Source organism: Triticum aestivum, chromosome 2D (assembly GCF_018294505.1).
Source record: "Triticum aestivum cultivar Chinese Spring chromosome 2D, IWGSC CS RefSeq v2.1, whole genome shotgun sequence".
NCBI classification, from domain to species: Eukaryota; Viridiplantae; Streptophyta; class Magnoliopsida; order Poales; family Poaceae; genus Triticum; species Triticum aestivum.
The window spans coordinates 452,540,761-452,791,985 of NC_057799.1; the positions used below are offsets into that span (position 1 = coordinate 452,540,761).

At 46.7% G+C, this 251,225-nt stretch overlaps 4 protein-coding genes across 4 annotated transcripts; 3 read left to right on the forward strand and 1 right to left on the reverse strand.

Moving 5' to 3' along the window:
* Positions 1-12,420: 12,420 nt before the first annotated feature.
* LOC123053778 (zinc finger protein CONSTANS-LIKE 4) lies at positions 12,421-14,062 on the forward strand. Its single transcript, XM_044477327.1, has 2 exons — positions 12,421-13,416; positions 13,521-14,062. The coding sequence occupies exons 1-2, from the start codon at positions 12,793-12,795 to the stop codon at positions 13,854-13,856; spliced, it is 960 nt and encodes a 319-aa protein (XP_044333262.1). The 5' UTR covers positions 12,421-12,792; the 3' UTR covers positions 13,857-14,062.
* An 18,439-nt stretch (positions 14,063-32,501) lies between these two features.
* Positions 32,502-149,764, forward strand: LOC123055833 (uncharacterized). Its single transcript, XM_044479675.1, has 5 exons — positions 32,502-32,787; positions 32,898-33,159; positions 33,392-33,842; positions 34,790-35,005; positions 147,695-149,764. Exons 1-5 carry the CDS (start codon positions 32,502-32,504, stop codon positions 149,561-149,563), a joined length of 3,084 nt encoding a protein of 1,027 aa, XP_044335610.1. The 3' UTR covers positions 149,564-149,764.
* Positions 149,765-152,044: 2,280 nt separating this feature from the next.
* Positions 152,045-154,535, forward strand: LOC123049561 (VAN3-binding protein). The gene is made up of 7 exons (XM_044472461.1): positions 152,045-152,377; positions 152,468-152,548; positions 152,648-152,710; positions 152,948-153,320; positions 153,417-153,599; positions 153,681-153,791; positions 153,875-154,535. Exons 1-7 carry the CDS (start codon positions 152,168-152,170, stop codon positions 154,066-154,068), a joined length of 1,215 nt encoding a protein of 404 aa, XP_044328396.1. The 5' UTR covers positions 152,045-152,167; the 3' UTR covers positions 154,069-154,535.
* A 20,081-nt stretch (positions 154,536-174,616) lies between these two features.
* LOC123053779 (cytochrome c oxidase subunit 6b-3) lies at positions 174,617-180,704 on the reverse strand. Its single transcript, XM_044477328.1, has 4 exons — positions 180,542-180,704; positions 179,165-179,253; positions 178,999-179,080; positions 174,617-174,892 (listed from the first exon to the last, which is right to left on the reverse strand). Exons 1-4 carry the CDS (start codon positions 180,548-180,550, stop codon positions 174,839-174,841), a joined length of 234 nt encoding a protein of 77 aa, XP_044333263.1. The 5' UTR covers positions 180,551-180,704; the 3' UTR covers positions 174,617-174,838.
* Between the last annotated feature and the right edge of the window lie 70,521 nt (positions 180,705-251,225).

The window sequence follows — 251,225 nt, forward strand, 5'->3', positions numbered from 1 at the left end:
CCGCACCGGCGCCACCCCTCGCCTCCAACCGCCGTGGCCCCTGGCCGCGCCGGCGAGCCCCGCCCTCGGTGCCCCGGCGACCTCGTCCCGCCCTGCGGGCGAGCGCTCGCTCGGGTGCGCCCGCACCCGTGGACCAAACCCGCTCGCCCCCCTGGGCCACTGCCAGGTGGGCCTTGCCCCCCTGAGCCACTGCCCCTGGGCCCGAACCCCGTGGGCCTATGACAAACGGGGCCCAGCCCACAGAACGAAAAGAAAAAATAAAATAAAATGAAATGATTAAAAAAATAAATAAATAAATAATAGTGTAGCATGTTACTGCTTTCCGATATCCTATCCTGATGCATAGCCTATCCTTGCTACTACTGTTGTTACCTTACCTGCAATCCTACATGCTTAGTATAGGATGCTAGTTTTCCATCAGTGGCCCTACATTCTTGTCCGTCTGCTGTGCTATACTATCGGGCCGTGATCACCTGGGCGGTGATCACGGGTATATTCTATATACATTATATACATGACACATGTGGTGACTAAAGTCGGGTTGGCTCGTTGAGTACCCGCAAGTGATTCTGATGAGGGGGCTGAAAGGACAGGTGGTTCCACCCCGGTAGAGGTGGGCCTGGGTTCCGGACGGCCCCCAACTGTTACTTTGTGGCGAAGCGACAGGGCAGTTTGAGACCGCCTAGGAGAGAGGTGGGCCTGGCCCTGGTCTACCTTCGCGGTTACTTAACACGCTTAACGAGATCTTGGTATTTGATCTGAGTCTGGCCATTTGGTCTATACGCACTAACCATCTACGCGGGAGTAGTTATGGGTATCCCAGCGTCGTGGTATCAGCCGAAGCCTTCGTGACGTCAGCGACTGAGTGGCGCGCGCCGTGTTGGACCGCTTTGACGTAACCGCCGTGATCGTGTGGGTTGCTAGGTCTGCTCGCGGCCGCGTTCGCAACGTGCAGGTGTGCATTGTTGGAAATATGCCCTAGAGGCAATAATAAATGGTTATTATTATATTTCTGTGTTCATGATAATAGTCTATTATTCGTGCTATAATTGTATTGTCCGGAAATCGTAATACATGTGTGAATACATAGACCACAACCTGTCCCTAGTAAGCCTCTAGTTGACTAGCTCGTTGATCAACAGATAGTCATGGTTTCCTGACTATGGACATTGGATGTCATTGATAACGGGATCACATCATTAGGAGAATGATGTGATGGACAAGACCCAACTTAAGCATAGCATAAAAGATCGTGTAGTTTCGTTTGCTAGAGCTTTTCCAATGTCAAGTATCTTTTCCTTAGACCATGAGATCGTGCAACTCCCGGATACCGTAGGAGTGCTTTGGGTGTGCCAAACGTCACAACGTAACTGGGTGACTATAAAGGTGCATTACGGGTATCTCCGAAAGTGTCTGTTGGGTTGGCACGGATCGAGACTGGGATTTGTCACTCCGTGTGACGGAGAGGTATCTCTGGGCCCACTCGGTAATGCATCATCATAATGAGCTCAATGTGACTAAGGCGTTAGTCACGGGATCATGCATTGCGGTACGAGTAAAGAGACTTGTCGGTAACGAGATTGAACAAGGTATTGGGATACCGACGATCGAATCTCGGGCAAGTAACATACCGATTGACAAAGGGAATTGCATACGGATTGATTGAATCCTCGACACCGTGGTTCATCCGATGATATCATCGTGGAACATGTGGGAGCCAACATGGGTATCCAGATCCCGCTGTTGGTTATTGACCGGAGAGGCGTCTCGGTCATGTCTGCATGTCTCCCGAACCCGTAGGGTCTACACACTTAAGGTCCGGTGACGCTAGGGTTGTAGAGATATATGTATGCGGAAACCCAAAAGTTGTTCGGAGTCCCGGATGAGATCCCGGACGTCACGAGAGGTTCCGGAATGGTCCGGAGGTGAAGAATTATATATAGGAAGTCCAGTTTTGGCCACCGGGAAAGTTTCGGGGGTTATCGGTATTGTACCGGGACCACCGGAAGGGTCCCGGGGGTCCACCGGGTGGGGCCACCTGTCCCGGAGGGCCCCGTGGGCTGAAAGTGGAAGGGAACCAGCCCCTAGTGGGCTGGGGCGCCTCCTTGGGCCTCCCCCCATGCGCCTAGGGTTGGGAACCCTAGGGGGGGAGTTCCCCCTTGCCTTGGGGGGCAAGGCAACCCCTTCCCCCCCCTTGGCCGCCGCCCCCCAACCCTAGATGGGTTTTGGCCGGCTCCCCCCTCCCAAGGGGTCCTATAAATAGTGGGGGGGAGGGAGGGCAGCAAACACACAGCCTTTGGCGCCTCCCTCCTCCCCTACAACACCTCTCTCTCGCGCAGAAGCTCGGCGAAGCCCTGCCGAAGAGCCGCTACATCCACCACCACGCCGTCGTGCTGTTGGATCTCCATCAACCTCTCCTTCCCACTTGCTGGATCAAGAAAGGAGGAGACGTCGCTGCACCGTACGTGTGTTGAACGCGGAGGTGCCGTACGTTCGGCACTCGGTCATCGGTGATTTGGATCACGGCGAGTACGACTCCGTCATCCACGTTCATTGGAACGCTTCCGCTCGCGATCTACAACGGTATGTAGATGCACTCCCTTCCCCTCGTTGCTAGTAGACTCCATAGATGCATCTTGGTGAGCGTAGGAAAATTTTAAAATTATGCTACGATTCACAACAGTGGCATCATGAGCCAGGCCTATGCGTAGTTACTATGCACGAGTAGAACACAAAGAAGTTGTGGGCGTTGATGTTGCCAATTCTTCTTGCCGCTACTAGTCGTTTCTTGTTTCGGCGGCATTGTAGGATGAAGCGGCCCGGACCGACCTTACACGTACGCTTACGTGAGACAGGTTCCACCGATTGACATGCACTAGTTGCATAAGGTGGCTAGCGGGTGTCTGTCTCTCCTACTTTAGTCGAAACAGATTCGATGAAAAGGGTCCTTATGAAGGGTAAATAGAAATTGGCAAATCACGTTGTGGTCATACGTAGGTAAGAAACGTTCTTGCTAGAAACCTTCAAACCACGTAAAAAAAAACTTGCAACAACAATTAGAGGACGTCTAACTTGTTTTTGCAGCAAGTGCTATGTGATGTGATATGGCCAGAAGATGTGATGAATGATATATGTGATGTATGAGATTGATCATATTCTTGTAATAGGAATCACGACTTGCATGTCGATGAGTATGACAACCGGCAGGAGCCATAGGAGTTGTCTTTATTATTTTGCATGACCTGCGTGTCATTGAATAACGCCATGTAATTTACTTTACTTTGTTGCTAAACGCGTTAGCCATACAAGTAGAAGTAATCGTTGGCGTGACGACTTCATGAAGACACAATGATGGAGATCATGGTGTCATGCCAGTGACGAAGATGATCATGGTGCCCCGAAGATGGAGATCAAAGGAGCATGATGATATTGGCCATATCATGTCACTGTTTGATTGCATGTGATGTTTATCATGTTTTTGCATCTTATTTGCTTAGAACGACGGTAGCAAGTAGGATGATCCCTTATAATAATTTCAAGAAAGTGTTCACCCTAACTGTGCACCGTTGCGAAGGTTCGTCGTTTCGAAGCACCACGTGATGATCGGGTGTGATAGATTCTTACGTTCGAATACAACGGGTGTTGACGAGCCTAGCATGTACAGACATGGCCTCGGAACACACGCAATACACTTAGGTTGACTTGACGAGCCTAGCATGTACAGACATGGCCTCGGAACACGGAGGACCGAAAGGTCGAGCATGAGTCGTATAGAAGATACGATCAACATGGAGATGTTCACCGATCTTGACTAGTCCGTCTCACGTGATGATCGGACACGGCCTAGTTGAGTTCGGATCGTGTTTCACTTAGATGACTAGAGGGATGTCTATCTGAGTGGGAGTTCATTAAATAATTTGATTATATGAACTTAATTATCATGAACTTAGTCTAAATCTTTAAACTATGTATTGTAGATCAAATGGCCCACGTTGTCCTCAATTTCAACGCGTTCCTAGAGAAAACCAAGCTGAAAGATGATGGCAGCAACTATACGGACTGGGTCCGGAACCTGAGGATCATCCTCATAGCAGCCAAGAAAGATTATGTCTTAGAAGCACCGCTAGGTGAAGCACCAATCCCTGAGAACCAAGACGTTATGAACGCTTGGCAGCAGCGTGCTGATGATTACTCCCTCGTTCAGTGCGGCATGCTTTACAGCTTAGAACCGGGTCTCCAAAAGCGTTTTGAGAAACATGGAGCATATGAGATGTTCGAGGAGCTGAAACTGGTTTTTCAAGCTCATGCCCGGGTCGAGAGATATGATGTCTCCGACAAGTTCTTCAGCTGTAAAATGGAGGAGAACAGTTCTGTTAGTGAGCACATACTCAGAATGTCTGGGTTGCACAACCGCTTGTCTCAGCTGGGAGTTAATCTCCCGGATAACGCGGTCATTGACAGAATCCTCCAGTCGCTTCCACCAAGCTACAAGAGCTTTGTGATGAACTACAATATGCAGGGGATGGAAAAGACCATTCCCGAGGTATATTCAATGCTGAAATCAGCTGAGGTAGAGATCAGAAAAGAACATCAAGTGTTGATGGTGAATAAAACCACTAAGTTCAAGAAGGGCAAGGGTAAGAAGAACTTCAAGAAGGACGGCAAGGGAGTTGCCGCGCCCGGTAAGCCAGTTACCGGGAAGAAGTCAAAGAATGGACCCAAGCCCGAGACTGAGTGCTTTTACTGCAAGGGAAGTGGTCACTGGAAGCGGAACTGCCCCAAATATTTAGCGGACAAGAAGAAGGCCGGCAACACCCAAGGTATATGTGATATACAAGTAATTGATGTGTACCTTACCAGTACTCGTAGTAGCTCCTGGGTATTTGATACCGGTGCGGTTGCTCATATTTGTAACTCAAAGCAGGAACTACGGAATAAACGGAGATTGGCAAAGGACGAGGTGACGATGCGCGTCGGGAATGGTTCCAAGGTCGATGTGATCGCCATCGGCACGCTACCTCTGCATCTACCCACGGGATTAGTTTTAAACCTCAATAATTGTTATTTAGTGCCAGCTTTGAGCATGAACATTGTATCTGGATCTCGTTTAATTCAAGATGGCTACTCATTTAAATCTAAGAATAATGGTTGTTCTATTTATTTGAGAGATATGTTTTATGGTCATGCCCCGCTGGTCAATGGTTTATTTTTGATAAATCTCGAACGTGATGTTACACATGTTCATAGTGTGAATACCAGAAGATGTAAAGTTGATAACGATAGTCCCACATACTTGTGGCACTGCCGCCTTGGTCACATTGGTGTCAAGCGCATGAAGAAGCTCCATGCAGATGGACTTTTGGAGTCTCTTGATTACGAATCATTTGACACGTGCGAACCATGCCTCATGGGTAAGATGACCAATACTCCGTTCTCCGGAACAATGGAGCGAGCAACCAACAAATTGGAAATCATACATACCGATGTGTGTGGTCCAATGAGTGTTGAGGCTCGCGGAGGATATCGTTATGTTCTCACTCTCACTGATGACTTAAGTAGATATGGGTATGTCTACCTAATGAAACACAAGTCTGAAACCTTTGAAAAGTTCAAGGAATTTCAGAGTGAAGTCGAGAATCAACGTGACAGGAAAATAAAATTCTTACGATCAGATCGTGGTGGAGAATATTTAAGTCACGAATTTGGTACACACTTAAGGAAATGTGGAATAGTTTCACAACTCACGCTGCCTGGAACACCTCAGAGAAATGGTGTGTCCGAACGTCGTAATCGCACTCTATTGGATATGGTGCGATCTATGATGTCTCTTACCGATTTACCGCTCTCATTTTGGGGTTATGCTTTAGAGACTGCCGCATTCACTTTAAATAGGGCACCGTCTAAATCCGTTGAGACGACACCGTATGAATTATGGTTTGGGAAGAAACCTAAGCTGTCGTTTCTAAAAGTTTGGGGATGCGATGCTTAACTTCAACCTGAAAAGCTCGAACCCAAATCGGAAAAATGCGTCTTCATAGGATACCCTAAGGAAACTATTGGGTACACCTTCTACCTCAGATCCGAAGGCAAGATCTTCGTTGCCAAGAACGGGTCCTTTCTAGAGAAGGAGTTTCTCTCGAAAGAATTGAGTGGGAGGAAAGTGGAACTTGATGAGGTGATAGTCACCCCTTCCGAGTCGGAAAGTAGCGCAGCGCGAGAAAATGTTCCTGTGGTGCCTACACCGACGGGGGAGGAAGTTAATGATGATGATCATGAAGCTTCGGATCAAGTTGCCACTGAACTTCGTAGGTCCATAAGGACACGTTCCGCACCAGAGTGGTACGGCAACCCTGTCCTTGAAATCATGTTGTTAGACAACGGTGAACCTTCGAACTATGAAGAAGCGATGGCGGGCCCGGATTCCGACAAATGGCTAGAAGCCATGAAATCCGAGATAGAATTCATGTATGAAAACAAAGTATGGACTTTGACTGACTTGCCCGATGAGCGGCGAGCCATAGAAAACAAATGGATCTTTAAGAAGAAGACGGACGCGGATGGTAATGTGACCATCTACAAAGCTCGACTTGTCGCTAAGGGTTATCGACAAGTTCAAGGGGTTGACTACGATGAGACTTTCTCACCCGTAGCGAAGCTGAAGTCCGTCCGAATCATGATAGCAATTGCCGCATACTATGATTATGAGATATGGCAGATGGACGTCAAAACGGCATTCCTTAACGGCTTCCTTAAGGAAGAGTTGTATATGATGCAGCCGAAAGGTTTTGTCGATCCTAAGAATGCTAACAAAGTATGCAAGCTCCAACGCTCAATCTATGGGCTGGTGCAAGCATCTCGGAGTTGGAACATTCGCTTTGATGAGATGATCAAAGCGTTTGGGTTTACACAGACTTATGGAGAAGCCTGTGTTTACAAGAATGTGAGTGGGAGCTCTGTAGCATTTCTCATATTATATGTGGATGACATACTATTGATGGGAAATGATATAGAATTCTTGGAAAGTATAAAGGCCTATTTGAATAAGTGTTTTTCAATGAAGGTCCTTGGAGAAGCTGCTTATATATTAGGCATCAAGATCTACAGAGATAGATCAAGACGCCTCATTGGTCTTTCACAGAGTACATACCTTGACAAGATATTGAAGAAGTTCAGTATGGATCAGTCCAAGAAGGGGTTCTTGCCTGTATTGCAAGGTGTGCAATTGAGCACGGCTCAATGCCCGACCACGACAGAAGATATAGAAGATATGAGTGTCATCCCCTATGCCTCGGCCATAGGGTCTATTATGTATGCCATGCTGTGTACCAGACCTGATGTAAACCTTGCCATAAGTTTGGTAGGAAGGTACCAAAGTAATCCCGGCAAGGAACACTGGACAGCGGTCAAGAATATCCTGAAGTACCTGAAAAGGACTAAGGATATGTTTCTCGTTTATGGAGGTGACGAAGAGCTCGTCGTAAAGGGTTACGTCGACGCTAGCTTTGACACAGATCTGGATGACTCGAAGTCACAGACTGGATGCGTGTATATTTTGAATAGAGGAGCAGTAAGCTGGTGCAGTTGCAAGCAGAGCGTCGTGGCGGGATCTACATGTGAAGCGGAATACATGGCAGCCTCGGAGGCAGCACAGGAAGCAGTCTGGATGAAGGAGTTCATTACCGACCTAGGGGTGATTCCCAATGCGTCGGGCCCGATGACTCTCTTCTGTGACAACACTGGAGCTATTGCCCTTGCGAAGGAGCCCAGGTTTCACAGGAAGACCAGGCATATCAAGCGTCGCTTCAACTCCATTCGTGGAAGTGTTCAAAATGGAGACATAGATATTTGTAAAGTACATACAGACCTGAATGTAGCAGATCCGTTGACTAAACCTCTCCCTAGGGCAAAACATGATCAACACCAGGATGCAATGGGTGTTCGATTCATCACAATGTAACTAGATTATTGACTCTAGTGCAAGTGGGAGACTGTTGGAAATATGCCCTAGAGGCAATAATAAATGGTTATTATTATATTTCTGTGTTCATGATAATAGTCTATTATTCGTGCTATAATTTTATTGTCCGGAAATCGTAATACATGTGTGAATACATAGACCACAACCTGTCCCTAGTAAGCCTCTAGTTGACTAGCTCGTTGATCAACAGATAGTCATGGTTTCCTGACTATGGACATTGGATGTCATTGATAACGGGATCACATCATTAGGAGAATGATGTGATGGACAAGACCCAACTTAAGCATAGCATAAAAGATCGTGTAGTTTCGTTTGCTAGAGCTTTTCCAATGTCAAGTATCTTTTCCTTAGACCATGAGATCGTGCAACTCCCGGATACCGTAGGAGTGCTTTGGGTGTGCCAAACGTCACAACGTAACTGGGTGACTATAAAGGTGCATTACGGGTATCTCCGAAAGTGTCTGTTGGGTTGGCACGGATCGAGACTGGGATTTGTCACTCCGTGTGACGGAGAGGTATCTCTGGGCCCACTCGGTAATGCATCATCATAATGAGCTCAATGTGACTAAGGCGTTAGTCACGGGATCATGCATTGCGGTACGAGTAAAGAGACTTGTCGGTAACGAGATTGAACAAGGTATTGGGATACCGACGATCGAATCTCGGGCAAGTAACATACCGATTGACAAAGGGAATTGCATACGGATTGATTGAATCCTCGACACCGTGGTTCATCCGATGATATCATCGTGGAACATGTGGGAGCCAACATGGGTATCCAGATCCCGCTGTTGGTTATTGACCGGAGAGGCGTCTCGGTCATGTCTGCATGTCTCCCGAACCCGTAGGGTCTACACACTTAAGGTCCGGTGACGCTAGGGTTGTAGAGATATATGTATGCAGAAACCCGAAAGTTGTTCGGAGTCCCGGATGAGATCCCGGACGTCACGAGAGGTTCCGGAATGGTCCGGAGGTAAAGATTTATATATGGGAAGTCTTATTTTGGTCGCCGAAAAAGTTTCGCGCTTTATCGGTATTGTACCGGGAGTGCCGAAAGGGGTCCGGGGGTCCACCAGCCCCGGGGGGCCACATGGGCTATAAGGGGTGCGCCTTGGCCTATATGGGCCAAGGGCACCAGCCCCAAGAGGCCCATGCGCAAGAGATAAGAAAGAAGGGAGAGTCCTAAAGGGGGTAGGCACCTCCGAGGTGCCTTGGGGGGAAGGACTCCCCCCCTGGCCGCACCCTTCCTTGAAGGAAGGGGCAAGGCTGCGCCCCCCCTCTCCCTTGGCCCTATATATAGTGGGGGGAAGGGAGGGCAGCAACATCTAAGCCTTGGGCGCCTCCCTCCTCCCCTGCAACACCTCTCTCTCTCTCGCAGAAGCTCGACGAAGCCCTGCCGGAGACCCGCTACATCCACCACCACACCGTCGTGCTGTTGGATCTCCATCAACCTCTCCTCCCCCCTTGCTGGATCAAGAAGGAGGAGACGTCGCTGCACCGTACGTGTGTTGAACGCGGAGGTGCCGTACGTTCGGCACTCGGTCATCGGTGATTTGGATCACGGCGAGTACGACTCCGTCATCCACGTTCATTGGAACGCTTCCGCTCGCGATCTACAAGGGTATGTAGATGCACTCCTTTCCCCTCGTTGCTAGTAGACTCCATAGATGCATCTTGGTGAGCGTAGGAAAATTTTAAATTATGCTACGATTCCCAACATGCATAGGGCGATGGGCCCAGACCCCTGCGCGCTTAGGATTAGACCGGCGTGCTGACCGCTCTGTTGTGCTTAGGTGGGGCTGCGACGCGTTGATCTTACGAGGGCGGGCATGACCCAGAAAAGTGTGTCCGGCCAAATGGGATCGAGCGTGTTGGGTTATGTGGTGCACCCCTGCAGGGAAGTTTATCTATTCGAATAGCTGTGTCCCTCGGTAAAAGGACGACCCGGAGTTGTACATTGACCTTATGACAACTAGAACTGGATACTGAATAAAATACACCCTTCCAAGTGCCAGATACAACCTGGTGATCGCTCTCTAACAGGGCGACGAGGAGGGGATCGCCGGGTAGGATTATGCTATGCGATGCTACTTGGAGGGCTTCAATCTACTCTCTTCTACATGCTGCAAGATGGAGATGTCCAGAAGCATAGTCTTCGACAGGATTAGCTATCCCCCTCTTATTCTGGCATTCTGCAGTTCAGTCCACTGATATGGCCCTTTACACATATATCCATGCATATGTAGTGTAGCTCCTTGCTTGCGAGTACTTTGGATGAGTACTCACGGTTGCTTTTCTCCCTCTTTTCCCCTTCCTATACCTGATTGTCGCAACCAGATGCTGGAGTCCAGGAGCTAGAGATCCCGAGGATGATTCTACATGGAGTTCGGCTTCGAGGAGTAGTTAGGAGGTCCCAGGCAGGAGGCCTTGCCTTTTCGATCGTTGCTACTTTTGTGCTAGCCTTCTTAAGGCAAACTTGTTTAACTTATGTCTGTACTCAGATATTGTTGCTTCCGCTGACTCGTCTATGATCGAGCACTTGTATTCGAGCCCTCGAGGCCCCTGGCTTGTATTATGATGCTTGTATGACTTATTTATGTTTTAGAGTTGTGTTGTGATATCTTCCCGTGAGTCCCTGATCTTGATCGTACACATTTGCGTGCATGATTAGTGTACGGTCAAATCGGGGGCGTCACAGCCATAATTCCTCTGCTTGGCGCTTGGGTGATCCTGCACCGGCACTTCAATCAATGTCGGCACGACCTCCTTGCCTTTCTTCAATGGTGGCACGACCTCCTTGCCCTTGTCCATCTGCATTATGAATAGCACGCGGTTCAATGGTCAACATTCATTCATATTGGCCTAACGCTCATATATTAACCCACCCTACTAACCCAGCAGCGCACTCAAACCCCCTCTGTTTCACCACATCTCCTCTTCCACCCACCTCTCTGTTTCACCACCTCTCCCTCGCCATGAACTCCAACCCCAACCCTTTTCCCTGGGGCATTGGATGGAGGGCCTTCTTCCTTGGGTGCTCGCTCGGTGGCCGCAAGAAGTTCGAGCACACCATGGAAGTGTGCTCAAACTTCAGCAGCATCGATGACATGCATAAGGAGGTCGATGTTGTGATGAAGAAGGCTACGCCGGCCGAGCTGAAGACACTGATTTCGGACCCAGCCAAGGGCGCAATGTCGGTGGACATCCTACGCTGGGCCATGAATCAGGCAGACTCCAGCGACGTTGGACACCGGGCAAAATGGGCCAAGTACAGGCAGTACAAGGCGCCTCAAGACCAGCATGCTGCCGCGTACTGGAGTAGTACATTTGTGTCGCTGGAGGCCGAGAACGACGAGGTGCAGATGGTGGCCAGGGCACCGGCGGCAGGCGACCGTGCAAGACCCATCGTTCTTGAAGAAGACGATGAGGAAGAAAAGAAGATGGCTACGCCCCCCTGCCGCTCGACGCGACTCCAGGGTCCCCGCGGCTAGACAAGAAAGTTTGTACCCCAATCCCCACACCTGATGTAATCGAAAAATAACCCATGAACCCTAGTACTCGTCGATGCAGGATCGATTATGTCAATCTTCCACCCCTGATGTGTTCAATCCCCTCGCTAACTCTTCAATTGCGTGCTCTAATCTAATCTAGCCTGAGTCGAAAGCAGTTAATCTACACAGAGGACGAGGACTTGCCGCCATGGCCGATGCGCTCCGGTGGAGGTCTGTAGTCGCTCCGGTGGTTACCGCCATCTTGGATCGATTCGCACTAGAGCTCCGGTGGTCGCCACCGTCGGTGTGAGTGGGGAAGAGGGGAGAGAGTGGTGAGGAAGGGAGGTGAGGATAATTGATGACGACACGTCTGGAAAGAACACGACTTCTCGAATCTGCACCCACGTGTGCAACCGCCCACACCCACGTGCCTAGAGTTGCATCGCGCCAGACTGGCTCCACAAAAACGGTCGATTTGAGCGTTCCTCTGGAAGCAGGCCCAGAAGTGCTTTAATATTCGTGCTATGCAGACCCAACAATGAATACGGGTAACTAAACGGGTCGTTTTCTTCCCGCGGTCCTGAGCGAGGTATATGCAGCCTACAAAACGCGTACAGAGTGGCTACTGTCGATTTTCAGCCTTCTGGATTTCGAGAAAACAAAGGCGTAGATGTTTTTGTTTTTTCGGTTTTACTTGCTCTCCCGGGAGGAATTTTTCGAGGACGGCTTCCACGGTCGACTTGGATGGTTATTCCCGCGCGAAGAATCAACTCCCTGTTTCCACTACGGGTCGCCGACCTCCCCGGCCTCCAGACCAAGCATCTCCAAGCGATAAGGGCGCGATCACGCCGGCCAACCATCGCGCGCCACCTGTTCCCGTCCCGTCGCCGTCGCATCCTCCAACCAGCCGCGTAACGACGCCGGCCTAATTTTTCCGGCGACAACGACGACCACGTTACGGCCTCCTTTTTCTTCCCCGGAGCTTTCACGGCGCGCACGTCCGCGTCGGGAGGACGGGAACGCAGCGCGGGCACCGCCGCGCAGCACAGGACCCGGATAAGGGCATGCGCGCGCGGTGGCACTGGTGAACAAACATGGCCCTGGCCCGCCGGGACAGCGACTTCCATGGCCCGGAGGGCGTCCACGTCCCCTGCTCGCCTCAAAACCCCGGCCCGCACCCTGCCCTCCTCAGAAGCTCAAAGCCAACGGCCGGGAGGAAAAGCTTGGCTGAGGATCGCCTGGTCACTGCAGCCAATCACGGTGGTGGCGCTGGTGCTATCCGGGCTCGTCGGACTGTGAGCGAGCAGCGAGCGCGTACGTGCCATGGAGGGGGAGGAGAAGCCGGTGGTGGGCGGGGCCTACTGGGGCGTGGGCGCGAGGGCGTGTGACTCGTGCGCCACCGAGGCGGCCAGGCTCTTCTGCCGCGCCGACGCCGCGTTCCTCTGCGCCGGCTGCGACGCGCGCGCGCACGGCGCCGGGTCGCGCCACGCCCGGGTCTGGCTCTGCGAGGTCTGCGAGCACGCGCCCGCGGCCGTCACGTGCAAAGCCGACGCCGCCGTGCTCTGCGCCTCCTGCGACGCCGACATCCACGCCGCCAACCCGCTTGCGCGCCGGCACGAGCGCGTCCCCGTCGCGCCCTTCTTCGGCGCGGCCGCCGACGCGCACAAGCCCTTCGTGCCGTCGGGAGCCCAGGCCGCTGCCGAGGACGACGGGAGCAACGACGCCGAGGCGGCCTCGTGGCTGCTCCCCGAGCCCGATCACAAGGATGGCGCCAACGGTGCTACCGCGGACGTCTTCTTCGCGGACTCCGACCATTACCTCGACCTCGACTTCGCGCGGTCAATGGACGACATCAAGGCCATCAGCGTGCAGCTCAACGGCCAGCCCGAGATCGACCTGAACGGCGGCAACAAAGGCTTCTACTCCGACCACTCCATGAACCACAGCGTAAGGATCATTCCTTTCCTGTCTATGCACGAGCAAGGCCAAGGAGGAGCTGCCAGCGTTCTGACTTCTGATGAACATCTTGCTTGGTGACGGGGCGCATGCAGGTATCGTCGTCTGAGGCGGCGGTGGTGCCGGACGCGGCGGCGGCGCCGGTGGTGAGCAGGGGGAGGGAGCGGGAGGCGCGGCTGATGCGGTACAGGGAGAAGCGCAAGAGCCGGCGGTTCGAGAAGACCATCCGGTACGCGTCCCGCAAGGCGTACGCGGAGACGCGGCCGCGCGTCAAGGGCCGGTTCGCCAAGCGCACGGGCACGGCGGACGCCGACGCCATGGAGGAGCACGAGGAGATGTACTCCTCGGCCGCGGCCGCCGTCGCCGCGCTCATGGCGCCCGGCCCCGACCACGACTACGGCGTGGACGGCGTGGTGCCGACCTTGGTGTAATTTTGTTGCATGCATGCACGCACGCAAAGCTTCGTCTAGCATTTGATCAGTCAATTGTATATGCATGATTACGCGGGAGCGATCCAGACTTCCAATCCAACCCCCCTCCTTAATTTTGCCCGATCCCTGTAAGTTTTTACCTGTAGCATATCATCATCACGACTTCACGAGCTGGCTAATCTGCAATTCTACTCCACTTTTACTAATCCACTTACCGCTGAATAGTTCGCACTACTGCTTTAGTACAGTCACTTTCATGTCGCTCCAATCAACTTGCCTGTCACTTTGCTGCTGTCTTTGTTGCTGAAATTTGACGATCAGGAGAGATCGTGGTCTTTCTTTAATATGCGCGGTGCTGTATCTTTCGCCATTCCGCCACTGGACAAGCTCTGAGATCTCGAATGGGAAATGTGCGATCCGATGGCTGATATGCTTCCTTTGCCGAGTGCGTGATGGTGCAATCTTTCTCTCTCACGGGCTCATGGCCACCGCTGGTTGGCTGGCTAGCTTTAGCCGTGGAGCAAATGCGACAATGCTTTGGGAACCATCTTTTTCCAGTGGTGAGATTCGATGGGTTTCCCTTTCCACCGATCAACCACAGGACTACAATTGTCACATCCGAGTTGCGCTATAGACTAGGGTTTTGCTAGAGCATATTTTGATTTTTTATCACTAAGAACTTTAGCAAAAATTGTCTCCCGCTTCCCTGTAAACATAAGCTTCACTTCACGAATCAGGTAGAGAAGGTACCACAATCCATTTCTACACGAGAAACATGACAACGGTATGCTTGGTACTTCTAGATCGGCCGCTCAAGTCCAACCTTTTATTTAGAACTATCCCTGCGTATCAAAATCAAATATGAAGTGTCAAAAAACATCTTATATTTTGATACATAGGGGGTAGATGATATCCCGCACGTTGCGGCGGGGATTGGTTACAATATTTTTTAGTGAAATTTAAATGAAATAAAAAGGATATAATACATGGCTGCTGGGGTCCACCATGTGTGAAACGCTAAGGGGCGACTGTGACGCGATTGCCTGGTGATCACCTTCCAGCGCTAGGGTTAGGGTTTCGACGATGGGGGTGGTGTGTCTACGGTGGTGTCTGGCGCGGCGACTGTGCCTCCCTTGACGCAGACTGGTGCAGTCTCTCTCTTCTACAGAGTGGTGCTATGGCGGAGAAGACGAAGGAGAAAAACGTAGTGACCCTGGCGGCGACGGCTACCCCGACGGCGGCAGCGACCCGGGGCAAAACGGTAAGCTGGGGCTCTTCCAAGTCCCCCATCACGAGCAAGACGTCAGATCCCACTGCGAGCCTCTCGGCGAGACTGGGAGGGATGGTGCTGTTGGACAAGGAGGCGGAAGGTTTCGTCTTCGAGGAACCAAATCGGATCTTTTTTTAAGCCGCCAACAATTGCTAGCCATTATATTATGAGGGTAGGGAGCAGTATTTACAAGGCCGTTGTCGCGGTTTGAGGAGAAAAACAAAGAGAAGGAAAAAAGGCAGGCCCCCTAGGACACGCTTGGGTGATCTCTCACGTTGGGTCCCCAAAAGGGTGTTGCAAAAATTTCGCTCCCGCCAATCTCCATGCCTCCAAGGATCCCCTCACCGCCCGGAGGACGGCCGAGGGCGCGGCGATCTTCTTCTGGAAAACCCTACAGTTCCGCTCCAGCCATAGTTCCCATGCGATGAGCATGGTGAGCGACCTGATTCCTTTCCGATGCTCTGCCTGGGTGTTGTCGATGATGTGTGCCCAGTATATCTCTGATCTGTCACCCTCTGGCCAGGTGCTTGGAGCAAGAGCGGGCGGCGGTGGAAGGCATTCTCCCCACGACCGCTCAACAAGACGGTGCTGGAGAGAACAATGCAGAAGGCATGGAGACTTCATCACGAGGCAAGGTTCTGGGACATGGGCGACAACATCTTCGTAGTCCACTTTGGTAGTGAAGGAGACTGGAGGCATGCAATGTCTAGCGGACCGTGGCAATATGATTTCAACGTGCTGGTTCTAAAGGAGTACGAGAGCAACATACGACCCTCAGAGATGGTCTTCGACAAAGTGGATGTGTGGGTTAGAGTGACAGATCTACCACCCGGGAAGAGAACTGATGCATTTGGTAGAGCTCTTGGCAATTGGCTAGGTGAGGTTGTCAAGGTGGATGTGGATAAAGATGGTATGGCCAGAGGTAATCAGCTGTGAGTTAGGGCCAGAATATCAATCTACGAACCTCTGGTTCGGGGCTTCTTCCTCAAAACTTCACAGGAGGACAAGATTGGCACTTGGTTTGACTTTCATTATGAGAAGATCCTACACTTTTGCTTCGAGTGTGAGAGGTTAGTGCATGTGGATGGACGCTGTGACCCTCCTGTCGATAAGTCATCGCAGTGGGGAGGCTGGCTGAGAGCCTCGCCGGGAAGGAGCACTGGCTCCAAGAATTAGACAAAGGGGGGAAGACAAACAATAGCAGTAGTTTTGTGAGCTCTAAGTCTGATGGGAATAACATAGAGCAGGAAAGTTTTCCCGGGTTAGAGACATTCCAACAAAGCGCAACCTGAACGCAGAGTTTGATCGGTCGGAGAGCTCCCGCACTGGTGGGCAGCGTAGACTGGACAAAGGGGAAGTTAATAGCCCCAAGAAAGATCGCTTCAGGGGCGAGTGGCCAGAAGAAAGAGATCTCAGACATGAGATCGAGAGAAAGAAGGAGAGGGGCCTGAGGGAACAGCTCAAGGCGCAACAGAGGCAAAGGGAGTATGAGCGGGCGCAATATGAGGAGAGGGGGCATAGGGACCGCGGTGCTGCTAACAGAGAAAGTGAAGGGAAGTATGGATATAAACCCCACTACCCCATGGAGAGAATAAGAGGATACTATGTCAGGAAGCCTCCTCAGGACCATGAGAAGAATAGGGGGAGGGGAAATGCTACCTCTTGAGCATGCGTTGGTTTTCCCTTGAAGAGGAAAGGGTGATGCAGCAAAGTAGCGTAAGTATTTCCCTCAGTTTTTGAGAACCAAGGTATCAATCCAGTAGGAGACTACACACAAATCGCCTAGTACCTGCACAAACAATCAAGAACCTAGCAACCAACGCGATAAAGGGGTTGTCAATCCCTTCACGGCCACTTGCAAAAGTGAGATCTGATAAAGATAATAAGATAAATATTTTTGGTATTTTTGTTGTATAGATTGGAAAGTAAAGATTGCAAAATAAACGGCGACAGAAATTGGCAAGTTAACGGGAAACTAATATGATGTAAAATAGACCCGGGGGCCATAGGTTTCACTAGTGGCTTCTCTCAAGATAGCATATATTATGGTGGGTGAACAAATTACTGCCGGGCAATTGATAGAAAATCACATAGTTATGAGAATATCTAGGCATGATCATGAACATAGGCATCACGTCCGTGTCAAGTAGACCGAAACGATTCTGCATCTACTACTACTACTCCACACATCGACCGCTATCCAGCATGCATCTAGAGTATTAAGTTCATAAAAACAGAGTAACGCATTAGGCAAGATGACATGATGTGGAGGGATAAACTCAAGCAATATGATATAAACCCCATCTTTTTAGCCTCGATGGCACCAATACAATACGTGCCTTGCTGCCCCTGCTGTCACTGGGAAAGGACACTGCAAGATTGAACCCAAAGCTAAGCACTTCTCCCATTGCAAGGAAGATCAATCTAGTAGGCCAAACTAAACCGATAATTCTAAGAGACTTGCAAAGATATCAAATCATGCATATAAGAATTCAGAGAAGAACCAAATATTGTTCATAGATAATCTTGATCATAAACCCACAATTCATCGGATCTCGGCAAACACACCGCAAAAAGTATTACATCGAATAGATCTCCGAGAACATCAAGGAGAACTTTGTATTGAGAACCAAAGAGAGAGAAGAAACCATCTAGCTAATAACTATGGACCCGAAGGTCTGTGGTAAACTACTCACACATCATCGGAGAGGCTATGGTGTTGATGTAGAAGCCCTCCGTGACCGAATCCCCCTCAGGCAGATCGCTGGAAAGGCCCCAAGATGGGATCTCACGGGTACAAAAGGTTGCGGCAGTGGAAAGTGGTTTCGTGGCTCTCTTGGATGTTTTCAGGGTATAAGAGTATATATAGGCGAAAGAAGTAGGTCGGTTCTACAAGGGGCCCACGAGGGGGGGGGGGCGCCTACCCCCTGGGCGCGCCCTCCTGCCTCGTGGCCGCCTCGTTGCGTCTCTAACTTCCACTCCAAGTCTCCTGGATTGCGTTTGTTCCAAGAAAGATCCTCGCGAATGTTTCGTTCCGTTTGGATTCCATTTGATATTCCTTTTCTGCGAAACACTGAAATAGGCAAAAAAACAGCAACTGGCACTGGGCCTCCGGTTAATAGGTTAGTCCCAAAAATAATATAAAAGAGCATATTAAAGCCCATTAAACATCCAAAACAGATAATATAATAGCATGGAACGATAAAAAATTATAGATACGTTGGAGACATATCAGCATCCCCAAGCTTAATTCCTGCTCGTCCTCGAGTAGGTAAATGATAAAAAAAACAGAATTTTTGATGTGGAATGCTACCTAACATAATTTTCAATGTAATTTTCTTTATTGTGGCATGAATGTTTAGATCCGAAAGATTCAAGGCAAAAGTTTAATATTGACATAAAAATAATAATACTTCAAGCATACTAACCAAGCAATTATGTCTTCTCAAAATAACATAGCCAAAGAAAGCTAATCCCTATAAAATCATATAGTTTGGCCATGCTTCATTTTCATCACACAAAATACTCTCATCATGCACAACCCCGATGACAAGCCAAGCAATTGTTTCATACTTTAGTATTCTCAAACTTTTTCAACTTTTACACAATATATGAGCGCGAGCCATGGACATAACACTGTGGGTGGAATAGAATATGATGATGGGGGTTGTGTGGAGAAGATAAAAAAGGAGAAAGTCTCACATCGACGCGGCTAATCAACGGGCTATGGAGATGCCCATCAATTGATGTCAATGCGAGGAGTAGGGATTGCCATGCAACGGATGCACTAGAGCTATAAATGTTTGAAAGCTAAACAAAAGAAACTAAGTGGGTGTGCATCCAACTCGCTTGCTCACGAAGATCTAGGGCATTTTGAGGAAGCCCGTCATTGGAACATACAAGCCAAGTTCTATAATGAAAAATTCGCACTAGTATATGAAAGTGACAAAATAAGAGACTCTCTATCATGAAGATCATGGTGATACTTTGAAGCACAAGTGTGGAAAAAGGATAGTAACATTGTCCCTTCTCTCATTTTCTCTCATTTTTGGTGGGCTTCTTTGGCCTCTTTTTTTATTTGGGATTCTTTGGCCTCCTTTATTTTTTTCCGTCCGGATTCTCATCCCGACTTATGGGGGAATCATAGTCTCCATCATCCTTTCCTCACATGGGTCAATGCTCTAATAATGAAGATCATCACACTTTTATTTACTTACAACTCAAGAATGACAACTCGATACTTAGAACAAAATATGACTCTATGTGAATGCTTCCGGCGGTGTACCGGGATATGCAATTAATCAAGAGTGACATGTATGAAAAATGAATAGTGGCCTTGCCACAAATACGATGTCAACTGCATGATCATGCAAAGCAATATGACAATGATGAAGCGTGTCATAATAAACGGAACGGTGGAAAGTTGCATGGCAATATATCTCAGAATGGCTATGGAAATGCCATAATAGGTAGGTATGGTGGCTGTTTTGAGGAAGATATAAGGAGGCTTATGTGTGATAGAGCGTATCATATCACAGGGTTTGGATGCACCGATGAAGTTTGCGCCAACTCTCGAGGTGAGAAAGGGCAATGCACGGTACCGAAGAGGCTAGCAATGATGGAAGGGTAAGAGTGGGTATAATCCATGGACTCAACATTAGTCATAAAGAACTCACATACTTATTGCAAAAATATACAAGTCATCAAACCGAAAGCACTACGCACATGCTCCTAGGAAAGCAATCAAAGAACACCTCATGCTTCAAATTTGTCACACAACGGTTACCATACGTGCATGCTACGGGACTTGCAAACCTCAACACAAGTATTTCTCAATTTCACAATTACTCAACTAGCACGACTCTAATATTACCACCTTTATATCTCAAAACAATTATCAAGTATCCAACTTCTCATAGTATTTAATGCACTCTATATGAAATTTTTTATTATACCCATCTTGGATTCCTATCATTTTTTGAGGATTAAGCCAGCTTTATTACTCGAAGTCCACAGAGAGTGGGATACAAGATAGGTCATGGGGCTGTCCAAGCCACAAATGGTGCCCCGGACCCCTTCTAAGAGAAAATCTGGCTAGACTATGTGCTTCATAATTCACAGCACGACAATCGAAAGAAAAAGTACATTGAAAAAGGGTAGCTCGAAGGTTGATCTCAGACAAAATGGCACTGTATTGCCCTGTACTACCAGAATTTATATCGAAGACAACTTGCTTGCAATCAAAGGCAACAATGTAGTTGTTGATAAGAAGATCCTCTGCCGAACACATTGCCTCCCTGCATGCTAAAGCTTCCAGAGAAGCCGGATCATCCACTCCTTCCACCACTAAAGCTGAACTCCCTAGATAATTTCCACTAGAATCATGTCAAACTGCAGCTGCTGACCCACCTCTCCCTGGGCGGACTGCATCATCAACGTGTATTTTTGCAAAACCCGCCGGAGGTGCCTTGGGTCTCTGCGGTCCTACTGGGACATTTGGTGCATTCGTCCGCCTTACTATAGGCCGGATCATGTTAATCTCATCACAGTATCTTCTGATGAAAATTTGTGTTGCCTGAGGACTCTGAAAAATCCCCTCATGGATCGCCTCGCGCCTCGCGTGCCAGATTGACCACAGAGTAATTGGCAAGAGGGCAAACTAATCATGTGTGAGGGACTCAATTAGTGAAAACAGCCATTGCTTCGCTTTAGCCTCTGTCAGCGCCATCATTTTATGTGCGAGTTCCTCGTCCACCAACGCCCATACACATCTGGACATTGTGCATTGAATCAGCGAGTGTTTCCATGAATCCGGCATCCCACAAAGACCGCAGCTGCTAGACGTCGTCATATGGCGGTGAGCCCGCACATCCTCAGTGGGAAGGGAGTGTTTCGACAATCTCCATAGAAACATTCGAACTTTGCTTGGTACTTCGGTTTTCCACAGTTTCTTCCACATCCCTTCCTCTAACTGCAACGATGATATTCCTGGTGCCCCATTAAGCCATGCCTCACGGCGCTGCTTGGTTTCAGATAGCATTCTGTACGTGGATTTAACTGAGAAAGTGCCTTTGCTCTCGAAGTTCCAAGACCAGAAATCATCTATATTGCGTGTGCAGAGAGGAATGTCGAGTATAATATTTGCATCCATTGGCATGAAGACCTCGTTCACCCTTTGCTTACTCCAGCTAGCTGAGGTTGGATCTATCAATTCTGACACAAGCTACGGTGGCTTCGCAAAAATGCACCCATAGGGCCGGAGCATCTCTTTCCTTGGGAGCCAGTTATCCGTCCATATATTGGTGGTAGCACCGTTTCCGACACGTCGGATCAGACCCTGCTTCAGAACGTCACGACCTTCAATTATTGATCTCCAAATCTGACTTGGGTGACCCCCTAGTGAGGCTTGCAGGATATCACTATTCGGATAGTATATGCTCTTTAGTAATCGGGCACTGAGAGAGCTGGGTTCCTGCATTAGTAGCCATGCCTGCTTTGCCAACATAGCCAGGTTAAAAAGTTCAAAATCTTTAAAACCAAGACCGCCCATGCCCTTCGGCTGAGTCATAGTTTCCCAAGAGACCCAGTGAGGTTTTCGTTTACCTTCTTTTGAGCCCCACCAAAACTTCCTGATTAACATATTAAGGTGCTCACATAATCCTCTCGGTAACTTGAAACATGACATGGAAAAGACAGGGACCGATTGTGCAACTGCTTTTACTAGGACCTCCTTGCCTACCGTAGACATGCAGTTTTCGATCCACCCCTGCATCTTGCTCCAAAGTCGGTCTTTCAGATACTTGAAGGACCCATTTTTTGAAGTACCAATATCAGACGACATGCCAAGGTATTTTTCATTCAACGTCTCATTTGGAACATTTAGCATCATTTTTATCTCCAAACGTGTGCTTTCTGGAACACCTTTGCTAAAAAAGATTGAAGATTTATTATAATTGATTCGCTGACCTGAAGCATGATAGTAAGCTTCCAGAGCTAGGTTCACCTCGGTAGCACCCACACTGTTTGCCTTGAAAAACAACAGGCTGTCATCAGCGAAAAGGAGGTGGTTTACTGGTGGCACAGAATGTGCTACCTGTAGACCATGCATGTTTGATGACTCGTCTTTGGATTTTAAGAGGCATGAAAGTCCCTCTGCTGCTATCAAGAACAAGTATGGAGATATCGGGTCCCCTTGTCTGATTCCTCGTGATGGCTTGAATTCTTCTAATTTTTTGCCATTGAACATAACTGAAAAATAAACTGTGCTGACCAGGCCCATGACAATCTCTACCCAATTTTCAGAGAAACCCAACTTGAGCATAATGGCCCGAAGATATGCCCATTCAACTCTATCATAAGCTTTCATCATGTCAAGTTTGAGCGCACATGATTGATGTTTCTTGGCCTTGTTTCTCTTCATGAAGTGCAAACACTCATACACACCTATGATGTTATCAGTAATCAGCCTTCCCGGGACAAAAGCCGACTGTTCCTCAGAAATGATGTCAGGTAACACTAACTTTAGGCGGTTAGAGATCACCTTTGATGCTATCTTGTATAAGACATTGCACAAACTAATGGGGCGAAATTGTGTTAACAGTGTTGGGTTTTTTACCTTGGGGATTAGGACCAGAACAGTCTCATTGATGCTCTCAGCAGATTCAGTACCCTCCACAATTTTGATAACCACCTTTGTCACATCGCTGCCACATAGGTCCCAGTGACGCTGAAAGAAGTGTGCTGGGAAGCCATCAGGACCAGGTGCCTTCACCGGAAACATCTGGAATGGAGCTTTTTTAACCTCATCAGCACTATACGGGGCGTTAAGAGAATCGTTCATTGCTTGCGTCACCTTGGAGGGAACCGTGTCGAGAACTTGCTCCATGTTTAGTACCCCCTCTGAGGTGTAGAGGTTTTTATAAAAAGACGTGGTCATCGCCTCCATTTCCTTTGTATTATCTGTCACCTGGCCATCCGGACGTTGCAGCTGTTTTATTTGGTTTTTTCTCCTTCTTCTACTGGCTCGCAAATGAAATAAATATGTATTTTTGTCGCCATGAACAAGCCACTCCAGCCTCGCCCTTTGACGCCAGAGGATCTCCTCCCTGTGCTACAGCTCAACCAGCCTGTCACAAACCTTGATTTCAGCGTGTGTAGGCCCGGCTCTCCCCGGGATCCGGCGAAACTCCTGTAGCTGCTGCTTGAGGCGAGCTATTTCTTGTCGTATGTTGCCAAAGTGCGATCGCTCCCAGGTGCTCAAGTCTCCCGCCATTGACTGCAGCTTATCATGCAATGATTGCACCGAATCGGCGTTGCCTTTTTCCCATCCCGCTGACACAGCTGTCGCCAGTGATTCCTCTCGCTCCCAGGCCAGTTCGTATTTAAAAGAGCATGGGGCCCTCCTGCATGCATGCATGTCGCGAAGCGTGAGAAGGATCGGTACGTGATCCGAAGATGCTGCTAGTTTGTGCTCAAGAACGGCCGATGGGAAGGCAATGCTCCATGCTGGATTAGCCACCGCCCGGTCCAATCGAACTCTGCTAAACGTGCCTCTAGTCACCTTCTTCTCCCAAGTTCAGTTGTTACCGGTGTAACCGATATCCGACAAGCCACAAGTATCAAGTGCATCCCGAAAACCATCCATCTGCGCCTGGCTTCTCATCCCCACTCCATCGTGTTCATGCCCATGAAGCACTTCATTGAAATCACCTAGTGCCACCCAAGGCAAGTTGGAAGATCCAACAATACCTCATAGTGTGTCCCATGTTTTGTAACGTTCGCTGACCCGGGCTTCGCCATATACGAAAGTGACTCTAGTTGGTATATGAAAAAGCACACCCACCAATGCATCAATATGATACTTCGAATACCCTAAAATTTCAAGCTTTATTTCCTCATTCCAAAAGATTCCAAGACCTCCACTCCTACCGGAGCTACTTACAGTGAAACTTTTATTATAACCTAAGATACAGCCATATCCTCCACCCTGGAGCCCTCGATTTGATTTTCGACAACGCATAGGATCGAGGGGGCAAATTGCCTCGCTAGACCGCGAAGCTCACGCACTGTCGCGGGTTTGCCAGCCCCACAACAGTTCCAACATAAGTAACTCATTGCGCTCGGCGCGACTCCTCGAGGGATCCCGCCAAAAGCACATTGGATAGGTTGTTGTTGGTTGTAGACTTCAAATTTCCTTGCTCAAACATCATCACCATGGCCTTGGTCCTCTTTGGTTCTTGCTTGGAATCAGGGCTCGGGGGTACAACCGGAGGCGGTAAAGCAAGGAGCTACTGTCCATTGTTGTTTATTGTTGCTGCATTTTCTGGTACAACATGGTTTCCCATGTTCACTTGCACAGATCCACGCTTCCTATTTCTCTCAGCATCTCTCATCAGTGCGTCATCTAGTTTAGGGTTGACCTCATCCTGTTCCATCCACTATGGACCGTTCCTCTGGCTCTTCCCACAACCTGTCCCTCGGCCAGCTCGGCCTCTGCCTCTACCTCCTCCTGTCGAGCTTCCAGCTCCAGGGCCACAACCTGGCCCTTTGAACCATTCAGTTTGAAGGTTTTTAAAAACTAGTGCCGAAGGGGGATGGATCCCATTGCCGCACTCTTTGTACATGTGCCCTTGCATGCCACAAACAGCACACCAGCCTGGTAACCTCTCGTAATTCACCCTGAAGATCTCCCTCTTCCTCTTTATCACCAAAGACACCGCGTTCTTTAGGGGTTTTGTAACATCCACTTTGATTCTGACCCGGAAGAAGTTACCCTCAAAATCCTGAGACTTGGGTTCAGCAAAGATGAAATCTCCTACAGTTGCAGCCAGGGACTTGATCAGGCCAAAAAAGAGTTCTGGTAGGTCGTGAATCTGGATCCACATCTCAATTTTGTTCAGCTCTATCGATGATGGCCTGGTGATTCCATCATACGGCTCTATTACGACTGCCTTGCCCTTGAACATCGACGGTCCATCTTCCATTACTCTCTCCCAGTCACCCATGCAGGAGAATTGCAGTGTGTATAGGTTTTCTTCGAGCGGCCAAAATTTTACCTCCTTCGCTAGGTCCCAGGCAACTCGCATATTGCGATAGAACCAGTATTGGCTGTACTGTTTGTCCGTGTTCACGCGAGCTATGGCCACCCAACGGGAAGCCTCCTCTGGGATGTTGCCATCTTCTACAACCACGTCGACCAGATCATCTTCCTTCAACCCTAGCTCCTTTATCATTGCTTCCATCTCGTTCGTAGCCGCATCAGACGCAGACGTCGAGCCCATCGTTGGATCTCTTGCCCGAGAAAACACCGGTTCCGCGGGCGGGAGGTTCCCTATGCCGACCCCCCTTCGTCCACCCTAGCCAGCCGCCCTAGGACGCCAGCGATCGGTGGTGGGGAGGCAGAGGGGATCGAGATCTCCACGTCGAAGCCAAGGCGCCGCTAGGAGGAGGACAAACCCTAACTAGAGGGAAAAATTACCTGCTGTAATGGGAATAATTGACGGATGCCTATCATATTAGGACTAATTTTATAGCCAAAGCAAATTACCATGCTGTTCTAAAAGACTCTCAAAATAATATAAGTGAAGCATGAGAGATCAATAATTTCTATAAAATAAAACCACCACCGTGCTCTAAAAAGATATAAGTGAAGCACTAGAGCAAAATTATCTAGCTCAAAAGATATAAGTGAAGCACATAGAGTATTCTAATAAATTCTGATTCATGTGTGTCTCTCCAAAAGGTGTGTACAGCAAGGATGATTGTGGTAAAATAAAAATCAAAGACTCAAATCATACAAGGCGCTCCAAGCAAAACACATATCATGTGGTGAATAAAAATATAGCCTCAAGTAAAGTTACCGATAGACGAAGACGAAAGAGGGGATGCCTTCCGGGGCATCCCCAAGCTTAGGCTTTTGGTTGTCCTTGAATTTTACCTTGGTGTGCCTTGGTCATCCCCAAGCTTAGTCTCTTGCCACTCCTTATTCCAAAATCCATCAAATCTTTACCCAAAAACTTGAAAACTTCACAGCACAAAACTTAAACAGAAAATCTCATGAGCTCCGTTAGTATAAGAAAACAAACCACCACTTTAAGTTACTGTAATGAACTCATTCTTTATTTATATTGGTGTTAAACCTACTGTATTCCAACTTCTCTATGGTTCATACCCCCGATACTAGCTATAGATCCATCAAAATAAGCAAACAACACACGAAAAACAAGATCTGTCAAAAACAGAACAGTCTGTAGTAATCTGTAACAAACGAATACTTTTGGAACTCCAAAAATTCTTAAATAAATTGTTGGACGTGAGGAATTTATCTATTAATCATCTGCAAAAAGAATCAACCTAAAAGCACTCTCCAGTAAAAAAATGGCATCTAATCTCATGAGCGCTAAAGTTTCTGTTTTTCACAGCGAGATCGCAAAGACTTCACCCAAGTCTTCCCAAAGGTTCTACTTGGCACAAACACTAATTAAAACATAAAACCACATCTAAACAGAGGCTAGATGAATTATTTATTACTAAACAGGAACAAAAAGTAAGGAACAAAAATAAAATTGGGTTGCCTCCCAACAAGCGCTATCGTTTAACGCCCCTAGCTAGGCATAAAGCAAGAATAGATCTAGGTATTACCATAATGATAAGGCAAATCGCGAAAACTCATCTCATACTCCCTACGTTCAGCATCAAGCTTTCTTTGCGGCAGGCAAAAGTAATCAAAAGGGCTAAATTTAATGGGACAAAAGTCCCCAAGATCAAGCTCGGGAGGTATTGGTTCCTCCTTTGGCCCCTCATATTGCACAACTAATTCATCATTATAAGCATTCTTTTGGCAAAAGTCATCAGCCTTTGTTCAAGAGGAAATCCTAACCCATTATTCTGAATAGCAAAATTATCATTAAGTTCAGAGATTCTATCAACTAGAACATCGGTAGGAATCTTCTTTCTAAGGTTTTCATTATAAGCAACATGATCTAAAGCTCGTAAACGCATTATGTCTTCTTGATTAAAAAGGATAGCTTCTATGGGAGGACGGCCAGCATCCACCCTATAATGCGCAAAAATTTCATTGGCCTCTTTCATTATAAATCTGAACTCATGTGCTAAAAAGATAGTAGCTTCTCGCTTAACAGAAGAATGCTCAATATTGAAAAATTCTAAAAAAATCCTTTGTATGCAAGGATGCATATGAATAAACTGCCTTTCAAGTTCAACTACGAGCAACGATATAGCATCTGCAAGACTACTAGTTGTATGAAGAATATACCCACCCATAGTGGGCAGGGCACCGGCACAAGTAAAGAAATCTTGAATAACTCCTTTTCAAATAATATTACCACTACCAATCCGAAACTTTTTAGTGTGTAAAATAGTAGGTTCTTCATGAAGATTATCAAAAGCATCAAAGGTTCCCCCATTGTAACTATTATCCTTTTCCATGATAACCTCCCCAGTTTCGGACATGATGGCAACAAACCGCACAAAGAGCGAACACACAAAAGGTAAGCAAAAAGAGGCGAACGGAAAAGGGCGAATAAAACGGCAAAGGTGAAGTGGGGGAGAGGAAAACGAGAGGCAAATGGCAAATAATGTAATGCGAGGGAGAAGAGTTTGTGATGGGTACTTGGTATGTCTTGACTTGAGCGTAGATCTCCCCGGCAACGACGCCAGAAATCCTTCTTGCTACCTCTTGAGCATGTGTTGGTTTTCCCTTTAAGAGGAAAGGGTGATGCAGCAAAGTAGCGTAAGTATTTCCCTCAGTTTTTGAGAACCAAGGTATCAATCCAGTAGGAGACTACACGCAAATCGCCTAGTACCTGCACAAACAATCAAGAACCTTCCAACCAACGCGATAAAGGGGTTGTCAATCCCTTCACAGCCACTTGCAAAAGTGAGATCTGATAAAGATAATAAGATAAATATTTTTGGTATTTTTGTTGTATAGATTGGAAAGTAAAGATTGCAAAATAAACGGCGACAGAAATTGGCAAGTTAACGGGAAACTAATATGATGTAAAATAGACCCGGGGGCCATAGGTTTCACTAGTGGCTTCTCTAAAGATAGCATATATTATGGTGGGTGAACAAATTACTGCCGAGCAATTGATAGAAAAGCACATAGTTATGAGAATATCTAGGCATGATCATGAACATAGGCATCACGTCCGTGTCAAGTAGACTGAAACGATTCTGCATCTACTACTATTACTCCACACATCGACCGCTATCCAACATGCATCTAGAGTATTAAGTTCATAAGAACAGAGTAACGCATTAGGCAAGATGACATGATGTAGAGGGATAAACTCAAGCAATAAGATATAAACCCCATCTTTTTATCCTCGATGGCAACAATACAATACGTGCCTTGTTGCCCCTGCTGTCACTAGGAAAGGACACCGCAAGATTGAACCCAAAGCTAAGCACTTCTCCCATTGCAAGAAAGATCAATCTAGTAGGTCAAACTAAACTGATAATTCGAAGAGATTTGCAAAGATATCAAATCATGCATATAAGAATTCAGAGAAGAACCAAATATTGTTCATAGATAATCTTGATCATAAACCCACAATTCATCGGATCTCGGCAAACACACCGCAAAAAGTATTACATCGAATAGATCTCCAAGAACATTGAGGAGAACTTTGTATTGAGAACCAAAGAGAGAGAAGAGCCATCTAGCTAATAACTATGGACTCGAAGGTCTGTGGTAAACTACTCACGCATCATCAGAGAGGCTATGGTGTTGATGTAGAAGCCCTCCATGATCGAATCCCCCTCCGCGAGATCACCGGAAAAGGCCCCAAGATGGGATCTCATGGGTACAGAAGGTTGCAGCGGTGGAAAAGTGGTTTCGTGGCTCTCCTGGATGTTTTCAGGGTATAAGAGTATATATAGGCGAAAGAAGTAGGTCGGTGGAGCTACGAGGGGCCCACGAGGGGGGGGGGGGCGCCTACCCCCTGGCGCGCCCTCCTGCCTCGTGGCCGCCTCGTTGCGTTTCTGACTTCCACTCCAAGTCTCCTGGATTGCGTTTGTTCCAAGAAAGATCCTCGCGAAGGTTTTGCTCCGTTTGGATTCCGTTTGATATTCCTTTTCCGCAGAACACTGAAATAGGCAAAAAAAAACAACTGGCGCTGGGCCTCCGGTTAATAGGTTAGTCCCAAAAATAATATAAAAGAGCATATTAAAGCCCATTAAACATCCAAAACAGATAATATAATAGCATGGAACGATCAAAAATTATAGATACGTTGGAGACGTATCAGGAAACAGCTCCCAAGCCACCCCCAACACGAGAAAGAGGCGGCCGAGGTAGATGTGGGTAGCTAAAGAGGGTGGTGACAAGCAAGAGGGGCATGGCACTTTTATTCGTGATACTAGACAGAAGAGGGCTACTGTATTTGATCACATTTCAGAGCATGATGGTGTAACGACGGACCCTGCCAAGACGCAGGGCCGCCGAGAGCAATGATCATCTTAGCCTGGAACTGTCGAGGGTTGGGGTTGGACTCGGCAGTAGGCGAACTTCGGGACCTGGTTAGGTCATACAACCCATCGATGGTGTTCTTATCAGAAACAAAGAAGAGGTCAGGAGCAATGGATAGGCTCAAGTGGAGCTTGGGTTTCAGTCATGGTGTTGCGGTGGACTGTAAGGGCAAGAGTGAAGGACTAGCACTTTGGTGGAGGGACCATGTTGAGGTTATAGTGCGGCCGTGGTGCCAATATTACATTGACGCAAAGATTACAAATGAGGGTGTTTCCTTCAGGTTCACTGGAATCTATGGGGAGCCATGTATCGAGAAGAGAACAAAAACTCGGAACGTTCTCCGTTATCTCCATGCACAAGACAATCTCCCGTGGCTATGTGCGGGTGACTTTAACGAGGCCCTCCGACAGAACGAACAACAGGGGGGCAACCCGAGGTGCTTGAACCAAACAACACTTTTCAAGGACTGCCTGTCCGACTGCGGACCTGGGTTTCTCGGGATACCCTTTTAAGTGGGACAACAAACGCAATGCTGATGAAAACATTCAAGTGCGGCTGGACCATGCGACGTGCAATGCGGAGTTTGCGCAGCTATTTCCAGCGATCGAAGTTTAACACGTTATGACAGAAGAGTCCGACCATCAGACGATAATCAGAGCATTGACGACACAGGTCGAGGCGCGTGCACGGGGTCAGCGATCATTTATCTATGAGGCTGCATGGGCAAGACGCGATGGATGAGGCGATGGTGGCCGCAGCATGCAACCAATCAGCAGGAGGGGGAGCTCAAGACGGCATGCAACCGGCTAAAGACCATAAGAGGGCCATGCACGAGTGGAGCCGAAGGGTTTTTGGCTCCATCAAGAAACACATTTTCTCATCTGAAGGGGCAACTAGTCGATGCCAAGGAGCGAGCTGTTGGGGAACGTTGTAATTTCAAAAAAAATCCTACGCACACGCAAGATCCATCTAGGTGATTCATAGCAACGAGAGGGGAGAGTGTTGTCCATGTACCCTCGTAGACCGTAAGCGGAAGCGTTATGACAACGCGGTTGATGTAGTCGTACGTCTTCATGATCCGACCGATCCTAGCACCGAAGATACGGCACCTCCGCGATCTGCACACGTTCAGCTCAGTGATGTCCCACGAACTCTAGATCCAGCTGATGTCGAGGGAGAGTTGCGTCAGCACGACGGCATGGTGACGGTGATGATGAAGCTACCGGCATAGGGCTTCGCCTAAGCACTGCAACGATATGACCGAGGTGGAAATATGTGGAGGGGGGCACCGCACAGGGCTAAACAATCAACTTTGATGTGTTCTAGGGTGCCCCCTCCCCACGTATATAAAGGAGGGAGGGGGAGGCCGGCTGGCCCTCTAGGCGCGCCAAGGGGGAGGAGTCCTCCTCCTAGTAGGAGTAGGACTCCCCCCTTTCCTAGTCCCACTAGGAAAAGAAGGAAGAGGGAGAAGGAGAAAGGAAAGGGGGGCCGGCCCCCCACCCAATTTGGATTGGGCTTGGGGGGTGCGCCCTCCACCTGGGTGCCTCCTCTTCTCTCCCACTAAGGCCCAATAAGGCCCATTGACTCCCCGGGGGGTTCCGGTAACCCCCTGGTGCTTCGGTAAATGCCCGAACTCACCCGGAACCATTCCGATGTCCGAACATAACCTTCCAATATATCGATCTTTATGTCTCGACCATTTTGAGACTCCTCGTCATGTCCGTGATCACATCCGGGACTCCGGACAACCTTCGGTACATCAAAACACATAAACTCATAATACCAATCGTCATCGAACGTTAAGCGTGCGGACCCTACGTGTTCGAGAACTATGTAGACATGACCGAGACTCATCTCCGGTCAATAACCAATAGCGGAACCTGGATGCTCATATTGGTTCCTACATATTCTACGAAGATCTTTATCGGTCAGACCGCATAACAACATATGTTGTTCCCTTTGTCATCGGTATGTTACTTGCCCGAGATTCGATCGTCGGTATCTCAATACCTACTTCAATCTCGTTACCGGCAAGTCTCTTTACTCATTCTGTAATGCATCATCCCGTAACTAACTCATTAGTCACATTGCTTGCAAGGCTTATAGTGATGTGCATTACCGAGAGGGCCCAGAGATACCTCTCCGACAATCGGAGTGACAAATCCTAATCTCGATCTATGCCAACTCAACAAACACCATCGGAGACACCTGTAGAGCATCTTTATAATCACCCAGTTACGTTGTGACGTTTGATAGCACACTAAGTGTTCTTCCGGTATACGGGAGTTGCATAATCTCATAGTCATGGGAACATGTATAAGTTATGAAGAAAGCAATAACAATAAACTATATGATCATAGTGCTAAGCTAACGGATGGGTCAAGTCAATCATATTATTCTCTAATGATGTGATCCCGTTAATCAAATGACAACTCTTTGTCCATGGCTAGGAAACTTAACCATCTTTGATTAACGAGCTAGTCAAGTAGAGGCATACTAGTGACACTCCGTTTGTCTATGTATTCACACATGTACTAAGTTTCCGGTTAATACAATTCTAGCATGAATGATAAACATTTATCATGATATAAGGAAATATAAATAACAACTTTATTATTGCCTCTAGGGATTATTTCCTTCACGAGCTGCACAGATAGGGTACAGACAGGAGGTAAAGGAGATAGAGGACCAACTGCATGAGCTATATGAGAGAGAGGAGGTGTATTACAAGCAGAGATCAAGGGTTTACTGGCTGACAGAGGGGGATCAGAACACTCAGTACTTGCAACACTGAGCCTCGCATCACAAACGGAAGAACACGGTCAAAGCCTTGAGGAGGGAGGATGGGACCAAATGTACAGATGATGATGGCATGCACATGATGGCAGCACGGTTTTATGCTCATCTGTTCGCTTCTGAAGGCTCGAGGGACGGAGAAAGGGTACAACAACATATTGAGGGAGCTATCACAGAAGAGATGAATGCAAAACTCACAATGCCATTCACCGATGAGGAGATCGAGACGGCCCTCTTCCAGATGGGGCCCACAAAGGGGCCGGGGCCGGATGGACTACCGACCATGTTCTACCAACGACACTGGGAGTTGGTAAAGAACGACATGTGTGGTGCAGTACGAGAGTTCTTGGCAGGGAAGGCAGCTCCTGATGGTTTTAACGACACGATCATTGTGATGATTCCGAAAGTAAACTCACCGGAGTTACTTTCGCAATTCCGCCCTATTAGTCTTTGTAATGTTCTCTATAAGATTGCGACAAAGGCACTGCCAACCGCCTTAAAGTTGTGCTTCCTTTTATGATACCTGAGGAACAAAGTGCATTTGTGCCAGATAGGCTAATAACTGATAATGTGTTGGTGGCATATGAGTGTGTACATGTGACCAGAAAGCGGAAACGGAGGAAGCCTATCTGTGCGATAAAGCTGGACATGATGAAGGCATATGATAGAGTGGAGTGGAACTTTCTTGAGCAAATGTTGCTGAAATTTGGCTTCTCTAGTCACTGGACAGAGATGGTTATGAGGTGTGTGAAATCAGCAACGTTCTCTATAAAGTTGAATGGTGGGCTCTCTCATCGTTTTAACCCAACCAGAGGACTAAGACAGGGTGATCCTCTCTCCCCATACCTTTTTATTGTTTTGTGTGGAGGGCTTCTCGGCGTTGTTGAGGAGTGCGCAGAGGGAGAAAAACATCAACGGGGTGTCCTTTGGGAGCCGTGGACCAACATTTACTCATCTACTCTTCGCTGATGACAGTGTGGTATTCGTAGAGGGCTCACGTGAAAATTTTGCTGCACTATGCTCCATCTTGCAAGAGTACGAGGTTGCCTCGGGTCAGAAAGTTAATCTTCAGAAGTCCGCGATCTTCTTTGGGAAGGGTACATCTGATGATAGCAAAGAAGAGCTCAAACAAGTGCTAGATATGTCGGCAGAGGCTCTAAGTGAGAGATATTTGGGACTCCCTACGGTGGTGGGGAGATCGAAGGATGGGACCTTCAAATATGTCAAGGAGAGTGCAAGAGGGAAGGTTTCAGGGTGGAAAGGACAAGGCTTATCCAAGACTGCGAGGGAGGTGCTCATTAAGTCTGGCCTCCAACCAACACCAACTTTTACCATGAGCTGCTTTCAACTCACAAAGAAAATGTGCGGGAACCTGTCATCTATTTCTTCAAACTTCTGGTGGGGTGAAGCAAATGGTCAGAAGAAGGTGCATTGGATCGCTTGGGACAAGATGTGCACGAGAAAGCATGAAGGAGGGCTAGGTTTTCGGGACCCAAAGGCTTTTAACCAAGCTATGCTTGCCAAGCAATCTTGGCGATTGTTCCAGGTGCCAACCTCGCTGTGTGCAAGGGTCTTGAAAGCTCGATATTATGCAGAGGTATCTATTCTAAATGCAACATGCCCCGAGGTGGTTCTTATACTTATAGAAGTATTTTACATGGGCGAGACCTGCTGCTAGATGGTCTGATATGGAGGATTGGGGATGGCTCAAAAATCAAGGTGCATCACGATAATTGGATCCCTAGGAGGGGTAGCTTAAAGCCAGTGGGCCAACGCTACATCAACGGGATCACGCGAGTCAGCGATCTGCTGGAGGCCGACGATTCTTCATGGGACGTAAACAAGGTGCAGACCATGTTCGCTCGGCGCACGAAATCATTCAAATCCCGGTTGGTGGGCCGGAGATGGAAGACTACCAGGCATGGAATTACACCAAGAGCGGGGTATTCACTATTCGGTCGGTCTACCACTTGCGTATGAGTCAGAAACGACTGCACTCGGGTCGGTCGGAGTCCTCTTCATCTGTGGCCGACCACAAGTAATGGCTTAGCTTATGGGATACGGTAGCACCGAGCAAGGTCAAAATGCATATCTGGAGACTGATCCTGGAACCGGCTAGTAGTGGGTTCGGAGTTGTTGAGGAGGAAAATCAAGGCAGGTGTCTTTTGTACTACATGTGGTCGAGAGGAAACAAACTACCACAGATTTTGGGGCTGCTACCACTCGGTAAAGTTTTTGAAGATAATGCATTCAGAGTTGGGGGTGCCGGTGGCGATCCCACCGGAGTCAGTTTGCTCCCAGAGTGCGTTGTCGAGATGGCTACTGTCGTGGTTCGTGGATGCATCAGATGATGAATGGTCTGTCCTTATACAGGGTGTCTATGCGTTCTGGTTAGTAAGGAATACTGCACATGATGGGCAGAGGATTGAAGAAGCGGAGGCGATCGCAAGAAGGGTTTTGAACCTAATAGGAGAGTGGCAGTCTATTCATGGGCGTAAGAGTAAGCAGGCTAGGCCTACGGTGAGGGAGAAGTGGAGACCACCAGAGGAGGGGTGGGTGAAGGCCAATTTTGATGGTGCGACGTCGAAGGTGGGGGTGAATGTCGGTGCCGGAGTGGTATTCAGAAACCACGAAGGTGCATACCTGGGTGGTGCATGCCACTTTCTTCCACTTTGCAAGGATCCAGCGAGAGTAGAGCTACAAGCTTGCAGAAGAGCAGCCCTGCTGGCGGGAGAGCTAAATATATCCAGAATACACATTGAAATGGACTGCTAAGAGATTGTCTGTAAGCTCCAAAGCAAGGAAAAGGATTTATTGCTGCTGGGACCGATTGTTGAGGAAGTCAAGCAAATGCTGGCCTCGAGGGAGCGATGGAAGGTTTCGTGGGTTAGACGCGATGCTAATAGTGCTGCTCATTTATTAGCTGGAGAAGCAGTGACAAATAATCTATGTAAGGTGTGGCTACATGTGCCCCCAGACTTCATACTGCATGTAGTTTCAGACGAGATTGCCAGGTGGGATGACTAAATAAAAACATTAAGTTCAAAAAAAGGATATAATATATTGTATTTGATCATTATATAATTGTATATATATAATAGAATTAGTATTTTCCCATGCGTGTTGAGAGAAATATAATTAGTGTGATTCATGAGGTGACATTTATGGTGAGGTGGCATGTGTGTATGTTGAGAGAATTGAGATAGTGGCGACGAACTATTTAGGTATATATGATACATTAGCACTTTTTTTAGAAAGATGAGTCCACCCCTCTGTTTTCTTAGAGAAAATACAAGTCCAGTCTTAAGAAAAGGCTTAGCCTAGTCTAATTTTGAATTAACAAAGCCATCAGTTGGCTAAGATTATAGACACACACAACAAACTTACCGGGACAACACAAACAAATAAAATATAAAAGAAAGACGAAAACAAAGATACAAAGTTCTCAGCATAACAAATTAACGACAATGGCAATAGGTCGCAACAGCACACACCACTGTTGTCATCGACCATCGCCAACAACGACTAACCAACTAAGGCCATGGAGGAGGGCACACATTGTTTTGGACAAGCCCTCTAATTTCATTTAAAGAAACCATGGTCTTTCCATATATAAACTACAATATGGCTAGAAACTGGAACGAAGATCACCAGCTAGAAGAAGTCTAGACATCCAATCCAAGGCACAACCAGGCCATCAACAAACTCTAGATAATCCATCATGAGTAACACCACACGATGAGGAACTTCATGACAACCAACCAAACGATCTAGCAGAAAGTAAAATCTTCAAAGACCACTAGTCGAATCCAGATAGGATAAGTTGTACAACTGAAGAAGATTGTCTGGGTAGCCACCATCTACCCTCAGTGCTACTGGTCTCCAGCCTAGTGGCTCTAAAGATCTCACTTGCTATGTGTTTGATTAGTTTTGTTCCCAGCATCAGCGTCCTTGGATTTCCTTGTTCTAGCCGCCGAATTGCCCAATTATTAATCCAAAAGCATAGAGAATGAATCAGAGGAAAATGATCATTAAACTTCCTATCCCTAAAACACATCATTACGACTTCTCCACATTGATCAAAAAATAGCGGGCATACAAACTCAAACTAAATTTTATATTCCTTTGGGAAAATTTTAAGCCAAACCCCACAACAATTATTCAAGTTAGCAAAATAGTTTTAAAATTGAAAGCACATTGTTCAAACTTCAAACAAGTTTAGCAAGAGAAAGATGAAGGGACTTTCAGGATCTGTTTATCTCTTGGAGCTAGTATGTTAGAGAAAAAGGTAATGAAATTATCCCGTGTCCCTTGGCGGCTGGGGAATATTCTCCCATCTAGGTTTCGTTGGCGAGCACGTGAATTCACCTCCCCTCTGCCTACTACTTGGACAGCTGGCGGTGGGGAGGGGACTTTAGATGTCTCCGCTCTGTAGTTAAGGTTTTTTTAGTCCTCGCCGGTGTGATGCTCAGGCGGATGGCGACGCTTTTTGATAGGACAAAGAGTATATCGACTAGAGGGGGTGAATGGGAGATTCAAAATTTCTTCTGGAAGTTTTGAACTGATCCCAATCACAGCAGCGGAATAATGTAAAGGATGAAATAATCTGAATTAATCTTTGTATTCATAAGCATATTCATCGATGAAAGAAGTAATAATAGTGCGAGCTTGGGAAATCACATGTTTAACTACAATGAGAGTAATGCAACAAGCAAACAAATGCAGTAGTACGAGAAAAAAACTGTTGGGAAACGTTGCATAGAAAACAATTTTTTTTCTACTTACATGCAATGATCTATCCATGGAGATGCATAGCAATGAGGGGGAGAGTATGTCCACGTACCCTCATAGACTGAAAGCGGAAGTGTTTGACAACGCGGTTGATGTAGTCGAACTTCTTCTAGCTCCGACCGATCAAGTACCGAACGTACGACACCTCCGAGTTCTGCACACGTTCAGCTCGATGACTTACCTCGTCCTCTTGATCCATCAAGATGTCGAGGAAGTAGATGAGTTCCGTCAGTACGACGGCATGGTGACGGTGATGGTGAAGTGATCCACGTAGGGCTTGGCCTAAGCACCGCGAGAATATGACCGGGGGTGTAAACTGTGGAGGGGGGCGCCGCACACGGCTCACAATTGATGTTGTGTGTTCTAGGCGCCCCCTTCCCCACATATATATAGGTGGGAGGGGAGGAGAGGCAGCCAGGGGGCGCCCTAAGTAGGATCCGGATCCTACTTAGGGTTTCCCCAAGTGGCGCCCCCCTTTCCTTTTTCACCAGAGAAGAAAGGGAAGGGGCAGAGAGAAAGGAAGGGGAGCCGAACCCCCCTTTTCCTTCTCCAATTCGGCCACATGCCCAAGGGGCACATGCCACCCCTTGTGGGCTGGTGTGCTCCCCTCTCATGGCCCATATGGCCCATATATCTCCCCGGGGGTTCCGGTAACCCCTCCGGTACTCTGATAAATACCCGATACACTCCGGAACACTTCCGGTGTCCGAATACTATCATCCTATATATATATATATATATATATATCAATATTTACCTCTCGGCCATTTCGAGACTCCTCGTCATGTCCGTGATCTCATCCGGGACTCCGAAAAACATTCGGTCACCAAATCACATAACTCATATAATACTAAATCGTCATCGAACGTTAAGCATGAGGACCCTACGGGTTCGAGAATTATGTAGACATGACCGAGACAACTCTTCGGTCAATAACCAATAGCGGAACCTGGATGCTCATATTGGCTCCTACATATTCTACGAAGATCTTTATCGGTCAAACCGTTATGACAACATACGTTATTCCCTTTGTTTGTCGGTATGTTACTTGCCCGAGATTCAATCGTCGGTATCTTCATACCTAGTTCAATCTCGTTACCGGCAAGTCTCTTTACTCGTTCCGTAATACATCATCCTATAACTAACTCATTAGTCACTTTGCTTGCAAGGCTTCTTATGATCTGTATTACCGAGAGGGCCCAGAGATACCTCTCCAATACTCGGAGTTACAAATCCTAATCTCGATCTATGCCAACCCAACAAAAACCTTCAGAGATACCTGTAGAGCATCTTTATAATCACCCAGTTACGTTATGACGTTTCATAGCACACAAGACATTCCTCCGGTATCCGGGAGTTGCATAATCTCATAGTCGGAGGACTATGTATTTGACATGAAGAAAGCAATAGCAATAAAACTGGACGATCAATATGCTAAGCTAACGGATGGGTCTTGTCCATCACATCATTCTCCTCATGATGTGATCCCGTTATCAAATGAAAAATCATGTCCATGTATAGGAAACCTTAACCATCTTTGATCAGCGAGCTAGTCAAGTAGAGGCTCACTAGGGACACAATGTTTGTCTATGTATTCACACAAGTATTTAGGTTCCCGGTCAATACAATTCTAGCATGAATAATAAACATTTATCTTGAATAAGGAAATATAAAATAACAACTTTATTATTGCCTCTAGGGCATATTTCCTTCAGTCTCCCACTTGCACTAGAGTCAATAATCTAGATTACATTGTAATGATTCTAACACCATGGAGTCTTGGTGCTGATCATGTTTTGCTCGTGGAAGAGGCTTAGTCAACGGGTTTGCTATATTTAGATCCGTATGTATTTTGCAAATCTCTATGTCTCCCTCCTTGACTTGATCATGGATGGAGTTGAAGCGTCTCTTGATGTGTTTGGTTCTTTTGTGAAATCTGGATTCCTTCGCTTAGGAATTGCTCCAGTGTTGTCACAAAAGATTTTCATTAGACCTGATGCACTAGGTATTACACCTAGATCGGATATGAACTCCTTCATCCAGACTCCTTCATTTGCTGCTTCCGAAGCAGCTATGTACTCCGCTTCATACGTAGATCCCGCCACGACGCTCTTCTTGGAACTGCACCAACTGACAACTCCACCATTCAAAATAAATACGTATCCGATTTGTGACTTAGAGTTATCCGGATCAGTGTCAAAGCTAGCATCGACGTAACCATTTACGACGAGCTCTTTGTCACCTCCATAAACGAGAAACATATCCTTGGTCCTTTTCAGGTACTTCAGGATGTTCTTGACCGCTGTCCAATGATCCACTCCTGGATTACTTTGGTACGTCCCTGCCAGACTTATGGCAAGGCACACATTAGGTCTGGTACAGCATAGCATACATGATAGAACCTATGGCTGCGGCATAGGGAATGACTTTCATTTTCTCTCTATCTTCTGCAGTGGTCAGGCATTGAGTCTGACTCAATTTCACATCTTGCAATATAGGCAAGAACCCTTTCTTTGACTGGTCCATTTTGAACTTCTTCAAAACTTTGTCAAGGTATGTGCTTTGTGAAAGTCCTATTAAGCGTCTTGATCTATCCCTATAGATCTTGATGCCCAATATATAAGTAGCTTCACCGAGGTCTTTCGTTGAAAAACTTTTATTCAAGTATCCTTTTATGCTATCCAGAAATTCTACATCATTTCCAATCAATAATATGTCATCCACATATAATATTAGAAATGCTATAGAGCTCCCACTAACTTTCTTGTAAATACAGGCTTCTCCGAAAGTCTGTATAAAACCATATGCTTTGATCACCTCATCAAAGTGTATATTCCAACTCTGAGATGCTTGCACCAGTCCATAGATGGATCGCTGGAGCTTGCACACTTTGTTAGCACATTTAGGATCGACAAAACCTTCTGGTTGCATCATATACAACTCTTCTTTAAGAAATCCATTAAGGAATGCAGTTTTGACGTCCATTTGCCAGATTAAATCATAAAATGCGGCAATTGCTAACATGATTCAGACAGACTTAAGCATCGCTACGGGTGAGAAAGTCTCATCGTAGTCAACTCCTTGAACTTGCCAAAAACCTTTTGTGAAAAGTCGAGCTTTGTAGACAGTAACATTACCATCAGCACCAGTCTTCTTTTTGAAGATCCATTTATTCTCTATGGCTCGCCGATCATCGGGCAAGTCCGCCAAAGTCCAAACTTTGTTCTCATACATGGATCCTATCTCAGATTTCATGGCCTCAAGCCATTTATCGGAATCTGGTCTCATCATAGCTTCTTCATAGTTCGTAGGTTCACCATGGTCTAGTAACATTACTTCCAGAACAGGATTACCGTACCACTCTGGTGCGGATCGTGCTCTGGTTGACCTACGAGGCTCTATAGTAACTTGATCTGAAGTTTCATGATCATCATCATTAGCTTCCTCTCTAGTTGGTGTAGGCATCACTATAACAGATTTATCTGATGAGCTACTTTCCAAATTGAGAGAAGGTACAATTACCTCATCAAGTTCTACTTTCCTCCCACTCACTTCTTTCGAGAGAAACTTCTTCTCTAGAAATGTTCCATTCTTGGAAACAAAGATCTTGCCTCCGGATCTATGGTAGAAGGTGTACCCAATTGTTTCCTTAGGGTATCCTATGAAGACGCACTTCTTCGATTGGGTTCGAGCTTATCAGGTTGAAGCCTTTTGACATAAGTGTCGCAACCCCAAACTTTAAGAAATGACAACTTAGGTTTCTTGCCAAACCACAGTTCATATGGTGTCGTCTCAGCGGATTTAGACGGTGCCCTATTTAACGTGAATGTAGCTGTCTCTAATGCATAACCCCAAAATGATAGTGGTAAATCGGTAAGAGACATCATGGATCGCACCATATCTAATAAAGTACGGTTACAACGTTCGGACACACCATTACACTGTGGTGTTCCAGGTGGCGTGAGTTGTGAAACTATTCCACATTGTTTTAAATGAAGGCCAAACTCGTAACTCAAATATTCGCCTCTGCGATCAGATCGTAGAAACTTTATTTTCTTGTTAAGATGATTCTCCACTTCACTCTGAAATTCTTTGAACTTTTCAAATGTTTCAGACTTGTGTTTCATTAAGTAGATATACCCATATCTGCTCAAATCATCTGTGAAGGTTAGAAACGATACCCAACGCGTGCCTCAACACTCATCGGACCGCATACATCGGTATGTATTATTTCCAATTAGTCACTGGCTCGCTCCATTGTTCTGGAGAACGGAGTTTTAGTCATCTTTCCCATGAGGCATGGTTCGCAAGTATCAAATGATTCATAATCAAGTGATTCCAAAAGCCCATCTGCATGGAGCTTCTTCATGCGGTTTACACCAATATGACCTAAATGGCAGTGCCACAAATATGTTGCACTATCATTATCAACTTTGCATCTTTTGGCATCAATATTATGAATATGTGTATCACCACAATCGAGATTCAACAAAAATAGACCACTCTTCAAGGGTGTATGATCATAAAAGATATTACTCATATAAATAGAACAACCATTATTCTCTGATTTAAATGAATAACCATCTCGCACTAAAAAAGATCCAGATATAATGTTCATGCTCAATGTTGGCACCAAATAACAATTATTCAGGTCTCTAACTAATTCCGAAGGTAGATGTAGAGGTAGCGTGCCGACGGCGATCACATCGACCTTGGAACCGTTCCCGACGCGCATCGTCACCTCGTCCTTAGCCAATCTTTGTTTAATCCGTAGCTCCTGTTTCGAGTTACAAATATGAGCAACGGAACCAGTATCAAATACTCAGGCGCTACTACGAGCATTAGTAAGGTACCCATCACTAACATGTATATCAAGTATACCTTTGTTCACTTTGCCATCCTTCTTATCCGCCAAATACTTGGGGCAGTTCTGCTTCCAGTGACCAGTCCTTTTGCAGTAGAAGCACTCAGTTTTAGGCTTGGGTCCAGCTTTGGGCTTCTTCCCGGGAGTGGCAACTTGCTTGCCATTCTTCTTGAAGTTCCCCTTCTTTCCCTTGCCCTTCTTTTTTAAACTAGTGGTCTTGTTAACCATCAACACTTGATGCTCCTTCTTGATTTCTACCTCTGCAGGTTTGAGCATTGCGAAGAGCTCGGGAATCGTCTTCTCCATCCCTTGCATATTCTAGTTCATCACGAAGCCTTTGTAGCTTGGTGGCAGTGATTGGAGAACTCTGTCAATAACACTATCATTTGGAAGATTAACTCCCAGCTGAGTCAAGTGATTATGATATCCAGACATTCTGAGTATGTGTTCACTGACAGAACTGTTCTCCCCCATCTTCCAGCTATAGAACTTGTTGGAGACTTCATATCTCTCAACTCAGGCATTTGCTTGAAATATTAACTTCAACTCTTGGAACATCTCATATGCTCCATGACGTTCAAAACATCTTTGAAGTCCCGATTCTAAGCCATAAAGTATGGCACACTGAACTATCGAGTAGTCATCAAATCGAGCTTGCCAGACGTTCAAAACATCAGCATCTGCTTCTGCAGCAGGCCTTTCACCTAGAGGTGCATCAAGGACATAATTCTTTGTGCAGCAATGAGGATAATCCTCAAGTTACGGACCCAGTCCGTGTAGTTGCTACCATCATCTTTCAACTTAGCTTTCTCTAGGAATGCATAAAAATTCAAGGGAACGGTAGCAGGAGCTATTGATCTACAACATAGATATGCAAATACTATCAGGACTAAGTTCATGATAAATTAAGTTCAATTAATCAAATTACTTATTAAGAACTCCCACTACTGCAGGATGCTGCTAACGCGACACTACGATCAGAGACCCTTTGACGAAACTGTGTGCGATGCATTAATCACAAACGGGGATGTAAAAAAATGTCAAAAAAGGTGCAAAACGTTTGCGATGGCGGAGCCATCAAACACGGTTCAGATTTTAGTTGCGTGTGCGATTCAGGGCACACGGTTAACCCGTTCGAACTGTTTGCGATGAGGCAGAACAATAGAAACGGGTAGCCATATCAATGTGTGTGCGATATACGACATGCAGTTCACTCCAATGAACCGTTTGCTATTAGGGAGTGCAACATAAATGGTTAGCCAGATCAAGGTGTGTGTGATATAGGGCATAAGGTTCACTCGGACGAACTGTTTTCGATTAGCGAATGCAACCGAAACGGTTCAACTTAACAAGATGTGTGTGTTACGTGGCAAACAACCAACTTAGATGAACTGTTTGCGATGAGAAATTACAACACAGACGGTTAATACAGTTAGTTCGTGTGTGATTCTGTGTGTACAAAAAACTTTGAAAAATGCAAACTAGTTGCTTGCGGTGGCTAGGAGTATCGCACACAATGCGTCTGCGAGTACTCGTGTGCGATGATTAGTAAGTTACACATACGTTTCCTTATGTTAACATATTTGAACTTAGCTTTCTCTAGGGATGCATCAAAATTCAAGGGAACGGTAGCACAGGCTATTGATCTACAACATAGATATGCAAATACTATCAGGACTAAGTTCGTGATAAATTAAGTTCAATTAATCAAATTACTTAAGAACTCCCACTACTGCAGGATGCTGTTAACATGACACTACGATCAGAGACCCTTTGACGAAACTGTGTGTGATGCATTAATCACAAACGGGGATGTAAAAAAAGTCAAAAAAGGTGCAAAACGTTTGCGATGGCGGAGCCATCAAACACGGTTCAGATTTTAGTTGCGTGTGCGATTCAGGGCACATGGTTAACCCGTTCGAACTGTTTGCGATGAGGCGAAACAACAGAAACGGGTAGCCATATCAATGTGTGTGCGATATACGGCATACAGTTCGCTTCGATGAACCATTTGCTATTAGGGAGTGCAACATAAATGGTTAGCCAGATCAAGGTGTGTGTGCTATAGGGCATACGGTCCACTCGGACGAACTGTTTTCGATTAGCGAACGCAACAGAAACGGTTCAACTTAACAAGATGTGTGTCATACGTGGCAAACAGCCGACTCCGATGAACTGTTTGCGATGAGAAATTGCAACACAGACGGTTAATACAGTTAGTTCGTGTGCGATTCTGTGTGTACAATTTTTTTTGAAAAATGCAAACTAGTTGCTTGCGGTGGCTAGGAGTATCGCACACGATGCGTCTGCGAGTACTCGTGTGCGAAGATTAGTAAGTGCTACCTCTTGAGCTTGCGTTGGTTTTTCCCTTGAAGAGGAAAGGGTGATGCAGCAAAGTAACATAAGTATTTCCCTTGGTTTTTGAGAACCAAGGTATCAATCCAGTAGGAGACTACACGCAAGTCGCCTCGTACCTACACAAACAAATAAGAACCTTGCAACCAACGCGATAAAGGGGTTGTCAATCCCTTCACGGCCACTTGCAAAAGTGAGATCTGATAGAGATAATAAGATAAATATTTTTGGTATTTTTATGATATAGATTGAAAGTAAAGATTGCAAAGTAAAAATAGATTGGAAACTTATATGATGGAAAATAGACCCGGGGGCCATAGGTTTCACTAGTGGCTTCTCTCAAGATAGCATAAGTATTACGGTGGGTGAACAAATTACTGTCGAGCAATTCATAGAAAAGTGCATAATTATGAGAATATCTAGGCATGATCATGTATATAGGCATCACGTCCGCGACAAGTAGACCGAAACGATTCTGCATCTACTACTATTACTCCACACATCGACCGCTATCCAGCATGCATCTAGAGTATTAAGTTCATAAGAACGGAGTAACGCATTAGGTGAGATGACATGATGTAGAGGGACAAACTCAAGCAATATGATATGAACCCCATCTTTTTATCCTCGATGGCAACAATACAATATGTGCCTTGCTGGCCCTGCTGTCACTGGGAAAGGACACCACAAGATTGAACGCTGGCCCTGCTGTCACTGGGAAAGGACACCGCAAGACTGAACCCAAAGCTAAGCACTTCGTCCATTGCAAGAAAGATCAATCTAGTAGGCCAAACCAAACTGATAATTCGAAGAGACTTGCAAAGATAACAAATCATACATAAAAGAATTCATAGGAGATTCAAATATTGTTCATAGATAATCTTGATCATGAACCCACAATTCATCGGATCTCAACAAACACACCGCAAAAAAATAATTACATCGAATAGATCTCCAAGAAGATCGAGGAGAACTTTGTATTGAGATCCAAAGAGAGAGAAGAAGCCATCTAGCTAATAACTATGGACCCAAAGGTCTGTGGTAAACTACTCACACATCATCGGAGAGGCTATGGTGTTGATGTAGAAGTCCTCCGTGATCGATTCCCCCTCCGGCGGAGCGCCGGAAAAGGCCCCAAGATGGGATCTCACGGGTACAGACGATTGCGGCAGTGGAAATAGGGTTTCGTGGTGCTCCTGGATGTTTTCGGGGTATATGGGTATATATAGGAGGAAGAAGTAGGTTGATGGAGTTGCGAGGGGCCTACGAGGGTGGGGGCGCGCCCAAGGGGCAGACGTGCCTCCCTGCCTCGTGGCCGCCTTGCTTCTTTCTTGACGTCCACTCCAAGTCCTCTGGATCACGTTTGTTCCAAGAATCACTCTCCCGAAGGTTTCATTCCGTTTGGATTCCGTTTGATATTCCTTTTCTGCGAAACACTGAAATAGGCAAAAAACAACAATTTGCACTGGGCCTTCGGTTAATAGGTTAGTCCCAAAAATAATATAAAAGTGTTTAGTAAAGCCCATTAAACATCCAAAACAGATAATATAATAGCATGGAACAATCAAAAATTATAGATACGTTGGAGACGTATCTATAAGTTACACATATGTTTCATTATGTTAACACTTGTGTGATAAATAACACGTGGCACCGGATACGGTATTCGGGTTGTGTGTGTGCCCCACTTAGTCTTCCCGCGCTCCAGCGAATGCTTCCCACGCTCCACATGGGTGAATTGTAAAATCCACGACTATTCCCTCACCGGTTTCCCGCCGCCAGCTAACGGCTTGCTGCATATAACCTAGGCGGCAACACACCGCCGCGACACTCTGCGAAGATCTAGCCCTCACCCATCTACCATTAGTTATTCCCAGCATGCCAGGCAACGACCAAAGCTTCGATGTCGACGCCTACCTGCGTTACATCTTCAGCGAGGAGAACGAGCCGGAGCAGGTCGGGGAGCAAGAGCTTCATCGACCGGTGCAGGCACCATGGCCCATTGGCAACGATATCGGTGTCACAGTCCTTGGGAGCACAATCGACATATTGCAGAGGAGGTGTGATGAGCAGTTTCCATCCACCATGCAAAAGATGCAGAGCTGCTCGAAGGCATGATCGTCGACCAACCCGAAGAGCCGCCGTCACCAGTGCTCATCGAGAGCCTGATGCCCAGCAAGGAATGGGTAGAGGACCTCTGCGATTCAGTCAAGACAAAGGCAGCCTGCGGCTTCATCGTTGCCTACAGCGACCAAGTCAACCTCGATCCCGATGATGTGGTGGCCAAGCTCGAGCGCATCCTTGGCGGAGTTGACGTCCCCGACGAAGTAGAACATCGCCAACGTGATATCTTGAGGATGCAGGTGATCGACGGAATTTGCTACCAGGCCAGAGACATGGAAATGGAGCGGTTCCGCGGAGTTCTAATGCGCGCGATTGCACGCTGTCAAGCTCTTCTGGAAGAGGCCCAGCAGCCCCAAGAGCCTCCCAGCGCCAGCAGCTCCATAGGCGGAGGCGGGTCGGGACACTTGGAGTGAACGGCCGCAAGGGTGCTATGCTGATCATGGAGTCCGAGAAGACCATCGTCGGAAGGCCGCCAAGTCAGCCTTTTAGCTTATATTTTATTATAATTGTATGCATATGTAGGTCGTGAGTGTTCTGGGCCTTGTCGTATTTGGCATTTTAAATTATCCTGAATATGTAAGACAATTATTAAGAAATATTAACCGTTGCCATTGTAACTTTGCCTCAATGGCGAGCAGAGCGCGCGCAGGGACGCCAGAGCGGAGCGCGCCGCGGCCGCCTCAATGGCGAGCAACCACTTGGTCAACCTTCTGCCATCAATAAATTTTGACCTTGTTTCTCGTCAGATTGCTGATTACAACGCAATAAGTAATTGCAAATCTGTTCACACCTATCAAACTAATATGTGTTCACACTTAGCACCGGGCTATAAAAACTACCCACTCGAAAATTACTTCACAGTTCCTCTCCTCATCACCCACAAAACTGGTTTTTTTCTGTCAAGTCGTTCCGCCATGACCGGTAGGAGGAGTTTAGGGTGGACATATAACCAGGCAACCAAGACCAAGGCCGCGGAAGCACTAGAGAGATCCCGCCGTGAAGGCGCAGCCGCAGCAGAGATGCTCGGCGCGCCGCGGAGCCCTCGAACGAGATCTCACGGGCATGCGAGGGCTCTCACAAGCGCATTCACGGCGTCGGCCATCGCGACAAGCCGGCGTTCCTGAAGTCCTTCGCCGGCGACGAAGACGACGACATTCTCGCTGGTGTCACTACGCAGCAGGAGCTGGTCGATGGCTTGATGAAGCTGCTCAAGATCAGTGATGCCTCGATTGACAAGGCGACCGGCCTCGTCGAGCAACTCATGGGTGACAATGCGAAGCTCCTCAAGTTGGTCACCGAGAAGGAGGAGGAGCCGCCGGCTGGAAGATGCTGCATGAGCAGAGCAGTGCCTCGGAGATGACGCTGAAAGCGGTCGTCAAGGAACTGATGGGTGGCTTGAGGAAGCTCCGGATCGAGCACGAGCAGGAGGTGGAGGAATCTGTGGCTGCTTTCAAGCAAAGTCATGAGGAATTGAAGAAGGAGTTGGAGGATTTCGCCGCCCGGCAATCCATCGACGAGTAGAGACAGTAGCGACCCAGATCGTTGTCAGCAATTTCCTTCTTCTCTTGCCCCCGTGTCTTCCGAGCTTTGCCGCATGTGGCATTTTAAATTATCCAGAATATGTAAGACAATTATTATCTGCGCCATTGTAAATTTGTCGTCGTATTATCGGTTGCCATTTTATTTGTGGTCTTATTATCCGTTGCCCTATGTGGCAATTTAAATTAGGGCGGAATACGAGTTGAAAACATGAACAAAGCAAATGCTGCCATCGGATCACAAGCAAACACCCTCCATCCAGGTGCTTTAATTAACCCATTAATGGAGAAATTGTGAGCAAGGCGGCGGCTGGTGCATGGAGGTCAAAGAGCTCGCTTCCCGGTGAGCATGGGCGGTCTTGCTGCTCGCACGTCTCCCGTCGAGCCTGCGAGGTGGACAGGATGCACGCGTCCCGTCGAGCCTGCGCGGCGGACTGCTCGCACGCGTCCCGTCGAGTCTACACGGCGGACTTCTCGCGCTCGTCCCGTCTAATCAAACAGCTGCACGCACGCCGCCGAGTATGGTTAAATTTCGACACGGTTAATATAATACAACCATTTGTGATATTAACGTGTCAGCTTTTTGTTTGAAAAAGGACTTCGTTGGCTACTAATGTGTGCGCCACTTCTCAAACTAGACAATTTTTTTACCACGGCATATATGTGCCATGTCATGAAACCTGAAGGAAATATGCCCTAGAGGCAATAATAAAGTTATTATTTATTTCCTTATTTCATGATACATGTTTATTATTCATTCTAGAATTGTATTAACCAGAAACTTGATACATGTGTGAATACATAGACAAACAGAGTGTCACTAGTATGCCTCTACTTGACTAGCTCGTTGAATCAAAGATGGTTAAGTTTCCTAGCCATAGACATGAGTTGTCATTTGATTAATGGGATCACATCATTAGAGAATGTGTGATTGACTTGACCCATTCCGTTAGCTTAGCACTTGATCGTTCAGTATGTTGCTATTGCTTTCTTCACTCCGATTGTCAGAGAGGTATCTCTGGGCCCTCTCGGTAATGCACATCACTATAAGCCTTGCAAGCATTGTAACTAATGATGTTAGTTGCGGGATGATGTATTACGGAACAAGTAAAGAGACTTGCCGGTAACGAGATTGAACTAGGTATTGAGATACCGACGATCGAATCTCAGACAAGTAACATACCGATGGCGAAGGGAACACCATATGTTGTTATGCAGTTTGACCGATAAAGATCTTCGTAGAATATGTGGGAGCCAATATGAGCATCCAGGTTCCGCTATTGGTTATTGACCGGAGACGTGTCTCGGTCATGTCTACATAGTTCTCGAACCCGTAGGGTCCGCACGCTTAACGTTCGATGACGATCGGTATTATGAGTTTATGTGTTTTGATGTACCGAAGGTAGTTCGGCGTCCCGGATGAGATCAGGGACATGACGAGGAGTCTCGAAATGGCTGAGACGTAAATATCAATATATTGGACGACTATATTCGGACATCTGAAAGGTTTCGAGTGATTCTGGTATTTTTCGGAGTACCGGGAGTTACGGGAATAGGGGGAAGAAGTATTGGGCCTCATGGGCCAAGTGGTGGAAGAGAGGAGGCGGGACAAGGCAGGGCGCCCCCCTAGCCCAAACCGAATTGGACTAGGGGGCCGGCCCCCCTTTCCTCCTTTCCTCCCTCTCCTTCCTTCTCCCTCCCTTCCTCTTGGTGGACTCCTACTAGGACTTGGAGTCCTAGTAGGACTCCACACTTGGGCGCACCTCTAGGGCCGGCCGGCCTCCCCTCCTCTCCTCCTTTATATACTAAGGCAAGGGGCACCCCATGGACACAAGTTGATCAGTTGATCTTTTAGCCGTGTGCGGTGCCCCCCTCCACCATAATCCACCTCGGTCATATCGTAGCGGTGCTTAGGCGAAGCCCTGCGTCGGTAGCATCATCATCAGCATCATCACGCCGTCATGCTGATGGAACTCTCCCGCGAAGCTCTGCTGGATCATGAGTTCGTGGGACGTCACCGAGCTGAACGTGTGCTGAACTCGGAGGTGCCGTGCGTTCGGTACTTGGATCGGTCGGATCGTGAAGACGTACGACTACATCAACCGCGTTCTCATAACGCTTCCGCTTACGGTCTACGAGGGTACGTGGACGATACTCTCCCCTCTCATTGCTATGCATCACGATGATCTTGCGCGTGCGTAGGAATTTTTCTGAAATTACTACGTTCCCCAACAGTGGCATCCGAGCCAGGTTTATGCGTAGATCTTATATGCACGAGTGGAACACAAGTGAGTTGTGGGCGATACTAGTCATAATGCTTACCAGCAGGTCATACTTTGATTCGGCGGTATTGTTGGATGAAGCGGCCAAGACCGACATTACGCGTATGCTTACGCGAGACTGGTTCTACCGACGTGCTTCGCACACAGGTGGCTGGCGGGTGTTAGTTTCTCCAACTTTAGTTGAATCAAGTGTGGCTACGCCCGGTCCTTGTTGAAGGTTAAAACAGCACATACTTAACAAAATATCATTGTGGTTTTGATGCGTAGGTAAGAACGGTTCTTGCTCAGCCCATAGCAGCCACGTAAAACTTGCAACAACAATGTAGAGAACGTCTAACTTGTTTTTGCAGGGCATGTTGTGATGTGATATGGTCAAGACATGATGCTAAATTTTATTGTATGAGATGATAATGTTTTTTAACCGAGTTATCGGCAACTGGCAGGAGCCATATGGTTGTCGCTTTATTGTATGAAATGCAATCGCCATGTAATTGCTTTACTTTATCACTAAGCGGTAGCGATAGTCGTAGAAGCAATAGTTGGCGAGACGACAACGATGCTACGATGGAGACCAAGGTGTCGCGCCGGTGATGATGGTGATCATGACGGTGCTTTGGAGATGGAGATCAAAGGCACAAGATGATGATGGCCATATCATATCACTTATATTGATTGCATGTGATGTTTATATTTTATGCATCTTATTTTGCTTAGATCGACGGTAGCATTATAAGATGATCTCTCACTAAATTTCAAGGTATAAGTGTTCTCCCTGAGTATGCACCGTTGTGACAGTTCTTTGCGCCGAGACACCACGTGATGATCGGGTGTGATAAGCTCTATGTTCACATACAACGGGTGCAAGCCAATTTTGCACACGCAGAATACTCGGGTTAAACTTGACGAGCCTAGCATATGCAAATATGACCTCGGAACACTGGAGACCGAATGGTCGAGCGTGAATCATATAGTAGATATGATCAACATAGTGATGTTCACCATTGAAAACTACTCCATCTCACGTGATGATCGGACATGGTTTAGTTGATTTGGATCACGTTATCATTTAGACGACTAGAGGGATGTCTATCTAAGTGGGAGTTCTTAAGTAATATGATTAAATTGAACTTTAATTTATCATGAACTTAGTCCTGATAGTATTTGCATAACGATGTTGCAGATCAATAGCTCGCGATGTTGCTCCCCGTTTATTTTGATATGTTCCTAGAGAAAACTATGTTGAAAGATATTAGTAGCAATGATGCGGACTTGGTCTATTGTCAGGACCCCGATTCTAAGTCACACCGATCTAGCCTGTAACACCTCATATCACTTTGCGGCCTCACGCACGGTATTCCCACGGGTGTCGCCTTACCATGGCCCGGGACCGTTTGCGCCTTTTGGCTCACGTATATGATAGTGTCGCTAGCATCCATATGACAGAGAACCCGGGCCAACATGACTAGTCGTGAACCCAAAGTGGCTCTAACTTACGGGGACAGGCATACATGAATCAACATCGAGCATGTCGGTCAGCAGCGTGCGAATCCGGGCTGTAGCACTGGGCTAACAGGACTCCGGGAACCCGGGCTGTAGCAGGCTAGGCAGGACTCTGGATGTCACCGCGTGACATTTCCCCGAAGGGACAGACACAGGAACAAAGTGAATCACATGCCGGCCAGTCAAGTGTTCCGGAGCAGTAGTGCTGGGCTAGCAGGACTCCGGTGAACCGGGCTGTAGCGGACTACTATGGCTCATGGAAGCACAATACTACATTTCCCCATAAGAGAGGCTACCAAGGATAAACAACTAGGTTGTCGGATACCACACATACCAAGCATTTCAATCATACACACAATATGCTCGATATGTGCAAATACATCATGGCATCACAACAAGACTCTACGACTCAGAGTATTTATTCATTAGGCTCCGAAGAGCCAGATATTACAAACATGGGTCTCATGACCCAACATTCAGAGCATACAAGCAACAAGCACATGCGGAAGCTTAACTTGTCTGAGTACAGACAACTACAAATGAAAAAGGCTGAGAAGCCTGACTATCTACCAGATCCTGCCGAGGGCACAAGATCGTAGCTGAGGTAACAAGCTAAACGTCGATGTCCACACAGCACTACTAGCGAGACTGACGTCTCTCTGCAAAACATAAAATAGGCAAACGTGAGTACAAATGTACCCAACAAGACTTACATCAGAACTATCTACATATGCATCGGTATCAACAAAAGGGGTGGTGGAGTCTAACTGCAGCAAGCCAGCTTTGACTCAGTGGCTAACCTGAACTACGACTGCAAGCAACTCTTTTGAGGTGGCGCACACGAGTCCTCATATTCACCATATCAATACACCACTATGGATCCGCTCCCGTCTCCCTACGAGAACGCCATCCATAGCACTCACGCTTATATTGCGCATTTTAGAGTATCCACTTTCACTTGTCTATGAACTGTACAGGCAACCCAGAAGTCCTTTACCGCGGACACGGCTATTCGAATAGATGATGTTAACCCTGCAGGGGTGTACTTCGTCACACACGCTCTCGCCACTTACCACCATGTACACGTCGTGTACCTCGACAACATTCAAGCGGAAGCCTGGCGAGGGAGTCGGCCACGACCTGACTAACCACACAAGTCTCTAGTCTAGGTTTATCGCCTATTCGGGTTCCATCCGCAAGGAGATCCGGCCGGGGTGTCACTCACGGCCCCAAACGATGTGTGCAGGGTTCCCGAGCCCACCATCCGGGTGCCACTCGGTACACCAGGCCACGTGTGCCTAGTCTGTCCCAAGCCCACCTGTACCGGGTGCCACTTGGTAGACTACTAACACTACCTACAAACACCAGAAACTAGTTGCAACTCCTGGACAGAGATCAAGTTGATTAATAAGTCGAGAGGGGTCGAGTTACCGGAACCCAATGTGTGGTAGTAACTGTTCATGGATCACAAACACAGAACTCAGTTCCTGAGGACGGCTGCAATGAGACAACCCACCATGTACTCCTACATGGCCTCTCACCGCTACCTTTACCAAATTGTGTTCACACACTTAGCTCTCAACAATAGGACATGTTCACCACATTACAATTCATCCCTGATGAATCAGACCTGACACAACTCTAAGCAATAGCAGGCATGACAAACAGGCATGAATGAGTAGGCACATCAGGGCTCAAACAACTCCTACTCATGCTAGTGGGTTTCATCTATTTACTGTGGCAATGACAGGTCATGCAGAGGAAAGGGGTTCAACTACCGCAACATGTAACAGTTGAAACGTTGTTGTCCTAATGTAGTAAAAGAGAGCAGGAGCGAGAGAGGGGGATTATATCGGAATGAACAAGGAGGTTTTGCTTGCCTGGCACTTCTAAAGATAGCATTGAGTCTTCATTAGTGTCAACGATCACAACGCCGGAACATCGTCTACCGAGAGGGGACAAATACCGGCAACAGAGAACAAATACAATCAATGCAATGCACAATATGATGCATGATCATGACATGGCAATATGAATGTGTTTTGGGCTAATGCAAGCTAGAACAGATTGAGATGAGTCCATTTGAACCAAAGATTCAAATGCAAACCCATTTTATAGAGTCATATAAGTGCATTATCTTGTTTCATCTAAACAACATGGTTAGGTTGCTCTAACATGCATGAAACCAGTACAGATGGATAGATTGGATTTTTCTGATCATTTTTCATATATAATTTGTTTCATTTGGAGTTATGGTTGAATTTCTATGAATTTTAGAAGTTAGCACTATTTTCTGGAATTTCCTATATAAGAATAAATCTAGAAAAAGGTTAATTGCGTCAGCATGATGTCGTGGTGATGTCAGCAGGTCAAAGGCGCCAGCCTAGGTCAAACCTGACGGCTGGGACCCACATGTCAGTGTAACAACTAACTAACAGAGTTAGTTAGTGTTACGTTAGCACTAATCTAGGTTAATTAGGGCCTGGCCCACATGTCAGTGAGTCAACCAATTAACTAAATTAATTTGCGCTAACTAAGCTAACACCTAAACTAAACAGGGGCATGGCCCACACGTCAGTGACCCTGGGGGGTCAAATCCTTGGTCAACCGGGGCTAATCCACCGGCGACTCGACGCCGGCGAGGCCAGACGCGGCGGCGAGGTGCGGGATTCCTCCTCCGGCGACCAAATGGCCGGCGGAGGGCATCTACGTGATGCGGACGAACTCGCGCATCGAGTGGTGGTGGCAGTTGGGCCCAGGGTGGACGGGGTTGTCACCGGCGTCGTCCTTCGCGGTCGCCGGAGCTCGGGTGAGCTCGGGGTCGACGCTACGGTGGTCGGGGGGCTCGTGCGGGGCACCTACATGCTCTACGTGGCGCGGGAAGGAAGTTGAGCACAACGGACGGACCGCTAGGTGGCCGGAGGCTCGTCGGCGGCGGTCACAGGCGGCGGCGCATGCGGGCGAGCAAGGTGCGGCGGCTACGGCGCACGAGAGTGAGAACAGAGAGGGGGAAACGGTTCGGTGGCTCACGACGGTTGCAGCAGGCGTCGAAGCGGGCTCGGGGAAGGCCGGACGACAACGATTCGACGATGGGGATCCGCGCGGCCGACGATGAAGAAGTGGTCGGGGACGGCGTTTTGAGGCGTCTGGCGTCGAGTGGGTAGACAAGGAGGACGAGGGCGTCGAGGCGGAGGCCATGGACACGTCGGCGAGGTGAGCGGGGGCCTGTGGCCGTGGCTACGGCGAGCGGTGGTGACGGCGGCGCTCGGGTGTGTTCGCGAGAGAGCCAGGGAAGGGGATGGGTCGAGGAGGTGGGCGAGGGGGTTCCAGGGGGGTGCGTGGCGTCTCCAGCCAGCTCCAAGCGGTCAGCGGCAAGCAGGAGGAGGCGTGGCGAGCTCGGCGGTGTCGCGGTGTCCCTCCTCTGCCTACTGGCAGAGGTAGGCGATGACTGGCACCAGGCCAGTGGGCTGGGCCGTGCTGGGCCAGGCCAGGTAAGCGCCAGGTAAGACTCCTTTTTCATTTTTGTTTTCTGTTTTCTCTTATTTGTTTTGATTTAGTTTTAAGCACTAAACCATTTTGCTTTCTTCTGATAATTTTGCAGGGACTAAAAGGATTATCCCAAAGCCCCTCACAATTTCTCAGAATTATTGGACACATATTCGATATATGGCAAATATAAATCCAATGCAAATAGTTATTGCATTAGCTTCAAATGCCCAAAATAAATATTTATGAGCTCCTAAAAATATTGGTTTGAATTTTAATTCTGGCCAATATTTTCATAGAGAAACATGAACACTTTCTTGGACCTATTTGAAGCAATTTTTATCTTGGTCTTTTTCAGAAATGATTTCTGAGGCTTTCACATGTCCCCATTTCAAATTCGTTGAAATTTAAACATGATGCACACATGACTAGCTAGCCTAGAGCAAACCAGAACTAGGGATGTGACATCTATGATATGAGGATTTTCCTCATTGCTGCATGGAATAATTATGTCCCTGATGCACCGCTAGGTGACAGACCGATTGCAGGAGCAGATGCAGATGTTATGAACGTTTGGCAAGCTCGATATGATGACTACTTGATAGTTTAGTGCACCATGCTTTACGGCTTAGAATCGGGGCTTCAAAGACGTTTTGAACGCCACAGAGCATATGAGATGTTCCAAGAGTTGAAATTAGTATTTCAGACTCATGCCCATGTCGAAAGCTATGAGACCTTTGACAAGTACTTTGCCTACAAGATGGAGGAGAATAGCTCAGCTAGTGAGCATGTGCTCAGAATGTCTGAGTACTACAATCACTTGAATCAAGTGGGAGTTAATCTTCCAGATAAGACAGTGATTGACAGAGTTCTCTAGTCACTATCACCAAGTTACTAGAACTTCGTGATGAACTATAATATGAAAGGGATAACGGAAATGATTCCCAAACTCTTCGTGATGCTGAAATGGACGAAGGTAGAAATCAAGAAAAGCATCAAGTGTTGATGGTTGACAAGACCACTAGTTTCAAGAAAAGGGCAAAGGGAAGAATGAGAACTTCAAAAAGAACAGCAAGCAAGTTGCTGCTCCGGTGAAGAAACCCAAAGCTTGACCCAAGCCTGAAACTGAGTGCTTCTACTGCAAAGGAAATGGTCACTGGAAGTGGAACTGCCCTAGATACTTGGCGGATAAGAAGGATGGCAAAGTGAACAAAGGTATATTGGATATACATGTACTTGATGTGTACTTTACTAGTGTTTATAGCAACCCCTCGGCATTTGATATTGGTTCAGTTGCTAAGAGTAGTAACTCAAAACGGGAGTTGAAAAATGAACAGAAACTAGTTAAGGGCGAGGTGACGATGTGTGTTGGAAATAGTTCCAAGATTGATATGATCATCATCGCACACTATTTTGGGATTAGTGTTGAACCTAAATAAGTGTTATTTGGTGTTTGCGTTGAGCATGAATATGATTTGATCATGTTTATTGCAATACGGTTATTCATTTAAGTTAGAGAATAATTGTTGTTCTGTTTACATGAATAAAACCTTCTATGGTCATACACCCAATGAAAATGGTTTGTTGGATCTCGATCATAGTGATACACATATTCATAATATTGAAGCCCAAAGATGCAAAGTTAATAATGATAATGCAACTTATTTGTGGCACTGCCGTTTAGGTCATATTGGTGTAAAGCGCATGAAGAAACTCCATGCTGATGGGATTTTGGAAACACTTGATTATGAATCACTTGATGCTTGCGAACCATGCCTTATGGGCAAGATGACTAAGACTCCGTTCTCCGGAACAATGGAGTGAGAAACTGACTTATTGGAAATAATACATACTGATGTATGCGATCCGATGAGTGTTGAGGCTCACGGCGGGTATCGTTATTTTCCGACCTTCACAGATGATTTGAGCAGATATGGGTATATCTACTTGATGAAACATAAGTCTGAAACATTTGAAAAGTTCATATAATTTCAGAGTGAAGTGGAAAATCATCGTAACAAGGAAATAAAGTTTCTACGATCTGATCGTGGAGGAGAATATTTGAGTTACGAGTTTGGTCTTCATTTGAAACAATGCGGAATAGTTTCGCAACTCACGCCTCCTGGAACACCACAGCGTAATGGTGTGTCCGAACATCGTAACCGTACTTTATTAGATATGGTGCAATCTATGATGTCTCTTACCGATTTGCCACTATTGTTTTGGGGGTATGCATTAGAGACAGCTGCATTCACGTTAAATAGGGCACCATCTAAATCCGTTGAGATGACACCATGTGAACTGTGGTTTGGCAAGAAACCAAAGTTGTCGTTTCTTAAAGTTTGGGGTTGCGATGCTTATGTGAAAAAGTTTCATCCTGATAAGCTCAAACCCAAATTGGAGAAATGTGTCTTCATAGGATGCCCAAAGGAGACAGTTGGGTACACCTTCTATCACATATCCGAAGGCAAGACATTCGTTGCTAAGAATGGATCCTTTCTAGAGAAGCAGTTTCTCTCGAAAGAAGTGAGTGGGAGGAAAGTGGAACTTGATGAGGTAATTGTACCTACTCCCTTATTGGAAAGTAGTTCATCACAGAAATCTGTTCCTGTGACTCCTACACCAATTAGTGAGGAAGATAATGATGATGATCATGTAACTTCAGATCAAGTTACTACCGAACCTCGTACGTCAACCAGAGTGAGATCCGCACCAGAGTGGTACGGTAATCCTGTTCTGGAGGTCATGTTACTTGACCATGATGAACCTACGAACTATGAGGAAGCGATGATGAGCCCAGATTCCGCGAAATGGCTTGAGGCCATGAAATCTGAGATGGGATCCATGTATAAGAACAAAGTGAGGACTTTGGTTGACTTGCATGATGATCGGCAAGCCATAGAAAATAAATGGATCTTCAAGAGGAAGACGGACGTTGATAGTAGTGTTACTATCTACAAATCTAGACTTGTTGAAAAAGGTTGTGACAAAGTTCAAGGTGTTGAGTACGATGAGATTTTCTCACTCGTAGCGATGCTTAAGTCTGTCCGAATCATGTTAGCAAATTGCCACATTTTATGAAATCTGGCAAATGGATGTCAAAACTACATTCCTTAATGATTTCTTAAAGAAAATTTGTATATGATGCAACCAGAAGGTTTTGTCGATCCTAAAGGTGCTAACAAAATGTGCAAGCTCCAGTGATCCATCTATGGACTGGTGCAAGCATCTCGGAGTTGGAATATACGCTTTGATGAGTTGATCAAAGCATATAGTTTTATACAGACTTGCAGTGAAACCTATATTTACAAGAAAGTGAGTGGGAGCACTACATCATTTCTGATAAATATATGTGAATGACATATTATTGATCAAAAAAATGTAGAATTTTCTGAAAGCATAAAGGAGTTTTTGAAAGGAGTTTTTCAAAGAAAGACCTCGGTGTAGCTGCTTACATATTGAGCATCAACATCTATAGAGATAGATCAAGACGCTTGATAAGTTTTTCCAATGAGTACATACTTTGATAAGATTTTGAAGTAGTTCAAAATGGAACAGTCAAAGAAAGAGTTCTTGCCTGTGTTACAAGGTGTGAAATTGAGTAAGACTCAAAGCCCGACCACGGCAGAAGATAGAAAGAGAATGAAAGTCATTCCCTATGCCTCAGCCATAGGTTCTATAAAGTATGCCATGCTGTGTACCAGATCTATTGTATACCCTACACCGAGTTTGGCAAGGGAGTACAATAGTGATCTAGGAGTAGATCACTGAACAGTGGTCAAAATTATCCTTAGTGGAATAAGGATATGTTTCTCGATTATGGAGGTGACAAAAGGTTCGTCGTAAAGGGTTACGTCGATGCAAGTTTTGACACTGATCCAGATGACTCTAAGTCTCAATCTGGATACATATTGAAAGTGGGAGCAATTAGCTAAAGTAGCTCCGTGCAGAGCATTGTAGACATAGAAGTTTGCAAAATACATACGGATCTGAATTTGGCAGACCCGTTGACTAAACTTCTCTCACAAGCAAAACATGATCACACCTTAGTACTCTTTGGGTGTTAATCACATAGCGATGTGAACTAGATTATTGACTCTAGTAAACCCTTTGGGTGTTGGTCACATCACGATGTGAACTATGGGTGTTAATCACATGGTGATGTGAACTATTGGTGTTGAATCACATGGCGATGTGAACTAGATTGTTGACTCTAGTGCAAGTGGGAGACTGAAGGAAATATGCCCTAGAGGCAATAATATTGTTATTATTTATTTCCTTATTTCATGATAAATGTTTATTATTCATGCTATAATTGTATTAACCGGAAACTTGATACATGTGTGAATACATAGACAAACAGAGTGTCACTAGTATGCCTCTACTTGACTAGCTCGTTGAATCAAAGATGGTTAAGTTCCCTAGTCATAGACATGAGTTGTCATTTGATTAACGGGATCACATCATTAGAGAATGATGTGATTGACTTGACCCATTCCTTTAGCTTAGCACTTGATCGTTTAGTATGTTGCTATTGCTTTCTTCATGACTTATACATGTTCCTATGACTATGAGATTATGCAACTCCCGAATACCGGAGGAACACTTTGTGTGCTACCAAACGTCACAACGTAACTGGGTGATTATAAAGGTGCTCTACAGGTGTCTCCGATGGTACTTGTTGAGTTGGCATAGATCGAGATTAGGATTTGTCACTCCGATTGTCAGAGAGGTATCTCTGGGCCCTCTCGGTAATGCACATCACTATAAGCCTTGCAAGCATTGTAACTAATGAGGTTAGTTGCGGGATGATGTATTACGGAACGAGTAAAGAGACTTGCCGGTAACGAGATTGAACTAGGTATTGAGATACCGACGATCGAATCTCGGGCAAGTAACATACCGATGGCAAAGGGAACAACATATGTTGTTATGCGGTTTGACCGATAAAGATCTTCGTAGAATATGTGGGAGCCAATATGAGCATCCAGGTTCTGCCATTGTTTATTGACCGGAGACGTGTCTCGGTCATGTCTACACAGTTCTCGAACTCGTAGGGTCCGCACGCTTAACGTTCGGTGACGATCGGTATTATGAGTTTATGTATTTTGATGTACCGAAGGTAGTTCGGAGTCCCGAATGAGATCAGGGACATGACGAGGAGTCTCGAAACGGACGAGACGTAAATATCGATATATTGGACGACTATAGTCGGACATTGGAAAGGTTCCGAGTGATTCGGGCATTTTTCGGAGTACCGGGGAGTTACGGGAATACGGGGGAAGAAGTATTGGGCCTGATGGGCCAAGTGGTGGAAGAGAGGAGGCAGGACAAGGCAGGGCGCGCGGCCCCCCTAGCCCAAACCGAATTGGACTAGGGGGGCCGCCCCCCTTTCCTCCTTTCCTCCCTCTCCTTCCTTCTCCCTCCCTTCCTCTTGGTGGACTCTTACTAGGACTTGGAGTCCTAGTAGGACTCCACACTTGGGCGCGCCTCTAGGGTCGGCCGGCCTCCCCTCCTCTCCTCCTTTATATACTGAGGCAAGGGGCACCCCATGGACACAAGTTGATCAGTTGATCTTTTAGCCATGTGCGGTGCCCCCCTCCACCATAATCAACCTCGGTCATATCGTAGCGGTGCTTAGGCTAAGCCCTGCGTCGGTAGCATCATCATCACCGTCATCACACCGTCGTGCTGACGAAACTCTCCCGCGAAGCTCTGCTGGATTGTGAGTTTGTGGGACGTCACCGAGATGAACGTGTGCTGAAATCGGAGGTGTCGTGCGTTCGGTACTTGGATCGGTCGGATCGTGAAGACGTACGACTACATCAACCGCGTTCTCATAACGCTTCCGGTTACGGTCTACGAGGGTACGTGGACGACACTCTCCCCTCTCGTTGTTATGCACCACCATGATCTTGCATGTGCGTAGGAATTTTTTTGAAATTACTACGTTCCCCAACAAAACCATGCCAAGTTTCATGTTTTTGGGGTGACTTTTTGATTTACTGGGATTTAAAAACCGAGATTCTCAATGTTTCAGGACGATGACAAGTTTGTAATTCATTCCCATTCCTTAAATGAGACCTAAACATGCACCCAATGACACATGTATGATTTCCCACCCATTTTGCTTCACTGGAGCATGTGGTTGTAGTTCAAATTTGAATTATGGACTACATTAAATGCATAGAAAACTTAGTAATTAGTAATATATATATATACAATGGCCAAATGAACCCTGAACAGTTTCAAATTTAAGCCCGACACTCATGTTATTCTATGTTGCCTGTAGAAAACAAAGTTCAAGGCGAGAAGAGGCAGCGATTATCGTTTCGCCCACAAGAGGGGCATGTTTCCCTACCGGAACCACGAGAGTTGCGTTAGGCTCCGGTTTGTAAAAGGCTTGTAATATAGCTTCGCCAAAATTGGACAATTATATGTACCATGTAGTGACACCATGCCAAGTTTCATGATTTCCTGGTGAGTTTTGGATTTACAGAGATTTAAAAACCGAGATTCGCACTATTTGTGGCCAAGCCAGGACGACGAGACGGTTGAATTCGTTCCCATCCGTTCCACGGGACCTAAACATGCACCCCAAGGAAACATGTACGTTTTTTCTAGCCATTTTGGTGCACTGGAGCATGTATTTGTAGTTCGGATTTGAATTATGGACATTAAATGCCTAGAAAACTCAATTAATGAATAAAAAAGGTCAAACGAACCCTGAATCATTTCAAAGTTCAGTGCGAATCTCCAGTTGTTCTGTCTCACGTGTAGAAGAAAATACGAGGCTAGAAGAGGGAGTGATTATCGTTTGGCCCACAAGGGGACACGTTTCCCTATCAAAACCACGAGGGTTCTTGCGACAGGCTCCAGTTTGTAAGAGGTTTGTAATAAAGCTTGGCCCAAATTGGTAATGTTTTTACCACGACATATATGTGCCATGACGTGACAGCATGCCACCTTTGATGACTTTCTGGTGAGTTTAGGATTTATGGGGACTTAAAAACCGAGATTCAAATTTTTTGAGGACGAGCCAGGACACCGGTACGGTTGTAATTCATTCCCATTCCTGTCATGAGACCTAAACATGCACCCAAGGACACATGTATAATTTTTCTAGCCATTTTGGTGAAATGGAGCATGTATTTGTAGTTCAGATTTGAACTATGGACATTAAATGCCTAGGAAACTCAATTAGTGTACAAAAAGGCCAAACGAACCCAGAGTAAGTTTAAATTTCAGCACGGATATCATGTCGTTCCATGTTTCCCGTGGAGCACGGATATCATGTCGTGACGATCGGTATTATGAGTTTATGTATTTTGATGTACCGAAGGTAGTTCGGAGTCCCGAATGAGATCAGGGACATGACGAGGAGTCTCGAAATGGACGAGACGTAAATATCGATATATTGGACGACTATAGTCGGACATTGGAAAGGTTCCGAGTGATTCGGGCATTTTTCGGAGTACCGGGGAGTTACGGGAATACGGGGGAAGAAGTATTGGGCCTGATGGGCCAAGTGGTGGAAGAGAGGAGGCAGGACAAGGCAGGGCGCGCGGCCCCCCTAGCCCAAACCGAATTGGACTAGGGGGGCCGCCCCCCTTTCCTCCTTTCCTCCCTCTCCTTCCTTCTCCCTCCCTTCCTCTTGGTGGACTCCTACTAGGACTTGGAGTCCTAGTAGGACTCCACACTTGGGCGCGCCTCTAGGGTCGGCCGGCCTCCCCTCCTCTCCTCCTTTATATACTGAGGCAAGGGGCACCCCATGGACACAAGTTGATCAGTTGATCTTTTAGCCATGTGCGGTGCCCCCTCCACCATAATCAACCTCGGTCATATCGTAGCGGTGCTTAGGCTAAGCCCTGCGTCGGTAGCATCATCATCACCGTCATCACACCGTCGTGCTGACGAAACTCTCCCGCGAAGCTCTGCTGGATTGTGAGTTTGTGGGACGTCACCGAGATGAACGTGTGCTGAAATCGGAGGTGTCGTGCGTTCGGTACTTGGATCGGTCGGATCGTGAAGACGTACGACTACATCAACCGCGTTCTCATAACGCTTCCGGTTACGGTCTACGAGGGTACGTGGACGACACTCTCCCCTCTCGTTGTTATGCACCACCATGATCTTGCATGTGCGTAGGAATTTTTTTGAAATTACTACGTTCCCCAACAAAACCATGCCAAGTTTCATGTTTTTGGGGTGACTTTTTGATTTACTGGGATTTAAAAACCGAGATTCTCAATGTTTCAGGACGATGACAAGTTTGTAATTCATTCCCATTCCTTAAATGAGACCTAAACATGCACCCAATGACACATGTATGATTTCCCACCCATTTTGCTTCACTGGAGCATGTGGTTGTAGTTCAAATTTGAATTATGGACTACATTAAATGCATAGAAAACTTAGTAATTAGTAATATATATATATACAATGGCCAAATGAACCCTGAACAGTTTCAAATTTAAGCCCGACACTCATGTTATTCTATGTTGCCTGTAGAAAACAAAGTTCAAGGCGAGAAGAGGCAGCGATTATCGTTTCGCCCACAAGAGGGGCATGTTTCCCTACCGGAACCACGAGAGTTGCGTTAGGCTCCGGTTTGTAAAAGGCTTGTAATATAGCTTCGCCAAAATTGGACAATTATATGTACCATGTAGTGACACCATGCCAAGTTTCATGATTTCCTGGTGAGTTTTGGATTTACAGAGATTTAAAAACCGAGATTCGCACTATTTGTGGCCAAGCCAGGACGACGAGACGGTTGAATTCGTTCCCATCCGTTCCACGGGACCTAAACATGCACCCCAAGGAAACATGTACGTTTTTTCTAGCCATTTTGGTGCACTGGAGCATGTATTTGTAGTTCGGATTTGAATTATGGACATTAAATGCCTAGAAAACTCAATTAATGAATAAAAAAGGTCAAACGAACCCTGAATCATTTCAAAGTTCAGTGCGAATCTCCAGTTGTTCTGTCTCACGTGTAGAAGAAAATACGAGGCTAGAAGAGGGAGTGATTATCGTTTGGCCCACAAGGGGACACGTTTCCCTATCAAAACCACGAGGGTTCTTGCGACAGGCTCCAGTTTGTAAGAGGTTTGTAATAAAGCTTGGCCCAAATTGGTAATGTTTTTACCACGACATATATGTGCCATGACGTGACAGCATGCCACCTTTGATGACTTCCTGGTGAGTTTAGGATTTATGGGGACTTAAAAACCGAGATTCAAATTTTTTGAGGACGAGCCAGGACACCGGTACGGTTGTAATTCATTCCCATTCCTGGCATGAGACCTAAACATGCACCCAAGGACACATGTATAATTTTTCTAGCCATTTTGGTGAAATGGAGCATGTATTTGTAGTTCAGATTTGAACTATGGACATTAAATGCCTAGGAAACTCAATTAGTGTACAAAAAGGCCAAACGAACCCAGAGTAAGTTTAAATTTCAGCACGGATATCATGTCGTTCCATGTTTCCCGTGGAAGAAAATACAAGGCGAAAAGAGGCAGTGATTACGTTTCACCCACAAGGGGAACACGTTTCTCAATCGGAACCACGAGGCTTCTTTGAGAGAAGCTCCGGTTTTTGTAAGAGGTTTGTAATAAAACTTGGCCCAAATTGGACAATGTTTTTACCACGACATATATGTGCCATGACATGATACCATGCCACCTTTGATGACTTTCTGGTGAGTTTAGGATTTATGGGGACTTAAAAACCGAGATTCGAAATGTTTGAGGACGAGCCATGACACCGGTACGGTTGTAATTCGTTCCCATTCTTGGCATGGGACCTAAACATGCACCCAAGGACACATGTATAATTTTTCTAGCCATTTTGGTGAACTGGAGCATGTATTTGTAGTTCAGATTTGAATTATGGACATTAAATGCCTAGGAAACTCAATTAGTGTATAAAAAGGCCAAACGAACCCTGAATAAGTTTAATTTCAGCACGGATATCCTGTCGTTCCATGTTGCCCATAGAAGAAAATACAAGGCGAAAATAGGCAGTGATTATGTTTCGCCCACAAGGGTGTCGGCGTTCTAGGAACGGGGTCCCCAAACTTGCCTGCCTGCGGCCCACGGCGTGGCTAAGCTAGCGGGCCGTACGGCCCATCTTCATCAACAAGGCAATCAAGACCTTCGCGAGGGGCCAAGCCTCGTGAGGCGGACGATGCAAGACCTCCTCAGGAGCAGCCTCACCAGGCTGCCTCGCGAGGAGCGGAGATATCAAGGCGGAGCAAACCTCACGAGGCTCTCGTGACGTGAGCCATGACGATCGACACCAGGCGGGCGCCAGCACGCGCAACGTCCTTGTTTCCTCTTTGGTGCTAAGGAAGCAAGCGCAGGCCCGGAGTACCGAGGCATCAGGCAAAGGTTTACATATCGGTGCAACAAGACCAAGACCAGCAGGACGGCAAGACGGAGGTCACCATGGAGCCCAAGACGGCGTCATCACCAGAGCCTTTTGCAGGCGAAGACCGCTTTTGTCAGGATAGCTTGTACTAGCTGTCCCCTTTCAAATTCGCCCGCCATTGTTGGCTCCCTTCACCAGGGCCTATATAAGTAGAGCTAGCCACCACAGTAGAAGGGAGAAGAAGAGAGGGGGATGAATCAAGTTCTCATACACAAGTCCACAGAGCACAAGAACACCTCAACCTCAGGAGGCTGTTCTTCCCCTTGTACTGTTCTTCATCAGCCCAAGAGGCAATCCACCACCACACACTGGAGTAGGGTATTACACCGCAATGGTGGCCTGAACCAGTATAAATCCCGTGTCTTTCTGTGTTGCGAGTTCATCGAGTTCGTCCGCGAGATCTTAGTGAGCTAGGGCGTAGATCGGTAGGAGGGAAAGAACTTCGCGCGCACCCCAGAGTTCGAACCTTAAGGGTTTTGCCGGAACCCCACATCCGACAAAGGGGGACACATTTCCCTATCAGCGATGCCCTCCGCCAGCCACGGGCGACGTGGCTCATGGAGCGCCTCCACCACCTCTGCCCCAAGATGGTGCCTTGGCACCAAGGCGCGCGGCCCCACGGCGTGATCCACCACGCCTGGTGCCCGTGCGCGAAGAGAGAAGCTGCCAAGAAATTCCTCGGCCGCGGGGAGCTGCGCCTGCGCTCCCCGCGCCACCTCGCCAAGACCGCGCGCTACCTGTGGTAGCGGCACGCGGGCCTCACCAAGACCAAGTTCCACCTCCGAGGCGGGCCCCGGCAACCACGGCCGGCTGCCGCGCCTTCACCCCCGAGCTGCGTAGCGTCGCCTGGCCGGGCAAGTTCAAGCCGGATCTGCCTCCCTGCTATGACGGCACCTCTGACCCCGCGGAGTTCCTGTAGCTCTACGAGCTAAGCATCGAAGCGGCCAACGGCGACGAGAAGGTCATGGCGAGCTGGTTTCCCATGGCTCTCAAGGATGGCGCCCTCTCCTGGCTCCTAAACCTGCAGCACGGCTCGATCTCCTCCTGGGATGAGATGCGCGACCGCTTCGTCGCCAACTTCCAGGGCACCCGTGACCGCCCGCCGGCCGCGGGCGACCTGCGCCGCATCAAGCAACAACCAGGAGAGACCCTCCAGAAGTACATCCAGCGCTTCAACAACACTCGCCTAAATATCCCCAAGGTCACGGACGAGGCCATCATCTCCGCGTTCTCTGACGGCGTCTGTGACGTCAAGATGAAGGAAGAGCTCGCTATCCATGAGGAACTGTGCACGTCTCAGGAGCTGTTCAACCTGGCGACCAAGTGCGCAAGAGCTGAGGAGGGGCGCCTTTCCCTCCTCGAGCTGCCAAGCCGCGGGTGCAGAGGAAAAGAAGGCCAAGGCCAAGGACGTGAAGCGCAAGGAAGCGGCCGTGCTCGCAGCGGAGCCTGACACCAAGCGGGGCAGAGATCAGCCCGAGTCATCCAAGAACAGCGGGCCGTTCTGCGCCTTCCACAACTTGAACACCCACAACACCAATGACTGTCAAGAGCTCAGAGCCATTCGCGAAGGACGTTTCGGTCGATGCCCCGAGCGTAGCGACCGGGGCTACGGCCGTGGAGGAGGACGTGGAGGCGGACGCTGGGACGACCATGGCCCGCGCCAGGAGTGGCACGACAGGCCTCGTGAGGACCACTGGCAGGAGCATCCTCGCGAGGGCGCCTGGAGGGACCAGCCTCGTGAGGATCGCCCTTAGGGCAACGCCGGTCTTCCCCCGCTGTCGCCACCACCAAGACGAGGGGGCTGGGCGCATCCAGGAGCCGCGTGCAATCGCCTGTATCTTGGGCGGAGCTCAGGCCCAGCCTCGCAGCGCATCTTCAAACAGTTTGCTCGTAAAGTGAACGCAGTCCTCCCCAAGCTCGAGGCCACGCGCCCGCTCAAGTGGTCCCAGTGCGCCATCACCTTCAACTCGGCAGATCAGCTCAAGTGCGCAGCCACTGCTGGCGCCCTCCCGATGCTGTGCTCCCCAGTCATCAGCAATGTACAAGTCACCAAGACCCTCATCGACAGCGGCGCGGGGCTCAATGTCCTGTCCGTCGACACATTCGACAACCTCCAAGTGCCATACGAGCAACTTCAGCCTACCAAGCCTTTCTTAGGGGTGACCGACGGTTCCACCACACCGATAGGGCAGGTCCGCCTGCCTGTCACCTTCGGGGAGCGCAAGAACTACCGCACCGAGCTCATCCACTTCAACGTCGCGCACATCCGCCTGCCGTACAACGCCATCCTCGGGTATCCAGCCCTGGCCAAGTTCATGGCGGTCACCCACCATGGCTACAACGTCCTCAAGATGCCAGGAAGCGGCGGAATCATCACGGTTCCATGTGAAGAAAGAGATGCGGTGTGCTCCCTCAAGAGCGCCTTCCAAGCTGCAGCAATCGACGACCCCGGCAGCAAAAGCGAGGGCCCTCCTGAGGCCCTCCCCAAGAAGAAGAAGCAGCTGTGCCGTGCAGGATCTCAGGAGGGCGGCGACGTAGCTGGAGCCTCGTCAGGATCAGCGCCCGCTCCGGGGGCGCCTCCTTCCATCGCATAGGAAGGCGCGCCCAACGCCCTCCTCGGGCAGGGCTCGGGGGCTCTCTTCTGGAGAGCCTCGGACCTTGCCAACCTCACGAGGGAGGCGCTTGGGCACCACTTGGAGGCATGCTTCACGGCACATCTCTCTCAGGAGAACACGGGGCAAGGAGTGCCCACCACTTAGGAGTTCATCACCAAGGCCACTCAGGAACTGCAAGACGCAAGGGCTATGCGCGGTGACCACCGCTCACGAGGTGCAGCCTCCCATCCAGGCGAGGATGCCGGGCTATGCGTCTGCATCGACGTTCCAGGGCTCAACAGGGCCGCATCTCAGGAGCGTTTCTGGCCTTCGCGTGTGGGCCGATGCGACGGCCCACCACATAGCTACGTTTGCATGCCCTTCGGCTTGCCGAGCGTGGCGTCAGCCTATCAGCGCAACATGCGGCGTATCCTGGTGGCTCAGGAGGCCAGGTAACACGCCGTCCTGGAAGAGATGGAGACGGTCTTCAAGGAACCACCCGAGCCCCCAGAGCCTCCTGAGGCTCAGGGCCTCGGTGGCTCGTGAGGAGCCGTTCCTTTGCCACGTACCTTCAGCTGCCCCAACCCTCCTTCGTCGACAGAACCATGTGACATTTTCCAAGTTCGTTTAAGCTGGGTGCGCCCCTCAGGCTGCATTATTCCTAGGCCGCATGGGCCCGTCCCTGTGGCATGTATCCCTTTTGCTTATGTCTTTAGCTTACCTTGCTGGGGGCGCCCCTCGGGCTGCATCATCCCTGAGCCGCTCGGGCCTGACCCAGTGGCACATATCTTTCTCCATTTACCCAAGTTGATTTATCTTCCATGCTTAATCTGCCTGCCCGGGCCCGGTTACCACCTGGTCGATCGTCGCCTCCCACGGGGCCTCCTCACGCAGGCACGGCGCTGGTGCATGGGTCCGTCCCTGCCACGTCGACAAACCTGAGCGGTCGAGCTCTGGCTCGCGGCACGCCCCGCGCACGTCACCTCACCAGGCCCTCAGTGCCTTCATCTCGTCTCAGAGCAACCAGCGGCGGGCTGGCAACCCTAACGGCAAAACCGTGTTTCTCCTTGTGATGACCAGCAGGAACTTCCCGAGGATAATAGCGGGCGGTACCACAGACCCTCTCCTCTGACATGCGATCCGCTTGCGCGTTAAAGGGGGGGCTCTTGAGCATCGCAACTCAGGAGCTCTTACTGGCTCTCCAGCCCTCACCCCCTGGCCTTGACCACAGCATCGCGACCTGGCATACTAGTGGCAGCTGAGCTCGCTCGAGGGCCGGGACTTGAGGATGTAGAGCATGAAGGAAAGCATTGGAAGGGGAAGGACCTGTACGAGCCTAACCTAGCTACGCTGTGAGTGGTTGCACACAGGCCTGGCGCAACACGAGCAATCGATCCTGAACTACTGAGATAAATCTCGCGCTTAGACCGGCTAATCGATAGAACCTAAGGGCCGTGCTCACCGCATTCCAGTTGCGGCCACGTCGCATCCCTTTCCTGCCATACCATAGCTGCTTGGGCGCTAATGGGGACCTCCTGAGCATCGCGACTCAGGGGCTCTTACCGGACCTCGGGCCGCTCACCTCCTGGCCTTGACCACGGCACGCGACCTGGCATACCAGCGACGGCTGCAGCCTGCCTGGGGACCGGGACCTGTCAGCATAGAGCAACAAGCTATTGCGGGGTTGGCAAGGGGAGGCCGAGCCTGAACAGGACATGCGTTCGCAAATTTTCATAACAGGGAATATATACACAAAAAGCATTACAGATCCTTACACACCCCCACGGGGTACTTCATGATTCTTCGCAGGAAACAAAAGCAAGAACCAAGAGGAATCCTATCTACACCCTCCCGTGGCAGACGCCATCATCAACAGTGGGCCATGGGAGGCCGGTGCCAATCCCATCCAGATCAGCAGCGGCAGCGGCTGGACACCGCGGCTATGCCCCGAGCCCGGCGGAAGCTTGGGGGCACGTAGCAGTCGTCGCTCGTCTCCGGAATCTCGTAGAGCTCAGGAGAGTCGCTAGACTCCCAGGGGCTGCTGCTGCCGGAGTAGCCACGAGCGTAGCGTGCGTCACCTCAGCTCTCCCCTCCAGCGCAACACTCCAGGCGGCGGCCCTCCATGTCGAAGACCTTGAAGAAGAGCGTGGAGGCGCCATTGAACTCAAAATGGATCGCGAGGGCGCCTTCCGCACGGCAGACCCGTGCAACCTCACCCCAGCCGCGAGTCATGAAGATCTTGCCCGTGGGGACCGCTTCGACCTTTGCTCCGGTCGTCGGAGCGTTGCAGTCGGCGTGCTGCAGCCAGAGATCGAGAGGCCCCCTTGGCGGCATCACGTCGGAGAAGAACCGCGGGAAGCGGATCCAGGAACTCGGGGGCATCGGCGCCCAAAGCACAAGCTTGCGCAAGGAATCCGTGGCGTGGGTTCCAATAGCAGCGGCACGCATCTCCATCATGCGGCGACCACGGGCGCGGCGCGGGCATTGCCGCTCATCGCTCCGCCCTCCCGAGCCCTCGGCTCGGGCGTAGAAGGGAAGCGGATACCCTGGAGGAGGCCGCTCGCACCAATGCCTCGTCACTGCCTGCATCGCCGCCTCGTCGTGATGATGGACCGACCTCTTTTTCGGCGGGAGTGGCCCGGGATCATCGCGGGGGGCCTTTCCTTTCTCTTCGGCGGAGAACCTTCGGATGGGCGCCATTGTTGCAAGCAATGGAACAAGGAGGAAGAAGCAAGCGAGCAAGGAAGAGATGGGCGACGGGGGCTCCGCCCCCTCCCCATTTATAACGGAAGAAGGCCAACAGGTGCCTCCCACGATCGCAGGTAATGATGGTTTTCCTTGCATGTCGCAGGGACTTGTCAAGTCGAGTAGTTGCCGAGGTAGCGTGGGAAGCGGAGACGCCCACGTCCAATCAACCGCCACGCGTCGACCGAGGCCGCCGACTTTGGGGGCCCGCGGCACTCCGTACTTGACCCTTGGCTTCGCCTCGAAGCCAAGCCCGAGCGCGCCTTGGGCCCGAGGGCTACTGTCGGCGTTCTGGGAACGGGGGTCCCCAGACTTGCCTACCTACGGCCCACGGCATGGCTAAGCTAGCGGGTCGTACGGTCCATCTTCATCAACAAGGCAATCAAGACCTTCGCGAGGGGCCAAGCCTCGTGAGGCGGACGACGCAAGACCTCCTCAAGAGCAGCCTCACCAGGCTGCCTCGCGAGGAGCGGAGATATCAAGGCGGAGCAAACCTCACGAGGCTCTCGTGACGTGAGCCATGACGATTGACACCAGGCGGGCCCCAGCAGGCGCAGCGTCCTTCTTTCCTCTTTGGTGTTAAGGAAGCAAGCGCAGGCGCGGAGTACCGAGGCATCAGGCAAAGGTTTCCATATCGGTGCAACAAGACCAAGACCAGCAGGACGGCAAGACGGAGGTCACCATCACTACAAAAAAAGACACATCCGTGACATTTTGGGCCGAACGAAAAAAATTTCTGTCATACATATGACACTTCTATGACGATAATTGTGACAAAACTCGTTATCATCATAGATGTGGTGGGCTCCTACTTCTATGACAAAAAATCATGACAGAAAATGGGCTTTTCGTCCTGGGCGGGCCGGAGACGCAGCTGCATGACATTCTTTGGGCCGTCCATGATGGAAAAAACCGTGGTAGAAGCGAGGGGGGGGATTTCAGGGAGTTCCCGGTTACGGTGGGAGGTCGGGGCCGAGCGATGCGCGTTTCTCTTGTACACGTACGCGCGTGTGTGCGAGGCGTTGGCTCTAACTGAACCCGAGCGAGGCGTTGGGCTCTAACTGAACCCGAGTGATTGCACTGCAGGCTACGCGTTACTGAACCCGAGCGATCGATCGATGGCTGTTAACTGAACCCGATCGAGCGATTCCTTCGCTACTGCTACTAACTGAAGCCGATCGATTGGATGAACAGTGAGCCTTGCGGGGGGGGGGGGGTTGGATGAAGAGTGAGCGGTGGCGTTGCCTCTGGATGAACAGGACCCCGTGGTGTGGTGGAGGGCTGGATGAACAGTAGACGGTGGAGGGGTGCCCGTGGAGGGGTGGTTGAACAGGACCCCGTGGTGTGGAGGGCTGGATGAACAGTAGACGGTGGATGGGTGCCCGTGGAGGGGTGGTTGAACAGTAGCCGGTGGACTAGCGCGCGGTGGAGGCTGGATGAACAGGAGCCCGTGGAGGCTGGAGGAGGTCGACGGTAGCCCGTGGAGGCTAGAGGAGGTCGACGGTGGAGATGAACGGTATCCCGTGGAGTCCCGTTTTGCGGTACGCCACACCCATCCCGATGAATAGGACCCCGTTTCGACCGTAGGAGGTCCGTTTCGTCTGTTTTGCGGTACGCCACACCCCTCCCGATCACCAGGACCCCCGTTTCGACCGTAGGAGGTCCGTTTCGTCCATTTTGCGGTACGCCACACCCCTCCCGATCAACAGGACCCCCGTTTCGACCGTAGGAGGTCCGTTTCCTCCGTTTTGCGGTACGCCAGACCCCTCCCGATCAACAGGACCCTGTTCCGAACGTAGGAGGTCCGTTTCCTCCATTGTGCGGTACGCCAGGCCTCGTTTCCATCGCCTGTTCCGTCCAAGCCCTCCCGATGAACACGACCACGCATTCCGTTCCGACCCAGCCGGTTGGCTCCCACGCGTTCCGTTGCCTCCCGATGAACACGACGCATTCCGTTGCCTCCCCGTGAACACGACGCATTCCGTTACCTCCCCATGAACACGACGACGACGCTGTTTCTCTGTTCTGACCCAGCCATGTACACGAGCCCTGGCCGTACGTATGCGCGAGTAGGCGTTCGAGACCCCGCCCGTATGTACACATACGTGGCCGTATTTTCTTTCTTGCACCCTGGCCGCTGTACGTACGTGTACATGCTACGTGCGCGCCTCTACTACGACACATACGCGCCTCTACTACAACACGTGCGCGCCTCTACATCGACCAGTATATATGTACGTACACGTTCGCGACCAGAATGACAACGCTACGTACGCTTCGACCAGGTGGGTCCCGACTGTCAGGCACTTCCTTGCCTGCGAAGATGTAGCTGGTGGGTCCCAGCAGTCATGGGGGCGAATCGTTTTTTTTTTTGCCCCGACGCACTTCCTTGCGTGCGAAGATGTAGCTGGTGGGTCCCAGCAGTAAGGGGGAAACGTTTTTTTGCGAAATACAGTGGCCCGTCCGGTGGGTCCCAGCTGTCAGGTGGAGGAATCATTATTTTTCGCGTAATAAGGAGGCACTTCCTTGCTGCGGCCGTGGACCCAACTATCAGCCCCTCCACGTACAGTCCACGTCCGATGGAAGTCGTTCCTTGACCACGTTGACCACGCTGCGCCGAGAGCACCAGGGCGGTGGACGATGGCGAGGCCTAGGAAGGGGACGACGGGGAGCCTAGGAAGACGCGGCAGTGGAAGCCCGCGCGGAGAGGATTACGAGGGTTCACTGGTTCGGCTGCGGTGTGAGGCTGCCGTCGCCGCAGGGCCTGGCCAGCGGTGGGAATAGTACGGGGCGGTGAGGCCTCCGCGGCAGCACAGCCGGCCACGGGAGGCAGGAGCATGCGGCACGACCGGCGCTGCTTTGGGCGGCTGGAGCAAGAAGACCGGAGGTTGAAGAAGCACTACGGCCGTTGGATGGACATCGTATGGTCACTGGAGCTAGAATCGTTCATATTAACTAAAGTTAAGAAAGGCCTCCGTCCCAGTCAACTTAGTAGGCCGACAAGTCAGCCTCCCACCATGGTGGGTCCCAGCTAGCAGGGGGAGTATTCATTTTTTTGTGCGTAATAAGGAGGCACTTCCGGTGGGTCCGAGCTGACAGCGGGGGGAACGTTTTTTTTGCGAAATACGCTGGCCCGTCGGTGGGTCCCAGCAGTCAGTGGGGAAACGTTTTTTCGCGAAATAAGGTGGCCCATCCGGTGGGTCCCTGCTGTCAGGTGGAGGAATAATTATTTTGCGCGTAATAAGGAGGCACTTCCTTGCTGCGGCCGTGGACCCAGCTGTCAGCCTCTCCACATACAGTCCACGCCCGATGGAAGTCGTTCCTTGACCATGTTGACCAGGCTGCGCCGAGAGCACCACGGCGGTGGATGACGGCGAGGCCTAGGAAGGGGACGACGCGGAGCCGGGGAAGACGCGGCAGTTGAAGCCCGCGCGGAGAGGAGTACGAGGGTTCACTGGTTCGGCTGCGGTGTGAGGCTGCCGTCGCCGCAGGGCCTGGCCAGCGGTGGGAATAGTAGGGGGCAGTGAGGCCTCCGTGGCAGCACAGCCGGCCACGGGAGGCAGGAGCATGCGGCACGACCGGCGCTGCTTTGGGCGGCTGGAGCAAGAAGACCAGACGTTGAAGAAGCACTACGGTCGTTGGATGGACATCGTACGGTCACTGGAGCTAGAATCGTTCATATTGACTAAGTTAACAAAGCCCTCCATCCCCGTCAACTTAGTTGGCCCACAAGTCATCCTCCCACTATGGTGGGTCCCAGCTAGCAGGGGGGTATTCATTTTTTGTGCGTAATAAGGAGGCACTTCCTTGCGTGCGAAGATATAGCTGGTGGGTCCGACATGTCAGCGGGGGGAACGTTTTTTTCACGAAATACAGAGGCCCTTCCGGTGGGTCCCAGCTGTCAGGTGGAGGAATCATTATTTTGCGTGTACAGTCCACGGCCGATGGATGTCGTTCGTTGACCACGTTGACCAGGCCGCGCCGTGAGCACCATGGCGGTGGACGACGGCGAGGCCTAGGAAGGGAACGACACGGAGCCGGGGAAGACTCGACAATGGTTGCCCACGCAGTGGGGAGTACGAGGGTTTACTGGTCCGGCTGCCGTCGGCGGAAAATAACAGGAGGTGTGGGTGAGTGGAGGAATGGCCTGGCCAGCAATGAAGTAGGGTGGGGCGGTGCGGCCTGTGCGGCAGCACAGCCGGCCACGGGAGGCGGGAGCAGGCAGTCCCACCGGAGCTGGTTTGGGCGGCTGGAGCAAGAAGATCAGATATTGAAGAAGCAGCACGGCCGTTGGATTAACATCCAACGGTCACTACTGCTAGAATCGTTTGTGGACTAAGTTGACAAAGCCAAAGTACACGTCAACCTAGTAGACCCACAAGTCAGCCTCCAAATCTGTCCCAAACAGCATACAGCCCGAAATTTCTAGCCAGATTCAAATTAATTTTAAATCTAAATATACCTTAATTTAAATTAAATAAAATTTTACCCGCACAAAAACAATGAAATTTAAAATATCAAAATCCGAAAGAAAACTGTATTTTGGAACTAATTGCCTGTTTGCTGTATTTTTTCATTTTACAGCCCATTTATCATTACTGATAGCCCATTTCTTATTACTTATAGCCCATTTTCTGGGCAAAATGCATCCCTCCTCGTCTTGAAAGATTTCCGGCCCAGCAGGGCGTAGAAAAGCAAGTAGGCCTACGTTGGTTATTCTGCAAAAAACAAAATAGCTGGCTAGCCATTTTCAGAAAGTGTAACATCCCAAAATTCTAAATTTTGGAATGTTATAATAAATAGATAGATTTGATTGTTTGTTTGATTGTTTGATTGATTGACTGAAAGTGAGTGGAATTCGAAATCTTTTGAAAGTTAAATGAGAGGGAATAAAAGGACTTTCCCAAACTTTCATTTTGCTTTTATGATCTCCATGAATTCAAATTCTTTTCACCACAAAACCCTGGAGAGAAGATGACATGACTTCTTCCATTTATTTAAATGACAACGGGTGTTGAAAATATTTCAATTTCATTTGAAAATATTTCCCATTTCTTAAACTTTATGCAACTCAATGATTTTCACGAGAGAAGATAAAATGACTTCTTCAAAACAAATGAAATATGAGTTGGGAGTTTCAAAGGACTAAATTCAAAGTCCCATTGAAATTATTTTTCAATATTGGAGTTATTTGAGTTTTATTCAAATTATTTTTCTCCAAAATAAAATATACAGAAAATAGGGTAACATGATTCCCTACAACAGAAAATTGGAGAGAAATAAATTTGAAATCATTTTGGGTATTTTAAAAAGTATTTTATTGGATTTTATTAAGGCAGTAGCACCGTTTGATTTATTTAAATTTGTGTGGATTTTATTTGACTTTACAAAAATGTCCACGTTGTAGGAAATCTTTTTCTGAAAATTTTGATATATTATATGCCTATATAATATTTTATTTTATTTTCATTTTCTTTTCTTTTCCCTCTGTTTAAAAAAAACTTCGCCGACTGGGCCGGCACAGCACCCAGCCAGGCCGCGGCCCAGCTCGCCCGTCGTCCCCGACCGGGACTGCTCCCGGAGTCCGGCGCCGCCACGCCGTCGCTGCCCCTCGCCCACGGCAGGCCTCGCCTCCCGCGCCTATAAATAGCGCCGCCCGGAGCCTCGCGCCGCCCCCTCTCTCTCCCCTCTCCTCCCGCATCTCGCCGCCGCCTCGCTGGGACTGCCGCCGCCTCCTCGCTTCGTCCCGTCGTCGTGGACCGCCGCCGACGCCGCCATCCTCCTCGCCGCGACGCGCCGCCCCTCCCCGACCTCTCCATCGCCCTCCTGGACGACCGGAGCCGCCGGACCCGAGGCGCCGCCGCCGCGTCGCTCCGCCTCACCGCCACACTTCGCCGGGAACCGCCGCCGCCGCCGGTTTATTTGCCCGAGCCGGTATAAACCGTGAACCGCCCCGGTTTATTTTTTATTTATTTATTCGTTTTGGTTTTATTAAGAAAACCTAGACTATATCTGTTTTTCTTAGGTTTTATTAAACTGCGAATGTCTACTGTTTAGATCCTATGAACGAACGTTCACTATTTAGTTTTTTCTTTTTCCGTTATTTTCGGCCAGGGACCCATCTGTGAATAATTTATTTACAGATTAGCCCCTGATCTTCAAACGTCTGCAACTTTTTACTCGTTTGTCCAAATCCAACGAAACCAACGCCCACTTCTTCGTTATGATCTCCTCTATCCAGTAAAACAACTTAAACATGTTTTAGAAACTTTTAAAATTTGAATTCAAACAGATTTGTATTCAAACTTCGTTTGATCGTAACTTGAGTTTTATAACTCCGTTTGAGTTGATTCTTTTTGCAATTCGCAGCTCTTGACCTAAACTTTCTGATAAGACCAAATTCACATAATTTTGGTACTGTTAGAAATTGTTTTATGTTGCAAGAGTTATTTGCTTGGTTTTGAAGTTTTTTCGAATTGTTTCCCTCGTTCTTTCTGATCTTTTGAGTGATTGCTTATGTATGGTTGCTATTGCTTGCTTACGATAGATTGACCGGAGTGTGACGAGTAGATCTATCAAGAGTGTTGAGTGCGAATCATCTTCATCAGCATTGCAGGCAAGTAACACTTTGATCATACCTTTCCATACCCAGTTTTTATTGCATTAGATCACTCCTCAAACATTGCATGATTAGGATCTAATTAAATTGTGGGTATTGGGATGTAGTTGAGGTAGTACCTATTACCTGTTTTATTTATCAAACCCTTGGGAGTTACTTCTACGTTGCTATTATATTGCCATGCTATGCTCGTAGACGTGGATTGGGTTTGAGAGATTTCCATGACAGATGTGAGATTGTTAATTAATGGTTTACTTAAGGTGGCAACTAAAACTCACATCTGGGTGGATTGAGGTACCTGGGTATTCCAGGATTGCCTATTTTTCTTTTGGACCGCCACCCAGGTTCAAAGGGATCATGAGATTATTTATGCTAGAAACTTCCGTGTGCAGCCACAAGCTATTATGGGCTCTAGCATAGTTGATTAAGTTGTGTGAACTCTTACAGTGGTAGACTAGCAGATGTAGGGGAAAGTAGGTGTAACGGTCTACCCATACGTAAGGTGCAGACACTTCTGAAAGACTGTGTCTCGGTCATCCGTTACTCAAACACCATGTAGTGCGAGTAATCCAACGGAGGAGATCGAGTGTACAAACTAATCATGATTAGCCGTGTCCCCGGTTATGGACATTTTGAGTATCTAGTTCTTGGATCATCCCGTTGATCTCATCATGTTACTTAATTTAAATTTGATTTGGGTTTAATCACGTTCTTAATTGGGATTGAGATGCTATCAACCATCTCAATGTTTCACAACCACCATGATAGTTAAATAAAATTTATTCCTTTGAAGTAGGGAAAAATTGGCTTTTCGCAAAAACATTATAACCATAGAGCTTTTCCACCAGCCATATATGCATGTAGTGATAGCCTTTGTTCATCATTTCTCTATGGTGTGAATTTGCCAGCATATTCCATGTGCTGACCCGTTTTCGGGCTGCAACGTTTCATGTTGCAGGATTCTTACGACGAGTAAGTGATACGTTAGGGTTATGATTTCTGCACTCAACCTTGCCGTTGGTGTTGATGGGAATCCACAACCTTGTTACTTCCGCTATTTGGATTGAGGTAATAGTATTTACGTTATTTTATACATGTGATTTACCTCTGTTATAAATCCTCGAGTACTGTGTGTGTCAGCATACCGATCCAGGGATGACACTTAAGCACAGAGACTTGATCCATTCGGGTCGGGTCGCTACAAGATGGTATCAGAGCACATGTTGACTGTAGGACGTGACCCTAGAAACTGGCAAGCCCATAGGAAGGATTTTCTCAAAAACTTTCCTTTTCAAAAAGATCTTTTACCTCTCTTCTTTTCCGAGTCTTATTCAAATATTCCCTTTTGGTGAGACCATACCCTTTTTCCTTTTGGACCACTCGAAGATTCGACGGATGAGACCACTTCAAGAAGTAAAAGATATCGGACAACTAAGACCATTTTGGAATGAAGAGGATTTTACCGTGCATTATGATAATGGAAACTACAACGGTTGAAGACTCTGAAGACTGGGAGAATTTGAAGGCTCTGAAGAATTGCCAGATGTGTATGACCTAGGAAGGTTACCCTTATGGAACTGGGCAAACTATGGAAGCCGTCAATGCCAGAGACCAAGGTGTATCGGAGAAACACCGAAACATGGAGCATTAGAACTCAAAGATTTTGTTAAGAAAACCCAAAGACATGAGATATCAGTTATGGAATGAAAGCTCATGGCAGTAACATGGGCATAGACACGGCTGACCATGGTGTTATTACCCGTTTATGCTAGTGTCACCGTGCGGAGTTAAGCATGCAGATGCATGGAAGGATTGGCTGGTAGAAAGCTGATGGAGCATCTATAAGCAAAGGATGCAGTTTTAACCTTAGCTGGTGTATCACCAGGATCTGGAGCATTACATCAGGAAGTTTAAAGATGAACCTTCAGGAAGCAGTATTCAACAAGTAAGCATTTCGTGAAGGACTCATGACCCAGAAGCTGAAAGTAGCCATGATGGAGGAGCAAAACCTCAAGACATCAAAGATTCGTCATGAACTGAAGGACAGTAGGATCATGGTCCATGTCGAGGTTGATGAAACCCAGAAGTTTGGAACGCAACTCCAGAAATATTAAAGGACGTCACGAGAGACTTCGCGTCAACAGAGATGGTTTGGCAAAAGAACTTGAGAAGGACAAGCATGATTGGAAGAAGCCATCGGAGACATTAACAAGACTTGAAGAGTTCGGCGACGTTGAAGATTTGTTGACCTTTAGAAGACCAAACCCCTGTTATACCTACGTTAGATGCGACGTTTGTGAGCTGTCATTTGTTTGTTGTTTTTCCGACAGCCACAATAAAATCTGTCTTTTCAAAATTTTGTTTGCATTGTGTGCATCCCTCTCGACCTCTCTTATCTCACCCCAAACCCATGGACCCAATAAAGGATGAATGGAGATGAGCTTGTATTTTCTGGACCGATGAGTCAAATGGAGACGGACCGATGGATTCAGAACATGGAGGATCACATGAAGAATAACCCTATAGTCGGAAAGGATATGACCCGGCATGCTCTTCAATGTTTTGAAAGAGGTGTTGCTACTTGGTGGAGGATGTACCAAACCATCAATGGATGGCAAGAAGTAACCACTTGGAAAGAATTTAAGTGGACTCTACAAAGATCTCGTCTTGTGTCCCAGAAATTGAAGCCTTATGGAAAGGATATGAAGAAACCTTGTGCATACAAGCCTTGTGGAGAAATAGGACACAATCATAAGGAACACAAGGATGAATGCCCTAATTGTGAAGGAAGTCACCCAGCTGAAGAATGCCCAACTCGGCAGATCACTTGTTTCTTGTGTGAAGGGACTGCCCACTACCCTGCTCAGTGTCACATCTACCCCATGGTACAAAGGACCATCCAGCAGAAGAAAGAAGCAATGAAAAGAGCCCTCATGGAAATTTTAGAGGAATCTGTGATGAAGGAAGAGGTGGAGGACACACCCAAAGAAGAACCAATGAAACCCTGCACCAAGTCATGCTATTCATGTGGAAAGAAGGACACATCTCCAGAAATTGTCTGAATGGGGATTTAGTAGAATTCCCGACAGAGGAAGTAGAGTATGACCCACAGGAAATAGAAGCCCTGATTGGAACGGAAAAGTCCAGGAAGAGAAGTAGATTGGGTCCCAGGAACAACCCAATTTCTACAAAGAAAGACCTGAGTCATATCACATGTTTCAGGTGCAAAAATTCAGGACACTACTTCAATGATTGCCCAAAAGGGAAGATGAGGACCCCAGGAGGCTATATAATCACAAGGAAACCTCGAGATATGTCAGAAGTAATATGTTTCGGTTGTGATGAAGCAGGGCACTTTGCCAGAGAATGCCCCAAGGAGACGGAGACTTGTGATAAATAGTTGAGTGCAACGAGAAAAAAATGGTAGTAGTAGTGTGGACATTTCTTTTATTAGTGAGGTGTCGGGTTGAGGCATGTAATGGAATGAAAGAGATTGTAATATTTGAGAATCAATAAAGTTAGCATCATTGGTATTGATTTGGATTTTATGAGTTGTTACTCTATGAAGAAAGATTTTGACCATTTTCGAGGATATGAGAAATATGGTCTATGGAAGATTGTGCATCTTAAAGGTGGTAGTACCATGTGAGGAAACTTGACCCTTGGAAAAGGTAATGATATTCCACGAAGTGGATTTCGAACAAAATAAGTATGAGTTTTATCTCGATATGTTGGATACCCCAAGAATATGAGGGTATGGAGTATTATTGGATGTAAAGGAGGTAGTCTATGAAATTGGAGATAGAGCATGTCTTCGTGTGTCCCCTCTGCGAGGAGTTAAACTATTTGGAGTTAAGGGAAAGTTAGCCCCGAGATTTGTAGGACCATACCGAGTTTTGGAGCGTATGGGAGAAGTGGCCAACAAGCTGGAGTCACCCGAAGGACTGTCAGGAGCCCATGATGTGTTTCACGTTTCCCAGTTGAAGAAGTGCCATGCAGAGATGGCCAATATTCCCCTGTAAGGACGCTTGACCCTGGAAAGGATAATGATGTTCCACGAAGTGGAGTATGGACTTCATAAGTATAAGTTTTTTTCTCGGTATGTGGGATATTCCCCGAGGATGAAGAGATGAAGTACTATTGGATATAAAGGAGGTATGATGTTGGAAATATGTATCAATGGAAATTCCATGATGAGTCTGAGTAATCATGTCCTAGTTTGGTGCCAATAGAAGGAAGGAAGACAGTACAATTGGATGGATTTAAGAATGCTAGGAAGTTGGAAGTTGGAGTAATGATTAGTTGCTCGATGATAAGTTCAAGGAACTACAAGTGATGAGGTGGGCCATAACCCACAGGCCCCAGGACCTGCCAAAAAGCAAGCACATTTCTTGCTGAAGGGAAGACCCTGGAAGAAGTTACGATTTTTATCGACAGACGATCTTATAGGAGTTACGCAAAACCTGAGGGTTGGGAAGGAACGATAGATGTTTGTTGGCTTGCAGAATCCATGGATTTATCCGAACTTGGTTCGTCGACAAGAGAAATTCTGCAATGCTTGTGAGGATGACCGAGTTTTAGAATGCGAGATTCACTAAACCATATACAAGGTAATGATTTGGGTGCGGGATGGATTGATCACCATACCGACTTACTCTTATTATTCGCTTTGCTATACGGGATGGTAAATCTGAGTGACTTACCTATAGTAGAGAGACGACGATCAAACCTTGTTTAAACCTTAGAATGGTATAGGTATTGTCCCTTGTACACGACAGTTGATGCCAATCGTAGGTTATACGGTGAGGATCAACCCAGACCCATTTTCCTGCAGGAGAAACCATAAATTGTTGACCACCAGGAGATGTCGATAGTTGTTTAGTATTGGCGCCTGACCCGATAGCTAAGAAGACCCAGTAATGGAATAACCTTACCAGGATGAAAGGACAGAACAATTGTGGTAAAGGTTATGCCACCACCTGAAGAGTCCAGAGAAGGAATTATACTAAATATCTGAGAAGACCGACCCTGTCAAGGATAAGGATGGAGTATATGAGTATTGATGCGACTGTAACCATGCTTCTAAGGGTGGTAGCACCCCAGACCCTTGAGACGATCGATGGATTTTGAGAAGACCCCCAAACCCTAACCTATTTCTTGCTAGCCTCTCCGAATCTCGAGGACGAGATTCATTTTAAGGGTGGTAGGTTTGTAACATCCCAAAATTCTAAATTTTGGAATTTTATAATAAATAGATAGATTTGATTGTTTGTTTGATTGTTTGATTGATTGACTGAAAGTGAGTGGAATTCGAAATCTTTTGAAAGTTAAATGAGAGGGAATAAAAGGACTTTCCCAAACTTTCATTTTGCTTTTATGATCTCCATGAATTCAAATTCTTTTCACCATAAAACCCTGGAGAGAAGATGACATGACTTCTTCCATTTATTTAAATGACAAGGGGTGTTGAAAATATTTCAATTTCATTTGAAAATATTTCCCATTTCTGAAACTTTATGCAACTCAATGATTTTCACGAGAGAAGATAAAATGACTTCTTCAAAACAAATGAAATATGAGTTGGGAGTTTCAAAGGATTAAATTCAAAGTCCCATTGAAATTATTTTTCAATATTGGAGTTATTTGAGTTTTATTCAAATTATTTTTCTCCAAAATAAAATATACAGAAAATAGGGTAACATGATTCCCTACAACAGAAAATTGGAGAGAAATAAATTTGAAATCATTTTGGGTATTTTAAAAATTATTTTATTGGATTTTATTAAGGCAGTAGCACCGTTTGATTTATTTAAATTTGTGTGGATTTTATTTGACTTTACAAAAATGTCCACGTTGTAGGAAATCTTTTTCTGAAAATTTTGATATATTATATGAGTATATAATATTTTATTTTATTTTCATTTTCTTTTCTTTTCCCTGTGTTTTAAAAAAAAACTTCGCCGACTGGGCCGGCCCAGCACCCAGCCAGGCCGCGGGCCCAGCCTGCCCGTCGTCCCCGACCGGGACTCCTCCCGGAGTCCGGCGCCGCCACGCCGTCGCTGCCCCTCGCCCACGGCAGGCCTCGCCTCCCGCGCCTATAAATAGCGCCGCCCGGAGCCCCGCGCCGCCCCCTCTCTCTCCCCTCTCCTCCCGCATCTCGCCGCTGCCTCGCCGGGACTGCCGCCGCCGCCTCCCTTCCTCCCGTCGTCGTGGACCGCCGCCGACGCCGCCATCCTCCTCGCCGCGACGCGCCGCCCCTCCCCGACCTCTCCATCGCCCTCCTGGACGACCGGAGCCGCCGGACCCGAGGCGCCGCCGCCGCGTCGCTCCGCCTCACCGCCGCACTTCGCCGGGAACCGCCGCCGCCGCCGGTTTATTTGCCCGAGCCAGTATAAACCGTGAACCGCCCCGGTTTATTTTTTTTTATTTATTCGTTTTGGTTTTATTAAGAAAACCTAGACTAGATCTGTTTTTCTTAGGTTTTATTAAACTGCGAATGTCAACTATTTAGATCCTATAAACGAACGTTCACTATTTAGTTTTTTCTCTTTCTGTTATTTTCGGCCAGGGACCCATCTGTGAATAATTTATTTACAGATTAGCCCCTGATCTTCAAACGTCTGCAACTTTTTACTCGTTTGTCCAAATCCAACGAAACCAACGCCCACTTCTTCGTTATGATCTCCTCTATCCAGTAAAACAACTTAAACATGTTTTAGAAACTTTTAAAATTTGAATTCAAACAGATTTGTATTCAAACTTCGTTTGATCGTAACTTGAGTTTTATAACTCCGTTTGAGTTGATTCTTTTTGCAATTCGCAACTCTTGACCTAAACTTTCTGATAAGGCCAAATTCACATAATTTTGGTACTGTTAGAAATTGTTTTATGTTGCAAGAGTTATTTGCTTGGTTTTGAAGTTTTTCCGAATTGTTTCCCTCGTTCTTTCTGATCTTTTGAGTGATTGCTTATGTATGGTTGCTATTGCTTGCTTATGATAGATTGACCGGAGTGTGACGAGTAGATCTATCAAGAGTGTTGAGTGCGAATCATCTTCATCAGCATTGCAGGCAAGTAACACTTTGATCATACCTTTCCATACCCAGTTTTTATTGCATTAGATCACTCCTCAAACATTGCATGATTAGGATCTAATTAAATTGTGGGTATTGGGATGTAGTTGAGGTAGTACCTATTACCTGTTTTATTTATCAAACCCTTGGGAGTTACTTCTACGTTGCTATTATATTGCCATGCTATGCTCGTAGACGTGGATTGGGTTTGAGAGATTTCCATGACAGATGTGAGATTGTTAATTAATGGTTTACTTAAGGTGGCAACTAAAACTCACATCTGGGTGGATTGAGGTACCTGGGTATTCCAGGATTGCCTGTTTTTCTTTTGGACCGCCACCCAGGTTCAAAGGGATCATGAGATTATTCATGCTAGAAACTTCCGTGTGCAGCCACAAGCTATTATGGGCTCTAGCATAGTTGATTAAGTTGTGTGAACTCTTAAAGTGGTAGACTAGCAGATGTAGGGGAAAGTAGGTGTAACGGTCTACCCATACGTAAGGTGCAAACACTTCTGAAAGACTGTGTCTCGGTCATCCGTTACTCAAACACCATGTAGTGCGAGTAATCGAACGGAGGAGATCGAGTCTTGTGGGGAAAAGTGCGCAAACCTCTGCAGAGTGTACAAACTAATCATGATTAGTCGTGTCCCCGGTTATGGACATTTTGAGTATCTAGTTCTTGGATCATCCCGTTGATCTCATCATGTTACTTAATTTAAATTTGATTTGGGTTTAATCACGTTCTTAATTGGGATTGAGATGCTATCAACCATCTCAATGTTTCACAACCACCATGATAGTTAAATAAAATTTATTCCTTTGAAGTAGGGAAAAATTGGCTTTTCGCAAAAACATTATAACCATAGAGCTTTTCCACCAGCCATATATGCATGTAGTGATAGCCTTTGTTCATCATTTCTCTACGGTGTGAATTTGCCAGCATATTCCATGTGCTGAACCGTTTTCGGGCTGCAACGTTTCATGTTGCAGGATTCTTACGACGAGTAAGTGATACGTTAGGGTTACGATTTCTGCACTCAACTTTGCTGTTGGTGTTGATGGGAATCCACAACCTTGTTACTTCCGCTATTTGGATTGAGGTAATAGTATTTACGTTATTTTATACATGTGATTTACCTCTGTTATAAATCCTCGAGTACTGTGTGTGTCAGCATACCGATCCTGGGATGACACTTAAGCACAGAGACTTGATCCATTCGGGTCGGATCGCTACAGAAAGGAAAAAAACAAACTGGGCTGGTCATGTGCTAAACATATGAAATAATAGCCTGGGCTAGACGGGCCACGGGTCCCGCACAACCCAGTTGATACCCTTCTCCGTCCCGAAAAAACAAAATTACTGCGCGCGCTGTTGGGTCCCTACTGTCATCCTCACCATGTACAGTCATCTCCTTATTCCTCTCGGTCGTTGACCATGTTGACAACACCGGAGGGCGGCGCCGCAGCGAGCGAACCAAGGTGGAGGACGATGGTGAGGCCTCGGACGGGAACGAACAGGAGCCAGGGAAGATCACAGCCAGCCGTGGGAGGCGGGAGCAGGCGGTCCCGCCGGCGCTGGTTTGGCTTTGGCGGCTCAAGGAAGAAGAGACTGAAGAAACACGACAGACGTTGAATGTCAATCCAACGATCAAGGTTGGCACAATCGTTTGTTGACTAAGCGGACACCAAGTAGCATAATTTTATATATATAGGAAGAAAACTACAAGGAAAATGCGTTCGTCTGCCGTCCTCCTCGCAGGGAACGTTCGCCACATAAGTGACTAGCACCCTTGGTTTTCAACCGAGAGGTCTTGGGTTCGAGTCCCAGGAACTCTCAATTTTGTCCTCCTTCCTTCCTCGCAAAAAAAGGAAAAGAAAATCAAAGACTTGGGAAGGCGTACAGAACAAGCTAGTGTACCAGTAAAGAGACGTTGCCGAGTTTTAGAAAAAAGAAAGATGTGCTCCTGTAGCTGGTTCGAATCCAAACCTAGACTATGACTATATATGGTGCTATGCTACTCTGCAAGTAATGAAACTGACATATCCAACGTTCGCTTCTCCTCTTCTCTACTTACTCTTGCCTAGCATCAGAAGCTCTGGCCGCAGCAACCATGTCCGCTGGCTGCTCGTCCACCTGCTCTTCAGCAGGCAACAACCAGATATGCGCCAAGTCGCCACCCGTACCATCGCGTGTGGGTCTCATCACACCCCCGCCGGCACGCGCACCGCAGCCGATTGCTCATCGCAACCCGCTGTCGTTGGTGTGGTGCCACTGCTGCAAATCACGCAGAGTCATCCGTCGTGTCTCAACCACAATCCGCAACCCTGGCCGAGTCTTCTACAAATGCCCGAATCATGGGGTAATAATATGTTTAAGTGTTGTTCTGCTGCTTTCAGTTGCTGATTTTTTTAATAGTTTGGTTGATGATCTTCCAATTTGATTCATGCAGAAAAGGGAAGATTCGTGTGATTTGTATTTCTGGGAAGTTGCTGATGTGGGGGAATGCAACTACGCTGATTATTTGGTTAGCCGAGGAATCCCAATACCAGCAGGTTGGGGTGTTGGACAAGTAACTGAAGGAACGGCAGAAGAGGAAGATGCAGAGCAGAAGGTTAAAGATGCAGTTCCTCTGATCATGGCCAAGCAACAGCTGCTGAACGGCCTTGACAGCAATGAGGAGATGAAAGAGCTTGTGAAGATAATGGGCAAAATCGACGTGCTCTGTAGGATGATTGTCTCTTTATTTGCAGTGTATGTAGCACTCGTGATGTATTCAGTGGCTACGACATGAGCACTTTGCTGAACTAGTAATGAATGAAACCTGTTTAGCAGGCTGGGCATAGTGTTGTGAACATCTAATGATTTCTATTAACGGAAATCAGGGGGTATCCCCTTTTGCTCATATAAATAAATAAATAGCAGAGGCCCTGTCGAGTCAGCTTTGTTCTCATTCGAAGACGTCGAGCAAATTGCAGTCCAACAGCAAACTATGTCATCAAATTCAAGTTTCACAGCCAAATATGAGTACAACTAAACAACAATGTCATCATGTTTTAGTTGTCATACAATCACCAAACACAAATCAGCATACATAACAAGTGATGTTCTCACAGCAAAATACTAAACAACATGTTCATCAGGTTTCAATTGTCATAGCAAACACAATTTCACATAGTAGATAAAAAAGTCTTCTGACAGGCAAATACGACAAAAGCAATGTAATCATCATCCGGAGCAGCAGCATCAACATCTTCGCCATGTGTATCAGTCTAAATCGTAATTCCCCACGGTGTCATCTTCTTCTTCGTCCTCAACGTCCTCGAACGTTGGCTTCTTCTTGATCAACTCTTGTATGTCCACAGCACGACATGCAATCTTTTCGCCGACATCATTGACGTGATGGTTCTGAAAGATATTAGGAACATCTATGTTATCTTGTACATCAGGAGCAGTGTAAGCATCATCTTGTTGTGCAACTTCATTAAACGAATTCCTCTGCTCAAACCTTTGCAATACTCTCCAATCATCGCTACGTGCAAATGTGTCTTCCAAGAAAAATATTTGTGTTGCTTGATTTGCCAAAATAAAAGGCTCGTTGGTCTGGTACGCCGCCTTGACATTGATGGATTTGAAATAATCATCAGCTCTGGGTTTTGCGATCCTGGAAAACAGGTTATACCAACGACAGCACAACAGAACCACACACCGATGATCCTCGAAATTGGAGATATACTGCAACTGAACAATGTCTGTTATGTTAACATACATTTCAGTTGTCTCTTTGTCATACGTATCCGTGCTCATGATGGCACTGTTTTGTGTCTTCCTGCCTTCGTCTCGTGCAAGGGTGTTGTAGCGCACATCTCCAACAACGCAAGATTCATAATGTCTTACCCGAGTATCAGGACCCATTGCTAGTGAGTAAAGGGCATCATCAACTGCCTGCCCATCCTCCCGCATCTTCTTAACCTATGGTTAGAAAATAGACAAGCTGATCATCTTATGTACTCAATATATTAAAAAAACTGACAGTGCACTTCAAAAGCTTACATGGTTCTTGAACCATTCCGCAAATCCTGCCATAACCAGTTTGTCAATGTTTCTTGGATTTTGCGGCAGTAACTCCTCTTTGTAGATGCTGCACAACATAGTGATCGCGTCAAACATCTAAATATATAAGAATGTGCTGCAAGTTTAGTAGATTACGATGTATAAGCTGCAGTACTGCACTTACTTGATATAAGGTAGTATCTCAGGACAGTTATTCAACACATACCAAACCATTTTGTCCAAATCTTTAGGTTTGTCCTCTTGTCGACTCTTCCATGTAACTCGAACAGAATAATCGAAAACATTGAGCTCGGGATTGTCTTCACCCACCTCTTTGCTAAGCTGATCAGCTGTTTCAATGTATTTTGAGCAGAATGTCAATGCTTCTGTAGCAATGTAGGCCTTTGCAATGGAACCCTCGGGTCTAGCTCTGTTCCTAACATAGCCCTTGAAAGTGCCTAGACGCCTTTCAATAGGGTACATCCAGCCATACTGTACTGGACCTCTAAGTAGTGCCTCATCAGGTAGATGAACAGCCAAATGCACCATCACATCAAAGAAGGCTGGAGGATATATCTTCTCAAGGTCGCATAGGATAGTTGGTATCTTGTCTCTAAGACGCTCCAAAGCATCTATCCTGATATTCCTACTGCAGAGTTCCCTGAAGAATTGTCTCAACTCTGCAACTGCTTTGTATAAGTCAGGGCGGCCCAATCCTCTAAGGATAACAGGTAAAACCCTTTGAAGTAGGATGTGGCAGTCATGAGTTTTCAACCCTTGTACCTTGTTTCCATCTGCACTGACTCTCCTTTCAGGGTTGGAAGCAAATCCATGTGGGAATCTCACACGTGACAGGACCTCGCAGAATTCTTTTCTTTTTACCTTGTCCAAGACGTACACAGCTGGTGCCATATCCCGTGGTTTACCTTCATCTTGCACCTGCAAATCCTTTCTGATACCCATGTGTCTCAAATCAATCCTAGATTTTAAGGTATCTTTCGTCTTGCCTTCAATATTAAGAAGTGTGCCGATAATGCCGTCACATATATTTTTCTCGATGTGCATCACATCAAGATTATGCCGCATATCCAAATCTTTCCAATACTCCAAGTCCCACAAAGTGGACCTGCAGGTAAACAACAATCTCTCTTCTACCCTGCCACGCTTCCTTTTCCCGCTACCATTACCAGGATGGTTTCCTGGTGTAATATGCCTCACCTTCTCTAATTCCACTTGCAACTCATCGGCGGTGAGCCTCTTTGGCGCATCACGATTTTCATGCTTTGCATTGAACACACGTCTTCGGTATTTTCTAGGATGCGGCTTGTCCTTGGCAAGGAAACGGCGGTGTCCAATGTAACAGATCTTGCTAAGTATTGCGTATGACAGTGGATTCCTGTCACAGCGAACACATGCATTGTAACCATGTGTCGTTCGCCCTGACATAGTGCCCAAAGCTTGATAATCATAGATGCACCAAATTATAACAGCACGCAGAAAGAAATCAGCTGGTGGGCTGCTATATAGGTCTCGAGTGAGAACACCCTTCCATAGCTGTTGAAGTTCCTCCACAAGAGGCTCCATGAACAAATCAAAATCCTTTCCAGGACTTTTTGGACCTGGGATGAGCAAGGCCATCATGTAGTTTGATTCTTTGGTGCAGACATTTGGAGGCATGTTGTAAGGGATAAAAAGCATTGGCCATATGCTATATGTGGCGCTCTGGTGGCCAAATGGGTTAAATCCATCTGAAGCTAAGCCAAGTCTAATGTTTCTCGGGTCAGCAGCAAACTCTTTATGTTTATCATTGAAGCTTTTCCACTCACTACCATGAGATGGATGGCTCATTGCATTCTAATCTCTGTACTCATGGTTCCTAGAATGCCATAGTACATCCTCTCTTGTTTCAGCATCATGAAACAACCTCTGCAATCTTGGTGTAATTGGAAAATGTCTCAGAACATTATGAGGAATCCTCTTCACAGCATCGCCATCTTTCCGTCTTGATGATTTGCATTTCGGGCATTCACTTAAGTTGGCATAATCCTTCTGGAACAGAACACAATTATTCTTACAAACATGGATCATATCATATCCAATTCCAACTGCACGAAGGAAATTCTTCATTTTATTGTAGGTGTGTGGCAGCTCAGACGCATCTGGGAAAGATTCACAGAAAGCAGCCAACATCGCATCGAATGATTTGTTGGTCATCCGCTCAGATGTCTTCACCTGAAGAAAGGTGACCATAGCTGAGAATACTGACAGCTTATTTCCTGGGGTGACAGCAACGTTGCATTGTTCCAACATGCGGGCCCACCGTTTTTCTTCTGCAGGTGAAAGTTCACGGAATGCATGAGCATTTCGTAGCATTGTTTCAATGTTGGTCAAACTCACTGGCTCCGCCACCACCACCTCCTCCTCCTCTTCCACCTGAGCATCAGGCAGATCAAGATGGTGATCTGCTGCTTCCACGTAGTCAATAACATTGACGTTCACAGCTTCACCATGATGAACCCACCTAGTATATGTGACAGACATCCCATACAAGTGTAGATGATTTTGCACAGTTGACTGGGGTCTTGTAACTGAATTCATGCAACTGCTACACGGGCAGAGCACATCTGATTTCGGACCACCGTACTCAGCTCTGATAAAGTTCATGAAGTTTTCAACCCCCTCGACATATGCAGCGGAGAATCTTCGAGCAGAAGTTATCCAAGTCCTGTCCATCTGTTAGACATACAAATTAGTTCTTCTACTAGATATTACAGGAAAAACATATATGCTTTTTTATGAAGTCCAGAAAAAAATACCTAGGTCGATGTCTAAAGCTATGGCAAGATATTTGGATGAGCAGATCTAAGTAACGAAATATATGTAAACCTAATTCAGCAAACAGATTTGAGTGCCAAATTATGGCAGGCTGTTTCAGCAGTCAATGAGGCCGAGCACACAGCCATCGAACTATCGAAGGCCATCGCAGCAACAAAGATCAAGTATAAAACGGTGTAGAGCTATTTCACCTAACAGATTGGCTACTAGACCATGGCAATCTACGTCACAATAAATATATGGCAGGATATTTTAGCAACTAATCGGCCTTGGCATGCCATCTCAGCTAAGCAGATTGAGTGCAGAACAGGGCAAGGAAGCTTCTTAAGCAGAGCATATTGGCAGTAAACTACTTCGGCAAACAGTGAGATTAACAGCGTCTATCAGCTAACATTCAGCGCTACACCGACATGAACGGGGCCTCAGTCTAGAATGTGCGTACCGTGGGAGAAGCTGACCGCCGTGCGTCTCCACATGAACGTCGCCAGCGGTGGCGGCGCTGACCGCTGTGCGCCTCCACGAGAACATAGCCAGAGGTGGTGGCACGGCTAGAGGACGGCAGTCTACGAGAGCGTACTGTGGGAGCGAGAGGATCGCCGAACCGCGGCGTCGACGTATCGGCGCGGCGGGGAGGGCGGCTTTGGCGGAGCGAATGGAGTGGAGGGGGACAGGGGGGAGGGGGTTTGGGGAATATTATTGGCTAGTTGGCCGAAGGGCGGTTGAATCGGATTTGGGGGGATTTTTGGGTGTGGGGGGGAGGATTTTCGCGCGGTGGGCGGGGGGAGTTTGGCGCATGGTCGGTTTCTCCAAGTGTAGTCCCACGTGTCAGTGAAGAGGCAAGCCGAAGCGCGTTCCGTTTGCGTGAGCCATGTGCAGGACCGAACGTGTGTGGGGTGCAATTCGACCGCGACAGGAGTGGTGTGAGTGTACCGCCTTTTTTCCTTTTGTACTAGGTGCTTCGCCCCCTCAAAAAAAATTTGTTGCTTCGTGTGATCCATCGATACTACTACTAGTAATCCGGTAATCCCGACTAAAACGGCGCGGCCGGGTCTTTTCCCAAGTGATATGCTGGGAGGTTGGCTTAGTTGGGTTTTTTAGGACGAGTAATGCTACACCTACGTAATCCCAGTTATGTAATTAACGTAATGTGAAACGTGTGAGCTGTTGATTGTAGATTGGGGGAGGGAGGGGCCCACCACCATGAAAATCAGGGGAGGAGAGAGAGAGGCAATTTACGTTAACCCTTTCGTAGGTTCCCGTAGATGTAGAAAGATGTGAAATGCGTGAATGTGTAGTGGACGTACTATTGGAGTGCCTAAGATAATTTGTGTATGTATAGACCCTATGTGTTTATTTTACTTCGCATGTTAGATTTGTCTTGGTTCAATAAAAAGCAGAGTTGGTGATGATGGTGTGCCTGTCATCCTGCAATATAGGCCGTCCGATCTATATCTAACGGATAGGAAGGAAACTATGACAATTTACCCGCACTCCTCTCCACATTTGCAGATAAGGCTTTCCCTCGTTCATCCTTTTCTCCCACAAGATCTTGATCTTCCGTGCAACGCACAGGCATCTTGCTAGTACTCCTACAATATGTTTGGATTGTGGCCAAAGTGCACCTTACCAAAATTTTGGTCATGACCCAAAGATTGGTCTTTGTTTGGATGGTTGCCATTTTTTGGCATGCCAATGAACTCTAGCCAACTCTAGTTCATTTTTCTTGCCAATGTCGGCCAAATCATGGGCAACCAATACCTCAACCAAAATTTTGGTCATGACCCAAAGATTGGTCTTTGTTTGGATGGTTGCCATTTCTTTGGCATGCCAATGAGCTCTAGCCAACTCTAGTTCATTTTTCTTGCCAATGTCGGCCAAATCATGGGCAACAATACCTCAACCAAAATTTTGGCTACCCAATGCTTTGATGGGGCAACCTTGGGCACAAACCAAACATACCGTTGGTCGTGCCATAGCACTAACGCCACCCTCGGCACACTGAAACCGACCGTGTCTAGCGACGATATGAGCGTGTCGCTCACCGCGGTCGCCGTGTCCAGAGGCGGTGCTGGAGCTGCGCCCCGTTGTTGGCCCCAACGACCCACATGAACGATTGTCGGTGGCGAGGAGGCCGTGGGCCAGCTCCTCCATTGGACTAGTCTGCGCTACGTCATCCCGACGGGTGTGCCCTACATGTCGGTTTCCCTATTTTCCCGGCCATATTCGAGCGTCAGTGCTCCGCGTTGCGCATTAGGCCTTTCACTATGTAGGCCAAGCGAGACAACTTATTGTTTATTTGAGCCGTTCAAGTATAATCATGTGGCGTTTTCTTATTTCTCATTCCTCTCCAACCCTCTTCTCTGTCGATCATGTCGCCCTCCAGTCGAGTCCATCCTCCCGCATGCCTCATTTGAACATTCCGCCGAGTATCATTCGCATGTACCCACCCTAGTCCTCTTTCAATAGATCTCCGGACCCCGAGATGAAATCGAGAGGGAACGAGTGGGGGCACATGATACCTAAGGCAGATTCAAAATTTTGAACCGGTGATCATAGCATCCGCAAATCATATATAAAGGGTATTCAATGTTCGTTTCATTTTTGAACGTACAATATACTCCCCCTATCCTTTCTAGTTTACATATAAGTTTTATGTGTAGTCAAAGTATCTCTACTTTGATCAAAAAGGTATCAACATTCAACAACGCCCAATCAATATTGTTAGATTCGTACGTACTCCTAGATTTGTACTCGAGATGGTTTCCAATTTGACTATTGACAAGATTAATAGTACATGAGATGTATGATGTGAAAATTATATCATTGGAAACTCCTTTCACATATGAATTTGACCGTATGCTTTGTGTAAGTTGCATGTCATATATTATTACTCTAACATTTGGTCAAAGTTAGCCTCGAAAAACGCATTAGACCCTGTATGCTTTGTGTAAGTTGCATGTCATATATTATTACTCTAACATTTGTGTAAGTTGCATGTCATATATTATTACTCTAACATTTGGTCAAAGTAGTATAGTGGAAGTGGATCCTCTGACGTAGGTATCCCTGCCTTACCCTCCCTTTCGGTCACTTACTGGCGGGCCCCATGCTTGCTAGGCCCCGCATGTCAGTTACTCAATGGGTTCGGCCACGTCAGGGGATCCTAATCCGTAGTATACTCCCTCTGTTTTTATTTACTCCGCATAAAACGGAAGGAGTGGTGGTATAATAAATGACGCGGGCGGGGGAGGGGGAGGGACGTCGGTTTGCTCTCAACTGCGGTCCCACAAGCGAGCGAAAACGCAAGACGAAGCGCGTTCCATTCAGTGAGCGACGTGGAGGGTCCAGCGTGCCGGGCTGCAACGCGAACGCGACAAGAGCGATGTACAGTCAAAACCGATTGACCGGTCATCATCGGAACCACTATTCACACCAGAACCTTCGCTGCTCAGCCTACGCCAGCCACTGCCCTAAAACCACACCAAATCTCCAGCCCATTCCCCCACCTTTCGATCCCCTAGACCGCATCAAGCGTCCCCTAGTTCGCCGGAAAGCCATGGTGCGCCGCAAGATCACTTACTACAAGATGCTGACGCCGGAGCGCCGCGCAGAAATCACGGCGGCGGCCGGCGCCACAGACCTTCGTTCCAAAGCTCGCTTTGCGGCGGGCCAATCCCCGAGTTCTCTGGAGCCAAGCTACGAGGAGGAGGAAGCCGATCCAATGTTCATGGCGGAGGTCGCGGCGCAGAAGGCCCCCGATGGGTATGAGACGATGGACGTCGACTTCGTGCCGGCGTCCGAGTCCCCCATGGTGCAGGCGGACCAGCGGTTCAACATGGCGATACTAAAGGAGGACCGGGAGGCAGAGGCTCAACTCGATGCGGAGCGCACGCATGCCGCTGCCATCGAGGCTCTCCTGCAGGCGGAACCGGATGTCGTGGATGTGAACCGGATGGCGGAGGCTCAACTTGAGGCGGAGCGCGCGGATGCCGCTGCCATCGAGGCCCTCCTGCAGGCGGAACCAGACGTCCTGGACTTGAACTGGGCGGCAGAGGCTCGACTCGATGCAGAGCGCGCAGATGCCTCTCTCATCGACGCCCTCCTGCAGGCGGAACCGGACGTCCTGGACTTGAACCGGGCGGCGGAGGCTCGACTCGACGCGGAGCGCGGAGATGCCGCTACCATCGAGGCCCTCCTGCAGGCGGAACCGGACGTCCTCGACTTGAACCGGGTTGTGCTCTCGTTCGTGCAGAGCGCCTGCATGCTCTGCTTGAACGAGTAGCTGGAGGCCAAGGACAACCACGGTGCGGAGACACACGTCAGCAGCGACGGCTGGTTCGTGCCGGCAGCCAAAGACGACGATGCTGTCTCTTTCCGCGAGCAGTGATAGTTTTTATTTATGTTGTTGTTTTTATGGATCTTTTGCTGTGTAAAAACATATATTTGTTATGCAAGTCGCCTGACTTGGGTCAGTCTACCATTTCAGGCGGTTGGATGAATATCCTACGTCTCCTAACCCTTCTTTCCTTCTTCCTCACCTCTTCTTCTTCCCCAACAGACCATCGCACGGGCCGTACGGATACTCCCCAACATGCGGTTGGATAAACATACTCTATGAACGAAAATTATATGTCAGCGATAGGATGGCTGAGTTTGGTTTGTTCACATGCGACAGCACGTGTCAGTGAGGGTGCGTTCCCTTGGTTGGGTTTGCGGCGTGCAGGAGCGACTGTGTGAGGGTGCGGTGCGACCGCGGCGTGCAGGAGCGACCGTGTGAGGGCGCGGTGCGACCGCGACAGCCGTGCGCAAGTGTACCTCCTTCTCATTTTGAAAACTTTAGGCAAGCTTGGCAAAAATGTGTGGCGAAGTTTGGCAATGCAAGGCCTAGACCCAAACAGGATAAGTACGTACGTACTAGGAGTACTAGTGTTAAAAAAGAAAGGCGGGGTTTTCCTTCGCGAGATTTAATCGATGCAAATCCTCGTTTCACGTGTCAATTAATGCGTATTTTTTTCTCCAAAGACCAAAGAGCTAACCATATCACTCCTCATCGCTTGATTAATGCAGCGCCATGCAAACCAACCTTCTCACTTCCGCATGCATGCAGGGGATATTAATGTCCTTGGTTGCTAACCCCATCAATTTTGCCTCGATTAGTGTTAGTCGCCCTTTGCAAATTGTAATTTTGATATACTAGCCTTGTGTACAAAAAAATGGAGGTAGTAACTATATTTGACTTCCTTCCCCATTGCGGTGACGTCGACGATATCTTTCTTTTTTTGGTGGTTTGGCGAAGTGCGTTCGACGGAGAACACCATTGAGGGAGACCACGGTAAGTCGTTCGCAAGTGCCGCCTGCAAGCCGAGACAACCGCCTTATTTGCATCCAGGAAGTCCTTTACTAGTACTACTAGGAGTACTAGTGCGGTGAGATGGTTTCTCGAAGAAGACGATGGAGAAGCGGAGTCAGCGAAGAGTGAAATGATGGTTGCTTCGTCCGTGCTTTTGTGATTTGATGCCTCACTGCTTTGTGATTTGTGATAGAAGGGACAGGGGAGTAGACTCTGTGCTCTATACTGTACTACATGCGTCCAAGCATGGGAGAAAGAGGAGAGACGTTGCATTTTTCTATTCCTTCAATCACTCAATCAGGGAGGTTCGGTTCCATCTTTTTGGCTTTGGCAACACCGTCCACAATGGTTCCCACGATGCCAAAAGCTATTTTCACATTTGGCTACACATTGTGGATGCCCTTAACCGTACCACTTGGTTTTGCTCCTGTGTGCTATCTATACAAATCTCAATTATATTGATCTAAAAAATTATAGAATCAAGATTAGTAAAAAGGAGGTGATTTTGCCGCGCGGATGGCGGGGGAGGTTTCTTATTTGAGCAATGCTACATCCACGTAATGGTTTACGTAAAGTTACAAACTGATGTGATGTGGGACTATTTGATTGGATTAAAGGAGAGGATTAGGCCCACCCCACCTGAAAATCAGGGGGGCATATATAGATTAGATGGAAAGTATACGTAGCAGCTACGTAGCCCTTTTAAGTCTAGGATTAGGCTTCTTATTTTCGGAGGACGTTGTCCTGGCGGTTTGATAACATGCGGTCCCACGTGTCAGTGCTTTACCAAGCCGATCCGCGTCCCACATGAGGCAGAACAACGGCAGAAGCAACACGTGGTTAAGTTGAAGAAGATGAGGGAGAAGCGGATTCAGCAACGAGTGAAATGATGGTTGCTTCGTCCCTCCAACTTAACTGCGGGAAAGGTGCAGCTTTGTGATTTGACGCCTCATTGCTCATTACTACGTCGGCGCCATGACTGGGGTGCTTCACCCCGGCTGCTCTGCACTGTATTCCGGTATGGCACGTGGACCCAGTAGCTTGATGTCCCACATGTCGGCGAAAGGGACTAGAAGATTTATGAAAGCGAGCACTCCACTCTTACGACGGAGGAGTAGACGACACAACGGCCCAGTGAACTGTCACTTGTACTGTATAGTACTATAGTTTTGCTGTTTCGCACGATCCATCGATACAAACCCAATTAAACAGGAAAGGGCGGGATTTTTCCCGCACGGTAGATGATACTGGCCATACATTTCAAAGGCAATTTTAATGTATGCAAACTGAATAATTATAAGTAACAATATGATATCTAGTAAAACTAAAAACACATATGATTTATTGTGTTAGAGTGTAGTAGTAGTGCTGTATTGCATAGTTATTAGATGTAACATGCGAGAACGTGTAGAGATGTAGTTTTGGAGGGCCTACAGAGAGAAAAGCGTAATACGGTCACCGAACTTCAGAATAAGCTGATTACAGTCACTATATACGTTTTGCGGTGATTATACGGTCACTTGCTCACAGTTCAGCATCGGATTGCACTGTGTTGACCGGCCAAATAGTCTGCGTGGCGCCATGTTGACTAGTTAAATTGACCACGTTCCTTGTGGGTCCCACCTGTCAGTTCGCATAGGCAAAAGGTCAGATAAACACAAATTTACGCAGGCGCGACAAGGCTCCAATCCGTGCGCAGGAATCAGCTGGTTGTGTATGTGTCTGTCAGGGCCTGATGTGTGCGCATGCACGTGTAGGTTGAGCACTTGAGCGTGAGAGTGTTTGTTGGTCGTGTGGTGTACTGGTGTGTGCATGCATGCGTGCGTGTGTGCGTGTGAGTGTTGCGTGCGTGCGTGTGAGTGTTGCGTGCGTGCGTGTGAGTGTTGCGTGCGTGTGTGGCTGCGTGTGTACGTGTGAGTGTTGCGTGCGTGCGTGGGTGCATGTGTTTGTGTGTGTTGCGTGGATGCAGTTTGTGTGCATGCGTGCGTGTGTGTATAATCACCACACCAGCTCCTGTGTGTTAAAACAGACGGCTCAGCATACCAATACAAGGCCACCTTGTCCGCTGTGCCCGCGGTCATGACTTCGAACCACCGTCCAAATATTTTTTTGTCGTTTGTTTTCATTCTTACTAGCAAGATGCCCGTGCGTTGCACGTAACATCAAGATGCATTTGTATGACTTGTTTATCTTGTGAGAGAAAAGGATGAACGAGGGAAGGCCTTATTTGCAAATGTGGAGAGGTGTGTGGGTACCTTTTTGCAAAATTTCCATAGTTTCTTTCCTATCCGTCAGATATAAATCGGACGGCCTATATTGCAGGATGGCAAGCACACCATCATCACCAACTCTGTTTTTTATAAGAGTGTATTTTATAAGAGTGTAGATGTAGAGTAGATACAAGTCGACAGGTGGGCACGATGGTAGTGAGATAATGTGATGCAACACTAGAGGTGCCACATGGAGCGTTTAACTGGTCAACTAGTCATGTCATGAGCAAATACAGAGTTGTACGGTGAGCCTGTGACTGTATAATAACCACTAAACGTAAATGGTGACCGTAATGAGTGGATTCTGAAGTCCAATGTACGTATCGTGCTTTCGCTTCAAATACAATGATCGTCATTGCATATATCGCGAGAGAAAGATGAAACATGCGTGAATTTTCTGGGGGCTTACTTTTAGAGGACCTGGAGATAATTTTGTGTGCATACGTGAAAGGGGCGTACAGGGGGGTATGCGATGGAGAGAGAGATGCTCTTCGTTTCTCTTTATTATGACTAACTTTGTATATAGTATAAAAATATACAAATTCACAGTGCAGAATAAATATCATTGTGGGCACCATGCAATGCAAATTAGCGTTCGTACTCCTCCATATAACTTTGTAATGTTGTATATATGTAGAAACTCTAAAATAATTTTTTGGCCACACTTTATTCAAAAGGAATGTTGTATGCGAAATAAACGTGAAGAGAGGGCTTTTAGATCAATGGGGTACGTGATGTAACATGTGTGAATGTGTAGTTGATGCATTTGGCGGGGCCTAGAGAGGTATGTGTGTGTATTACGTATTCGAGAGAGGCATGGATAGAGGGGCCGACGGGGGGGCGTGGGAGAGATAGCACGAGAAATGAGAGTGGTCTAGAGAGAGAGAGACGAATATGACATCACGACAAGAGATTCCATTCCCTTGAGTGTGTATATGCAAGGGGGGAGGGAATAGAGGCACCAGGAGAAATTTTCTGTGTGTGTGGTGTTTGTGTTGGTATGTGTGGGTGTGAGAAGATAATGAGACATGGGGGCAGAGGGTGTGTCACCGCGTGAGTCCGGTGGGTCAAGGTGAGGCCCTTCGTTCGGTTCCGTCCTGCGCCACATTGGTCGGCCCGTGACGCATTTAGGAAGACCCATGGATGACTAGTCGTACAAGACAAAGATAGCAGAATTGTGAAGGACTCTGTGTCCACTGACAAAGCCGGCTAGGATTTGTAACCCTAGGTTCTCGGACTAAGGTAACCCCTTTATCTCTGATATTACTATTCATCCAACCTAACTTTAAGGGGCATCCTACAGAATGCTCTGCTAGAATCATACTCGTCGATTAGGAAGAGAGGTGTGAGACAATGCGTGAGAGACAGGCGTAAAGATAATGTGCATACATGAGACACGTAGGCAGGTCCATGTATATAGAAAGGGTCGATGAGGATTGTGCGTGTGTATGTTTGCGAGAGGAAGAGTGCTTGTGATAAAGGTTAGTGAAAACAGTTGTAAATGGTTACGAGAGGGAGGGAGGTTATATCTAGAGCATGTGTGCGAGAAAGACACCTCGGGAGAGAGTGTGTGAGCATGTGTGAGAGACCACCGATGGAGAGTGAAACTACACGTAAAAGACTGCTCTACACATTGATTAAAGATATAAATTGTATCCAAATATTAGGATGGGATCATGATATTTGCAATTCGCGTAAGGAGCGGTCATTGATCCATCAGACATCTAGATTCTATCGAATTTGAGCATGTCTATGTTATAATTCGACACAATTGATCCACATAGTTAGTATTTTGAACTCCAGACAATGCATCGCTTTAGCAATCGAATATAAACGTGAGTATAGTTCATGTTGTGTGCGTAAAGCACATTATACATACGAAAGTTACACAATGGACATTATAAATAGCTACCTATGAACTAGCATACATTTGAACTCAACTTAAGGTGGTTTAAAAAAATCGAATTCAACATGAAGTCCATTCAATTATTTGAATTTGATATCATGGCATTTGTAAACCATACCTAAATTATGGGGGCACCAATCTTTGCTCTGATTTTGTACATAATAGCATATGTAGTCGTGTACAAAATAGATTCAAATTTAGCTCCTCCATTCCAAAATAATCGTAGTTATAGGATTTTCAAGTGTCAAAATTTCAAAAAGAAGCGGATAATTTAATGAGGTTTTCAAACATACAAGGTCAAATATAACGTTGTCTATTTAGGTCAATCCTCATAGTTCAAGAGTACTCTAAACGTGAATGCTTGTGTTTCAAAATTTCGAACGAAGCGCCAAAAGAGCCTCTACTCGCCCGAAACCGCGTGAGACCAATGTTTGGTAGTACAAGGAAATTACTTTTCTAATAACTCCGACCCGTGAAACCTACCGGCCCGACGTCCAAAGGTCTAAACCGGGGTAGGTTTGTAGCTTCATCTAGACGCCACGCAACCGCATCCGAAAAACATTCATACACAATGGCCGCCTAAGCACACATGCGCGCGGCCGAAATCGCTCGCGCCCACTATTTGGGACACCTGGGATTACCATCCTACCCCGACCCGCAGTAGGTCCGAAATTTAAGAGGGGGGCAAATTTGTACTTTCCCCAAATTTCAAACAAGCGCGTCCCATCTTCTGTTCAAAAAAGCCAAAAACAAGCGCGTCCCAGACCAAAACATGGTTCCCCCCACCTGTCTGATTCCCCATTCGTACTCCGTGGGCGCCAAAACTACCTCTCCACCAGCCGCGAAACCCCGGCGTCCTCCGTCCGCCACCCCATCCCACCCATCAACCGCCGCCCTCCTCCATCACGCCGGAGCCGATACCCCGACGTCGTCATCCACCGCAACCTCAACCGCAACGCCCTCCACGGCTAGTAGTTAAAGCCGAGGCCGAGCCGTCCGTACCCGAGCCAGTTCAACCACGCCGTCCTGCGCCTCACCGCTGCCGCTCCAACTTCGCCACCCTCCACCGCACCGGAGTTGTTCCTGCTACGCCGTCCTTCGCCGCCTCGGATCTGCTTCCCCTCCACCGACATACGGCCACGGCAACACAATCAACAATTTGTCCATGGGTTCGTCCAAGCCTGCACCCTCCAGAACATCGGTTTCCTCGGTAAAAAGAAGAAGATCGGCGCGACATGTGGAGGTGACCACACCGGCAACCGAAAAAGGTACTCCTCTTCCCTTATTCGTGCAAATCTTATGTCTCTGCTTGCACGGTATTCATCCCACAGAAGACACTAGTTGAACGCTTCTTCTTGATACTAGATGTTCCTAGTAACTCGTGATGCACAAGGTTTCTCCTCATATACTATTTCACCTTAGCTAGAGGTCCGTCGCCCCCCTGAATTTCAATTTCTGGCCAGTTGATTCCCAATTAACGGAAGCATTCCCCGGCGTAACAGGCGCTAGTACGCCTATTACGCCGGGGAAGCAGCGCCTTGGTGTTTATCTTAGGGGCGTGTGCGGCCTAGAGCTACTGGCTCCCGATCTGGAGGTCGGCCGGGATTAAAGGGATGGCCTGGGGGTGCTGCCAAGCACGGCGGTGGTGTGAGGTCGATGGGAGGGCGGGGCGGCGGAGGCAGGGGTCTGGGCCGGTGGTCACTGGCGGTTCGAGAAAGATCGTCAACAGTGACTGGCGGGAGGTAGACGAAGGCCATCTGCCCGTTCCTTATAGATCGGACGGTTCATTAAAAAATCGACTGACCTATTTATTTTCAGTCGACTGTTATCTTAGATATGACCACATGTGGTCGTGTGCTGGAGGAGTACCTGCATTTCCTGTGCTCATATATTACAAAATCATACAGAGTAGAATCTAATTTTGTTTGCCATGCAATGTTGTAGAGCTATCATATGTCTCCTGTCATTTATTTTTCAGCCACCTGCTATCTGCTACTTTTACAGTGCACTAGTTCTGCACACACTTCACCCTTACTCTCACTATTGTGTTTTTATGCAAGGGTATTTCAGACTCTGTTGCCATGAGAGAAGCCAAAAAGAAAAGAGAGAAGTTGCTCCAGCTTCGTATGCGGGTAGGCAAGACACGTTACCGCGCTATAAAGGGTGGGTGTCAGCAGATGGAGACGGTAAACGTAGCTCTGGAGTTGATGACCTCGCTCGCAATGAACCACCATCCCAGGTGCTTGCTTTAACTTCGCGGTGTCATATGTGGTTGCATGTTCCATATGGTGTCTAGCTTGTATTCGAAAGGCCGAAGTCGGTAAGATAAGGAAAGATATTTTTTTACATGAACCACCATCCCGTGAGCACCAGAAGACAAATATCTAGTCAGGGCACTGGCCGAGCCAGTGACAAGCCCAGCAAAGATAGGCATCACCTGGAAGCCAACTAAAAAGCTGCGATGGTGGCGAAGAAGCCCGCCTCCCACCAGGCTCTCAGGTCCTAGATGATCATGCTCACCACTCCAGCCGGATGTCTAGCTTGTATTGCTTCCAATTTGGTTAAATTGCATCTGCTTAGCTTACACATTATACCTTTGAATATGGCATGCCTTTCTGTTTTTGGTACATACTAGTACATCTGTGTATTAACCATGTTCTTACATCAAACTAATGTTCTTGTGTATCCCTCATCAATCACTTATGACGAGGCAGGCAGGCAAGGGGACTACTCCTCATTTAAAGAATGCAGCGTCAGCCTCCCGACATGATTCTCAAAAAACAGAAATGCTAGATGAAGATAGTGAATGTAGCTCTGTAGTTGATTACAGCATTTCCCCTACACTAGCATCGCAGGTGCTTGCTCTAACTTGGCAGCGTGATATGTGGTTGCATATTGCATATGGTGTCTAGATTGTAATTCTTCCAATCTGGTTAAATTGCATGTGCTAGTCTGCTTAGCTTATACATTATACCTGTTAATGTGACATGCCTTCCTGTATTTAGTACATAGTACATCTGTCTATTAAGCATGTCCTTACATAAAACTATTGTTTTTTTGTATCCCGCATCAATCAACATGACGAGACACCTTTAGTATATGCAGTGCGATATTAGTTGCATCTTTCATATGATTTATAGCATGCGCTGCTTCTAATTTGTTGAAATTCCATTTATGATGGGACGCTTTTAACTTGGCAGAGTCATATTGGTTGCATCTTTCATGTGGTGTCTAGCTTGCATTGCTTCTTATTTGCTGGGATGGTTTCTGCTTAGTTTACACAAACAGTTGTGAACATGCCATGTCGTCCTGTTTTTCATACATATTCCATCCTGTAGTGATTGTCAGTATCATGCATGAATGAGTTCTGAAGAGAGAATTTTATTGCTTTTTCTTGTCGGTTTTACTTGACAATTCAAAATCAACAAAGCGGAAGGAAGTTAGCAAGGCAGCGGATAAAGGTGCTCCTTCCGAACGGAGGGCCTCTACAGTTTCTACTCCTCCACATGAAGGAAATATGCCCTAGAGGCAATAATAAAGTTATTATTTATTTCCTTATATCATGATAAATGTTTATTATTCATGCTAGAATTGTATTAACCGGAAACTTGATACATGTGTGAATACATAGACAAACAGAGTGTCACTAGTATGCCTCTACTTGACTAGCTCGTTGATCAAAGATGGTTATGTTTCCTAGCCATAGACATGAGTTATCATTTGATTAACGGGATCACATCATTAGGAGAATTATGTGATTGACTTGACCCATTCCGTTAGCTTAGCACTCGATCGTTTAGTATGTTGCTATTGCTTTCTTCATGACTTATACATGTTCCTATGACTATGAGATTATGCAACTCCCGTTTACCGGAGGAACACTTTGTGTGCTACCAAACGTCACAACGTAACTGGGTGATTATAAAGGTGCTCTACAGGTGTCTCCAAAGGTACTTGTTGGGTTGGCGTATTTCGAGATTAGGATTTGTCACTCCGATTGTCGGAGAGGTATCTCTGGGCCCACTCGGTAATGCACATCACTATAAGCCTTGCAAGCATTGTAACTAATGAGTTAGTTGCGGGATGATGTATTACGGAACGAGTAAAGAGACTTGCCGGTAACGAGATTGAACTAGGTATCGAGATACCGACGATCGAATCTCGGGCAAGTAACATACCGATGACAAAGGGAACAACGTATGTTGTTATGCGGTCTGACCGATAAAGATCTTCGTAGAATATGTGGGAGCCAATATGAGCATCCAGGTTCCGCTATTGGTTATTGACCGGAGAGGTGTCTCGGTCATGTCTACATAGTTCTCGAACCCGTAGGGTCCGCACGCTTAACGTTACGATGACGGTTATATTATGAGTTTATGTGTTTTGATGTACCGAAGGAGTTCGGAGTCCCGGATGAGATCAGGGACATGACGAGGAGTCTCGAAATGGCCGAGACGTAAAGATCGATATATTGGACGACTATATTCTGACTTCAGAAAGGTTCTGAGTAATTCGGGTATTTTTCGGAGTACCGGAGAGTTACGGGAATTCGTATTGGGCCTTAATGAGCCATACGGGAAAGGAGAGAAAGGCCCCAAAGGGTGGCCGCACCCTTCCCCATGGACTAGTCCGAATTGGACTAGGGAGGGGGGCGCCCCTTCCTTCTTTCTCCTTCTCCCTTCCCGTTTCCTACTCCAACAAGGAAAGGAGGAGTCCTACTCCCACCGGGAGTAGGACTCCCTCCTTGGCGCGCCCTCCTCCTAGGCCGGCGGCCTCCCCCCTTGCTCCTTTATATACGGGGGCAGGGGGGCACCCCAGAGACACAACAATTGATCCTTGAGATCTCTTAGCCGTGTGCGGTGCCCCCCTCCACCATATTACACCTCGATAATACCGTTGCGGAGCTTAGGCGAAGCCCTGCGTCGGTGGAATATCATCATCGTCATCACGCCGTCGTGCTGACGAAACTCTCCCTCAACACTCGGCTGGATCGGAGTTCGAGGGACGTCATCGAGCCGAACGTGTGCTGAACTCGGAGGTGCCGTGCGTTCGGTACTTGATTGGTCGGATCGTGAAGACGTACGACTACATCAACCGCGTTGTGTTAACGCTTCCGCTTTCGGTCTACGAGGGTACGTGGACAACACTCTCCCCTCTCGTTGCTATGCATCACCATGATCTTGCGTGTGCGTAGGAATTTTTTTGAAATTACTACGTTCCCCAACAGTGGCATCCGAGCCTGGTTTTATGCGTTGATGTTATATGCACGAGGAGAACACAAGTGAGTTGTGGGCGATATAAGTCATACTGCTTACCAGCATGTCATACTTTGGTTCAGCGGTATTGTGAGATGAAGCGGCCCGGACCGACATTACGCATACGCTTACGCGAGACTGGTTTCACCGTTGCGAGCACTCGTTGCTTAAAGGTGACTGGCGGGTGTCTGTCTCTCTCACTTTAGTTGAACCGAGTGTGGCTACGCCCGGTCCTTGCGAAGGTTAAAACAGCACCAACTTGACAAACTATCGTTGTGGTTTTGATGCGTAGGTAAGAACGGTTCTTGCTAAGCCCGTAGCAGCCACGTAAAACTTGCAACAACAAAGTAGAGGACGTCTAACTTGTTTTTGCAGGGCATGTTGTGATGTGATATGGTCAAGACATGATGCTATATTTTATTGTATGAGATGATCATGTTTTGTAACCGAGTTATCGGCAACTGGCAGGAGCCATATGGTTGTCGCTTTATTGTATGCAATGCAATCGCCATGTAATTGTTTTACTTTATCACTAAGCGGTAGCGATAGTCGTAAAAGCAATAGTTGGCGAGACGACAACGATGCTACGATGGAGATCAAGGTGTCGCGCCGGTGACGATGGTGATCATGACGGTGCTTCGGAGATGGAGATCACAAGCACAAGATGATGATGGCCATATCATATCACTTATATTGATTGCATGTGATGTTTATCTTTTATGCATCTTATCTTGCTTTGATTGACGGTAGCATTATAAGATGATCTCTCACTAAAATTTCAAGATAAAAGTGTTCTCCCTGAGTATGCACCGTTGCCAAAGTTCGTCGTGCCCAGACACCACGTGATGATCGGGTGTGATAAGCTCTACGTCCATCTACAACGGGTGCAAGCCAGTTTGCACACGCAGAATACTCAGGTTAAACTTGACGAGCCTAGCATATGCAGATATGGCCTCGGAACACTGAGACCGAAAGGTCGAGCGTGAATCATATAGTAGATATGATCAACATAGTGATGTTCACCATTGAAACTACTCCATTTCACGTGATGATCGGTTATGGTTTAGTTGATATGGATCACGTGATCACTTAGAGGATTAGAGGGATGTCTATCTAAGTGGGAGTTCTTAAGTAATATGATTAATTGAACTTAAATTTATCATGAACTTAGTCCTGATAGTATTTTGCAAATTATGTTGTAGATCAATAGCTCGCGTTGTTGCTTCCCTGTGTTTATTTTTGATATGTTCCTAGAGAAAAATTATGTTGAAAGATGTTAGTAGCAAAGATGCGGATTGGATCCGTGATCTGAGGATTATCCTCATTGCTGCACAGAAGAATTATGTCCTTGATGCACCGCTAGGTGACAGACCTATTACAGGAGCAGATGCAGACGTTATGAACGTTTGGCTAGCTCAATATGATGACTACTTGATAGTTTAGTGCACCATGCTTAACGGCTTAGAATCGGGACTTCAAAGACGTTTTGAACGTCATGGACCATATGAGATGTTCCAGGAGTTGAAGTTAATATTTCAAGCAAATACCCGAGTTGAGAGATATGAAGTCTCCAACAAGTTCTATAGCTAAAAGATGGAGGAGAATAGCTCAAGCAGTGAGCATGTGCTCAGATTGTCTGGGTACTACAATCGCTTGAATCAAGTGGGAGTTAATCTTCCAGATAAAATAGTGATTGACAGAATTCTCTAGTCACCATCACCAAGTTAGTAGAACTTCGTGATGAACTATAGTATGCAAGGGATGACGAAAGTAATTCCCGAGCTCTTCGTGATGCTGAAATCGACGAAGGTAGAAATCAAGAAAAACATCAAGTGTTGATGGTTGACGAGACCACTAGTTTCAAGAAAAGGGCAAAGGGAAGAAGGGGAACTTCAAGAAGAACGGCAAGCAAGTTGCTGCTCAAGTGAAGAAGCCTAAGTCTGGTCCTAAGCCTGAGACTAAGTGCTTCTACTGCAAAGGGACTGGTCACTGGAAGCGGAACTACCCCAACTATTTGGTGGATAAGAAGGATGGCAAAGTGAACAAAGGTATATTGGATATACATGTTATTGATGTGTACTTTACTAGTGTTTATAGCAACCCCTCGGTATTTGATACTGGTTCAGTTGCTAAGAGTAGTAACTCGAAACGGGAGTTGCAGAATAAACAGAGACTAGTAAAAGGCGAGGTGACGATGTGTGTTGGAAGTAGTTCCAAGATTGATATGATCATCATCGCACACTCCCTATACTTTCGGGATTAGTGTTGAAACTAAATAAGTGTTATTTGGTGTTTGCGTTGAGCATGAATATGATTTGATCATGTTTGTTGCAATACGGTTATTCATTTAAATTAGAGAATAATTGTTGTTCTGTTTACATGAATAAAACCTTCTATGGTCATACACCCAATAAAATGGTTTGTTGGATCTCGATCGTAGTGATACACATATTCATAATAATGAAGCCAAAAGATGCAAAGTTAATAATGATAGTGCAACTTATTTGTGGCACTGCCGTTTAGGTCATATTGGTGTAAAGCGCATGAAGAAACTCCATACTGATGGGATTTTGGAATCACTTGATTATGAATCACTTGATGCTTGCGAACCGTGCCTCATGGGCAAGATGACTAAAACGCCGTTCTCCGGAACTATGGAGAGAGCAACAGATTTGTTGGAAATCATACATACAGATGTATGTGGTCCGATGAATATTGAGGCTCGTAGCAGGTATCATTATTTTCTGACCTTCACAGATGATTTGAGCAGATATGGGTATATCTACTTAATGAAACAGAAGTCTGAAACATTTGAAAAGTTCATATAATTTCAGAGTGAAGTGGAAAATCATCGTAACAAGAAAATAAAGTTTCTACGATCTGATCGTGGAGAAGAATATTTGAGTTACGAGTTTGGTCTTCAATTAAAACAATGTGGAATAGTTTCACAAATTCATGCCACCTGGAACACCACAGCATAATGGTGTGTCCGAACGTCATAAACTGTACTTTATTGAATATAGTGCAATATATGATGTTTCTTACCGATCTACCACTATCGTTTTGGGGTTATGCATTAGAGACAGCTGCATTCACGTTAAATAGGGTACCATCTAAATCCGTTTGAGACGACACCGTATGAACTGTGGTTTGGCAAGAAACCAAAGTTGTCGTTTCTTAAAGTTTGGGGTTGCGATGCTTATGTGAAAAAGTTTCATCCTGATAAGCTCAAACCCAAATCAGAGAAATGTGTCTTCATAGGATACCCAAAGGAGACAGTTGGGTACACCTTCTATCACAGATCTGAAGGCAAGACATTCGTTGCTAAGTATGGATCCTTTCTAGAGGAGTTTCTCTCGAAAGAAGTGAGTGGGAGGAAAGTAGAACTTGATGAGGTAATTGTACCTGCTCCCTTATTGGAAAGTAGTTCGTCGCAGAAACCAGTTTCTGTGACGCCTATACCAATTAGTGAGGAAGTTAATGATGATGATCATGGAACTTCAGATCAAGTTATTACTGAACCTCGTAGGTCAACCAGAGTAAGATCCGCACCAGAGTGGTACGGTAATCCTGTTCTGGAGGTTATGTTACTAGACCATGACGAACCTACGAACTATGAAGAAGCGATGGTGAGCCCAGATTCCGCAAAATGGCTTGAGGCCATGAAATCTGAGATAAGATCCATGTATGAGAATAAAGTATTGACTTTGATTGACTTGCCCAATGATCGGCGAGCCATTAAGATTAAATGGATCTTCAAGAGGAAGACGGACGCTGATAGTAGTGTTACTATCCACAAAGCTAGAATTGTCACAAAAGGCTTTCGACAAGTTTAAGGTGTTGACTACGATGAGAGTTTCTCACTCGTAGCTATGCTTAAGTCTGTCCGAATCATGTTAGCAATTGCTGCATTTTATGAAATCTGGCAAATGGATAAACAAAACTGCATTCCTTAATGGATTTATTAAAGAAGAGTTGTATATGATGCAACCAGAAGGTTTTGTCAATCCTAAAGGTGCTAACAAAATATGCAAGCCCCAGCGATCCATCTATGGACTGGTGCAAGCATCTCGGAGTTGGAATATACGCTTTGATAAGTTGATCAAAGCATATAGTTTTATACAGACTTGCGGTGAAGCCTGTATTTACAAGAAAGTGAGTGGGAGCACTACAGCATTTCTGATAAGTATATGTGAATGACATATTGTTGATCGGAAATAATGTAGAATTATTCTGCAAAGCATAAAGGAGTGTTTGAAAGGAGTTTTTCAAAGAAAGACCTCGGTGAAGCTGCTTACATATTGAGCATCAAGATCTATAGAGATAGATCAAGACGCTTGATAAGTTTTTTCAATGAGTACATACCTTAACAAGATTTTGAAGTGGTTCAAAATGGAACAGTCAAAGAAAGAGTTTCTTGCCTGTGTTACAAGGTGTGAAATTGAGTAAGACTCAAAGCCCGACCACGGCAGAAGATAGAAAAAGAATGAAAGTCATTCCCTATGCCTCGGCCATAGGTTCTATAAAGTATGCCATGCTGTGTACCAGATCTATTGTATACCCTACACTGATTTTGGCAAGGGAGTACAATAGTGATCTAGGAGTAGATCACTGGACAGCGGTCAAAATTATCCTTACTGGAATAAGGATATGTTTCTCGATTATGGAAGTGACAAAAGGTTCGTCGTAAAGGGTTACGTCGATGCAAGTTTTGACACTAATCTAGATGACTCTAAGTCTCGGTCTAGATACATATTGAAAGAGGGAGCAATTAGCTAGAGTAGCTCCGTGCAGAGCATTGTAGACATAGAAATTTGCAAAATACTTACGGATCTGAATGTGACAGACCCGTTGACTAAAATTATCTCACAAGCAAAACATGATCACACCTTAGTACTCTTTGGGTGTTAATCACATAGCGATGTGAACTAGATTACTGACTCTAGTAAACCCTTTGGGTGTTGGTCACATGACGATGTGAACTATGGGTGTTAATCACATGGTGATGTGAACTATTGATGTTAAATCACATGGCGATGTGAACTAGATTATTGACTCTAGTGCAAGTGGGAGACTGAAGGAAATATGCCCTAGAGGCAATAATAAAGTTATTATTTATTTCCTTATATCATGATAAATGTTTATTATTCATGCTAGAATTGTATTAACCGGAAACTTGATACATGTGTGAATACATAGACAAACAGAGTGTCACTAGTATGCCTCTACTTGACTAGCTCGTTGATCAAAGATGGTTATGTTTCCTAGCCATAGACATGAGTTGTCATTTGATTAACGGGATCACATCATTAGGAGAATGATGTGATTGACTTGACCCATTCCGTTAGCTTAGCACTCGATCGTTTAGTATGTTGCTATTGCTTTCTTCATGACTTATACATGTTCCTATGACTATGAGATTATGCAACTCCCGTTTACCGGAGGAACACTTTGTGTGCTACCAAACGTCACAACGTAACTGGGTGATTATAAAGGTGCTCTACAGGTGTCTCCGAAGGTACTTGTTGGGTTGGCGTATTTCGAGATTAGGATTTGTCACTCCGATTGTCGGAGAGGTATCTCTGGGCCCTCTCGGTAATGCACATCACTTAAGCCTTGCAAGCATTGCAACTAATGAGTTAGTTGCGGGATGATGTATTACGGAACGAGTAAAGAGACTTGCCGGTAACGAGATTGAACTAGGTATCGAGATACCGACGATCGAATCTCGGGCAAGTAACATACCGATGACAAAGGGAACAACGTATGTTGTTATGCGGTCTGACCGATAAAGATCTTCGTAGAATATGTGGGAGCCAATATGAGCATCCAGGTTCCGCTATTGGTTATTGACCGGAGAGGTGTCTCGGTCATGTCTACATAGTTCTCGAACCCGTAGGGTCCGCACGCTTAACGTTACGATGACGGTTATATTATGAGTTTATGTGTTTTGATGTACCGAAGGAGTTCGGAGTCCCGGATGAGATCAGGGACATGACGAGGAGTCTCGAAATGGCCGAGACGTAAAGATCGATATATTGGACGACTATATTCTGACTTCAGAAAGGTTCTGAGTAATTCGGGTATTTTTCGGAGTACCGGAGAGTTACGGGAATTCGTATTGGGCCTTAATGAGCCATACGGGAAAGGAGAGAAAGGCCCCAAAGGGTGGCCGCACCCTTCCCCATGGTCTGGTCCGAATTGGACTAGGGAGGGGGGCGCCCCTTCCTTCTTTCTCCTTCTCCCTTCCCTTTCCTACTCCAACAAGGAAAGGAGGAGTCCTACTCCCCGGGGAGTAGGACTCCCCCTTGGCGCGCCCTCCTCCTAGGCCGGCGGCCTCCCCCTTGCTCCTTTATATACGGGGGCAGGGGGGCACCCCAGAGACACAACAATTGATCCTTGAGATCTCTTAGCCGTGTGCGGTGCCCCCTCCACCATATTACACCTCGATAATATCGTAGCGGTGCTTAGGCGAAGCCCTGCGTCGGTAGAACATCATCATCGTCACCACGCCGTCGTGCTGACGAAACTCTCCCTCAACACTCGGCTGGATCGGAGTTCGAGGGACGTCATCGAGCTGAACGTGTGCTGAACTCGGAGGTGCCGTGCGTTCGGTACTTGATCGGTCGGATCGTGAAGACGTACGACTACATCAACCGCGTTGTGTTAACGCTTCCGCTTTCGGTCTACGAGGGTACGTGGACAACACTCTCCCCTCTCGTTGCTATGCATCACCATGATCTTGCGTGTGCGTAGGAATTTTTTTGAAATTACTACGTTCCCCAACACCACACCCCAAGATGATTTCCAAGACAACACATGCATAGACACTCAACAAAGCTGTGTTTTATGATGAGCACGTATCCCCTAGTGCAGCATCACTGGTGCTCCCTCTAACTTGGCACTGTTATATGTGTTGCATGTTATGTGTGATGTCTAGCTTGTATTGCTTCTAATTTTGTTGAATTCCATCTGCTTACTTTACACATTATACTTGAATAAGACACGTGTTCCTGTTTCTAGAACATACAATGTCTGTCTATCACACCATGTTCTTACATCAAATTACTACTGTTGTGTAACCTGCAACAATCACTTATCATAAGACACGTTTGACTTCGGAGTGTGATATAGGTTACATCTCACATTCTTTTCTAGCTTGTACTCTAATTTGTTGAAATGGCACTTATGACGAGACAGTTTTAACTTGGTAGAGTGATATTCGTTGCATCTTTCATATGGTGTCTAGCTTTCATTGCTTCTAATTTGTTGAAATGCCTTCTCCTTAGTTTACACATCATAAGCTGTGAATATGCAATGCTGTGAATATGCAATGGCACTAATGACGAGAGACCTCTAACATGGTAGTGTGATGTTGTTTGCATCTTGCATATGATTTATTTCTTGTACTGCTTCACATTTGTTTAAACGCCATTTATGATGAGACACTGTTAACTTGGCAGAGCGATATTTGTAGCATCTTTCATATGGTGTCTACCTTCCATTGCATTGCTTCTAATTTGGTGAAATGTCTTCTTCTTAGTTTACACATCATAGTTCTGGTTATCTCTTCCGTCCTGTTTTTCATACATATTACATCCTCCTATCATGTGGTTGTCTAACATCAAAGTTCAGTTCGTCTGCATCACGCATCAATTTGTTCTGAAAAACTAAATTGTTATTCGTTTTTCTAGTCGGCTTGACTTAACATGGCACACAGAAAGAGGAAGAAACACATAATGGCAGGGAATGAGAAGCGGATGAATCCTGCAGATTCTGCTGGTACTGATGGTGCAATAGAAGGTCAAAGTCCAGCGGAAAATTCTACAAAAACGGCATCCCATGCTACACGAGTTGCAAAAAAGCCAAACAGAAACAAATAGCTGCCACCAAACAAGCAGAGACAGCCTTAGTTCTTGCAACACCTACCACAGTACTACCAACTGCACGACTTACTCGTGCGTCAACTGAGCTAGCATTACGTTCCCAAGCTCCCTTGCCACCTGACACTACTTCCCAAGCACTCTTGACACAAGACGAGTTGGCAATATCAGATGAACCTTGTGGGCTTCAACAGCAAGAAGGTAGTTGCTGGAGTCAAGTTACAGTTGCATGCTTCTTTATATGTAGTCTCATAGTTTGATGTACATAAAGGAAATATGCCCTAGAGGCAATAATAAAGTATTATTTATTTCCTTATATCTTGATAAATGTTTATTATTCATGCTAGAATTGTATTAACCGGAAACGTAATACATGTGTGAATATATAGACAAACAGAGTGTCACTAGTATGCCTCTACTTGACTAGCTCGTTAATCAAAGATGATTATGTTTCCTAGCCATAGACATAAGTTGTCATTTGATTAACGAGATCACCTCATTAGGAGAATGACGTGATTGACTTGACCCATTCCGTTAGCTTAGCACTCGATCGTTTAGTATGTTGCTATTGCTTTCTTCATGACTTATACATGTTCCTATGACTATGAGATTATGCAACTCCCGTTTACCGGAGGAACACTTTGTGTGCTACCAAACGTCACAACGTAAATGGGTGATTATAAAGGTGCTCTACAGGTGTCTCCAAAGGTACTTGTTGGGTTGGCGTATTTCGAGATTAGGATTTGTCACTCCGATTGTCGGAGAGGTATCTCTGGGCCCACTCGGTAATGCACATCACTATAAGCCTTGCAAGCATTGTGACTAATGAGTTAGTTGCGGGATGATGTATTACGGAACGAGTAAAGAGACTTGCCGGTAACGAGATTGAACTAGGTATCGAGATACCGACGATCAAATCTCGGGCAAGTAACATACCGGTGACAAAGGGAACAACGTATGTTGTTATGCGGTCTGACCGATAAAGATCTTCGTAGAATATGTGGGAGCCAATATGGGCATCCAGGTCCCGCTATTGGTTATTGACCGGAGACGTGTCTCGGTCATGTCTACATAGTTCTCGAACCCGTAGGGTCCGCACGCTTAACGTTACGATGACAGTTTTATTGAGTTTTGATGTACCGAAGGAGTTCGGAGTCCCGATGAGATCGGGGATATGACGAGGAGTCTCAAAATGGTCGAGACGTAAAAATCGATATATTGGACGACTATATTCGGACTTCGGAAAGGTTCCGACTGATTCGGGTATTTTTCGGAGTACCGGAGAGTTACGGGAATTCGTATTGGGCCTTAATGGGCCATACGGGAAAGGAGAGAAAGGCCTCAAAAGGTGGCCGCACCCCTCCCCATGGTCTGGTCCGAATTGGACTAGGGAAGGGGGGCGCACCCTTCCTTCTTTCTCCTTCCCCCTTCCCTTCTCCTACTCCCACAAGGAAAGGAGGAGTCCTACTCCCGGTGGGAGTAGGACTCCCCCCTATGGCGCGCCTCTCCCCTTGGCCGGCTGCCTCCCCCTTGCTCCTTTATATACGGGGGCAGGGGGGCACCCCAGAGACACAACAATTGATCCTTGAGATCTCTTAGCCGTGTGCGGTGCCCCCTCCACCATATTACACCTCGATAATACCGTTGCGGAGCTTAGGCGAAGCCCTGCGTCGGTGGAATATCATCATCGTCATCACGCCGTCGTGCTGACGAAACTCTCCCTCAACACTCGGCTGGATCGGAGTTCGAGGGACGTCATCGAGCTGAACGTGTGTAGAACTCGGAGGTGCCGTACGTTCGGTACTTGATCGGTCGGATCGTGAAGACGTACGACTACATCAACCGCGTTGTGATAACGCTTCCGCTATCGGTCTACGAGGGTACGTGGACAACACTCTCCCCTCTCGTTGCTATGCATCACCATGATCTTGCGTGTGCGTAGGAAATTTTTGAAATTACTACGTTCCCCAACAATGGCATCCGAGCCTGGTTTTATGCGTTGATGCTATGCACGAGTAGAACACAAGTGAGTTGTGGGCGATATAAGTCATACTGCTTACCAGCATGTCATACTTTGGTTCAGTGGTATTGTGAGATGAAGCGGCTCGGACCGACATTACGCGTACGCTTACGCGAGACTGGTTTCACCGTTGCGAGCACTCGTTGCTTAAAGGTGACCGGCGGGTGTCTGTCTCTCTCACTTTAGTTGAACCGAGTGTGCCTACGCCCGGTCCTTGCGAAGGTTAAAACAGCACCAACTTGACAAACTATCGTTGTGGTTTTGATGCGTAGGTAAGAACGGTTCTTGCTAAGCCCGTAGCTGCCACATAAAATATGCAACAACAAAGTACAGGACGTCTAACTTGTTTTTGCAGGGCATGTTGTGATGTGATATGGTCAAGACATGATGTGATATAATGTGTTGTATGAGATGATCATGTTTTGTAACCGAGTTATCGGCAACTGGCAGGAGCCATATGGTTGTCGCTTTATTGCATGAGATGCAATCGCCATGTAATAGTTTTACTTTATCACTAAACGGTAACGATAGTCGTAAAAGCAATAAGTTGGCGAGACGACAACGATGCTACGATGGAGATCAAGGTGTCGCGCCGGTGACGATGGTGATCATGACGGTGCTTCGGAGATGGAGATCACAAGCACGGTGCTTCGGAGATGGAGATCACAAGCACAAGATGATGATGGCCATATCATAACACTTATATTGATTGCATGTGAAGTTAATCCTTTATGCATCTTATCTTGCTTTGTTTGATGGTAGCATTATAAGATGATCCTTCACTAAATTATCAAAGTATAAGTGTTCTCCGTGAGTATGCACCGTTGCGAAAGTTCTTCGTGCTGAGACACCACGTGATGATCGGGTGTGATAGGCTTTACGTTCAAATACAACGGGTGCAAAACAGTTGCACACGCGGAATACTCAGGTTAAACTTGACGAGCCTAGCATATAACAGATATGGCCTCGGAGCACGGAGACCGAAAGGTCGAGCGTGAATCATATAGTAGATATGATCAACATAGTGATGTTCACCATTGAAACTACTCCGTCTCACGTGATGATCGGACATGGTTTAGTTGATATGGATCACGTGATCACTTAGAGGATTAGAGGGATGTCTATCTAAGTGGGAGTTCTTAAGTAATATGATTAATTGAACTTAAATTTATCATGAACTTAGTCCTGATAGTATTTTGCAAATTATGTTGTAGATCAATAGCTCGCGTTGTTGCTTCCCTGTGTTTATTTTTGATATGTTCCTAGAGAAAAATTATGTTGAAAGATGTTAGTAGCAAAGATGCGGATTGGATCCGTGATCTGAGGATTATCCTCATTGCTGCACAGAAAAATTATGTCCTTGATGCACCGCTAAGTGACAGACCTATTGCAGGAGCAGATACAGACGTTATGAACGTTTGGCTAGCTCAATATGATGACTACTTGATAGTTTAGTGCACCATGCTTAACGGCTTAGAATCGGGACTTCAAAGACGTTTTGAACGTCATGGACCATATGAGATGTTCTAGGAGTTGAAGTTAATATTTCAAGCAAATACCCGAGTTGAGAGATATGAAGTCTCCAACAAGTTCTATAGCTAAAAGATGGAGGAGAATCGCTCAACTAGTGAGCATGTGCTCAGATTGTCTGGGTACTACAATCGCTTGAATCAAGTGGGAGTTAATCTTCCAGATAAAATAGTGATTGACAGAATTCTCTAGTCACCATCACCAAGTTAGTGGAACTTCGTGATGAACTACAGTATGCAAGGGATGACGAAAGTAATTCCCGAGCTCTTCGTGATGCTGAAATCGACGAAGGTAGAAATCATGAAAAACATCAAGTGTTGATGGTTGACGAGACCACTGGTTTCAAGAAAAGGGCAAAGGGAAGAAGGGGAACTTCAAGAAGAACGGCAAGCAAGTTTCTGCTCAAGTGAAGAAGCCTAAGTCTGGTCCTAAGCTTGAGACCAAGTGCTTATACTGCAAAGGGACTGGTCACTGGAAGCGGAACGACCCCAAGTATTTGGTGGATAAGAAGGATGGCAAAGTGAACAAAGGTATATTGGATATACATGTTATTGGTGTGTACTTTACTAGTGTTTATAGCAACCCCTCGGTATTTGATACTGGTTCAGTTGCTAAAGTAGTAACTCGAAACGGGAGTTGCAGAATAAACAGAGACTAGTAAAAGGAGAGGTGACGATGTGTGTTGGAAGTAGTTCCAAGATTGATATGATCATCATCACACACTCCCTATACTTTCAGGATTAGTGTTGAAATTAAATAAGTGTTATTTGGTGTTTGCGTTGAGCATGAATATGATTTGATCATGTTTATTGCAATACGGTTATTCATTTAAGTTAGAGAACAACTGTTGTTCTGTTTACATGAATAAAAACCTTCTATGGTCATACACACCAACGAAAATGGTTTGTTGGATCTCGATCGTAGTGATACACATAATCATAATATTGAAGCCAAAAGATGCAAAGTTAATAATGATAGTGCAACTTATTTGTGGCACTGCCGTTTAGGTCATATTGGTGTAAAGCGCATGAAGAAACTCCATACTGATGGGATTTTGGAATCACTTGATTATGAATCACTTGATGCTTGCGAACCGTGCCTCATGGGCAAGATGACTAAAACACCGTTCTCCGGTACTATGGAGAGAGCAACAGATTTGTTGGAAATCATACATACAGATGTATGTGGCCCGATGAATATTGAGGCTCGTAGTAGGTATCATTATTTTCTGACCTTCACAGATGATTTGAGCAGATATGGGTATATCTACTTGATGAAACATAAGTCTGAAACATTTGAAAAGTTCAAAGAATTTCAGAGTGAAGTGGAAAATCATCGTGACAAGAAAATAAAGTTTCTATGATCTGATCATAGAGAAAAATATTTGAGTTACGAGTTTGGCCTTCAGTTAAAACAATGTGAAATAGTTTCACTACTCACGCCACCTGGAACACCACAGTGTAATGGTGTGTCCGAACATCGTAACCGTACTTTATTAGATATGGTGCGATATATGATGTCTCTTACCGATCTACCACTATCGTTTTTGGGGTTATGCATTAGAGACAGCTGCATTCACATTAAATAGGGTACCATCTAAATCCGTTGAGACGACATCTTATGAACTGTGGTTTGGCAAGAAACCAAAGTTGTCGTTTCTTAAAGTTTGGGGTTGCGATGCTTATGTGAAGAAACTTCAACCTGATAAGCTCGAACCCAAATCGGAGAAATGTGTCTTCATAGGATACCCAAAGGAGACTGTTGGGTATACCTTCTATCACAGATCCGAAGGCAAAACTTTTGTTGCTAAATTCGGAAATTTTCTAGAGAAGGAGTTTCTCTCGAAAGAAGTGAGTGGGAGGAAAGTAGAACTTGATGAGGTAACTATACCTGCTCCCTTATTGGAAAGTAGTTCATCACAGAAACCAGTTTCTGAGACACCTACACCAATTAGTGAGGAAGTTAATGATGATGATCATGAAACTTCAGATCAAGTTATTACTGAACCTCGTAGATCAACCAGAGTAAGATCCGCACCAGAGTGGTACAGTAATCCTGTTCTGGAGGTTATGTTACTAGACCATGACGAACCTACGAACTATGAAGAAGCGATGGTGAGCCCAGATTCCGCAAAATGGCTTGAGGCCATGAAATCTGAGATGAGATCCATGTATGAGAACAAAGTGTGGACTTTGGTTGATTTGCCCGATGATCGGCAAGCAATTGAGAATAAATGGATCGTCAAGAGGAAGACGGACACTGAAAGTAGTGTTACTATCTACAAAGCTAGAATTGTCGCAAAAAGGTTTTTCGACAAGTTCAAGGTGTTGACTACGATGAGAGAGTTTCTCACTCGTATCTATGCTTAAAGTCTGTCTGAATCATGTTAGCAATTGCCGCATTTTATGAAATATGGCAAATGGATAAACAAAACTACATTCCTTAATGGATTTATTAAAGAAGAGTTGTATATGATGCAACCAGGAGGTTTTGTCAATCCTAAAAGTGCTAACAAAATATGCAAGCTCCAGCGATCCATCTATGGACTGGTGCAAGCATCTCGGAGTTGGAATATACACTTTGATAAGTTGATCAAAGGATATAGTTTTATACAGACTTGCGGTGAAGCCTGTATTTACAAGAAAGTGAGTGGGAGCACTACAGCATTTCTGATAAGTATATGTGAATGACATATTGTTGATCAGAAATAATGTAGAATTATTCTGCAAAGCATAAAGGAGGGTTTGAAAGGAATTTTTCAAAGATAGACCTCGGTGAAGCTGCTTACATATTGAGCATCAAGATCTATAGAGATAGATGAAGACGCTTGATAAGTTTTTCAATGAGTACATACCTTAACAAGACTTTGAAGTAGTTCAAAAATAGAAACAGTCAAAGAAAGAGTTCTTGCCTGTGTTACAAGGTGTGAAATTGAGTAAGACTCAAAGCCCGACCACGGCAGAAGATAGAAAGAGAATGAAAGTCATTCCCTATGCCTCGGCCATAGGTTCTATAAAGTATGCCATGCTGTGTACCAGGTCTATTGTATACCCTACACTGATTTTGGAAGGGAGTACAATAGTGATCTAGGAGTAGATCACTGGACAGTGGTCAAAATTATCCTTAGTGGAATAAGGATATGTTTCTCAATTATGGAAGTGACAAAAGGTTCGTCGTAAAGGGTTACGTCGATGCAAGTTTTGACACAGATCTGGGTGACTCTAAGTCTCGATCTAGATACATATTGAAAGTGGGAGCAATTAGCTAGAGTAGCTCCGTGCAGAGCATTGTAGACATAGAAATTTGCAAAATACTTACGGATCTGAATGTGACAGACCCGTTGACTAAAATTATCTCACAAGCAAAACATGATCACACCTTAGTACTCTTTGGGTGTTAATCACATAGCGATGTGAACTAGATTATTGACTCTAGTAAACCCTTTGAGTGTTGGTCACATAGAGATGCGAACTATGGGTGTTAATCACATGGTGATGTGAATTATTGATGTTAAATCACATGGCGATGTGAACTAGATTATTGACTCTAGTGCAAGTGGGAGACTGAAGGAAATATGCCCTAGAGGCAATAATAAAGTTATTATTTATTTCCTTATATCATGATAAATGTTTATTCTTCATGCTAGAATTGTATTAACCGGAAACATAATACATGTGTGAATATATAGACAAACAGAGTGTCACTAGTATGCCTCTACTTGACTAGCTCGTTAATCAAAGATGGTTATGTTTCCTAGCCATAGACATAAGTTGTCATTTGATTAACGAGATCACCTCATTAGGAGAATGACGTGATTGACTTGACCCATTCCGTTAGCTTAGCACTCGATCGTTTAGTATGTTGCTATTGCTTTCTTCATGACTTATACATGTTCCTATGACTATGAGATTATGCAACTCCCGTTTACCGGAGGAACACTTTGTGTGCTACCAAACGTCACAACATAAATGGGTGATTATAAAGGTGCTCTACAGGTGTCTCCAAAGGTACTTGTTGGGTTAGCGTATTTCGAGATTAGGATTTGTCACTCCGATTGTCGGAGAGGTATCTCTGGGCCCACTCGCTAATGCACATCACTATAAGCCTTGCAAGCATTGTGACTAATGAGTTAGTTGTGGGATGATGTATTACGGAACGAGTAAAGAGACTTGCCGGTAACGAGATTGAACTAGGTATCGAGATACCGACGATCAAATCTCGGGCAAGTAACATACCGGTGACAAAGGGAACAACGTATGTTGTTATGCGGTCTGACCGATAAAGATCTTCGTAGAATATGTGGGAGCCAATATGGGCATCCAGGTCCCGCTATTGGTTATTGACCGGAGACGTGTCTCGGTCATGTCTACATAGTTCTCGAACCCGTAGGGTCCGCACGCTTAATGTTACGATGACAGTTTTATTGAGTTTTGATATACCGAAGGAGTTCGGAGTCCCGGATGAGATCGGGGATATGACGAGGAGTCACGAAATGGTCGAGACGTAAAAATCGATATATTGGACGACTATATTCGGACTTCGGAAAGGTTCCGAGTGATTCGGGTATTTTTCGGAGTACCGGAGAGTTACGGGAATTCGTATTGGGCCTTAATGGGCCATACGGGAAAGGAGAGAAAGGCCTCAAAAGGTGGCCGCACCCCTCCCCATGGTCTGGTCCGAATTGGACTAGGGAAGGGGGGCCCACCCTTCCTTCTTTCTCCTTCCCCCTTCCCTTCTCCTACTCCCACAAGGAAAGGAGGAGTCCTACTCCCGGTGGGAGTAGGACTCCCCCCTATGGCGCGCCTCTCCCCTTGGCCGGCTGCCTCCCCCTTGCTCCTTTATATACGGGGGCAGGGGGCACCCCAGAGACACAACAATTGATCCTTGAGATCTCTTAGCCGTGTGCGGTGCCCCCCTCCACCATATTACACATCGATAATACCGTTGCGGAGCTTAGGGGAAGCCCTACGTCGGTGGAATATCATCATCATCACCACGCCGTCGTGCTGACGAAACTCTCCCTCAACACTCGGCTGGATCGGAGTTCGAGGGACGTCATCGAGCTGAACGTGTGTAGAACTCGGAGGTGTCGTACATTCGGTACTTGATCGGTCGGATCGTGAAGACGTACGACTACATCAATCGCGTTGTGATAACGCTTCCGCTGTCGGTCTACGAGGGTACGTGGACAACACTCTCCCCTCTCGTTGCTATGCATCACCATGATCTTGCGTGTGCGTAGGAAATTTTTGAAATTACTACGTTCCCCAACAATACACTAACACTTCCTATGTTCGTTGTTGGACTAACACCTAGGCGCAAGAGGAAACAAACATCAGGGATAATGCTCGATAGGTTAACTAAATCTAGAGGAGGAAGAATGGAGATCCATTTTGAGGCAGGTTTAAAAAGGCCACGTGATGCTACAGAGTCAGCCGAGTTAGTATCAGAGGCAGCGGTTGCCGTTAGGTGTCATGTACATATCCTCCCAACATGGATTCAGTACAGGAATGACAAAGACGAAACCCAGTTCAACACCTTCCTCGACCATTTATTTGTAAGTATGGTTATGTATGGAAACTAGTAATATTGTCTTGCTCTGTCCCATACTTTCTAGGTTGCTGATAATGAGACTCCCATAATTTTCAACAGATGAGGTTCAAGTTGGATAGCCAAGATGATGCAACCAGACAAGTTTGCACCCATGTTTTCAAGTCTACTCTGCGACAGTATCGGTATAACTTGAGGAAAACTCACTTTGAAGGCAAGGCTAACAGTGAACATTCCCAAACATCTCAAGTGGAAAATATATCGGATGAAGACTGGAGGGCCTTGTTAAACACTGGTCTGATCCAAAGTATCAGGTACATTATATATATGTGATCAGATCACATGTTGAAGTCCTATTTACGCATGTGCCACACAAATCTATCTTCTTGTAGGTGAATTGTTCAAAGAACAAGGCCAACCGTACGAAAGTGAAATTCCAACAGACGACAGGATCTCGTAGCTATATTGCACACTGCGAGGCTCTTGTAATTAGCTGCTATTTCACTCTTTTCGCTGTACCACATTATCAGATCTATATTGACTTGTTCGAAATGCAGAGGAAAGCCCGCAAGGACCAAAAAGTACCTGAACCAAATGTTGTGGAAATCTTCAAGGACTGTCACACCAACAAGAAGAAGGGCATGACTACACCAGTCAAAGCCGCTGTTGTAAGTCCTTAATCCTCATGCCTTTTAACTACTACTTACTCTGACTTGTGCCTTGAACTGCATGGTTTGCAGCCAATGTCTATTACTCTTTTCAATTTTATACACAATTGTCTTAGCGTTCATTGCACCTTACAAGGTTTAAAAGAGAGGAGTGATGTTCCTTTGATCTTGACCCGTAATCTAGTTCCGTGCTGGACTTTCCCACACAACGTTACAATTGCCTGTTTGTCTGTTCTCAGTTGTTTTGTGATATGAATGATGTCATACTATGCTTACCGTATTATAAACTTCGTCTCTTTATCCTTAGCCCTCAATACAATGTGAAGAAATAGACAATACATTAGCGATGGTACATGGTCATATGTTTGGAACCTGGTTTTATTATGTACTTTGCAATAAAATACAACTAATATTTTACATGGGTTCACCAGAATAAGTTCTGTATATAGACCAAAGCTATTTTGTTTGGTTTTGCTGCCTCCTTAATATCTTCTGTTCTGGTACTACTAATGTAAAACCTCAACTTTTCAGCGAGCTATGGAAAAATGGTGGAACCGCCACCTTCTGAAGGTGGCGAGGCAACTATAACCGCAATGTCAGCTCTTGCTGCAGTGGGTCAGTACCTGTCCACTAACAGTGCCAAAAGCACGTTCCTGCGTAATACTGGGTTGGTTGTTAAGGCAATATCGTCCAAACTGCCTCATGATCAAGATATGAAAGCTCAAAGCAATGTTGTATCTGCACTCCAGACACAAGTCCATTCCCTAACAGAGACCCTTTGTGAAACAAGGAGAAACATTGCTCAATGTCGTCAAGATATGCATGGTTTTGAAACCAGACTATCAGACATTTGCTATGTTGTTCAGGAGCCTAGGGGAAATGAAGGCGAGGGTTATGGTGCTCCATCGGACAATACAGCATGAAAACGTAATAGTCAGGTCAAATGAACTGAGCTTCTGAACTTCTGGTGGTGCATTTATCTGCTAGACTATTAAGTTTTATGCCAACCTTCCTTTTGTTATATAGTTGTAATTTGTTTGGTGCGATACAAAATTTATTCTTAACGTGCAGCCACCGGCTGAAGAAAACAGCAAGCCATTTTTGTATAGTGTAGGGTGTTCCCTGTATTTGCACTGGTGGCGATCTTTGATGCCGAGTGGATGTAATCTGTGCAATCGCCTTAATAGCCTAGCGTTAGTTTCGGCCTTATTTATTTCCTAGTCTTCTTTTTCCCTGGTTTGCTAGTGGCCGCAACTACCATGGGCCATATACGGGCCGTAGGATCCATGGGTCTCCTACGGGCCGTCGATAAATGGGCCTGTAATCGGTGGGCCTCGGGCCGTCGGATAAATGGGTCTACATGGGCCGTAATCGGGCGTAATTGGTATCAGCCCAGCATGGTAACAGGCCGTTAACAGGCCGTAGGACAGCAAAGGCTTAATTTTGTCACAGGCATAACGGGTCGTTAATGGGCCAGAATATAGGACGGGCTGGAAACGGCGCAACGGGTTAATAGGCCAGAAACGGGCTGACTCTTGCCATGGGCCGAATTTGGCCCATTAGGGTAACAGGCCAGTAACGGGCCGACTCTTGCCATGGGCCGAATTAGGCCCATTAGGGGAACAGGCCAGTAACGGGCCGACTCTTGCCATGGGCCGAATTTGGCCCATTAGGGGAATAGGCCAGTAACGGGCCGGAAGTAATCGAGGGCCGAAAAGGAGCCTAAGAACGTGTGGGTCGTCAATAGGCCGAAAGCTAACACGGGCTGGAAACGGCCCATGTAAATCACGGGCCGTTAACGGGTATAAAGAAAATTACTGTTCATTATGGGCTAGAGTCACCGTGGGCCTGTAAAGGGCCGAAAGATACGAAGGCCTCATATGGGCCGAAAGACGTCGTGGGCCATACATGGGCCGAAAGTGAAATGGGCTGGTGTTATATTCGACGGCCCACATGACGTTGTTGGGCCGATTTCCTTTAGGGCCTAACGGGCCGTGAGTTAACGGGCCGTAAAATGGGCTATTTGCGAAGAGACCGTTAACAGGCTTTTCATGGGCCAGCCCGTTAACTTTTGACCAAGTCAAACGGGCTGGCTTTGTAAGCTAAATGGGCCAGTGGTGGGCCGTGGCACGTGTCGACATATCATAGGCGCCTATCTGACCCACTGACGAGTTGACACGTGTTTCGTCCGGCCAATAAGAATTTTACACGTGGAAATTTCCCATTGGTCGGGGCTGTTAACGGGTTATCGGATCCAAAACCCGACCTGATAGCTTAACGGCGTTCTGTTACGGTGGATGCCACGTGTCGGTCACCCTTGACGAAAGCACTTCTGTGACGCGCGATTTATCGTCATGGAAGTGGACACTTCCGTGATGATAATTTTGGTAATGTCATGGAACACTTCTACGACAGCACAGGTATGACTATCTTGATTCTGTCATAAAATCGTCATGGATGTACATGCATGACAAAAAACGCGCCCTACTGTGACAAACATGTATCATCACGGAAGTGTATTTTTTTGTAGTGCATGGAGCCCAAGACGGCGTCATCACCAGAGCCTTTTCCAGGCGAAGACCGCTTTTGTCAGGATAGCTTGTACTAGCTGTCCCCTTTCAAATTCGCCCGCCATTGTTGGCTCCCTTCCCGCTCAATATTTGGGGAGAGGACCAGGGCCTATATAAGTAGAGCTAGCCACCACAGTAGAAAGGAGAAGAAGAGAGGGGGATGAACCAAGTTCTCATACACAAGTCCACAGAGCACAAGAACACCTCAACCTCAGGAGGCTGTTTTTCCCCTTGTACTGTTCTTCATCAGCCCAAGAGGCAATCCACCACCACACACTGAAGTAGGCTATTACACCGCAATGGTGGCCTGAACCAGTATAAATCCCGTGTCTTTCTGTGTTGCGAGTTCGTCGAGTTCGTCCGTGAGATCTTAGTGAGCTAGGGCGTAGATTGGTACGAGGGAAAGAACTTCGCGCGCACCCCAGAGTTTGAACCTTAAGGGTTTTGCCGGAACCCCACATACGACAACGGGGGACACATTTCCCTATTGGAACCACGAGGCTTCTTTGAGAGAAGCTCCGGTTTGTAAGAGGCTTGTAATAAAACTTGCGCCACAATGGACGAAAAAAATTCCTCGACATATAAGTGCCATGTCGTGACACCATGCCAGGTTTCACGATTTTCGGCTTAGTTTTGGATTTACGGGGATTTAAAAACCGAGATTCTTCTCACGAAATGTTTTCAAAGAGCACACGGTTCACTCATGAAAGCCGATATTCAATGAAAACTTCGTGGAAACTATATTTTAAAGTTTCATAAAAATCTGAAAAAAATGTGGGATGTTAAGAAGGTGATGTTTTATTGCGACACAAAATTTCAAGTTAAAAAACATTACGAGATGTGAGCTATGGAAAAGACAAATTCAGCCCTGAATAGTGACATTACTATTCGGCACTATTCTATGCTGATTTTGTCTTTTTCATAGCTCACATCTCATAATGTGTTTCAACTTGAAATTTTGTGTGGCAATAAAACATCATCCTCTTAACATCCTGCATTTTTTTCAAATTTTTTTGAAACTTCAAAACATCTTTTTCTCGTGATTTTCACCGGTTTCCACTGAATGTTGGTTTCTGTATGATATTCTCCCCCCCCCACCGCTGCGAGCGCGATCTGAGTCGTGCGTTCTGATTGGCTAGAACCCAAACCCCACAGATCGTATGTGTGCACCGTTGGATGCTCCTAGATTGAATGGCAACCCTGAGCCCTTTCGACAGCACATGCAGTACATGGGTAAGCACTGTGCGCATGCGTAGTGTAGTTCATGCTTCCTTCTCTACTAGGTTTTCATTCAAAACAGGCTACCGTTTCTCGCCACTCCTCTCATCGGTTACCCGCCTCTTCTCCCATCGTTTTTCCGCTACCAGTGTTAGTGCTCATTGAAGGCTAGCGGCGACACACCAGCCATGTAAAATATCCCACACAGTTTCTAAAAGCACAAATGTGTGTGATAGGAGGGAGTAGGTCGTGACTAGCGTGAAACGCCTTAAAGGCAAGGAGGCAATTCTTATCACAAAAAGTGACAATTCATTTAGAAAAAAAAGTTTGGGCAATTAAGATATGGAAGATTCTAGAGAACAAAGGAGAAGTGCTTGTGTTTTGAGGTTTGTGCATTATGCTTAAGTTCAACCATGCAGTCTTATAGATTGTACATGTGGCAAAACCTGGTGGAATGTAGATGATATCCAACGGCCAGTAGTGCTCGGATTTGCCATCTCTGTACTGTCGGATTGGCTTCATCCAACAACCAACTTTCAAAGTTATTCGCACACTATATAGGTGTATAGATGTATAGATAGATATATATAGATGTGTCCCATGCTAGACAAAATAAAGTTTGAGCACATGCGTGGGACGACCCCCCCCCCCCCCCCCCGCCGCCGCTGCCTCGAAGTTGGGAAACTGACATCATACATATTGAACCAGGCTTGGAGTCGGGTACGGTGTTCGGTTTGTAATGTAGTTTGTGGCCCATCGAAGTTGTGCTTTTGGGATTTAAACACATCGTACACCATCATACCCATACATATTTTTGGGCCGCATGCAGTGTATACGGGGTCTTCTGATCGACCACGTCTCCCTTGTGCGGTTTTTTGTGACGATAGACATATCTGTGGGCTCCCCGAGTGTATATATATCATCCCTTTGACCGATAATGAGGGGTATGTGTTGGCCATGAATGGATTCCTCCTAGTTCGTGTTAGGGCCGGTCACCGTCAAATGTCACTCAACCAAAGCTCGAGCTCATGCGTTGTCAGGATTCCCACCCAGATGCTCGGATTGCTGGGTTCGACCTACATCAAACCTTGTGTATCTCGTCCTTAACTACCTTGCCTTCATGGTTGTTGTTGTATGGAGAGGTAGGCACCACATCTAAATTGTACATTATTCTATATTGAAAACACACATCACCCCTTCTCAACGTAGATCATTTTGGACCGCATGCAAGAGGTGCTGGTTTTGTAGTCCCTCTCATGCGATTTTTATGATGGTTCAATCTATTGGCCCAAGCGGTTTATCGACAACAACAACTGTCATTTGACCAAACGATAGATTTATTGGTCCGTCTTATGGTAGGTCATGGCGACATGCATGTATGACCAAAGTATCGATCATTACGTGCACCCGCCCCGCTGACACGAAGTGGGAGGTGGTGGGCCAAGCATCCTAGCTAGGTACGACATTATGTCATTATATATATCCTAGCTAGGTGGTTGTTAGGGTGCTTTCGGGTTTGCGAGGCAGGTGCCACCAAAGTTATGCATTGTGTATTTAAAGTTTTAAACATCCCCAATATTCATACATATATTTGGCCACTTCCAGGTGGTTCTTGACTTCTGGCCCCTCTCATCAATCTTCAATGACGCGCCCAACCGTGGGCCCGCGCGGTCAAAGTTGTGCATTGGAATTTTGAACATCACAGACCACCCTTTTCACTCATATATATTTGGGCCACATGCTGGTGTGGCTATCTTTTGACCCTCTCTAACGTTATTTTTTGCTGCAAAGACTCTGATGGCACTCAACGAACACGGGGTATAATATCTTAACCGTGTGCGATAGAAGTGCGATGTGAATCACCACGCCTGCGCAAGCGTGACCAAATTAAGGTGGAGGGACTGGCTCAACCGTGTGCGATGCAAGTGCGCTGAAATCACCACGGCCGTGCAAGCGCGAGCAAAGGGTGGAGGTACTGGCTTAACCGTGTGCGATGCAAGTGCACTGTGAAACCACCACCTGTGCAAGCTAAAGGCGTGTAAGTTTATTTGGAAATTAGGACGAACCGTGTGCGATAGACCAGCTAGCTAGAAATATAAAAACAAACTACCCGCCTTAAGCGTTGCAAAAATCGGCGGATCCGCGCCACTTTTCCTTATTATCATACACGCATACTGTTATTGGACCGTGCGCGATCTTGGGCACTCCCGCCCCGCATCAATTCCTTTACCCAAATTTTAGTAGCCACCGTACTTCAACCGTCGCCCACACTCCTCCAGCACCGACCTTATAGTAAAATTGTAGTAGCCGAGGCATTTGAATCGTCGCCCTCCCTCGTCCACCACCATCTCCACCCACCATTACTAAAATTTTCAGTAGTCGCGGAGTATCCTCAAACACCAACCCCCCGCCCCCTCCACAGTCCCCCACCCGCCCCTCCCCCCCCTCAAACCCTAGCTCACGGCCACCGCCAACCCCTGCCGGTCTGCCCGTTCCTCCTAGCTTAGATAATAAAGTTCAGGTTACCCAGTGATTCCCATACCGCCACCCCACTCCCCTGAGTTTTTAGATGAGGCCAGCGGTGTCCCTCCCCGCCAGATCCACATCCCCTGCTCCAGAATGTCGCAGCCTAAGCTCGACCACGTATCCCGGGGAGCCCGATGAGCGTTCGGCCAAGAAGAGGTTTATCATGGCCTCTCCGGCGGACGTTGGCGAGGTGGCCACCGTTCGCCCCGACCTGTCGATCCCGGAGCAACACGTTGCCGCAGAAGCCGGCGAAGACGTTGACTACGTTGCCATGTCGAAGGCTTCATGTCAGCGGGCTAGCGTATTACTGTATCTTGGGAAAGCTGGCTATGACATCAAGCTCGTCCACACCGACGGCTTCACGCGGGCCATGTCACAGGTTAAGTGGTCCATCCCCAACCCCTCTGGTTCAACCGCCGTCGATCTCTTCGACGGCCCTGTCGCTGATCTCCTCCACCAAGCGGTCAAGGATTTGCGAGCTTTACACGCCATCGAGCCCATTTTGTCATTTCTGAAGGACACGTTCTACGGCGGCGGCTTGGGATCCTCAATTGCCAAGTCAGATCCCATCGACCACGACCATGACCATGAGGAGGGCACCCACGAAGGTTCTTCCAAGGTGAAACAGCCCATCTGTGACATAAGAGAGCGCACCATGGGTTTGTGCTCTTCCAACTGGAAGGATCCCGTCCATGAAATGTGAGGCAACATTCTATCAGCAAATCTTACCTTCTCTAGCTTGCCAACCTGTACCCTTTGTTGTAGTAGCATTTGTCGTGCGGTGCTTTAACTATGCCGTGTTTAATTATTTTAGTTATGCAAAAATGTATTGTTCAATAGGTCTATGTGATGTTTAAGTATGAATTGTCCACTTCAGTTTCACGAATGGCTATATTTGGTTGTTTATAGTGAGTAGATGCCTTGTTTATCTGTATTTGGTTGTTAGGTTGGTTGGAGTGAGCATTTTTCCAGTTGTCGAGCAGATGCCTTGTTTATCTGTATTTGGTTCTTAGTTTGGTTGCAGTGAGCATTTGTCCAGTTATCAAGCAGATGCCTTGTTTATCTATATTTGGTTGTTAGGTTGCTTTTTTTAGCATTTGTCCAGTTATCAAGCAGATGCCTTGTTTATCTATATTTGGTTGTTAGGTTGCTTTTTTTAGCATTTGTCCAGTTATCAAGCAGATGCCTTGTTTATCTGTATTTGGTTGTTAGGTTGCTTTTTTTAGCATTTGTCGAGTTATCAAGCAGATGCCTTGTTCATCTTTATCTGCTTGTTAGGTTGGTTGATACGTCCATTTTGCATCATGTTTTCTTACTATTATTTATAATGTTTTTATCCATAATAATGCTTTTTGGGGTAATTCTAATCCTTTTCTCTCATAATTTGCAAGGTACACACCAAGAGGGAGAATTCCGGCAACTGGAAATCTGGACCTGAAAAAGCTACGTCAGGCCACCTATTCTGCACAACTCCAAATGAGCTGAAACTCCACGAGGATTTTTATGGAATATTTAAGAAATACTGGAGCCAATAAACACCAGAGGGGGCCACCAGGTGGGCACAACCCACGTGGGCACGCCAGGCCCCCTGGCACGCCCTGGTGGGTTGTGGCCTCCTCGGCCCACCTCCGGTGCCCATCTTTTAGTATATAAGTGATTTTGACCTATAAAAAATAAGGAGAGGACTTTCGGGACGGAGCGCCGCTGTCTCGAGGCGGAACTTGGGCAGGAGCACTTTTGCCCTTCGGCGGAGCGATTCTGCCAGGGGAACTTCCCTCCCGGAGGGGGAAATCATCGTCATCATCATCACCAACAACTCTCCCATCTTGGGGAGGGCAATCTCCATCAACATCTTCACCAACACCATCTTATCTCAAACCCTAGTTCATCTCTTGTATTCAATCTTGTTACCGGAACTATAGATTGTTGCTAGGGGGTGACTAGTAGTGTTGATTACATCTTGTAGTTGATTACTATATGGTTTATTTGGTGGAAGATTATATGTTCAGATCCATTATGCATATTAATACCCCTCTGATCATGAGCATGTTTATTGTTTGTGAGTAGTTACTTTCGTTCTTGAGGTCACGGGATAAATCATCTTGCAAGTAATCATGTGAATTTGATATGTGTTCGATATTTTGATGGTATGTATGTTGTGATTCCCTTAGTGATGTCATATGAACGTTGACTACATGACACCTCACCATATTTGGGCCTAAGGGAATGCATTGTGGAGTAGTAAATAGATGGTGGGTTGCGAGAGTGACAGAAACTTAAACCCCAGTTTATGCACTATTCCGTAAGGGACCGATTGGATCCTAGAGTTTAATGCTATGATTAGAATTTATTCTTAATACTTTTCTCGTAGTTGCGGATGCTTGCGGGAGGGTTAATCATAAGTAGGAGGTTTGTTCAAGTAAGAACAGCACCTAAGCACCGGTCCACCCACATATCAAATCATGAAAGTAGCGAACGCAAATCAAACCAACATGATGAAAGTGACTAGATGAAATTCCTGTGTACCGTCAAGAACGCTTTGATTATTATAAGAGACTGTTTTGGCCTGTCCTTTGCCTCAAGAGGATTGGGCTACCATGCTGCATACTTGTTACAATTATCGTCACTTGCTCGTTACAAATTACCTTGCTATCAAACTACTCACTTACAATTTTAGCACTTGCAGACATTACCTTACTGAAAACTACTTGTCATTTCCTTCTGCTCCTCGTTGGGTTCGACACTCTTACTTATCGAAAAGAGCTACAATTGATCCCCTATACTTGTTGGAAATATGAGCAATTTACCGAATGATTTTATTGACAGAAATACTAGATAAAGCATGACTAATATAGCAGAGATAAAACAAGTCATGCAAATCGACAGAGAGAAGGTAAATAGCATCTGTATATATGAATTAGAACCGAACACATCTAGAACAGACACTACAGCAAGAATTTGTAACAGAACCTCTAACAGAAAGAGTATGAGAACGTACGGAACGGGAGCAGATGCACCAGTCTTGGGGTCGGTGTCCTCGCCAGCCATGTCGTCGAGGAGGTTGTCGACGTCAGGGAAGAAGTCGTCGTCGTGGAAGTAGTCGTCGGAGTCCGGGGCATCTGTGACGAAGAAGTCAGTAGTCACACTGAGCGCTCCCCAAAAACCTTATCACCCTTCTCCCATACATGACTCAAAAGGTGCGGTTTCGGAGGCCTACTGTCCCTACCTGCGGTGCACGCCGCAAGTCGGGATGGGGAAGATCGTAGCAGCAGCGCAGTGCTCGGAACTTTGTGGCGAGAGGAAGAGGAGCTTCTGGTGTGTCCCTCTGGAGAGGAGCGACCTCTCTTATATAGGCACAGGAGAAGGAGGCGAGCAGGCTGCGACGGGAGGTGAAGCAACAGAAGGAGACGAAGCGAACAGACTTCAGCCGAAGAGGCGAGCCGTTCGAATTCAGTGTCCACTACAGAAAAAATGTTTCAGCTTCCGCGCGACCTTTCGTATACCCATCGTGCGTGGCAAAAAATTACACATCGACTCATTCCCGCAACCTGCGGCGCATCATGACAAGGCGTGTCATGGCGAGGCGGGCGGCGGAGGAGGAGCGTGCGTGGATTTCCCTCTTGTTCTCATGCTCATACAAGTGGGGAAAGAACCTCCCTTATAAAGAGGTCCAACTCCTATAAACTAGCAATGTGGGACTAAACTTTAGTTCCACCTCTTGCCTTGCACGAATGGGCTGCGTGGGCCTCTAGGATTTATTAGGAATTTCTGAAACTACTATTGGGCTAGGCCCAAAATAGACAAAATTCCAGCAATCCCCCACCAGATCCCAGAGGCACACAAAATTTGCCTTTGGTTCCAAAACACTGTTTTATATACCGGTACTGCAGTGGAGACTGTTAAGTTGAACTTCCACCTAGAACTCTATGCTACACTAGTAAGCAACTTGAACAGTGGACTGGGCCTCGAGCTGCAAGTTTTCTGCGAATCTAGCTTCACATAAAGCCTTGACCGATACGTGGCTACCGTGGGTCTTCCCCGCGGGTGGAGCTTATGCGTCATACTTCGAGACCTTTCATGAGTTTACTAGAGAGAACCCTACTCGCATAGATTGCGACGTTTAACAATCAGACTCATATAGGTGCGTTCTTCAAAAGATGTTCTGCAGGACGACATCTCTGCTTCAATGAGCTACTTAGAACACATTAAGATATACATCAACCTGCCATGTAGATTAGGAGAGTATTGCATCTTCATGGAGTGGTATTGTTAATAGTAAGGATACTCTCCTCTCAGTTGACCAACAGCTTGTCTTCCACATCTAATTCACGGGATCTCCGATCACATAGACTAGGTTACTACTATGAACAACTCATATTGTGGGTCACATACCCATCTCCCTCGATGCATTATCTATCACATTACGTGATAGACCCTTAGTGAAAGGATCTACCAGATTTTTAGACGTTCGGATATAATCCAATGCAATAACTCCGGAGTTTCTCATTTTCCTGACAGACTTTAACCTTCTCTGAATGTGTCTTGATGAATTCATGTTATCCTTTGAGCTGCTCACTTTCGTGATTACAGTTTGATTGTCGCAGTTCATAAGGATACCTGGTACAGATTTCTCAACAACCGGCAAGTCATTCAAGAGCCGACGAAGCCAATCTGCTTCGACCGTAGCTGTATCTAGTGCTGTGAGTTCTGCTTCCATTGTTGACCTTGTTAAGATGGTCTGCTTGCAAGACTTCCAAGAAACAGCGCCACCTCCATGAGTGAATACATATCCGCTCGTGGCCTTTATCTCATCAGCATCTGAGATCCAATTTGAGTCACTATACCCTTCAAGCACCTTTGGGTGCCCGGTGTAGTGAATTCCATAATTCGTAGTGCCTTTCAAATAACACAAAACTCTCTCTAGAGCTTTCTAATGCACATCTCCTGGTTTTGAGACAAACCGACTCAGTTTGCTAACAGCAAAAGAGATGTCAGGTCTTGTAGCACTGGCTAAGTACATAAGCGAGACAATAATCTGAGAATATTTCAATTGATCTCTAGCAATTTTTCGATTCTTTCGAAGCAGCACGCTAGCATCATATGGTGTTGGAGAGGGCTTGCAGTCACTATATCCAAAGCGACTCAAGATCTTTTCCACATAGTGAGATTGAAGCAATGTAATCCCACCATCATTGTCTCTCAACAACTTGATGTTCAGAATGACATCAGCCACTCCTAAATCCTTCATCTCAAAACAGTGAGATAGGAAATCCTTGACCTCCTTAATAATATCCAGATTTGTTCCGAAAATCAGTATGTCATCAACATACAAGCAAAGGATAACTCCCTCGCCCCCACCATGGCGATAGTACACACATTTGTCAGCTTCGTTTACAACAAATCCTGCAGCTGTTAAAGTACTTTCAAACTTCTCATGCCACTGTTTGGATGCTTGCTTGAGTCCATATAAAGACTTCAGCAACTTGCACACTTTTCCTTCCTGACCATCTAGTACAAACCCATCTGGTTGTTCCATATAAATTTCCTCGTCCAACTCTCCATTTAGGAAAGCAGTCTTAACATCCATTTGATGAACGAGAAGACCATGTGAGGTAGCTAGTGAAAGTAGAACTCGAATAGTGGTCAGTCGAGCCACATGTGAGTAAGTATCAAAGAAGTCTTCACCTTCCTTTTGGGTATAACCCTTAGCCACGAGCCGAGCCTTGTACTTTTCAATAGTACCATCAGGCCTAAGATTCTTCTTGAATACCCATTTGCATCCTATAGGTTCGCACCCATAAGGACGATCAGTTATCTCTCAAGTTTCATTAGCCAAGATGGAATCCATCTCGCTACGAACCGCTTCCTTCAAGTAGTCAGCATCTTCAGATGCATAGGCCTCTGAAATAGAACTGGGAGTATCATCTATGAGATACACAAGAAAATCATCACCAAAGGACTTTGCAGTCCTCTGTCTCTTGCTCCTAGTAGGAACTTCATTGTTATCCTCCACAGGACTTTCAAAGTGTTCCATGGAAATGGCAGGTTCGGTAATTCTAACTGGTTCCTGATTCGATGAACTAGGCATCTCCTGATTAGATGAGGTAGTCATATCCTTCATGGGAAAGATATCTTCAAAGAAAGTCGCATCATTCGACTCCATGATCGTACCAACATGCATGTCAGGTACATCAGATTTTACAACCAAGAATCTATAACCAATGCTATGAAAAGCATATCCCGGGAAAACACAATCCACGGTCTTTGGTCCAAGCTTGCGCTTCTTTGGAATTGGCACATTGACTTTCGCCAAACAACCCCAGGTTCGTAGATAAGAGAGTTTTAATCTTTTCTTCTCCCATTCCTCGAATGGATTTATCTCTTTATTCTTTGTGGGAACTCGGTTTAGGACATGACATGCAGTCAATATCGCCTCCCCCCACCATGCCTTAGAGAGACCCGATGTGTCTAACATGGCGTTAACCAAATCTATTAGAGTACGGTTCTTTCTTTCGGACACCCCATTTGACTGAGGTGAATAGGGAGGCGTCCTCTCATGGATTATACCATGTTCCACACAAAAAGCATCAAATTCATTGAAAAAATACTCTCCACCACGGTCGGACCTAAGCCTCTTGATTTTTCGATCAATTTGGTTTTCCACTTCAGCTTTATAGATCTTGAAAAAGTTCAAAGCCTCATCCTTAGATTTTAGAAGATACACACGGCAGTATCTAGTGGAGTCGTCAATTAACGTCATGAAATATTTGTTTCCACCTTTTGTCAAAACACCATTCATTTCACATAGATCTGAATGTATGAGTTCTAGTGGTGCAAGATTTCTCGTTTCCGCAGTCGTGTCAGACTTATGAGGTTGCTTAGCTTGCACACAAACTTGACACTTAGACCCCTTGACAGTGGTGAAACTAGGGATTAAGTTCAATTTGGCTAGTCACGACATGCAACCAAAGTTAACATGACAAAGACGTGAATGCCACACATTTGATTCACTATTGTTGCAAATATGATTAACAACTTTATTGCAAACGTCTGATAAGGATAAACGAAACAGGCCTCCTGACTCATAGCCTTTACCAACAAAGGTTCCATACTTGGATATTACAAATTTATTTGACTCAAAGACAAGCTTGTAGCCATCTCTACACATAAGAGATCCGCTAACAAGATTTTTATTGACGGAGGGGACATAATGCACGTTCTTCAACCGCATGATCTTCCCCGAAGTAAACTTCAGATCGACCGTACCAACACCACGAACAGAAGCACTTGAACCGTTGCCCATCAGCACAGTTGAAGTCCCTGCGGTCTGATAAGACGAAAACATGGAAATATCACCGCATACATGCACATTAGCACCCGTGTCAATCAACCAATCAGGAGAATGACATACTGAAAGAATAGTGGGAAATATACCATACCCAGCATCCTTCATGTCAGTGTCTCCAATGACAACATTAGCGGTCTTGCCGCCTTTCCTAGGATGACGCTTGTCATAGCGATTAGGGAAACTAGGAGCCCAATGATCAGGATCCCCACACACATGACAAACACCTTTCTTCTTGTCATTCTTCTTATTGAAGTTCGTGTGTTGCACAGCCTTGTTCTTCCCATCAAACTTTGCTTTACCATCAAACTTGCCCTTGTTCTTGAACTTGTGGGGCTGGGAGTTCTTCTTCTGTACCAGATTGGCACTAGATCCTCCCTCAATACCTCGAGCACGTGTGTCCTTTGCTCTCGCCTTTTCTTCCACATCAAGAGTGCCAATGAGATCCGGGACGGAAAACTCCTGTCTCTTATGCTTCAGTAAGGTAGCAAAGTTCCTCCACGAAGGAGGAAGCTTAGTGATGATACCTCCGGCAACAAACTTGTCCGGTAGCATACAACTGAAGTGCTCAAGTTCTCTAGCAAATGACTGTATCTCATGAGCTTGCTCAACCACGGAGCGCTCTTCAGTCATCTTGTAATCATAGAATTGCTCCATGATGTACAGCTCAGTGCCAACATCCGAGACCCCAAACTTGGCCTCGAGTGCATCCCACATATCTTTTCCATTATCAACTGACGCATAAGCATCAACTATGTTCTCACCAAGAACACTCAAGAGAGCAGCCTTAAACAGAGTATCCATTTTCTGAAAAGCTTGTGCCTGTTGAGCATCAAGCTCTCCTTCAGGTTGCCAAGAGTGGCGTCATAGCAACTCATGGTTTGAAACCATAAGACTGCTCTCACGCGCCACATCTTATCGTGGATACCCTCAAACATAGGAGGTCTCATGGAAGCAGCAAAACCACTCGGGGTAAATTGCCTATAATAAGGATTTTGGATTGTTGGAAATATGAGCAATTTACCGAATGATTTTATTGATAGAAATACTAGATAAAGCATGACTAATATAGCAGAGATAAAACAACTCATGCAAATCGACAGAGAGAAGGTAAATAGCATCTGTATATATGAACTAGAACAGAACACATCTAGAACAGACACTAGAGCAAGAAGTTGTAACAGAACCTCTAACAAAAAGAGTATGAGAATGTACAGAACGGGAGCAGATGCACCAGTCTTGGGGTCGGTGTCCTCACCGGCCATGTCGTCGAGGAGGTTGTCGACGTCAGGGAAGAAGTCGTCGTCGAAGTCCGGGGCGTCCGTGACGAAGAAGTTAGTAGTCGCGCTGAGCGCTCCCCAAAAACCTTATCACCCTTCTCCCGTACAGGACTCAAAAGGTGAAGTTTCGGAGGCCTACTGTCCCGACCTGCGGTGCACACTGCAAGTCAGGATGGGGAAGATCATAGCAGCAGTGCAGTGCTCGGAACTTTGTGGCGAGAGGAAGAGGAGCTTATGGTGTGTCTCTCTGGAGAGGAGCGACCTCTCTTATATAGGCACAAGAGAAGGAGGCGAACAGGCTACGATGGGAGGTGAAGCAACCGAGGGAGACGAAGCGAACAGACTTCAGCCAAAGAGGCGAGCCGTTCGGATTTAGTGTCCACTACAGAAAAAACGTTTCAGCTTCCGCGTGACCTTTCGTATACCCGTCATGCGTGGCAAAAATTTAGACATCGGCTCGGCTCATTCCCGCAACCCGCGGCGCGTCATGACGAGGAGTGGTGTGGCGAGGCGGGCGGCGGAGGAGGAGCGCGCGTGGATGTCCCTCTTGTTCTCATGCTCATACAAGTGGGGAAAGAACCTCCCTTATAAAGAGGTCCAAATCCCTCTAAACTAGCAATGTGGGACTAAACTTTAGTTCCACCTCTTGCCTTGCACGAATGGGCTGCGTGGGCCTCTAGGATTTATTAGGAATTTTTGAAACTGCTATTAGGCTAGGCCCAAAATAGACAAAATTCCAGCAATACTTGTGGGTCATCATTGGTTGCAGTGAGCATTTGTCCAATTTTCAAGCATATGCCCTGTTTATCTGTATTTGCTTGATAGGTTGGTTGCAGTGAGACTCTGTCCAGTTTTCAATGGCTATATTTGGTTGTTATACTGGTCATTTATGCCTTGTTTATTTCAGTCATTCACAATGTGTTGTTCATTTTGTGCAAGTCGGAACTGTGCCGCTCGACTACATCAATACCAGTTTGAACGGCTATATTTGGTTTCAGTTATTCCTGGTGTAGTTAACACATGCCCTTTATTCCAGTTTTACACATTTATCCAGTATGATGTTTAAGCATTACCTACGTTCTATTCATTTTCAACAATACCAGTTTGAATTACAATATTTCATGCTGTTAAGCCTGCTGTCGGTAACATTGCCTTCCATTTTATATCTGCTTTAACAGCATGCTGAAACCAACACATTCAAGCTATCATTTGGAGATGATGTTGTTTACCTTTGCTATATTCGTTTGATGTTGAGGTTGTTGTACTTATCATGCCTTTCCACTACTTATGCAGGACAACAATGGGAGTGGCCACCATTTTCCACCGAGGTTAGCTTCATCCCTCGGCTTGTACTCCCCCTGTCGTTCCATAATGTAGTGCATATAGATCCAGGCCTGGACACTAGTTAGCTTCTAATATTGACTTGATGCTTGTAGGTACATATGCCCTTGGCAAGGATCCACGCATCGACCCTTTTTGCGTATGGGGCAATGAGATATTGATGAACAAGCATCAAGTGAGGAAACTGATAAGGATTATTAGCAAAAAGATATGAATGGTGGCAAGCAAATTATTTTTATGCTCTAATCCAACACAACAGTGAGCTGTAGGATGGTAACTACAAACTCTGCAGCCTTCTCTTTTTACTGCCCATAATGAGTTGTTAGACAACAATGTCTGAATCTTTTTCGTTCCCAGTGGTTCCCGAAGCAGTTCACTCAAGATTACCTCGCAAAGTACATGATTGGTGGACACGCAATGAAGGTTAAAGTATCTCATCCAGACTACAATGAGCATCGAGAAGTCCTAATGAAGACAGTGAAGGATGGATGGGCAGCCATCACAAGGGGTTGGCCTAGAGTCGTGCGCGTTTTACGCATGGAGGATGGCACAATATGGGCATTTCTCTTCACCTTCTCCAGCAACCAGAATGTCTTTCGCTTCTCTCTTTCCAGTCTTTAGTACAACTGTGGTTCATCATTCTTTACTTGGTGCTTCTGTAGTTCTTCAGTATATGTACCCGTGCATTGAATTATGCATTCGTGGTTGAACCTATATTTGTAATAAACATGGTTGGATATGAAATAAGTGATTGCCTACTTTCAAATTCAAAACATGTGATTTTTAAATTAGGGATTACACTACACACGGTTTGCGAAAGCGAAACGTCTACGATATACGTGGAGATCAGAAACGTTTCTAAGATCCACTACGTGTGCGATTAATCTCCACTGCACACACGACTTTCTCTTGAAAACTGTTTGCGTTAGGCCACCTTGCGCAAACGTTTACCACATAAAAATTATGTGTGATGGACAGCCTTTGCCACACAGTTTCTTCTACGCACCGTGTGTGATGCATTCAATAACGCAAACGATAAAATTATTAATATCGTGTGCAATGGCAACACTATCACAAACGATTTAACGGGAAAATTGTGTGTGATGTACCTATGAACGGGAACGTTTTCCTTGGAGCGACTGTGTGGGATGTACATATGAACGGAAACGTTTAGTGGGGACTGACTGTGTGGGATGTACTTGCGACCGGAAACAATTTCGCCTGTATAATTGTATTTTTTAGCTCTCCTGTATGTATTTCCGTATTTGAGCACTCGCCGGTCGCACATGACCTCATTTTGCCGAGCGTGTGTGCCAGGAGGGCATATCCCCGACGGTTTCTGGGTCGTGTGGGAAGGACCCCCCTATCGCCCACACTCACTTAGCAACGGTTCCAAATGATGTCGCGGAAATGGATTAAAAACCATTTGTGTAGCACCGATGCGTACCAGTGTCCCACTTAGATAGACATCCCTCAAGTCATCTAAATGATACGTGATCCAAATCAACTAAACCATGTCCGATCATCACGTGAGATGGAGTAGTCATCAATGGTGAACATCTCTATGTTGATCATATCTACTATATGATTCACGTTCGACCTTTCGGTCTCTAATGTTCCGAGGCCATGTCTGTACATGCTAGGCTCATCAAGTTTAACCCGAGTATTCCGCATGTGCAAAACTGTCTTGCACCCGTTGTATGTGAACGTACAGTCTATCACACCCGATCATCACGTGGTGTCTCAACACGACGAATTGTCGCAACGGTGCATACTCAGGAAGAACACTTATACCTTGAAATTTAGTTAAGGGATCATCTTATAATTCTACCGCCGTACTAAGCAAAATAAGATGCATAAAAGAGAAACATCACATGCAATCAAAATATATGACATGATATGGCCATCATCATCTTGTGCTTTTGATCTCCATCTCCAAAGCATCGTCATCATCTCCATCATCACCGGCTCGACACCTTTATCTCCATCGTTGTGTCGTGGTTGTCTCGCCAACTATTGCTTCTACAACTATTGCTAACGCATAGTGATAAAGTAAAGCAATTACATGGCGTTTGCATTTCATACAATAAAGAGACAACCATAAGGCTCCTGTCGGTTGCCAATAACTTTTACAAAACATGATCATCTCATACAATAATGTATATCACATCATGTCTTGACCATATCACAACACAACATGCCCTGCAAAAACAAGTTAGACGTCCTCTACTTTGTTGTTGCAAGTTTTACATGGCTGCTACGGGCTTCTAGCAAGAACCGTTCTTACCTATGCATCAAAACCACAACCGTGTTTCGTCAAGTTTGTTGTTTTAACCTTCTTCAAGGACAGGCCGTAGTCAAATTCTATTCAACTAAAGTAGGAGAAACAGACACCCGCCAGCCACCTTTATGCAAAACTAGTTGCATGTCTGTCGGTGGAACCGGTCTCATGTGTGTGAACATGTAAGGTTGGTCCAGGCCGCTTCATCCCACAATACCGCCGAATCAAAATAAGACGTTGGTGGTAAGCAGTATGACTATCACCGCCCACAACTCTTTGTGTTCTACTCATGCATATCATGTACGCATAGACCTGGCTCGGATGCCACTGTTGGGAAACGTTGCATGGAAAACAAAAAAAATTCTACACACACGCAATGATCTATCCATGGAGATGCATAGCAACGAGGGGGGGAGTATGTCCGCGTACCCTCGTAGACCGAAAGCGGAAGCGTTTGACAACGCGGTTGATGTAGTCGAACTTCTTCTAGCTCCGACCGATCAAGTACCGAACGTACGACTCCTCCGAGTTCTGCACACGTTCAGCTCGATGACTTCCCTCATCCTCTTGATCCAGCAAGATGTCAAGGAAGTAGATGAGTTCCGTCAGTACGACGGCGTGGTGACGGTGATGGTGAAGTTATCCGCGCAGGGCTTCGCCTAAGCACCACGAGAATATGACCGGGGGTGTAAACTGTGGAGAGGGTTGCCGCACACGGCTAACAATTGATGTTGTGCATTCTAGGTGCCCCCTTCCCCACATATATATAGGTGGCAGGGGAGGGAAGACAGCCAGGGGGCTCCCTAAGTAGGATCCGAATCCTACTTGGGGTTTCCCCAAGTGGCGCCCCCTTTCCTTTTCACCGGAGAAGAAAGGGGAAGGGGGAAGAGAGAAAGGAAGGGGGGCCGAAGCCCCCCTTTTCCTTCTCCAATTTGGCCACATGCCTTAGGGGCATGCACCACCCCTTGTGGGCTGGTGTTCTCCCCTCTCATGGCCCATATGGCCCATATATTCTCCCCGGGGGTTCCGGTAACCCCTCGGGTACTCCGATAAATACCCGATACACTCCGGAACACTTCCGGTGTCCCAATACTATCATCCTATATATCAATCTTTACCTCTCGACCATTTCAAGACTCCTCGTCATGTCCTTGATCTCATCCGGGACTCCGAACAACATTCGGTCACCAAATCACACAACTCATATAATACTAAATCGTCATCGAATGTTAAGCGTGAGGATCCTACGGGTTCGAGAACTATGTAGACATGACCGAGACAACTCTCCAGTCAATAACCAATAGCGGAAACTGGATGCTCATATTGGCTCCTACATATTCTACAAAGATCTTTATCGGTCGAATCGTTATGACAACATACGTTATTCCCTTTGTCTGTCGGTATGTTACTTGCCCGAGATTCGATCGTCGGTATATTCATACCTAGTTCAATCTCGTTACCGGCAACTTTCTTTACTCGTTCCGTAATACATCATCCTGTAACTAACTCATTAGTCACTTGACTTTCAAGGCTTCTTATGATGTGTATTACCGAGAGAGCCCAGAGATACCTCTCCGATACTCGGAGTGACAAATCCTAATCTCGATCTATGCCAACTCAACAAACACCTTCGGAGATACCTGCAGAGCATCTTTATAATCACCCAGTTATGTTGTGACGTTTGATAGCACACAAGGCATTCTTCCGGTATCCGGGAGTTGCATAATCTCATAGTCGAAGGAATATGTATTTGACATGAAGAAAGCAATAGCAATAAAACTGGACGATCAATATGCTAAGCTAACGGATGGGTCTTGTCGATCACATCATTCTCCTAATGATGTGATCCCGTTATCAAATGACAACTCATGTCCATGGTTAGGAAACCTTAACCATCTTTGATCAACGAGCTAGTCAAGTAGAGGCTCACTAGGGACACAATGTTTGTCTATGTATTCACACATGTATTTAGGTTTTCGATCAATACAATTCTAGCATAATAATAAACATTTATCATGAATAAGGAAATATAAAATAACAACTTTATTATTGCCTCTAGGGCATATTTCCTTCAAAAACATGATGCGGGTGGTGAGAGATATGCAAGATGGTTAACGGTATGAAATGATAATGTCTAAACAGAACGAAGAAAAAGCAATGGAAATGAGATACGAAGATTAACTCATGTGAATGACAAAATGCATATAAGAGAGTAAATCTACGATAGATGATAAAGATCAGGAAAAAAACTATCGACACAGAGCATGGATGTCAACTGCAGAAGGAATTGCAGTAAAGTAGATTGAACCAGTGGTCCTCGATGGCGATAGAGAGATTTGGTAGACCAGTTCACCCTTCTGCCAAAGGGCTACATCTGGTTGGAGGGGTTGTGACTTAACACGGAAGATAAACTCTCTTCACCCTATTCTCCTTCAACTTGAAGCTGATCAGACTCCAGTTGATTTCACTCGTGGTAGATCCTTGTCGGCGATCTCCAAACCTTCGGTCGACCTTCGCGAACCACAATCACTCTTGGTTGTTGAAGATCTATCTCGGTGAAGACAACAACTCTCAACACTCGAGCAGAAACCTATCCGTCTAGAAAGTGCACAGCTCTCAAGAGTAATAGGTACAAGAACTCTAACTCAGAACCACTATGATGCTAAACCACTATCTAAGTTTGGGCTCTTAATTTTCTCTCGGTGGATATTAAACTCAAATCACTCGGAGAGGGGTTGCTCAAATCAATCTTCTCAGAAATCTTAAGCAGAGCAACCAACGGACAAAGTTGGAGCGGGGTGGCTATTTATAGTTGTAGCCTTCCCTGATGGGACAAGACCAAATTGAACATCGAGAGCAGCCAAAGGCGGAACGACACGAGTCCAACGGTCAGATTTGAGCACAACGGTAATATTACTTGCGGAGCAAGTAATGCTAACTCCTCGGTCTGAGACAAATCTCTCGCAGCGAAGAAGATCACAGTCTCTTGCTGGCAAGTATTTGCTCGGAACACAAAGAGATTTCTCTCGCAACTTTCATAGGTTTTGGCTAAGCATCACAGCGGATCTAAGCTTCGAGAACCTACACCCCTCTTAATAGTACGGAGGTCCTATGACTCAAATAAGTGGAAGAAGAACAACGAAATGAATACTACGTCTTCACTTTGTCTTCGACTTCCATTTGCTGCAGTCAATTTCTTCGGACGACCATATCGAAACATATGCTTCGCTTCAGCAGTAAATGTTTGAGGGGATAATTCCTTCACATCAAACCTCTCGTCTATATAACTTCATCAGATATAACTCGTTCTTCTCTGCAACGCAGATATACTTAGGTGAAGTTTCTCGAACTTAGCACCGGAGACAACACTCTCTTCGGCTTTGTATGGACTGTTTCTCTTTGTATGCACTAGCAAACAAATTAGTCAATACCAGTTTCTGCCAACAATCTCCAAAACACAAGGTAGGCAGATATTGCACCAACACTTCTTTGAGTTTGTCTTCCGGGCTTCGATCCTCATTGAGTTCGTCCATTTGGACGTAATAGACGGAGCTTCGGCTTATACTATTGTTGTCTCCTTGGGACAGTGAGGTTAGGGTTTCTTATCGTGTGGCGAGATTTTGTGTCAGGTTCTTCAAATCTATTCAAGTGTCCAACGACAAAGACTATGGCTCCAGGACGTCGGTGCTTAGGGTCACGTCCATGAAGACTTCTTGGTTGTCATCGACAAGGTCAAGCCGTCTCCGGTAGGGTAGCGGCGACAGCGGTGCACCGGCAAACTCGTTTTGGTAGCGGTAGTGGTAGTTCGGTGGTCTCAGAATCTCGATGTAATTTTTATTATGTTTGATGTGCTTTGTACTTTCCATGAACTTTGATAATATATCTAGATTATTAAAAAAGTTTAGCAAGATAGAAGAACATCTATTTATAGGGATACTAAGCTCTCATGATTTGAAGCATCCTGGTGCTTTGAGGGTTGTCGGATCGCGGGCCCCACCTCTAAGGGTGTGTGCTACTTAGTTTTATTTCTATTTTTACATTTCAATTCATGAGCTCTTATTAAAATTTGTATTAAAAAACATACAAACTTTCAAAAAAAACGGGTTCACTAATATTTACTAAATTCATAGATATTTTTAAGGTTTAGGATCATTTTTACTCTTTGTGATCATTTTTCAAATCTGAAAACTTATTTAATTTACAAATATTTTTAAGTCCATAAATATATTTTAAATTCATGAATATTTTCTAAAATTCATGGCTTTTGAATTTGTATTTTTTATAATCCTTGAACTCCTTTTAGTTTAACAAACTTTTTCAAATAAAAAAAGATAACCGCTTTTCTGAGCTAATAATTGGGAGACTGAAAAAATATTAAATGCACAAGAGGAGCAAAGAGTCAAGCTGAGCAAGTGAGAGTTTCGTGGGCTCCTCTTGCGAGCGTTATAACAACAATTCTACTGTTTCAGCTTGGAATAGAAGCGCCCAAGAGGCTTAAACAACCACCACCAAGGTCGCAATGTGTAAACACACCACAAACGCACCAAACCGCTCCATTCTCTTCTCGAACAAATACTGTCTCTGAGAGCAACCCGGACGATATACGGACAGAAAAACACCTCCATAACATAATTAAAACCCAAGCTAACACAGATAAAATAAAATAAAAATTGATTGCAATAATCTATTAGATATAAAAGAATTAATCCCACGAGTGAAGAACGGCGCGGCGAAACCAGTGTTACCCTTCTAGTCTAGTAATAAATGATCCATAGTTTTATCTTGTCCACTGTACGAAAAAGTAGCACCTTTGTTTTTGTCTCAAAAAAAAGTAGCACCTTTGTGTAGGGACCTTACCTGCTCATGGGCCGGCCATCTGGTGGTAAAGCCGAATCTTCGTGGGCTAGATCGGCTGCTCAAGCCCAACTTTCCAGTCCATCTCGCACAGTGAGGGGAAAATGAAGGTAAGAAAATCTCCAACTCCGACAGGTCCAAAACCCAAAGCCCCAGCCAGCCATGCCGACCGGCGTGGCCACCCCCTTCCCCTACCCCAAACCCCCGCAATCCCCTCGCCTCCTCCACCGCAGCCGCCACTGCTCCGGCCACCGCCTCCTCCTCGCCACCTCTTCCCCCTTCCGCCCAGATTCCCCACCCCTCGCCTGCCCCAGGCGCAAGCGCAGCTCCGTCGCCGCCATCCATGCCTCCTCCTCCGACCCCGCCCTCTATTCCTTCCCCTCCTCCCCGACCCCGCCTCCGCGCCCGCCCCCGGCCCCGGCCCCTCCGGAGCCCCCCTCCACCGTGGCCCGCGCCGGGCGCAGCAAGAAGAAGCCCGCCGGCGGCCGCATCGAGGGCGGCGGCGACGTGCGGCGCGAGGCTAAGTCCAAGGCCAAGCGCCGCAGCCGCCGCCTCTCCGAGAACGCCTTCTACCGCCGGAAGCGCCGCGCCGCCTCGGGCCAGGCCGACGCCTTCACCGACGAGGAGCTCGAGATGATCGGCCTCGGCTACGACCGCTCCGTCCGCTTCATGGACGGGCCCGACGACCCGCGCCTCCGCCACCCGCACGATTGGTACAGGTTCGGCGCCTTCGGACCCTACTCCTGGCGCGGCATCGTCGTGGGGCCGCCCATCCGCGGCCGCTTCTCCGACGACCGCGTCTCCCTCATGTCCGAGGTGGCCGACCACGACGAATGGGACCGCAACGAGCAGTTCGAGATGTCCAACCAATTCTCCCACCGTCTCAACGAGCTTGATGATGCCGTTGGCTTCCGGTACTACTGGGTCTTCGTGCGGCACCCTAGGTGGCGCCCCGACGAGCCACCATGGCAGCAGTGGACGCTCTCGGCCGAGGTCGCCGTCCAGGCCAGCAAGGACCAGCGGCTGGATAAGTGGAGCCTCATGGGCCGGTTTGGTAACTCGACACGCGAGCTGATCACGCGCTGCGCGGCCTGGACGCGCCCTGACATCCTATATGTCAAGCGACCACTGTACCAGTCGAGGTTCGAGCCACAGGAGGAATTCTTCAGCCGGCTCCGCCCGTTGGTTGATCCCTCAACCGAGAACCAGTTCTTGTTTGACCTTGAGCAGGATGGCAGGGTCATTCAGACGACCTACTTTGGTGGCCTTTGCAGGATTGTGAAGGCAAGCCCGAAGTCTTATGTGGATGATGTTGTAAATGCATACTCGAAGCTGAGTGAGGCGGACAAGTCACGCTGTCTGGAGTTCTTGCTCACAAACCATCCCATGGAGCTACTCCACCCGTACACCAAGGAATGGAAAGTGAAGCTAGAGGAGATGGAGCTTGGGTGTGATGCGCCTGATGAGAGTGACGATGAGGGTGGTGATGAGACTGGAAGTGAGGTCATTGATTGGGTTGAGGATGAGGAGGTTGATGTGATTGATGATACTGAGGATGACGATTATGAAGATGAGGAAGTGGTCGACGTCAGTGAAGAGGTGGAAGCAGATGAAATAATAGAAAGTAGTGAGGAGAATGAGGACTACTGGGACGAGCAATGGGATAAAGCGATGAAAAGTTCTGATAAAATGGAGAAACTGGTCAAGGACAGGGTTGAGAAATCATACGAGTATAATAAGCGGCAAATGCAACAGCAGAAAGATATGGAATCGCAAATGAGAACTTCAAACACAATGATTATGCAGCAGGAGCAGGCCGAGGAGGATGAGGTGAAGCTGGTACAGCAAGAAAGTGCAAGGAGCAGAAGTGCGCTGGTCAGAGTGAAGCGCGAGCCCCCTCCAGGGCTCTTCCTGAGGGCGGCCGTCCGGCCATTCACTTACAGGAATCTTGTCAAGGAAATTGTTCTGATGAGACACCAAATTATTGATGGAGAGATAGTTTAGCTTCAAAATTTCAGCAACTGGAGAATTGCAGAGACTGCACAAACAAGGTTCTGAAGAAGTATCTTCCTTGGTTATTTACAATATTTAGCCATATTTAGGGGTGTTGATCTCTCTGCAGTTCTGACCCTAGGGAATACACAAGTCATGTAATTCTTCCCCTGCAAAAGTTTTTAATGAAATTTGAAGCTAATGTTTCTGATATATTGGGTTCTCCCCAGTGAAGTTGGAGTATGGCACTATGGCTTAGTTCTGAGTCTGGGGTTGATTTTTCTTGGTTTGGTTATTATAACAACTGTTACTATCTAATGTGACGAGTATGGAGTTATTTCCATATCACTTGCTCCTCTGTATAATCAACAAAAAAACAGAATGCCCAACCAAAACTCATAAGAATAGACAGCCACAAAGGCCTACAGCAAACTGGGCATCAAGGCGATGCTGCTAAACTATAGGGTGACTGTTCTAGGCAATCTGCTTACACATATAAATGCAAAGATTCATAAATTTCTCAAAAAATTGGCAATTAAGTGTTTAACTCAGGTAAAATAATGGCTGATCTGATCTCAGCTGAATGTGAAGTTTTAGCCATCTAGCAACTTTTCTTTTTCCCGAAGACATTCTGAACATGCCCTGAAAATTGTCCAGCAACCATTCCCCCTTTCCCAAAAGCTACTAAAAAGCCATGACAAGAACTCCATGCCGACAAATTAACATGATTTTTAGCTTCCCCTAAAAAAATTCTGCGGGAGCCTTCAAGAATCCGCAGAGCCAGCTTTACATTTAAAAAAAATAGTTGTAAAGCTCGACGATCAAACCGATATCCCATGATCGAAAGGGCCCTTGCCTTGAGATATAAAAATCCCCCTCAAGTTTTGTCAAAAGGTGAATGATCAGCAGACAGGATTAGAAGGCCTACACATGACGCTAGAATAAACAATGGTTAAGAGGCTTCAGCTGGAATGCTCTTTAGGGGGCGGCAATAAGTGAAAAAATGATTTAACCTGATGCATGCACCACATCTAAGCTTTAAGCCACCAAATTTGCTTTAAGATGTTGATTATTACACCAACCAGCAATGAGAAACTGCTGCCCCTCACTGGAGTCTTACTCACCTTTTGAAGAAGCGATGTTGGGAGTTGCTCAACTATTCCTCACCAATGGCAGCTCTGTTTTGGATGACCTGCAAGCACTATTCCTACTGCAAACCATGCTGCAACTTCTTGAGGAGCTGATGGCTAATGATTCAACAGTTAATGAAATTCCCTCCTGCTATGTGCCAAAGCTCATTATTCCAAAATGGGAAAGGCTATGGCCCTGTAGCTGCAAGCAAGTGGTTGCAGGGGGCATCAGCACCTTCTGCTTGATATGCTGATTTTCTGTTGAACCAGCACACACTGAGTTAAGAGTTGTCAATACTCATTGACTTCAAAACTCAAAACTAGTCCCTCCATAAACTAATATAAGAGCGTTTAGGCATTTCAACAAGTGACTACATACGGAGTAAAATGAGTGAATCTACACTCTAAAATATGTCTACATACATCCGTATGTGATATTCATTTGAAATGCCTAGAAAGACAAGTATTTAGGAACGGAGGGAGTAGTTTACAGAGGGAGTATATAACAACATTGACGCCATAGTACACTGATACTTCAGAACTGAAGAATTTCAAGGCTATCTACAGCTCTACACCATATATAGTAATATTCCCCCGGCTTCCTGTGAGAATTAGCTCATATCTAATATCCTGACTTGCATATTTTGTTAACAGAATTTATGCTACAGCATGAGAGACTGAATCCCAGTTCACTGAACATTCCACTAGATTCTCGCGTTCTGCCGCTACGGGATACGACACTGCAGCTCTACGGTCAGTGACCCATACAGTGTACGTCTTTGCTCCAGCATTGCAGTATTGCACGCATGGCAATGATGCTAGGAAAGTTCTGTAGCATCTTCTGGAGGACACCCTCATCCTGCTGCCTTTTCCCAATTTTCTTCTGCAGCAGTGGCAACCCAATCTCCAAACATGGCATGTTCTCTCACAGAAGCCTCTGATTATCAGTAGAATAGATGGGACCATTGGACCCAGGAAAACCTAAGTACCCCCTCTTTGCAGCATAGTTCCAATTTTTAAATCGGTTCAAGTATGAAATCCAGCGCCAAAGTGCGTACTAAGACTCCCCGAATGTTTAAGGACGGTTATGCCGATGTTTTTCTACGATAAAGGCTCTGAGGCCCCCCATTTTGATTCCATCTTCTTTGTGTGCAGCTAAAGCATGAATGGGTGAAGCTAATGATTTACCCCACTCTTATTCCCCCCAAAAGCCCACTAACACGCTTGTTTAATCAGTGTTTGGGGGTATTAAACTCACTGCCTCTCTGTGACACCTGTCTTGTTTAAGTTTTTTTACAGCTAAAAGTTGGACTAAAGTGGTTGGAGCTATCCTAGTGAACTGATGGAGGATCTGGTTCCTGCCAAGGCATTCTATTCGGCTGCAGGTGGGAAGCTGCCCCTGCACAACCACCAAAGATCAAAACACATCCCTGTCCTGTATAAATCTCTGATCAGTTGCTAACTTCTGGTGGAACTAGCTGCTGGCATGGAGCCGGATCACAGAGGCCTGATGGCGATCGTGCGTGAAGAGCCGCCGCCGTCGGAGGAGCCGATGGACCTGCTGTCGAGCGCGTGGTGCAGCTCGGCGATCCAGGTTCTTCAGACGGGTCCGAAGGAGGAGGATCGCTCGCTGGCGCTGGTGGAGCACCCTGTCATGGGGCTTGATGATGATAGGAGAGACCTGTCGCAGCTGCAGGTAAGTGTAGGTAACTTCAGTGTACTGTAGCAAATAACATTTTGTCAGGAGATCACACTCAGGATATGGATGCGCCGGGTGGTTTTGCAGAGGAATGATCGTAGCTTGGTTGTTGACGACAGCGGCTTCGGTGGCGCGGCGCAGCCGCAATGGAAATACGAAGATCTGAAGGTACAAAGTTGATGCGACCATGGATGTTCATGGTGTATGTGCAAGCTTTAGTATAGCCTGATGGTGTTAACTGTGTGCCTTTTGGCGGTGTTTTTTCAGTCATGGATATGGCTGCAGAAGGCCATTCACCCGGAGCTGGACTACGACAACAAGAAGAAATGGGTGAGTGAAAGGATTTAGGAGCCGGCAGGTTTAATTAGCACGATTTGCTCTTTGCAAAAACGAAACGTGATCGTGATGCAAATGGAACGAATCGTGCAGTAGAAGAAGCCAGATAGCAAATGGTTTGTTGATTGATTTCCAATTAACGCGCGGATCGAGGAGATTTAAATGGCACACGATATGTTTCCATGATTTTGCTGGATCTTAAATATTTGAACCTGGTGCGTGTGGACGCAGCTCCCGCGCAAGATGGCGGCGCCATGGAGCGGCATCTCGCTCAAGAAGTGGGTCAAGGAGCGGAAGCAGAAGCGCAAGGAGGAGGCGCGGCTGCACAAGGCCGAGGTCCACGCCGCGGTGTCCGTCGCGGGCGTCGCGGCCGTGCTCGCCGCCATCGCCGCGGAGAACTCCGCGCCGGCGGCGCGCGGCTCGGCGTCGGCGTCGATGAGGGAGACGGCGGTGGCATCGGCGGCCGCGCTCGTGGCGGCGCAGTGCGCGAAGGTGGCCGAGGCCGCGGGCGCCACGCGGGACCAGGTCGCCGCGGCCGTCAACGCCGCCGTGGCAGCCACGGACGCCAGCAACGTGATCACGCTCACCGCCGCCGCCGCCACCTGTAAGCCCTCTCGACCGGCCGGAGACGTTTCGAGATGTGACATGGTTCCAAAGAATTCAGATCACGAGATCATTTCTTTGCGCGTTGAATTGACAGCACTGCGCGGCGCGGCGGCGCTGCGAGGAAGGCGCGGGGGCAGCGGCGGGCATGGGCAGGGCGAGAGGGCGGACCAGGGTGGCACGGCGCCGTGGCAGGACGACCTGGACTTCGACTTCAACTACGCGAGGTCCAAGGCGGCGCTGGCCAAGGGCGACGAGTTGTTCGTCGCTATGCCGGACGGTAAGCCGGCCGCCGTACGTCGCATCAGTTACCCAACGTACGTCGTGCATGTCGTGCCATGACCGGTTGCCGTACGTGCAGGGAAGTGGAAGCTGCACACGGTGTCCGCCGCCACGGACAGGAACGGCAAGGTCGTCCTCCGGATCAAGAAGATGAACTTGGTCATGCAGGCCTTCTCCAACGCCAAAGAATGTAAGCAAATACCAGGAGTTGCATGAAGATCGAACACCCTTTCCCTTTTCTTAATTCTTTCAACACGTTTGGTACGTCGGCAGGCGTGGTGGAGGACGTCCGGCCGTGCGCGCCGGAGAAGGCGAGCCGGGAGGAGGACGCGACGTACCCGGTGGAGGTGAGGACGAGCAGGGGCAAGGTGGAGCTCCGCGCCGACGACTACGCCGTGTACAAGAGGTGGGTCACCACCGTGACGCACATGCTCACCTCCTCCACCGCCATCACCATGCGCAATTAACCATCGATCGATCCCGCCACTGCCGACCGATCGAATCCAATCCACTGACGTACGTGCGCGACCGGAAGTAACAAAGGGGTCGTACGTGTACATGTGTTCGATTTCAGATCTCACGCTTCTGGTTTTAATCCCCTCCCAGATTGATGTGTAACTAAATTTAGCCTCTTGATGTGGTGACTTTGTCAATTTTAAAATTTGTTGGCTCGGTCTTTAAGAGGTGCTCGCAAAAATAGAGTGTGGATACTACCTTCGGTCATAAGGGATGAGTGTACGCAAACATTTGTGTTTGTATTGTTTCTAGAAAATGCACCAGAGCAACTCTAGCAAATGGGCAGACTCTCAAAAAGATAGAGTATTTCGAGTGCCCTCCAAAATCAAATGGTTAGGTTACTTGTGGTGGAACCAACTCATTGAAGATATGCGTTCATAATGGTGAGTATATGCCAGCATCATATTTGTATTGTCCTAAAAAAATCAGACTCTCTAAACTAAAGTGTCCACTTTTTTTTAATGTGACACTGTTAATGGGGTATACTCCCTCCGTTCTTAAATATAAGCTTTTTTAGAGATTTCAATATGGACTACATATGGAGCAAAATGAGTGAATCTACATTCTAAAATACATCTATATACATCCATATGTAGTATGTATTGAAATATCTAAAAAGGCTTATAGTTAGAAACGGAGGGAGTATTTTCTCTTCATATACTTGCCCCATCCAACCAGTTGCACCCAGTGGAGCAGGAGGTCGCGCAATCGAGCCAGTGACGGTGCCAGATGGGGAGGTCGACAACCACGTGGAGCTCAGTGGAGGGGAGGGGGCGCTAGGCGGCCGAAAATCGGTCACTGGGTTAACATGGTAGCCATGTGGCCTCAGCTAGCGCCTGAAGGTGACGTATGTGAGCTGACAATGTCGATGACGCACTTAAAATGGGGCATAGAGAGCTGAAATTTACTACCTCCCAAAACCACAAGATAGAGAGGCTCTATATTTGCCCCTCTACCTCTAAATTTAAAGTCTAAGTGGTTCCATTTTAAAAAAAGAAGTCTAAGTGGGTGTTTTTACATGACTCTCTATAATTTGTAGGGATAGAATAGTGTGTTAATTTTTTTAACACGTTTTTTTAATTTTGATAGTCCTTTTAAAGTATGGAGGAGTATGAAGAATCTACTAGAGCCCACTTTGATTTGCGAAATTGCAAAAACTTAAGAGCAAAAGATATGCACGCTGCTACAAGATTTTGTTCCCACCAGAGGTTTGAGTTGATTGCACCAAAAACCAAAAATTATTGGCACGAGGTTTGGGTGGATGAAAATTATCCTATGAAACAATTTTTCTTAGGAGAAAATTCTATACCATATAATCATACAAATTAAACCAACATAAGAAAAAATCTATGGATTCTATTACTCTAAGCCCTCTTTGATTTGTAGGATTCTCGGAACTCGGGAATAGGAAAAATACATGATTAGAGGGGCATGCCCACTTGAAAAAAACATGTTGATGTTTGACAACATAGGACCTTTAGGAGGTTGGCTAAAGTGTGGAATGGGAATATAGAGGCTTTCCTTAGGAAAAATAAGAATGAGCTTATGATAGAATATGATAGTTTAGATATTAAAGTTGAATCTCAAGAACTCTCTGATGATCAGAAAGATAGGATGAATAGTATTTTTTAGAGAGCTTCATGAAGTTTGGCGGGTGGAAGAGATTGAATCTCGGAAGTGGTCTAGGGACAGAGAAATTCTTAAGGGGGGTAGAAATACTGGATATTTCTAGTTAGAGAAGAAGAAAGAAACTTATACGTGTTTTGGATGGTGTCGATGGTCCTTGATAACATAGGAATGCACAAGATTGTTGTAGACTATTACAAATCTTTGTTTAGATGGGTGCCTAGACCTAATATTAATCTTGGGGAGGATTTTAATAGGGGTTCTAAGAAAGTTACTCAGGAAGAAAATATAATGTTAGAAGCCAAATTGTCTGAAGAAGAGATCAAGGATGCTATTTTGGGTTCTTACTCAGATGGGGCCCCTGGCTCTGATGGGCTCCCTTTCTTGTTCTTCCAAGTATATTGGGATCTAGTTAAGAGTGGCTTAATTAGGATGTTCAATGCTTGGTACAATGATGATTTGGATCTATATAGACTAAACTTTGCCATGATTACCTTGATACCAAAAGAAAATGAGTCTAGGACTATGAATAAATTCAGGCCCATTAGTTTATTAAATTGTTGTTTTAAGATCTTTGCTAAAGTTCTTACAAATAGGTTAGCTCTTCTTATTGGTAGATTGATCTCTGAATTCCAATCTACCTTTATTAGAGGCATGTACATACTTGAGAGGGTGGTTACTGCCCATGAGATTGTACATGTTGTACTCTTCTGGTCAACAAGGTTTAGTTTTTAAGATTGATTATGAAAAAGCTACTCAGATTTGCTTTATGAGGTGCTTCCTCTTAGAGGGTTTGGGCCTAGATGGTTGGGTTGGATTAAGTTTAACCCAAAATGTCTATTGGAGTCAAGTTGAATGGAGAGGAGAGTGATTTTTTTCCTTACTGGAAAAGGTTTGAGACAAGGGGATCCCCTGTCCCCTCCCCTTTTTAATCAAGTTGTGGATGTTTTCTCTAGGATGTTGGTCAAAGGTTCTCAAGCACGGTTGATTAGGGGGTTATGTTGTAATCTAGTTAGTAGTGGTGCGATCATGTGTCTCCAATATGTAGATGATACCCTACTCTTCCTGGAGAATGATAGTAGGGTAGCACTTAACCTTAAATGGATTTCGATTTGTTTTGAACAAGTTTCAGGGATGAGGATTAACTATCATAAAGAGTGCTTTAGTTCCCATTAACGTGGAGTCTAATGAGTTGAATCCCTTTGTACACATTTTTCAATGTGTACTAGGTGAATTCCCTATCAAGTATCTAGGGATTCCTTTACATTTTTACAAGCTTAGTAGAGAAGATCTTTGATAAAGTTTTAGCTAAAATTGCGGGTTGGAGAGGAAAGCTCCTCCCTTACTTAGAAAAAAATACTTTAATTAGATCTTACTTAGCTAGTGTTCCTTTGTATTTGTTAACTATTTTAAGTTCCCTAAAAGGGATCTGGGTTAATTTAACTCTCATATGACTAACCGCGTATGGAGTGATAGTGAAGGTGCTCATAAGATTCACCTTGCCAATTGGCTTTCTATCTATATGAAGAAGCAATAGGGCGGCATGGGTATACCTAATTTGCAGGACATGGACATATGTTTAGTGGGTTCTTGGATGAAAGGATACATGGATGGGGAGGGGTCCCTTTGCAGGAAGATAGTAGATAGTAAAGATAACACTAGGAATATTAATATTTGTTGCTCTCATGATAATCACCCTTCCAATTCTGGAAGAGCTTTATGTGGGTTTTTCAGGTTGTTAGAGTGGGTTACAGATGGTTTCTTGATAATGGTAGATTGATTAGATTCTAGGAAGATACTAGGTATGGCAATGCCACTCTTGCCACTGAATTTTAGGACGTATACTACTTAGTTATGAGAAGAACAAAACAATTACTGATCTTTGGGATGGTTGGGAACTTACTTAGGCTTCAATTGCTTGATCTAGTGAATATCCTGAAACTCACTTCCTTTAGTGATTGTGAAGATTCTTTAATCCGGCAATATGAATCTAAAGGGTTTTACTCGTTGTATTTAATTTTAGAGGAATGCAACATGTGTTCTTGTCGGGAGTCTGAAGTATCAAGGTGCCACCTAGGATCTGGGGTTTCCTCTGGTTGTTTTCACAAAATAATATCATGACTTATGACAACCTTAAGAAATGTGGAATAGCTAAAGCGCTCGAGTGCATCCACTATACTGAGATTGAGTCAAGTGTTCCACCTTTTCTTTGAATGTTTTGTAGCTAGAATGATTTGGATCGAAGTAGAAAATATTTTTGATATTTCTATCTATAACTTTGAGTCTGTTGCCAAGCTATGGCTTTGTGAAAAAAGATCTCTGCATTTATATGTGATTACATCTGTAGTTTTATGGGGGTAGGAATTCAATGGTCTTTAATAGATGTACCTGGGTTTTTTTGAAATAGGTGTTAGGCCTAATCTCTTGTTATCTACTAGGGATTGAATAAAACAATTCAAGGATCTCTAGTGGTCAATTGCTGAATTTTTGGAACCTACCGCGGAAGAGACTGAAAGAACCTTTTGCCATGGAACCAGACTGATTAAATGCAAGAGCTGGTTTGACTCTGTTTCCTGGAGAGCTGCAGTTAGAAATGTTGTACATGGAGGGAGGAGTGCAGTTTTTTCATTGTTTTTAAGATAGCTCACCATCCATGCCAAATGGTAGGCAGGAGTGCAGTTGAGTATCTAAAGCAGACCCCGCAAGAAGATGATGTTATCCATGTTGTATTTTTTGGCCGGTGAGCTGAGGCATGCGTGCCCTGATGGTTGCTATATATTGTGATATTGTTGTTTTCTTGGTTTTGAGTCTGAACCTGTATACGTTGGGATCTTGCACCGTTGGGTTTGGTTTCTTTTGTTAATGAAAATGGAGCCGTGGTTGACCCCTGATTATCGTTCTTATGTCCATTTTAATTTTATAGGACTAGTATAAAATGTTGATGTCACGGAAAAACAAAGAGATTGTAAAAAATATTGAAGTGGATGCTCATATGAAATGAAGTACCATGATTTCTTAGGAAAAAATCCTATAAGATTCAATGTTATGAATCAAAGGATTTTAAGGACATCTACAACGCCGACCCCACGCACGGATAGGTAAGCCGGCCATCCAACACTATATCTTCAATATTTATCTCTATTAACTTAAAAAAACTCCACCAAACACCGCAGCATCCGCAAAGCGCGAACGCATGAAAGGCAACTAGGACATGACTAGTACTCCTAGCACACGTCGTGTAACTTCCGTCAAATGGTAGCATGTTTTCATTAGTGCTCCCCCCCCAAACACACACACACACACACCATGCAGACATGTGATTAGTGGTTTTCGCCATACGTACTAAACATGGTAGTAGCCTCAAACTCTTGCATGCTAATCACCTTTCTTCCGTCAGCAACGGTCTTTCGTCATCCAGACGGAGAAGAGAGTGTTAGAATTAATGGGCTAGGCCCATAGCAATTTCTGAAATCTCAAAGCCCATGTGTAAAATGGCAAGTGGTGGTGCTAAGTTTAGTCCCACCTTGGAAGTTGAAGAAGAGTTGGACCTCTTTATATAGTGGGTTCTCTCCACCACTCTAAGTGGTGTGTGAGAAGAGAAAGGGAAAACCACACGCGCGCGCTCGCTCGCCTCGCCTGGCCGGGGCGGGGCGGGGCGAGCATGCGACATGCGCGTGAATGGTCCGCCGAAATCCGGTCCGTCTCCTTGCAGGAGCGCAGCTTCCTTTTGCCGTTTTATTTTTATGTCTTGGCAGACAAGTTTTTGATTTCTTGTCCGGTAAGTATACGAATTAGAAACCGAGTCGGTTTGCGATTGTGGTCGCGACACAATACCTCCTCTGGTCCTAATATATATACAGCTACCGGCTGTGGCCAGAGACACACCGAAAAACACCTAGGGTTTTGCCTCATCTCACAACTTGCGCCGCCATCGTAGTCTACTCCATCCCAAACGCCGGCGTGCATCGGCGCGTGGGAGAGCAGGTCTCCGGAACCGTTCGTCTTTGCGATCCTGCACCGGGAGAGGACGAATTAGGTTTTTGGGAAGCGCTGTGCGCGACTGCTCAAATTCGTCATCACGGGTCGTCTTCCGTCCAAGTCGGGCGGTGCTACTCATCGTCGTATTCATCGCCGTCAGCAGCAGATCGTCGCCAACATCGTCATCAACACTGTCGCACCCATAATAGCTAACGATCAGTACGTCCAACATCCTCTGTTCATGTCTGTTTCTACAGCTATTGTTACGTGTTTGCTGCTGTTATGCATGTCTTGCTGTTCTTCTAGTTTGCTAGATTATTGCATGCTAGTATCTCTTCTAGTCATGAATTATTTACTGGAATTAATCATGAACTTGCCTAATATTCCATCAATCCAAAAACCTAATTGTAGGCAATTTCCTGAGTTAACTATGGCTGGATTTGCTGATGCACTGAGGCCGGATAAGTTTACCGGTGTGCACTTTAAGAGGTGGCAGGTGAAGACCACGCTCTGGCTTACTGCTCTGAAAGTTTTCCACGCTAGTGTTGGTGCTCCAGAGGGAATAACCGACGAAGATGGGAGAAAATTCCAGGAAGCCAATACTATGTTTGTGGGATGCATTCTGAGTGTTCTTGCTGACCGTCTGTGTGATGTGTACATGCACATAAACGACGGAAAAATTCTGTGGGATGCACTGAATGCAAAATTCGGTGCAACAGATGCAGGCAGTGAACTGTACATCATGGAGAGTTTTCATGACTACAAGATGGTGAATAACCGTTCTGTGGTTGAACAAGCTCATGAGATACAGTGCATTGTGAAGGAACTTGAACTCCTTAAATGTGTTCTACCCGACAAATTCGTGGCTGGGTGCATGATTGCAAAGTTGCCTCCTTCATGGAGGAATTTCGCCACAACTCTGAAGCATAAGAGACAGGAGATATCAGTTGAAAATCTGATTGCATCTCTTGATGTTGAAGAAAAAGCTCGGGCTAAAGATACCACTGAAAAAGGAGGTGAGGTTCAGCCTACTGGTAACATGGTGCAGAGGTACCCACAGAACAAGAACAAAGGGAAGAACAAACCTGTTTTCAACAAGCCTACCAAGACTACTACTTTCAAGAAGAAGAAGTTCAACAAGGCTGAGCTAGAGTGCTACGCCTGTGGGAAGCCTGGACACTTTTCCAAGGAATGCCCTGAACGTGCAGACCGCAGAGGGAAAACAAGCTCCAAGACTGTCAACATGGTGACCGCTAGCAATACTGATGGGTATGGTAATTTACCTATTGTGCTTTCAGTATTTCAATCATCTTCGTGGTGGATTGATTCGGGTGCTAACGTTCATGTGTGTGCTGACATCTCCCTGTTTACTTCTTATCAGGTCGCAAGGGATTCTTCCGTCCTAATGGGGAATGGGTCACATGCTTCTGTTCGTGGCATTGGCACGGTGGATCTGAAGTTTACTTCGGGAAAGATCGTGCAACTAAGGAACGTGCAGCATGTCCCTACTATGAACAAGAATCTAGTTAGCGGCTCCCTTCTATGTCGAGATGGATTTAAGGTAGTTTTAGAGTCCAATAAAGTAATCGTGTCAAGATTTGGACAATTTATAGGAAAAGGTTATGAGTGCGGAGGCTTGTTCCGCTTTTCTCTTTCAGATTTTTGCAATAAGTCAATAAACCAAATTTGTGCTAGTGTTAATGATGATGCAAGTATTTGGCACTCTCGTTTATGTCATATTAATTTTGGTTTAATGTCTCGGCTATCCAGCATAAGTTTAATTCCGAACTTCACAGTTGCCAAAGGTTCTAAGTGCCATAGTTGTGTGCAATCTAAGCAACCTCGAAAGCCTCATAAGGCTGCCGAGGAGAGAAACTTGGCACCTCTAGAACTCATACATTCTGATCTTTGTGAGATGAATGGTGTGTTGACAAAAGGTGGAAAGAGATATTTCATGACTTTGATTGATGATGCGACTAGATTTTGCTATGTTTATTTGTTGCAAACTAAAGATGAAGCATTAGACTACTTTAAAATCTATAAAGCTGAAGTTGAAAATCAACTAGAGAGAAAGATCAAGCGTCTTAGGTCCGATCGTGGTGGAGAGTATTTTCCAAAAGTTTTTGATGAATTTTGTGAGGAACATGGTATTATTCATGAGAGGACGCCTCCCTATTCACCTCAATCAAATGGAGTGGCCGAGAGGAAAAACCGCACATTGACTGACTTGGTGAATGCCATGTTAGACACTGCTGGTTCATCTAAGGCATGGTGGGGGGAGGCTCTATTGACTTCATGTCATGTCCTGAATAGAGTTCCCAACAATAATAAAGAGAAAACCCCTTATGAGGAGTGGGTTGGGAGAAAACCATCACTTTCTTATTTGCGCACTTGGGGATGTTTGGCAAAGGTCAATATTCCTATTCCTAAGAAACGCAAACTTGGACCAAAGACAGTGGATTGTGTCTTTCTAGGGTATGCTCAACGGAGCATTGCTTATAGGTTTTTAGTGGTAAAATCTGAAGTACCTGATATGCATGTTGATACTATAATGGAATCTCGTGATGCAACATTTTTTGAGAACATATTTCCTATGAAAGATATGCATAGCATTGCTAGATTTTCTTCTGAGATAATTCCTGAATCTAGTACAACTGATGAATATTTCGAGCAATCACATGAGGAAGTCCTTGAGAAGGATAACAATGAAGTTCCTAGAAGGAACAAGAGACAAAGGATTGCAAAATCCTTTGGTGATGATTTCATTGTATACCTTGTGGACGACACACCCAAGACGATTGCAGAAGCATATGCATCTCCGGATGTAGATGATTGGAAAGAAGCTGTTCATAATGAGATGGACTCAATTCTTTCTAATGGAACTTGGGAACTAACTGATAGACCATATGGTTGTAAACCTGTGGGCTGTAAGTGGGTGTTCAAAAAGAAGCTGAAGCCTGATGGTACTATTGATAAGTACAAGGCGCGGCTAGTGGCCAAGGGCTACACTCAGAAAGAAGGCGAAGATTATTTTGACACCTATTCACCCGTTGCTAGAATGACCACCATTCGAGTGTTACTTTCCTTGGCTGCCTCTTATGGTCTTATCATTCATCAAATGGATGTAAAGACAGCTTTTCTCAATGGAGAGTTGGAAGAGGAGATCTATATGGATCAGCCTGACGGGTTTGTGGTAAAGGGTGAAGAGAGAAAGGTGTGCAAGTTGTTAAAATCTTTGTATGGTCTGAAACAGGCACCTAAGCAATGGCATGAGAAGTTTGAAAGAACTCTGACTTCTGCAGGATTTGTCATTAACGAGGCTGATAGGTGTGTTTACTATCGCCATGGTGGGGGCAATAGTGTCATATTATCTTTGTATGTGGACGACATACTGATCTTTGGTACAAACATTAATGCAATTAATGAGGTCAAGTCTTTTCTATCAAAAAGTTTTGACATGAAAGATCTGGGAGAAGCCGATGTAATTCTAAATCAAACTTATTAAGGATGAGAGTGGGATTACATTAACGCAATCTCACTATGTTGAGAAGGTCTTGAACCGATTCGGGTTTATGGATAGCAAGCCTTCTCCAACACCTTATGATCCCAGCGTGACACTCAGAAAGAACAAGAAGGAAACGAGAGATCAATTAAGATACTCTCAAATTGTCGGTTCACTCATGTACCTAGCTAGCGCTACAAGACCAGATATCTCTTTTGCTGTGAGCAAACTGAGTAGGTTCATGTCCAACCCGGGTGATGATCATTGGCATGCACTAGAAAGGGTCTTGCGCTATCTGAGAGGTACTATGAGTTACGGAATTACTTATTCAGGGCATCCTGCTGTGCTAGAAGGATATAGTGATTCAAATTGGATCTCCGATGTTGATGTACTTTACGCAACAAGTGGGTATGTATTTACTCATGGTGGTGGCGCAGTGTCATGGAGGTCTTGCAAGCAAACCATATTGACGAGGTCAACTATGGAAGCAGAATTAACTGCTTTGGACACTGCTACTGTTGAGGCAGAATGGCTGCGTGAGCTCTTGATGGACTTGCCAGTTGTTGAAAAACCTGTACCGGCTATTCTTATGAATTGTGATAACCAAACGTTTATCGCTAAAGTGAACAATTCTAAAGATAATGCAAAGTCATCAAGACACGTGAAGAGACGTTTGAAGTCTGTCAGGAAGTTGAGAAACTCCGGAGTAATAACTGTTACGTATATACAAACAGACAAAAACCTGGCAGATCCCTTTACAAAGGGACTATCACGAAATGTGATAGATATTGCATCGAGGGAGATGGGTATGAGACCCATAGATGTTACACCATAGTAGTAACCCAACCTTTGTGATCGGAGATCCCGTGAATTAGGATCTGGGAAGAACAAGCTATTGGTTAACTGAGGAGAGTAATAACTAATGATCGTCTCCAAGTGAAGATGCAAAACTCTCAGAGCTGTAAGGCTCAGATCTGTAAGGCAGGTTGGCAACATGCCTTAACGTGGTTCTATTGGCTATAATTAGCAAAGATGCTGTCCTACAGAGCAGTCTTGAAAGAACACACCTATATGAGTTCTGACTGTAAACGTCGCAGTCTATGAGATTTGGGTGATCTCTAGTAAGCTCACGAAGAGACCAGGGAGTATGACGTATAAGCTCCAAACCGCGGGGTAGCCTACTGGCGGTCAGGTACTGGTTAAGACTTTGAGTGAAACCTGTTCACACAAAACTAGCAATTCAAGGCATAGTCCATTGTCAAGTTGTGAATGGATGTAGCTTAAAGTTCTAGGCAGAAGTTCAACTTAACAGTCTCTGCTGAAACACTGGTATATTAAACAAGTGATGAGAGAAGGCAAATCTCTAAATGGGTATTTGAGATCTGGTGGGGGATTGTTAGAATTAATGGGCTAGGCCCATAGCAATTTCTGAAATCTCAAAGCCCATGTGTAAAATGGCAAGTGGTGGTGCTAAGTTTAGTCCCACCTTGGAAGTTGAAGAAGAGTTGGACCTCTTTATATAGTGGGTTCTCTCCACCACTCTAAGTGGTGTGTGAGAAGAGAAAGGGAAAACCACACGCGCGCGCTCGCTCGCCTCGCCTCGCCTGGCCGGGCCGGGCCGGGCCGTGGCGTGGCGAGGCGAGGCGAGGCGAGGCGAGGCGGCGCGTACATGCGACATGCGCGTGAATGGTCCGCCGAAATCCGGTCCGTCTCCTTGCAGGAGCGCAGCTTCCTTTTGCCGTTTTATTTTTATGTCTTGGCAGACAAGTTTTTGATTTCTTGTCCGGTAAGTATACGAATTAGAAACCGAGTCGGTTTGGGATTGTGGTCGCGACACAATACCTCCTCTGGTCCTAATATATATATACAGCTACCGGCTGCGGCCAGAGACACACCGAAAAACACCTAGGGTTTTGCCTCATCTCACAACTTGCGCCGCCATCGTAGTCTACTCCATCCCAAACGCCGGCGTGCATCGGCGCGTGGGAGAGCAGGTCTCCGGAACCGTTCGTCTTTGCGATCCTGCACCGGGAGAGGACGAATTAGGTTTTTGGGAAGCGCTGTGCGCGACTGCTCAAATTCGTCATCACGGGTCGTCTTCCGTCCAAGTCGGGCGGTGCTACTCATCGTCGTATTCATCGCCGTCAGCAGCAGATCGTCGCCAACATCGTCATCAACACTGTCGCACCCATAATAGCTAACGATCAGTACGTCCAACATCCTCTGTTCATGTCTGTTTCTACAGCTATTGTTACGTGTTTGCTGCTGTTATGCATGTCTTGCTGTTCTTCTAGTTTGCTAGATTATTGCATGCTAGTATCTCTTATAGTCATGAATTATTTACTGGAATTAATCATGAACTTGCCTAATATTTCATCAATCCAAAAACCTAATTGTAGGCAATTTCCTGAGTTAACTATGGCTGGATTTGCTGATGCACTGAGGCCGGATAAGTTTACCGGTGTGCACTTTAAGAGGTGGCAGGTGAAGACCACGCTCTGGCTTACTGCTCTGAAAGTTTTCCACGCTAGTGTTGGTGCTCCAGAGGGAATAACCGACGAAGATCGGAGAAAATTCCAGGAAGCCAATACTATGTTTGTGGGATGCATTCTGAGTGTTCTTGCTGACCGTCTGTGTGATGTGTACATGCACATAAACGACGGAAAAATTCTGTGGGATGCACTGAATGCAAAATTCGGTGCAACAGATGCAGGCAGTGAACTGTACATCATGGAGAGTTTTCATGACTACAAGATGGTGAATAACCGTTCTGTGGTTGAACAAGCTCATGAGATACAGTGCATTGTGAAGGAACTTGAACTCCTTAAATGTGTTCTACCCGACAAATTCGTGGCTGGGTGCATGATTGCAAAGTTGCCTCCTTCATGGAGGAATTTCGCCACAACTCTGAAGCATAAGAGACAGGAGATATCAGTTGAAAATCTGATTGCATCTCTTGATGTTGAAGAAAAAGCTCGGGCTAAAGATACCACTGAAAAAGGAGGTGAGGTTCAGCCTACTGGTAACATGGTGCAGAGGTACCCACAGAACAAGAACAAAGGGAAGAACAAACCTGTTTTCAACAAGCCTACCAAGACTACTACTTTCAAGAAGAAGAAGTTCAACAAGGCTGAGCTAGAGTGCTACGCCTGTGGGAAGCCTGGACACTTTTCCAAGGAATGCCCTGAACGTGCAGACCGCAGAGGGAAAACAAGCTCCAAGACTGTCAACATGGTGACCGCTAGCAATACTGATGGGTATGGTAATTTACCTATTGTGCTTTCAGTATTTCAATCATCTTCGTGGTGGATTGATTCGGGTGCTAACGTTCATGTGTGTGCTGACATCTCCCTGTTTACTTCTTATCAGGTCGCAAGGGATTCTTCCGTCCTAATGGGGAATGGGTCACATGCTTCTGTTCGTGGCATTGGCACGGTGGATCTGAAGTTTACTTCGGGAAAGATCGTGCAACTAAGGAACGTGCAGCATGTCCCTACTATGAACAAGAATCTAGTTAGCGGCTCCCTTCTATGTCGAGATGGATTTAAGGTAGTTTTAGAGTCCAATAAAGTAATCGTGTCAAGATTTGGACAATTTATAGAAAAAGGCTATGAGTGCGGAGGCTTGTTCCGCTTTTCCCTTTCAGATTTTTTGCAATAAGTCAATAAACCAAATTTGTGCTAGTGTTAATGATGATGCAAGTATTTGGCACTCTCGTTTATGTCATATTAATTTTGGTTTAATGTCTCGGCTATCCAGCATGAGTTTAATTCCGAACTTCACAGTTGCCAAAGGTTCTAAGTGCCATAGTTGTGTGCAATCTAAGCAACCTCGAAAGCCTCATAAGGCTGCCGAGGAGAGAAACTTGGCACCTCTAGAACTCATACATTCTGATCTTTGTGAGATGAATGGTGTGTTGACAAAAGGTGGAAAGAGATATTTCATGACTTTGATTGATGATGCGACTAGATTTTGCTATGTTTATTTGTTGCAAACTAAAGATGAAGCATTAGACTACTTTAAAATCTATAAAGCTGAAGTTGAAAATCAACTAGAGAGAAAGATCAAGCGTCTTAGGTCCGATCGTGGTGGAGAGTATTTTCCAAAAGTTTTTGATGAATTTTGTGAGGAACATGGTATTATTCATGAGAGGACGCCTCCCTATTCACCTCAATCAAATGGAGTGGCCGAGAGGAAAAACCGCACATTGACTGACTTAGTGAATGCCATGTTAGACACTGCTAGTTTATCTAAGGCATGGTGGGGGGAGGCTCTATTGACTTCATGTCATGTCCTGAATAGAGTTCCCAACAATAATAAAGAGAAAACCCCTTATGAGGAGTGGGTTGGGAGAAAACCATCACTTTCTTATTTGCGCACTTGGGGATGTTTGGCAAAGGTCAATATTCCTATTCCTAAGAAACGCAAACTTGGACCAAAGACAGTGGATTGTGTCTTTCTAGGGTATGCTCAACGGAGCATTGCTTATAGGTTTTTAGTGGTAAAATCTGAAGTACCTGATATGCATGTTGATACTATAATGGAATCTCGTGATGCAACATTTTTTGAGAACATATTTCCTATGAAAGATATGCATAGCATTGCTAGATTTTCTTCTGAGATAATTCCTTAATCTAGTACAACTGATGAATATTTCGAACAATCACATGAGGAAGTCCTTGAGAAGGATAACAATGAAGTTCCTAGAAGGAACAAGAGACAAAGGATTGCAAAATCCTTTGGTGATGATTTCATTGTATACCTTGTGGACGACACACCCAAGACGATTGCAGAAGCATATGCATCTCCGGATGTAGATGATTGGAAAGAAGCTGTTCATAATGAGATGGACTCAATTCTTTCTAATGGAACTTGGGAACTAACTGATAGACCATATGGTTGTAAACCTGTGGGCTGTAAGTGGGTGTTCAAAAAGAAGCTGAAGCCTGATGGTACTATTGATAAGTACAAGGCGCGGCTAGTGGCCAAGGGCTACACTCAGAAAGAAGGCGAAGATTATTTTGACACCTATTCACCCGTTGCTAGAATGACCACCATTCGAGTGTTACTTTCCTTGGCTGCCTCTTATGGTCTTATCATTCATCAAATGGATGTAAAGACAGCTTTTCTCAATGGAGAGTTGGAAGAGGAGATCTATATGGATCAGCCTGACGGGTTTGTGGTAAAGGGTGAAGAGAGAAAGGTGTGCAAGTTGTTAAAATCTTTGTATGGTCTGAAACAGGCACCTAAGCAATGGCATGAGAAGTTTGGAAGAACTCTGACTTCTGCAGGATTTGTCATTAACGAGGCTGATAGGTGTGTTTACTATCGCCATGGTGGGGGCAATAGTGTCATATTATGTTTGTATGTGGACGACATACTGATCTTTGGTACAAACATTAATGCAATTAATGAGGTCAAGTCTTTTCTATCGAAAAGTTTTGACATGAAAGATCTGGGAGAAGCCGATGTAATTCTAAACATCAAACTTATTAAGGATGAGAGTGGGATTACATTAACGCAATCTCACTATGTTGAGAAGGTCTTGAACCGATTCGGTTTTATGGATAGCAAGCCTTCTCCAACACCTTATGATCCCAGCGTGACACTCAGAAAGAACAAGAAAGAAACAAGAGATCAATTAAGATACTCTCAAATTGTCGGTTCACTCATGTACTTAGCTAGCGCTACAAGACCAGATATCTCTTTTGCTGTGAGCAAACTGAGTAGGTTCATGTCCAACCCGGGTGATGATCATTGGCATGCACTAGAAAGGGTCTTGTGCTATCTGAGAGGTACTATAAGTTACGGAATTACTTATTCAGGGCATCCTGCTGTGCTAGAAGGATATAGTGATTCAAATTGGATCTCCGATGTTGATGTACTTTACGCAACAAGTGGGTATGTATTTACTCATGGTGGTGGCGCAGTGTCATGGAGGTCTTGCAAGCAAACCATATTGACGAGGTCAACTATGGAAGCAGAATTAACTGCTTTGGACACAGCTACTGTTGAGGCAGAATGGCTGCGTGAGCTCTTGATGGACTTGCCGGTTGTTGAAAAACCTGTACCGGCTATTCTTATGAATTGTGATAACCAAACGGTTATCGCTAAAGTGAACAATTCTAAAGATAATGCAAAGTCATCAAGACACGTGAAAAGACGTTTGAAGTCTGTCAGGAAGTTGAGAAACTCCGGAGTAATAACTGTTACGTATATACAAACAGACGAAAACCTGGCAGATCCCTTTACAAAGGGACTATCACGAAATGTGATAGATATTGCATCGAGGGAGATGGGTATGAGACCCATAGATGTTACACCATAGTAGTAACCCAACCTTTGTGATCGGAGATCCCGTGAATTAGGATCTGGGAAGAACAAGCTATTGGTTAACTGAGGAGAGTAATAACTTATGATCGTCTCCAAGTGAAGATGCAAAACTCTCAGAGCTGTAAGGCTCAGATCTGTAAGGCAGGTTGGCAACATGCCTTAATGTGGTTCTATTGGCTATAATTAGCAAAGATGCTGTCCTACAGAGCAGTCTTGAAAGAACACACCTATATGAGTTCTGACTGTAAACGTCGCAGTCTATGAGATTTGGGTGATCTCTAGTAAGCTCACGAAGAGACCAGGGAGTATGACGTATAAGCTCCAAACCGCGGGGTAGCCTACTGGCGGTCAGGTACTGGTTAAGACTTTGAGTGAAACCTGTTCACACAAAACTAGCAATTCAAGGCATAGTCCATTGTCAAGTTGTGAATGGATGTAGCTTAAAGTTCTAGGCAGAAGTTCAACTTAACAGTCTCTGCTGAAACACTGGTATATTAAACAAGTGATGAGAGAAGGCAAATCTCTAAATGGGTATTTGAGATCTGGTGGGGGATTGTTAGAATTAATGGGCTAGGCCCATAGCAATTTCTGAAATCTCAAAGCCCATGTGTAAAATGGCAAGTGGTGGTGCTAAGTTTAGTCCCACCTTGGAAGTTGAAGAAGAGTTGGACCTCTTTATATAGTGGGTTCTCTCCACCACTCTAAGTGGTGTGTGAGAAGAGAAAGGGAAAACCACACGCGCGCGCTCGCTCGCCTCGCCTGGCCGGGCCGGGCCGTGGCGAGGCGAGGCGAGGCGAGGCGGCGCGTACATGCGACATGCGCGTGAATGGTCCGCCGAAATCCGGTCCGTCTCCTTGCAGGAGCGCAGCTTCCTTTTGCCGTTTTATTTTTATGTCTTGGCAGACAAGTTTTTGATTTCTTGTCCGGTAAGTATACGAATTAGAAACCGAGTCGGTTTGGGATTGTGGTCGCGACACAATACCTCCTCTGGTCCTAATATATATACAGCTACCGGCTGCGGCCAGAGACACACCGAAAAACACCTAGGGTTTTGCCTCATCTCACAATTTGCGCCGCCATCGTAGTCTACTCCATCCCAAACGCCGGCGTGCATCGGCGCGTGGGAGAGCAGGTCTCCGGAACCGTTCGTCTTTGCGATCCTGCACCGGGAGAGGACGAATTAGGTTTTTGGGAAGCGCTGTGCGCGACTGCTCAAATTCGTCATCACGGGTCGTCTTCCGTCCAAGTCGGGCGGTGCTACTCATCGTCGTATTCATCGCCGTCAGCAGCAGATCGTCGCCAACATCGTCATCAACACTGTCGCACCCATAATAGCTAACGATCAGTACGTCCAACATCCTCTGTTCATGTCTGTTTCTACAGCTATTGTTACGTGTTTGCTGCTGTTATGCATGTCTTGCTGTTCTTCTAGTTTGCTAGATTATTGCATGCTAGTATCTCTTCTAGTCATGAATTATTTACTGGAATTAATCATGAACTTGCCTAATATTCCATCAGAAAGAGGGGTATGTGGTGGCTTTTGATGGATCTTGTGGATGTCTAGAGTCCCACAAAGCTCCGGCGGGTTTGCTTTCGGTTTACGGGAAAATGGACAAGCGGACGCCTTCGTGGACAAACATGGATCTGTGTTGAATGGCAAAGTGCGCCTAAACAGCTCGGTCCAAACACTCGCGAGCCATTTGAGGATCCGTGTTGGAGATGCCCTAACCCTTCAAAAATCATGTGAAATTCCTAATCAAAGTAGCCCTAAAGTTGCCATGGCAATCCTTTGAATCAAGATGCTCTAGAGTTTGCACCCCTCCATGTTCGAGCAGCCTATTAATGCCGCCTGTGTACTGTACGTGCGTGGCATATTTACGTTTTGCCGGAGCTCCGGCACTGAAGACCAGCCAGCCGGGGCGACGGAGCACGCGCGGCTCCCGAGGCCGGTCCCGCAGTGAGGGTGACGGTGTGACTATTCCGTATAACTGGTGTTACACGGAAGCAGACAATGAGTACAACCCGCACAAGATGACGAAAACGGAGTCCCGCAGCATGCATGCACGCGCAGGCGGAGTTAAATGCGGAGAGAGGGGCCGCTCCCGGCCGGGAAAGCTCGGTAGGTGGCGCTCATCTACGCCCATTCCTCCGGCTTAACGCCGGGCATTCATGGAGCCCCCACCCCACCGCTTCCTTCCTCGCTGGATTTAAAGTTGCCATCGCCGAGTTGGTGCAACACGTCCGGCGTCCGCGTGCGTCGCCGCCCCGCCCCGCCCGACGTGTGCAAAGCCCAGGACGGCGATGAGTCCAGGCCAGAGGACGCTTCCCCGATCTCGCTCGCCTCGCCATCATCGCCGTGACCCCATCCCGTCACATGCACCACAGCGACCGGTCGCTAGCTTAGCCGCGCGCGCGTGTACATCAGTACATGTCAGTGAGTATGCATGTCTAGTGCGTGCCGTGAGCGTCGTACGAAGAGATCCGACGCCGGTGGTGGCGCATCGCATTCGCGTGCCATGGTGATGCACGGTGGTGAGCCGCGCCATGCATGGTCTCTGATCAAGCTCTGCGCCCTCTGATGCATGGCCGGTGCACGTATTGATTGATTGACGAGCGAGCAAACATACATGCGCAGGCAGGCAGGCAGGCGCAGCAATGGAGATGTGCATGGACGACCGGCCGGCCGGCACATGCAGCGCAGCAAATTAACCTCTCGGCTGCAGCGTCCATAAAGCCATGTTTCATCGTTTCGGGGATCGGCTCGGACCACACGGCCGCGCCGTGCTCTACCACCCTTTTGCACCCCCGCAGGCCATTTATGTCCACCGTACCACCTCTCCCCTCTCCGGCCCTCTCCACTCTCCACGCCACGGTCCTCCGGTCCTCCTCTCCACTCTACCTATCCTTCCTTCCGCTACATAAAGCCCGGGCAGCTAGCTACCAGCCTCCTCCTTCCCAGCAACGCACCACTCTCAGCAGTAGTCGCCATGCAAACCGCAGTAGCTCCTCCCTCTGGGCGCCTCGCCACGGTGCCCAACCCCATGCCGGCACAGAGCCTCCGCGGCCCTCTCCATGCCAGCCTCGTCTTCGTCCCGGTGCTCTCCTCCGTGACCAGGCTCAAGCGTCCAGGGTCGTCCAAGGAGGGGCCGTCGGAGAGCTGGGCATGCCGCACGCCCCGGTGATCGACCGCCGGCTCTATCCTCCCTGAGCTCTTCTGCGCCCCACCTCTTCGCCTTCCCTCTCTTCTCTGTCACCGATCGTTGGTGTGGTCTTCCGGCGAGTTCTTGCTATCATTCGTATGACAGTTGTTCTTGACCTTGCAAGACTTTGCCCTGCCAAACACCCCTCTACCAGTATTCAATCCCATACTCATCCATACCAACCCTCTCATCTCCCGTCATCCCGTCTATCCCTCTTGAGCTTTTGTGACTGCAACATCTAGCAGTAGATCGAGTTTGCGCGTGACGCTGCTATGTATCTTTGCCCAATAAGATCGTGTGTTTAAGTTTCTGTGGCATCTCGTGTCACCGCTTCAGCCATCTTGGCTAGCCAGTATTGTATTGCTCTTCACCTTTCCGGTGAGTTGATGTTTAGTTAGGTTTTTGTCTTGGCTCAGGTTGTTGTTTGTTGTGTCCGCGAGATAAAGCCAGCTAGCCAAGATTTTACTTGTAAGCCTAATGTTGTAATGCGTGTCCAGTTTAATTGCTGTCCCATCTTATGTCAGCATTTCAGTCATCTTGGCTAGTATTGTATTGCTCTTCTTTCCGATCCGATCAGTTGCTGTTTAGTTGTTGTCTTCCTCGGTTGCTGTTTGTTGTCTCAGCAAGATAGGCTAGCTCAGATTCTATCTATAACCAAGCTTAATGTTGTAATGCATGTGGAAGTGGAATGAACTAGTACTAAGATAGCATTGTCCAGTTGCAGCTTGAAACGTGCAGGTTAATTATCACAAGTTGAGTGCAGCATAACATGTGCGTCCAGCGTCCACGTGAAAGTCAGAGCAGTCTTAATTTGCCGGGCATATTCGCACGCTTGTACGTGCAGTAGATAGCGCCGTTTATGTATGGTCTGCATCGTATGACTGGGCCCTGTAATGTAATGAAGGGCATGCGCAGCAGCTGACCGGCTTAGTACTGACGGGCACAACCATGCATAGTTGCATACAGAACGAACGCAAGCATGCCTTGGTCCATTCAGACATCAAAACTCACATTAACTAGCAAACAGATCTAATGTCAAAAAACGTTTTACATTACGGGACGTTTTTTACACTACACAAGTATCAAAAAAGGTCTTACATTACGGGACGAAGAGAGTAGCTCTCAGTCTACCGTTTACTGAACCACTCTGTAAACCTAAAACGTCTTATAAAAATAGTATCTAGTAGAGTATGATTGATCGTACCACACAAACCATTATGCTTTATAAACAGAGAACCAAGTCCTGCCTTAAATCACAAGCATGTTCACTGCATATTGATACGACTCGACAATCCATTCGTCAAACACAAGTAGTTTCCTTACATGCTTTATAAGGATTTTTTTTCGGTTTCCTTGTGCTTTTTTCTCTTGCAGTGCATGTCGCCGTTTACTCATGTTGTGCACCGTATGACTGGGCCTGCAATGATGGGCATGTGCAGTAGCATTCTTAATAATGTTGTGCCCCATCTCACTGGGTCTTGGTACGTGCACGACCATGCATACAGAACGAACGCTACTCCAGCCATTCAGAGGTCAGAACTCACATTAACTAGCAAACAGGTCTAGTTCTCAGGCTCGCTTCAATCACTGTTTGCTCAACTCTGGGAGGAAAAATAGAATGACCGATCATACGGCAGAAACTAGATTGTCCAATATGAGCAGTTTATGCTCTGTAAACAGAAAACCAAGTCGTTATATCAGCAGGTCAAATGAAATGCAAGGCAAGGCATCTTTTCCAGAGCATCTATACGATGCATATTGGCCGCTTATCGACATAGCCCCCATTTGGTTCCCCATATAGCTAGCCATTCTAAATCCCAGGACAGACATGCTAGTCAAGCAATGGGCAATGAAACCTCATTTCAGAATATAATCCATTTAATAAATGTGAAAAGGCATGTCTCAATGACAGAATATATAAGCATGCTGAATTATTAGTGCAACATAGAGAAAAGCATCACTTGCTGTTCTGCAGCGATTTGCTGGAAGAATAGTACTACATGGCAGGAGCATAAATTCCAAGCCAGAAGACAGTAGTAGCGCTGACGCGAAAGCAATTGAGGAGACTCTCAAACAGATGATTTAGAGGGGCCCTGCAAATGTCCCGTTCTCCCTCTGCTCGTTCCACTTCTCAACCTGATTCAGTGAGACCAAAAAAAGCTGATGACACTAAAGAAAACAAGGTAATGTTGCTACTGTTAACAACATAAGTTCCATGAATTTGCAAAGGAGTTGCTCTGAACCAAAGAGACTTGAAACATTCATAGATATGGTCCAGCAGGCCAATATCACTGAAGCACTGAGGCATAGGTGAACTGCTCGGCGCAAAGTGCAAAATTCAACATTGATTTTCAACCCTTGAAAGGCTAATATATGAAACGGCCAGTTGGAGAACAAAAAGAAATACTCGAGCAGGCATAGTGAATATATGCGTCTCAGAAACAATGTTCGGCATTGTTGTAGCTGTATGATAAACCAAGCCATTGCCAGTTTCCCAAATGGAAGCAATACAAGGCTTCTGATGCGCCCTTTGTATTTCATTTTCCAGATTCACAAATATACTCATTTCATCAGGTCAATTCACTTGCAAGAGAAGTAACAGGTTTAGGCTTGTCGAATCCTAATTATTCTACATTAGCAGTTCCTTTTGTTCACTGTGACCGCAGATGCAGTCTGCAAATTGCTGCTATAGATATTATTACTGCTAGAGTATCCAAATAACTTTAAAAGGTTAATAGTAAAGTCAAATCTTTCCCTAATAATAATAAAGCACGGGTTGAGTCTGTTGGGTTCACCGTCGTGGCGTTTTTGCAAAATAGCCCCTGTGATTTAGGGTATTCAACCCGCCGTCCGTATATAAGTCAACCGAACCGGTATATGGACGGCGTAAAAAAGATCACCCTACCTCCCGATCCCATCTCGATGACCTCCAGCCTCCAGCACCCCGCCACCCTCCCCCCGTCGCCCGCGCCGCCACCGACGCCGCGGCCGTTGCCAGGTCCCCCGCTCATGCTACTATGGTGCCGCGAAGACAAACCAGAATGCCTACGACCCCGACTCCCTCCCGCGCCGCCGCCGCCGCCCTTTGCGCCGCCACCCGGGCAGCCCCTACCACGGACGACCACCACGGGTGCGCCTTCCTCTCTCAAGACTCCAGCTCCCCAGCGCCTCCCCTCCTTTCCCCCGAGTCCAGGACCACCAGTTTGGTGGAATTCCCCGTCGCCGCAGGTCATGGTCGACCGCGCCGCCGCCCTTGGTCGATCCGAACGCCGCGGCGGACAGCGGGCTGCTGTGCTGATGCACCGGGGTGTAGCGCAGCTCGGCGGCCTGGCTGCTGTGGTGGTGTTGGTCGCGGAGGACGGGGAACCAGCGGCAGGGAAGCCCCGGTCTCTGCATACAATGTCGACCTTAATTACAGATGTTTCTGTGTTTGTTTTGGATGAAGTGGACTGCTTGCTAGAGAGAGGATTCAGAGATTAGGCCATGTATATCTTTGGCACGCTCTCATGTCCACAGATCATGATGTTTTCAGCAACAGTACATTCAGAAATTGTCAAACTCTGTCTTACACCATGATTGATACATGGGGTATTTCTTGTGGGAACCTAGGTAAACCAAACAAATCAATTAGAGAAGTGGTAATTTGGGTGGAGTCTAAGCAGAAGAAGCTGAACATTTTTGAGATAATGAAGAGTAAGCAGTACTTCAAACCTCCTGCTGTTGTATTTGTGAGTTCCAGTGTTGGTGATCTCTTGTCTGAAGCAATTACTGCTGCTACTGGGTTGGAGTAATTTCCATTCAGGGTTAGAAAACAATGAAAGAGAGAAGAGAAAGATTGAGACGGTTTCTCACTGGAGAAGTATCTGTTGTTGTTTGTACACGGGTCTTGGGATGTGGAATGGATCTTCTGAAACTACATCAAGTTTTTGCTTGACATGTCAAATTCCATTGACAAATATATTCACCAGCGACACATTCAAGCAGTTGAGTTACATTCATAAAGGTGCTACTGCCAAGCCTGGATTCGATTGGAGAATCCTCCAGTATGAGCAGCGTCTGCCCACAACCGTTGTGGATCGGGAATGCAAGCCGGGTCGCCTCCACGTGGGCTGTTGTTGCAAGGTCACGGTGCTGCACCTCAGCTAATTCAGTAGGGGTGGTTCATTCCCTGTCCAAGTGTTTATTATTGATCATTGATGCTTCATCTGTTTATTCTCATCTAGCTCATATATTTAGTGACTTTTTCAACGTTTGGCTAATTCCTTTTTATCTTTTGAAGCTTTGCGGTGAAGGCGAGATGAATTTAGAAGAGTTCAATTTAGATTCAGTGCAGTGTGTTCCCCGGAAAGAAAATAGATTTGGTGCAGTGTCTCTCGCCTATTGGACTCGGTCTATTACGCTTACTAAATATATACATCTATGTTGCAGAGAATGGCCACATGGATGATGCATCTCTTCGCAAATGCATGTTAATTCAGTGAAAAAGTACTACTGTAACTATGACTATGAGCGTAGATGTCCACTCTTGATTTTTGGGAACCACTTTAGATGTGATCATTAGTGTTGCTTCACACCTTCTTGACATAACATAATGTGTGTGTGTGTGTGTGTGTGTGTGTGTGTTACTAATCTGAAAGTCGAACCTAAACACTGTTAAGTGGACTTCATGGAATTATGATATAATTGTTGATTATCTCTCTTCCATCACAAAATCCAACTTACTATGTTTTTTTTTATCACGGAATGACTGTTCAGCCACTGTCAGACTTTTGTGGTGTGCCCTGGCTGACAAACTGTGCTTTGCCAGCCTACTGGAGGGAAGGCAAGGTTCACCAAGGGATGATCCTTTCACCGGAAGGGTGATTAATTTGCATGCCTATAATGGAAAAATTAAGCCCTTCTGAACATTGCTTTCTACTACTTATCCTTGATGTTGGGAGGCCGACCAAAAGGGGTATGCTTGGGTGCTGAACTTGGAATGGGATAATAACACTATCTGTTGTTACATTCTGATTTCAGTTGCTTTCGGGTTTTAGTTAAATTTTTTTTACATTTTAGCATGGTAATTAGCTGGGACCTGACACTTTTGATTTTAATTATTGCAGGATGGTAATCAGTTTTATGTCGGTTTTATCTTCTCAGGAGCAAGCAAATTACTCAACGTTTTGAAATTCAGGATGTACGTACTGCAGTTTCAGAAGGTCAGTAATACCCAATGCATTGCCTTCCATGTACTATCTTGGTATGTTCTCATTGATGATCTGTACACCAACCCCATTATAATTTGGTGCCTATGTACTATTTTATTCGGCATCGGGTTTTAAAACATTCAGTACCATTGGTGCAGTTTGATATGCAAAACTTGAGTTTACTTGTGTTTTGAACCAAAAGAAGGCTATGTGTATGTTCAAGTTGCCAAGCAAATGTCTGAGATAAATCCCAAAAGAAACTCATGTTTCTCATGTTTTCCTTTCTTGGTCAAGCAATGCAGGTTCGCAATAGAGTTTTCATTAAGGAAGCACCAAATCTTTTATAGCTGCAAATAAAATATTTTCTTCACACATACACTAATTAGCTTTTCCAGATGAGCAGACGATTTAAGTCAAGACGAGAAACGAAAACTTCACTATTAAGAATATTATACTCGTTCACTATCTGATTGTTTTTTGAGTGATGAACTCCATGCTGATTGCCCTTTGAACAATCTGAATATGAGAGCATTACTCTATTTCTTGTTGCATCACAGAAAATGAATCACGGGAGTACTGTTGCCTGCCATCTTAGATGGAAAATAGATATATGGTATAGAGAAATTCATGCTAAGCATTGATCAAGAGATTTGATGTCTGAGCTACTAACTTAACTGTAAAACTGTGATATTTTTGTCCTGTTGCAACGCACGGGCACATTTACTAGTAAAGAGAAACTCATGTGCTACTTCCTACCACTACAGAGTCATACGCATATACTGGCAGAAATAACTAACTTGATTCAGATAGATTTGAAAATTGAGAAGCAATGGTCTGGACTTAGATGTAGTAATTCATTTAATATATTTCTTATTCTGGCAAGTTCACGCATTATGCATTGACTATTGCAGTGGAAACAAGGACCATTTAATTCAACTTCTAAAATCTACTGAAAACTAAGACTGTGCTGTTTAAAATCAAACATCAACATATAGTGCCTTTGCAGTTGAAGATAATGATAATGGTATAGCCACAGGGAGCAAAGCCACTCACCCATTCAGCTGGGCAAAGAGATCGGTAGTACTTGGCAAATTTCTCACATTCAGCAGCTTCATCCCCCTTGGCACTCACACACCTAGTTTCATGAAAGTTCAAATAGTTAAGAAATGTTGACCATATTTAACGCATGTAAGTTGTAAAGTTATTGCACCATATATACCTGTGGAACTCAACATAGCGAGTAAAACAATGCCTAGTTTGGTTGGTTGTAGGAAAGCGGAAGTCAGCAGGTGCTGTTTTAATCTCAATCTGGTAAACAAGCAAAATAATATCGGTAAGCTCGGGACGGAGAATGGAGAACAGAAATAAAAGTAACCAATGATAGTCGATGAGACAACATTTTTGGAAGATGGTTACAAGGTTCAAAATGACAGAAACTTAAAAAAAGGTTATTGGTGAAACTTCCCAACAAACAGTAACCATCGCGGTGAAGTTCTCTAGAGTGAAACATGGATAAAGTTTCCAGCAAACTATCTTGCAGTTCAAGTCAGATGGTGGCATGTATAAGTAAACGGTACATCTGAATCCGGTACATGCGGTGGCGGTAGAATCTTTTTGTAAACACCACTCTCGTTGTACCGCAGATAACAGGAGAACAAGAACCAGACCAATCCAACGAATCTCCTAAACATTAAGCATCCAATGCCCATCACATATAACACTCATCTGCTGTTTTTAAAACAGGATGACAATGAAATACAGCCCAATCAGGCAGGTTCTGAGTCTATTGTCCCTAATACACCCGACAACCAGTAACCGTTGCGTGGCGGTGGAGTTTTCCTAAAGTAAAACATGGATAAAGTTTACAGCAAACATATCTTGCAGTTCAGTCTGATGGTGGCATGTATATATAAGTAAAATGGCACATCCGGATTCAGTACATGCGGTGGTGGTAGAATGTTTTATCTACATACTACTCTCGTTGTACCGCAGATAACAGGAGAACAATAACCAGACCAATCCAACGAATCTCCTAAACACTAAACATCCAATGGCCATCACATTGACATATAACATTCATCTGCTATCTTTAAAACAGCCTAACACTGAAAAACACCGCCGGAGCAGGTGGGTTCTGACTTCTGAGTCTATCGTCCCTAATTCAACGCTGATGACGCACACCGATCACATTACAGAACCAGACAATCCTGAGAATTCACCTTATGTTCAAAAAAAGATCTTGGGAATTCAACGTTCCCACTATTGATCTAGTACGATATACGATCTACCAGGAAAAATCCGTAAATTCCCCAATACAGCAAGACGCTAATCGCGCGAAATGGAACGAAGCCAGCCCCACCAATCACCCAGAACGAACATAATGCGAAATAGAAGAACCTAGGGTCCATGAAGAACACATCTATCGCGACACACATCACGCGCAGATAGGCGCCCCACGGCGCAGATCCACGCGACAAAGAGACAACTCTAACCACGGTGAGATCGAAGAAATGAATGCACCCTACGCTATGTTCCGGGGTGAGACTACAGAAGATTCGTCCGGGAGGGAGAAAGAGATCCTGGAAGGTTCTCTCACCTCGGCCATCTCGTCGGCTGGGAGGAAGCTGGAGATCGGAGGCGAGGATGGAATCGCGGCGTCGCGGAGCGGACAGACGGGGGCTCGACGGGAAAGGGGAAGAAGGAGGAGTGACGGGGCCTGGTCAAGGTCGAGCTTAATATTCGGAGCTGGCCCGTGGTTGTTGTGGGCTGTATGGGCCTAGACAGGCTCGAATGTCCATCGACTTGTCAGACCTTTCCTTTTCCTTTTGCAAAAAGTAAAAAAATCAGACATTTCCTTTTTTTTCGCTCAAAAAAAAAATCAGACCCTTTCCCCCCTCCAAAACCAGGTGGTTCTCCTGCTAAGTCTCGCACGTTACAAAGGTCACTTCCATCTTCGCCCACTACCCGTGCAACACTTGTCGCAAACAAATTATTTTGCACGGATTTTTTCCCACGCACGGGGTGTTAAACATAGGATTTGTGGGAACTGGCTCAACCCTCTAGGGGTGGCCTATCACATATATTTATAAGGTTACACAATATACAGATTACACAATTGGGCTACGTTACAAAATCTAACACCCTCCCTTAATCTCAACTCACTCCTGATGCATCTAGGAGGTTGAGATTGCGCCTACAGACCTCGAACATGAGAGAAGGTAGAGGCTTGGTGAAGATGTCGGCAAGTTGATCCTTCGAGGAGATAAACTTGATCTGTAGTAGCTTCTGTGCAACACGTTCCCTCACAAAATGATAGTCAATTTCAATGCGTTTGGTTCGTGCATGGAACACCGGGTTTGTCGAAAGAAACGTAGCACCGATGTTGTCACACCAAAGAACTGGAGGATGTGACTGGGAGATTCCCAGCTCTCGAAGTAAAGACTCGATCGAGATAAGCTCAGCAGTCGCATTGGCAACTACTTTGTACTCGGTTTCTGTGCTGCTGCGAGAAACAGTGGCTTGCTTGCGTGCACTCCAGGCGATCAAATTAGGACCCAAAAATACAACATATCCCCCGTGGATCGCCTGTCATCCGGACACCCAGCCCAATCAGCATCTGAAAACGCAGATAGAACGACAGAGGAACTGGGTCGCAGATGAAGACCATAGGAGACAGTGAGACGCACATAACGAAGAATGCGCTTCACAGCAGACCAGTGCACATCAGTAGGTGAATGAAGATACTGGCATACCCTGTTAACCGCAAAAGAAAGATCAGGGCGTGTGATCGTCAGATACTGCAAGCCACCAACAATACTCCGATACTCCGGTGCATCCGCAGGAGACAGAAGCGTACCAGCAGTAGCTGAGAGCTTGTCAGTGGAGGACATTGGTGTGGGGATGGCTTACACTTGAGCATACCAGCGCGGCGCAAGAGGTCAAGGGAGTACTTCTTCTGGGTGAGAGCTAAGCTGCCGCGAGACTGATGCGCAACTTCAATACCCAGGAAGAAGTGGAGCCGTCCCAAATCCTTAACCGCGAAATCTCTGCCAAGTGCAGTCACAAGAGAGTCAGCAGCCGTTGCAGAGGAGCTGACCAGAATGATATCATCCGCGTACACAAGCAAATATACAGTCACACTGGGGCGCTGAAATAAGAACAGCGAGCTGTCAGCTGTCTACGGAACGAAGCCATGAGTACGAAGGGCCGAAGCAAGGCAAGCATGCCAGGCACGGGGCGCCTGCTTTAGTTCATAGAGAGCCTTCGTCAGACGACAGAGATGATGAGGCCGAGCGTGATCAACAAACCCTGGTGGCTGCCGCATGTAAACCTCCTCTTCAAGCAGGCCATGCAGAAAAGCATTCTGCACATCGAGCTGTCGAAGAGACCAACCATGAGAGACTGCAAGAGACAGGAGAAGCCGAATAGTAGTAGGTTTAACAACGGGGTTGAATGTGTCCTCATAGTCCAGACCCTGACGCTGTTTAAACCCCTTGGCCACAAGACACGCCTTGTAGCGCTCAATAGATCCATCTGCATGTCTCTTGACTTTGAAAACCCACTTCGAATCAATGATGTTGACGCGAGGTGGAGGAGGAACCAGTGTCCAGATCTCATTATGCATAAGAGCGTGGTACTCTTCCTCCATAGCAGCCCTCCAGTGAGGAATACTCATAGTGGCCTCATGACTGCGTGGTTCAGCGATGGGATCTGCAACAGCATGAGCAAGGCAAGCAGCCAGGTATGTGACAGTTCCATCATGACGCTGTTTGGGAAGAACAATACCGCTACGGCTGCGAGTGTGCGGACGTTGCGGTGCAACGATGACAGGAGCAGGCGGCACCGATCCTTGAGGCGTCGGTGAAGGAGGATCGGGCGACGGGGGCCCAGGCGAGGCGACGAGAGGCTCAGCCGACCCTGGTGAGAGGAGTGGCAAAGACGTACGGGCGGGCGACGTAGGCGATGACGGAGGCGAAGCCGGGCATGGAGACGGTGATGAGGACCGCTCGAGCCTCTCGGGTGAGGCCATCGGTGACGTGGGCCGCGCAGAAGCAGACGTGACGAAGGCCGACCCAGGTACGGAGGCCATCGCAGGCGCCGGCCCAGTTGCATGGGCAGGCGTGGTTCCAGAGGCGGGGTCGAAGGCGGGAGGCGGTGCATGTGCGTGCACCGGCCGATCGACGTGCGTCTCAGGAGATGCATCAGGGAGTAGTTCCAAGCGAGCACCGCGTCCAATTCCTGCACCATGATTAGGTAACAACACAGGCGAATATGCAACATCTTCAAATTGGCCAAGCATAATAGGAGATGAATGCATAGATGGAGGTGTGGTGGGTTGCTGCGGCATGGCGGAGAAGGGGAAGACGTTCTCATCAAAGACAACATCACGGGATATGTAGACACGATTTGTTGGCACATGAAGGCACTTGTAGCCTTTATGGAGAGAACTATAACCCAGGAACACACATTTTTTCGACCGAAATTCAAGCTTTCTATGATTATCTGGACGAAGATGAGGCCAACAGGCACACCCGAACACCTTAAAGAAGGTATAGTCAGGAGTTTCATGTAAAAGAAGCTCAATAGGAGTTTTCATATTCAGAACACGCGTAGGTAGTCTGTTAATAAGAAAACACGCAGTAGCAAAGGCATCACTCCAAAAGCGAAACGGTACGGAGGCGTGAGCCAGGAGTGTGAGTCCGGTCTCAACTACATGTCGATGTTTGCGCTCAACAACGCCATTCTGCTGATGTGTGTGAGGACATGATAAACGATGAGAGATCCCAAGCTTATTAAAGAAAGTGTTGAGGTTGCGATATTCACCCCCCTCCCCCAATCGGACTGAACATGAATAATTTTATGCTTGAGAAGACGTTCAACATGCACTTGAAACTGAATGAATATATCAAACACATCAGATTTGCGCTTAAGAAGATAAAGCCAGGTAAAGCGACTATAGGCATCAATAAAGCTAACATAGTAGTTGTGACCACTGACAGATGTTTGTGCGGGACCCCACACATCGGAAACACAGAAGCTCAAGAGGACTCGTTACTTCCCGAGTAGAGGAGATAAATGGTAACTGATGACTCTTGCCTTGTTGACAGGCATCACACACGGACATCTCCTTATTGCTAGACTCGATAGGCAGCTCGTGACGGTGAAGTATATGGCGAACTATGGGAGTGGCGGGGTGACCAAGGCGAGAGTGCCACTGGGATGGCGACACACCAACACCGCTGAAGACGCGCGGGGCGAATGGATCCTCCAAGCGGTATAAGCCATGGCTCAGGCGGCCGCTAAGCAGAATTTCCCGGGTGGCTCGGTCCTTGACAAAAAGATCAAACGGGTGAAATTCACATAGGACATTGTTATCAAGAGTGAGTTTTGGAACAGATAACGAATTAAGAGTCACCGAGGGGACCCGTAAAATATTACGAAGATGAGGCTGCCTAGATGGATGACTAGTTAAGAGAGATGCTTGACCAATGTGAGAGATGGGCATACCTACACCGTTGGCGGTGTGAACCTTGTCGTGACCATAGTAGGGCTGGTGAGTGGACAGCTTGGCGAGCTCGTTCGTCATATGATTCGTGGCGCCGGTGTCCATATACCATGCAGGATCAATCGGGTATGACGGCGTAAAACCTTGTTCGACGTGTGTGTCCTTACCCTTGGCGGCAACATGGGCAGCAGGAGGGCCAAAATCTGCCATGGCAAATTGGCGCTCATTGCCTTTGCCATCATCACCGATGCCGAGGAAGCTCCGCTGAAATCGTTTGTGGAACTTGGAGGCGAGGTGCCTCTCACGGCCGCAAAGCTGGCACCGCACGGGGCCCCCGCCCGAGGTTGGCGCAGGGGGGTGGCAATCCGGGCAGGCGAAGAGGGCGCAGGTGGGCGCTGGCCACGCGAGGCCCAAAAAGCCGTTGGCTGGTCGGCGATGGTGGTGACGGACCGGCGAGCTTCGATGCGTTGCTCGGTGAAGAGCAGACGGGAGAAGAGCTCATGCGGAGGAAGCGGCGGCTTGGCGTTGTGGACGGCCTCGGCAAGGTTGTCGTACTCGGCATCGAGACCCTTGATAACGTAGCTGGCGAACTCCTCATCACTCAGCGGTCGACCAATAGAGGTCAGTGTGTCCGCCAAGACCTTGATTTTGTTGAAGTATGTTATGGCAGATGAGTCCAGTTTCTTGATGTCATCGAGCTTGCTGCGAAGAGCCATCGAGTGGGCGGTGGAGGTCTGGGCAAATGCATGTTCCAGAGTCGTCCACGCATCCAAGGAGGAGGCAGCAAAGAGGCAAAGGCCAGCGACCCTGTCTCCTAGGGAGCCCTGGATGGCGGAGAGGATCGCTTGGTCTTGCTGCACCCACACACGGTGCGCCGGGTTGATGGCCGGGCCGTGGACAGTGGGGATAACCTGCGGCGGACACGACAGGGAACCATCGACATAGCCAAGGAGGGAGCGGCTGCGGAGCAGCGGTAGAACCTTGGCACGCCAAAACAGATAGTTGTCCGGCGTGAGACGAGTGGTGATCAGGTTGTCGAAGTGAAAAGGCCCGGAGAACATGGCGGGCGGCGTTGGTGGTAGCAACAGCGGACGCCGCAGGGGCTGCGGGTGCCACACCCGCGAGCGGATCATCGGAGGCCCCCGAGGCCGCCGGCAGGATGGCGAGTGTCGGGGACGAACCAGCGAGGGCCGCGGGTGGCGCCATCATCGCGGCGGTGGAGGCCGCCACCGTCGACGTAGCGGGAGATGGCGGGATTGGAGCCGAGAACATCGAGCCAACGGTGGTGGTGCCGAAGAATTGGGGCCTCGGCGACGCACCAGCGTGGGCGGGGAGATTGAGAAGGGCGGCCAACGTGGCGGGGAGGGCCCCGGAGCTGGCGGAACCAGAGGCGGAAGCGGTCATGGCAGCTGCGGCGACGGCGGCCCTAGGGTTGGGGGCACGGCGGCGGCGGCGGCTGAGGTGGAGTAGGACCTAGGGTTTAGGCTGATACCATGTTAAACATAGGATTTGTGGGAACTGGCTCAACCCTCTAGGGGTGGCCTATCACATATATTTATAAAGTTACACAATATACAGATTATACAGTTGGGCTACGTTACAAAGTCTAACACGGGGGACACATGGTTGGTTGTCTGTGCCTTTCGTAGATTTGTTTTTTCAAAATGTTTATCATCTGATTTGTGCGTCCAAATCATGACTCATTTTCACCTTTGCATTTTTTGACATTTTCTTCCAAGAAAATATGTGCTTTCAAATAATAGTAACTTGTGCTTTCAAACTTATACCAAATCGTACTTCCAAGAAATGTAATTCATGCTTCCACGGGGTGACGTACAATTGTGCTTCACTTTTATGAAACACGGTTATCTTTCATGCTGAACTAAAAAGGAAACAAAAAACAGAAACCTAGAAAAAACAAAATTCTGGAAAAAAACTCGGAAAATGAAAACCCCCGAAGTAAAACCTTTCAATGGGAGAAGTGAGTGCATGGCAGCGCTAGAACGCTTCGACAATATGGAGACTGTCCGATGGGAAGCTCCTCCAAAAGATACTCGTGGATTAGTTACACTCATGCATACGCATAAACATTACCCTAAAAGGCACATGTACATGAGCACATTAGCCGATAATAAATTGGTCTAGAAAATGATAATATGTCATCCATTTAGTCCCAACATGTTTGTACTTTGAGCATGATTTTTGTCACTGTAAGTTGCTTTTAAAAGTATTCTTCAGAACATATCTATGACCCTGTTTGGATCCCGAAGTTAGAGTTAGTTTTAGTTAGTTGGGGCTCAAATAACCCAAAAGTATTCAAACATGATGGGTTAGTTTCGTTTAGTTGGATCTAACCCACCCAAAAAACTAGCCCACACCAGAGGAGCTTATTTGAGTTAGTTCTCCTGAGCCCACTAGAAAAATTAGTAAAAAAAGTTACCCCTCCCATCCAAACAGGGTACAAAGTAGTCAAATGATTAAGAAAGAATATTTATTGTCAATCTAACCCTACCATCCAAACAGCTCTTTGGTTAGAGTTAGTTCAAGGTTAGAATCTATCTCTAACCTCTAACTGAGTTAGAGTATCTAGATCTAGTTTTGAACGTTTGTACTAGATCAGTGATAATTAATATGGATCGAAGGGAGAATTATAATTCAATGCACCATTTATGAGTAATTTGATTTTAAATTTTCATGAATACTTTTGATCTTAGGTGTCACAAAAATCTTTTGTGCACATATCAAGGGGAGTTTTTTATATATCGTATTTTACAATGTTTTGCGGGCATACAAAGAAAGTGTCCCAACATAATAAAGTCTATTGACTCTAAATGCACATATATCATCGAAAGTACAAAGCACCCCAACATAATAAAGATTACATCAAGGTCTTCGGACTACCTAGCAACCACTACTGCCGCCAGAATGAATCACCGACACGTCGGTGCCGCCGCTCCCCTACAGGAGCCGATGTGATCCTGTCGTTGACAACCCGGAGTGTCTTCATGCATGTGTCCCTATGGTCCAACGTCCTCGAGCCGTCGTGGTCGTTTGTTGAGCCCTTGAATCATTTGAAATAGGTTAAACACTAGCAACCATTTTGAAATAGGTCATTAAAATGAGAACACACATGCGTAACCACTGCGAACAAATTCTCTAAAATGTCAAATGCGTGTCTAATCTAGTTTGAGTTGAATATCGGAGCTAATAAACCTCGAGGAACACTAGCCTGATAGCCCTAATATACATGTTCATTATAGAGGACGTGATCATTTTTGGAGAGTCAAACACATTGTTCCCAAATCAGTCTTCTGTATTGTTATTCTAAAGGTAAGACATCTTCTTATTTGTGCCTCCTTTTATCAATTGGTAGATGATAGTAGTTTCTGTTGGGGAACGTAGTAATTTCAAAAAAAAATCTTACGCACACGCAAGATCATGGTGATGCATAGCAATGAGAGGGAAGAGTGTTGTCTACGTACCCTCGTAGATCGAAAGCGGAAGCGTTAGCACAACGCGGTTGATGTAGTCGTACGTCTTCACGATCCGACCGATCAAGTACCGAAGGCACGACACCTTCGAGTTCTGCACACGTTCAACTCGGTGACGTCCCTCGAACTCCGATCCAGCCGAGCTTTGAGGGAGAGTTCCGTCAGCACGACGGCGTGGTGACGATGATGATGTTCTACCGACGCAGGGCTTCGCCTAAGCACCGCTACGATATAATCGAGGTGGATTATGGTGGAGGGGGGCACCGCACACGGCTAAGAGATCAGGAGATCAACTGTTGTGTATCCAAGGGGTGCCCCCCTCCCCGTATATAAAGGAGTAGAGGAGGGGGAGGGCCGGCCCTCTCTATGGTGCGCCCTAGGAGGAGTCCTACTCCCACCGGGAGTAGAATTCCCCCCCTTCCAAGTAGTAGGAGTAGGAGTCAAGGAAAGGGAAGAGGGAAGAGAAGGAAGGAGGGGCACCGCCCCTCCCCCTAGTCCAATTCGGACTAGTCAATGGGGGGCGCGCGGCCTACCTCTCCCTCTCCCCTAAAGCCCAATAAGACCCATATACTTCTTCCCCTGTATTCCCGTAACTCCCCGGTACTCCGAAAAATACGCGAACCACTCGGAACCTTTCCGATGTCCGAATATAGTCGTCCAATATATCGATCTTTATGTCTCGACCATTTCGAGACTCCTCGTCATGTCCCCGATCTCATCCGGGACTCCGAACTACCTTCGGTACATCAAAACACATAAACTCATAATATAACCGTCATCGAACTTTAAGCGTGCGGACCCTACGGGTTCGAGAACAATGTAGACATGACCGAGACACGTCTCCGGTCAATAACCAATAGCGGAACCTGGATGCTCATATTGGCTCCCACGTATTCTACGAAGATCTTTATCGGTCAAACCGCATAACAACATACGTTGTTCCCTTTGTCATCGGTATGTTACTTGCCCGAGATTCGATCGTCGGTATCTCAATACCTAGTTCAATCTCGTTACCGGCAAGTCTCTTTACTCGTTCCGTAATACATCATCCCGCAACTAACTCATTAGTTACAATGCTTGCAAGGCTTATAGTGATGTGCATTACTGAGTGGGCCCAGAGATACCTCTCCGACAATCGGAGTGACAAATCATAATCTCGAAATACGCCAACCCAACAAGTACCTTTGGAAGCACCTGTAGAGCACCTTTATAATCACCCAGTTACGTTGTGACGTTTGATAGCACACAGAGTGTTCCTCCGGTAAACAGGAGTTGCATAATCTCATAGTCATAGGAACATGTATAAGTCATGAAGAAAGCAGTAGCAACATACTAAACGATCGAGTGCTAAGCTAACGGAATGGGTCAAGTCAATCACATCATTCTCCTAATGATGTGATCCCGTTAATCAAATAACAACTCTTTGTCCATGGTTAGGAAACATAACCATCTTTGATTAACGAGCTAGTCAAGTAGAGGCATACTAGTGACACTCTGTTTGTCTATGTATTCACACATGTATCATGTTTCCGGTTAATACAATTCAAGCATGAATAATAAACATTTATCATGATATAAGGAAATAAATAATAACTTTATTATTGCCTATAGGGCATATTTTCTTCAGTCTCCCACTTGCACTAGAGTCAATAATCTAGTTCACATCACCATGTGATTTAATACCAATAGTTCACATCACCATGTGATTAACACCCATAGTTCACATCTTCATGTGACCAACACCCAAAGGGTTTACTAGAGTCAATAATCTAGTTCAAATCGCTATGTGATTAACACCCAAAGAGTACTAAGATGTGATCATGTTTTGCTTGTGAGAGAAGTTTAATCAACGGGTCTGCCACATTCAGATCCGTATGTATTTTGCAAATTTCTATGTCAACAATGCTCTGCACGGAGCTATTCTAGGTAATTGCTCCCACTTTCAATATGTATCCAGATTGAGACTTAGAGTCATCTGGATCAGTGTCAAAATTTGCATCGACGTAACCCTTTACGACGAACCTTTTTGTCACCTCCATAATCGAGAAACATATCCTTATTCCACTAAGGACAATTTTGACCGCTGTCCAGTGATCTACTCCTAGATCACTATTGTACTCCCTTGCCAAAATCAGTGTAGGGTATACAATAGATCTGGTACACAGCATGGCATACTTTATAGAACCTATGGCCAAGGCATAGGGAATGACTTTCATTCTCTTTCTATCTTCTGCCGTGGTCGGGCTTTGAGTCTGACTCAATTTCACACCTTGTAACACAGGCAAGAACTCTTTCTTTGACTGTTCTATTTTGAACTACTTCAAAATCTTGTCAAGGTATGTACTCATTGAAAAAACTTATCAAGCGTTTTGATCTATCTCTATAGATCTTGATGCTCAATATGTAAGCAGCTTCACCGAGGTATTTCTTTGAAAAAATCCTTTCAAACACTCCTTTATGCTTTGCAGAATAATTCTACATTATTTTTGATCAACAATATGTTATTCACATATACTTATCAGAAATGTTGTAGTGCTCCCACTCACTTTCTTGTAAATACAGGCTTCACCGCAAGTCTGTATAAAACTATATCCTTTGATCAACTTATCAAAGCGTATATTCCAACTCCGAGATGCTTGCACCAGTCCATAGATGGATCGGTGGAGCTTGCATATTTTGTTAGCACCTTTAGGATTGACAAAACCTTCTGGTTGCATCATATACAACTCTTCTTTAATAAATCCATTAAGGAATGCAGTTTTGTTTATCCATTTGCCAGATTTCGTAAAATGCGGCAATTGCTAACATGATTCGGACAGATTTAAGCATTGCTGCGAGTGAGAAAATCTCATCGTAGTCAACACCTTGAACTTTGTCAAAAACCTTTTTCGACAAGTCTAGCTTTGTAGATAGTAACACTACTATCAGCGTCCGTCTTCCTCTTGAATATCCATTTATTTTCTATGGCTTGCCGATCATCGGGAAAGTCAACCAAAGTCCACACTTTGTTCTCATACATGGATCCCATCTCAGATTTCATGGCCTCAAGCCATTTTGCGGAATCTGGGCTCACCATCGCTTCCTCATAGTTCGTAGGTTCGTCATGGTCAAGTAACATGACCTCCAGAACAGGATTACCGTACCACTCTGGTGCGGATCTCACTCTGGTTGACCTACGAGGTTTGGTAGTAACTTGATCCGAAGCTTCATGATCATCATCATTAACTTCCTCACTAATTGGTGTAAGCATCACTGGAACTGATTTCAGTGATGAACTACTTTCCAATTTGGGAGAAGGTACAGTTACCTCATCAAGTTCTACTTTCCTCCCACTCACTTCTTTCGAGATAAACTCCTTCTTTAGAAAGGATCCATTCTTAGCAACGAATATCTTGCCTTCGGATCTGTGATAGAAGGTGTACCCAACAGTAACTTTTGGGTATCCTATGAAGATGCACTTTTCCGATTTGGGTTTGAGCTTATCAAGATGAAACTTTTCACATAAGCATCGCAACCCCAAACTTTAAGAAACGACAACTTTGGTTTCTTGCCAAACCACAGTTCATATGGTGTCGTCTCAAACGGATTTAGATGGTGCCCCTTTTTTACGTGAATGCAGCTGTCTCTAATGCATAACCCCAAAACTGTAGTGGTAAATCGGTAAGAAACATCATAGATTGCACTATATCCAATAAAGTACGGTTATGACGTTCGGACACACCATTAAGCTGTGGTGTTCCAGGTGGCACGAATTTGTGAAACTATTCCACATTGTTTTAATTGAAGACCAAACTCGTAACTCAAATATTTGTCTCCGCGATCAGATCGTAGAAACCTTATTTTCTTGTCACGATGATTTTCCACTTCACTCTGAAATTCTTTGAACTTTTCAAATGTTTCAGACTTATGTTTCATCAAGTAGATATACCCATATCTGCTCAAATCATCTGTGAAGGTCAGAAAATAACGATACCCGCCGCGAGCCTCAACACTCATCGGATCGCATACATCAGTATGTATTATTTCCGAATAAGTCAGTTGCTCGCTCCATTGTTCCGGAGAACGGAGTCTTAGTTATCTTGCCCATAAGGCATGGTTCGCAAGCATCAAGTGATTCATAATCAAGTGATTCCAAAAGCCCATCAGCATGGAGTTTCTTAATGCTCTTTACACCAATATGACCTAAACGGCAGTGCCACAAATAAGTTGCACTATCATTATTAACTTTGCATCTTTTGGCTTCAATATTATGAATATGTGTATCACTATGATCGAGATCCAACGAACCATTTTCATTGGGTGTGTAACCATATAAGGTTTTATTCATGTAAACAGAACAACAATTATTCTCTAACTTAAATGAATAACCGTATTGCAATAAACATGATCAAATCATATTCATGCTCAACGCAAACACCAAATAACACTTCTTTAGTTTCAACACTAATCCCGAAAGTATAGGGAGTGTGTGATGATGATCATATCAATCTTGGAACCACTTCCAATACACATCGTCACTTCATCCTTAACTAGTTTCTGTTCATTATGCAACTCCCGTTTCAAGTTACTACTCTTTAGCAACTGAACCAATATCAAATACCGAGGGGTTGCTACGAACACTAGTAAAACACACATCAATAATCTGTATATCAAATATACCTTTGTTCACTTTTGCCATCCTTCTTATCCACCAAATACTTGGGGCAGTTCTGCTTCCAGTGACCAGTCTCTTTGAAGTAGAAGCACTTAGTCTCAGGCTTAGGTCCAGACTTGGGCTTCTTCACTTGAGCAGCAACTTGCTTGCCGTTCTTCTTGAAGTTCCCCTTCTATCCCTTTGCCCTTTTCTTGAAACTAGTGGTCTTGTTAACCATCAACACTTGATGCCCTTTCTTGATTTCTACCTTCGTCGATTTCAGCATCGCGAAGAGCTCGAGAATTACTTTCGTCATCCCTTGCATACTATAGTTCATCACAAAGTTCTACTAACTTGGTGATGGTGACTAGAGAATTCTGTCAATCACTATTTTATCTAGAAGATTAACTCCCACTTGATTCAAGCGATTGTAGTACCCAGACAATCTGAGCACATGCTCACTGCTTGAGCTATTCTCCTCCATCTTTTAGCTATAGAACTTGTTGGAGACTCCATATCTCTCAACTCGGGTATTTGCTTGAAATATTAACTTCAACTCCTGGAACATCTCATATGGTCCATGACGTTCAAAACGTCTTTGAAGTCCCGATTCTAAGCCGTTAAGCATGGTGCACTAAATTATCAAGTAGTCATCATATTGAGCTAGCCAAACATTCATAACGTCTGCATCTGCTCCTGCAATAGGTCTGTCACCTAGCGGTGCATCAAGGACATAATTCTTCTGTGCAGCAATGAGGATAATCCTCAGATCACGGATCCAATCCCATCTTTGCTACTAACATCTTTCAACATAATTTTTCTCTAGGAACATATCAAAAATAAACACAGGGAAGCAACAATGCGAGCTATTGATCTACAACATAATTTGCAAAATACTATCAGGACTAAGTTCATGATAAATTTAAGTTCAATTAATCATATTACTTAAGAACTCCCACTTAGATAGACATCCCTCTAATCCTCTAAGTGATCACGTGATCCATATCAACTAAACCATGCCCGATCATCACGTGAGATGGAGTAGTTTCAACGGTGAACATCACTATGTTGATCATATCTACTATATGATTCACGCTCGACCTTTCGGTCTCCGTGTTCTGAGGCCATGTCTGTTATATGCTAGGCTCGTCAAGCTTAACCTGAGTATTCCGCGTGTGCAACTGTTTTGCACCCGTTGTATTTGAACGTAGAACCTATCACACCCGATCATCACGTGGTGTCTCAGCACGAAGAACTTTCGCAACGGTGCATACTCAGGGAGAACACTTATACTTTGATAATTTAGTGAGGGATCATCTTATAATGCTACCGTCAATCAAAGCAAGATAAGATGCATAAAAGATAAACATCACATGCAATCAATATAAGTGATATGCTATGGCCATCATCATCTTGTGCTTGTGATCTCCATCTCCGAAGCACCGTCATGATCACCATCGTCACCGGCGCGACACCTTGATCTCCATCGTAGCATCGTTGTCGTCTCGCCAATCTTATGCTTCTACGACTATCGCTACCACTTAGTGATAAAGTAAAGCATTACAGGGCGATTGCATTGCATACAATAAAGAGACAACCATATGGCTCCTGCCAGTTGCCGATAACTCGGTTACAAAACATGATCATCTCATACAATAAAATTTAGCATCATGTCTTGACCATATCACATCACAACATGCCCTGCAAAAACAAGTTAGACGTCCTCTACTTTGTTGTTGCAAGTTTTACGTGGCTGCTACTGGGCTTAGCAAGAACCGTTCTTACCTACGCATCAAAACCACAACGATAGTTTGTCAAGTTGGTGCTGTTTTAACCTTCGCAAGGACCGGGCGTAGCCACACTCGGTTCAACTAAAGTTGGAGAAACTGACACCCGCCAGCCACCTCTGTGCAAAGCACGTCGGAAGAACCAGTCTCGCGTAAGCGTACACGTAATGTCGGTCCGGGCCGCTTCATCCAACAATCCGCCGAACCAAAGTATGACATGCTGGTAAGCAGTATGACTTATATCGCCCACAACTCACTTGTGTTCTACTCGTGCATATAACATCAACGCATAAAACCTGGCTCTGATGCCACTGTTGGGGAACGTAGTAAAATTCTTACGCACACGCAAGATCATGGTGATGCATAGCAACGAGAGGGGAGAGTGTTGTCTACGTACCCTCATAGACCGAAAGTGGAAGCGTTAGCACAACGCGGTTGATGTAGTCGTACGTCTTCACGATCCGACCGATCAAGTACCGAACGCACGGCACCTCCGAGTTCTGCACACGTTCAACTCGATGACGTCCCTCGAACTCCGAACTAGCCGAGCTTTGAGGGAGAGTTCCGTCAGCACGACAGCGTGGTGACGATGATGATGTTCTACCGACACAGGGCTTCGCCTAAGCACCGCTACGATATAATCGAGGTGGATTATGGTGGAGGGGGGCACCTATGATGCCCGGATAATTAGGCTACAGTAATCCCTCGTTAATGATGCCACGCCACCTCTGTCACTGTAGTTAATCTCGGGTTAGTTCAAAAAAGATTCAAAATTCAAATTCAAAATCAAGTCAAACAATTAAAGTTTTCAAATATTAAAACTAAAATGTTTGGTTTGTGCCAAATAATGCATAGGTAATTATGGTGGAGAGACCACACTTTTATAAATTGTTTAAATACTCTAAAATGAATAAAACGTAGCGAGAACAATTATTTAAATGCATTTAAAATAATAAACAATTACAAACTAATTTATTTTAGGTGCCAAGTTAATTGTGGTGGTGGCATATTTGTTCATACTAATTTAGGTACAACTAATGTATTTTATAAAACTAATGTATTTAAAATATAAAATTAAAACAAAAAAAGAACAGAGAATAAACAAAATATAAAAGGAAAGCAAAAAAGAAGAAGAGAAAACCCCCCTCCCCCGCTCGACCCCGGCCCAGTTGGCCTCTAGGCCAACCAGGAGGCCCACCCCACTCCTCCTTATCCCCCCACTCCACCCGAAACCCTAACCGCGCTACCCCACTACGCCCACCCCACTCGTCCCACTCCCCCTCCGCCCCTCCTCGATCCAAATCGGGATCGGGGGCGCTCGACGCCGTCGCCGTCTCCCCGTGGCGCCGCTCGGACCCGTCCACGCCGGACCGATTCATCCTCGACTCCTCCTCGCCGTGCTCTGCACCACCTCGCCGCCCGGACCGCCCCTGCCGTCATGGACCACGCCGACACCGCCCCGTCCCCGGCCTCCTGCTCACCGGTCGGCCCCATCACTTGCCGTCGCCGTCGTCCCCGTCTTCCTCCCCGAGCCCCACTGCCATGTCCCCTACAGCTCCACGGTGAGGACCCCTGGCCTCTCTCTTCCCCTGTCGCCGTACTCACGCCCACATGCGCGTCTCCAACCACCCCCGCAGCCGCGCTCACTGCGGCACCGTGGCCGCCTCGCGCTCGCCTCGTTCGTTGCTGCCAAGCCCCGCCTGCTGCTGCCCTGAAGCCGCGGCCTCCACCCCGCGGCAGCGCACTCCCCGCGCAACGCCCGCGCCTCACGGCCTCTGCACCCACGATGCGCCCGCCTCGCCATGCCGCTGCTGCCCTCCACCGCACGCGTCGGCCGCGTCCCGCGCCTCCGCGCGCGCGCTCGCGCTGACCGTTCCCTGCTCGCCCCGCGTAGCACTGTGCACGCGCGTGGCCGCCCCGCTGCCGCCGCCGCGCCCCGGTTCCCCTGCTGCTGCCCTCTGCGCCTCGCCGCGCCGTCCACGCGGCGCTGCAGCGTCCCGCCTCTGCCGCTGGCCCCGCCCCATCCCCGCGCCTCGCCCAGCCTCCCCGCGGCAACCGCCTGCTGTCCCGCTCGCCGCGCCGCCCTGCTCCGGCTGCGGCCATGGCCGCCGGCGCCGGGCCATAGCGCCCTCCAGGGCAAAGCACCCGCGCGCCCGCAGCGCCCCTGCGCCCGTAACCTGCTAGCACCGGCGCCCACAAAAGACCCCCTGGCCAATGACAAGTGGGGCCTGCCCCTGTGAAACATTTAAAAGAAAAGGAATTAAATAAATAAATTTACTTAATTAGTTAATTAACTTAATTAACACTGTTTAATCAACCTAATCACTTAATTAGATTAACTAGTTCTGATTAGGTAAACTGAGTCAATGACAATCGGGCCCCACCGTCAGTGTAACGCCCCGAGACCGACGCTCCAGACGCCTTCCATATATTTCGTGATCGCCGTGTGTTTCTTTTTGCTTGCTCTATTTATTTTGCATTGCATCATGTCATCATGCCATCATGTCATTTAATTTTTTAAACTCAACTAAATAAATTGCATAGATTTTTGATCTATTTAAATCGAGGGAATTCATATGATGACTTCTCTTTATAACATATCCTCCCAATATTAGGGAGCTATAATAAATATTCCATTCTTTTGTAATTAACCATAACACACTTGCATAATAAACGCCATGCCTTTTCCATTTCAAGTTTGTTCCCCAAACTTTGCCAATAATTCTCATCTCTGTTATCGAGGATCTTCTAAGATTCTCAACATTTTTTGGACACTCCTAGAACCTCGTCCTAGTTCAAACCAATTTGAATTAAATTCAAATGAGTTTGAATTCAACTTCACATGTGTGCCCACTTCTATTTTTTCGGGATCAAGCACATTTTTATGAGTCCGGGAAAATAGCCCCTTGCACAAATCCTTTCCCTAACCCCTCTTTTCTTTTCTTCTCTCTAATTTCTTTTCTATTAAAAAGAAATATGAGGGAGAGAGAGAGAGAGCGCAGCCTTGCAGCCCAGACGGCCTCTTGGGCCTAACAAACCAGCGCCGGCCCACCTAACCCTCCTTACCCTAGCCGCTCGACCCCTCAACCCCACTCGTTCCCCTCCGCCGCCACCCACACACGCATGCATCGAGCCAGGGAGAGCCCTGCTCGATCGCCCCTCTCGATCTCACCCTCTCCCTCCCGCAGCGCCCCTCTCTCTCGATCCCCTCCTTCTTCCTTGCTTCGCCAGGGAGAGGAGCGAGACCTGCGCCCGCATCCGTCGTCCTCTGCGCCGTCTTCGTCGAGCGCCAGTAGCTCAACCCCGAGCCTCTCCATGCGCGCCCAACCTCCTGCTCGCGCCTGCACCTCTCCGTCGTCAGCCACCTCAAGCTCGCCGCCGTGCCAGGACCTCCTCGCCCGCCTCCTCGTCTACACGGCGCCACTGCCTCGTCAGCTCCCTCGCCAGGGGAGGAGCCCCTCGATCCGTTCCCTTCGGCCCCGACTCCGGCGAGCGCCGCCCCGTCGACTCTCCTCCACGCGATGCCTCCCCTCTGCTTCCTCACCCACCGCTTTTCCTGTCGCTCCGCCGCGACTTGGGCAAGCCGTCGACCTCACCGCCTTCCTGCACGCGCGGGCCCGCTGCTGGTCTCGTGCCAGGGCCCCTCCACCTCACGGCCATGGTGTGCGTCGTGGCTGTACAGTGCCGGCACGTTGCTGCTGCTTCGCCGCCCGCCTCCCTTCGTTGACCACCAAGAACCAAGGCCCTTTTGTGTTGCTTCGCTTTGGATGCGCCAAGATCCTCTCCGACAACTGTACGACTACATGGTGACACGTCAAATACCTCTACCGTCGTCTCCGGAATCGCCAAGGACGCCAAGTACCACGACGTCTTTGGGAGACCCGTGAACACCAAGTTCCCCTGCCACGAACGGTCACAGTGTTGTGGATCCGGCAAATACCCTCTCCGGAATGCCAAGTTCGTCTACGAAATGTGTACCACTACATCGGAGACCTCGGGTCCATCAAGTTCCTCTTCGAGACGTGAACCACTACTTCCCATGACGACCCATGACCGACTACTTCCCTCGATGATTTTGGACCGCTCTAAAAATGCACGCTACGAAGGTATACCGCCGAGAACGACGCCCGTGAACGAATGCATGTGTGTTGTATGAGATGCTTGTGGTTGCACCGTTTCCGAGTTGTCATTGCACGTTTCTCCTAGTTTGCCATGCCGTCGACCCGTGGGAACCCGGTTACCGGGAGCACCCCACCATCTCTTGCGTGTTCCACACATCCGCGCACTTCTCTTTTGCATCAGTATCTCAATCGAGTTACCGATACCGATATGTTGCCGTGGCACCCTTTCGTTCCGCCATGGTGACCAAATGCTCTATATCATCCTTCATGTCAACATTTTCATAATTTGCTTAAACCTTGCATATGTCATCCGCATCATGATAACATTTAAAATGTTTAAAATTGTGTTTGCATTAAATTGCTATATGCACATGAGGATTTTCCGGAATTGTTGTTTGTTATTTCCGGCCTCATTTTATACTTCACCCCTTGCCATGTTTAACAACATTTAATATTGTTGGGTACATAAACGAGAAAGAACTAAATATTTGATGTGGTGTTTCGTCAATATGCGACTCGTTGCATAATGAGCTCCACTTAATTTGTAGTATTGTTTATGCACTTTGCCATGCCATGCCTCATTAAATCGGACATGCATCATACTTGTTTGTGCATCATGCCATCTGTATGTGGTGGTTGTTTACTATGTTGTTTGTTTCTTTCCGGGTTGCTTCTCTCGTTAGCTTCGGTTTCGTTCCGGAGTTGTGAGGATTCGTTCGACTACATCCGTTTGTCTTCTTCATGGACTCGTTCTTCTTCCTAGTGGGATCTCAGGCAAGATGACCATACCCTCGAAATCACTTCTATCTTTGCTTGCTAGTTGTTCGCTCTATTGCTATGCCGCGCTACCTACCACTTGTTATATCATGCCTCCCATATTGCCATGTCAAGCCTCTAACCCACCTTTCCTAGCAAACCGTTGTTTGGCTATGTTACCGCTTTTGCTCAGCCCTTCTTATAGCGTTGCTAGTTGCAGGTGAAGTTGAAGTTGTTCCATGTTGGAACATGGATATGTTTGGATATCACAATATCTCTTATTTAATTAATGCATCTATATACTTGGTAAAGGGTGGAAGGCTCGGCCTTATGCCTGGTGTTTTGTTCCACTCTTGCCGCCCTAGTTTCCGTCATACCGGTGTTATGTTCCTTGATTTGCGTTCCTTACGCGGTTGGGTGATTTATGGGACCCCCTTGACAGTTCGCTTTGAATAAAACTCCTCCAGCAAGGCCCAACCTTGGTTTTACCATTTGCTACCACCTATCCCCTTTTCCCTTGGGTTCTGCAGACTCAAGGGTCATCTTTATTTACCCCCCCGGGCCAATGCTCCTTCGAGTGCTGGTCCAAACCGAGCGATGTCCGGCGCCCCCTGGGCAACCAGGGTCTATGCCAACCCAACGTCTGGCTCACCCGGTGTGCCCTGAGAACGAGATATGTGCAGCTCCTATCGGGATTTGTCGGCACAGCGGGTGGTCTTGCTGGTCTTGTTTTACCATTGTCGAAATGTCTTGTAAACCGGGATTTCGAGACTGATCGGGTCTTCCCAGGAGAAGGAATATCCTTCGTTGACCGTGAGAGCTTATAATGGGCTAAGTTGGGACACCCCTGCAGGGTATAAACTTTCGAAAGCCGTGCCCGCGGTTATGTGGCAGATGGGAATTTGTTAATGTCCGGTTGTAGAGAACTTGACACTCGACTTAATTAAAACGCATCAACCGCGTGTGTAGCCGTGATGGTCTCTTTTCGGCGGAGTCCGGGAAGTGAACACGGCTTTTGGGTTATGTTTGACGTAAGTAGGAGTTCCGGATCACTTCTTGATCATTACTAGTTGACGACCGTTCCGTTGCTCCTCTTCTCGCTCTTATTTGCGTACGTTAGCCACCATATATGCTTAGTGCTTGCTGCAGCTCCACCTCACTACCTTCTCCTACCCATAAGCTTAAATAGTCTTGATCTCGCGGGTGTGAGATTGCTGAGTCCTCGTGACTCACAGATACTTCCAAAACAGTTGCAGGTGCCGAGATACCAGTGCAGGTGATGCAACCGAGCTCAAGTGGGAGTTCGACGAGGACCTTGGTCGTTACTATGTTTCGTTTCCTGTTGATCAGTAGTGGAGCCCAGTTGGGACGATCAGGGATCTAGCATTTGGGTTGTCTTCTTTTTCTTTTGGTTTCCGTAGTCGGACCTATGTGTGTACTCTGATTGATGTATGATTTATTTATGTATTGTGTGAAGTGGCGATTGTAAGCCAACTCTTTATCCCATTCTTGTTCATTACATGGGATTGTGTGAAGATGACCCTTCTTGCGACAAAACCACAATGCGGTTATGCCTCTAAGTCGTGCCTCGACACGTGGGAGATATAGCCGCATCGTGGGTGTTACAAGTTGGTAATCAGAGCCATCCCCGACTTAGGAGCCCCCTGCTTGATCGAATCGCTGGCGTTGTTGAGTCTAGAACAAAAATGTTTTGAGTCTTAGGATTATATATATCGGAGAGTAGGATTCTTTTTACTCCTCAGTCCCTTCGTCGCTCTGGTGAGGCCTCCTGACGTAGAAGTTTTGACTTTCCTCTCCTCAAATTTCACTAAAATTTTTTAGGATCACGCGGGTATCTTGGAATCGTTCCGATGGTTTTGTGACGAGAACATTGTTCTTGGTGCCTCCTGACATTTAGGGGTTGTGGCAGTGTCCCGGGGAGTTGAGCTCCGAGGTGTTGTCGTCACAATTTTATCGTTGCAGTTCTGGAATACCTGAGTTTCGCCGACATCGAAAATCTCTTTTATGCAGTTGTTGGTGAGATCACCTCGACGCCACCCAGTACTGGGGCGGGAGTTCAGGAGTATTGCCATAACTCATATAACGGATGCTTTTCGAAGGTTGAGGTAAATGATTTCCGAAGGTTTCTTGGTTATGTGTTGAAGGATGGATACAGCTGGATCTAGGTATTGTTAGTTTGGGTGATATATTTTGTGTCCCCTGTATCCCCAACACCAGATTGCATAACTAGAAAGTTTCGGGAGTTTATAAGTGGGAATTGAAGTAGCTCTTAGATTATCTTTCCAACAGACACATGATACGATATGGGATCTATCATATGTTTGTTTTCGGCTTATTCTGCAAGCCAAATCCTTTGTTTTGTTTTAAGTTGTGGTCTTCGAGTTGCTTCAGTGTCAAGTGTTGATTCCATACCTTTTCCAAGTGGTGTTCTCATGTTTCTATGGGAGTGTTAATCCTTCTTGGTCATCAAGAGTGTCATCCCAATTCTATTTCCAACCGGTGTGCTTCTCTTCAAGTGGATCTGATCATTTTCCACATCCGCAAGGTCAATTCTATGTTTTCTCAACGGCGTTTGTTTCATCCATCCCAAGTTGCCTTTGTTTTTCCCGCCCTCCCACCCTTTTCCTTCAAGGAATCAGATGTCTTAACCAAGTATCCATTTTATTGATGTGAAGTTTCTCCATTCTTTTCCATCAATGTTCTTATCTGGTGATTCTCAGGAAGATGCCCAGGAAGCTTCAAGTGTATCATTCTTCATTCTCGTATTCTTTTTCGGTGGATTCAATTCAAGTTGCAGGTGTTGATCTTATCCCCTTCCCCGTTTCAAGTGCTTTCGTATGACGGTGTATCTCTTAATCTTTCACCGCTCGCTATTCTTTTGTTCCGGAGTGTTGAAGATATCTCTGAAAATTTGTGTTTCCACTCCGCATCAATTCTAACTATTTCGAGGTTGTTACCTCATTCAAGCCATTTAATTCAACCGGCGCAATCTTTCTTTTAATCGTTCAACGGTGTTTCTTTTGAGTGGGCCATAACCCGCAGGTCTTTTCCCAGGATCTTACCTAACTCTTCTAATTCTTTCCAGAGTTATTCTCAAATTCATTGCAAAGTTTGACGTAAAAATGTGTTATCATCAGTCATATGCCTTCTCTAAGATTTTTCACATTCTTTTCATCATTGGTTCAACCTTTCTAATTTTCATCCCGGAGTATCTCAACAATTTATGGTGGTGTTTCTTGTCATCATTCTCAACATTTGAAGACCGAAGAAGAGTTTTTCCTCCAAATCTTATCCGTTCTCTTCAAGATTCATGGTCCTAGCTTGATGCCATCCTCTCATAATTGTTTTCGATTGTGAGAATTCTTTTCACCCATCCGGAGCAATTCAGGAGTCTTTTCAGTTTGATTCTCTGGAACTCATGATCTCAGAATTATTCATTCTCAGCTTTCAGATCTCATTCTCCAAATCATACCGGTGCATCATTCAAGTATTATCTAATCAGCTCGGGATCTCTACGCTCACTTGTATCTAAATCTCTCAAGTATCTTCGTTCATTTTCTAATTCTTCCCGGTGTTTCTTTATCTTTTCTTCGTTCATTTTCAATTCTTACGGCGGTTCGTTCAAGATTTCTCTTCCTTCGTTATTGTATCAACTCATTCGTTCTTTCAAATCCTACCGACGATTCGTTGAAGACCTTATTCAAATTTACGCTATATCTCTCTTAATCCTTTCTACAAGTATAAGCAGTATGCCAAATCCGTTGCTTGTCATCAATCTAAATTGGTGAAGGATACACATATTGTAATTCTTATTCTTGTTTCATCGAGTAAAATTCAATTCCTTATTCCGGAGATTCATCAAAATTCTTGATCTCATTTGTTCATTTTCTTTTCGGAGTTCCAAGTTTTTCTCGGTTATATCATTTCAAAGCTCCACCCAAATCATTGCAAGGCTTCACCTTGTGTTGTCAACTTCTCTTTCTTTTTATCATCCATTTATTACCGGAGTTCTTCATGGAGGCTCTACATGGTGCTTCGTCAAGGATTCTTTTCATTCTTCAATTGTTCTTCAAGATTTCTCTCGGAGTTAAGATCCGCCAAGCTATACTCTAAAAGAAACATGGTGTTCAACACATGTTTTGTTTTTGTGGAGTCCAAGCATTCTTCATCTTGCATTCTAAAGTGCAATTCGTTCTACCTTATCATTTGAGGTGGTGTTATGTCATTCTTGACAATTTGAGTTCGCGTTTCATGATTCACATGTTGTCAAGAATGAGATATTTTAAATCCACCAATCTCTTTGTTGGAGTTATCTTGGTATAGATTTCACTTAAAGCCTTCTCGAAGGAATGTTGCTAATTGTGGTGTCTATCAATGATCCAAGTTTTCTCCTATCCTCTCGGTGAGAGAAGTTTTCATCTCTTCGTTGATCTCAAGCAAGCAATTGTTTCCGTTAGTGGCGGGTTGTCACCTCATAATTTTGAGATGTGTTCCATAAGCCCACAACAAGCTTGTTCTTTTCATTGTTGATTTCCCAACAACTCCGTTATAACCTTATTGGAAGGATGCTTTCCAAGCTCATTTGTTGCAGAAGTTGTCATTTTCTTCTCCATTCTTTATTCCAAGGATCTATCTTCTATTATTTATTTCTTCCGGAGGCATTGTGATGTTGCTCTCTTCACTCATCTTCTCGGTTTGTGAGGACCGTGTTCTTTTCGTGCTTTTCCATTTCCAACCGGAGTGTCGTGCCCTCTTTTCAAGTTCTTCCCATTCTGTCAAGTTTTGCCTCCCTTCTCAACCGGAGTGCTGTCTGAAATCTTTCTGACCCATTGTGCCACTCTTTCGATAGTTCCGGAGGCAGTGTGCTGTTGATTTCATTAAGTATCCTCTCATCTTGTAAAGTTCATGTTCAATTCCTTCCATTTACAGTCGGAGTGCTGTCCAAATTATATCATTCTTATTCCTTCTTTATCTTGTTTTAACCGGAGTGTTGTGTCTATCATTCCTCTTTTAACCGGAGTCTCATCCAAGTGCTTTCATTTTGCCAAGTTCATATTCTATCTCTTCCATTTTACAACCGGAGCGTTATCGTAATTGATCCTTATCGTTCCTTGTACATCTCGTTTCAACCGGAGTGCTTGCATGTACTTCTCGTCCATTGTTCTCGTCATTCATAGCTTTGCAAACTCCAAGGTTCACATGGTGTTCCTTGTTTCTCTTTTCTACCGGTGTGCTTTCATATTCCTTTTGATCCGTTAAGCTCTTGTTCCATATTCTTCAACCTACAAAGGTTCTCGCAATGTTCCTTGTTCCTCTTTGATAACGGAGTGTTTTCAATCTCGTTCATCTCCCTTGTATTCTCTCTTTTCGTTCGTTCAATCTCTCAAGGTTCGTAGTTTCACTCATTTGTCAAAGAAGCATCTTAGCTTTACCTCTTCTCTTCCTCTTCCGCTTTTCTCCGGTGCCATCCTAGATCTCGGGACGAGATCCTCTTGTAGTGGTGGAGTGTTGTAACGCCCCAAGACCGATGCTCCAGACGCCTTCCATATATTTCGTGATCGCCATGTGTTTCTTTTTGCTTGCTCTATTTATTTTGCATTGCATCATGTCATCATGCCATCATGTCATTTAATTTTTAAAAACTCAACTAAATAAATTGCATAGATTTTTGATCTATTTAAATCGAGGGAATTCATATGATGACTTCTCTTTATAACATATCCTCCCAATATTAGGGAGCTATAATAACTATTCCATTCTTTTGTAATTAACCATAACACACTTGCATAATAAACGCCATGCCTTTTCCATTTCAAGTTTGTTCCCCAAACTTTGCCAATAATTCTCATCTCTGTTATCGAGGATCCTCTAAGATTCTCAACATTTTTTGGACACTCCTAGAACCTCGTCCTAGTTCAAACCATTTGAATTAAATTCAAATGAGTTTGAATTCAACTTCACACGTGTGCCCACTTCTATTTTTTCGGGATCAAGCACATTTTTATGAGTCCGGGAAAATAGCCCCTTGCACAAATCCTTTCCCTAACCCCTCTTTTATTTTCTTCTCTCTAATTTCTTTTCTATTAAAAAGAAATATGAGGGAGAGAGAGAGAGAGAGAGCGCAACCTTGCAGCCCAGCCGGCCTCTTGGGCCTAACCAACCAGCGCCGGCCCACCTAACCCTCCTGACCCTAGCCGCTCGACCCCTCAACCCCTCTCGTTCCCCTCCGCCGCCACCCACACACGCATGCATCGAGCCAGGGAGAGCCCTGCTCGATCCCCCCCTCGATCTCACCCTCTCCCTCCCGCAGCGCCCCATCTTCCCGCAGCGCCCCTCTCCCTCGATCCCCTCCTTCTTCCTTGCTTCGCGAGGGAGAGGAGCGAGACCTGCGCCCGCATCCGTCGTCCTCCACGCCGTCTTCGTCAAGCGCCAGTAGCTCAACCCCGAGCCTCTCCACGCGCGCCCAACCTCCTGCTCGCGCCTGCACCTCTCCGTCGTCAGCCACCTCAAGCTCGCCGCCGTGCCAGGACCTCATCGCCCGCCTCCTCGTCTACACGGCGCCACCGCCTTGTCAGCTCCCTCGCCAGGGGAGGAGCCCCTCGATCCGTTCCCTTCGGCCCCGACTCCCGCGAGCGCCGCCCCGTCGACTCTCCTCCACGTGACGCCTCCCCTGTGCTTCCTCGCCCACCGCTGTTCCCGTCGCTCCGCCGCGACTTGGGCAAGCCGTCGACCTCACCGCCTTCCTGCACGCGCGGGCCCGCTGCTGGTCTCGTGCCAGGGCCCCTCCACCTCACGGCCACGGTGTCCGTCGTGGCTGTACAGTGCCGGCACGTTGCTGCTACTTCGCCGCCCGCCTCCCTTCGTTGACCACCAAGAACCGAGGCCCTTTTGTGTTGCTTCGCTTTGGATGAGCCAAGATCCTCTCCGACAAGTGTACGACTACATGGTGACACGTCAAATACCTCTATCGCCGTCTTCGGAATCGCCAAGGACGCCAAGTACTACGACGTCTTTGGGAGACCCGTGAACACCAAGTTCCCCTGCCATGAACGGTCACACTGTTGTGGATCCGGCAAGTACCCTCTCCGGAACGCCAAGTTCGTCTACGAAATGTGTACCACTACATCGGAGACCTCGGATCCGTCAAGTTCCTCTTCGAGACGTGAACCACTACTTCCCACGACAACCCATGAACGACTACTTCCCTCGACGATTTTGAACCGCTCTAAAAATGCACGCTACGAAGGTATACCGCCGAGAACGATGCCCGTGAACGAATGCATGTGTGTTGTATGAGATGCTCGTGGTTGCACCGTTTCCGAGTTGTCATTGCACGTTTCTCCTAGTTTGCCATGCCGTCGACCCGTGGGAACCCGGTTACCGGGAGCACCCCACCATCTCTTGCGTGTTCCACACATCCGCACACTTCTCTTTTGCATCGGTATCTCAATCGAGTTACCGGTACCGATATGTTGGCGTGGCACCCTTTCGTTCCGCCATGGTGACCAAATGCTCTATATCATCCTTCATGTCAACATTTTCATAAATTGCTTAAAGCTTGCATATGTCATCCGCATCATGATAACATTTAAAATGTTTAAAATTGTGTTTGCATTAAATTGCTATATGCACATGAGGATTTTCCGGAATTGTTGTTTGTTATTTCCGGCCTCATTTAAACTTGCCTAAATAGATAGTTTATTTATACTTCACCCCTTGCCATGTTTAACAACATTTAATATTGTTGGGTACATAAACGAGAAAGAACTAATTATTTGATGTGGTGTTTCGTCAATATGCGACTCGTTGCATATTGAGCTCCACTTAATTTGTAGTATTGTTTATGCACTTTGCCATGCCATGCCTCATTAAATCGGACATGCATCATACTTGTTTGCGCATCATGCCATGTGTATGTGGTGGTTGTTTACTAAGCTGTTTGTTTCTTTCCGGGTTGCTTCTCTCGTTAGCTTCGGTTTTGTTCCGGAGTTGTGAGGATTCGTTCGACTACATCCGTTTGTCTTCTTCATGGACTCGTTCTTCTTCCTAGCGGGACCTCAGGCAAGATGACCATACCCTCGAAATCACTTCTATCTTTGCTTGCTAGTTGTTCGCTCTATTGCTATGCCGCGCTACCTACCACTTGCTATATCATGCCTCCCACATTGCCATGTCAAGCCTCTAACCCACCTTTCCTAGCAAACCGTTGTTTGGCTATGTTACCGCTTTTGCTCAGCCCTTCTTATAGCGTTGCTAGTTGCAGGTGAAGTTGAAGTTGGTTCCATGTTGGAACATGGATATTTTGGGATATCACAATATCTCTTATCTTAATTAATGCATCTATATACTTGGTAAAGGGTGGAAGGCTCGGCCTTATGCCTGGTGTTTTGTTCCACTCTTGCCGCCCTAGTTTCCGTCATACCGGTGTTATGTTCCTTGATTTTGCGTTCCTTACGCGGTTGGGTGATTTATGGGACCCCCTTGACAGTTCGCTTTGAATAAAACTCCTCCAGCAAGGCCCAACCTTGGTTTTACCATTTGCTACCACCTATCCCCTTTTCCCTTGGGTTCTGCAGACTCAAGGGTCATCTTTATTTACCCCCCCGGGCCAGTGCTCCTTCGAGTGCTGGTCCAAACCGAGCGATGTCCGGCGCCCCCTGGGCAACCAGGGTCTATGCCAACCCGACGTCTGGCTCATCCGGTGTGCCCTGAGAACGAGATATGTGCAGCTCCTATCGGGATTTCTCGGCACAGCGGGTGGTCTTGCTGGTCTTGTTTTACCATTGTCGAAATGTCTTGTAAACCGGGATTCCGAGACTGATCGGGTCTTCCTGGGAGAAGGAATATCCTTCGTTGACCGTGAGAGCTTATAATGGGCTAAGTTGGGACACCCCTGCAGGGTATAAACTTTCGAAAGCCGTGCCCGCGGTTATGTGGCAGATGGGAATTTGTTAATGTCCGATTGTAGAGAACTTGACACTCGACTTAATTAAAACGCATCAACCGCGTGTGTAGCCGTGATGGTCTCTTTTCGGCGGAGTCCGGGAAGTGAACACGGCTTTTGGGTTATGTTTGACGTAAGTAGGAGTTCAGGATCACTTCTTGATCATTACTAGTTGACGACCGTTTCGTTGCTCCTCTTCTCGCTCTTATTTGCGTATGTTAGCCACCATATATGCTTAGTGCTTGCTGCAGCTCCACCTCACTACCTTCTCCTACCCATAAGCTTAAATAGTCTTGATCTCGCGGGTGTGAGATTGCTGAGTCCTCGTGACTCACAGATACTTCCAAAACAGTTGCAGGTGTCGAAGATACCAGTGCAGGTGATGCAAACGAGCTCAAGTGGGAGTTCGACGAGGACCTTGATCGTTACTATGTTTCGTTTCCTGTTGATCAGTAGTGGAGCCCAGTTGGGATGATCGGGGATCATCAGTTGGGTTATCTTCTTTTCTTTTGGCTTTGACCGTAGTCGGTCTATGTGTGTACTCTGATTAATGTATGATTTATTTATGTATTGTGTGAAGTGGCGATTGTAAGCCAACTCTTTATCCCATTCTTATTCATTACATGGGATTGTGTGAAGATGACCCTTCTTGTGACAAAACCACAATGCGGTTATGCCTCTAAGTCATGCCTCGACACGTGGGAGATATAGCCGCATCGTGGGCGTTACAGTCAGTTTGACCGGTCAACGGTCAGAGTTGACCGCTGACGTCATGCTGACATCACGCTGATGCAATAAACGATTCTTTTAATTAAATGAATTAAAATAATTTAGAAAATGAATTAAAACTTTAGAAATTAATATAAAATAATCCGTAACTCGGATGAAAATACTTTGTACATGAAAGTTGCTCAGAACGACGAGACAAATCCAAATATGCAGTCCGTTCGTCCGCCACACGTCCCTAGCATAGCAAACATGCAAATTTCCCCCTCCGGTTCATCTACCAGAAAACGCGAAACACCGGGGATACTTTCCCGGATGTTTCCCCCCTTCGCTGGTATCACATATCCCTGCGTTACGTCACCCCTAGCACAACGTATTGTCGCGTCTTGCTTTGTGTTACATTTGATTGCTCTATTATTTATTGTGTTCCCCCTCCGTTACTTCTTTCCGGTAGGCTCCGAAACCGTTGCCGAAACCCCTGTGATCGGCTACATCGACGACGACCCCTTCTTCTTGCCAGAGCAACCAGGCAAGCCCCCCCTTGATCACCAGATATCGCCTATTCTTCTCTATACTCTTGCATTAGAGTAGTGTAGCATGTTACTGCTTTCCGTTAATCCTATTCTGCTGCATAGCCTGTCTTTGCCACTATTGTTGTTACCTTTACCTGCAATCCTACATGCTTAGTATAGGATGCTAGTTTTCCATCAGTGGCCCTACATTCTTGTCCGTCTGCTGTGCTATACTATCGGGCTGTGATCACTTAGGAGGTGATCACGGGTTTATACTATATACTTTATACATTATACATGTGGTGACTAAAGTCGGGTCGGCTCGTGGAGCACCCGCGAGTGAGTCATGGATTGGAGGCTGAAAGGACCTTTGTCCCGACGGCCCTCTGGGTGGATCTTTGTGGCGGAGCGACAGGGCAGGTTGAGACCGCCTAGGTGAGAGGTGGGCCTGGCCCTGGTCGGTGTCTGTGGTTACATCCATTAATACGCTTAACGAGATCTTGGTATTTGATCTGAGTCTGGCCATTTGGTCTATACGCACTAACCAACTACGCGGGAACAGTTATGGGCACTCGACGTCGTGGTATTAGCCGAAGCCTTCGTGACGTCAGTGACTAAGCGGCGCGCACCGGGTTGGACCGCGTAACGCAACTTCCTTTGAAATGGAGGTTGCTAGGTCTGCTCTCCGGCTGCGTACGCAACGTGCAGGTGTGCAATGGGCGATGGGCCCAGACCCCTGCGCGCATAGGATTTAGACCGGCGTGCTGACCTCTCTGTTGTGCCTAGGTGGGGCTGCGACGTGTTGATCTTCCGTGACCGGGCATGACCCAGAAAAGTGTGTGCGGCCAAATGGGATCGAGCGTGTTTGGTTATGTGCTGCACCCCTTCAGGGAAGTTTATCTATTCGAATAGCGGTGTCCCTCGGTAAAAGGACGACCCGGAGTTGTACCTTGACCTTATGACAACTAGAACTGGATACTTAATAAAACACACCCTTCCAAGTGCCAGATATAACCCGGTGATCGCTCTCTAACAGGGCGACGAGGAGGGGATCGCCGGGTAGGTTTATGCTATGCGATGCTACTTGGTGAACTTACCATCTACTCTCTTCTACATGCTGCAAGATGGAGGTTGCCAGAAGCGTAGTCTTCGACAGGATTAGCTATCCCCCTCTTATTCTGGCATTCTGCAGTTCAGTCCACCGATATGGCCCTTTACACATATACCCATGCATATGTAGTGTAGCTCCTTGCTTGCGAGTACTTTGGATGAGTACTCACGGTTGCTTTTCTCCGTCTTTTCCCCCTACCTGGTTGTCGCAACCAGATGCTGGAGCCCAGGAGCCAGACGCCACCATCGACGATGACTCCTACTACACCGGAGGTGCCTACTACTACGTGCAGCCCGCTGACGACGACCAGGAGTAGTTAGGAGGATCCCAGGCAGGAGGCCTGCGCCTCTTTCGATCTGTATCCTAGTTTGTGCTAGCCTTCTTAAGGCAAACTTGTTTAACTTATGTCTGTACTCAGATATTGTTGCTTCCGCTGACTCGTCTATGATCGAGCACTTGTATTCGAGCCCTCGAGGCCCCTGGCTTGTATTATGATGCTTGTATGACTTATTTATGTTTTAGAGTTGTGTTGTGATATCTTCCCGTGAGTCCCTGATCTTGATCGTACACGTTTGCGTGCATGATTAGCGTACGATTGAATCGGGGGCGTCACAAGTTGGTATCAGAGCCGACTGCCTGTAGGAATCCCCCTTCCATACTCCTTGGCCGAAGTCGAGTCTAGACATTGCAAAACTTTTACTAACATGGTTGTGTGGCTTACGGGCCCACGTCACCATCGGGTGGTATTAGGATCTTTTACTCCTCGTTTATACTCTGGGACTCTGATCTCTCTTCTATTCGGGTTAAATGATTTTTACTAACTCTGACTGTAGGTTCTCGTAACTACTTCCTTCCGGAGAGCCCCTCACTCCAGATGATTGCTTAGTGCCCAGAAGATTTCAAAGATACTCTTCGATGTTCTCTCGAGGCCTTGTGCCCGTCACTTTTGCAATTCCCTTCCATCAATAAACCCCTATGGATGACCACGTACATTTGTCATTCATACAATCATGCCCCGATGATCTTCTTATTACCAGATACCCCGAAATACTCTCTATTGTTCCGAGAATACTTGGTGCCTACCGACTTGCAGTTCTTTGTCACGTGAATACCCCTACGGATAAATCCTCGCACTTGTCGAGTAATCGCTCATCCCTAGTTGTTCTTGTGTTTTACAAAAGTCTTCAAAATACCATTCGATCTTCCGAAAATCCTCAGGAGCCTTTTGCTCTTGAAATTCTTGCTTACTTGCATTATGGTTAATCCCATAAGTCTAGTAATCTTATTGACATCCTTTGTTATTATCATTTTGAGTCTGTTGATTCAATATGTTGCGGTTGCTTACAATCCTCAACCGAATCATAGAATTCACCCTTCCGGCTCAGACATCATTTTAAACATGAGCTGGATCTCGACCAAACAAATTGTCATCAATTGTACCCCTAAGTCTAGCCGACTTATCCATCCCTAATCAGAGCATTGCCTCTGATCCCTTGTCTTGGAATTCATAATTCCTCTGCATTTAAGCTTTGAGTTAGTCAGTTGTTTCTATAATCCGATGCACTTGCATTCCTTCTTCCTTTGATAGAGTACTGATACTCACATCAGCTTCGTTGTAGACCACCGGACCTCTTGTTGGATTATTATCCGACAGTGTCCTTCATATTCAAATAACCTTGTGAGCCTTTCCACGGATATATAAAGCCTTGGGTAAATTGTATCCTCTGTTTTCTCAACCATGCTCTATTTTCGAGCTGGTGGTATTTACTATTGAAACTTGTGGCATATGTTTCCACGATACCCTGACGGGTTGAACCTATGCCTTCCTTAATATGTGTGAACTCGGAAGTTTTCACGGGTCATACTCATCTGGTATTTCACCAGGTAAAACTTTCAACACTAATGCCATTATCGAAACGAGAAGTGAATGAAAGGTTATGCATTAGTCGACCTTGAACTCTGTGTTCATGCCCATGGACACGATGTAGATCCTATCATGAAAGCTTCTTGCAAGAATATTTAATCATTCGAATAATTCTTCCGGTGTAGTCAATTGGATCCCTTGTAGTTATGGTTTCGACCATGCTAACCTTATTCAATACATCTGAAAGGAAACCATTCCATTGCCTTGTCTATTATGACAGTATTAAAGTATCTGCTATTGCAAGTCAACACTCCAGTTCAGTTTCTATTCTGATCTGCCTTCGAGTATTACCCTCTGGTATCTCGAGAATACCACAGAACTACATAACTTCTTATGAGTTCTTCATCAACTAATATTCTTGCCGATTCCATTTTTTCAACGGATTCTGAGTTGTTAGAACCCCTCAAGGACACCGACAACTGAATCGACTCCGCACTGTGATTCAACAACTATTAGTAATCTTCATTGCTTACAAGTTTGTACTCGATCGTGTCATTCCCAGCTGATTGACTACATCATCATCGTCAGGCTGACTGCTTGACCACTCTACCTATGTCCTTCATCCTCGGGACACAATCCCAACAGTGCTCTAAGCTTACATCAAACTTTCACCATCATATTGTTTGTCTTGAGAGACAACTCTAAATCCCGAGATGACATCTTATCTATGTTTATAATGGCCTTTTGCTTCACCATTCCCTTGGCTTGATGTCGTCACCGATCGATTACATCTTCGTGGAGCCTCTCGACAAAATTTGTCGTGATCATCATCAACATTTTGATTCCTTCCAGGATATCAAACTAATTCATGATGGTAAGTGCCATCCTCGTCCCTTGGTAATTTGAGTTACCATCGACAACATCTTTACCTTCCTTTCATCACAAACTTGTTCTTGTTATGGATGGAACTTGCTATCCAGTTTATATTATGTTCTACCTTGAAGTATTACTCACCTTTTATGTCAAGAATGTCGTGGGAATTTCACCACCTCTTAAGAATTCTTGGTATGGTGATACTTCTCACCATCACCATTCTTTCTTGGGTCCTCGTGTTGATTCCAACCGGGGTACCAACAAGTGAGCGGTGCTGTTTGGATTCTGCCCTTCTAGCAACCCTCTTGCTTTGAAGTTAATGGTCGGCCGTTCATTCTTAGACTATTGATTATTGAATCACCATTCCGACGTTGGTCGTGCAAGCCAGCCCATATTCGGGTGCACCTTTCAACCAATGTTTAATTGTGTATGTTTTCCTCGAGCATACATCATTATACCATTTGATCTGACAAATGTTATCTCCTTGTTCACATAATTGTGGAAATCAATCTTTTGTTAATCTCGATGAATTGCCGCTGTTTCCATCAGCCACCTCTTCATCCTCTCGTTGGTTTACTGATGAACTCTTGTTTAGGAACTCGCTTCCATAGTTCATTTCTGGAGAATTTTACAATGTCATCTCGTCAATTTGTATTACACCTTTTCCTCTCAGGCATCCTGAGTCTAAGGTATCTTGACACCAATCAGATCTGAATCTCGGTCAGATATGATGGTTGGAGCATATTTTCAAGAGTTATAGCATTGGTCTTTATATGACCCGGTAAGGTGATGTCATGCCTAGCACACTTGACCGGAGGACCTATTGTTATAGTTCTTCCTTTTAGCAATGTTAACCATTCTTACAAGAGGAAATTGAAAGACTTATTCTATAAGCTGTTCCTGATGAATCCATTGAGTATCTAAAGTCCGACCTTTGCTTGAAGACCATGTCAATGCTATCTCGAAGCTTGTCTATGGTACTCCGATTTTCAACAAGAACATTTGAAGCCCAATGCTAAATGTTTCTTGCTCAATTATCCAAACACCGTTGTATGAATAATGGCATGGAATTTCTCTTCCTTTTCCTAAAGGGTTTTCTACGTTATATTCCGCCATGGATATCATGCTTTGCTTGCCCTTGGGAAGGATATACCCCTGAAATATGTGTTTAAACACATTTTCCTTTCCATTGTTTTGTTAATCTGATAAATACCTTTTCCTTTCCATTGTTTTGTCTAACCTTTCTGGTGATCATTATGATCTAAGCAGTATTAATTCCCTGCTTATGTTAACACCTCAGTGTACAATTCTGTCAGTAAGACCCTGTTGCTTTTGTTGATGACATTCCGGTAACCACCGATGGACGAGAACCTTGCCTATTGGTCCGCCTCGTTCAACGAGCAGGAAAATGGTTCTCTTCGTCCCCCACCCTTGGTACCGACACTGTTGCCAACATAACCGACATGTTATGGTCTGACCTGCATGGTTATCATAACCGTGCAAGATGACACCACTCTTTCTGTCTTTAACCCACATGGTGGGCCCATAACCCACAAGTTCCACAGGATCGAAACCTGACTCTCCTGTACACCCTGTTGCCAAAGATATTCCTCGCGCTTGACTTGATATGTAATTCACGAGCCACCTTCCTAGTGATCTACTCTGGTATCAGACGCAATACTTATTCTCGTGCCCTGAAACCCTTTCACCTTCTAATTGGGCATCGAACGATTGCCTATCCGCTTGATACTTCTTAATATACCTTCTTGCTTGGCTCTCGATGTGTTTCATTTGACCAACTCGAGAGATACCCCTGTGTTCATTCATGGGATAACCCCCGATGGTTAACCCTTATAGCATTCTATCATTGTCGAACTGCCCCTTGCCTATTCATAAGTACGAGACATACCCCGAAGAAAGGATGCGACTCCGTCAAGATGATCTGAAGTAGAGAAATGAAGACATCAACGACAGGGATCAACTTCTTCGCGAAGAGCAAGCCAGGATGAGAAGACCCGCGAGATTCATAACCAAAACCTTTCCCCCTTTCACTACCTCTTAAATCTCGGGACGAGATTTCTTGTAGTGGAGGAGAATTGTGACGCCCGGATAATCAGGCTACAGTAATCCATTGTTAATGATGGCACATCACCTCTGTCACTGTAGTTAATCTCGGGTTAGTTCAAAAAACGATTCAAAATTCAAATTCAAAATCAAGTCAAACAATTAAAGTTTTCAAATATTAAAACTAAAATGTTCGGTTTGTGCCAAATAATGCATAGGTAATTATGGTGGAGAGACCACACTTTTATAAATTGTTTAAATACTCTAAAATGAATAAAACGTAGCGAAAACAATTATTTAAATGCTTTTAAAATAATAAACAATTACAAACTAATTTATTTTAGGTGCCAAGTTAATTGTGGTGGTGGCATATTTGTTCATACTAATTTAGGTACAACAAATGTATTTTATAAAACTAATGTATTTAAAATATAAAATTAAAAAAAAATAGAGAATAAACAAAATATAAAAGGAAAGCAAACAAAAATAAAAGAGAAAACCCCCCTCCCCCGCTGGACCCCGGCCCAGTTGGCCTCTAGGCCAACCAGGAGGCCCACCCCACTCCTCCTTATCCCCCCACTCCACCCGAAACCTTAACCGCGCTACCCCACTACGCCCACCCCACTCGTCCCACTCCCCCTCCGCCCCTCCTCGATCCAAATCGGGATCGGGGGCGCTCGACGCCGTCGCCGTCTCCCCGCGGCGCCGCTCGGACCCGTCCACGCCGGACCGATTCATCCTCGACTCCTCCTCGCAGTGCTCTGCACCACCTCGCCGCCCCGGACCGCCCCTGCCGTCGTCGACCACGCCGACGCCGCCCTGTCCCCGGCCTCCTGCTCACCGGTCGGCCCCGTCGCTTGCCACCGCCGTCGTCCCCGTCTTCCTCCCCGAGCCCCACTGCCATGTCCCCTACAGCTCCACGGTGAGGCCCCCTGGCCTCTCTCTTCCCCTGTCGCCGTACTCACGCCCACATGCCCGTCTCCGACCGCCCCCGCAGCCGCGCTCGCTGCGGCACCGTGGCCGCCTCGCGCTCGCCTCGTTCGTTGCTGCCAAGCCCCGCCTGCTGCCGCCCTGAAGCCGCGGCCTCCACCCCGCGGCAGCGCACTCCCTGCGCAACGCCCGCGCCTCACGGCCTCTACACCCGCGATGCGCCCGCCTCGCCATGCCGCCGCTGCCCTCGACCACACGCGACGGCCGCGTCCCGCGACTCCGCGCGCGCGCTCGCGCTGACCGCGCCCTGCTCGCCCCGCGCAGCCCTGCGCACGTGCGTGGCCGCTCCGCTGCCGCCGCCGCGCCCCGGTTCCCCTGCTGCTGCCCTCTGCGCCGCGCCTCGCCGCGCCGTCCGCGCCGCGCTGCAGCGTCCCGCCTCTACCGCTGGCCCCGCCCCATCCCCGCGCCTCGCCCAGCCTCCCCGTGGCCACCGCCTGCTATCCCGCTCGCCGCGCCACCCTGCTCCGGCTGCGGCCGTGGCCGCCGGCGCCGGGCCACAGCGCCCTCCCGGGCAAAGCACCCGCGCGCCCGCAGCGCCCCTGCGCCCGTAACCTCCTAGCACCGGCGCCCGCTAAAGACCCCTGGCCAATGACAAGTGGGGCCTGCCCCTATGAAATGTTTAAAAGAAAAGGAAATAAATAAATAAATTTACTTAATTAATTAACTTAATTAACACTGTTTAATCAACCTAATCACTTAATTAGATTAATTAGTTCTGATTAGGTAAACTGAGTCAATGACAATCGGGCCCCACCGTCAGTTTGACCGGTCAACGTTCAGAGTTGACCGCTGACGTCATGCTGACATCACGCTGATGCAATAAACAATTCTTTTAATTAAATGAATTAAAATAATTTAGAAAATGAATTAAAACTTTAGAAATTAATATAAAATAATCCGTAACTCGGATGAAAATACTTTGCACATGAAAGTTGCTCAGAACGACGAGACGAATCCAAATACGCAGTCCATTCGTCCGCCACACATCCCAAGCATAGCGAACACGCAACTTTCCCCCTCCGGTTCAACTGCCCGAAAACGCGAAACACTAGGGATACTTTCCCGGATGTTTCCCCCCTTCGCTGGTATCACATATCCCTGCGTACGTCACCCCTAGCACAATGTATTACCGCGTCTTGCTTTGTGTTACATTTGATTGCTCTATTATTTATTGTTCCCCCCTCCGTTACTTCTTTCCGGTAGGCTCCGAGACCGTTGCCGAAACCCCTGTGATCGGCTACATCGACGACGACCCCTTCTTCTTGCCAGAGCAACCAGGCAAGCCCCCCCTTGATCACTAGATATCGCCTATTCTTCTCTATACTCTTGCATTAGAGTAGTGTAGCATGTTACTGCTTTCCGTTAATCCTATTCTACTGCATAGCCTGTCTTTGCCACTACTGTTGTTACCTTTACCTGCAATCCTACATGCTTAGTATAGGATGCTAGTTTTCCATCAGTGGCCCTACATTCTTGTCCGTCTGCTGTGCTATACTATCGGGTTGTGATCACTTGGGAGGTGATCACGGGTTTATACTATATACTTTATACATTATACATGTGGTGACTAAAGTCGGGTCGGCTCGTGGAGCACCCGCGAGTGATTCACGGATTGGGGGCTGAAAGGACCTTTGTCCCGACGGCCCTCTGGGTGGATCTTTGTGGCGGAGCGACAGGGCAGGTTGAGACCGCCTAGGTGAGAGGTGGGCTTGGCCCTGGTCGGTGTCCGTGGTTACATCCATTAACACGCTTAACGAGATCTTGGTATTTGATCTGAGTCTGGCCATTTTGTCTATACGCACTAACCAACTACGCGGGAACAGTTATGGGCACTCGACGTCGTGGTATCAGCCGAAGCCTTCGTGACGTCAGCGACTGAGCGGCGCGCGCCGGGTTGGACCGCGTAACACAACTTCCTTTGAAATGGAGGTTGCTAGGTCTGCTCTCCGGCCGCGTACGCAACGTGCAGGTGTGCAATGGGTGATGGGCCCAGACCCCTGCGCGCATAGGATTTAGACCGGCGTGCTGACCTCTCTGTTGTGCCTAGGTGGGGCTGCGACGTCTTGATCTTCCGCGGCCGGGCATGACCCAGAAAAGTGTGTCCGGCCAAATGGGATCGAGCGTGTTGGGTTATGTGGTGCACCCCTTCAGGGAAGTTTATCTATTCGAATAGCCGCGTCCCTCGGTAAAAGGACGACCCGGAGTTGTACCTTGACCTTATGATAACTAGAACTGGATACTTAATAAAACACACCCTTCCAAGTGCCAGATATAACTCGGTGATCGCTCTCTAACAGGGCGACGAGGAGGGGATCGCCGGGTAGGTTTATGCTATGCGATGCTACTTGGTGAACTTACCATCTACTCTCTTCTACATGCTGCAAGATGGAGGTTGCCAGAAGCGTAGTCTTCGACTGGATTAGCTATCCCCCTCTTATTCTGGCATTCTGCAGTTCAGTCCACCGATATGGCCCTTTACAGATATACCCATGCATATGTAGTGTAGCTCCTTGCTTGTGAGTACTTTGGATGAGTACTCACGGTTGCTTTTCTCCCTCTTTTCCCCTCTCCTTTCTACCCGGTTGTCGCAACCAGATGCTGGAGCCCAGGAGCCAGACGCCACCGTCGACGACGACTCCTACTACACCGGAGGTGCCTACTACTACGTGCAGCCCGCTGACGACGACCAGGAGTAGTTAGGAGGATCCCAGGCAGGAGGCCTGCGCCTCTTTCGATCTGTATCCCAGTTTGTGCTAGCCTTCTTAAGGCAAACTTGTTTAACTTATGTCTGTACTCAGATATTGTTGCTTCCACTGACTTGTCTATGATCGAGCACTTGTATTCGAGCCCTCGAGGCCCCTGGCTTGTATTATGATGCTTGTATGACTTATTTATGTTTTAGAGTTGTGTTGTGATATCTTCCCGTGAGTCCCTGATCTTGATCGTACACGTTTGCGTGCATGATTAGTGTACGATTGAATCGGGGGCGTCACAAGTGGGCTGGGGTCCAGCGGGGGAGGGGGGACTCCTACTACACCGGAGGTGCCTACTACTACGTGCAGCCCGCTGACGATGACCAGGAGTAGTTAGGAGGATCCCAGGCAAGAGGCCTGCGCCTCTTTCGATCTGTATCCCAGTTTGTGCTAGCCTTCTTAAGGCAAACTTGTTTAACTTATGTCTGTACTCAGATATTGTTGCTTTCGCTGACTCGTCTATGATCGAGCACTTGTATTCGAGCCCTCGAGGCCCCTGGCTTGTATTATGATGCTTGTATGACTTATTTATGTTTTAGAGTTGTGTTGTGATATCTTTCCGTGAGTCCCTGATCTTGATCGTACACGTTTGCGTGCATGATTAATGTACGATTGAATCGGGGGTGTCACAGCACCGCACATGGCTAAGAGATCAATTGTTGTGTATCCAAGGGGTGCCCCCCTCCCCATATATAAAGGAGTGGAGGAGGGGGAGGGCCAGCCCTCTCTATGGCGCGCCCTAGGAGGAGTCCTATTCCCACCGGGAGTAGGATTCCCCCCCTTCCAAGTAGTAGGAGTAGGAGTCAAGGAAAAGGAAGAGGGAAGAGAAGGAAGGAGGGGGCGCCGCCCCTCCCCCTAGTCCAATTCGGACTAGTCAATGGGGGGCGCGCGGCCTCCCTCTCCCTCTCCCCTAAAGCCCAATAAGGCCCATATACTTCTTCCCCCGTATTCCCGTAACTCCCCGGTACTCCGAAAAATATCCGAACCACTCGGAACCTTTCCGATGTCCGAATATAGTCGTCCAATATATCGATCTTTACGTCTCGACCATTTCGAGACTCCTTGTCATGTCCCCGATCTCACCCGGGACTCCGAACTACCTTCGGTACATCAAAACACATAAACTCATAATATAACCGTCATCGAACTTTAAGCGTGCGGACCCTACGGGTTCGAGAACAATGTAGACATGACCGAGACACGTCTCCGGTCAATAACCAATAGCGGAACCTGGATGCTCATATTGGCTCCCACATATTCTACGAAGATCTTTATCGGTCAAACTGCATAACAACATACGTTGTTCCCTTTGTCATCGGTATGTTACTTGCCCGAGATTCGATCGTCGGTATCTCAATACCTAGTTCAATCTCGTTACCGGCAAGTCTCTTTACTCGTTCTGTAATACATCATCCCGCAACTAACTCATTAGTTACAATGCTTGCAAGGCTTATAGTGATGTGCATTACTGAGTGGGCCCAGAGATACCTCTCCGACAATCGGAGTGGCAAATCCTAATCTCGAAATACGCCAACCCAACAAGTACCTTTGGAAGCACCTGTAGAGCACCTTTATAATCACCCAGTTACGTTGTGACGTTTGGTAGCACACAAAGTGTTCCTCCGGTAAACGGGAGTTGCATAATCTCATAGTCATAGGAACATGTATAAGTCATGAAGAAAGCAGTAGCAACATACTAAACGATCGAGTGCTAAGCTAACGGAATGGGTCAAGTCAATCACATCATTCTCCTAATGATGTGATCCCGTTAATCAAATAACAACTCTTTGTCCATGGTTAGGAAACATAACCATCTTTGATTAACGAGCTAGTCAAGTAGAGGCATACTAGTGACACTCTGTTTGTCTATATATTCACACATGTATCATGTTTCCGGTTAATACAATTCTAGCATGAATAACAAACATTTATCATGATATAAGGAAATAAATAATAACTTTATTATTGCCTCTAGGGCATATTTCCTTCGGTTTCATATGGACTACTCCTTGGTTTTCTCCGTGACAAGCTATTTATGACAGACTTATAATCTAGCCACCACCTTATTTTTATCTAGTTGTTATTACTGATCTTTGGCTCCTAATTAGAAAACTTGGAACACCAATCTTGTCAACGCTTTATTTCATCCTCATACTACACAAGCTATGATACAAAACCCTATTGTTAATAGCTAGACATGATATGTCAGTTTGCAAACTAACCCCTGTAGGTGACTACACTTCGGAAAGTGTTTACAAGCACTGGTTAAATAATCTAGCACTACCAGCAAACCAACGACCAAAATTAGTTCCACTGCAGATTGTAAATTAAATCTTGTCAATTATATTTGGAGGGACAAACTCATGGAGTCAGGAGTCTAACTTACGTACGAAGGCTTCTTCACCAAGCACTTCCAAATGGGTAAGTGTGCAAGTAAGTTCTCGAAAACATATATTAGTGAAAAATGTACTAGCTGTGACAACCAAGAGGATGGAATGCACATGCTTTTGTTATGCCCTTTTATCAAAGGTTTCTTGGTTCTCCTATCCCTATATATTAGAGCATAAGTTTTTGCTGAACATAACTATTTCACTCTACAAATGATTAAGGTTTTATTGGACTCTACTCATCCCCACATCAATGTAACCAGTGTATACACTATTTTTTATGGTGCCTTTGAGTGCTTCAAAATGATGCCATGTTTGCTAGAAAGTTTTGTAAAACATCACATGTATGCCTGATGTCGAATACGATCTTACAGAGCCCAAAGCTCTAGAGGATGTGATAACATGACATGACATGATCAAGGCTTAGCAACCTTTGTTGTACAACATCCAAGAACAACAGAAGAACCATCTTTAGTTGCATGTGAATGGTTTTTTGCGATGCGACCTGGGCAAACAAGGAAGATATGCAACCTTCTCCAACAGGTATTGGTGTCATCATCAAATTTGGAGAAAATGATCATTGTCAGTAGTTGTAGATTTCGGCCATGTCTGCTCCGGTGTCGTCCTCTCTCCAAGCTGAAGCACACGAGCCACTCTTTGCCACAATGATAGCATATGTTCTTCACATCCGGAAATCACATTACTTCACGGATTGCTCTGTACCGCATAAGCAACCGGAACGAGTTTCATCTTCAAAGTCTTATACAAGCATCACAATCTTTTATTCGCGCGATAGTAGCACCATCAATAGGTGTTTTAATATCAAAGTACATCATCAAACAAAGTCAACGGATCAAAATCAAAACAATCTCCATGGCTTTCCGATGTCTTATCAGATACAGGACCTTGTACCACGAGAGATGTGTTCGCCATGTCAAACGTGACCCCTTTCATAAAATGATACGGCACCTCCTATGAGTGCTATGCATATTATTTTCCCTGTTGTTGATGTTGTCAAGCGACAGTTGTTCTTCTTGTTTCTACCGCACAAGGAGAAGATCAAAAGAGACATGGCTGTGTTTGCAAGAGTATGGTGGAGCGTGCTGTGTTTGAAGGAGTCCGGCTGGGGTCCACCTACAGGCGTGGCAATTGTGGCGCACCAAGGAGTCCTTTTATTTTTAGTTGTGTTATTTTATTTTCTGTGTTAGGAAAAGTGGGTCCGAGTCAAGTTGTACTTATGTTCCCGTTGGTTTCGTTTTCCTTGTAGGACAAGTTGAGTCGGCTAATATATAAAGCCAGGTGAGGCCATGGAATAGGGGGTTATGTTCTGAGTTTATAAACACGATGTGTTTCGAGGGTAGATACCCGTATTGAGTTTTGAGGGAGCTGTCCAAAAACGTCCGTGCTTGCTGATTCATTAGAATCTGTGTTGCGTATCGAGGAGTAGAATTTAATCTATTCACCGATCGAAGTTATCATCTGGTTCGCCGTGAAAGATCGGGCCTAAAAACCCTTTTGGATCACATTGATCCTTATCATCTTGGTATCAGATTCGTCGGGTTTCTCACGGCGATTCCCTGCTGAGATTTATCTGCTGGAGTATTTGCTGCTAGGGGCGATCAAGCCAACACACCGGTTCTGTACGTTCGTCTGCTAGAGAAGTTAGCTGCTGAATTTGCTGCCGGAGGCGTTCCGCCGAGACGCTGGTATTGTTCTGCTGGGGAGGTGTTGCTTGGATCGTGAAGGGGTCCCTGTTAAGCAACGTCTTTTGGAATGAGTTAGTGCTGTCTATTATGAGCATTATAGCTTAGTGCTAGAATGTAGAAGGCCTAGAGTCCTTATTCTTAATTATCCACCATCCATGACCTGTAACTGAAGCTGTACGTGTTGTATATAAACTGGGCAATGCTAGTGCAAAGTTATCATGGCAATTCTACCTCTTGACTTGGTATATAGAGCAAAAAGATCCTATCCCCATGGCCGACGCCGTTGCCGCCGGCTCCAGCTCTTCAGCTTTGATCTTTGTCACGTCACTCGCCAACCTTATCACGATCCGTCTCTCACGGGATAACTTCCTGCTATGAAAGACCCAGGCCGTTCCTGCCCTCGCCGCGAACAGTCTGTACGGCTATGTCGCCGGCACCGTGGAAGCACCACCTCACACCATCATGGAAGGAACCGGTGAGGCGGCCGTCGAGGTGGCCAACCCGGAGTTCCTTCACTGGTACCAGCAAGACCAGCTCGTGATGATCGCTCTCTTAGGATCCATGACCGAGGATATTCTCGGTCAGATGACGCAGTTGATGACCTTTGCTGCTGTTTGGACTGCTCTCCACGACATGTTTGCATCACAAAATCGAGCTCGTGTTATGCAACTGAGGTACCAGCTCTCTAATCTGAAGAAGAACGACCTCTCTGTTAGACTTAAACATGAATTAGTACACGGCAGGTGTACGTGGTCTTGTAGGATTCCTAGTCCAACTAGGATTAGTAGTCCTGACCGATCCGGTCATGTAGGTAGCTAGTCTAGACTAGTATATATACATGTACCTGGCCCTGTAATCTAACACATAGAAGCAATAAAGAATCAGGAACGTCACGTTCCTGTGGCAATACCTTGGCTTTGTGTGCGTGGTGGCGTTTGGTTTCCGGCCGGCTGGCCGTAGTGTACGCTCACGTGTTTCTGGTGTTGCTTGCCGTAGCTATCGATCAGGAGTTCATCGACTAGCAGAAGGCTACCTTTGCACTTTGGTACATCGTGCATCTCGGCGTAAAGTATTTCGTCGGGCTGAGCCAGCTTGGGGCAGGAATCAAGACAGTCAGCGTCGCTTTGCTTCGTCGTCGTTCGTATCACAGTCGCCAGAAAGTACTCGGCGTCGGGTCGGCGTCGGGTTTGGGACAGCGTTGGAATAATATCGCAAGATGAAGGGGTTCGCTGATGCCATGGCGTCCATCGGCAAGCCCCTAGCTGACAACGAGGTGCTTGGATACATGCTTGCTGGGCTGGGCTCCGAGTTCGAGCCTCTTGTCGCGTCGATCATGGCGCGTGAGACCCCGTGAGCCTCAACAGCTTTTATGCATTTCTTCTCAGCGCTGAACTTCATCTTGAGCAGCAGAACTCGACCGGGGAGATCCATCCCTCCGCCAACGCTGCAGCACGTGGCAACGGTGCATGTGGCGGGCCATGCGGACAAGCTCGTGGTCGTGGCGGGCGTGGCCGCGGCAATGGACGCTCCAACCTGAAGTGTCAGGTGTGTGGCAAGTTTGGCCACGACGCGCTCCACTGCCGCAATCGCTTCAACCACGCGTACCAGCCGGAGGAGCACCGTGAGCGCTCCGGCAACGTCGCCAACACCGGCTCCTACTCTGTGGACATGGACTGGTACGCGGACACTGGCGCCACTGACCACTTGACGAACGACCTCGACCGCCTCATCGTCCATGAGCGCTACGGTGGCAAGGACAAGGTGCACGTCGCCAATGGGGCAGGTTTGTCTATCTCACATGTTTGGTTACTTCACTATTTCCGGCTCGTCCAAACCTCTTTATCTTCGCAATATTTTGCATGGTCCGCACGTAAACAAACACTTGCTTTTTTTCAAAAAGGGGGATTCCCCGGCCTCTGCAACAGAACGATGCATACGGCCATTTTATTAAACAAATAAATAGGTTCCAACAAGGTCTTAAAGTCTCCAAAAGAAAATAAAAAGGAGCTCACACAGAGCTAAAAAGGGTTAGAAGCCAAACTAGCCAAATAAAGGACGCCACAACCGGCTGGCAAAAGAGAGATAGGTAAACTAAATGTCTATCTTATTACATGACCGCCATCCAAACCGGTTGAAGATATCCCGAGCTACCATCTCCCAGCGGATAGATCCAGTAACCAAATGCTCCCTGGCCTCCGTCGGAGTGAGTAGCAACCACGAACGGATCAACGCCGTGGCTCGGAAAATAACCTGCAAAAAATGAATGCGTGTTGTCCTGTTAAAAACCAAATCATTTCTGCAATTCCAGAGTGCCCACAACAAGGCACAGACTCCTACGCGAATATGTCTCGCTAATTCAGGCTCTATCCCGTTAAGCCACGTTCCAAATAACGTGTTGACAGAACTCGGTGGAGTAATATTAAAAGCAATATGAACCGTCCGTCATAAAACTTTGGCTAGCAGGCAATCAAGAAAAAGGTGTTTGATCGTCTCATCCCGATCACAGAAACTACACCTAGTAGGTCCTGTCCAATTACGCTTTGTCAAGTTGTCCTTGGTTAAAATAACTTGTTTATGGGCAAACCACATAAACACTTTGATTTTCAGAGGGACTTTGACAGCCCAAACATGTTTGGAACTAGGAATCGAGCTTGAATTGATAACATCAACATACATTGATTTAACTGTAAATACTCCAGACCTAGTAAGCTTCCAGCGTAATTCATCGGGTTGTTGAGAAAGCTGAACCTCCATCAGTCTACTTACTAGAAGGAGCCATTCTTTCCAACGGTTCCCCACTAGCGCCCTTCTGAACTGAATATTAAGGGGGATAGATTGAAGTACCGTTGCAACAAACACCTCACGTCGTTGAACAATACGATACAAAGACGGGTATTGAATGGCCAAGGGTGTCTCTCCGAGCCAAGTATCCTCCTAGAAACGCGTACTAGCACCGTTACCAACAATAAACTTTGTCCTATTAAACAGGGACAATTTGACTTTCATAAGCCCTTTCCAAAAAGGTGAGTCAGTCGGCCTTACTGTCACCTGAGACAAAGTTTTGGTTTGAAGATACTTGCTACGGAGGATTTGCGCCCAAGTGGCATCAGTCTCACTTGATAACTTCCATAGCCACTTGCTGAGAAGACATTTGTTCTTAACTTCAAGATTCTCAATACCAAGACCCCCTTGGTCTTTCGGTCTACAGATGATATCCCATTTGGTAAGACGGTATTTTCTTTTAAGTTCATCACCCTGCCAAAAGACTCGTGATCGATAAAAGTCCAGTCTTTTCCTAACTCCAACTGGGACTTCGAAGAACGACAAAAGAAACATAGGCATACTCGTGAGAACCGAATTTATCAGAATTAATCGGCCTCCGTATGACATGAGCTTGCCCTTCCAGCAACTCAGTTTCTTTTCAAATCGGTCCTCGATGCACTTCCATTCTCTGTTTGTCAGCTTACGAACACTTGCTATCCGTGCACAAGTTAGTCTCTGACAATGATGCTTTCGCTGAATTTCATCCTCACTTATTTTATCTAAAGGACCGAGCAACAAGGAAGGTTCTTCTTCGCGGTAGATGTCATGGAGGTCTTTATCCGTGTTACGGGCCTCGATCTAGGGTTCGTGGAGAGGAGAGGGATTTGGAGAAGCAGGGAAGGGGATCTGGGAATCGCCGAGAGGAGAAGAACAGCTTCTCTCTTCGGTATGGTTTGTTCCGTAGAATATTCGATGCCCACCCTCTGGTGGCTGCTCGCTACTTAACCCCACGACGCGCAGGCCTCACCCACACAGACACGCTCACGGCCTGGCCCACATGCAAGGCGGTCACACTTTCGCTTCCGCGTCCTCGTTGCCTTTGGATTTGCCGGCTGTCTCCCTGCCAGGTGGGGGCGCCGTAACATCCTCCCCCTCCTGCGTTTCGCCTTGTCCCCAAGGCGGAGTAGCTGGAAACCTTTGTTGCATCTTGACTGGTTCTTCCCAGGTAGCCATGAACTCTGGCAATCCGGTCCACTGGATCAGCAGACGTGGCTGGAGCGTACCGGCCACCCGAATCATCCGGAGTTCGAGTGCTTTTGCTGGAATGTGCTCCGCCTGCAAGGTAGCATTGTCAGGAGGAAGATCAGAGTTCACCTGCACCTGTGCGCCTTCGGCCTTCTTCAGTTGCGATACATGCACAACTGGGTGAATTTTGCTGGACGCCGGGAGGTCCAGCTTGTACGCCACTGCGCCGATGCGAGCCAGGATGCGGTACGGCCCGAAATAGCGAAACGCTAGCTTCTGGTGGGGGCGCTGCGCCACCGAGGACTAGATGAACGGTTGAAGCTTTAACAGCACTGCATCACCAACCTCAAACGCTCTGTCGGTGCGATGCTTGTCAGCTTGTCGTTTCATTCTGTCCTGGGCAAGTTTCAACTGTTGTTGAAGAAGCTCGATCATGATTTCCCGCTCGCGCAACCATGCCGCCAGGTCGGGCACCGAGCATTGCTCTACTTGGTCCACTCCAAACTCACGCGGCAGCTGCCCGTAGATGACCTCGAACGGTGTCCTGCCCAAGGCTGAGTGAAACGAGGTGTTGTACCAGTATTCTGCAAGAGCCAACCACTTCGACCAGTTGGCGGGGCACGAGTGCACTGCACATCTGAGATATCCCTCGAGGCACTGATTGACTCGCTCTGTCCTCCCGTCCGTCTGCGGGTGATACGCTGAGTCTAGTCTCAACTCTGTTCGGCAAAGCTTGAACAGCTCCTGCCACACTTTGCTGGTGAAGATTTTGTCACGGTCTGAGATGATTGCGAGAGGTAAGCCGTGCAAGTGAAAGATCTCCTTCATGAACTTCTGTGCAACCTTCAACGCTGTGAATGGGTGCGTCAGTGGCAGAAAATGGGCGTACCTTGAAAATTTGTCGACTACCACCAGGATTGTGTCATATCCACCAGAACGCGGCAGTCCCTCGATAAAGTCCATAGAAACCACTGCCCATGGTCTTTTTGGGATCGGTAACGGTTGAAGGAGTCCCGCAAGCGATTTCCTCTCAGTTTTTGCCTGTTGACAGATCATGCAAGTCCTGACGCTTTGCTTGATCTGAGCCTTCATGCCGTGCCACGCGAAGAGCCGCTTGATGCGATTGTACGTGGCGTGGAACCCTGAGTGTCCGCCCACCGCGCTTGAGTGCAGAGAGTTGATCAGGTGTTGCTGAACCGTGGCGTCATTCCCAATCCACACACGCCCTTTGTATCGTAAGATGCCGTCCTTCATCGTATAATGCGGTTCACTGTTGGGGTCAAGGGCCAACTTCTCCATTCTAGTTGTCACACCCGCATCGTTCAGATAACTGTTCTTGACAGCTTCCAACCAAGTTGGTTTGCAAATGGACAGTGCTGCCACTTCTGCGTCATCTGCATGCCCTCGGCGAGACAGCGCATCGGCTGCTTTGTTGGTGAGGCCTGCTTTGTATTGGATGATGAATTGGAGCCCCACCAGTTTGGTAAATGCCCGCTGCTGAATAGGGGTGTTGAGCCTTTGATCTGTTAGGTGCAGCAGGCTCTTCTGATCAGTGCGTACTATGAACTCCGAGTGCTGAAGATACGGTCGCCAATGGTCGATAGCAAGCAACAGCGCTAGGCACTCTTTCTCGTATGCAGACAATCCCATGTTTTTGGGAGCGAGAGCTTTGCTCAGGTACGTGACTGGGTGGTTTGCTTGCATCAGTACGGCCCCAATTCCCGTTGCACTCGCGTCCGTCTCGACAACGAACTGTTGTTGGAAGTCTGGCAGAGCGAGAATAGGAGCTGCTGTCAGAGCTTGCTTGAGAGCGCGGAATGCCGCGTGAGCCATTGGCGTCCATGCAAAGATGGTATTCTTCTTGAGAAGTTCTATTAGTGGTTTGCTGATGATCCCGAAGAATCGTACGAACTTGCGATAGTATCCCGCGAGTCCTAAGAACCCACGCAGCTCCTTGGTGTTCTGCGGCACTGGCCATTGCTGAACTGTCAGAATCTTACTGTCATCGGTAGAGACTCCTTGTTCGCTGATCACATGCCCGAGGTAACTGATGCGGCGTTGAGCAAAACTGCACTTGGGGAGCTTTGCCTTCAACCCATATTTATCAAGTAAGTGGAGAACTTGCGTCAACAGTTGACAGTGCACTTCTAAAGTGCTGGTGTGGACAAGGATGTCGTCCATGGACGCCAACACTCCTTTACGAAGCACCGGAGAGAGAACCACGTGCATTCCCCCCATGAATGTTGCTGGTGCATAAGCGAGACCATAAGGCATCACTTTGAACTCGAAGTGGCCCAAGTGAGTGGTGAATGCCGTCTTGTGTTCGTCCTCTGGCAGAAGTCATATCTGGTGGTACCCGGCCCTCAGGTCTAACTTGGAGAACCAGCACGAGCCGGCAATCTCATCGAGTAGTTCATCGATAATGGGCATGGGGTAGACTTTCTTTACAGTGATTGCATTAAGGTGCCTGAAGTCGACGCAAAACCTCCATGTTTGATCTTTCTTTTTGACCAGCAGCACTGGGGATGAAAAAGGACTGGTGCTGGGAGTTATAAGTCCCGCTCGAAGCATTTCCCTGACCTGTGTTTCGATCTCGTTCTTCTGCTCTGGGGTATATCGGTAAGCTCTGATGTTAACCGGGTTGGCCCCTTCTGTCAATGGAATGGCGTGATCCCATTCACGATGCTCCGGCAGCCCTGTAGGCTCCTCAAAAACAACCTGAAAACTGTCCAAGATATGTTGGATAACTGCGGGAACTGGCTCCTCCTCACTCTGTTTTTCTGTGATGCAGATGGCGACCACGTGTGCGATCGAGTTGGACTGTTCCATATACAACAGTTGATCCATGGTGGCTGGTTCAATTTGCTGGGTCTTCGCCTGTAAACCCTAGAGAACCACTGCTTGGCCCTCTTTCTGAAACTGAAGTTGCTTTGCTGTCCAGTCCACCAGCATAGGACCGCACTGCTCCAGCCAATCCATCCCCACGACCATATCGCAGCACCCCAATGATAGGACATACACATCAGTAGAGAATGTGTGCCCCTGTGTGTCCCAATGACACGCTGGAATGATTCTAGAGCAGCGCAGCACTCCTCCATTGGCAATTTTCACTGAAACTGGCCTCATTGGCTGCACCTTCTCTTGCATCGCTGCTGCTACCGGCTCGCTGATGAAACTGTGCGAACTGCCGGAGTCCACCAGTATCAACACTTCCCGACCCTCAATGCGTCCCAACAATCTGACTGTGCGAGGGGTTGTTTCACCCGTTGTTGCCATCTTCAAAATGGACATGAGCTGCTCATCCTCAGAATCAGCGTCTTGCTCTTGTCGATCTTGAACTTCTGCTTGAAGAAGTTCCAACAGCTCTTCCACGACGTGGAGTTGGACCGTAGCTGCGCATTGGTGGCCTTGGCCCCAACGCTCTCCGCATTTGAAGCAGAGCCCTCGCGCCCGTCGATAGTTGCGGAGTGCTGCGACGCGATCGTCGCCACGCGCTGGCTCCTGGCGTCGATCGCCTGCGCGTGCTGCCTAGAGCGCCCGACGGTCATCCGCAGCCGCGGGGATAGCCGGCTGCACTGGCCTGGGTGGTGGTGGTGGCTATCCTCGTGTCCTACCGGTTGATTGACTGGGGAAGGGGGGGGGTAAGGATGAGATCGGAGAACGCACCCTTGCCCGGAGGCGGCGCCAGGGTGGTGACCACCCCGTGAGCCGTACCCCCGGAATCGATGACCTCGCCATGGCCACTTGGCCCGTGGTGCCCCGGGTCGTCGACATGCTGGGTCGCGGCCGGTCGCACCACCGCGTCCTCCTGGGTCGCCGGAGGCGACGCGAGCGCTGGGTGGATCGCGATCCGCCCGACCTGCGTGCGCAGCTCGTCCAGCTGCTGTTGGAGATTGGTCACCGCGGGTCGCCACATCTCGAGCGACTGCTGGATCGCGTCGAGCCTGGCGTCATTGGCCGTGCGCCCATCACTGACCGCCTTGGTGAGCGCCGCGATCTGTTTCTCCATCGCCGCCGCTTGCTTGGCCGCTTTGGTGTGGTACCTGGGCTTTTGGTAGAGCGGATCCAGGTCGTCTGACCTCTGATACCACTTGTTATGGGCCTCGATCTAGGGTTCGTGGAGAGGAGAGGGATTTGGAGAAGCAGGGAAGGGGATCTGGGAATCGCCGAGAGGAGCAGAACAGCTTCTCTCTTCGGTCCGGTTTGTTCCGTAGAATATTCGATGCCCACCCTCTGGTGGCTGCTCGGTACTTAACCCCACGGCGCGCAGGCCTCACCCACACACACACGCTCACGGCCTGGCCCACATGCCAGGCAGTCACACTTTCGCTTCCGCGTCCTCGTTGCCTTTGGATGCGCCGGCTGTCTCCCTGCCAGGTGGGGGCGCCGTAACAATCCGGTGCCAAGCTTCAAGTCCCCACCTATTGTGTCTGGTCGTCGCGCCTTCTCCGGTGTCAAGCTCTCCTCGGATCTTTGGCATCGAAGATTAGGCCACCCATCCAAAAGTGTCATTGAGTCAGTTCTTAGATCAAATAAATTTGATTGTGCACCTTCGATCGAGTCTAATGTTTGTGATGCATGCCAACGAGCTAAGGTCCATCAATTACCTTTTCGAGATTCGAGTCATGTTACTCATGCTCCGCTTGAAATTATTCATTCTGATGTTTGGGGCCCTGCTATTATCTCGGTTGGAGGCTTCAAATATTATGTGAGTGTTTAGGATGACTTTAGTCGTTTCACATGGATTTACCTTCTCAAACGAAAATCTGATGTTGAGCAAGCATTTTACACTTTCCAAAAACATGTTGAATGCTTGCTTAATACTAGAATCAAAATTGTCCAGTCCGATTGGGGTGGGGAGTACCATCGCCTATCTAGATATTTTCGGTGGGAAGGCATTACTCATCGTGTATCCTGCCCACACACCTCACAGCAAAATGGCATCGCTGAACGCAAGCATCGCCATACCGTTGAAACCGGCATCGCACTTCTCGCTCATTCCTCTCTCCCGGTCCGTTCTTGGGATGAAGCCTTCATGACTGCTTGCTATTTAATTAATCGCGTGCCAACTCGTGTTCTTCAAAACACCACGCCACTCACGTGTCTTCTTAACGAGAAACTAGATTATACTTTTCTCCGTGCCTTTGGATGTGCAGGTTGGCCGAACCTCCGCCCGTGTATAATAATCCTAAACTCGATTTTCGTTCCCGACAGTGTATTCTTGGGCTATAGCTCTATGCACAAAGACTACAAGTGCCTTGATCGATCAACTGGTCGTATATACATCTCTCGCGACGTTGTATTTGATGAACAAATTTTTCCATTTGCAGCTGCATCTTCCACTACTCCCACCACCACACCCATTCTTCCTACACCTCCTTCAGTTTTTCCTGTAGCCGGGCCGGCCGTAGTGGATGATCGCATGCAGAGATATGATTTAACCTTGCTTACTAATGCGTCGTCAAGTCCTTTTGATGTGCATGCAGATTCCAGCGACTCGGCATCCTCTGGCTCTACGTCACCATGCACACCACATCATCACCATGCAGACGGGCCGGCTTCGACGTCCCCCGTCATTCCAAGCGGGTCGCAAACTCCAGCCTCGTCTACAGCGGAGTCTAGCATTTCGCCCGGCCCAGGCTCTCCTGGCGCGGCGTCCTTGGCTTCTCCGAGCGAACAGGAGCCTCCTGCTGCTCCAACTCTCGACCAGCGTCCGCCTGCTGCTCCTGCCACAGGCGCTTCACATCCGATGGTGACGCGTCTCCGTAAGAACATCGTGAAGACGCTGGTGCCCACGGATGGCACCGTGCACTATGATCCTCGGCGTCGGGCCTTCCATGCCGAGCCACGCACGTACCGCGACACACTCCAGGATGAACAATGGCGCCCCGCCATGGAGGCCGAGTTCTCTGCTCTTCAGCAGAACAAGACATGGACTTTGGTTCCACGGCCTCCCGGAAAAAATGTTATTTGATGCAAATGGGTTTTCAAGGTGAAGCACAAGTCTGATGGTTCTCTCGACAAGTTCAAAGCTCGTCTAGTCGCACGCGGCTTCACACAGCAGTACGAAATTGACTACTCCGACACCTTCTCACCCGTAGTTAAGCCTGCAACAGTGCGACTTGTGCTCTCTCTTGTAGTTTCCCGTGGATGGCAGCTTCGTCAGGTTGACATTAGCAATGCATTCCTCCATGGTATTCTCACTGAAGAAGCTTATATGCAGCAGCCACCTGGCTTCCAGGATCCCTCACGTCCAAATTATGTGTGCAAGTTGCATAAAGCTTTATATGGCCTGAAACAGTCCCCTCGTGCCTGGTACGCCCGACTCAGTGAACATCTTCAGCAGCTGGGTTTCCATCCTTCAGCAGCAGACACATCTTTGTTCATTTTTGCACGCGGCGGTGTCACCATATACATGCTGGTTTATGTTGATGACATAGTCATTGTGAGTTCTTCATCATCGGCCATGACACGCCTTCTTCAACAGCTCTCCACCACATTTCCTGTGAAAGATCTTGGCTCGCTTAATTATTTTCTCGGCATTGAGGTGCTTCGCAATTCGGGGGAATCAGTCTTACACAGAAGAAGTATGCTCTTGATCTTTTACAGCATACAGACATGGCGAATTGCAAACCTGTCTCAACACCGATGTGCACTCATGAGAAGCTTAGTCGGGAATCTGGTCATGGGCTGTCCGAAGATGAAGCTTTTCGCTACAGAAGCACGGTTGGAGCTCTCCAATACTTAACCTTAACACGGCCTGATCTCTCTTTCGCCGTTAATAAGGTGTGCCAGTACTTGTTCTGTCCCACTGATATTCATTGGGAAGCAGTGAAGAGAGTTCTTCGGTTTGTAAAAGGCACGGTGTCCACCGGCCTAAATATTCGGCGCTCGCCTTCAACTCTATTGAGTGTGTTCACGGATGCAGATTGGGCTGGTTGTGGCGATGATAGGCGTTCTACTGGCGGGTTCACAATTTTCTTTGGTCCGAATCTTATTTCATGGAGTGCACGCAAGCAGCCGACCGTGTCGAGATCATCGACAGGAGCGGAGTACAAAGCTTTGGCAAATGGTACTGCTGAAGCAACTTGGATACAACCATTATTAAAGGAATTACGTGTTCCTCAGCCTCATGCACCCGTCTTGTGGTGTGACAACCTCGGCGCAACATATCTCACGGCGAACCCGGTGTTTCATGCCCGCACGAAACACATCGAGGTTGATTTTCATTTTGTGAGAGAGAAGGTAGCCATGGGTGCTTTGGAGGTCAAATTTATTTCTTCAGCAGATCAAGTAGCTGATGCATTCACCAAGTCTCTCACTAAGGCCATGCTTACTCGATTATGTTCCAATCTGAACCTTAGCACATGCTAAGATTGCGGGGGAATGTTAAGTAACGTCTTGTGGAATGAGTTAGTGCTGTCTATTATGAGCATTATAATTTAGTGCTAGAATGTAGAAGGCCTAGAGTCCTTATTCTTAATTATCTACCATCCATGACCTGTAACTGAAGTTGTACGTGTTGTATATAAACTGGGCAATACTAGTGCAAAGTAATCACGGCAATTCTACCTCTTGTCTGTCCCCGCCGCCACTGTCCTTCCGTTTCTCATGCGAGGTTTCGCGTTGCTCTTGTTTTCGTGATTTGTTCGTGTAACGCCCCGATCTGGTTTGGGGGCGACCAGAGTAGGCTATGGATCGGATCGGGAGGGGGAAGGAGGAGAGACTTGGAGAAGGGGATGAGCGGAGGGAGAGTAAGTGAGGGAATCAGATTACTTTTCAACCAGCATATCGATACATCCCCTTCTCCAGGGTTTAAGTACACACGCTACGCCACGGCCTCCTGGCCTCTTACACGCTTACAGGTGGAACCCCACGCACGCTCACACTTGGCCATGCCAACTGGCAGTCACACGGTGGTGTGTACTACCACTGTGACATTCTCCCCGTCTTGAGAAATGGCTCCTTCGTCGAAGTTGTTGTCGTCCTAGATTGTTGCCAGCGGATAGCGCCGTCGAAGAACTTCGTAGTCTTCTCAGGTTGTTGATGGAGGGGTTGTGTTCCATGCCACTTGAACTTGAACCACCGGCACGTCACCTTTCTTCATCATTCTCCGGTCCAGTATCTCAACAGGCTGGGAATCCACTGCCGACAAGTCGGTAGTTGCAGGCAGTTCAGAGAACACCGGTGTATAATTGGGTGTGAAGGGCTTCAGTTGGGAAACATGAAACACGGGATGGATGCGACTGTCTGACGGCAAATCCAGCTTGTACGCCGAGGGACCGATCTTGGCGATGATTGATGTCTACTACGCAACCTTCTTCTTGTAGACGTTGTTGGGCCTCCAAGTGCAGAGGTTTGTAGGATAGTAGCAAATTTCCCTCAAGTGGATGACCTAAGGTTTATCAATCCGTGGGAGGCGTAGGATGAAGATGGTCTCTCTCAAACAACCCTGCAACCAAATAACAAAGAGTCTCTTGTGTCCCCAACACACCCAATACAATGGTAAATTGTATAGGTGCACTAGTTCGGCGAAGAGATGGTGATACAAGTGCAATATGGATAGTAGATATAGGTTTTTGTAATCTGAAAATATAAAAACAGCAAGGTAACTAATGATAAAAGTGAGCACAAACGGTATTACAATGCGTTGAAACAAGGCCTAGGGTTCATACTTTCACTAGTGCAAGTTCTCTCAACAATAATAACATAATTGGATCACATAGCTATCCCTCAACATGCAACAAAGAGTCACTCCAAAGTCACTAATAGCGGAGAACAAACGAAGAGATTATGATAGGGTACGAAACCACCTCAAAGTTATTCTTTCCAATCAATCAGTTGGGCTATTCCTATAAGTGTCACAAACAGCCCTAGAGTTCGTACTAGAATAACACCTTAAGACACAAATCAACCAAAACCCTAATGTCACCTAGATACTCCAATGTCACCTCAAGTATCCGTGGGTATGATTATACGATATGCATCACACAATCTCAGATTCATCTATTCAAGCAACACATAGAACCTCAAAGAGTGCCCCAAAGTTTCTACCGGAGAGTCAAGACGAAAACGTGTGCCAACCCCTATGCATAGATTCCCAAGGTCACGAAACCCGCAAGTTGATCACCAAAATATACATCAAGTGAATCAATAGAATAACCCATTGTCACCACGGTTATCCCATGCAAGACAGACATCAAGTGTTCTCAAATCCTTAAAGACTCAATCCGATAAGATAACTTCAAAGGGGAAACTCAATCCATTACAAGACAGTAGAGGGGGAGAAACATCATAAGATCCAACTATAATAGCAAAGCTCGCGGTACATCAAGATCGTACCATCTCAAGAACACGAGAGAGAGAGAGATCAAACACATAGCTACTGGTACATACCCTCAGCCCCGAGGGTGAACTACTCCCTCCTCGTCATGGAGAGCGCCGGGATGATGAAAATGGCCACCGGTGAGGGATCCCCCCTCCGGCAGGGTGCCGGAACAGGGTCCCGATTGGTTTTTGGTGGCTACAGAGGCTTGCGGCGGCGGAACTCCCGATCTCTTCTGTTCCCCGATCGTTTTAGGGTATATGGATATATATAGGCGGAAGAAGTACGTCAGGGGAGCCACGAGGGTGGAGGGCGCGCCCAGGGGGGTGGGCGCGCCCCCTGCCTCGTGCCTTGCTCGTTGCTTTCTTGACGTGGACTCCAAGTCTCCCGGGTTGCTTTCCTTCCAAAAATAACTTCTCCAGAAGGTTTCATTCCGTTTTGACTCCGTTTGATATTCCTTTTCTTCAAAACACTGAAACAAGGGAAAAAACAGGAACTGGCACTGGGCTCTGGGTCAATAGGTTAGTCCCAAAAATAATATAAAAGTGCATAATAAAGCCCATAAACATCCAAAACAGATAATATAATAGCATGGAACAATCAAAAATTATAGATACGTTGAAGACGTATCAATGATCGAGAAGGGTCCGAAGAACTTGAATGCCAACTTGGCGCACGGGCGGCTGGCCACAGATTTCTGCACATAAGGTTGGAGTTTCAGAAGAACCTGTTCACCAACCTGAAAGATGCGCTCGATGCGATTCCGGTCTGCAAACTTCTTGTATTTAGTCTGTGCCCAGGCCAACTGTGTTTGCAAATTCTCCTTATGCACTGCCCAGTCCCACTGTTCACCATCCGACAAAGTTTCTTGTGTTGCCGGCCAAGTGGCCATGCTTCCCTCGTTTGCTTCCACCTCATACAACGCCTTGAACGGAGAGCAACCCAATGAGGAAAGGAAGGAGGAGTTGTACCAAAACATAGTGGAGGGCAGCCAGCGACGCCATTGGCGTGGCGTGACGTGGACAGTGCAGCGCAGGTACATCTCCATGCATTGATTCACGCGCTCGCTCTGTCCGTCAGTCTGCGGGTGGTACACCGTGGAATAGAGGAGCTTGGTGCCGGCGCCGGCGAACAGCTCGCGCCAAAGCACACTGGTGAACACCTTGTCGCGATCTCACACGATGGAGGAAGGGATGCCGTGCAATTTGATGATGTTGTCTGATACGTCTCCAACGTATCTATAATTTTTGATTGTTCCATGCTATTATATTATCCATCTAGGATGTTTTATATGCATTTATATGCTATTTTATATGATTTTTGGGACTAACCTATTAACCTAGAGCCCAGTGCCAGTTTTTATTTTTTCCTTGTTTTTGAGTCTTGCAGAAAAGGAAAACCAAACGGAGTCCAATTGAGCTGAAATTTGACGGAGATCATTTTTGGACCAGAAGAAGCCCACGGAGTACCGGAGGTGGTCCAGAAGAGTCCTGATGTAGGGTGGAACCCTATATGGCCTATCTTTCATGAAAGGAGCGAATCCCGATGAAGAACACGAGGAACACGAGGGGAAAACGGAAGAAAACACGAGAGAGATCACTAAACCAACAAGATATAGTCACATATATGATAGATCCTCGAAACACAAAGGGGAATACACGATCCAAAGTCAACAATGGACGATACAAAGGGTAACCGGTTCTTCTCCGTGAGGAGGTCTTGATGGGGCCACCCAAGAGGGGGTCTTGAATCCGCTTGGAAGGATCTTCTCCGGCGAAGGCGCGATCTCTGAGGAGAAGGTAACCAAGTGAATGAGCAAAGCTCTCACACAAACATGAGCTAATCCTTTGCTAACCCTAACTAGGAGGTGGGAGAGATTTATTTATAGTCGTAGTACAAATGGGGGTCGAAGTGAAGGGGTACAAGGGCATCAGCCCGAGGTCGCGGGCACACAGGCAGCAGACGTCCACTGGGGGCCGGTCGTTCGGTGGCTCAGGAACGGCCGGACGTCCGGTAGTTGTCGGTCTTCCGCTGATTCTGTTCTGTGATGGCGGTGCCGGACGTCCGGTGTCTTCATACTTCCGCTAATTTTGTTCTGTGGGGGCGGTGCCGGACGTCCGGTGACTTCGGTCGTCCGCCCGCTGGAGGGTGTGGCCGGTCATCCGGTCTGGGCCGGACGTCCGCTCCCTGTAGCCTGGGACTTGGGCCGGTTTGGCTTCAGGCTCCGGACGTCCGGTCCAGACCGGTCGTCCGGTGGCTGGAGTTTTCTTCGGTAGCTCTTCTTCTTGTCCTTCGCGGTTGGTGTCCTCGCCGACTTGTTCGTTGAGTGTAGTTGTTCCATGGCTTTCCTCCAAGTACCTGATCACACATAGTGTCTCCGCTTGAGGTAGTAGCCATGTCTCATGCCTAGAAGGTGGTAGTTCGGAAAGGAGCGAGTTCACCTTATCTTCGATAGCCTTTGTTCGGGCTCTTGTCATGGGTCCAAGTGGTGTTGTGGGAGACGTAGGTTGGTCCATGGGGATGACCTTGGGATGCTCCGCATCATCTCCCCTCCCTTGGGAAAGATCCGACCTCAGATCGGAATCCTCATCACCATGGTACAGTGAAAGATCCTTGATGTTGAAGACGTCGCTCACGTTGTACTTGTCGCGCGGGAGGTCGACCTTGTAAGCGTTGTTGTTGTAGCGTGCTAGCACCTTGAAGGGTCCATTGGCTCGTGGGAGAAGTTTGGACTTGCGTTCGTTGGGGAAGCGGTCCTTGCGAAGGTGTAGCCACACCAAGTCTCCAATGTTGAATATCATGGGTTGCTTGTTGATGTTGAGCTTGGTCGTGAGTCGTTGTACTTGGCGCTCGATGGTGTGCCTTGTATCTTCATGCATCTTCTTGAGGTAGTCGATTCGGGCACTCGCGTCCATGTTGATGCGCTCTTGTAGTGGTAGAGGAAGAATGTCCAATGGGGACAACGGGTTGAAGCCGTAGACGACCTCGAAAGGGGACTTGCCGGTAGTCGAATGTCTTGCACGGTTGTAGGAGTACTCGGTGATGGGTAAGCATTCCTCCCACTCCTTGATGTTCTTCTTGATCAAGACGCGTAGTAGAGTGGAGAGTGTTCGGTTCGTCACTTCCGTTTGGCCATCGGTTTGTGGATGGTATGCCGTGGAGAATAGGAGCTTGATTCCGAGTTTGGCGCATAAAGTCTTCCAAAAGTAACTCAAGAACTTGACGTCGTGGTCCAAGACAATCGTCTTTGGCACTCCATGAAGTCGCAAGATTTCCCTACAAAAGAGATTGGCAACATGTGAAGCATCGTCTATCTTGTTGCAAGGAATGAAATGTGCCATTTTAGAGAATCGGTCGACAACAACAAACACGGAATCCTTTCCATTTCTAGTTCTAGGCAAACCAAGTACGAAATCCATGCTAATATCTTCCCATGGTTGATATGGAACTAGGAATGGCATGTAAAGGCCATGAGATTGAGCTTTAGACTTAGCTTTGCGACATGTAGAGCATCGGTTGGTGAAGCGGTTGACGTCGCAAAACATCTTTGGCCAAAAATAGTTCTTGGAGAGCGTAGCAAGTGTCTTGTCGCGTCCAAAATGTCCCATTAGTCCTCCTCCATGAGATTCTTGCAAAAGCAACAAACGAAGAGAAGACTCGGGTATGCAAAGTTTGTTAGCTCTCATAAGATAACCATCCTTGAGGTAATATCGATCCCATGAAGTATGCGTCAAACACTTGTCATAAGGAATAGCAAAAATAGGGTCATGTTCATACAAGTCTTTTATATTCTCAAAGCCAATGACATTCAATTCAAGTTGAGTAACAAGCATGCATATACGGGAAAGCGCATCCGCCACCATATTTTCCTTACCTTTAATATACTTGATGACATAAGGAAAAGACTGAATAAATTCACTCCATTTAGCATGACGCTTGTTCAACTTAGTTTGGCCCTTAAGGCATTTAAGCGTTTCATGATCGGTATGGATGATGAATTCATGAGGGCGGAGGTAATGTTCCCATTCACGCAAAACTCGCACTAAAGCATATAGCTCTTTGTCATAGATGGGATAATTGAGTTGTACTCCGGAAAGTTTCTCACTAAAATAAGCAATTGGGCGCTTCTCTTGTGTTAACACACCTCCTATGCCATTACCACTAGCATCACAATGAATTTCAAAAGGTTTGTCAAAGTTGGGTAATGCAAGCACGGGAGCATGAGTAAGCAAATTCTTAAGCTCATTGAATGCGGTGTCTTGGGATGATCCCCAAACAAACGGTGCATTTTCTTACTCAAGGCATGTAAAGGTGAAGCAATGGTGCTAAAATCCTTCACAAATCTACAGTAGAAACCGGCTAAACCAAGAAAACTACGCACTTGTTGCAAATTGGTTGGTTGGGACCAAGTTTTTATAGCATTGATCTTATATTCATCAACATGAACACCCTTAGAAGATACTACAAAACCCAAGAAAACAAGCTTGTCAACACCAAAGAGGCATTTTTCCATATTAGCATAAAGTTGCTCTTTTCGAAGAGTTTGTAGCATGGTTCGAAGGTGGGTGACATGCTCTTTGAGAGATTTGCTAAACACAAGGATATCGTCAAAGTAGACAACAACAAATTCACCAATGTAAGGGCGAAACACATAATGCATAAGACGCATGAAAGTACCGGGTGCTTCCGATAAACCCATAGGCATGACTAACCACTCATACAAACCAAACTTTGTTTTGAAAGCGGTTTTCCATTCATCACCCTCTTGTATGCATATTTGATAGTAACCACTTTTAAGATCAATTTTGGAAAAGATAGTGGCACCGCTAAGTTCATCTAGCATATCGTCAAGGCGTGGAATGGGGTACCTATATCGAACGGTGATAGCATTGATAGGTCTACAATCGGAACACATGCGAAAGCTACCGTCTCTTTTTGGCACAAGAATGACCGGTACGGCACAAGGACTCAAACTTTCACGCACATGTCCATGGTCTATGAGATGCTTTACTTGCCTTTGTATTTCTTTGGTTTCTTCGGGGTTGACGCGGTATGGGGCCTTGTTAGGTAGAGGTGCTCCGGGGATGAGGTCGATTCGGTGTTCAATGCCTCGTAGTGGAGGTAGACCCAGAGGTAGCTCGTCGGGGAAAACATCTTGGAATTCCTGCAATAAAGAAGATAACACTAGAGGAAGATTGTGAGAGGTGTTAGCTTTTGGTGCCTCGTCCTTGCACAATAGGACATAGTGTAGGACACTTGATGAGTTCTCACACACTTCTCTCATCTCACGTTTGGTGGCAAATAGAACTAAGTTTTTCTTATCGCTCATCGTGGAGGCACTCAATTTTGGCTTGTGGCGCTCACTCTCTTTTTGGTAGTTCGCTCTCTCACTACTCTCTCTCTCCACGATGGGTGGCTTGCTTGTCAGCGATCACTTGGCTTGGAGACATAGGTCGTAGCACAAACTCCTTCCCTTTCATCTTGAAGCTATATTGGTTTGTGCGACCATTGTGGATGACACCTCGGGCAAATTGCCATGGTCGTCCAAGAAGGAGGTGGCAAACGGTCATCGGAATGACATCACACTCCAAAGTGTCTTCGTAAGCTCCGATCTTGAAAGAGACTTGTTGTGACGCCCGGGTAATCAAGCTACAGTAACCCTCTTGTAATGATGCCATGTCACCTCGATTACTGTTGATAATCTCGCGTTAGTTTAGAACCGATCCAAATTCAAGTTTGAATCAAAGTCAAAACAATTAAAGTTTTCAAAAGTCAGAACTAAATTGTTCCTAATGTGTCAAATAATCCATAATAAATGTTGGTGAAGAAATCATCTTTTAATAAAATACTTAAATGCACTAAATAAACTAAAACAACGATAAAACAATTATCTAAAGTGCTTTAAAGTAATAAGCAAATGCAAAATACTTTATTTAAAGTGCCAAAGTATTTGGGGCTGTGACCTATTTAATAACACCAAATTAGTTGTCGCTTTTAAATTTTATAAAACAAAAATAAAAGAAAACAGAAAAGAAATAGAATAATAAAAAAAGGCAGAACAAACAAAAAGATGAAGAAAAGGAAACCCCCTTCCCCCCACTGGGCCACGGCCCCGCAGGTCATCGGGCCGCCAGGCCGGCCCAGCCGCACCCCCACACCCTCCCCCTTATCCACCCCACTAGGGGAAAAACCCTAACCACTCCTCCCTCTCCCCCCGATTTGGATCGAGGGTAACCGACCCCGAGCCGCCACGACGCCGCCGGACTTCGCCGGATCGCTTCCCCGGCCTCACCCGCACCGGCGCCGCCTCATCGCACGTCGTCCCCGTCTTCCTCCCCGACAACCGCTGCCATTCCCCTACAGCTCGCGGTGAGGCCCTCGGCCTCCTCTTCCCCTCTCCGCTGCCTCACCCCCGCGAAGACCACGCCGCACGCCCCGCCGTCCGCCTTTGCTCACTACCGCCCTCTCCTCCGCGCCTCCTTGCTAGCCCTGCCTCCACGCGATGCCCCGTGCCGCTGCAGCCCGGCCGCCGCGTCCGACTGCACCCTCGCACACCTGCGTCGGCCTGGCCCGCCCTACTGTAGCCTCCTACGCCACGGACCTCGCCGCCGTCGCTGCCGGACATCTCCGGCCACGCCACCGCTACCGCTGGACGCGCCGCGATGCGGACGTTCCAGAGAGCCCATCCACGCGTCCTGGGGTCGCCTGTACCGGGTCCCCGACGCAGCTCCGTCGCCACCGCCGCTCATCAGTCGTCGTAGCCATCGCTCCGGCCACCACCCCCCCCCCCCCGCACCTACTGACCCCTCTCCTCGACTCGCGCCGTCGCCCTCTCCCCGTAACCGCTCTCGGCTGACCAAATGGTCGCTGGAGCCGCGAGTCCGGCGAGGCCCCGTCGCCTTTGTACGTCATCGCCGGCGCACTGGTTAAAACCAGCGGGTGGGCCCGACCCTGTTAATTAGGCACTAACCTAACCCCTACCTAATATCCCACTGACTAGTGGGCCCCTTTTGATAAACTAACTAATTAAAACTACTGTTAATAAAACATCCTATGACACCTGGGTCCCACCCCCTGTTTGACTGGTCAACGTTGACCTTTGACTTGCTGACTGTGCATGCTGACTCAGCCTCTGGCCCCCACCTGTCATACTCAGTAGCTAGCTGCTGCTAGGTATAAAAGGATATTACACTGTTTAAATTCAAATTAATTTAAATTTAGAAAATGAATAAAACTTTGGAAATTAATATAAAATAAACAGTAACTCGGATGAAAATGTTTTGTACATGAAAGTTGCTCAGAACGACAAGACGAATCCGGATACGCAGCCCGTTCGTCCGCCACACACCCCTAGCATATCGAACACGCAACTTTCCCCCTCCGGTTCATCTGTCCGAAAACGCGAAACACCGGGAATACTTTCCCGGATGTTTCCCCTCTTCGCCGATATCACCTCTTACCGCTATAGGGCACACCTAACACCGTTGTTTGCTTTGTCATGCATCGTTATGCATCTGTTTGCATTGTATTCATAGTTTCTTCCCCCTCTTCTCTCCGGTAGACTATGAGACCGACGCCGCTGCTGGTGCCCCGACCGACTACGCTGTTGACGACCCCTACTTGCCAGAGCAACTAGTCAAGCCCCCCCTTGATCACCAGATATCGCTTGTTCTTCTCTATACTGCTTGCATTAGAGTAGTGTAGCATGTTACTGCTTTTGGTTAATCCTATTCTGATGCATAGCCTATCATTGTTGCTACAGTTGTTACCCTTACCTGCTATCCTACTGCTTAGTATAGGATGCTAGTGTTCCATCAGTGGCCCTACACTCTTGTCCGTCTGCCATGCTATACTATCGGGTCGTGATCACTTCGGGAGGTGATCACGGGTATATACTATATACTTTATATACATGACACATGTGGTGACTAAAGTCGGGTCAGCTCGTTGAGTACCCGCAAGTGATTCTGATGAGGGGGCTGAAAGGACAGGTGGCTCCATCCCGGTAGAGGTGGGCCTGGGTTCCTGACGGCCCCCGACTGTTACTTTGTGGCGGAGCGACAGGGCAGGTTGAGACCACCTAGGAGAGAGGTGGGTCTGGCCCTGGTCGGCGTTCGCGGATACTTAACACGCTTAACGAGATCTTGGTATTTGATCTGAGTCTGGCCATTTGGTCTATACGCACTAACCAACTACGCGGGAATAGTTATGGGCACTCGACGTCGTGGTATCAGCCGAAGCCTTCGTGACATCAGCGACGGAGCGGCGCGCGCCGGATTGGACTGGAACGCTTGCTAGGCTAGGTCTGCTTCCGGCCGCCCTCGCAACGTGCAGGTGTGCAATGGGCGATGGGCCCAGACCCCTGCGCCATAGGATTTAGACCGGCGTGCTGACATCTCTGTTGTGCCTAGGTGGGGCTGCGACGTGTTGATCTTTCGAGGCCGGGCATGACCCAAGAAAGTGTGTCCGGCCAAATGGGATCAAGCATGTTGGGTTATGTGGTGCACCCCTGCAGGGAAGTTTCTCTATTCGAATAGCCGTGTCCCTCGGGAAAAGGACGACCCAGAGTTGTACCTTGACCTTATGACAACTAGAACTGGATACTTAATAAAACACACCCTTCCAAGTGCTAGATATAACCCGGTGATCGCTCTCTAACAGGGCGACGAGGAGGGGATCGCCGGGTAGGATTATGCTATGCGATGCTACTTGGAGGACTTCAATCTACTCTCTTCTACATGCTGCAAGATGGAGGCTGCCAGAAGCGTAGTCTTCGACAGGACTAGCTATCCCCCCTTATTCTGACATTCTACAGTTCAGTCCACCGATATGGCCCTTTACACATATATCCATGCATATGTAGTGTAGCTCCTTGCTTGCGAGTACTTTGGATGAGTACTCACGGTTGCTTTTCTCCCTCTTTTCCCCCTTTCCTTTCTACCTGGTTGTCGCAACCAGATGCTGGAGCCCAGGAGCCAGACGCCACCGTCAACGACGACTCCTACTACACCGGAGGTGCCTACTACTACGTGCAGCCCGCTGACGACGACCAGGAGTAGTTAGGAGGATCCCAGGCAGGAGGCATGCGCCTCTTTCGATCTGTATCCCCGTTTGTGCTAGCCTTCTTAAGGCAAACTTGTTTAACTTATGTCTGTACTCAGATATTGTTGCTTCCGCTGACTTGTCTATGATCGAGCACTTGTATTCGAGCCCTCAAGGCCTCTGGCTTGTATTATGATGCTTGTATGACTTATTTATGTTTTAGAGTTGTGTTGTGATATCTTCCCGTGAGTCCCTGATCTTGATCGTACATGTTTGCATGCATGATTAGTGTACGATTGAATTGGGGGTGTCACAAGTTGGTATCAGAGCCAACTGCGTGTAGGAATCCCCTTTCCAACTCCTTGGCCGAAGTCGAGTCTAGTCATTAAAAAAAACTTTTACTAACATGGCTGTGTGGCTTACGGGCCCACGTCGCCATTGGGTGGTATTAGAATTTTTATTCCTCGACCTATACTCTGGGACTCTGACCTCTCTTCTATTCGGGTGAAATGATTTTACTAACTCTGACTCTAGGTTCTTGTAACTACTTCCTCCCGGAGAGCCCCTCACTCCAGATGATTGCTTGGTGCACCGAAGGATTTCGAAGATACTCTCCGATGTTCTCGAGACTTTGTGCTCGTTGCTTTTGCAATTCCCTACCACTGATCTATCCCTATGGATAAATACTTACACCCGTCGTTTTTTATTTTATTCCAAGTTGATCTTGTTAATACAAGATGCCCCGAACCGCTCTCCGTTGTTCCAAGAATCCTTTGAGCTTACTGCTATACAGTTCTTGCCTCATGAATACCCTTACGGATAATTCCTTGCGCTTATCGAGTATCCGCTCTTTCCCAGTTGTTCATGTGTTTCCCAAAAGTTTTCGAAATACCATTCGATCTTCCAAAAATCCTGAGCATCGTCTTGCTCTTGAAATTCTTGCTTGCTTGCATTATGGTTAATCCCATAAGTCTGGTAATCTTATTGGCATCCTTTGTCAAATATCATTTTGAGTCCATTGATTCAATATGTTGCGAATGCTTGCAATCCTCAATCATATCCTAGAATTCATCCTTCCGGCTCAGACGTCATTTTTTAAACATGAGCTGGATCTCAACCAATCAAATTGTCGTCGTTTGTACCCCTAAGCTTACTGAAGTTATCCATCCTTAATCAGAGCATTTGCTTCTGATCCTTTGATTTGGAAACTATAATTCCTTTACATGTGAGCTTTGAATTAGTCAGTTGCTTCTATAATCCAATGCCTTCACATTGTTTCTTCCTCTGGTTGTGTGCCGATACTCACATCAGCTCTGCTATGGACCGTCGGATCCTTTGTTGGAATATCATCCGACAGTGTCTTTCGTATACAAAAACCTCGAGAAGTTCTTTCCTTGAAACACAATGCCTTCAGTAAATTGTATCCTCTCGTTTTGTCACCCATGCTCTACTATCGAGCTTGAGTTATTTACCCCTGAAGTTAGTGATATATGTTTCCACGATGCCCCGATGGGTTGAACCTAGGCCTTCCTTAATATGTGTGACCTCGAAAGTTTTCACGAGTCATACTCCTCTGGTATTTTGCTAGATAAAATTTCAACATTACAACTTCTTCGAAAATGAGAAGTGAATGAAAGGTTATGCATTAGAGAAGTGGGAGTCGACCTTGAACTTTGTGTTCATGCCCATGGAAACGATGTAGATCTTATCATTAAATCTTCTCTTAAATTAATATTCCCTTGGTATAAGTTCATCTTATATCTGGGATCTGGCCTTTTGCAATCGTGGTTCCGACCATGTTCTCCTTTAAATACCATTTCTCGTGCAAGTGTAAGCACTTTTCTTCTATAGAGCAATACCCCAGTCCAACCTCTACTTTGATCTATCGTCGAGTATTACCTCTGGTATCTCGAGAATGCCAAGGAACTACTTAACTTCTTATGAGTTCTTCATCAACTAATATTCTTGCCGATTCCATTTTTCCAACGGGTTCTGAGTTGTTAGAACCCCTCAAGGACACCGATAAGTGAATCAATTCCGCACTCTGATTCAATAACTCTAAGTAATTTTTGTTGCTTACGAGTTTAATAATCCTTCAAGTCATTCCTAGCCTGCTCGGCTATGTCATTATCGTGCCAATTTTAACTGTGCTACCTGGACCTTCCCAGCGCACAAATTTTGACATTGAGCTAATCTTGCGCCGATCTTCCTCGTCATATCACTTCTCCTTGAACAGCAAACTTGATTTCGAGTTTGTGTCCTACCTGTGGTTCCAATAACCTTTTGCTTTCATCATTCCTTTGACTTGATGTCATCGTCGATCAATTACATCTTCTTGAAAACCTCTTGACAAATTTGCCGTGATCATTATCAACAATTTGACTTCTTCCAAGTTGTGTGTCGAAATTCAGGATGAGAAATACCATCCTTGCCCCTCGATGAATTGTGTTATCATCGACAACATTCTTGCCTCCCCCAACACAAACGTGTTCATATTTTGTGTTGTATCTTGATTTCCCTGCTATCTAGCTTATGATATGTTCTACCTTGGAGTATTACCATCTTTTATGTCAAGAATGTCGTGAGGATTACTCCACCTCTTAAGAATTCTTGGTACTGTGATACTTCTCACCATCACCATTCTTTCTTGGTCCCCGTGTTGTTTCTAAACGAAATACTGACAAATGGTCTATGATGTGTAAATTCTAAACTTCTAGCAACCCTATTGCTTTGAAGTTATTGGTCTATAGTTTCATTCTATGTCTATGGCTTAATGAATCATCATTCGAACATTGATCGTGCTACCTAGCCCATATTTCGGGTGCACATTTCAACCAATGTTTAACTGTGTATGTTTTCCTCGAGCATACATCATTAAGTCATTCGATCTAGCTAATGTTATCTCCCTGTTCACATAGTTGTGGAAATCCATCTTTTGGAAATCTCAATGGATTGTCCCTGAGTCAATCAGTCACCTCCTCACCTCTCCTTGATTTAATGATGAACCCTTGTTCGGAACTTGCTTCCATAGTTCATCTCCCGAGAATCTTCGATGTCATCTCGTCAAATTGTGCCGCACCTTTTCTTCTCAGGCATCCTAAGTCTAAGGTATCGTGACACCAAACAGATCTGAATCTCAGTCAGATGTGATGGTTGGAACATATTTCCAAGAGTTATAATGTTGGTCTTTATATGACCCGGTAAGGTTATGTCATGCATATCACACCTGGCCGGAGGATCTATTGTTTTCAGTTTCCAATTTAGCAAGGTTAACCATTCTTCCATGAGGAAATCGTAAGACTTATTCTATATGCTGTTCCTGATGAATCCTTTGTGTATCCAAGTTCGATCTTTGCTTGAAGACCATGTCACTCCGATTTTCAATAAGAACATTTGAACCACAATGCTAAACTTTTCTTTATCAATTATCCAAACACCGTTGTATGGGTAATGTCATGATATTTCTCTCCCCTCTCCTAAAGGGTTTTCTATGTTATATCCTATCATGGATATCATGCTCTGCTTGTCCTTGGGAAGGATATACCCCTGAAATATGTGTTTAAACACATTTTCCTTTCCATTGCTCTATTTAATCTGAAAATCATATTTTCCTTTCCATTGTTTGGTTTAACCTTTCTTGTGATCTATATGATCTAAGCAGTAATATTCTCCTGCTTATGTAAACTCGGTGTACAATTCTATCAGCAAGACCCTGTTACTATTGTTGATGACATTCCGGTAGCCACCGATGGACGAGAACTTGCCTATTGGTTCGCCTCGTTCAACGAGCAGGAAAATAGTTCTCTTCGCCCCTCGCCGTTGGTACCGACGTTGTTGCCGACATAATTGACAGACTACCCTTTGACATGCCTTGCTGTCATGACCGAGCAAGATGTCACTGCTCCTTCTACTTTTAACCCACATGGTGGGCCCATAACCCACAGTTCCACAGGATCGAAACCTGACTCTCCTGTACATCCCTGTTTCGAAGTTATCCCTTGCGCTTCGTTTCGTATGTAATTTGCGAGCCACCTTCCTAGTGATCAATTCTGGTATCAGACACAATACTTATTCCCGTTGCTCTGAACCCCTTTCACACTCTGTTTCAGGCAGCGAACGATTGTCTATCCGCTCGAAACTTCTCATGATACCTCCTCACTTTGCTCTCGATAATGTTTAAGGTTTCAATTCGAGAGTTACTTTCCGCCACCTTCCCTGATGTTATCTGCTAGATAAGCAAACATTGTAGAGGTCCGTTCTCCCGGAATACCCACCCTTTATTCTTTCGTAAGTACGATGGAAATCCTGAAGGAATGATGACAACTTCATCATGATGACCTGAAGCGGAGAAATGAAGACCTCAACGTAATGGATCGACCTCTTCGAGAAGAGCAACCAAGACCGAGAAGATCCGTTAGAATTTCGTAATCAATTCCTTCCCCTTACTCCACCTCTTAAATCTCGGGACGAGATTTCTTGTAGTGGAGGAGAATTGTGACGCCCGGGTAATCAAGCTACAGTAACCCTCTGGTAATGATGCCATGTCACCTCGATTACTGTTGATAATCTCACGTTAGTTTAGAACTGGTCCAAATTCAAGTTTGAATCAAAGTCAAAACAATTAAATTTTTCAAAAGTCAAAACTATATTGTTCCTAATGTGTCAAATAATCCATAATAAATGTTGGTGAAGAAATCATCTTTTAATAAAATACTTAAATGCACTAAATAAACTAAAACAACGATAAAACAATTATCTAAAGTGCTTTTGAAGTAATAAGCACATGCAAAATACTTTATTTAAAGTGCCAAAGTATTTGGGGCTGTGACCTATTTAATAACACCAAATTAGTTGTCGCTTTTAAATTTATAAAACAAAAATAAAAGAAAACAGAAAAGAAATAGAATAATAAAAAAAGGCAGAACAAACAAAAAGAAGAAGAAAAGGAAACCCCCTTCCCCCCCACTGGGCCATGGCCCAGCAGGCCATCGGGCCGCCAGGCCGGCCCAGCCGCACCCCCACACCCTCCCCCTTATCCACCCCACTAGGGGAAAAACCCTAACCACTCCCCCCTCGGTCCACTCCTCCCTCTCCCCCCGATTTGGATCGGGGGTAACCGGGCCCGAGCCGCCACGACGCCTCCGGACTTCGCCGGATCGCTTCCCCGGCCTCACCCGCACCGGCGCCGCCTCATCGCACATCGTCCCCGTCTTCCTCCCCGACAACCGCTGCCATTCCCCTACGGCTCGCGGTGAGGCCCTCGGCCTCCTCTTCCCCTCTCCGCTGCCTCACCCCCGCGAAGACCACGCCGCGCGCCCCGCCGTCCGCCTCTGCTCACTACTGCCCTCTCCTCCGTGCCTCCTTGCTAGCCCTGCCTCCACGCGATGCCCCGTGCTGCTGCAGCCCGGCCGCCGCGTCCGACTGCACCCTCGCACGCCTGCGTCGGCCTGGCCCGCCCTACTGCAGCCTCCTACGCCACGGACCTCGCCTCCGTCACTGCCGAACATCTCCGGCCACGCCACCGCTACCGCTGGACGCGCCGCGATGCGGACGTTCCAGAGAGCCCATCCACGCGTCCTGGGGTCGCTTGTACCGGGTCCCCGACGCAGCTCCGTCGCCACCGCCGCTCGTCAGTCGTCGTAGCCATCGCTCCGGCCACCC

Bases quoted from the DNA above. Each gene is read 5' to 3' on its own strand.
- LOC123053778 (XM_044477327.1), top strand. From the start codon at position 12,793: ATGGAGGGGGAGGAGAAGCCGGTGGTGGGCGGGGCCTACTGGGGCGTG. The intron at 13,417-13,520 runs GTAAGGATCATT...GGGCGCATGCAG, and splicing joins ACCACTCCATGAACCACAGC to GTATCGTCGTCTGAGGCGGC.
- LOC123055833 (XM_044479675.1), top strand. From the start codon at position 32,502: ATGGCAGCACGGTTTTATGCTCATCTGTTCGCTTCTGAAGGCTCGAGG. The intron at 33,843-34,789 runs GTGCATTGGATC...GTCCTTATACAG, and splicing joins AAGCAAATGGTCAGAAGAAG to GGTGTCTATGCGTTCTGGTT. The intron at 35,006-147,694 runs GTGGGGGTGAAT...CAACTCCGACAG, and splicing joins TTGATGGTGCGACGTCGAAG to GTCCAAAACCCAAAGCCCCA.
- LOC123049561 (XM_044472461.1), top strand. From the start codon at position 152,168: ATGGAGCCGGATCACAGAGGCCTGATGGCGATCGTGCGTGAAGAGCCG. The intron at 152,711-152,947 runs GTGAGTGAAAGG...GTGTGGACGCAG, and splicing joins ACGACAACAAGAAGAAATGG to CTCCCGCGCAAGATGGCGGC. The intron at 153,600-153,680 runs GTAAGCCGGCCG...CCGTACGTGCAG, and splicing joins GTTCGTCGCTATGCCGGACG to GGAAGTGGAAGCTGCACACG.
- LOC123053779 (XM_044477328.1), bottom strand. The intron at 179,081-179,164 runs GTATATATGGTG...TCATGAAACTAG, and splicing joins CGCTATGTTGAGTTCCACAG to GTGTGTGAGTGCCAAGGGGG. The intron at 174,893-178,998 runs GTGAGTGGCTTT...TCACTGAATCAG, and splicing joins CTCTTTGCCCAGCTGAATGG to GTTGAGAAGTGGAACGAGCA.